Source organism: Balaenoptera physalus (assembly GCF_965194825.1).
Source record: "Balaenoptera physalus genome assembly, chromosome: 20".
Lineage (NCBI taxonomy): Eukaryota > Metazoa > Chordata > Mammalia > Artiodactyla > Balaenopteridae > Balaenoptera > Balaenoptera physalus.
In genome coordinates this window covers 23381587-23668804 of record NC_138901.1, presented here as the reverse complement: position 1 = coordinate 23668804, position 287218 = coordinate 23381587, and the positions used below count along the sequence as shown (strand labels likewise).

Below are 287218 nucleotides of genomic sequence, written 5' to 3'. Positions count from 1 at the left end.
CAAAAGACACACAAACAAATATAAGTTAGATTCAACTAACATTTCCTGTTATATTCAGGAGACGAGAGAAACAGGATAGGTTCAAAGCTTGAGGTACGTGCACTATTATTAACTGATAATAGAGGGCAACAAAACTCTAACCACTATTGGGTCTCTTTTGTAAATTAGCATAATGGACAATAATTTGAAAGGCAGAATTAGAAGAACAGGGTAATAAGAAGTGAAGCTCAAAAAAGATACATAGGTTGTGGGATTGCTGAATTACACAATAGTTCTATTTTTAAATTTTTGAGGAATCACCATACTGTTTTCAATAATGGCTTTACCAATTTACATTACCACCAAGAGTTTGTAAGACTTCCCTCTCTCCACATCCTCCTCAACATTTGTTATCTCTTGTCTTTTTGATACTAGCCATCCTAACAGGTATGAGGTGATATCTCATTGTGGTTTTGATCTTCATTTCCCTGATGATTAGTGATGTTGAGCACATTTTCATGTATCTATTGGCCATTTGCATGTCTTCTTTGGAAAAATGTCTATTCAGGTCCTTCGTCCATTTTTAAATTGGATTATTTGCTTTTTTGGCTATTGAGTTGTATGAGTCCTGTATATATTTTGGATATTAACCCCTTATCAAATATATGGTTTACAAATATTTTCTCCCACTCTGTGGGTTACCTTTTCAATTTACTGTTTCCTTTGCTGAGCAGAACCTCTTTAGTTTAATGTAACCTCACTGCTTATTTTAGCTTTTGTTGCCTGTGCTTTTGGTGTCTTATCCAAGAAATCACTGCTAGGACCAACGTCAAGGAGCTTCTTTCTTATGTTTTCTTCTAGGAGTTTTACAGTTTCAGGTCTTACATTTAAGTCTTTAATCCATTTTCAAGTTAATTTTTGTGAGTGGTATAAGATAGGGGTCCAGTTTTTCTTTTGCATGTGGATATCAAATTTCTCAACACCATTTACTGAAAAGACTGTCCTTTCCCCATTGTATGTTCTTGTTGCCCTTATCAAAAATTAGTTGACTGCAACTCAGTATCTCAAAGAGATATCTGCCCCCCCCACGTTCATTGTAGCATTATTCACAATAGCCAAGTTATGGAAATACACTGTCTTTTGATGGATGAGTGGATAAAAAAAAAAATGTGGTATATATATAGATAGATAGATAGATAGATACACAGATAGATATGGTATCCATATATATGGAATATTATTCATTAAATTGGAATATTATTCATTATAATTGAGTATTATTCAGCCATAAAAAGAAGGAAATATTGTCATTTCTGACAACATGGACGAAACTGGAGGGTATTATGCTAAGTGAAGCCAGAAAGAGAAAGACAAATAGTGTACGGTATCACTTATATGTGGAATCTTAAAAAAAAAAAGCCCATTTCATAGAATGGTGGTTGCCAGGGGTACAAATTTTCAGTTATAGAAAGAGTAAGTTGTGAGGATCTAATGTGCAGCATGGTGACTATAGTTAATAACACTACTGTACTGTATACTTGGAAGTTGCTGAGAGTGGATCTTGTGCTCACACCACACGCGCGCACACACACACACACACTCAGTTAACTTTGTGAGGTGACAGATGTGTTAATTATCTTGATCTTGGTAATCATTCCACCGTATCCATGTATATCAAATCACCACATTTATAGACATGTATACATTTAAACATATACAATTATATTTGTCAATTATTCCTCAGTAAAGTTGGGGGAAAAAAGATAACATAGCAAACAACTGCTTGAGTGGATTCAAATCTCCATCTAACCAGTTATAACTGGAGGAACTTACAGTTTAACCAGTAAGTTCTCATAACAAATTATGAGAACTCATGGAAAAAATGTAAGAAGCCGAGGATAAGAGATAAACAAAGGGTGTCTAAGGGAAAAAAAGCCTGAATGATTTTCTGTTGTAAAAATTCTAGAACAGATTATTTAAAAGGTTTGTGGATCATCTAGGTAAAAAAAAAAAAAGCGATCCCAAGGGGACAGTATATCTTTGCCAAGAACTGAACATGTCAAACTAGAATTCCCATGACCAGGATGTAAGCTCCACCAGGGAGTTTATTCTATATTGTTCCTATTTGTATCTGTAAAACAGAGTCTGGCACATATAAAGCTCCCTTTTGTGATAAGATTACCAGACTGGTATATCATAACTAAACCACGACAAGATGTATATTAACAGGAGTTAACACATTTGATAAAATCTCTCATGTAGCTTTGTCAGTAAGGATTGAGAAATTCAAGCTGAAGCAGAAAACACCTAGGTAGGTTTTAACTGGTTGGATGACCACACCTAGTGAGTCATGATAAGTGAAGTTAAGTTCTTTGATATGATCTGCAGGACTCTGTACCAGGCCCTTAGATGCTCAACGTTTTAATCAAAAGACTAGAATATAGGGCTTCCCTGGTGGTGCAGTGGTTAAGAATCCACCTGTCAATGCAGGGGACACGGGTTCAAGCCCTGGTCCGGGAAGATCCCACTTGCCGCGGAGCAACTAAACCCGTGCGCCACAACTACTGAGCCTGTGCTCTAGAGCCCGCGAACCACAACTACTGAGCCCGAGTGCCACAACTACTGAAGCCCCCGTGCCTAGAGCCCGTACTCCACAACAAGAGAAGCCACCCAATGAGAAGCCCACGCACCACAACGAAGAGTAGCCCCTGCTCGCCGCAACTAGAGAAAAGCCCACGCGCAGCAGCAAAGACCCAACACAGGCAAAAAAAAAAAGAAAAAAAGCACCAATGTCATTAAAGGCCAAAGGAAACTAATTAAAAAAAAAAAAAAGACTAGAATATGACTTACAGGGCATTATTATCAAATCTGCAAATGACGATCAGATGACACTGCATTCAACATTAGATGAAAGAATTAGGAATAAAATATTTCTAAGACCAAAATTTAGTAAGAAAAAGGTTACATGGAGAGTTTTAAAGTCTTAACACCTTGGGTTTAAAAAATCAACAGCAAAAGCGCAAGATTGATTTAAATTGGTCTAGTTCATGTGGTTTCAGTTATTTGCAAATTCAGTATTAGTTTTAAAAAAGTTAAAGCAATTTTGGTGGCCTGAATGGAAACACAGTGTCCTAAAAATAGGAGATAAAAGCTGAACTACCTTCTGTCCTAATCACACAGGGTGACCAACTATTTGCCTGAGGTCCTTTTCCAGGATGTGGGACATTCAATCCTAAAACCAGGACAGTCTCAGGCAAATCAGGACAAGTTGTCACCCTACTACCACATAATCTGAAGTATTCCCAGAAGAAAGTGAGCAGGATACTGATGAATTAAATTACTGCTGCTATGAGAAATGACTGAAACAATTAGGTTTACTTAGTGTGTCCTAGAGACACACTAGAAATAAGTGTTATAGTGTGATGGGAAGAGATGTCTTTGTAACAGGGATTAGAATCATTCTGTGTACCTTTAAAAACCAAAATTAAGACCAAAAGACAAAAGTTAGAGCAAGGATAATTTTGGTTCAATATAAAGGATATTCTGGTAATTAGAGATACCCTATCGCCAAAGTGTTAAAACAGAAAATTTATAAGGAATTGTTAAAGAGAAGGGAGACTTAACCTTGAAAGTCTCTTTCAACTCTGTAAGTCTATTATCTTACACACTTCCAATTACATAGGGATTTATTATTTAATTATGGAATTTAAGTCCCATTAAGTTTCTCAGCTGCCTTTTGTTTTCATTTTTTTCTACTTGTTTTCTACCAGCAGGTGATAGGTATGCAAAATAAAGAGATCTAACACAAACCCAGTGATCTTATCTAGAACTATAAGTTTCAGACTGTGTTTCTTCAAACTGTTCTTTAAAAATTCTAAGGGCAATGATAGGAGAAATGGAATCAAAACATACCCTCAAATATAAAGGTGTGTAACAGGTGAAGGCTGTTCACCTGAGCTGAAGTATATACTCCATACTCACCCATGCCAGATTTACCATCTGGGTATGTGTACACTTGGCCATTGTTTTTGATAATTGGCAGATTAGAAGGTAAAGGAGCAACTTCCTCTTCACTCTCCTCAGAGCTGGAGCTGCTACTCGTGTCCTCACTGCAGCTATCATAACCGTCAAACATCCCGAAAGAGTCTCTTCTTTTCCTTTCGGATCGTGAAGAATGTTCAGTCTTAAAAGTAGAAGAAATCAGTAACACATGACACAGCACTCATGTACACTACCTAAAAGACCTTAGTTCAAATTGTGATAAATGAGATTTGAAAAATGAAAATCTAGCCCTGAGAATTGATAATTTTATTTTATAATGAAAAGCTAAATGTTTGTGTCAAGTGGAGCCCTCCACTTCCATGAGGCATAAATCTATTAGCTACCATGTTAGCTAAAAGGAGTAATAATAATGATGGAAAAAACACTAAATGGGAATCGGAAGATCATCATGTAATTCAAGTTTTGCCATAAACTAGATATATCACTTCTCTATAAAATGTGATTAGATCAGATGATTTCTTTTTTTAAAACAACTGTGGTGAAATACACATAACAAATACCTATTTCAAAAATTATAGAAGACAGCATTTCTACATGTAACACTATTTCATTTTTTTAACATACATAATTAGAAAAAAACCCAATCATCTCCAGCTAAACACTATTTCCTTTTCAAAAGAAAAAGCACAAAGATACTATATATCAGGTTCAGCAAATGCTACTCATATGTTCCTCCAAAAATGTTCCCTCACTCAAGCCACCAAAAAACCCCCAAACTAATACCTACCACCACTCCAACTTTTCCTGAAATCAATTCCAAAACTTCAAGTTCAGTGAGAAGAAAGTTAAAAGAAAGCAGGAAAAAACAAAGAGAAAAAAAGAAATGGAATATTTGAAATGAAAAAAAATCAAACCATCACTAAACATACAGTGAGTTACAAGTAGAGTGAAAACTATCAACCAAAAAATCTTTAGAGTTTGGTACCTATCTTATTCTTTTGCTTCCGTTATAATTTTTTTGGTATCATCTTCCACCTTATGCACAATTTCTTCTCTGGCTAGTTTAACATCTTAACATGACCAATAACAAAGCTGAAATCTGTTGTCCAAAGTTTGACAAGATAAAAGCATCCAAATGCATATCTTAGTTTTATTGAATAAACTGTCATTTTCAGATATGCTTGTATTAAAAGTTTGCTTTGAGATGGGGAACTGATTTTCACTTGTATCCGGTGTAACTATGAAAGCAATAAAACTAGTTTCTTAATCCACACATGGAAATATTATATACTCAAATGAATACCGTCTTCTAAGAAGTCCCCTTGGGAGGCTCTACAAATGTTCTACTAATATTGCCACAACTTCTAACTTTTTTTTTTACTATTCTTCTTTCAGAACTCTCTTTTAGACCCAATTTAAAAAAGAAAAGCCAACTGAGGTCACTTTAGAATATTCATCCCTCCCCTACTATTGGTTTCCCCAGCCTGATTATTTAGCAGATTTGGTTCCGAATAGCTTTTAGTTATTTCTATAAATTACATGTATCTTCAAAGAATCAAAATCTGCTACCACCAGGAGATTTCAAAAGAATAAAGACTCTGAAGGCAATTCAAAAGGAAAAGTCTAACAATAGTTTGAACTGGTAAGGTGGCAGGGAATAGGATAATCCTTGTTTCGATAAAGTATGGTACTCGCAACACAGAATTCTGACAGACCCAGGTTTGAGACTCAGCTTTGTCATTTATTAGCCGTGAACCTGGGCAAGTGATGAGTTTCTTTCTCTTATTCATTCAACATTCAACAACAATTTATTGAGCATTTGTGTGTCTCACAGTAAGACAGGTTAAGAGCGATCAATGGTTCTCATAAGGTTATAGTCTACTGGTGGGAGAAATCCAAGCAAGATCATGTGATAATTGAGTAACAAGGCAAGTGTAGTCAACTGAGATTCAGTGGTGAGGAAAGACCCTGAGGACAAAAAAGGCAGCCACTTGAATATCTGGTGCTGGAAGGAAAGGGCAAGACAAAGGCTTTTGGGCTGGAACATACTTGGTGCACTGAAAGCCAATGTGGCTGGTGTCCAGTGTGAGAGGTGTGGGAGATGAGGCTGGAGGAGGATGCAGCGGCCAGATCACCAGGGCCCTTGAAGGCTAGGTTAAAGTTTGATATATTTTTTTCCTGAGGGCAACATAAAGACACTATGAAATACTTATCACAATGCCTGGAATATACATTTAGTAAACACTGGCTAGAATTCTAAATTCTAATAAATTCATACACCTTAACTCCATACAGAGATGATCTTTAACATCCAGAGTTTTCATATAAGTTTGTCGTCCACTTTATAGTCAGCTTGGTTAGCAGCTAACATATTTACTGACCCTGAAGTGTCAACACAGAATATCTTATTCTGACTCAACTTGTTAGAGAATATAAACTTAAAATTTCAGGGATCCAATGATTACAAACATTTTGGTTTCAATAAGTATAGGCTGTTAACATTTTTAAAAAAGTATTATGGTCAAATACATTTGGGAAATTTTCCTTACTTCAAAGCCCTCTTCGAGCCCTTAAGATGCTTGTGAACATTACAATAATTTAAGAGGTATATATAGTATGCAGTGTTTTCCAAAGCATCTTTAAGGACTAATGTTCTAGAGAAATGCTCTCTATATCAGACCAAAACCCCTGAGGGGGCTGCAACTTCAATATAAGTTGTAAAATGGGTGGGAAAAAAACTGAGTACATGTAGGGAGTTCCCTGGTGGCCTAAGTGTTAGGATTCCAGGCTTTCACTGTGGTGGCCTGGGTTCAATCCCTGGTTGGGCAATTGAGATCCCACAAGCTGCACAGCTCAGGGACCTACAAAGGAGCCTTTTTGTCCATGCTCTGGGTGGAGAGGCTTCTCTGGGATTTTGCAACCAAAGACCTGAGGTTGTAACTTATCCTACCCTAGATGGTCAGAAAATTCCCATGTCAAGAAATTAAAGTGGTTCTAGGATACCAGTGCCCCCTGACACCGAGCAAAAGCAATCCTAAATCATTTCAGAAATAATCACCTACAATTCGGGCCTTTCAGCATTTCCACAGATTTTTATCAAATATCAGTACACAATCAAATATCAAACACACAATAAGTGGTCCACCGCAAGTGTCAGCAGAAATAGATTAGATATCCCAAATAGTTAGGCACTGGAATTGCCAGAGACAGAATATAAAATAACCATACAAGAACTAAGAAGAAATAAAAAATGTTATTGAAAAATGAACAGAGAATACAAAGCAATCAGAAAGAACCAAATGTAATTTCTGTAAATGAAAAATACAACTGCTGTAATTTAAAAAAAAAAAAACACAAAAAAACCCTAAATGTATTAGACATGCCTAAAAAATAATTGGGGAAATGGAAGATAAACATTAAGAAAGAACCCAAAACAGCAAAGAAGAACAGAAACATGGAAACTAAGAGGTTAAAAGAGCACTGAATGTAAAGATCTAATAATAAATGTCAATAAGAATTCTCAAAGGAGGTGGACTTCCCTGGTGGTACAGTGGTTAAGAATCCGCCTGCCAATGCAGGGGACACGGGTTCGAGCCCTGATCCGGGAAGATCCCACATGCTGCAGAGCAACTAAGCCTGTGTGCCACAACTACTGAGCCTGTGCTCTAGAGCCCGCGAGCCGCAACTACTGAGCCTGCATGCCACAACTACTGAGCCTGCATGCCACAACTACTGAAGCCCTCATGCCTAGAGCCCGTGCTCCGCAACAAGAGAAGCCACCGCAATGAGAAGCCCACACACGGCAACGAAGAGTAGCCCTTGCTCGCTGCAACTGGAGAAAGCCCGCATGCAGCAACAAAGCCCCAACACAGCCAAAAATAAATAATAAATAAATAAATTTATATATATAAAAAAAAATTCTCAAAGGAGAGACTATGGAGAATGGAAAAAGGTAAAGCTGAATGAGATACTGGCTGAAAATTTTGAAGAAATAACAAAAACATGAATTCACAGATAGAACTACAATGTATGTTAAGCACTACAATATATGTTAAGCACAACAGAAAGATATCCACATCTAAACAGATCACAGTAAAAGTGCAGGAGACCAGAGAGAAGATTTCAAAAGTCACCAATCACAACAGTGAATCTCACTAGTCAACAAGCCCAATTTAGGCACATTTAGTCCCATCAGCTGCTTAGTAACTAACCATTAAATATGAATAAACAGGCAAGGATTACCAGTCATTTGCGAAAGGCCTCTTAAAAATGTGAAAGACCAGGAACTTCCCTGGTGGTCCAGTGGTTAAGACTCCTCGCTCCCAAGGCAGGGTGCCTGGGTTCGAGCCCTGGTCAATCCCTGGTCAGGGAACTAAGATCCCACATACTGCAACTAAGCACTTGTGCTGCAACTATTGAGCCTGTGCACCTCAATGAAGAGCCCATGTGCCGCAATGAAGACCCAGCGCAGCCAAATTAATTAGTTAATTAATTATTTTGAAAATTAAAAAAATTAATTAATTAAAAAAATGTGAAAGACCAAAACAAATCTGCAGAAAAAAAGAATCTACAGGAAATAGAAGTAATGCAGGGAGCAAAAGAAAACTTCAAAAAAAAATAATTCTTCAGAGAAATATAATAATAGGATGCTATCAGTGAACAAGACAGATCTTGGAATTTAAAAAACAGAAGAGGCAAAATAATAAATTAATACATGGATAGTAAAATCAAGGAAATCTTTCAAAAAGCATGTGTGTATGTGTATACACGAGACAAATAGGTAGATAATAAAAGAGAAAAGATAAAAGTTAAATACAGAAGATACAAAATCCAAAGAATAGAGATACTGAAGAAAGAAAACAGATAGGAACAAAGAAGAAAATACAACAACAAGAATTCCAGGATCAAAAGACAGAGTTCCTATACTGAAGGGACCACGTTAAGTCCAGCTTAATGACTTAAAAAAACCCCAAACTATACCAAGGTACATCCTTATAAAAATTACAGAACTTTGCCATACTAAAAGCTTCAAGAAAAACACTATATCACACAAAAAGAGAAGGGAATTAGGATATCAGTGGGTTTCTCAATGACAAGATTAACAAAAGTAATGCCTTCAAACTTCTAAAGGAAAAAAATTCTTATCAGAAAAGCTATACTCGAAGCTCCAAGTGACAATCAACTAACTAAAAAACAAACAAACAAAAAAAAAGAAGAAAAAAAAGAAAGCAATCGCCAGTTCTTTGAGAAGATCAGTAAGACTGATCAGAGATAAGCCAAAAAGAGAAAAGACAACATTTCCAGTATCAGGGATGAGAGGCAGCATCACTACAGATTCTGCAGATATTAAGAGGAGAGTAAGAATATTACCAACAACTTTATGTTAATAAATTTGACAACTTAGAGGCAATGGACAAATTCTTTGAAAGACATAAAACCAAATCTCACATATAAACATATTACCTGAACAGGTAAATAACTATAATAACCTGAATAGGTAAAGAAACTAAATGTGTAGTTACAAACCTTCACACAAAGAAAACTCCAGCCCAAATGGCCTCACTGGAGAATTCTACGTAAGAAATACTACTGATTCTACACCAACTCTTCCAGGAAACTGAAGAGGATGAAATAGTTTCCAACTCATTCTATTAGGCCAGCATTACTCTGATCCCAAAACCAGACAAAGCTATTACAAGAAAACTACAGAGCAATATTACTCATGAATATAGGATGCAAATATTTTAAACTAAATTTTAGCAGACTGAATCAAACACTATATAAAAAGAATAATATAGGATGGCCAAGTGGGTTTATCCCAGGAAGGCAAAGCTAATTCAACATTTGAAAATCAATAAATTCACCATATTACTAGACTAAAAAACAGAAGTCATATGATTATCTCAAGAGATACAGAAAAAGCATTTGACAGAATCTGAGACCTATTCCTGATTAAAAAAAACCCCTCAGCAAACTAGGAATAGAAGAGAACTTCCTCATCCGATAAAGAACATTCAGGAAAATCCTAAACTTAGCATGAAATTTAATGGGGACTTCCCTGGCGGTCCAGTGGTTAAGACTCCATGCTTCCACTGCAGGGGGCACGGGTTCGATCCCTGGTTGGGGAACTAGGATCCTGTATGCTGTGTGGCGCAGCCAAAAAAAAAAAAAAGAAATTTACTGATGAAAATCTGGATGTTTTCCCATTAAGACTGGGAGTATATATATTTGCTTTTACCATTTTAATTCAATATTGTACTAGAAATTCTAGCCAGTGCAATAAGAAAAAAGAAGCACAGAAATAAAGAAATAAAAGAATCCAGATTGTAAAGAAGTAAATTTAACTAACCTTTATTCCCAGACATCACGACTGTAGAAAATCTGATGGAATATACAGTAAGTGTTGGGCTAATAAGTGTTTAGCAAGGATGCAGGACAAAGTATCAGTACAGAAAAATCAGCTGTATTTCTATATACTAGCAACAAAACTCCAGAAATTGAAATTTTTGGAGTTCAATTTCTGGAAATAAAAAAAATATCACTTACGATAGCATCAAAAAATATGAAATAATTGGGGATAAATCTGGCAAAAGATGTGCAAGACCAATACCATGAAAACTACTAAATGTTCCTGAAAGAGTTAAAGAAAGATCTAAATAAATGGAAAGATGTACTGCGTTCACGGATTATAAGAATAAATATTGTTAAAATGCCAATTCTTCCCAAGTTGATTTATAGATCCAACACAATTCTAATCAAGGGACTTCCCTGGTGGTCCAGTGGTTAAGAATCTGTGCTTCCACTTCAGGGGGCAGGGGTTCGATCCCTGGCTGGGGAACTAGGATTCTACATGTTACATGGAGTGGCCAAACAAACCAACCCCAAAAAACACAACGTAATCAAAACACAGAAGATTTTGGGGTAGAAACTGACAAGCTGAATCTAAAATTCATATGGAACTGCAAGGGCCTAGAATAGCCAAAACAAATTTGAGAAGAACAAAGTTGAAAGACTTAAGCTTCCTGAATCCAAGACGTATGCTGAAACTACTCTAATCAAGGCAGTGGAATTTTGACATAAAAGACCGACAAACAGATCAAAAGAAATAGAGCCATACATATATGGTCAATTGATTTTTTTCACAAGTGTGAAAAGGCAATTCAGTGGAGAAAATATAGTCTTCTCAACAAAAGGTGCTGGAACAAGCAGATAACCATATGCAAAAAAAAAAAAAAAAAAAAAAAGACAGTGATCTATACATTATATTATAAAGAAAAAGTAACTCAAAATGGATCACAGGGAATTCCCTGGTGGTCCAGTGGTTAGGACTTGGCGATTTCACTGCTGTGGCCTGGGTTCAATCCCTGGTCGGGGAACTAAGATCCCACAAGCCACACGGCGTGGCCAAAAACAAAAACAAAATGGATCACAGACCTAAAAGTAAGAGGTAAAACTAAAAACTTCCGGAAAAAAAATTGGAAAAAAAATTCAAGATGTTAGGTTAGGTATAAAAAGTTTTTGGATATGACATCAAAAGTATGACCCATTAAAGGAAAAACTGATAACTAAACTTAATCAAAATTTAAAACTTCTGGTCTTTGAAAGACACCATTAAGAGAATAAAACAAGCCACAGACTGGAAAACGATATTTGCAAATCATATACTTGATAAAGGATTTGTATCCAGGACATATAAAGAACCGTCAAAACTCAGTAACTTAAACAACATAATTAAAAAAAAAAAAAAACAGGCAAAGATCTAAAGAGAATTCACAAAGAAGCTACATGGACGGCAAATAAGGACATGAATACATGTTCAACATCATTGGTCATTAGGAAAATACAAATTAAAATCACAAGATGTTCTTATGCATCCATTAGAATGACCAAACAACCCACAACCCTCTATGGTCTGTGCAGCAAATGGAACTCTCATATACCGAAGATGGGAGTGTAAAATGGTACAAGCACTTTGGAGAACACGCAGTTTTAAATACAGTGTTAAATAAGACGTGCTAAATATACACCACCTACGATCCATTCCACTCCTGGGTATTTATCTAAGAAAAATGAAAGCTTAAGTCCATACAAAGACATATATATGAATGATCATAATAGCTCAAAACTGGAAATACCCAAATGTCCATCAAAAAGTAAATGAATAAACAAATTGTGGTACATCCATACAATGATTCCATTTTGCTACTTGGCAATAAAAAAGAATTAATTTTTGACACACACAACAGCGATAATCTCACAATAATTATGCTGAGCGAAAACCATACCAAAAAAAAAAAAAAGAACACAACCTGTATGATTTCATTCATATAAAACTTTAGAAAATGCAGACTAATGTATAGTGACAGAAAACACATCAGTAAGTTACCTGGGGAAGGGATGGGCCAGGGGTGGGAAAGAGGTTATAAAGGATCATGAAGAAACTTTTGGGGATTATGGACACCTTCTGTATCTTGACTGTGGTGATGGTTTCATGAGTGTTATTATTTGTCAAAACTTATTAAATTGTACACTTTGAAGATGGCTAGTTTTAATCTCGTGTCAATTTTACTTCAAGGAAGTTGTTAAAAAAAAATCTATATCCTGTCAATCTATCAGCCAAGTATAATGGCTGGATAAAGATATTTTCAGACATGACAAGTCTCAAAAAACTTAGATCCCATGTTCACTTTTACTCAGGAGATGTGCTTCATTATAATATCAAAGTAACGAAGAAAGAGAAAGATCCAACAGAGGACAGAGGTAAAGGGAATTCCCAAGACAATGATAAAAGAGATGTCCTCAGATGACAGCTGTACAGGAGGCCTACAAAATAACCAGACTATACTGGAGGAGGATGGATGATGGCAGCTCCAGGATAAAAATAAAACTTTGTGTTTGACAGTTTGTTGGAGGATTTAGGAAAAAGGCAATAGACACTTTTAATAGTGTTAAATGATTAAACGAAAAAAAATGAGACAATTGTTAACTCCAGGAAAAGAAGTTATATCAAAAAGGAACAAAGGAAGTTCCCTGGTGGCCTAGTGGTTAGGATTCCGGGCTTTCACTGCCGTGGCCCGGGTTCAATCCAGTGACTGGGCTGAGCAGCAGTAAACATAATCATATAAACACTAATGATTTAACTTATGAAGTGGATAGGTATAAAGATATGGTGATTCCTCATTTCCCCATGAGATTAAAAATAACAAGAAGTGAGTTTTTTGATCAACTTGAATAAAAAGTTTGGAGGATGGAGATAAAAAGGGCAAACGTCAACTTATATTCATTGCCTGAGTTATAAATTTTTTCCATAAAGCTTAATTTATTAAACTTAAATGACTAAATGACTACACTTTATTATATGATTATGTCCTCCCTTCTTTAAGAATGGTAACAATAGATGGCTATTTTTGCAAAATTTTCATCTTTATTTACAAATGATTTATAATGTATAGTTCCAAAATAGATTTACAGAAAACTTGAAAATACAGCACAGATTTCCCATATTATACCCCAGTTTCCCCTATTAATATCTTACATTAGTATTGTACATTTGTTAATTAATGAACTAAAATTGATATAACTGTCATTTAACTGTCTATATACACTTTATTCACATTTCCTTCATTTTTACCCTATGTTCTTCTGTTCCAAGATCCCACACTACATTTAGTTGTTAGGTTTACTTAAGCTCCTCTGGGCTGTGAAAATTTCTCTGATTTTCCTGGTTTCTGGTGACCTTGACTATTGAGGAGTACTAGTCAGGTATTTTGTTGAATGTTGCTTCTATTGAATTTGTCTCATATCCTCATGATTAGATCTGGGGATACATCCTGTCAACATAACTTATCCCTGTTGATGTTGACCTTGATTACTTGCCAGAAGAATTCTTTAATAAATTTATTTATTTATTTATTTATTTATGGCTGTGTTGGGTCTTCATCGCTGCACGTGGGCCTTCTCTAGTTGCGGCAAGCGGGGTCTACTCTTCGTTGCAGTGCGCGGGCTTCTCATTGCAGTGGCTTCTCTTGTGGAGCATGGGCTCTAGGTGCTCAGGCTTTAGTAGTTGCAGCACTCGAGCTCAGTAGTTGTGGCGCATGGGCTTAGTTGCTCCGCGGCATGTTGGATCTTCCCGGACCAGGGATTGAACCTGCACCTCCTGCACCAGCAGACTGATTCTTAACCACTGCACCACCAGGGAAGTCCCACTTGCCTGAAGAATTATTTGGCAGTTCTTTCTACTACAAAACTACTCTTCACCCCTCTCCATACCGTACTCTTTGGAAGAAAGTAACTATTTGAAGCCCACGCTCAAGGAGTGGGGAATTAAGCACCCCCTCTTTTCTTAAAAAAATTAATTTATTAAAAAAAATAAAGTGGCACTCAAACAAATTAATTAAATAAAGTAGCACTCTTCACCCCATTATTTCTCATTTCAGTATCCTGTTTGTTTCTTTCAGAGAATTTATTATGAATTTGACTTATTTTAAGATTTTTGTGTGCACTTAATTTTTTGCCTATCTTCTCTGAACTGTTAAGCATTTCTGTCTTGTTCACAATATTCTCAGAGATCAGCATTGCAGGACTCAAATATTTGTTGTCTCTCAACTGGGGGCAGTGGATATTAGCCCCCTGGTAGATATTTGGCAATATCCCTGAAGAGGACTGGAGGAAAAGAGTCACATTCCTTTGCATTAACATGACAGGAGAGTCCAAAACGTTGTTTAGTGCCACTGTTGAGAAACCCTGATTTAAACTGAGGCTTCATGTTTTTGGTTGTAAGTGACAGAAACCTCATTAAACTGTGGTTCCTAATTTGATGAACAAACTGAATTTGGTAGAGGGTAAGCAGAAACCATTTTATTCTCTCATTATTATCCCTGAATATTTGAGGATCCCTCGCTATTCCTCAGACAAAATCTTAGTCAAAGCCTTTAGCTTTTTTCCCTGGTATTATGATCTCTTTATCATTTCTTAAATTTGCCATCTTACAGTTCTAAGAGCAGAGTTCCTAGTTTAAAAAATCCCAAATAATGGGTATGCTGTCTTCACCTGGGTTAAGTGCATGCCTAGGGGTATTCAACTAGAGGGTCAGGGGCATAAAAGAACAGAGCAGCTCCAAAGACAATTATGTGGATGAATGGAATGAAAATTTCCAAGAGAGAAAAATAGGGGGTCAGGTCAACTCAGTATCACACACACACACACACACACACAAACACACACAAATGATATTGGTTTAAAGGCTGAGAAAGAAGATTTCTGATGGGCAAGAGGAGGAAGGATTTTTTTAAGCAGAGAAAACAGCATAGGTGAAAGCACATCAGCAAGAGGCCATTAAGCACCCCCTCTTTGAGGGTGGACTATCTACACAAATTATTTGGAGTTCTTTCACATAGATTTCCTCTCCTCTAAAAATGTCCCCTTTTTGGGTTTGCAGTTTTCTCATCATTAGATTCTCACTGTATATTCCCAGTTGAAATACTACATAACTCATGCTACTCAGGGTAGTAAACCCAGATTATATGATGTTCATCTGCCCCTTATTGGTGATGATAAGACTTGGTCTAGCTGTGGGATCTGGTTCTCCACTGGAGTTTTACTGTTTTCCCTCTTTTAATAAGCAACCTATGGAAGACATTTCAAGACCATGGAAATATACTGCTCATCGAAATTTCACTCCAGATTTAGCATCCAATGATTCTTGCCCAATCTTTTACTATGATTTTCCAATCCCAGAATTCCTTCCATATTCATCAGTTGCATTCTTCTGTCAGGAAGATCCGTCTTTTTTCTCTTATGGGTATTAACTCTTGGATTCCAACTTTTCAATGGTTTGTAATTCTTTATTGTCCTTTGTTATTTGGGGGCTCAAATCATGACAGATTCAGCCAGTGGGAACCCATTCAAGCTGACTCCTGTGTCATTCTGACATGCCCCTATCATTTTTGAATGATTTTTTGCTTTCTGGCATAACAAGACATTCTAGGCTTATCTCACTTTCCTGTCTCAGCTCTGGAATCAACCATTTCTCCAAAGAGCCTTGGTTTCTTTTACTAGGAATGTTAGAAATAAAGATCTAGGTGGTCCATGTGTTCATTGCTACTGGGCTATCTCCTTGCTTCTGGAGCCCTTCAGTGCATGTGAGTTGGAATATATATGTACACATGTATGTGACATATGTCTTATGTATATACAATGTATTTTCAAAATCATGAGTTCACACTTACACCTCCAATTAGAATCCATCCCCACAGGGCTTTTCCTTACCTTCCCACATCCATATTTGTCTCTCCCTTCTTCTATTGAAAACCCTGGCTTCCAACAAAATTAACATTTATTCATTTGCTCCATCCTTTTATATATTTAAATAGTTTCAGAGCATAACATCCATACTGCTACAAAAATGAACTTTTGGGCTTCCCTGGTGGCACAGTGGTTGAGAATCTGCCTGCCAATGCAGAGGACACGGGTTCGAGCCCTGGTCTGAGAAGATCCCACATGCCGCGGAGCGACTAGGCCCGTGAGCCACAATTGCTGAGCCTGCGTGTCTGGAGCCTGTGCTCCGCAGCCACAGAGGCTGCGATAGTGAGAGGCCCGCGCACTGCCATGAAGAGTGGCCCCCACTTGCCACAACTAGAGAAAGCCCTCGCACAGAAACGAAGACCCAACACAGCCACAAATAAATAAATAAAATTAAAAAAATAAAATAAAATAAAAATGAACTTTTGAGTTCAGAATTTCTTTGTAGTCCCTTCTCCTCAAACTGAGGAACAGAGTACTGAGTTTTAGAGTTACGTGGATTAGCTATTTCTCCCTCCTTCAATTGTCAGTTTGAAATAAGTCAGTTTTGGTTTGCTTTTGGTTTTAGTCTCCCTTGACATCCTTATTGAGTTAATTTCATTTTTTGGGACTATCAAAAAAATCACCCTGCTTTCAAATATAAAGAGCTATACAAAAAGGTAGAACTTGGAGAAATATTTCCTTCCCTTACCTCGCCACTGTCTCCTGTAGGTGGGTAACCAACTTTATTGCTTTCTGGTTCATCTTTCTTATGTGTGTATGTTTTAAAAAGGTAAACAGGTATATTTACGCTTCCTTATTTCCTCTTCTTTCTTACACAAAAGGCCACACACGAAATTCCTCTGTCCTTTAATTTAGAAATACATCCTGGAAAACACTTCGTTTCAGGGCACAGACATCTTCCTCATTCCTTTTTAAGCTGCACAGTTCTCCACTGTGCGCATGTTTATTCAATCAATTTCATTTGGACACAATAGTTTTCAATGTTTTGCAATAACAAATATTGCTGCAATGCACATATATACATGTATATATACATATACACATATATGTATATAAATTGCTTGAGGTATAACTTCAGGGTATATTCTCAGAAGTGTGACTGCTGGGTAGAATGGTGAATGTATATGTAATTTTGTTAGATATTGCCAAATTCCCCTCCATGGAAATTTTACCATTTTGTATTTGCTCCAGCAATACTGGGAGGTTTTTATTTTTTATTTTTTGCCATATAATATGCTGGATGAAAACGGTATGTCAGTGTAGTCTTTTTTCCCTTTTTTTTTTAAAAAAACTTTTTACTTGGAAATAACTCCAAATTTACAGAAAAGTTGGAAAAACAGTACAAAGAAATCCTGCGTATTCTACTCAGATTCACCAATTACTAAAAAATCGCTCCATTTGTTTTATTCTTCTCTCAAAATATATAGATGTTTTTCTGAACCATTTGAGAGTGAGTTGCATACAATTTTTTTTGTTTGTTTTGGCAGCAGCATGCAGGATCCTAATTCCCTAACCAGGGATCAAACCCATGCCCCCTGCAGTGGAAGTGTGGAGTCTTAACCACTGGACCGCCAGGGAAGTCCCATACATGTCTTTTTATTCCAAACTACTTCAGTGTGCATTTCCTGAGAATATAAACATTCTCTCATCACTATAGCACAGTTATTAGTTTCAGGGAATTTAACATTAATACTTTGCCCTAATTTACCATCCATATTTCAATGGACCCAATGTCCTTTATAGAATTTCTTCCCTCCAGTCCAGCATCACATGTTGTATTTGTTTCCTTTCATCTAGAAGATTGTTTTTGGAGAATGTAGGCCTCCTCTCCTCTTTCTAATGGGATGCTTTTCATTTGGGGTTCATCTGAAGTCTCCTCATTTTCAGGTTATATATCCTCATAATACTACGTAAGTGATATATCCTTCTCAAGAGTATTACATCCAGAGGCACAAGATACATATCTGCCCCTCAGTGGTGATGTTCATTTTGATCACCCTGCCAAGGTGTTGTCCAGTTTTTCCAGTATACTTACCATATTTCTCCTTGCAACTAATAAGCAATCTTGGGGACACATTTAAAACAAACAAATACAGTTGCTCATTGAAATTCCACCCCCCTCATCCCTAAATTAGGCATCCAATAACTCCTGCAGAACCAAACATTATTATGATGTCTGCAAAATGATTTTCTAGTGCTACTACTCTCTTACCAGTCAGCAGGAAACTCTCATCATCCCCTTTATATATCTACCTACCTACTCATTATCGGTATGAGTTCACTAACTCCTATTTCCCCGCCCCGCTCCCGTAGTTCATAATTCATTACTGTCTTTAATTATTTGGGGGTTCAAATTATCCCAGATTTGGCTACTAGGATCCCCTTGAACTGACTCCCATGTCATTTTGACCTGCCCACATCAATTTTTGAGCAATACCTTACTTTCTGGAATATCAAGACATTCTAGGATCATTTTAAACCTACACTGCTCCAGCTCCAAAATCAACCTTTTCTCCAAGGAGCTCTCATCCTTTTTAGTGGGGATTGGTATTAAAAACCAGTATAGTTCTACACTAAGCCATTTTTGTACCTTTCTGTATATGTGTGTGGACTCGTCTGTTCTTATCTCTTGCCCTTTTCTCTTTAGTGTTTTTAATCTTTTAAATGTTTTTTCAAAACTCTTTGTATTTAGGAATTTACCCTAAATTTACCTCTGTTATATATGGCAAATTTTGATTTTATGGAGTTTTTTGATATACAGTAAAAGAAAAATTTTTTAATGTAGTAAAATTTATCAGTATTTTCTTTTATTGTACCTTGAGTCACAGAAAAATTTCCCTTATATCATGGTATAGAAAAATTCACCCACATTTTGTTATTTGTATAGTTTTTTGATATTTACATTTCTGATCCATTTAGAGTTTATTCTTATGTATGGTATAAACAATGGCTCTAATATTATATTTTCCCAACTATCTAGTTGTACCAACGCTTTTTACCAAAATGTCCCTTTTGTCACAGTGCTTTGAAATACCACTTTGTTTTAGATTTCCATATGTAGTTGTGTCCATATCTAAACGTTATACTATTTTATTGGCCTGTCTATTCATGTGCCAATAGCTTCCTTTTTAAATTATAGAGCCTTCCTATATTTTGAAATCTGGTAGGCCTAGACACCCTCCCCCAATATTTTCCCTTTAATGTTTTGATATTCTTGCATATTTTATTTTTCCAAATGAACTTCAGTATTAACTAGCTTAGCTCTATACCAAAAAATTGTTGGGTATTTTTATTAGGGTCTCATTAGATTTACTAACTTTGGAATCTTCATCATGTTGAGATGTCTTAACTGAGAACAAGAAACGTTTTATAGTTTGCATCATATAGGCTTTTGAACAATTCTTGTTAAAAGGAAATCCTTATGAATTTAAGTATTTTATTTATTTTTCGTGGCTAATGTAAATGCAATTTTCCCTTTTGTTATATTGTTGAATTGACTGAGTAAACTAAGATTTATTATTTTATATCCTGCAATCTTGCTAAATTATTTTGAAAGTTTTATCATTGATTTTCTAGGGCTTTCCAGATACACTATCATGTCACTTGCCAAGAAACTTTTCTTTCCCACTAAGCTTATAATTTTCTTTTTCCTAACTGTATTGGTTCATACTTCCAGTACAATGTTAAATAGTGGAGACAATGGGCACCCTTTCTTTCTGATCTCAGTGTTTCCCTATTAAGATGCTAGTTTTAGGATTAAGATGTTTTGATGTATGTATGTATGTGAGTGTGCATGTGTATTTACGAAAATCATGTTAAGGAAGGATCTATCCATTCCTGTTTTCTTAAAAGTTTTTATTAGGAATAGGTGTTGAATTTGTCACAGACTTTCCCAACATCTAAAAAGAGAATATGACTGTTCTCCTTAGAGCTATTAATATGGTAAATTATATCAACAGAGTTCCAAATACTGAATCATTCTTGTACTCCTACTATAAAGCTCACTTCATCACAATGTATTTGAATATAGTGTTAAGAGATTGCACAATATTTAGGATTTTGCACTGATATTCATAAATGTCTAATTTTCTTTTTTTTGCACCATCTTTATCAGGTTCAGAAATCGGTATTAGTCTTGCTTCATAAAAATAATTAGAAAGTTTTCCTTCATTTTCTATGGTCTGAAATGATTTGTGTAGCATTGGGATTACATGCTATCTAAAGGTTTTGCAGATTCCCTTGTGAAATCACTCAGGCCTGGTGTTTTGCGGGATAGCTCCTTGATAATTTCCATAAAAGAAATAGAGAAATTTATCTAAGTTTTTAAGAAACTCTCTAGTGAGGTCAATTTTCTCAAACTGTATTTTCCTAATAATCCATTTCATCTAGGTTTACAAATTTATTTGCATAGTGTGCGCAAAATAGTTGTGTACGATTTTCTCAATTTCTTCTGTATCAAGTTATTTCCTTCTTGTTATTTCTTATTTTGTATGTTTGTGCATTCTCCTTTCCCCCTTGATTAAACTAGCTAGTGGTTTACGTACTTTGTGAATTTCCCCACAAAGGTCCAGGATTGACTCATCAATTTTATGTATAGTTTTTCTGTTCTTTAATTCATTAATTTCTACTTTTATCTATTATTCCCTTTTTTGTGTGTTTTGCTTTGCTCTTTTTTGTTTCTGAGTTGGGAATTATATATTTTCAGTCTTCTATTTTTACTATGCTAAAGTAAGCAGATTAGGCCCAAGGTGGAGTTGCTCACGCTAAGACCCAAGTCAGAAAGCCAAAATTTAGTGGTTAGGTTTCTACACCCAGCTCTTCCCAAAAAGATAAGCCTAAGTCAACCTATCAGCACAAGTTACTTGACCCAGCTCCAAGACTTCCTTTTGCTCCATTAAGGCCAGTAACCCCATTTTAACCAATCAGCAAATGCCCAGTATAACTTCTTTGTTCCTCCTGCTCACTTTGGTCTATCAAAATCTCTTGGCCTTCTGCAGCTCTTCAGAGTTCCTTTCTATCTGCTAGACTGGATGTTGCCCAATGTATCAATTGCTGATAAAGCCAATAAAATCTTTTAGAATTTACTTTTGAATTTTCCTTTAACAGCTGATAATTTAAGAGTATGAATTTTCCTCTGCTCACTGCTTTAAATGTATTCCACAGATTCTGGTATGTATGTAGCATTTTCATTATTATTATTTATAAATTTATTTATTTACTTTTGGCTGCTTTGGTTCTTTGTTGCCGTGTGCGGCTTTCTCTAGTTGCAGCGAGCAGGGGCTACTCTTTGTTGCAATGCGTGGGCTTTTCATTGCAGTGGCTTCTCTTGTTGTGGAGCATGGGCTCTAGGCACGTGGGCTTCAGTAGTTGTGGCTCACGGGCTCTAGAGCGCATGCTCAGTAGTTGTGGCGCACAGGCTTAGTTGCTCCGCGGCATGTGGGATCTTCCTGGACCAGGGCTCAAACCCATGTCCCCTGCGTTGACAGGCGGATTCTTAACCACTGCGCCACCAGGGAAGCCCCATTATTATTACTTTTTAGAAACTCTGTAATTTGTTTGCATTCCCCATCTATCCACGAGTTAATTTTTTTTAATTGAGGCATAATTTTGAATGCGTATCAAAGATGCTAAACTTTTCAAGTTCAATCAAGATGCTGAACTTTTCTATCACTCTACAAAGCTCCCTCATGTCCTTTCACAGTCAGTTTTTCTCCTCCTCCCAGTTTTAGCACAATTGCTTAATTTTGCATATATTTAAGATTTTACATAAATGGAATAAAACTATATGGATGTTTTGAGATTTATGCATGTTATTGCATGTATGATGGTTCAACGCTTCTTACTGCTGAGTGATAGTGAACTTTATCAACATATTAGTCTATCCATTCTCCACCCAGACTTGAATACTATGAATAAAACTGCTATGAACTTTTTTGCACAAGGCTTTCTAACAAATAATAGAAGGTTTCTAAATTTCAAGATGGAAGTGCCCTTTTGCTTTTTGGTTTTGCTTTTGTTTTCTTGAATGGAACCTACTGATGTTTTCCTAATTTAGCAACAATTTTTATGAATATTCTGTGTTTGAAATATAGTCTCTACTAGGATGTAGTAATGGATATACCTGATGATCTGCCTTATTATGTGGTTTAGATCTTTTATAACCTTATTTTTTGTCTACAACACCTATCTTGTGCTAAGAGTATTAAAGTCTCCAATTTTTAGTGCTTTTCACTACTTGCATTTTTTATAGCTTCTGATTTACACAGATGGTTGCTGTTATTTGGTTCATACATATAACTATTGTATCTTTGTTGTGAATTGTGGTTGTAGCATTATGAACTGTCCTCTTTTGTCATTTTCAATGCTTTTTGGTTTGACTTCTACTTTGTTATCAGCATTGCCAATCCTGTTTTCTTATTATTTGTTTGCCAGGTATATCTTTGTTCATTCTTTTACTATTACTGTTTTAAGGGCCTTTTGTACATTATAAAGTGGGTTTTGCTTTTCTAAGCCAATTTGAAAATATTTTTAATTGGCGATGCGCCACTATTTCTTGCTGTGTATGTTGCTTTTGAGAAACCCAATCCCATTCTAATTCTCTGGCCCTTGTAAGTCACTTCATCTTTTTACCCTGGAGGCCCTGAGAATTTTTCTGAATCTTTAAAGTTGTATAGCTTTACTAGAATATATCTTGGAGTTTATCTTCTGGTATGAACTTTTCATATATTCAAAATTCAAGATTCAGATCTTTTATTTCCAGAAAGTTTTCTTGATTATGCATTTAAATGTTATGCTTTTATTCCTCTGCCTTCTTGAGAGACATCAATTACATGTGAGACTTTTTGGACCCACCTTTCACTAAAACGGTCATTTTCATTCTCTTGGTTTTCTTGTTATTCTTCTATGTCTTTTATCACATTTGCATTTGACTCTATTGTTTGTTGGGAAACTTGTAACTTAGTCTTCATTTCTGATATGATTTTTTTCCCTCTACTTTCTCGGTTTAATCTAATCTGACTTTATTTCATCCTGTTTTTTGTCCCTTTCTGTTCTGTGTTATATTTCTGAGTGAAGATTTTTACCCTTATCACCAAATATGGTTTGAAGATGTTTTATTTCATTTTGAGTATTATTGTGTCAATTTTCTTCTGCCTCACTTTTTTCTTTTTTTGGGGAGAAGGAGAGATATTCATCAGCTGATATGCTTTGATTCACACTGTTTCTTCTCAGAGAAGTTCTGTATGGATGTGACCCATTCTTTTCTATTTCTATTCATTTCATGGTCAGAGTTTCTAGTTAAAGAACATCCTCTTTCTTTTTCTGAAAGATTATTTTTTCCTCTTCCTTCTTTCTCTTTATCCATGACTTCAAGTCTCCATGTCTTCACTCCTTCCCTATGAAGCACTGGTAATTTCAGCTTACCAATTCTGGTATTGCTTGCTTTCAAGCTCTTCTCTGTGGCTGGAACTGTGAACTATCAGATTTCAAACCTGTGTTCAGTATTTTGGAACTTAAGTGATGAATTTCTCTCTTTTGGAAGTGGTATTTTTGTGCTTCATCTAAGCCTTCCATGTCCCTAAACTCTTTCAACAAACCTGTTAAGACTTCCCTTTCCCACTCTTCACATGGGCAGGAGGAGCTCTTGGAATCTGATTTCTCTGCTTATAGGTAATTTGAAGGTTGTGGTAATCTGTTTCTTAATGCTGAAGGCAGGGGTGGTGTGTGATTTATACATGCTTTTTTATTGGTTTATAGGTAGGTGCGTGGGAAAACTGTATCAGGCTTCTGCCACTGTTCTCCAGACTTAGAAGTCTATACATACACGTTTAAGTAGTATATTAGAATATATTATCTTAGAAATACTGCTTTTGCCATTTTCTGAAACACTTCATCTGTCACACATTAGATTCACTTTTTGTATCACCTGACAGTTTTCCAGAGTAAGTCTTGTTCATTTTCATCTAATTCAGTTTAGAAACACATTTTCTCTACAGGAGTTTATTTGTAAATTCCACAGTGATCTTATGAAATACTTTTGCTACTTATTTGTAAAAAGCCTGTTAAGATTAGTAATACAACTAATATAAGTCATACAACTTACAGGATGCTTAATATGTGCTAGGGACATTCTAAGCACTTAATATGTAGCAATGCATTGAATCCTTACAAATATTACTCCCTTTTTACAGATGAGGAAGTAGAGGTTCAAACGGATTAAGTAATTTGCCCAAGGTCATACAGCTAAAATGAACACTAGCAATATGAATCAAGGGAATAATCTTAAATCTATGTTCAATTTTAACCTCCTTTCTCTTTCTTTCTTAATTATGGTTCTATCAGCTAACTTCTGTAAGCACAGAAAACAAATATCAAATAAAACTGTTTCAGGTAATGTGCCATTCTGAACACACTGCTCTTTAAAATAAAACTGAAAAATCATGTTAGGTGACTACTCAAGGCTTTGAATATAAGGTGATGGGATGACTGCAGGTGGTGAAACCTTGCCTAATATTAGGGCATATATGGTGACTCCTCAACTAGCACAGAGGAAGTCAAAATATAGTACCTAAAATTCATACATCAGGTAATGGAAGTCTAATATTTAGATTTATGGAGATGGATATTAGATCAAAAAGATAAAAGAATTAAAAGTAGTTGTCTTAGGACTTCCCTAGCAGTCCAGTGGTTAAGACTCCATGCTTCCGCTGCAGGGGGCATGGATTTGATCCCTGGTCGGGGAACTAAGATCCCACATGCCGTGAGGCATGGCCAAAGAGAAAAAAAAAAGCTGAACTGGGAAGAGAAAAAAAAGATTGCTGCAAGGGATCCTTTTTGGGGTTCACTTTTATTACTGTTTACATGATACTATCAAGTGCATGCATTAGTTTTATAAAAATAAAAGTTAATTTTTATAAAGTATAAACTACCTCTAAAAAATTCAATAATTGGTAAAAATTGAGAGACTGATGATATCTGGCATTGGCAAATTTATGTATGGGAGAAAAAGCACTCATATACACTTGGTAGGAAGGCAAATGTATCCATCTTTTTGGAAGGCAATTTGTATTACTTATGAAAACTTAAAAAAAAATGAGCATGCCTTTGACCAGGGAATTCCACTTTTAGGAATCTGTCCTTCCGAAATACTCATAGGACACAAGAATCCATGTGGAAGGATATTTCTTGCAGCAATAATGTAATAGTGAAAAACTGAAGGCAATCTAACCATCAGTAGGGGGGTGATTTACTACAGGTACAATACTGAGTGAAAAAAAGTAAATTGCCAAATACGAATAATATGACTCATTTTTTATTAAAAGAAACAATATATGCTGGTATATGCACAGATTGATATATCTGTTTGTTTATGTATGCATTTAGAAAGATCCTGGAAGGAATAGCTAAACTGTTAACAGTGTGAGAATGGGATGGGAGGATAATTTTAACTTTTCTGTATTTTTCATTTTCTTTTTCTTTAAACAGCAAATATGTAACACTTCTATAATGAAAAATAAAACAAAAAAGAGGTTTTTAGAGTGACAAAATGTAGGAAGAAGTCATAAATTGCAGTAGAACTTCATTTTCCTACCGTGACTGTAACCCTGATGAACCTTCCTCCTTATAAAATCTACAAAGGAATTAAAAAGTATAACCATTAACTTATTTGTATAATCACCCACAGGTTGCAATAAAAGTGTAAACCTCTCCAGGAGAAATTTTACAGAAAATATTTGAGATTCTAAATGCAAGCACATATAAATATGCAACCAAGTACTAATAGCATAATTTCAACATGAATAAACTAATCAAAAGTTAACCAATTCTCCATTATCCGCACTAACAGGGTACAGTGACCCATATAATTATCAAAGTTTTATATTTAGTCATGGAATGTAAGTTTTCTAGAACCTTAAGTTTGAAAGTTGTATGTGTGAACTGACAAAGTTCAAAATAAGAATTAACAGATACTCTATGATGACTGGACTCAGTAAGAGCTACCTAGCTCTCGCTGGTTTCTTCCTCATATCACTATCAAGATACAATTCACTGGGCTAAACAGAAGGGCCTTCGTGCTTTCTAAGCTTACTATTAGGAGAAAAATAAATGGTAAGGATTTGGGATTGTTGGATATTTGTTTCCCACAAGTTCAACGTGAAAGAGTAAGTCCATGTCAATGATACAGTCATCTCAACTGAAAGCAATAATACCCTGAGTATCCCACCTAGAGAAAGTGAAAAGTACCCAGAGAAGGACAGGAGAGGACAATGTTCTACATAACAATACTCTAAGATTTAAAGCAACAGTGAGCAAAGGGAAGCTATCTTTGATATATAAAACATACAAATTTCTATCTCTTTGGGTTCAAGTTCTGGTTCTATTACTTAGGACTTTGGATGTAACAATTATTTGGGTCTCAGTTTCCCTTTCTTCTAAATAAGGAAAACACCACTTACCACACAGGAAGGATGTTTGAAAAATAAAATAATTCACATGAATGCGCTTTCAGTTCTTCAGAAGAAAGTTATGAATCCTTAAGTATGAATCTGAAAAGCTAATTAAAAATAAGATGACCTTGTCAAAATTAAGTCTGAAATGCAGTAACCTAGAGGGTCTTCAAGATCGTTCATTATCAGCTATCAATTCTACTCCAAATAACTGAATTCATACTAAGGCTGGGCTGAAGTGTAAATGTAATTTAAGTAATCAAACAAGAGCATTTATAATGTTAATGTAGCAAAAATAAGTTAAATAGGTTATTCAGCATCATCTTGATTTGATATACCTAAAAATACTGATGTAAAATGATGACATTCTCTTGGTGTTTATCTTTTAAAAATATATCTGGAGGTGGTTGCTCAAAAGATACACAATCAGTAACAATAAACACTACAGGGTACTAATAATGGAACAATTGAAACAGAGTTAAACACACATGTGCACACAAGGGGGTTATTTCTCTGGTGTATAAAATAATCTGAAACTAGCTAATTAAAGTTTTGAAGACTAATAGTAAAGTAATAGATGGTATTATCCAACATCTACTGAGCAATATATACAAATCATTATGCTAAGCACCAGAAATACAAAAAAGTGTTAAACTTAATATGCATGTCCTAAAACTAGACTATAAACTACGGCCAAATAATTGAGACAACAAGAAATTACAAAATTGGGGGCTTCTCTGGTGGCGCAGTGGTTGAGAGTCTGCCTGCCAGTGCAGGGGACACGGGTTCGAGCCCTGGTCTGGGAAGAGCCCACGTGCCGCGGAGCAGCTGGGCCCGTGAGCCACAATTACTGAGCCTGCGCGTCTGGAGCCTGTGCTCCGCAACAAGAGAGGCCACGATAGTGAGAGGCCCGCGCACCGCGATGAGGAGTGGTCCCCACTTGCCGCACTAGAGAAAGCCCTCGCACAGAAACGAAGACCCAACACAGCCATAAATAAAGAAATAAATAAATAATTAATTAATTTAAAAAAAACAGCAGGTACAAAAAAAAATAAGGATGAAGAAATTACTAAATTAATTAATGCATATTGTATACAACTAGTTCTACAATATAAGTAGGAATTAGATAATACAGTGAAAAGGGAAATAAGAAAAAGGGATTCTGGATAGATATCTTAACACTTTATCATTTATAGCAGCTCACAGTTTCTTATACAGTGGTCATCACGTCTGACTGGAGGTTTACGGAAACCTTGGGAGTAAGGCACGGCTGATCCCTGGCCCTTATTTGAGATGAGGAAAATGAAGCCTGAAGAGATTAGGCAACTTGCGTTAAGATCACAGGTCAGGAGGTGGCAGAGGCAGAGCCTGGCCAGTTTGCCAACTTTGTCCGTAGCTCATTTCTACTACATTACATTTTAAGTTATCAATACTAAAGTGAGAACTAGAAGGGAGCTCAGAAATCTTCTCATGCAGTATTGCTCTAACCAATCTGATAAAAACCTTTCTGAAGAAGGCTCCACCACAGACCTACTGAATGATAACCCACAAGAGAGAGGTTTTGTATTTTTATAAGATCCCCAAGAGGTGATTGTGGTGATCAGCTAAGCTTGGAAAACACTGTTCTACTATCTGTATGTCCAGTGTGGCAGACATGTGGCTATTTATATTTACACCTGATTAAATCAGATTGAAAATTGGGTTCCTTGGCCACACTAGTTACCTTTTAAGTGCTCAACAGCCACATGTGGCTAGTGGCCACCATACAGATGGCACAGATATAGGACAGTTCCATCACTGCAGAAAGTTCTATTGGATAATGTTAATTCTAGACCAACCTTTCCACTCTAAGGATGAGAAAACTGAGGCACAGAATCTTGTCCAACAAGGCATATGAAGTTACTCAGTGGCAGAATTGAAATGCTAACCTAATCTGCCAGTGTCCCTCATACTGCATCACCTCATCCCCATAAATTTAGGGTTTATTCAAGTGGGAATTATTTTCTTTCCACCCTTCCTTGTGGGTTGCAGTAAAGTAAGAAGAGAAATTTTAAATTTGTGGGAAAAAAATCCTAAAAAAACAAAGGTTTATTTAAAATAAATGACTAAATCAAACAATCTGCAATTTTTCTACAAAATTAAAAGTAGCCCTGGACAGTTAAGAATACTAGTATTAGGAGGCATATCTTAGTTTAACTATTGTTAACTCCTTCCTCTTTTACCATCCTGATGTTTTTTATCTTTCTTTTGGATCTGAAACTCTGAAACTAATGATAATTGGCTTACCTTAACATTATAAATGTGAAAAAGTTAAATCTTACTTAGCAAACATTTTAAAGATGAAAAATTGAGAAACAAGGAGCAACCAAAAGAATAGTGACTTGTCTAATTTTAGGATGTGGTCACTCAAATCACTGAGAACTCATGGCTTTCAGTAATCCAGTGGTTTAGTATTTATAACATTAATAGGTTGTTTTCACTTCTAAGCTATAGTTTAACCTTCCTTTGACTACTATGTTAAAAACAATTTAAATAGTTTTAATTTCTGATGAAACTGAGGGTTTGAAGCCTCTGAACATCTAAGAAAAGGTTTAGACACTAATTAAATCAACATATAACCAGCCATAAAAATATACAGTAGTGTCTTCTTTAAAAATAAAACCAGTCATTCCTGTCTAGTATGTTTAGAATGCAAACGTCTCCAAAGTTAGTCAGCTTAAGTCATGACAGTTCATGTTTAAAGTGAACAGGAACTTGGGAATTTCACGTTAATAAAAACTTTTAAGACAGAATTATGCAGCTCCATTAACTTTTATCAGTTATCTAGTATTCATTCCCATGTTAACTTTCAGTGACTAGATTTAGAGAAAATATCATATGTCAAAGTGTGTACAAAATTAAAAACTGGACAGTTAAAAAACATGGTTCAACATAAGATACTTATCAACAGATACTTATTCAAGACAGTTTTTGCCATAATTTGCAAGGCACCCAGAAGCGTGGAGTATGGGGTTCTACATAAGTAGAAGCTATTTGTTATTCAGAGAAGGAGGTGGTGCAAAAAAAGACAGCTATTTTCCTTCTAAACACTCATCGGTGTAGAGGTAAAGAAATGAAAAAAAATACAGTGTAAGCACATTAGAGCAGAGCAACAGTCTCCAAGTCACAAAAGGGGGAGAGAAAACAATTTCTGTGCTCTAACATTTTAAACAGGCGACTGGGAGTTTAAAGTAAAATTTACTCTCTGGCTTTTATAGCAGATTCGTTACTTCTACATTTTATCTGTTATGTCTTGACTCCCACTTCACCATATTAGGAAGAGGAAAACATGTGCCCCCAAGATTCCTATGCCAATAAAACTTCTCTTGGAAGCAGCATAGCTCACCAAATGAAGGAGAATATTAGAAAAATGCTAAGTGATAATAGTAGAACTGAACTATCTAAACCACCAAGTGATAACTACTGATGCATACTAATATAAGAAGCATGAAAAATATTGCAAACTCTAGGCAAATATTAAAGTGTTGCAAAAATTTCATATCTCATTAAAAATTGGAAAAGAAAAAGAGAAAGTATTGTGAAGGAGGGGCCCCAAGCAGGAAGCCCAGCTTGAAAGAAAAACATAGGTCAAAAGGAGGAGGTGGTGGGGAGTGCAGTTCTTCTGATCATCCCTCTACCAGGAGATGCTTCTAACAGCTTTGGTACTATGTCCAAGAGGCAATTTAGGCATCCCTTAGGGAAAGTGATTTAGGCAACAAGAAATGTGCTTTGAGATAGGATGCTGAAATTTCTAACTTTAAAAAGATTCACTAGTGAGAGAAAACAGCCATGAAATCCCCAGATCCCATTTCCCAAACTTCCTGTAGAAAAATATCAACCATTCTCAGACACAGAAGCCAGCACATTTGAACTGACCCAGCAAAGTTTTCAGCCGGCCCTCACTATATCTCAAGCCCTCCTTCCCCCACTTCCCTGCTGTTCTTTCCTGGCACACAAAATATAGGCCAATGAGCAGTGGGTGGGTGAGGAGAATGTGAGAGAAAATTTGATAAGTAGAAAGGGAATCCACTTAATAAGAACATGAATGAGTCTAAAGAGTCTAATAAGGGGAGGCAAACAACAAACAGAACTGAACGGCGAGGGCTTTCCATGGCAGCAGCGAGCGCTCAGTGTTTGCAGGGGTTTAGGCAGAGGCCAGGCTACCTACCACTTGTCAGAGAGGCTGCACAGGGGACGGCTGCTTTGGGTGACCTCTAATGTCTCTTCCGACTCTGAAATGTTAGGATTCTTATTTCACAAAAGAGAACGCAACGGTCATAAAAGCCCACCGACTTCGAACCCTTTTAAATAGGCGGCCTAGGCGGCTGCTTCCCAAACACCACTCCCACCTCTCCCATCCCACACGTGCCCACCCCGCCCCCTTTCAATTTTTCCACCTCCACGTGCGAAACGCCTCGTGGCACCTGCCCCACAGCGGAGAGGCGCCTTCCCCTGCAAAGCACCAAAACTCTGCCCCCTTGGGAGAAGTGAGGACTCCACTCCCCGATTCTTGGGCGGTCAAAAAAGGAAGTCTCAAATCCAGCCTTTCTCTCTCCCCCAGCCAGAGCTGAAGGGGGACGGGGGGCCGGAACGAAGAGAACTTTCTTCTAAAATTTTTCTTCCAAAAAGTAAAGAGAATAGAGAGAACCCTGATGAGTCCGGGGGGGTGGGGGGAGGGGAATCCCCGAATCGTTTAACGGCCGGTAGGGGGAGGGGGGCTCCGGAGCTGGAAGGGGCGTGGGATGGAGAAGCAGGCCTGGGAGCGGGGTCAGGGGGCTGCAGGGGTTCCTGGGGTCGGGGGGCTGCCGGCGTCCCCCCCACCTGGCACACAAAGCAGCTGCCGCGCTCGGCTCTCACCAGATCCTTTGTGTTTTCCATCAGGGCCTCATGGGTAGGGGTTGTCCGTGCTCCCCGGGCCCGCGGCGCCCCCTCCCGAGCTGGGGGCAGGCGCCTCTCCCCGGGACTACGGCGACTACAGGGGGGGCCCCGACTGGGCCCAGACCGGTGGCGGCGGCGGCAGCCCCCGGATTTCCCCCCTTTAACTCGGGTGGCCCCAGGATATCAACAACATTAGCATAGCCCTCCCTCCCCAGCGCGCCTGCGCCGTGACCCGCGCCCCGATTGGCCCACTTCCCTACATACCCTCAGCTCTGTCTTCCAGCGTGGGACCCTCTGCAGGCTCCGTACTCCAAGGGCCGTACCAAGACGAAGGGGTGGAAAAGGCGATTGGGCTCGTGTAAGTCGAGTGGTTAAAAAGTTAGGAAGAAGAGTAGCAGTTTTAGCCTGTCATCTCAGTTTATACCCTGGCTTTCTTGCGCTCCTTTCAATCAATTGCAGCTGCGAAGTTGTGTTGGAAAAAAATTTCCACTCCAGTCACGCCGCTTCCCCCTCCACCCGGAAGATTGGTTCTCTCGGAGGAACTCCCACACGGGGAGGGGCTCGTGAGGGGATGGGCGTTACACCGGGGGGGGGGGGGGGGGAGAGAAAACAGTGCTGGTCACGTGCTCACAGGGCGGTGCAGCCTCCTTCCGGCCCCCTGCGGCCTCAGCCACTGCGGAAAGCGAGGGGCCTCGGCGCACGCGCAGTGAGAATCCACGTGAGCGCCTGCGTTCCTTCTCAAACCGAGCGATGCCGCCGGAACGGAGGAGCCGAGCGAGACCGGACCGGAGAGCCGGAGCGAGACCAAACCGGAAAACCCGAATGAGGCCGGACGATAGAGCCGGAGCGGGGCCGGGCGGGCCGTTCCGAAAGGCTGCTCCTTCATCTCAGCGGAAATCGCCGGCCCGGCCGCGCGCGGCGGCCGCCGTGGTCGCGGCGGAGGAGGAGAGACGGCTCCGGCAGCTGAACCGCCAGACGCTGGAGGAGGACAAGCCGGCCGTGGAGCGGTGCCTGGAGGAGCTGATCTTTGGCGACGTCGAGGACGACGAGGACGCGCTGCTGCGGCGTCTGCGGGGCCCGCGGGTGAGGGAGGCCGCGGCGTGCGGGCTGGGCGCTCGATGGGCGGTGTGCCTCCGGGGGCGGAGCCTGGGCGACCTGTGGCGCAGGGGAGCGTTCAGGTGGGAGGGAACCGGGAATGCAGGCGCCGAGGGGTGCCAGACTGAAAGTCCCGGGAGGGCGGAGACCGCGCCTTTCTCCGCCCCCGAGGGAGCTGCTGCGCCTGGTATGCAGCAGGCGCTCAACACATACTCGTTTAGCTAACTAATCGTGAGCATCTTTCGATTAGTTGCAGTGGCTCAGTTCCACTGTCTTCTCCCCAGACTCTGTTTTTTCTCTCTTGGTCATTCAGTCGCCTGCCTCAATACTTTGCTGTGATTCAGGGGTTCCACTTCGTTTGTGAAATCAGAATTCGTGGGCACAGGCCTGGTAGTCTGTTTTAACAACCACATCGAGTGGTTGATAAGCCAGCTTTTGAGAGTGACAGTGTATTCGTCTATTAAAGTAGTATTTGTGAGCCAGTTTGGCGCCAGATACTTTTCCTGGCAGTGAAAACCCTGCATGATTGATTGATTATAATTTTTTTGCATGCTTTTTGCTTTTTTTTTTTTTAATTCTATACCTGTCTTTTCTTCCAATATAGGGAGTCCCAGGCAGTTTCTAGGCACTGGAGGAGAAACAGCAGTGGACGAAAACTAACAAAAATCCCTGCCTCCTTGGAGCTTGGATACTTAGTGGCAGAGGCAGAAGATAAAATTCAAGTTATGTCAGTGAAGTGCTGAAGGAAAAAAAAAAAATAAAGGCGTTCAAGAAAGGGAGATAAGCGTGTGTCGAGCGGGCCTGTGAAATTTTACATAGGGTAGTCAAGCAAAGCCTTACTGAGAATTACTCAGTTTGATAAACGAATGCAGACCTAGCAAGTATCAGTTGATTGCCAGAATCTCCTTTGGGTGCTTATGGGAGAGGTTGCAGAATCTAGTTGGGAGATAGAGAAATACTACTGGAAAAATGCTGAACTGTGTGACAGTTTCCCATTCGGGAAAAGAAACAGTTTAAGTGAGGTGGGGTTTGTTGGGCTTTGAAGGATCATAGGCCAATAATAGAGCAAGTAGAAATCATTTGGACATTTCTATCATGTGGTTTTGGGAAAGCTCAAGCTCACTTCAGGTGAAATTCTGTGGTCTAGATTTAGATTTGTTTGGATAGTATAAAGTTTCTTGAGATAGGGGGTCAAGAACAGTTAAGAAAAGTGGAGAAGTATGTTTATGAATATGAAATATGACTTAATTATGACATTCAGTCATGTTATTTTATCTTTGGTGTCTGCCTTTGGTCCTGTGATTTCTGTAGTTCTGTGATTTTCCCTGCTCCTTTATTCATCTGTCAACTTACCTTTTTTACTTGTCTTGGTCTTTTCCTTTCAGCAAGTTGACTCTTTGACTATTCCATCTTACCTCACGTGTCCAGCGGGTGGTGCCATTCTCTATTCTCCTCATTTTCTGTTCGATCTCCAGCATTTGCTGTGGTAGCATTCTGTCCCATAATTTGATCAGAGGGCCATAAAAACAAAGCATTCTACAAGCCACCATTCTGCAAAGTCTGCCACCATGGGGCATGAAAGACTCAGTGCTTGTGGGCATTTTGTCTTTTCTAGGTTCAAGTACAAGAAGACTCAGGTGACTCTGAAGTGGAGAATGAAGCAAAAGATAATTTTCCACTTCAAAAGAAGCCAGTTTGGTTGGATGAAGAAGATGAAGATGAGGAGATGTAGGTTGCCTAATTTTTATTCTGGAGTCCCTCTGGATTCTTCAAAAGTTACTTTGCAGGTTTTAAGAAAGTTCTCTTTCTGAATATGTGATTACGTGAAGACTTGAAAAATACTGGAAAGTATAGCAAAGATCATTCATAATCCCATCAGCGAGGGAGAACCACTGTTAACATGTTGGCATACATCTCTCCCTCTTTCTTCTGTGCTGTATAGAAAAGCTAAAAGAGCACAGTGTTTGGGGTCAGACCTGAGTTTGCCTCCTAGTTTGGCCAGTTCCTAACTGACCATTGGCAAGTTTGGAACCTACCTTTTCTCATGTGTAAAATGGAGATAATAGTAACTATATTAGAAGGCTCTTGAGATTAAATAGTGTATGTAGAGCTCTTAACACAATGCCTGAAATTGAGAAAAGACCCAAAAAAGTTAACCATCATGTACAATATGTACTTTAAGATGAGAATATATTGTATTGCAAATATTTCTCCCCAATTAAAAAAAAAACCTTTATAAACATTTTAAAATGGATGTATTATAGTCCATTATATGATTTAACCATAATTTACATAGCTATCATTGGATAGTTTTCCTTTTAATAGATTGATGTTGAGATGAGCATCTTTACGCATAAATCTTTTTCTACTTAAAATTATTTAAGAAAGATTCTTTGAGGTAGACTAACTTAATCAAAGAGCAGACATTTTTAAGGTTCTTGATAAATACTGCCAGGCTGACCCTGAGGTTCTGCCAGTTTACCTTTTCATTGAAAGGTGTCCGTTTCACTCCATTTTAAAAGCAATGATTTCTCTGGACTTCCCTGGCGGTCCAGTGGTTAAGACTTTGCCTTCCAGTGCAAGGGGTGCGGGTTCGATCCCTGGTGTGGGAGCTAAGATCCCACATGCCTCGCGGCCAAAAACCCACAACATAAAACAGAAGCAATATTGTAACAAATTCAATAAAGACTTTAAAAATGGTCCACATCAAACAAATATTAAAAAAAAATAAAAGCAATGATTTCTCTTTTTCCAGACATTGTCAGTTTAGGGTGACAGTTTAGGGTAGGAAATATCTAACTTGTGTTGAGAAAACATTTTTTTATTAGTCATTGGTTTTTCTTAAAAGTAGTCTCTATTATGTCTTTGCGTATTTGTCTACTGGAGACTCTTTCATTTTTTTAAAATTTTTATTTATTTTATTTTTTTTGGCTGTGTTGGGTCTTCGTTTCTGTGCGAGGGCTTTCTCTAGTTGCGGCAAGCGGGGGCCACTCTTCATCGCAGTGCGCGGGCCTCTCACTATCGCGGCCTCTCTTGTTGCGGCGCACAGGCTCCAGACGCGCAGGCTCAGCAGTTGTGGCACACGGGCTTAGTTGCTCCGCGGCATGTGGGATCTTCCCAGACCAGGGCTCGAACCCGTGTTCCCTGCATTGGCAGGCAGATTCTCAACCACTGCGCCACCAGGGAAGCCCGACTCTTCCATTTTGTTTTTTTATTTTTAAAATAAAAATTGTACATAAGGTGTACAACATGATAATTTGCTATATATATATACATGGTGAAGTTATTACTACAGTCAAGTGAATTAATTAGCATTTCCATTTCTTCAGATGGTTACCATTTTTATTTGTGGTGAGAGCACCTGAAATCTACTCCCTTAGCTAATTTCCAGTGTACAAAACTGTCATTAACTGCAGTCATGCTGCGTAATTGCAGCTTTGTACCCTTTGACCAACATCTCCCTTTTTCCTCTACCTTCTCACCCCTGGTAACCATCATTCTGCTCTTCGTTTCTATGTATTCTGCTTTTTTCAGATTCCACATATAAGTGAGATTATGCAGTATTTTTCTTTGATGTCTGTTTTATTTCACTTAGCTTGACGTCCTTCAGGGTCATCCATGTTGTTGCAAATGGCAGATGAGACTGTTTATTAATGATTTTAGTATATCAGCTCCTTACATATTGAGAATTTCAAACCTTTATGTGTCAAATTTATTGCACATTATTTTCTAGCTTTTTGTTTGCCTTTAAGTTTGTTTTAATGTTGTCTGATGCACAGAATATTTTAATGTTTATGTAGTGAAGTCTTTGACTCTTTTTTTTTTTGCTGTTGTTTTTAGTAAAAAGTTCTTCAGAGAGAGAAATATTTGCCTATATTTTTCCTTCATAGTATTTTAAGGTTTGGGTTTTTGTTTTTGTTTTTGTTTTGTTTGTATTTAACTCTGATTTACCTGGAATTTATTTTGGTGAATGGCATAAGCTGTGTCTAGTAAGTAATTATGAATTTGAAATAGCTCTTCAGAGGGTAAACTAGATGATCCGAAATATTGGAGATTCCTTTTTGTTTCAGGAAGAATGGAGAACGTACATTGGAGATGTTCCACATCTTATAAATCTTGACCTATATTGTTTGCTCAAAATACTAAAGGCAGCAACTATTTATGTTGATTCTTTAAGTTGTTGAAAGCATGCTGTTTTCTGGTTTTTTTATAGGGTTGACATGATGAACAATCGTTTTCGGAAAGATATGATGAAAAATGCCAGTGAAAATAAACTTTCAAAAGATCAGCTTCAAAAGAGACTTAAGGAAGAGTAAGTGTCCTTTTTCATAGGTTTGCCAAGATGTATTTATAACCAGTATTTTATTTTGATTTGCTCAGTCTTTGGCTTCTTTGGTAGTCAGATTTCCATTTTGAATTGGAAGAGCATTGTTCTTGGAAGACATGATTAAGTTTTAGTATGGGGGCCTGAGAAGGAATATAAGTACAAAAAATTTTGGAAAAAACTTGTAATCCCGCCATTTAAATATAATCAATGATGTTATTGGTTTTTTTTTTTTAACATCTTTATTGCAGTATAAATGCTTTATAATGGTGTGTTAGTTTCTGCTGTATAACAAAGTGAATCAGCTATACATATACATATATCCCCACATCTCCTCCCTCTTGCATCTCCCTCCCACCCTCCCTATCCCACCCCTCTAGGAGGACGCAAAGCACCGAGCTGATCTCCCTGTGCGATATGGCTGCTTCCCACTAGCTATCTGTTTTACATTTGGTAGTGTATATATGTCCATGCCACTCTCTCACTTTGTGCCAGCTTACCCTTCGCCCTCCCCGTGTCCTCAAGTCCATTCTCTATGTCTGTCTTTATTCCTGTCTTGCCCCTATGTTCTTCAGAACCTTTTTTCTTTTTTTAGATTCCATATATATGTGTTAGCATACGGTATTTGTTTTTCTTTTTCTGACTTAACTTCACTCTGTATGACAGTCTCTAGGTCCATCCACATCTCTGCAAATGGCACAATTTTGTTCCTTTTTATGTGTATTAGCTATTTTAAAGTCCTTGTGTGCTAATTTTGTCAGGTCTGTCATTTCTGTTTCTGTTGACTGCTTTTTCTTCTGGTTATGGTTCATGTTTTTCTGCTTCTCTGTATATCTAGTAATTTTGATTGGATTCTGGGCAGTGTGAATGTTGTTCAGTGTCTGGATTTTGTTTTTTGCTTTTAATGTGTGTTGAACTTTGTCTTGGCAGGCAGTTAATTGACTTGGAAATCACTTTGATCCTTTCAGGATTTGTTTTTAGCTTTCTTCTACAGTAGCATTTATTATAGGCTGGTTTAGCCCCATTATTAAGGTATGACCTTCCTGGGATCTCTCCTGAATGCCCTGAGTGTTCAGTAAGGACCCTTCCTCTGACTGGTTGAACTCAAATGTCTGAGCTTTGGTTCTGTGCAACTTACAGCCCCCTAGTAGTTCTTTGCTTGACCTCATGGAGTTTCATCCTACGAGCATGCAGTTTAGTATTCAGAAGAAGTGTCTGTGGACCCCTGTGCAGATTTCTGGAGCTCTTTCTCTTCCTCTTCTACAGTTGACTGCCCCTCAAATTCCTGTTGTTTCAGCCTCTTTCAAGTCTGATCTTTTTCTCCTTGTCTCTGTGTCAGGGTCTTATAAAAATGCCTTGAGGGGAAAATCCCAGTAATGGCATTGCTCACCTTGTTACTTTCCTTCTCTTAGAGATCATAGTCCTATGTTGCCTGTTGTCCAGTTTCTGAAAATAGCTTCACATATTTTGTCCAGTTTTCTAGTTACTTATGGCTAGTGGGCTTAGTTTGGTGGACTTGTCTATGATTCTGCATTAAACAGAATGATTCTTTTCAGGCTTCCAAATACCAGCCCTTCAGAATATAACTGTCATGCTTCTCCTGAAGCTTAATTTTTCCAGGATGAAATGCTCCCATTTTATTCAAAGGATATATGATGAAGTTTTGTTTATTTTACCAATCTGGTCGTTTTCTTACAGACATGTTGTAGTATTCTTTTGTGTACTCTGTGTACTATAGCATTGATTTATAACCACAAAGAGATTTCTATTTCTTTACTTAGTCACCAAATCTGGTGTGTTGATATGTGCAACTAAGACAACTATGTAACTAGATGTAAATAAGTAACAACAAATATGTATCCAGGTGATTAGAAGTTCATGAAAGTTACCAATTTAGGACTATCCTGTGTGAGTAGCCCTTCTGTTCTGAAAGATGATAACTTCTTTGGAAGAGATTCTATTCATGCTCTGACCTATATTCTTTAAATGTATTAAACTCTATATAAATACAGTGGTCACTACAAAATTTTATTTTTTACATTTTTGCTTAGATTCCAGCATGCCATGGGGGGAGTACCTGCCTGGGCAGAGACCAATAAGCGGAAAACATCTTCAGATGGTGAGTGTTGACACCTCTGTTTAAGTTGGTAAATAGATTCCTATTTCTGTTCTGTTATTATTTGAGGTTTCTCATGAGGCTTGTTAAAACCTGGTGTTTGAAATACGTCTTTTTTTGTTTTTTTTTAATGTCTGGTTTTGAAGTCTACCGTTTCTCTGAAGGAAGCTCTTTTACAATAGTGTAGATGTATTTAGTAGCATATTCTTTACTTGTAGAGACAATAATGGATGAATTTTATGATGTTTTTCCTCAACCAGAACTATGTTACATTATGGCATAGATTAAGTAAAAAATAAGTAGTAGTGTTATTTCTTCATTCACAGCCCCTTCCAAAGACATGAGCAGCTGATCTAGCTATCCACTAGGAAATGGAATGTCTTTCTAAGGAACACATGTCAGGTTAGGCCGAGATGATTATTCACTTTCTAAAAACCTATTTTTCAACTCCAGATTTTAAGTTTGACTTGTACCAAAACTGTTTTCTGCTGTTTAGATCTTTGAGTTTAGATATTATATGGATGGTTTGGCCAAGATCTGATTTGAGTTCTTGGAGTTATAAATTTTAGACTTGGAATTGACTTTTGAAATCCTTGAGGAACTTTAGAGTATATCCTCCCATTGTAATACAGGAGCTCCTTTCTTAGCATCTTTGGTATCTGATGAACCTCTGTTCGATTATCATCATCACCTCTCCCTCCCTTCTCCCCACCCATGTCAGTCTTCATGGTATCCACGTATAGGGAGCCCTTACAAGGAGCCAGTTTTACATAATTCTGGTAGAAAACTCAATCTGTTATTAAGTAGAAACTTACCTTCTGGTTTCCAACCAGATACTTTTAGAGGTTGAAGGACTCTTAGTGATGTAGCCTGACTTTATCTGCTGCAAGAAACTTCTCTACAACATCGGTTAGATGATAATTTAGCCTCTGCTTAAATATTTCAAATAATGTTGTGCTCCTTATTAGACTATTTCTTCCTCTTTTCTTTAAGAACTAATTGTAATTTTTTTAACTATTGAAATTTAGCCTCCCTATACTCTGTAGTCCTACCTTTTGAAGAGATATAATCTTATCTCTCATTCATATAAAACTCTTCTGTTATTTGAGAAATATATTTCTAGGTTTTTTTTTTAATATGTTAATCATCTTGTCCTGGCACTTTTTTTTTTTTTTTTTTTTTGGCCGCCCCACGCAGCATGTGGGATCCTAGTTCCCAGGCCAGGGATCGAACTCATGCCCACTGCATTGGGAGTGTGGAGTCTTAACCACTGGACCACCAGGGAAGTCCCATTCTGTCACTTTTTTTTACATGGCATAATTATAAACCTCAGTCATCAGTTTACCTTCCTGGATGAAATACAATTTTATTATCCATTTTAGAATATTGCATTCATAGAACTACAGCAGTTTAGATCCATGTAATTATAGATTAGGTTTATGCTGACACTGAAGCAGAAAATCTCCCAGATCCCAGTGGCTTAATCCAGTAGAATTTTTTTTTTTCCCATGAGTACAATTGAGGTGGTGAGAAGGTGATGCTCTACTTAAGGGACCCAAGTTTATAGAGGTTCTGCCATCTTCAGGCTGGGTCTTCCAATGTTGCCTAAGATATTGGCCACCAGTTGACTTATAGGAGAAGAGAGAGAAGGCTCACCAAGGGAAGTTTTTAATTGGCCTGTCCTGGAAGTGGTACGTGATACTTTCACCTACATTTTATTGGCCACTCAGTCATGAGGCCACACTAACTGCATGCAATACCAGGAAATATAGTTTGTCTTTGTGCCCAGGAGAAAAAGGAAATGAATTAGGTCAGCAGTCAGCCAGTCTGTTACTATCTGGGATATCCAAGTCTCATACCTTTATTGTACAGATGATGGGAGTAAAGTTCAAAAAGATAGAAGTGACTTGTCCAAGGTATACTTATTGGCAGAGTGGTGACTACAACCCAGCTTCACAGTTATCTCAGATTATTGTTTTTATCTGTAAATACTAGATTAGAACCTTAGAGGGCTTTTGGTGCTAGTTTTTGCTCTCTTAACCCTACAAGTGTTTTATTAAACACTCTGCTTAGCTTCTCAGTTTTCTTTACTAGAATCGTCAGTCATCTCCAGGGGAAAAGCAGCCCTATTAACCTCTCTTGGAAGTTCTGATACACAGTTTGCTGGCATTGTTCTTTCAGTCAGCTACAAGTTCTAGTGTTTTTTCCTGTGAGTTGTTAAGCTAGATCTGCTGTTCATCCTGTTGCCCATCTTGCCACTGTTACAAGTTTCTCTTTTTAAATTAAATGCTGACTCCGTTTCATCTTTATTTCATTTCATGTTGTTTTAGTCACTGTAGTGAATGTGTCTTTCGTTCCAGAGTCAGGCTTTGATTTTAACCATATACATTGAGGTCTTGTCATCTTCTTTCTCTCCTTCAAATTTATTTTGCTGTTTTACTTTTACCATTTGCAGCTTAAATAAAATGATTGAGGTTGGGAGACTGGGAGGGGAGTTGAAGTTTGAAATATAGATGTTTGGGATAGGTAATGGCCATCTCATTGATTCTAAAGATCAGCCTATGGATTTGTTTGACTTAGATGAAAGTGAAGAGGATGAAGATGATTTGTTGCAAAGGACTGGGAATTTCATATCCACATCAACCTCTCTTCCTAAAGGAATCTTAAAGGTGAGAATCAGTAAAATTGGGTCAATCCAACTAATTACCTCTGAAATCCAATATACTTCCCGGTTACAAAGGTATGGATTCCTGTTTTCTGTGGGATTAAATGTGCTTGCTGTCATTTTGCCTTGGTAAATATTTGTGTTAGGTTTTTTACGTTTTGCAAAAACAAGATTAAATTATGTTCCCAGGAATTTTTTAGGAATGTTATTTGATTCCTCCTTTTGCATTTCTTGTTCCTTCTGTTGGCACCAGCCTTGTTCATGCTGCTCTCATCTCTCGCCCAGTGCAAAGCAACAGCTTTGTGGCTAGACTCTCCACTACCAATTTCCTTCTTCCTAAGCCGTTCTTCCTATAGTAGCCTGAGGGATCTTTTAAAAATAAAATATCATGTCCTGTCACTTTTCATTGCTCTTTGAAAACATCTGAATTCCTTACCATAGTGTACCCTGCCCTTCACAGGATCTGGCTTTTGCCTATGTCTTCAACTTCATCTGATGCCTTTTCCTCTTATTCCTTACTCAGGCCACACAGGCCTTCTTTCTGTTTCTTGCACATGCCCAAGTTCTTTCTTGCCCCTGAACCTTTGCTCTTGCTCATCCCTCCATGTGTTCTTTAAGCACTGCCAGTGGCCAACTCATTCTTTTCTGCTCACATGACGCCCTAGAAATGTCTTTCCTCGCCATCTTACCTAAAGTGGCACCTTTCTGCTCACATGATGCCCTAGAAATGTCTTTCCTTGCCATCCTATCTGAAGTGGCTTACTCTAGTTACTGTCTAACTCATCACTGTGTCTCACTTGTTCATTGTGGTAACCAAGTGCCTACCCAGCACTTGCTTCAGTTAAATATATGTCAAATGAACAGTTCTCTCTTTGACATAATTTTCCCCATTATAAAATGGTAGCATGTGAATTTAGATGGGGAGAGGGGACCTTATTATGGTAAATTACTGGACAGAGTGATTCTGTCTCTCCCAACCCTGTGCAGATAATTCATTTAGCTCCTCATAGGGTGAATTCACCTCCATTGAAAATGTAGTCACCACAAAAATTTATCTTCAGGGGTTACAAAGAAGACATCATATGATACTGTGTTTTTTATGTAATTGCATTTTTAATGTAGAGGAGGCCCCCGAAAAATGGATTCTTGTATGGTAAAGCACTGTACTAGAATACTAGTTGGTAGCAGAGCTGTGGTCTTCTGGTTACTCTTCCAATGCGCTTTCTTCTGCATTGTAAACTACTTTATAATGTCTTCATGCTTTAAAGAAAATAATGTTAACCCATTCGAATTGATAAAATTCCAGCTTTATTTTTCTGTAGATGAAGCACTGCCAGCATGCTAATGCTGAACGTCCTACTACTGCTCGGATCTCGTCTGTGCAGTTCCATCCTCGTGCACAGGTTGTGATGGTCGCTGGACTAGATAATGCTGTATCGCTATTTCAGGTATGCATTTTTAAATGAAGACTTGTAGGGACTTCCCTGGTGGCACAGCGGTTAAGAATCCGCCTGCCAATGCAGGGGGCACAGGTTTGATCCCTGGTCCCGGAAGATCCTACATGCCGCAGAGCAGCTAAGCCCATGCGCCACAACTACTGAGCCTGTGCTCTAGAGCCCGTGAGCCACAACTACTGAGCCCACGTGCCACAACTGCTGAAACCCATGTGCCTAGAGCCCGTGCTCCGCAACAAGAGAAGCCACCACAATGAGAAGCCCGTGCACTGCAATGAAGAGTAGCCTCCGCTCGCTGCAACTAGAGAAAGCCTGTGTGCAGCAACGAAGACCCACCGCAGCCAAAAATAAATAAAATAAATAAATTAAAAAAAAAAAGACTTGTAGTGAAAAATGTTTACAATCAGCATACATGGTCTGTGGAAATAATCAAAAGGAATATTTTGTACTTCCTTACAGGTTGATGGAAAAACAAATCCTAAAATTCAGAGCATCTATTTGGAAAAGTTTCCAATCTTTAAAGCTTGTTTTAGTGCTAATGGAGAAAAGGTTTTAGCCACGAGTACTCACAGCAAGGTTCTTTATGTCTATGATATGCTGGCTGGAAAGCTAATTCCTGTGCATCAAGTAAGAGGTAAGGTTTCTAATGAACATATAGCTGACATGCACCCCCCTCCCCCCCAGCCCATAGTTGAGTTTGTTTAACAGTATTTACAACCGCTTTTTTTCCTCCTCATAGTATTATTAAATTTAAGGGTTTCTTTGGTTTTAGTATTTGGAAAATGTCGTGTTGTTGAGATAACATGTTTGAATGAAAAAAGTGGACTGACTTTTTACTGAGTACCTATGGGAAGAAGATCATAATTTGCAAATATATATTCCCCTAGACCAGAAAAGCAGTTGCAAATACTTGGCTGTAAAATTAGCAGTTGCTGTAGCAGAAAGAACATGAGCCTGGGAGCTAAAAGACCTGGGTTCTATTTCCTTGGACAAATTATTTCACTTCTCTGATCTGAAATTTGGATGCCCTCCAGTTCTTCTGCTGTTTGTTATAATACAATTTTGGTTTACATTTAAAGGAAATAAAGCACTGCTTTTGGAATTCGTAATGTATTTTGAAGAATGAACTACTTGAAAAATACATCTTTTTTATTAGATGAAAATTTATCTTTCCTCTGCCTTATCTATTCTTCTGCATTCTCCTACTCCCATTACCTCAAAAATATAGTGACACCTTCATGAATACTTTGGGAACTAAAGTCCTTGTAATGAAGTTGGTTGGGTTAACATTATAAATCTTGAGAGGTGTTGTTGTCATATGCTACAGCTTGCTGGCAGTTTCCCTGTTAAATTGCACATCTGTGGGGCTGTAAAGGTTACAGGTTGCTCTGTACAGCCTTTTTTCTGCTAGTGGTTAAAAGTGAGTAAGGCCAACTTTAGAAACATTTATGATGTTTATTTTCAGTGTTTCCAGTCTTGTCTTTCCTGTGTTCCTGACACTTTCAGTGATCCTTTCCAAGGGGGTTTTTAATTTATCTATTTATGCTTTAAATCAGTGCTTCTCAAACATTAATGTGCATATGAATCACCTGGGGATCTTGTTAAAATGCAGACTCTGATTCTGTTGTTCTGAGGCGGGCCTGATTCTGCATTTCTAACAAGTTCTCAGATGCTGCTGATGCTGCTGGTCCATGGACTTGCCTTTGAGTTGGAAAACCTTAAACTGTGTCCCCATATTGAAACAGAAAGCAACATGTAGTAGTTTTTATTCTTAAATGTCATTCCACTAATCAAAAGGAATGTGCTCTGGTCCTTCCTTGTCGTGCATCCTCTTGGGAAAAGCAAACCAGGGGTGGCTGAGATCCAGTAGTTAGTGATGTGTACTGTGGATCTGCTGGTGTGGAGGGCTGTGTATCTGATCACCGGATTCTTCTAAGACATGGTATTTATCTTTGCCTTTTAATATTTTTCCTTCTCTTTCCTCAATAAGCGTAACTTGGTAGTAATGATAATTATAATAGTAATGGTAAATCAAATGTATTTCTTCTTGTGGTGTTATGTTATTGAATATAATTCTCAGTCTCGTGATTATAAAACAGTATTAATAACTCGAAATTAATTAAGGACAGTAGAACAAGGGGGAAAATTGCTGACAAGTTAGGATGTGCAAGCCTTACGTGTATGTGAGCTCTTGGTTCTTGCAAATGCAAGTCTGAAAAATGAAGAATTCAGAATTGATGCATTCTGAAGAATTGCGCTTTGAGGGTTCCTTCCACTAACCTGTCAGGGCTTGTAAAGTGGGATCTATGGATTCTCAAAATTCAGGGGTCTGTGAAGCTGGATAGGAAAAACATTCCATCTTTATTTTCACTAATCTCTAACTGAAATTTAGCATTTCCTTCAGTTACAAAAGTTTCAAACAACCGTTGTTTTGAGAAGGGTATCATACACTTCAGACTGGCACACAGAAAAGTTAAGAACCACAGATTACTATTTCAAAGTCCAGAAGCAGTTTCAGTTGCATCATTTAGAAGGACAGTTCTTATATCCATATCTATCCATCTGTGCCGGGTCTTAGTTGTGGCATGCGGGATCTTTGTTGTGGCATGCGGGATCTTCATTGCGGCATGCGGGAATCTTTTAGTCGTGGCATGCGGACTCTTAGTCGTGGCATGCGGACTCTTATTTGTGGCACGCGGAATCTAGTTCCCTGACCAGGGATCGAACCCGGGCTGCCTGCATTGGGAGCACCGAGTCTTAACCACTGGACCACCAGGGAAGTCCCTAGAAGGACAGTTCCTTTTTTTTTAAGATTTATTTATTTAATTTTATTTTTGGCTGCATCGGGTCTTAGTTGCGGCACACGGGATCTTCGTTGAGGCATGTGGGATCTTCTCTTGCGGCGTGCAGGCTTCTCTCTAGTCGTGGTGTGCGGGGTTTCTCTCTCTAGTTGTGGTGCGTGGTGCATGGGCTCCAGAGCGCGTGGGCTCTGTAGTTTGCAGATTCAGGCTCTCTAGTTGAGGCGCGTGAGCTCAGTAGTTGCGGCACGTGGGCTTAGTTGCCCCGAGGCATGTGGGATCTTAGTTCCCTGACCAGGAATCTAACCCCTGTCCCCTGCATTGCAAGGTGGATTCTTTACCACAGGACCACCAGGGAAGTCCCAGAAGGGCAGTTCTTAAGGGAGCTGTCTTGTTCTAGGAAAACACAAAGAATTTGACCATTTGGGAATCAAATTAGTTTGTCAGGCAGCCATTTTGATTTATAGGCATATGGTCATTGCTGAGCCTTAGTTTTCTCTTTCTGTAAACTCAAGGGTTCTAAAATATTAAAAGAACTTTTTAGAAGATTGTAACTAAGCACCACCTACCACTTGGTAAATGCTCAGTCATTGGTAACTGCTGTCATTGTTAAGAACAGCATATAATCTGTCTGATCACAGTCAGTTCACTTCCCATCCTATGGAATTTGGCTCTATTCTAATCAAATTGGCCATTCTTTTTCTTACCTATAAGTTGCTCAGCAGTTGACCTAAAAATCTCATTCCTGGGACTTCCTGGCAGTCCAGTGGTTAAGACTCCGTGCTTCCAATGCAGGGGGCGTGGGTTCAGTCCATGGTCTGGGAACTAAGATCCCACATGCTGTGTGGGGTGGCCAAAAAAAATCTCATTCCCTAATCTATAGAAACATTTATACCTGACATCTTTAAAGCTCTATGTCTTCTATCTCAAGGCCATGTTATAAATTTTGTCTGGCTTCTGTTTTGAAAGGTCTAGCTTTTATAAAAAGCAATTATAATATTGATATTAGCACTTATTATCACTATTCTTTTGTGAAGTCAAAAGTAAAATGCTATGTACATATAACTGGTGTACAGTACACTGTAAGGTTTGGATAAAAATATGGTAATCTTTCTTATTTTTCCAATTAATTGATAAAGTAACTGTTTGTCCTTATTTGTTGGAAGTCTAGTATTTCCTTCTTGAAGACAACCCCCTTTCCTGAATTACCCCCAAACAACAGGCTTACTCAGGCCAAAAACATAAGGTCTTTCACTGCAGACAGAACAGAGGACTGTGTAAAGAGTCCTCTGGCATTTTGCCTCTGTTGCTGCCATCCTGGGTCTGTGTTCACACTGGTCCCACACAGTATGAGGGAAGTTTGTTTACTGTTGCCCTTGTGACACCTGTGCAGTCTGCAGTCCTCCAGGACTGTGGTGGTGCCCAGCTGTAGGCTCCAAGGTGAGCACTTTGAGTTCTGCCCAGCTGTAGGCTCCAAGGTGAACACTTTGAGTTCTGTCTTGCATTCCCACTGTGCTCTTAGGATTGGGTCTGGAGGGGTTTCCAGAACTAACCTCCCTTCTCTGCTTCATCATGTAATGATATTTTCCCAATGTTTGGAGCTGTTTCTTTCCGTATGCTGCAGTCAGTATATAATGTTTGCCCAAAATTTGGGATGAATATTATCCTTAGTAGGACTAGAGTCATTGTGAAGAAGATGGTCATCCCTAGCAGAAGTAACCCTAGTGACTGGAATATGTGTCTGGATTGATTCCAGTCAAGGAAGCTAGGATGTAGTCTCTTGGTGGGTGGGGCTAGAGTGGGAGGCCCAGTTTTGTAGTATTGTGAACCATCTAGACAAAGACTGTTACTAGCACAGAGATGGTCTGTGGGACCTTCAACTATCATTTTCCTGGGAGGGGGAACAAGAACTCTTCACTGGATTTTTCTAAATTCTTTTTTCTGATTAATATTCTAACTTAGCGATATGTTCACATGGTGCAAAAGTCCAATACGTACAAATGAGTGGATAGTGAAAATTCTCTTCTGCTCTGTCACCCTGGAAGCATAGCTAGTTATTCTTATGTATCCTTTCTATTAGGCAACTTGTTAATGGGTAAGTTGGCTCTATAAGCAATTTAATATCAGAAGGGTCTCCTGCATAGTCAGTATGAGCCTTTTAGGCATGGGAAAGGAACATGTCCCATTATAAATAAGTAAATGGACATCTGGTCTATATACTTAGCTCATGTGATTTGGTTACATGAGTCTTGGGAAGCTAATCAACTCTTGGATACACTACTGACACATGGTTTTGGTTTGTTTTTTCGTTTTGATCCACAAAGTTAAGAATTAGACTCCCATTCATCATGGGCTGTTTAGTAGGTGGCTGGCAACTAGCTTCTGCACGTTACTGCATTTTAGCCGTCTCTGTGGCAGTGTATTTTCCTTCTGGTGATGAACGTTTTGACAGAGAAGTATAATTTATCCTTTTAGTTACTTACAGGTATTACTGTTTACATTTGGAAAATTAGTCGATAACTTTACTGGTTGGAGAGCTGGCTCTCAGGCCTGTAATTAGAATGGTGAATGTTAACCCAGACAAAGAACAGAAGTTTGCTGAGCATTTTGTAGTGACCTTATATTTCAGTCATACTCAATGATGCATGGGGTCAGACTTATTCAGAGTCTGAGCCCACGTTTTATTTAAGGCACTTAAAAAGTAAGAAACTCTCAATTGTCAGTGAAAGCTTTACTGCAAACCATTAATCCTTATTGATTCATCTCCTTTCTTAGGTTTGAAGGAGAAGATAGTGAGGAGCTTCGAAGTCTCCCCAGATGGGTCCTTTTTGCTTATAAATGGTGTTGCTGGATATTTTCACTTGCTGTCAATGAAGGTGAACCATTATTAGCTGTTGCTTGTTCTTCTAGGATAAGACATTAGTGTAGGGATGGTCTTGAACCATAACTCATGGTGTCCTTAAATCTGCATCTCAAGTAGAGGAACATATTGAGACTTGGGGAGAAGTTGTGGGCAGTGGAAAGAATTTTTTTTTGAGGGTAGGGGAAAACAAAGTTGAGTAGGTGCTACAAAATAGAGAACTAGGTTGCTTTTATTCTGCACATTGTGATTCTTCTTTGCAGCGCCTAACAATTTGATAAATAATATTTATTGTTCTTCCAGACTAAAGAGCTAATTGGTAGTATGAAAATTAATGGAAGGATTGCAGCATCCACATTCTCTTCAGATAGTAAGAAAGTATATGCATCTTCAGGTAAGTTAAGTTAATGACAAGATGATCTGAAGCTTCTTTGAAGCTTTGGATGTGTGTAAATATCAACTTTAAGCAAAACTGAGTTTGATTTTAGACTTTTTTGTATTAGTAAGAAAATCATTTTTATTTTTACAATTCATTTTTCATTGCTGTTTGCCTTCTCATTTACTAACTAGTAATGGTGAAGGGTTAACCACTTAACATGCACTGTTTGGGGAAAAGATGGGAAGAAAATGCATTTTATTTAATTAATTAATTAATTAATTAATTTTTGACTGTGTTGGGTCTTCGTTGCCGTGTGGGCTTTCTCTAGTTGCGGCGAGCGGGGTCTGCTCTTCATTGCGGTGCGTGGGCTTCTCATTGCAGTGGCTTCTCTTGTTGCAGAGCACGGGCTCTAGGTGCGTGGGCTTCAGTAGTTGTGGCATGCGAGCTCAGTAGTTGTGGCTCGCGGGCTCTACAGCACAGGCTCAGTAGTTTTTGGTGCACGGGCTTAGTTGCTCTGCGGCATGTGGGATCCTCTCGGACCAGGGATCGAACCCATGTCTCCTGCGTTGGCAGGCGGATTCTTAACCACTGCGCCACCAGGGAAGTCCCCAGAAAATGCATTTTAAAAGGTGATTTATTCTGAGACTTTCTTACTTTCTTTTTGAAAGTTACTTAGAATTATAACTTCTTTTCTTTTAGCTTCTTTTGACTTGGATAATGTTTGGAATTTTACTCATTATTGACTGAAAACAATTCTGATCTCATCTGACATTTCTGTAGTACTACCGACCAACCCTTTATCATTCCTGACAGTCTCTAATCTTGTGCTTTTCTGCTGGCCTTTCTGACTGTCCTGTGACTCTTACTCCTTTTCCTAAAGGATCTTAGGGACCATCACAAGCTCAGCGTAGCTCGTGCTGTTTGGTAGTGGGAGGCATTAGAGTGGTTCTGCCAGTGAGTAGTATTCTTCAATCTATTCAAAAACTTTTTTAAAAAAAGGATTAAGTTTAGCATTAACTTTAATTTTTGTTTTGGTTTTGGCCCAGAATCAAACTTTCACAAGGTTGAGTTACTTACATTTGTATGTTTTTAATCCAATAATATAAGAATGTCAGCAGCATATATAGTCCCTATTAATTAATATGCTAGGTTTTATGAGGGGTAAGGAATAAATATTGGTTCAGAGAAATAATGTTCCTAATGAAATGGCCTTTGGATCCTGGGAGAGTCAGAGTTGGGGAGAAGAGTTGAAGGGTCAGCACAGGTACTGAGATTTGGTTATATGAATTGGATATAGATGTTAAATATTTACAAATTAGGTTAGTACCATGGAGGTCTAATTTACCATAAGAAGAAAGGTCCTAAAATCAGAGAAGGAGTAATCAAAAGTTGAGCCTTGGTAAGTTAGGGGTTACCTATATTTTGATTGGTGTTCTCCCCCCTCCCCTTCCTCCTTTCCTTCTTCTGTAAGGAGTGATTTGTGTGATTGGCATCATATTGTTCTTATTTATTGTTTTATATATATAAAGAATATTTTGATAGAAGGAGTGTTGAAGAAAGAATTTACCTTTTATCTTTTCAGCTGAGCCAGTTTTTTCTTTTTGTTTTTCTTGGATTAATTTTTGCTTCTTAAGTCAACATCAACTTATGACCGTGTAATACACTTGCTTTCTAGATGGTCTTCCTGCCCTTGATCCCTTCCATTCCCATTTTAGTCTGTTGCTAGCTAGGCTGATCTTTAAAGCCCTTCCTTTATTGTACCATTACCCTACAGACAGACATAAAGTTTTAAAAATTTGAGCCTATTAAATTTTTTCTAAATACATATTTTACTTCTACCTAACCTAAACCCTTATGCCAGCCTGGGAAGTTTTGTTTCTTAATGAAATAGTTGAAACAGTGAGATACTGAATTCTCATTGGAAGGATAATAGTATAGAAGGGTGACCATTAGAGCAATATCCACAGAAAAGAAAGAGATGAAATACATGAGTGAGGCGCCGCCTTTGAGACGGGAATAGGGTCATCATACACATCTGTAACGGGTGTGAGGAAGAGGGTGATCGTCAGTATTGCGCGTATAGGAAAGAGGAAAAAGGAGGAGGACTGATTTTGGCAGTTAGATGGCCATTTCTATCATGAGAATATTTGTGTTCTCATCAGATTTAATATCCTTTATCTTTCACACATTCTCCCTTCTCTAAACTGTTTGTGCTTATTACTCACAATCAATTATCCATACCTCCTTAGTTAAATTATAAATTCCTTTTGGTCTGGATCAGTTCATTCTTCATTTCCTCCTCTGATGTCAACTTCATCATCAGTTTGGTATCTAAATCACCTAGCCTCACATGTTAGGTACTCTGATACCTCTTGATAGATGTTGGAAAACCTTTGCTGGTGGGTTTTTTGTTTTTTCAAATTTTGCCCCAATAATTTATCTGAGTGAAATGTAGAAACTTTTTCTAAAGTTCAACTCAAGCCAAGAGTTTGTGATTTTCACTCTAAACCTAAAGATATTGTTTATTAATGACTAATGAGGATGTAGTTTTCTATATATAGAAATGTATAGAAGAAACATTTTTAGGCCAGTTTTCTAGACTTAAGGCAATTACAGTATATAGTAGGTCTTTATTTGTAGTATCTTGTACTATTAAAGAGGGACTAAGAATGGTCGGTTCACTTGCCTTTCAAGTTTAAAACAAAATTAACCAAACCCATTTTTTGTCTGTTTCATTCAGGGGATGGAGACGTTTATGTTTGGGATGTGAACTCTAGGAAGTGCCTTAACAGATTTGTTGATGAAGGCAGTTTATATGGATTAAGCATTGCCACATCTAGGAATGGACAGTATGTGGCTTGTGGGTAAGTAAACTGAGGTTCTGGTAACCTTTAATCACCTTTTGCTAATGAGAAAATATTAAAGAATTGAGGGGCTTCCCTGGTGGCACAGTGGTTAAGAATCCGCCTGCCAATGCAGGGGACATGGGTTCGATCCCTGGTCCGGGAAGATCCCATATGCTGCAGAGCAACTAAGCCCGTGTGCCACAACTACTGATCCTATGCTCTAGAGCCCACGACCCACAACTACTGAAGCCTGTGTGCCTAGAGCCCATGCTCCTCAACAAGAGAAGCCACCGCAAGGAGAAGCCCGCACACTGCAATGAAGAGTAGCTCCCGCTTGCCGCAACCAGAGAAAGCCCATGCGCAGCAACGAAGACCCAACGTAGCCAAAAATAAAATAAATAAATTTATAAAAAGAATTGAATATACTAGATGGTGCCTAGTAGTTCTGTTTATAAACTAGTAATATGAAATTGATAAACCCAGGTCTTACATTTTATTGTCTTAATAATATTTGTTAATATTTGTGTTTAATAATATTAATGGCAGTTTTTCAGCTCTTTAGCAAAGAAAATACTGGACTACCTTATTATGTTATGGTATGTTTTCTTACGTTTGAAATATTTGTTTGATTTAAGTCTTAAAGATACTTAAAGCATTTTTGCCTTTAGCTAGCTAGGTGGTATAAACAAAAACATGTTTTTTGGGAACACTGTTGTTAGTATTATAGAGACTTTGAAAATATTATCTAGAACATGTTATTGTGTCATTGCTGAAAAAAATGGTTATTACACTGGGGAAAAGATGGCTTTATTGTCCTACTTGATTTTAAAGATGCAGGGTGGGAGGAGGGGGTATTGGATACTTACCTGTAATTCTAAACGATTTTACCTACCAAATCACTAATCAGCACCTGTAATTTTAGAACTTCCAGAAGTCAATTTTTATGACTTTCTTAGACTAAACACAATTGATCCATAAAGAGATTTCAAATTCTCCCTTGGTGGGAGGTCCAGTGGGTCTTGCTGTCATAGCATACTCACCACTTTTTCTTCACTTCACTACCTCCTTCAAAGGTTAAAATTGGAGAAACTACTTATAAATATCCCTACCACCATTTGGAAATTGGTCAGCAGCTACCTTGGGTCCTGGGAAGAAAGGAAAGTGGAACCAGGCTGTGGAGCTTGGAGGCCAGGCTGACATCACGTGGCTCTGCCATAGGCGGTAGGGTAGCCTGCGCCCAGCGTTGCTAGAACACTGTGCACTATGGCAGCAGTTCATGATTAGCAGGTCTTCTGAGACTAAAGCTCCTTTAGAATGAAGACTGGTATTTAAATTAATTATAAATAATTTTAAGCAGACCTGCTTTTGCCTTCATGTGGGACAAGAATAACTGCACAAACATAACCTTCAGTCGAATCTGTGAAGTTAATCTTTTTCTAGTCCTTGCCTCTCTTTTTTGTATCACTTTTTATTAATCCCCTTTGAAGGGCCCAAAGAGGAAGGAATTTAATATTAGTCGTTTAAACTCATTTGATTTTAATTGCCTTTCAGTGTAAGTGAATTCTGATGTGCTTGGTCAAAGACCATTATTAGGTTTTTATTGTTAAACCTGGAAAGAAAGGCCTTAACCCTTGTTAGAGGAATTTCCCATGTTATCAGACAGTCGGGGAAGAGTTGGTGGTGGAATCAGGGCAGAGGTAGGAGAAACTGAACTCACTTGACTGGTTGGCTGACTGCTCCTTCCCTTCCTCCCACCTCCCTCTCTTTCCCCTCTCCATGTACTGGTGTGAAATTTCTCTATCCTGGCCTTTGCTGCTGGGAATTAACTCCTCCCTTGATCTCAAAATTCATCTGATAGTGTCTATTAACTCTTCTCAGTGTCCTGGCATAAAGTGGATGCTTTTGATTTACAGCTTTGCTCTGATAGGGAAATAGGGAAACTAAGAATGTTGTAAATAGAGAGGTCTTTTAGTTTACAGTATCTTTTTTTATGGCTTTGGTTAATATAAGGATTGCTGCATATTTTTAGAAAGCTTTCACATTAATTTGTACAACATCAGTGTTAGGACATACTTGGGAAATCATTAGGGACTAACCCTTCCTGATAGGTGGGGGTGGGGGCTGATGCTCTGAAGCGTTCTGTAAGACACAACTGAAATCATTGATAAGGAGGGGTCTTGAAGCCTGCAGTCTTACTTTTCCAGGTGCAGTGCCCTTCTCGCCCTACTGGGTAGAATCTTAGTTAAGTTGTACCTTTGCTGCATCTTCTGTGTATGCAGTAGTGTGTTTTGTGACTTCCTGTCTAGTCTAGAAGCCAGTCAGTAAAAAAAAAAAAGAAATATTTGCATGCTGGCTATGTATTACAAAGCACTGTATATTAAAGAATGGGAAGGTGTTGAGACCTGGCATATTCTCTCCTTTGCATGTGACAGCTCTTTGAATACAGACTTCAGAAGATAGCTCACTAAATTCAGGTGGCCCCATAAGGTGACTTGGATAATCCCCTTTATCTTGTTGCTGTTGCTTTATTTTCTCTGCTTTACAGTGAAGAAGTTAGGAGCGTCTTGTGCTGCAGTCATGGAACATCACTGGCTTGGGCTCCTGCCTGGACTGGGGGTGTGCAACCTCTAAACCACTTTGGGCTCTTTGTATTTTGAGAACTGTTGGTCAAAGCCATAAAAATACCTGTTTTTATATTTTCTAATCAAAGTTCTATCAGGTGGTTAGATACTTGTTGACTTTAGTCTTCATTACCTTCTTAAAAATACACAAATTAAGATTGTCTTTTTACTAGTTTCCATCTAAATAGTTTCAAACTGTGCTCTGAATAATAATTACAATAAAAAGATTTATAATATTAATAGCAAATTTTTTCAGCACTTAGTATCTGCCAAGCACTGTTTTTCATATATAGCTGTATATGTGTATTGTGTGTGTGTGTATGTGTGTATATATATATATATATATATAAGCTACGTATGTATGTATGTGTAAATATATGTATAGATAATTTTTCATATATAATCTAACTTAATTCTCATTTCCTACTCCATGATATTGGTACTATGATCCCTGCTTTACAGGTGGGGAAGCTGAGGCACTGTGAGTTAAGTAACTTGGTTAGGGTCAGACAGTAAGTGGCAGACCCAAGATTACAAATAGTCTGGCTCCAAAGCCTGAGCTTTTAACCTTTAAAAATTTTTTTTGTTTGTTTTCTTTTTAAAAATTTTATTGAAATACAGTTGATCTACAGTGGTGTGTTAATTTCTGCTGTACAGTAAACTGACTCAGTTATACATATATATTCTTTTTCATATTCTTTCCCATTGTGGTTTATCCAAGGATATTGACTGTAGCTCCCTTTGCTATGCAGTAGGACCTTGTTGTTTATCCATCCTGTATCTAATAGTTTGCCTCTGCTAGTCCCACACTCCCACCCCTCCCCACCCCCCCAGCCACAGGTCTGTTCTCTATGTCTGTGAGTCTGTTTCTGTTTTGTAGATATGTTCATTTGTGTCATATTTTAGATTCCACATATATAAGTGATATAATATGGTATTTGTCTTTCTCTTTCTGACATACTTTACTTAATATGATAATCTCTGGGCCCATCCATGTTGCTGCAAATGGCATTATTTTATTCTTTTTTATGGCTGTAATATTTCATTGAATATAAATATATACCACATCCGTATCCATTCATCTGTCGACGGACATTTAGGTTGCTTCTGTGTCTTGCTTATTGTACATAGAGCTGCTCATAGCATAGGGGTGCATGTATCTTTTTGAATTACAGTTTTGTCTGGATTGTTTTATTTTATTGAAGTACAGTTGATGTGCAATATTATGTAAGTTACAGATGTATAGTATAGTGATTCACAGTTTTAAAGTTTATACTCCATTTATAGTTATTAGAATATTGGCTATATTTCCTGTGTTGTACAACATATCCTTGTAGCTTATTTTATACATAATAGTTTGTACCTCTTAAACCCCTACCCCTATATTGCCCCTAGCCGCTTCCCTCACCCCACTGGTAACCACTAGTTTGTTCTCTATATCTGTGTCTGTTTCTTTTTTGTTACATTTACGAGTTTGTTGTATTTTTTAGATTCCACATATAAGTGTCATACAGTATTTCTCTCTCTGACTTACTTCACTTAGCTTAATGTCCTCCAAGTCCATCCATGTTGTTGCAAATGGCAACATTGTTTTTTATGGTTGAGTTCTACTGCCTTTTTAAAGGTACATCTCTGTGTGTTGATGTGTTTAAATATAAAATGGTACAGTCACTAGGAGTTTTGCAAATTAAGGAGTCTTACAAGAAATAAAGAACATTTAGTCCAGTTTGTCTTGAGAATGAATCCTTTTGTGCCATCTATATAATCCCTTTGGAAAATCAGCTTCAAACATTCTGTGCTTCAACTTTTATATAGCTTTATCTTTTATCTTTTAAAATGTCTAAATATACCTTGGATTGCTATTTTTCCTACTTAAATCTGGGTTTTAAACCCTTAGCTTAAATCTTTGCTGCAGGATTTTTGTGATTTCAGTAATCTACCTGGATTGGGAGAATGTGGAAACTAGTCTTCTGTAACTTAAAGCTAACAAAAAGTTTCTCTTTCATCTTTGTATCTAAGATATTTTCAGTATTAGTTTATTCTGATGATGATTGTCCCTTTTCTGTTATCTTTCCATTTGTTTGTATATCTGTTTTTAATTTCTTGCTGGTGTCTTGGTCTAATTCTGCACGTCCATCACAGTAACTTCTAGCCACATGCGCTATTTAATTTTAAATTAATTAAAATTAAAAAAAACTAGTTCCTTGATGACACTGGCCACATTTTATGTATTCAGTAGCCACATGTGTCTAGTGGCTATCATATTGAGCAGCACAGCTATAGAGTATTTCCGTAATCACAGAAAGGTATACTGAGTAGTGCCAGTCTAATCCAGTCATTTTATTGATAAGGAAACTGAGGTCTAAGAGTTAGGTAATTTAAGTGTTGTTACTCATCAGACTAGTTGCTGGCAGAGCTGGATCTGGAACTCATGTTGTCTAGTTTCCAGTTCTGTGTTCTTTCCACCCTGTCACCCCAAAGTATTTTTTATTTTATTTTAAAAGAATACTAAATAATTCAGGGCTATAGAAAAGTATGAAATTTGTTATGATTTAGGGCCTGGAATTAATAGTTCTTTAATTTTAGTGCTCTCGTGGAACATATAAAATGGGTTTCATTTTGCTTCATCTAGAGATTGTTCAGGACATGTATGCTTTATAATGCAAGGAAAACCTGTTTTATTCAAGGATACGTTTTTGCTTCAGTTTCCTCATTCATAAAAACGTTTATTGAGCATTGAGCTGGGGATTGTGAGACAGAACTATGCATCATCACCTTCTCATAGTTTATGATCTTATGTGAAGACATGCATACGTGTATCTCTATTTACAAGGCGAGACGTCTTAAGGGCTGCAGCTGAGATACAGTGTTTTAATTTTAAGAATGTTAGGAATGGTGAAGGCTGTTATTGTTGAATGTCTGTCTGGAAAAGGTTTTGGGGGATATTGGCACTTGAGCTGGCCATTTTGAAGGCCAGGTGGGTTTCAGAGAAAGGCATTGCAGATAGTGGAAAGGATGAGAAAATTCAGGTTTGTGTTCTGAGAGAAGTCTGGATGGGATGACTCTTAAGGGGGGTTAGGCTACAAAGGTAAGCAGTCAGGGGATAACTTGTAGAAAGGTCTTTTATGCTGTGTCGAAGAATATGGACATTATATTAAGTGGAAAGAGAAACTGTTAAGGGTTTTTAAGCAGAGGAGAACCATGATGATATTTGGATTTTAGAGTTTGAAGTAGATAATTTGCATGACAGCCTTTAGAAGGGGAATAGAGGTGCAAGTAGATGAGCCTTGAGGTCATTGCAATAATCCAGGCATTAAGTAGTAAGGGTGGGAATGGGAATAGGGAGATAGGTAAACAATGCTTGTAACATATGTCATAACTGCTTAGAAAATTGGGATGGGAGAGAAGCAGTGACATTATCAGGCTCCAGGCCAAGACAGCCAGAAGAGTGGAGTTGCCCATAGAATGAGGGTGGAGGAGGGAGGCGTGCCAGAGATAGGCGTGTCACGGGGCTGTTCCACAAGCAGTTAGAAGTGAGTGGAGTTAAAGACACTGATGGTCCGTGGGGGTAAATGAGATGAGAGAGACACTAGAGGTAGGTTGATGTGGTTAATTGCCATCATTCCTGTTGGGGAAGATTTTTGTGTACCAGGACACTTCGTGGTTGCTGATCTGCTAATGGATTGGCTTCTTGATTCGAGAACCTGCTTCATGTCCAATCAGCTGTGGTTGAGGGTGGAAAGATAACAGTCATGTCTGTTTCTTTAGTTTGGAGTTCAGGGTGAGCTCCTTTCTCCCTTTGGTCCTGTTCTTCCACTTAAGATACCCGGTTTTAGTTGTTGTTGTTCTTTGTTTTTTTAACCTAATATCTCCCTTCTCCATCTCACGTCTTACCTACCTCTTCCACAAAGCTCACTGGAGCAACTTCACCTCATATTGATTTTTCCCTTCTTTGAGGGTCTAGATCACGTAAAGAGCTCAGTTTATGTTCTCCTGTATTTCTGGGTATTTTTTGCAGGCGTATTTTTTCTGGGGTTAAATTCCTTCTGATATTCTGTGTTCCCGTGACAGTTTGCATATTGCTGGTTATATAGATATCACTCAATAAATAACCACTCTCAGTAGCATATTAGAATCATTTATCAATATATTTTAGCACAAATACCACTGTAAGTTTCCATATATCAAAACGATTAACTTGTACCATTTTTGTTCCACACATCTAAGCAACATAGGCTATATTTAAGGGTACTCTGATGTTCATGATGATAAATTTGATCTAAAATTGATATTTAGAAGAGAGCTATATGGATTATAACTTTTCATCTTTAATTAAGATGGATTTAGGCATAAATTAGTTTTCAGCAAGAAAAGAGGTTTAGTATAAAATAAGTACAGTAAATAGATATTTTGATCCAAGTCAAAAATATAAATAAGGAAAATATAAATTTTGTCTTAGGTGGTTGTAACAAAGTACCGTAGACTGGTGGCTTATAATCAACAGAAACTTATTTCTTATATTTCTGGAGACTGGAAGTCTGAAATCAGGTTGCCAGCATGCTTGGGTCTTTGGTGAGGGCCTTCTTCCCAGGTTGCAATAGGCTGGCTTCTTGCTGTGACCTCACAGGGTGAAAAGAGAGTGAGAGAGCCTCTGGGGTCACTTTTATAAAGTCCCTAATCCCATTCATGACCTAATTACCTCCCAAAGGCTCACTTCCTAATACCATTACATTTCGGATTAAGATTTCAACATAAGAATTTTAGTGGGACACAGATGTTCAGTCCATAACAAAATTATATAAACCCAGGATATATATTGTTTCTCCTGAGTGGTTAATATGGACTATATAGAGTTAGCTGTCCTTAAATTAAGGCGTTCTTAGTGTATATGAAACCGTATATGTAAGCAGTTTGAAGACTTTAAAGCACTAAATCTAACATACTATTTGTGTGTTGGCTATAATTTCAAGCTATGGAATCTTGTATGTGAACTGAATTTGTCTTGTTTATGCTCTGTGCCTGGTTCACTGTAGGCAGTAAGTTTAAGTGAGAATGTTTGAGTAAAGGAATGAGAGAACACTTAGTGGAATACATGTGTGTCGCCCTTGTTTGAGGCTTAATTTCTTGCATCTTTCAGGTTGATGTTGCATTTGCTAATTAAGCTTGAATTAAGTATCTATGAATTAAAAGTACCTTATTCTTATTCCTTATAAATGATGCCCATAACATTAGGTTGTCTGAACACTGAGGGCAAAGAAGTTTACTGAAAGTTCTTGTCTGTGGATGATTCTGTTAAAGCCATTAAGATTTACTTTTTATGAATATTGGGTATAATTCATTGCTGGTAAATGTTTCAGTAAACTTGGAGTGGATGATCATTTCCATAACTCTTGACTGTAGATACTCCTGGTAGAGCAAAAGATTAATATGCTTGCTGTTACAGCTGTTGTTCAGCACTGTTTTGGAAGTTCTCATCAATAGAATAGAATAAAAAAGGAAAGGAGGAGACCTATTTAAATAGGGGAAGGACAGCTCTCATTCGCATATTAGGATGTTAGGTTGGCCATAAATACCATGAGAGTGGCAGTCTTAGTCTCTTTTGTTCACCTTTGCATCCCAGGCACTTAAATAGTGCCTGGCATAGAGTTGAAATTCAGTAAATATTTATTGAAGGAATGAATAATGAAGATTTCATGCTTTGTAGGATTTTCTAGCTAGGCTAGTAATTAAAAAGCTGCCGGAGTTAAGGAGAGTTCAGTAAGACTACAGTAGAACTGATAGACTGTGTCTAGCTTTTGCCTTGGGATGAACTCTCCAGCCCATGGTCCCTGTGTAACACAATACGATTCCTGTAAATATCAGTTTGGGGGGTTAAATCTTTATTCACTTAGGTTGTGAAAACTCTTTTGCTTGTTTTTAATCTGTTGTATTCCTTCTTCTCTTTGCAGTTCTAATTGTGGAGTGGTAAACATATACAATCAAGATTCTTGTCTCCAAGAAGCAAACCCAAAGCCAATAAAAGCTATAATGAACTTGGTTACAGGTGTTACTTCTCTGACCTTCAATCCTACTACAGAAATCTTGGCAATTGCTTCAGAAAAAATGAAAGAAGCAGTCAGATTGGTAATATTTCTTTACCCTTTCCTTTTAGCATTGATAATTTTAAAATTTAAAGTTGAAAACATGGAAAGATAATAGGAAAGTGTTGGATTATTTTAAAAAGAGTAGCCTCTTTTGACGTAGAAATTCCTTATATTGTAGCTTTGGGGTGTGATTATAGAAATGACTAACAGTAGCCACCAAATTTGTATTATGTCAGTTCTTTTGGGAAAGCCATGCTGTTCATTCCTAGCGTTTCTTAAGTGGTAGTCTTCATTTTCAGAAGTTTCTTTCAGCATATACATGAAGGAATATGTTTAAAGCAAACACTTCATTCCTCTATAGTTTTTTTTTTTTAATTAATTAATTTATTTATTCATTCATTTATTTCTGGCTGTGTTGGGTCCTCATTGCTGTGCACGGTCTTTCTCTAGTTGCGGTGCGCAGGCTTTTCATTGAGGTGGCGTCTCTTGTTGTGGAGCACAGACTCTAGGTGTGCGGGCTTCAGTAGTTATGACACACAGGCTCAGTAGTTGTGGCTCGTGAGCTCTAGAGCGCAGCCTCAGACGTTGTGGCGCACGGGCTTAGTTGCTCCACGGCATGTGGGACCTTCCCGGACCAGGGTTTGAACCCGTGTCCCCTGCATTGGCTGGCGGATTCTTTTTTTTTTAAAGCTTTGGGTTTATTTATTTATTTTTTATTTATTTATGGCTGTGTTGGGTCTTCGTTTCTGTGCTAGGGCTTTCTCTAGTTGCGGCAAGTGGGGGCCACTCTTCATTGCGGTGTGCGGGCCTCTCATTATCGCGGCCTCTCTTGTTGCGGAGCACAGGCTCCAGACGCGCAGGCTCAGTAATTGTGGCTCATGGGCCTAGTTGCTCCGCGGCATGTGGGATCTTCCCAGACCAGGACTCGAACCCATGTCCCCTGCATTGGCAGGCAGACTCTCAACCACTGCGCCACCAGGGAAGCCCAGCAGGCGGATTCTTAACCACTGTGCCACCGGGGAAATCCCTAGTTTTCTTCATCTACATTTTTAAGGCCTGGTGTCATAAGGGAGTGGAGGCAGTTCTTAAGTTTTGAAAATAAATTGTGTAAAATGATTGCAATTTAAATAGCTGGAAAGTTACTTGTGAAGACAGCTCTGTGCCAGGGGTCTCCAGGACTTCCACCAGGTTTGGTGAATAGAATAGTAAATAAGGGCTTCCCTGGTGGCGCAGTGGTTGAGAATCTGCCTGCCAATGCAGGGGACACGGGTTCGAGCCCTGGTCTGGGAAGATCCCACATGCCGCGGAGCGACTGGGCCCGTGAGCCACAATTACTGAGCCTGCGCGTCTGGAGCCTGTGCTCCGCAACAAGAGAGGCCGCGATGGTGAGAGGCCCGCGCACCGCGATGAAGAATGGCCCCCACTTGCCGCAACTGGAGAAAGCCCTCACACAGAAACGAAGACCCAACACAGCCATAAATAAATAAATAAATGAATAAATAAAATATTAAAAAAAAAAAAAAAAGAGTCGTAACAGTCACGGCCAAATAAATAAATAATTAAAAAAAAAAAAAGAATAGTAAATAAAAGGACTCATAGGACTCAGAATATGGTCATACTCATGGCTAAGAATAATTACAGGGAAAGGGTGCAAAGCAAAATCAGCAAAAGGAAAAGGTGCATGGGGTGAAGCCTGGAAGAAACAGGCACAGGCTTCCAAGAGTCCTCTCCTAGTGCAAGTTACATAGGACACATTTAATACAAGTCCTCTCCCAGTGCAGGTCACATAGGGCACGTTTAATACAAGTCCTCTCCCAGTGCAGGTCACATAGGACACATTTAATTCCTCCAACAGCAAGTTGTGACAACATGTGTTAAGTGTTTTCTGCCAGAGAAGCTCATTAGAGACTCAGTGCCCAAGGTTTTTACTGGGGGTTGATGATGTAGGTACCCTCTGCCTAGGAGGTACCCAAAGTCAAGGCTCCCAGAAGTAAAGGCAAGTGTTCAGCGTAAACCACATTAGACAAATCATTTAGGCACAGTGAGCTGTCCTTATCATTGAGGGAAAGTTTCCCATGTGTGTAGGGACCTGTATGCCAGTCAAGTTCCCAGACACCATCTAAGAGCCACTTGCAAGCGGGCCTTTCTAAGGATAGCAGCCTCAGGCCAGTGTTGACTCTTTTCTGCCCAACCTCAGAGTTCAGCTTAAATGTCACTCCATCTGTGTGAAGTTTCCTACCCTTCAGGCAGAACCAATTTCTTCATTCATTCAACAGTTACTTGCTGTGCGCCAGGTACACAGATGGCATAGAACTTTGAATGGCAGCATTACACTGTGCTATTGTTATGTGTATACCATAAGCACTTTACAGAGATTCTTATTTTTATCTTGCTTACTCAGCAAATAAACCTTGCACACTTCATCAGCTTTGTTTAATAGTGTATAGTTTAAAAAGATTTATAAAGAATTCTACAAAAATATTTTGAGCGAAATAACAGTCCTCAGAGGATTGGCTCACCCAAAGTCAACAGCTAGTAAAGAGCAGTGAACTGTGATGCTAGATTCCATATTCTTTCTAACATTTTAATGATTTTCTAACTAAATTCCTCAGAGCCCTAGAATGTGTATAGGACTTCAGATGGTAAGTAGGGCAAGTAGGAGGCTAAGCTCCTCCCTGTATTATATAGAGCAGCTTCAGTATTACTCGTGGTAGGTACTGGCATTCTGCATAAGATTTTCTTTGAGGGAAGAAAGAGTTCTGCTGGAAAAAGTGTTTGGAAAATATAGCATTGCGTTTTATTGCCTCTTGAATGAATCGTTTGATAAATGAGAGGATCCTAATTCAAGTCAGCTTTAAAATCTCCGCTCCTGTGATGGTAGTGGTGGACTAGTACATATTAACCTTTTATCATTTTAATGGTAGTAAGTTGTTTTAGAAAACCATGGGATCTATCTCTGTTGACATAATGTATTCTGCAAGATGCCTAGTAGTTGGTTCTGCCTAGTTTGCTTCAGTGATCATGGCAGCATTTATGGTGTTTTATTGTGGCAAAATCACACAAGGAATTCATTAGTAACAGCCAACTCCCATTTTTTAAATGGTAGTCAACCATAATATCTAATGGAAAGAAGCCAGGCATAGCTTCAGAATGCCTCAGTGGAACATTGGTAGTGTCATTAAATGCAATCTCTTATAATGATCCAAACAGTTCTGTTATTCCAGCACAAAGCAGTGAATATAAATCTAAGCCATTGCACCAGTAAGAGACTCAGAAGTTAAATTGTTATTACATCTACAATCTTGGATGTTGTAGAAGTTGTGGAACTCCTTATCCATTAAATTAAGGATGAGAGACCTTTTATTTGTTGAATTTTGGTATCTGGACCCTTAAATGTAATACAGAAATTATGTTGGAGATAAAGGGAACTTTCTGAATTAAAGAAGTTGGGTTTTTATGGGACTTTTTCTTATTAGTTCAATTACAGCTTTTAATACAGGGGTCATAAAGAGAGGTTAGAGCACAGCTTAGTTCTAACCAGGTGGGGGTCATTGGTCTGAGGGAAGATGTACTAAAAACGCTGGGGAATAGTTACAGTTGAGTCTTTTAGGAGGGCATAAACATGTTTTTTGCCCCTGATATCCAAGTCAGTAGGGGAGATAAAATTTAAAATTAAATTGTCCATAAGTTGGTATTTATCCTCCATCAGGAAGAACACATCAGCTTGTCGTGTGAAGCCATGGCCACTGTGTACGGTTGTGTAGGTTATTTGTTGCACAAGGCACCACATCTAAAGAGACTCCATTTACATCATAAACTTCGTGTTTGTATTTACTGCAGTATTTCTGATAATTTTGGTAACAGAATTGTTCTGTTTATTTAGCTAGAAAAATACACAGCTACCTTCTGGTAAAAATGAACTTTAAAAAATTGCTTTGTGTCTTGTGCCCCAATTTTTGTGAACTTCTTAGCTTTAATGGGTCAAGACCACTTCTAATGCCTCTGCATTGATGCCAGGCTGTGCAGACAGAGCCTGCTTCCCAGAGAAGTTGAAAATAATTGAAAATGGCTTGGAGATTCACTGTAAACTTTACTTTCTTGACAAAAAATGGTCAATAGGCATTTATCGGGGGAGTAGGGCCTAGTGACTGACTGAAACCAGTGTAATAGACAGGTGTATCTAACAGTGGGTTTTACCTGGTACTTGTCTATGAAAATCACCTTGATTGGGTGGTTTAAAGTCTCATCTAAAAGTGTGAAGGATGATAGACTACCATGATTAATAGCTGAATGATAATTCTGTATGTGAGTATGAAGGTGGTGTATTTCTTGGAAGAGCTAGAGAATGTGTGAAAATGAGAGTTTGTTAAAATCCTGGTCTGCTGAAGGTAACGGCTTCTGTGCTTAGGTTTTATTTGTCCACAAATTGGACAAGGACTTGTCTTGCCTAGCTTGGATTTGGGCCTGTTTTCCCCCAAGTAGACTTTCCTGGAGAAAGAGACCTGGCCTTGAGGTGAGCTTTCTGCTCTTTCTCAATCAGAACACAGTTTCACTTGATGAACTAGGTTTTCATGGTTTAGCCCTCCTCAAGGAGAGATTGCAAAAGACAAAGAATATACCACAAAATTGAGAAATAAAAGTGAAAAAAAGGGAGTTATATGATATTGGAAGATTTGATATGACTTTGTCTTGGATTCAAACTCTTCATAATGTTTGAAGTATCTGTTCCTGTGATTAAATTTTAGTATCCTTTACTGTGGTTATTAAGTTAGAGCATTAATGGGCTCTACTGTTGCCTTTTCACTTTATTCATTCACTTATTCATTTGACCCTCCCAGGCACCATGCTAGATGCTGCATTTTAATGCAGCATCAAGAAAGCACTTTCTTCTCTTCCTTCCCTTCCTTCTCAGTTAATACCTCATTGAGAATCAAATTTTAATTTTGGAACACTTTGCTGTATTAAGAGAACTGTACTTGATGTGTGCTACAATCAAAATGAACTTTTTGTTCCAGCAAAATGACAGAATGAAGACCAAAATTTAAGAAAGATGAGCTCCCAGTTGTTGTAGTTTAAAGCTTTTTATTATTTCCTGCAGGTCCACCTTCCTTCCTGTACAGTATTTTCAAACTTCCCAGTTGTTAAAAAGAAGAATATTTCTCTTGTTCATACTATGGATTTTTCTCCCAGAAGTGGTTATTTTGCCTTGGGGAATGAAAAGGGCAAGGCCCTGCTGTATAGGTAGGTATTATTTATGTTTAGAAGTCAGAAAGAAGTCTCAGCTTCTTTTGAAAATGTGAAGATAAAGTTGTTACATTCTCAAGTCTATAATTATGTATAATTTATTAGATCTGTAATTTATTAATTATAATTATGAATTATTAACTGATAAATTATAGAGTGTTTATAGTCGACTCCCATCGTCATATCTAAAAAAAATGTGCATTTTTCTACCATAAGATTTTTCTAGCAGAAAATTTACTTGGGGAATTTTTGGAGGAGAGGGGGAAGCTATATTTTGAAAATGTCAAATTGAGGAAAAGTTGCCACTTTAATAATACTGCCACTTTCTTGGTGCCTTATGTTTAGATTAGCCTTTGTTGACTTGACAATGCTCTATTTATTCCACTAGATTTAAGTGATTTTTTTTTTTTAAGAGGTATTTCTTTTCCTGCAGCTGTAAGCTGTAAATAAGGATGTTAACTACAAAGATACCAAAAGTCTGTGCTCTGTCCAGGTTCTTTTCTGTGCTCAACCTACTTGGCTATATAAAGCAAGAACAAATAAAATCTAATTACATTGTTGCTAGAAGATACAGGTGACAAGGTAGCTCTGGGGGAAAACCTGTGACTTAAAAATAATAGCCGTCTTTCCTTGCTCCCATGTGTTGGCAGTGAATGTTGCATAGAACCCTGTGTTTATGTTTGTATGCTTCAGGGAAGGCCTGCTTTCAAAGAAACTGAAATCTGGGGTGAAGAAGAGGAGGACTACAAATTGGTTTTGAAAAGAGAACATAGCAAACAATAATATGGCTTATAGATTTACTTACTTTGAAAGGAAAATGGTTGGGTGGTACTGGGAAAATTGATAATTCCATCATTCTCATTTCAGGTCATTTTTGGAGTGGTTCTTTCAGTTTGGATTTTATAAAAGGATGCAGATTCTTACTGCACTTAGGAATTCTCTTTCCAAAGCTTTGGTTTATTATAACTGATTTTTTTCTTTTCTTAAGCCCCAAAGCCCATTAGAGTTTTCACCAGAGCATTGGTCTCTAGTGAGACTGTTTCTAGCATGTGGGTTGGACTGACAGCATTTCTGTTGGATGTGGCTGATCAGGTATTTCATAGACCCTGATGTAATGCTTTGGAGCAAGCTGATGGCTTTTATCTAAAATCTGAGGTATTAGCATTAGGATACTTCAGAATGTCAGCTTGAGGGGTAACCTAGCTGCCTATTGAGAGTGATTGTGATTACATTTCCGCACCTGAAGTCTTCCTAAGTGCCATTCTGTGATCTGATTGACAGTATCCTGGGTAATCACAAAATTGTTTTGATGATTTTGTCTTTTACTTTTTCAGGTTGCATCATTACTCAGACTTTTAAAGAGATTATTTGAAGTAAGAAAATCTTTCACTTTTTTTTCATCCTACAAAGTTTTAAGGTTACACCCATTGCTGTCAATTGGCAGAGGGACCATATTAACTGATTTTTGTTTCTTTGCCTCTGGGTTGCTCTATCTTCAGTTAAGGGAGTGGGATGGATATAGATCAGGAAGAGCCTAGTTGGACTTGAACCTTCCTTGGGAATTTTTTATCCCAAATCACAACAGCCTGGCTCTGTTCTTCTGAGGGCAGATCTTTAATATTGTGTCCATAATGGTCATCAAAATTATAATTACTGAATATTTAATCCACAAAGGAGAAGAGACTTAACTGAGAGACATAAGTATCTCCACATATAATTATAGCTTCCGTAAGCTCAAACCCTTTTATTTTGTATGTTTCTTGAGAGATTATAAGTGGCTTGCCTTGTAGCTAGTTAATGGTTGGTCATTAGTTTTGCTGCCATATATAGTATATATATTTGGCATATGCATATATGTACACATATACGCCATATATGTATTTCTTTTTCTTCCAGTTTCATTGAGATATATTTGGCATACAGCACTGTATAAGTTTCAGGTGTACAGCATAATGATTTGACTCACATACGTCATGAAATGATGACCACAATAAGTTTAGTGAACATCTGTCATCTCGTCTAGATAAAAATTAAAGAAACAGAGAAAAACGTTTTTCTGTGTGGTGAGAAGTCCTAGAGTTTACTCTCTTAACCACTTTCCTGTATAACACACTGCAGTGTTCGTTATATTTATCATGTTGTACATCCCATCCGTAGTACTTATTTATCTTATAACTGGATGTTTGTACCTTTTGACTTCCAAGTACAAGATTTGTGCCTTCCTCTAATTGCTGCTTGGTATTTAAAACAGTAGGACATGCTTCTCTTCCCATGGCTTGATTTTTCACCTGAGATATGGTGGTGGTTCTGAGGTGGAGCTGCAACCGGCCTGTTCATCACGATTGACTAATTTGGTCTTCTCTGAGATTCATAAATGTTGAGGAGAGACTCTGGGAGTGCATATAGACTTAATTAGGGGAAAGAATTTTTGAAGGTGGCGGAATTTTGAGCAAAACGTTAGCCAGGAGGAGAAAGCAGTCCAGCTGCCTTGCCTGCCAAAACAGCACTGCCAGTGCATGTTGTTTGTTGGTGACCAGTGACTGTAAATCAAGTATATAATTTCTTCTGTTCTTTCCTCAGATCCAGTTGAGCCACAAGAGAAACCCGTCCTGATAAATCTTCTCAGAAACTTTCCAGAATGAGTGATAATATAAGGATAATGATATATTGAGCCAGCTGTGCTTATTTAAGTTACCAGAAATGTTTTAATAAACCCATAGTAACTCTTGTTTGTAACTAAGTGTATGTGGTTCTTCCCTCTCCACCTACACACATGCTAATTTGGGTGCATTTTAAAACCCAACATGAGAGATTGGAAACACCTGTCTGTAGCCAAAAATAATACAGTCTCCTGTTTCACAGTTAACCCTGATTAGTATTTCCCCCTTTCCCAGCATAGATCTCTCTGTGTTTCTGGGTATCGGCTAACAGAGGTTCTGATGAGCCATGGAGGTCAGTCCACATTTATGAGAACCATGGGATCTAATGGTATAAATTTTGAACCTTCAGGTTTTCCTAGAAAGGTAGTTGTGGAAGCAAAAAGACTTTTCTGGGCTTAGTACTTCAAATGATTGTCACTGTTACTTTGTGGGGAGGGGGGCATATGAAAACCTGGTATGCTTGTCCTACTAATTACTGGCCACTCCCCTTCCTGGAAATGTTCATGATGCCAACTTAAAAGTTTAATTGAGGTTCCGAGTTTGTCAGTTGATTAATTCTTTAATCATAATATAACCTTGCTTAAGTCCCTATGTTTCTTAGGAAAAACTGACATTATATTATGTATTTCACCCCACCTCCTTTCTAAAATGTGGAAAAGAAATGGCAGGTTAGAAAAGGAAGTTAATCCAATGACAAAAAATGGTTCTGGCTCTGCCCAGAGAAGTAATAGATCCCACTTAACTGTACAAACAAACAGGCCAGTGCAGGGTATCTTCAGTGTCTTCAAGGTCCTTCCAGGTCTACGGGTGATGACCTCGAGCAGCCCGCTGGATTGTGTTAACATATCCCAGCATCTTTCTAAAAGAACATTTTCTATTAAGATGGGCTATTGCTGTACAATTGTGGAGACCCTTCCTACGTGGCCTCCTTTTTCAGCATCTTCTGTCGTAAATAATACTAAGGCTAAAAATTTCAGAGTCCTAGACCCAGTAGGCTTATTAATATTATTTCTCTTTTGAGTTGCTAGAGGGCAGCATTAAATTATGTGAGTAATTGAAGGCAAGGCTTTTGTAGCTTTTTGTCATCACCTTACCTTTAGCTTCAGCTCAATCATTGTTTCAGAAATGGATGCTAAGCGTTATGTGTGCTTATTTTGCATATGGATTTCATAGTGTGAAAGACTTATAGGAATTTATCGTTCTAGAAAAAAATAATGGAAGCAGAGTTTAAATTTATTTTATTTTATTTTATTTATTTATTTTTGGCTGCATTGGGTATTCGTTGCTGTGCGCAGGCTTTCTCTAGTTGTGGCGAGTGGGGGCTACTCTTCCTTGCGGTGGCTTGTCTTGTTGTGGAGCACGGGCTTCAGTAGTTGTGGCACGTGGGCTCAGTAGTTGTGGTTTGCGGGCTCTAGAGTGCAGACTCAGTAGTTGTGGCGCACAGGCTTAGTTGCTCCGCAGCATGTGGGATCTTCCCGGACCAGGGCTTGAACCCATGTCTCCTGCTTTGGCAGGTGGATTCTCAACCACTGCGCCACCAGGGAAGCCCCCAGAGTTTAAATTTTAATTCTACTTTGTTAACATCTCTAGGTCATATTTATACTCTACTAGGGGCATAATAAAGAATTCCCAGTTCTAATTTTTTTACTCTCTTGATGGGGATTAGAGGATTTGAGTCAAGCTCAAATCCTTCTTGTAACCAGTGCCAAGGTAACTCTTCAAGGAGATAAGAGCCACAGTCATGAACTTATTTACCCACTTCTCTATTGGCAGTTGCTAAGATAGCATGAATGTGGCTTATATCTGTTTTAGGGGGGACTCTCAAGCTGTGAGATGATATTTTGTCATCTAGAGCCACATGGGATTTATTTGGAGTAATGAATTGACCTTTAGTGTATTCAACTCATCTCTCGCCCAATCCCTGCTAATATTCAATGAACTGAAGAATTATTAGCCTCTTGAAAAATTTCTTCAGTTGTGAGAAGTCTCTTGCTTTACTAGATGTTAAGTGTGGTGTGTTTCTGGTGAGGGTATATAACCCTTTCTAAGCCTGTGCAGAGTGAAGTGACCAGCTGGGGGGTTTGTGACCAGCATTTCTGCACTTCACCTTGGGGATGGGATGGAAGCAAGCAAATGCCTATGAAATGAAGTGCTTGCTCACACCTGTAATCAGCTCTCAAGCTACTCGGGAGTCCACTTAAATGCATCTCCAGATTCCTCACACAAGAAGCAAAAAGCATTGGCTATTCTGTTCTAATCTGGAGGAAATGGAGACTGGGGCAAGAGGTGTGGGGAGAAGGAAGAATGAAGTGTAAACAGCATTTTGCAGCCCCTGGCACCATACTTGTGCTCACATCAGTATATATGTATATCTCATGACATTTTCATTGTCCCTCTGTAAGGAAAGTAGTATTTTCTATAAACATGGAAGTAAATTGAGGTTCAGAGAGGTTGAACATTCCAGTCCTAAAACCATCAGCGGTCCTCAAAGGGTAGTGTGTCCATACTCTTAACAGTATGAAATACAGCCCATTAGGTTGTGGGTAGGAAATGCTAGAACTTCCATGTCATGCAAAAAGTATCTTTGTTACATAACATTTACTATAGATCATTTAGGTAATTTATAAATAAATAGGTTTGATTTAATTGAAGGTATATACTCATGGATTTTCTATGAAAGGGCCACTGATTTAGATGCCCAACACACTGCCATACCAAACTTGACATATCCAAAGCTGAACACATTTCCACACCCTTCCTTTCACTGTTTCCCAGACCTGTTTTTGTATTCCCTATTATGTTAACAGCTGCTGCATTAACTGCGTCACTTAAGCTACGTACCTAAGACTGACTTTAAACCTGAGGTTTTTCGCTACTCCTTCCCCCACCACAAAGACTAGTTTCTCTCCAAATGTCTTTTATTTTTTTTATCCTACTGCCACTTCACCGACTCTCATCAGCTCTCACCTGTTAATACCCTAACTTCACACTTTTCAGTTGGATCTCCACATTGCAGCCAGAGATTTTTTTAAAACGTTTATTATGGAAAACTTCAAATTATACAAAAGAAGAGAGATTAGTATAATACACCCTCTTCTATGCATCACCCAGCTTCAACAATGATCAGCTCCTGGGAATTTTATCTATATCCCCACCCACAAACTCTGGTTATTTTGAAGCAAAGCTAAGATGTATCATTTCATCTCTAAATATTTAAGTATGTATAGAGATGTGTTTTAAAAATATAAATCTCAACATGCTACTCTTGCTTAAAATCCTTCAACAGCTCTTCTCTCCCAAACTGTTTAGTTTCCCCATCTACGGAAAGGGCATAAAAGTTGACTTGCTTTTTAGGACTAGTTATTAGATTCAGAACAGCACCTGGTCCAGAACGTGGTCTCAGTGAATGTTAGCTGCCATCATTAGAATCATCATGACCACAGTCAGGTTCAAGCTGACATTCAAACTCCTATGCTCCTAGAAAGACCCTTTATTTCAGCCTCTTTCCCTCTCTCCAGCTCTCACCACTCCAGAAATCTTGAGCTACTTGAGATTTCCCTGAATAAACTTAGCTGTTTTTCTCCTACGTGCCTTTGTTCTTGCTGATGCTTCCTCATTGCCTTTACTTTTTCTGCCTTTCAAACTCTGCACATCTAACAAGACTGAGATGGACTTCTATTATAGTACCTATACCCTTTGTTGCATTTTTTTTTTAATACAGTCTTTCAACAGAAGATTTGAAGTGGCTTTCCAAAACACACAGTAAAGAGGGAAAATATAAGTGAATCAGAGCCTGGGAAAATGAATAAGATGGGGGAAATTAGAACCCAAATATGTAGGCCATATGTGGTTACTAAAGTTGAACTGTATTTTTTTTTCAATTTTTGACCTAAGCAATACTCATATATATTTTTTGGGAAAAATATATTTCAAGAAAAAGTGAAAGTCCTCTTTCCCTTCCTAGCCAACGGATGTATATTTTGCTAGTAGTTTTTTTGGGGGCGGGTATTGAGTCAATTATATGTTCAGATGCAAGAAAACCTGACAAATAGTGGCTTAAATCATAAGGACATTTAATGTTTATGAAGTCTAGAGGTGGCAGGCTGGCTTCAGAATCCATTTGGTGGCTCAGCAATGCCCTATCTTTGGTCAGTGTGTCTGTGGTTCTCTTTGCCTGTTTCTCATGGCTGCAAAATGGCTGCTGTACCTGAAGTCTCACATCCTCACACAACCCAAGAGCATTCCAAGCTGGAAGGAAGGGAACAGGGAGAAAATAGTCTCTTCCCTGGCAGGGCTTTTCTTTTTCTTTTTTCCAGTTTTATTGAAAAGTAATTGACATATGTCACTCTATATTTAAGGCATACAGCCATGATGGTTTAACTTACATATATTGTGAAATGATCACCATGATAGGTTCAGCTAACATTCATCTCACGTAGTACAATAAAAAGAAAAGAAAGAAGAAAAGAATAAAGGAAAAACATTTTTGTGATGAGAACTCTTGGGATTTACTCTTTTTTATAAAACACAACATGATTATATTTTAATATACAACCAAAATACAAATCACCATAGTAAGTTGATGGCAATAAAATATGGTATTTCATTTGCATTGCATGACAAATGGTTACCATCCTCAGTCATAACTGAGTTCTTAGAAACCAGTAACAAAGACATTGATGTACCAAGGGAAATGAAAAAACAAAAAACAGAAGAAAATGAAATAACACAAGTGACTAGTAAGGATTAAGTATATATGAAGATGACTGAGCTGAACAATAAGAAGAAAAGCAATTTCTTTGTAATATCATATTACCAAAGATTAAAAATCTAACATTTGTACAGCTTTAGGAAACAGACCCACATAAACACGGGGCAAGATTGATGAGGTCCCATCTATATAGTAGGGGGGAATCTAGTCTGGACTCAAACTATAAATTTTGGATATCCTTAGTCCTAGCAGTTCCAATTCATTGGAATTATTTCAACAAATTAGTTGGATAAATTTACAATTTATATAAAAACCATGTTTACTGCATAGAAAATTTGTAGCTAGTATATAGATCCCCCCCAAATGACTTGCATATTAATTTGTTTATCAATACACCCAAAGGGATTTGCACAAAATTCCATTAATAGTAGATAACATAGATGGAGGTGGCAGAGGGATTTACTCTCTTAACATCTTTCCTATATGCCACACACAGCAGTGTTCACTATAGTCATCATGTTGTACGTTATGTACAGTACACCCTAGTACTTATGTATCTTACAACTGGAAGTTTGTATCTTTTGCACACCTTCCTCCAATTCCCTCTCTCCTCCCACCCCCACTTCTGGTAACCACAGTCTGATCTCTTTTACTGTGAGTTTGGTTATTACTATTTTTAGATTCCCTATATAAGTGAGATCATATAATATTTGTCTTCGTCTGACTTATTTGACTTAGCATAATGCCTTCAAGGTCCATTTTATTGCAAGTGGTAGGATTTCCTCATTTTTTTATGGTGGAATAACATTCTCTTGTATGTGTATATATGTGTGTCTGTGTGTATTTGTGTGTATATATATGTGTATACCACAACTTCTTTATCCATTCACCCATTAGTGGACACGTAGGTTGTTTCCATGTCTTGGCTATTGTAAATAATGCTGCCATAAACACACAGATATCTTTTTGAGTCAGTGTTTTTGTTACCTTTGGATATGTTCCCAGAAGTGATATTGCTGGATCATACATGATAGTTCTATTTTTCATTTTTTGAGGCTCCTCCATACTGTTTTCCATAGAGGCAACACCAATTTACATTCCCACCAACAGTGTACAAGGGTGCCCTTTTCTCCACATCCTCGCCAAGGGCTTTTCTTTTTGATCAAAGGAGAAAGTCTTTGATAGACGTTTCCCTGCAGACTTTCCCTCACGTTTCCTTGGCAGAATAGGGTCACAAGCCCACCTCTAGACCAATCACTGTCTAAGAGGACCGATTTTTCTATAAAACCAATCATGCTTCATCCCAGGGACTGGCAGTGAGACCTGTTGCCCCAGATAGCACATTGCTATCTGCCTGTTGCTTGAAAAAATTCTGGGCATTCTGTTTGCAAGGAGGGAGGGGGAAGAGGGAATGACTGTTGGGAGAAAACCAACAGTGCTTGCCGCAGATACATGCATGCATGTTTTTAAATTTTTTGTTTTATTTTTTTAACAGCAATGGGCCCAAGTTGCAGTATTCTCCAGCTCACTACTTGCACTTATTTTCACTTACCCAGCCGATATGGCAGTGCATATGGATTTACCTCCTTTGTAACTGCTGCATAGTATCTCTGACTGAGGAACATATGGGTAGTTTTCTGTCTTTTACTATTGTAAACTAAACAATGCTGCAATTAACTGTCTTATAAAGGCTCTTTGTACACATACGTATTTCTCCAGGGGAGATGCCTGGAAATAGAATTGCTAGATAAAGACATTAAAATTTTTGATTTAAAAGTTTGATAAAAACTGCTCTCCAAAAAGGCTATGCCAATGACATTTCCACTGACGGGGATGAGCATTCCCCTTCCCTTCTTTCTCTTTGACAGATAAACGGTGATAAAATTTCACCACTGGATATTATTGTTCATAACCTAATGAGGGAAAACGATACCTATTATTATCTTACTTTGCCTATGCTATCATTCTGATTCCATTAAGAAAAAAACCAACAAAGTTCTATGATCCACATTGTCCATAATAGAAGTTAATACTAGTCCCTCAGGGAAAGCAGTCTTCCTCCTCCCCTCAACCCGTCCGTGACATGCATTTGTTAATATATTTCTGTCCTGCTAGTATTTTATTAATCTCTGTATCTCCAGCATCTAGTTCAGTGCTTGCTTCATATATTAGGTATGTAATTTTATGAGTTCAAGAAAATCTGACTTGATTACAGAGAGAACAAGGGGTAAATATGGACCGATAATGACTAAAAGCACATTTTCTGCATCTCAAATCAAGATGCAAGGGTTTACCAAGGATTTTTGTGCCACTTTCTGATGTGAGAAGCCATCTTGGAGGTATAACATGAATATAGAAATGAAACTTCTGAGGTATTTTGATGGTTTATACAGACAGCAGGTCAGTATACTTGGAATTGGGACTATTTTGGAGGTTAAGTTGTAAAAAAGAGCTTAAGAGAGAACGCTGAGGCATAAGGAGAGATGAACTGCCGATAGCCAGAGGCAAAGCTCAAGTCAATAGTTTTAAAAATAGGTAATGAGTTGAAAATAAACTGTGAAACTTTGAGTCAGCCAGCAGTGGGCAAATGCATTATCTCACAGACAGCTGAGCGTGACAGAATTCCCTCTTTGTAGGTCGTGCCTCCCTTCACAAAGCATGTATGGACTTGTGAAAGGAAATCAAATTCTCAGAAGATGAAATACTGTTATATTTATATGCCTCTGTTCTACCTCAGACTCTTGCTCCCTCTTCCTGTTGCCTTCACCTGAATTTTCAGATCATCCATTCATCCATCCACGCACTGAATATCAGGTGAGCTCCTGTGTACGTCAGGTACTATGTCGTTCATGCTGGATTCCCAGCAGTCATGGACAGATACAGGCCTTCCTCTCACGAAGGGAAAATCACACATTAGACAGGTAATTGCAAGTTCAACAAGTGTAACTGGAAGGGAAGGGCAGAGTGCTTTGGGATCATGGAGCAGGGAAGCTCGACCTGGTCCGAAGGGTCCTGGAAGGCTCCCTGAGGAAGCCAGGTTTAAATTGAGTTTGGAAGAGTGAGTAGGAGTTAGCCCGGTCCTTCCATGTCACCGCACCACATTTCTCTCTAAGGCCTTGGCCTCTACCGTGCTGTATGGAATCTCTCATCCTATTGGGAAGACTCCCTGTGCATTCTCTGACTGCTTCTCTTTATTTGGAACCCTGGGTTCTCCCTGAAGATCTTGGGTCTCCAGTGGACCTTTCTCTCCTCTTTGATGGATCTGCCCATCCACCTCGTTCCCCCTCTCAGTTTGGGGAGAGAGAACGCTACAGCTTCTCTTTTTTCTTAGACAATGCCCTAATAAAGGGATGGTGAAATCATTTTGTCTTATTTCCAAGTTTTGGATAACTTTTCTTATCATAACATAAGGCAGTTTAGCACTGGGTCAAGCACAGAGTAAATTCTTGATATATGTCATATTAATGCTATTACTATTTTAAAAAGACTCTGACAGTACATTGCCCATAAAAAGGACATCATAAGTAATGAGTCCCTTCCTCCATCCAAGGGCCCCATGGCCCAGGCAGAGCAGAGAAGATAGGACTGTAGGAATCAAGTTTGGTAGGGACCTTAGAGGTCATCTGGTCTTGACAGTGGAGTGATTTATCCAAGGGCACACAACTTGTCAATGTTGGAGCTAGACTTAGGATCCAAGTTTTGATACTCCAACCCAAGTGTCCTGACTTGTACTTTAATGCTGTTTCTACTACAGTACCCCATGCTCTTCACTCTCCTTGGGGATGCTCATCGGGGCTCGCTGTCTCTTTTCACTGGAAGACCTTGAGTCTGTGCTCTCAGAAGGCTCCTCTTGTCTCCTCTGCAAAAAGCAGACTGTCCTGTGCAACCTTGGAAACTCCCAGGACCTCTCTTCTGTGCAGGGAGCACCTCTGGCTGTCTCACAGGGAAGGGGGTGGGGTAGGAGAGGATACAACGCCCCCTCCTGCTATTTCCAAGTCTGTCTTGTCTTGAGGGTTTGAAGGACATATTCCTGAATCTCCCTACATTCCTCAGTCTTCACTTGGAGATGTCCTTGAAGCATCCCTTCTGCTTTGCTTGGGGAGACATTGCATTATAGATGGCATTTGGTACCTACTGTGTGTCTTCCTGTTGTACAGTTTTAAGGACACAGGGTCCTTTTAGTTATGCTGTATGTGCTCCAGGGGGCAGTACAGCATCACAGTTAAGAGCATAGAACCCAGAGTCAATCTACTTGCTTTAGACTGTCAGCCCTAACTTGGGCAAATTATTTACACTCTCCAAGTCTCAGTTTCTTCACCTGTAAAAGAGGGTCAATAATAGAGGCCACTCCAGAGGCTTGATGGAGAATTAAGAAGTACTGCAGCATATAAAACGTGTGTCCTGTTGCCTGGCATATGGCAAGCATTCAGTAAATGCCAGCTGTTATTATTGTCTCATCAGCCTGGGGAGGTAGGCAGGGCAGTTTTTATTAACCCTTTTATGCCCCTGGGAAGACTGAGTTTCAGAAATGTTAAATGACTTGGTCTGAGGTCACAAATCCAGTAAATGACAGTCAGGACCCCAGGTGTCCTGACTCTGAGTCCAGTGTTCCTTCTGTTCTCAGAGTGACCTCTGGAATGAGTGGTATTTCCCTTGGGGACCTGCTTGACTTTCATGTCTGTGAATTCTCTCTCCTTCCTGATGCTCCTCCTCTTACCAAAATTCTGCCTGGTGCTTTCTCCGGAAACCCAAGGGCCAAACTTCTGCCTGTTGCTCAGAGGCTCTGGGATGCAGGTCTCTCTCAGGAGGACCAGGAAGGGCACTCAGAGGCTGTGAGGCTGGTGGGTTCATCCATGCGGTGTGAGCACTGAGCCTTCAGCTGGGTGTTCACCTAGATGTCTACCGAGTGGAATTACTTCGAGTCCCTCCAACTTGAAATAAGACCTATCATATGTTTATGCATTTGAAAACTGCAGAATCATTTAATTCTTTCTTTTTAAAAACACTTGTTTTTAAAAATACATTTATTTTATTTTATTTATTTTTATTTTTGGCTGCGTTGGGTCTTCGTTGCTGCGCGCGGGCTTTCTCTAGTTGCAGCGAGCAGGAGCTACTCTTCGTTGCAGCGTGCAGGCTCCTCATTGCGATGGCTTCTCTGTTGGGAGCACGGGCTCTAGGTGCGCGTGCTTCAGTAGTTGTGGCACACGGGCTCAGTAGTTGTGGCTCGCGGCCTCTAGAGCGCAGGCTCAGCAGTTGTGGCGCACGGGCTTAGTTGCTCCGCGGCATGTGGGATCTTCCCAGACCAGGACTCGAACCCGTGTCCCCTGCATTGGCAGGCAGACTCCCAACCACTGCGCCACCAGGGAAGCCCAGAATCATTTAATTCTTATAACAAGTATTGTGATATGATGTTGCTGAAAAGATACTAATGTGTTTTTACACTGTTACTCTTTCTACAAAAGATTATTTCTCATCCAAGGCCTCTGGGCTTCTTGCTTTTATATATCAGCAAGAATATTCCACTTTGTTCAGTGAAAGCACTGGGTTTCATTCTTCTTTGATGTCCAACGAATTGTCAGGGTAGATGCTAGTGCTTCCCTATTCTCTTACCTCTGGAGTAGTAATTTCTGAAGTGAAAGCTCTTTACTTGTTGGCTAGGTAACTCTGGGTAGGTTACTAAACCTCTCTGAGCCTTCGTTGCCACATCTGAAATGATAATTATCTGACAGAGATTATAAAGGGTTCAGTGAGATGATATGTATAAAGGACTTAATATAGCACTCTCCCTGACATTTATGAGGCGCTTGATCAGCCTGAGTTTGTCTTTACCTTGTGTTTCTATAGTCTTTCACACTTATCCATCTGTAGTCACATTTGTTATTTCGTTTTCTTCTGACCCTGTAAAGCACATGAGATCAGTATTTGAAATATGGATAGATATGGCTAAATTGCTTTACAAAACCCTTATCAGTTTATACTCCCATCACCCCTGTGTGAAAATCCCCAATTTACTACCTTTACTTAAGCATATCACACATTTTTAATTGAAAAATAAAGCACAGATACCAAAACTCACACATGACAAATCTATGGCTTACCAAATTATTTACTATAAGGCAAACACCACCCAGGTCAAGAAATAGAACTTTGCCATCCACCCCGGGAACCCCTCCACATGCCTTGTCCCTATCCAGTGCCCTCTCTTCCTATAAATAACCACTCTCCTGACTTTTATAGTAATCACGTCTTTGCTTTTTTAGTTTTATTATGCAAATGTATGTCCTGAAAGAGTATTGTTTAGTCTTGCCCATTAAAAAAATGTGATATTTCTTTTAAGTCTCTTTTAATCTGTAAATTCCTCCTCCATCCTTTTTTTTTTTCCTTTACAATTTCTCTGTTGAAGAATTCAAACCATTTGACTTGTAGAGTTCCCCACAGTCTGGGCTTTGCTGATTGCATTCTCATGGTGCAGTTAGGCATACTCCTCACTCCTCTATTTCTTATAAATTGGCAGATAGATCAGAGGCTGGATCAGAGCTCAGGGTCAATCTCTTTGGCAAAACTACGGGTGGTCTTAGGCATGACTATAGAAGGTGAATAATGTCTGGTGGTCTTTTTTATGCTTAATTCCTTTAGGGGTTGTAGAATAGCGATATTCTATCATTTCCTTTTTTTTTTTTTTTTTTATTTATGGCTGTGTTGGGTCTTCGTTTCTGTGCGAGGGCTTTCTCTAGTTGTGGCAAGCGGGGGCCACTCTTCATCGCGGTGCGCGGGCCTCTCACTGTTGCGGCCTCTCTTGTTGCGGAGCACAGGCTCCAGACGCGTAGGCTCAGTACTTGTGGCTCACGGGCCTAGCTGCTCTGCGGCATGTGGGATCTTCCCAGACCAGGGCCCGAACCCGTGTCCCCTGCGTTAGCAGGCAGACTCTCAACCACTGCGCCACTAGGGAAGCCCTATCATTTCCTTTTAATTATTAGTTGGAATACTTTAATAAAGAGATATCCTCACTTGTTATTTGGTTACCCAGTGGTGCGGTCATATAGGAAAGGCAGGATAAGTGCTGGGTTATTTCCCTTTAACTCACTAGTGGTTTTTTTTTTTTTGGAAGTATAGTTTATTTACAATATTGTGTTAGTTTCTGGTAGAGTTGATTTACAATATTGTGTTAGTTTCTGGGGTACAGCAAAGTAAATCAGTATTTTTGCAGATTATATTCCATTATAGGTTGTTACAAGATAATGGATAAAATTCCCTGTGCTATACAGTATATCCCTGTTGCTTATTTATTTTATATATAGTAGTTTGTATCTGTTAACCCCATTACTCACTGGTTTTCAAGGTGATGAATTAGTTTTCTATCATCCTCTGAGGGTGACCAACCTTTTTATTTTTAATATTAGTATCATTACAAATCTATGGATTTAAATATGTTTGATGGGTTTTAATCTGCTGCAGTTATTGTCACTGAAGCTCAAGTTGTCCCATCTTTGGCCAGTGGAAGCTTCTTCAGGTTTGTCCCTGAGTCCTTTGACATGACTCTAATGGTTTTCATACAGCTTCCTCACTATTTAGTATGACAAAATGTTCCATGCTCATCTTGCATATTTCCTGCCCCAGGCCTGGAACAAGCCATTTCTTTGAGATCACTGGTTTCTTTGAATGAGAAATTATGCTTCAAGACTACACACTCTGGTTGCTAGTGATAATCAGTCACTACTGAAGTTGGTTATTATTTCCAGACCTGTTCAGTAGACAGAACTGGAGGTGAGGTGGGTAATTTATTGCATGTTGGTAGCACTTGTCTGTGTCTTTGTTGGATGAGGTCATCCAGAGGACATGACTGCTGGTTGACCCGTGAGCTGGACCTGGGCAGTTGGAGGCTCCTCACTGCTGCCCCCTCACCCCCTCTCCCCGTGCTTGGAACGTGCGTTCCGCCTGCCTTCTTCGCACTAGAAGCTGCCTCAAGGAAGCAGCCTTGACGGTAAGGTGTTGCTGAGACCAACTGGACTGAATACCGTGACTGAACCCAGCTAAGTCCTCTAAATAAACTTTAAGATTCTGGTGAGCAGTGCAGAGATCTCTTTTTGTGGCACCCAAGACAAGCCTTGTAGGTAAGTTCCCTGCTCATTAAACCTGCCACCTCGCAATCTGGAGGGTCTGCCTCTTTCTTCTATCTCTGCTTGCACTCTGTGGGGGGCAGGGGGTGGGGGGAGTTTCAAATTTCGCCTAGGGGAACTCCTGAGGTTGCGAAACAACAGTCTTTACACTTGAAGGTCAGTTTTACTAGATGTAAAGTCTCTGGCTCATACTTTCTTTCCTTGAGTATCTTGAATATGTTACTCTATTTCCTTTTGGCATATAGTGTTGCTGTTGAAAAGTCTGATAATAATTTGAATTTCTTTCCTTTATTAAATCATGTGCTCATATTTTCTAGATTGTTAAAGGAATTTTTCTTTTTCTTTAAAAGCCCAGTAATTTTTCTAGAATGTTTTGGTGCTGGTCATTCTGGGTTTATATTCTCAGGTTTAGGGTCTACTCTTTCAATATGAAGTTTCAAATCTTTTTTTATTTCAGGAAAGTTCTCTTGAATCATAGTTTTTTGTGCCTGTTCTAGTCCCTTGTTCTGGTTTTTTCTTTATGGACTTTATTATCATGATCTTCTTTGGCTATCTTCAATATTTGTCAGTTTCTCTTGAATCCTTTTTATCTCTTCTTCATTTCTTTTTATTTTAATTTTTTCCCTGTTTTTCACCTTCTGTTTCTCTTAAGAAACATGTTGTGCTTATATGACCTTGTGTTTCTTCTAGACCAGTCTTTATTTCAGAAATGATTTTTATCTTTTCTTTTCAGGTCTTTCCTGAATTCTGTCCTCTCACTTCTGACTTTTTCTGATTTATAGTGTTCTTTTATGTCTTGTAGTTTAAAAAATGTGTTTGAGCTTGATTTGAACAGTCACAGTTTTATTTTGTTTTATGGACCTGTCTTTCCGGTGTGCAGTTTCTCCTACATGGGGGACCCAGTCCTAGCAGTAAGCCCTGTCTTTACCACAGACCCTTACACTCACGCAGTATTGGAGACGGCTAAACCCTTCCCGTTTTTGGCTGCTGCTTTCCAATTGGCCCTCCGTGTTTCCTAGTGAATACCTGTGGGCTGCTTCAGGGTCCTGCTGTTCTCAGATGCTGGCCTGTGGCTTCTCTTTACTTCTTCCTACATTGATGCTGATGGTGCTCAGGTCTTGTGGTTGTTGGTGGTTTGTCCTCACTCATTTGTATTTTGGGGTTTATGAGTATACCTTGTCACATTGTGACCATTTTTGTCCTTTTTTGGTTTTGTTATCTAGTTGCTCTTTTTTTTTTTTAATTTGGAGATATGAGAAATTATGATCCCACTGCTGTCATCTTCCCAGAATTTTTTTATAATAAATTAAAATTTTTTGTGTTATATGCTGAAATTAGGCCTAATATATAAGTATACATAAATAGATATAAAATATATAATATTTAAAATAATTATATACTATATAATAATAAAATATAATATATAATTGTATAATATATGTATATTTGTTCATTCTACCACTATGACTAAATGTAATAGAGAGAAAACAATTACCCCAAACCCTCAATACATTAGCTGCTTTGTGTTCTTCCTCTTGTCTGTCGGATTTATTGTTTCATATCATATTTCACTCAGATTTAAAGATATTTGTCAAAGCAATACTGTGCATGGTTGAGAAATCAAGTGGTAGGAAAATGTTTACAATGAAAAAACAGTCCCTTCCTCATCCCTCCTACCCCTCAGTCCTACTTCTTAGAGGCTGCAATTTTGAATCCCTTTAGCCCTTTCTTCTGGTTGCTTCTAGTTGCTTCTGTATCTCTAAGTAATATCATGCTACTATTTCATGGTCTGTCATCTTTAGACATTTTCTGTTTACTTCCTGCTGTAACAAATAAGGATTTTTGTCTATTGCACCAGTCTCCCCTCCCCTATTCAACCCTCCCAATATGGTAATTTAGTTATTTTCAGTTACATGGTATTTCCATTAGTATGACTAAGTAAATATTATTAACAAGAAAAAGAAGTAATGTACTTTGATTACATTTAATTTATTGTATTGCCTTCCTTTATATCCATCTCCTTCACCCCCACCTCAAGCTGTGCCATTAGATCAGGTGTTTGTTTTCTGGAACCCTTTGTTCTGCCCCATCTGGACTCTGAGATTCTCCTTGACTGCTCTCTTGGCTGTTATCCTTCGTTTTCTGGTCCTTCATCTTCCATTTTCTTGGTTTAGTTCTTTGTTTTGCTGTGGCACATTCTCAAATAACCTCCTAAAATAAGGTGTATTGGAGACAAATTTCTTAAGAACTTGTGTGTATGAAAATATCAGCTTGAGTCTGAAAATTAACGCCCTTAGAATTCTGAGGCGGGACTTCCCTGGTGGCGCAGCATCTGCCTGCCAATGCAGGGGACACAGGTTCGAGCCCTGGTCCAGGAAGACCCCACATGCCGCAGAGCAACTAAGCCCGTGCGCCACAAATACTGAGCCTGTGCTCTAGAGCCCGCGAGCCACAACTGCTGAGCCCACGTGCCACAGCTACTGAAGCCCGTGCACCTAGAGCCCGTGCTTCGCAACAAGAGAAGCCACTGCAATGAGAAGCCTGCACACCGCAATGAAGAGTAGCCCATGCTCACCGCAACTAGAGAAAGCCCGTGCACAGCAACGAAGACCCAATGCAGCCAAATATAAATAAAACAAACAAACAAACAAAGAATTCTGAGGCATTGTTCTTCTGACATACATTGTTACTGTTGAGAAATCTGGTAATATTCTAATTCAATTTACTTTCAAGGTAACTTAAAAAAAACTTTTCCTTTGGAAGATTTTAGAATCTATTTTTTTTTTAAACTGAAGTATAGTTGATTTCCAATGTTATGTCAGTTTCTGGTGTACAGAAAAGTATTCATATATATATGTGTGTATATATATACATATATATATATACATATATTCTTTGTCAGATATAATCTATTTTTTATTCTTGGTAAAGCAGGACTTTATAGTGATGTGCCTAGGTATGTGGCTTTTTGCATCCCTTGTTCTGGGTGCTTGGAACTTTCTGTCTGGAAACATTAACTCTGGGAGTTATCTTGAACTACTGCATTGATAATTTCATCCCCTCTAGTTTCTGTTCCCTCTTTCCAAAACTCCTAAGTCAATGGTTAGATTTTGGACTTCTTGAGCACTTGCTAGGTTCAGAAATCCTGCTGGTTGCTTGGGATAGTGAGAAATATGAGGTGCTTCCTGCCCTTAAGGGTCTCACTGAAGGCATAAACCTTTGGCGAGGAATTTATGATCAGAAGGACCTTCCTGGAAGAAATATTAATAGGAAGACCCAAACAGCTCAACAGATGCTCTCATCGGTTATTTCATTTGATCTTCATAAAAACATTAGGAGTTATTATCTGCATCTTCCTTTTGCTTAGTATCCTTCAGGTACTAAGGATCAGAGAGGTAAGTTCAAGGTCACAAGCCAGTAAGTGGCAGAGATTTGGATATTGACTCATAATTCTACAGCTGCATCACCCCTGGTACATTTCAGCTCTTTCTGATGACACCTGTTCAACTTTGGAGTCTTGACCAGTGGAAATAGATGTCCTTGGCTGTTCTTAAGATCTGATCAATCATTTGATATGGGAAGATTTCTGATCCCATTCCTCAAGAAGCAGTAGGTCAGAGCATGTCTCTTTAAAATAACTTCCAGATATTTTCACAGTGGGAAAGGATCAATTTTTAGTGATTCTGAAGTTCCCACTTGGATTCTAGTCTCAAGCTCTCAGAAAGCTCACTTCTTTCTGGGCCTTATCGTTAATTTTTCCATCCTTGTTGAGGAGGGATACCTTACCACCGCCATCCAGCCTGTGGGACACACTGAACTTGAGGGAGGATCCTCTGACCTGTGATTTTTGTGATTGGTAACCAATTATTGCAAACCCTGGGGAGCCTGAGGGAGGTGGGGAGCTGGTGACAGCTCTGCTAAGAAAAATGAGACTAATTTGCTAATTTCTTTGTCCCTTGATTATTGCATGTGTATATGATAATTGCAAAAAATATTTACTTTCCCCAAAGTTGCTCAGCTCAGGGTTTGGGGCTGTCTAATTTATCAGTGTTGGTGGTATATGTCACGTTTGTCCATTTCAGGTAACAGGGGAAGAAAAGGAAGAAAAAAAAAGAAGACAACCAACCTATTGTGGACTCTTACCAGGTCACTAGTTTTATAGCAACATGCTTTTAAAAGAACTCACATGAGCGAGTTGTGTCACTCTCTAATCCAGGAATGTTTAAGTCCTGTGTGATGAAAAAGTCTCTGGCCTGACAGGAAAATATCCAGAGAGGAGCAGAAGGAGAGGGGGAAGTTCTTTTTCTCTATTTTCCAGCATGGCTCCTTTTGATTTAAGAAAGCCCTCCTGTCCTCAACAGCTCTTTCCTGCTCATAGCCCCATGTAGATCGCAGGTAGACTGCATTTGCCCCATGCCCTCTTTAAACTTCATCTCTTCTGTGAACCTCCTGAACTCCTGGTTAAATTCTTCTTCACTGTTGCCATTCTATCTTAAACACCCACCTGCCTTATCTTAAGGTATATGTCCTATCATAGGATACCTGTCTGTTTACCTAGCTATTTCTCCCCTGACCATGGGCTTCTTGAGAGATGCTATCTTTTTGTTTTTTTAAACTTCTGTACCCCTCAGCACCCAAACAGTGGTCCTGTGATAAAGAACATGAGTGTGTCAGTTTTTTGTTTTGTTTTCTTTTGTTTTGGGGGAGAACAGTAATGTGAGAATGTGACAATTATCTACATGATTCAAGATTACCAGAGAGCAGGAATGGAAAGTGTTTAGATTTTTCTCTGAAGTCACCACTATAAAGATATGTAGACTTTCTTGAGAAGGAATATCTTCCAGGTTTTAGAGAGAAGACTAAGTTTGAGGCCCCACTTAGCTGTTTTAAGTAAGTGGTATCTGAGAGGTTAGATAATATTTCTGAGTTTGGGGTTTTTTTCCCTGTAAAACACCCAACAGGGTCATTATGAGGTCCAAAGGGGCTTGTGGTGACCATAAGGCACTCGATCTTGTTACTTCCAGCAAGTCTGCGGGCTCATTTTAAAGCTTCTATCCTCACATTCACCTTCTTTAGATCTGTTTCCTCTGCCCTCTGTTCAAAGGGGCACTGTGGTCAGCAGAAGATGTCGTCAGAGACTGATAAATACTGTCCCTTCTCTCTCATCCAGAGGAGAAAGAAATGATGCTTTCCAGTCTCAGAATTTCAGCCCAGTGGGCACTCTCCCTGGCAAGCACCCACCCCAATCCATTCACTCATCCAGTAAAGATTTTCTGTTCTCCCCCCCAAAACAAAACCCAAAACTGATGCACTCATGCTCTTTGTCACAAGGCTTTTAATTGTAAATTTAGTTTTATATGTAATTTTAATTGTAAGTTGTAAACTTAACAATTTACAATTGTTTTCATTATAGAAGCCTGCCCTGCAGGGATGATGGAAAGAACCAGAGGGAGAACAGATGTGTGACCTCATGAGGCACAAAGATTCACACCAGGAGAGCCAAATTCAGTCGTCAGGTGCAGGTGCTAGATGAGGGGCTGAGATGGGGGCTCTGGGCAACGCATGAGAAGCCGATGGAAGCGGGGACAGAATGGACACTGAGAGCAAGGTCACAAGCCAGCCAAACCCTCCCATGCCGACCTGCCGGACTGCGAGTGGGGCTGTGGGTCAGTGCCGGAGGGAAGGTCACCTCCACGCCAGCTCAAGAGCCTTTGCCCATTTCATTTACACTGAATCTAGAGCTGGGCCTGGCATTTTCTAGGACAGAGAGGACGTGGTCAGGGTTCAGAGCACAGTCAGGGGCGCAGTTATAGTATTCGTATTGGGCCTAATGACTCAGGTGGGGTTTGTGTGAGAGGTTATGGAACCTGGCCTTTGTCTGGCAGGGGACACGGGGGAAGTCCGAGGCCAGTGCTCTCTTTGTATCTCTCAAGGCCTTGGGTACAGTGCTGGGCACACAGTGAGTGCTACGTTTACCGGCCATCCAGTTCCCCAGACCCCAGAATCAATCTTGGCACCTCCTTCCTTCACCCTCTGGTTGATGATATCGCTGTAATAGCTCATAACTCTGCCCGTTGTTCTCTCCCTGTAGTTACCACCCTAGTTCAAGGTAACGTCACTTTCTTCCTGGAGTTCTGTGATAGCCTCCCATCTGCTCTCCTCTTATTCCCTGGAGCGTGCATGTTCTCCTGCTGCCACTACTCCCAGCCTGTTCTCTACACTGTAGCCAGGGATCCTCTCAAAATGCACATCTGATCTTGTCCCAGAGGTATCCCCACCCCCTTCCCCCTGCCACCCCATTCTTTTGATCTCATCTCTAACATCACTTTCTTCAACTAGGTCAGATCCTTCTGTTATTTGCTCTTAAAGCATCATGTACTGTTCCTTCCAAGCCCTTATCATGGTTTTAATTATACATTTTTAAAATGCATGTGATTAATTTCTTTCTCCTCCACTAGACTTTAAATTCTGCAAGGAGGACAGTGTCTATTTTTTGCTCATCTATGATCGTGTTTCCCAAGCAACCAACACAGTCTATGACTAGGTGATTGTTAAATAAATAAATAAATGTATAAATATATTTTAGTGAATGAGGGGATTAACAAATAAATGGGTGGATGATGTGACAGGGAGTCATGACTCAAGGCAGGCTGCTGTGCAGGGATCAAATGGAAAACAGAACAAGACTGAACAGTAGGCTGAGACCTCTTGCCTACTGCAAGAAGATGGAGACTCATTTTTGAAACACTTACTTAAAAACATGTTTCATTATTTTCACTACATCCACTTATGCTTCCCTAAATGGATGTAGTGAACTAAAAGTGGGAATCATATAATGTAATCTGACACACAGAAATGAAGGAAATTGGTTTCTATCAAAGCAAAGATAAACAGACTAGAAATTATAACATTCATGGATCTTTTAGAACTGAGAGGAGGGGAGAGTGGAGTAGGAAGGGCAAATATGTCAAGTGAGCTTGTACAGTCTGACGTGAACTTCCTTCAGCCACTTGGTGCTTGAATGATTTTGGCTTTGGGCTAAAGGCACTTGCCTCACTGTGCTGCTCTCTTCAGAAACCACCTCTTCCTCTACTCGTGCACCTGCAGAGTTAATTGCCTTCAGGGACAGTTGAGTTGACCACACTTGACAGATGGGACCACTGAAGCTAAGTGAGCTCAATCACTAGACCAGAGGTGACAAATACACGCTTTCTCCGTAGCCCAAACCCCTCCTTCATCTGGCGCATATGCATCACTCCATGGTGAAAACCACTCTTAGCTCTGGCCTGGATTCCATCATTTCTCACCATAGCTGGTGGAGACAAACATTTATCCCCCAACCCCCCTCTGCGTGTTGGTGCCCAAATGACCAGTCTAGCCCCCAGTCCCTGTTTCTCATCTCCTTTGAGCCAGTGCTTTAGGAGCAGGGTGGAGAGGGGTGGGAGAGTGGAGGTGGAGGGCTGCAGGGAGAGGGTCAGAATGTGTCAATGAGTACTGATGGTGTGGTGGAAAGATTCCAGGATTTGGAGTCAGATGGACCTAGGTCCAGATCACAGCTGATGTTGTAGCAATTTACTAAACCTTTCTGAGCTTTCGCTTTCTCATCTGTGAAACGAGTTTAATAAGATCTGCCTTTTAGGATTGCTGTAAGCATTGAATATGTAAGTGGCCAGCACAGACACTGTGCAAACAGTTGGGACCCATCAGGGTTTGCCCTTTTCCTTTTTTCCTTTAGGCAGTAGCATGGTGCAGAGGATGAGTGCGAGTTTTGTAGTTAGACAGACCTGGGTGAGATCCTGGCTTGGTCATGGACTAGCTGAGTGGTCCTGCACAGGTAACTTAACCTCTCAGAGCCTCCCTTTCCTCTACTATAAACTGGGGATAGCAGGTGTGGGAGGACCCTCCTCTTAGGTTGATGTTTCCCTAAGGTAATGTATGCACAGTGCCTGATGCAGAGTTGGGGGGAATTCATCACATGCAAATTTCCTCTTCCAGTTTCCCTTGTGCATTAATGGAGTGATTCATGGTTATTTGCCCATCTAGGGGTGATTGAGTCTTACAAGACTCTCTCTCTGAAGGAAATGTGAGCCTAGGAATAACCTCGCAGAATATTAACTGGTCCGTCCGCTTTCACAGCCTGTCTGCACAAAGGGCTGTTTGTGGATCCGCTGGCATTGGTATGCCAATCATGTACCAAAATCACACATCTGTACAGGGCAGAACTTCTGCCCTGGACGGACTCACCTCTGTCTTAGCCCCACAACTTCCAGGACATCCTGATGACAAAACTCCCCTTCTGTTCTTTCAGGAAGTATAGCTCCTTTCATTTCATTTATAAATGGCCATTAAAAGGAAACCAAACCTTCACATCCCAAGCTAATTCCGAGGGTGTTTTTCTACATTTGTTCACAGAAGAAGTAAAATGTTCCCTTTGTAGAGGTGTTCTTAGCACCAAAATTTCTGGAAACATGGGAAGGGCACTGCTAGTTCTCCAGAAGCTCCCAAAGCATCCATTTTCATTACCTTTATGTGAAAGGCAGAGAGAGGGGAAAGGGTTTCTACCAAATTTCTGCCTGCCCCAAACTGCATTTAAATGAATCCTGGGCTTTGGAGTCAGGCCCACCTGCATTTGGATTCTGGCTCTGCCATTTACTTACCTTGAACAGGCGTCTTAATCTTTGTGAACCTCATTTTTCTCATCTGTGGAATGGGGGAGGGAGGAGAGTTACTCCCTCATAAAGTTGTTAGGAGGATTAAATGCTATAATGTAAGTTCAGCATCAAGCATGAAACAGTGTAGCCACTTGGCAATGTTCCTCTCTCCTTCCCCTCATTTTCCTTAAAGTCTGTTCTAAAGGTGAGCTAATTAGGTACCATAATACTAAGCTCCCTCAAATAGGGAATGACTCTAGGTGGCCACCTAGCCTAGATGGCTATCTGAGTCTAGTTATAACAGGTCACCAGGTCACTTCTGGGTAGGATTCTCAGGGCCTTGGGACCTGTTTGACCAAGCAAAGCAAGGGACGTAGGAAAGTTGTGATCGCATATTCCCGGACACAGGTCCCAAGGCACCCTCTCACCTGCTCACTAGGCCACACCTTATACCCATCCTTTCTCACCACAGTCATTTTGCTGTTGTGGCCACTCGGGGTGAGCCTGAACAGGTAACATGGTCTGGGCACCGAGGGCTTCTGGGTGTGGGGCTGGCTGATTTCTGACTGGCTGAGGTTTAAACAGTGCATAATGATCAGTCAAGTGATGCTTTCTTCAGGCTATTTCATCTCCACCGCCCCCTCCACCCAGGCCATTTTGTCTGCCCTTCCCTTTTCAAGGTGGATTAGTGGGAAAAACGCGAGTCTTAGCGTCAGACCACACATTCAGGCTCAGCACCTTCATGTGTGATTTCTGAATTATTTAACCTTTCTGAGTCTCAGTTTCCTCATCTGCAAGATATGGGGATTATGCTTGTCTCAGCATTTTCTGTGGAATCGTGGTTTGGGAGGGTGCTACCAGTGTCATATGCACAAAAATTTATGTGATCAGATAAGTGTGGGCAACATTAGGTCAAGCACAGATAAAGACTCTTTTTTACTATGACATTTTTTACATTTTTTTACTATGACATCTCTTCATTAATGTGAATCTTCAAGGGGGTGGGTATGATATTCATATTTCCAAATTTATTGTACCGCCTTTTTCTTACAAACAGAATATCCCCTTAGACATGAAAGGTGATGTAGTATAGTGGGAAAGGACACAGACTTGGGAGCCAGATTACCTGAGTACAAGCCCCCGCTTTGCCACTTACTAGTTGTATTAGTTGTTTACTGCTGTGTAACAAAGCACCACAAATCCAGTGGCTGAAAACAATGCACATTTATTTTCTCACAGTTCCTGTGGATCAGGGATCCAGGAGAACTTAGCTGGGTCATTGGTTTAGTGTACCTCATAAGGCTGCAATCAAGGTGTTGGACGAGGGTTGGGGTCTCAGCTGAAGTCTCTGCTGGAGAAGGATGTGCTTCCAAGCCCCCCTGGTGGTTGTCAGGACTGAGTTCCCTGTGGGCTGATGGCTGGAGGCTGCTGTCAGTTTCTTGCTGTGTGGGCCTCTCCAACATGGCAGCCTGCTTCCTCCAATCCAGCAAGGGAGCAAGTCTGCTGACAAGAGAGAAGTCACAATCTTATACAGCCTAATCGTGGAAGTGACAGCCTGTGACTTTTGCCATATTCTCTTGGTTAGAAGCAGTCACTTGCCCAGCCACATTCAAGGGAAGAGACCATGCAAAAGCATGAATACCTGGAGGCAGGGATCGTCGGGGGCTATCTGAGAGTCTGCCGGTCACACTAGTTTTGTGCCTTTGGGCAAGAACTTAACCCTGTGCCTTGGTCTTATCTGTACAATTGGGATGACAATGATTATGTCTTCTTTATAAAGTTGTGATTAAATGAGTTAACATATAGAAAAAAATATCTGGCAAATAGCTGGTACTGCCGCTATATATTTGCTTTTATCATTACCAAGACCAGTGTCTGGCACATAGAGAAAACACAGTAAACATTGGTTGAATGAATGAATCAAGGATGGACTTATATTACATGGAACACACTTTGGGAAAGGCTGTGTCTTTAGGAATGCTGCAAGGGTTAGAGGCAACGAGCTATGTGAAGCACCTGGCACAGTTCCTGGAATATGCTAGGTCCCCAAGCGATGTTAGTTCTCCTTTCCACTTCCAGGTTTGCATGTCCAGTCTGAGATTTAAAACTACAGAGAGGTCCAGTTTCTCTCGCTGCTCACCTCCTCCCTCTCCCGCTCCTATACAAATAATAATTTTCTTGGAACAGCAACTGGTGTGGTGCCACGAACAGTTAAATGCTTCACAGGGGCTCTGGATGAGGCTGGCAATGACGATTAAGTATGCTTGAGGGGCCCAAGCAACAATGGAAATGAGGCGAATAGGGGAAAAAGATCTAAAGGTCTAAAGAAGTGGAAAAAAGGGGACAGAAAGGACTACTTTGAAGAGCAATTCTATTTTATCTAAATGTACCTAAGAGTTTGAGGTGTTTTAATACTCTTAAAATATTTTTTTATTGATGTATAGTTGATTTACAATATTATATTAGCCTCAGATATAAAATATAGTGATTCAATATTTTTACAGACTATACTCCATTTATAGTTATAAAATATTGACTATATTCCCTGTGCTGTGCAATATGTCCTTGTAACTTATTTATTTATTTATTTATTTTTTAAAATTATTTATTTATTTTTGGCTGTGTTGGTTCTTCATTTCTGTGTGAGGGCTTTCTCTAGTTGTGGCAAGCGGGGGCCACTCCTCATCGCGGTGCACGGGCCTCTCACTATCGCGGCCTCTCTTGTTGCGGAGAACAGGCTCCAGACACGCAGGCTCAGTAATTGTGGCTCACGGGCCCAGTTGCTCCGCGGCATGTGGGATCCTCCCAGACCAGGGCTCGAACCCGTGTCGCCTGCATTGGCAGGCAGACTCTCAACCACTGCGCCACCAGGGAAGCCCAGCTTATTTATTTTATATGAGATACTTTGTACCTCTTAACCTCCTACCCCTATTTTGCCCCTCCCCTCTTTCCTCTCCCCACTGGTAACCACTAGTCTGTTCTCTATATCTTTGAGTCTGTTTCTTTTCTGTTATATTTATACATTTGTTTTATTTTTTAGATCTTACATATAAGTGATAACATACAATATTTGTCTTTCTTCATCTGACTTCTTTCACTGAGCATAATACCCTCCAAGTCCATCTGTGTTGTTGCAAATGGCAAAATTTCATTCTGTTATTATGGCTGAGTAGTTTTCCATTGTGTACGTATGTGTGCGTGTGTGTATTTATATATCACATCTTCTTTATCCATTCATCTATTGATGGGCACTTAGGTTGCTTCCATATCTTGGCTATTTTAAATAATGCTGCTATAAACATTGGGGTGCATGTATCTTTTTGAATTAGTGTTTTCATTTTCTTTGGATATATACCCAGGAGTGGAATTGCTGGATTACATGGTAGTTCTATTTTTAGTTGTTTGGGGAAACTCCACACTGTTTTCTGCAGTGGGTGCACCAATTTACATCCCCACTAATAGTGTACAAGGGTTCCCTTTCCTCCACAGTCTCACCAACATTTGTTATTTGTGGTCTTTTTAAAAAAATAAAGTATAGTTGACGTATAATATTATATAAATTACAGGTATACAATATAGTGATTCACAATTTTTAAAATTTATACTCCATTTATAGCTATTATAAAATATTGGCTATATTCTGTGTTACACAACATATCCTTGTAGCTTATTTTGTATGTAACAGTTTGTACCTCTGAATTCCCTAACCCTGTGTTGCCCCTCCCCGTTTCCCTCTCCCCATTGGTAACAGCTAGTTTGTTCTCTATATCTCTGAGTGTGTTTGTTTTTGTTATATTCAGTAGCTTGTTGTAGTTTTTAGATTCCACATATAAGTGATACCATACAGTGTTTGTCTTTCTCTGTCTGACTTATTTCAATAAGCATAATCGCCTCCAAGTCCATCCATGTTGTTGCAAATGGGAAAATTTCATTCTTTTTAATGACTGAGTAGTACTCCATTATATATATATATATATATATATATATATATATATATATATATATATATATATATATATATATATATATATATATATATCACAACTTCTTTATCCATTCATATGTTGATGGACACTTAGGTTGTTTCCATATCTTAGCAATTGTAAATAATGCTGCCATGAAGATTGGGGTGTATGTATTAGTGCATCGAATTAGTGTTTTTTTTTTTTTTCAGATATATAACCAGGAGTGGAATTGCTGGGTCATATGATGGTTCTGTTTTTAGTTTTTCGTAAACCTCCATACTGTTTTCCGCAGTGGCTGCACCAATTTACATTCCCACCAAGGGTCCACAAGTGTTCCTTTTTCTCCATATCCTTGCCCACATTTGTTATTTGTGTTCTTTTTGATGATGGCCATTCTGACAGGTGTGAGGTGATATCTCACTGTGGTTTTGATTTGCATTTCTCTAATAATTAGTGATGTTGAGCATCTTTTCATGTGCCTGTTGGCCATATGTATTTCCTCTTTGGAAAAATATCTGTTCAGGTCTTCTGCCCATTTTTTTAATTGAGTATTTTTTTTTAAGGTTGAGTTATATGAGCTGTTTATGTAGTTTGGATATTAACCCCTTATTGGTCATATGATTTGCAAATATTTTCTCGCATTCTATAGATTGTCTTTTCATTTTGTCAATGGTTTGTTGTGAGAAAGCTTTTAAGTTTAATGAGGTCCCATTTAAACATTTTTGCTTTTGTTTCCTTTGCCTTAGGAAGCAGATACATAAAATTATTGCTACGAGTTATGTCAAAGAGTGTCCTGCCTATGTTTTCTTCTAGGAGTTTTATGGTTTCTGGTCTTCAGTTTAGCTCTTTGATTCATTTTGAGTTTATTTTTGTATACAGTGTTAGAAAATATTCTAATTTCATTTTTTACATGTGACTGTTCAGTTTTCCCAGCATCATTTATTGAAGAGACAGTCTTCTCTCTATTGTATATTCTTTCCTTTTTTATCGTAGATTGACCATAAGTGTGGGTTTATTTTTGGGCCCTCTATTCAATTCCATTGATATATATGTCTCTTTTTGTGCCAGTACCATAATGTTTTGATCACTGTAGATGTGTAGTATATTCTGAAGTCAAGGAGCATGATACCTCCACCTCTTCTTTTTTTTTTTTTAGCATCTTTATTGGAGTATAATTGCTTTACAATGGTGTGTTTGTTAGTTTCTGCTTTATAACAAAGTGAATCAGCTATACATATATATATATATATATATATTTTATATATATATATATATATATATAATATATATATATATCCCCATATCTCCTCCCTCTTGCGTCACCCTGCCACCCTCCCTATCCCACCCCTCTAGGTGGTCACAAAGCACCAAGCTGATCTCCCTGTGCTATGCGGCTGCTTCCCACTAGCTATCTATTTTACATTTGGTAGTGTATATATGTCCATGCCACACTCTCACTTTATCCCAGCTTACCCTTCCTCTCCCCATGTCAAGTCCATTCTCTATGTCTGCGTCTTTATTCCTGTCCTGCCCCAAGGTTCTTCAGAACCATTTTTTTTTTCGATTCCATATATATGTGGTAGCATATGGTATTTATTTTTCTCTTTCTGACTTACTTCACTCTGTTTTACAGACTCTAGGTCCATCCACCTCACTACAAATAACTCAATTTCGTTTCGTTTTATGGCTGAGTAATATTCCTAATATTCCATTGTATATATGTGCCACATCTTCTTTTATCCATTCATCTGTCGATGGACACTTAGGTTGATTCCATGTCCTGGCTATTGTAAATAGAGCTGCAATGAACATTGTGGTACATGACTTTTTTTTTCCACTTTTTTTTTTATTCAAACAGAAAGTCACAAAAATTATAATCATCCTCATCAGTTCACTCAGTCCCATGTAATTAATTTCTTTTCATCTTGATCTTTTGTTAGCACTTTTATGAATTCATCAGTTTTACATTAGAGTTCTGAAAATGCTTATTCATTCAGTTCAGCAGTATAGTCAGTTACCAGAAACCTGTACTTGTCAGAGTCTTTTCCATGAATTCCTTGAAGATGAAACCCTTTTATAGGAACATTTTTGCAAAAGCATCAGAGTACACCCAGAACTGTTTGTAAATGACAAAAGACTTAAAAATGACCATGGTTAAAGATTTGATGAAAGTTCATAATAATGCAATTGACAAGGAAATTTAGTTATTTCTGAGATATACATTTTAAAGTAATAACTAGAATTATGACATAACGTTATATCAGAACATATAAGATTTTTAGGAATGTCATGTAATGTATGAAACATTTATATTAACATATTTCCATACAAATAACCCAAAGAAAGTTTAGTATTAGTTTTTTTTTTTTAAGATTTTTAGAAATTTCATGTATTGTCTGAAACATTTATATTAACATATTTCCATACATATTTCCATACAAACACAAATATAAGATTTTTAGAGATTTCATGTAATATCTGAAACATTTATATTAACATATTTCCATACAAATAACCCAATGAAAGTTTAGTATTAGTTGTTTTGTTTGTTTTTTTATACTGCAGGTTCTTATTAGGCATCAATTTTATACACATCAGTGTATACATGTCAATTCCAATCGCCCAATTCAGCACACCACCATCCCCACACCCCTGTGGCTTTCCCCCCTTGGTGTCCATACATTTGTTCTCTACATCTGTTTCTCAACTTCTGCCCTGCAAACCGGTTCATCTGTACCATTTTTCTAGGTTCCACACACATGCGTTAATATAGGATATTTGTTTTTCTCTTTCTGACTTACTTCACTCTGTATGACAGTCTCTAGATCCATCCATGTCTCAACAAATGACTCAATTTCATTCCTTTTTATGGCTGAGTAATATTCCATTGTATATATGTACCACATCTTCTTTATCCATTCGTCTGTCGATGGGCATTTAGGTTGCTTCCATGACCTGGCTATTGTAAATAGTGCTGCAATGAACATTGGGGTGCATGTGTCTTTTTGAATTATGGTTTTCTCTGGGTATATGCCCAGTAGTGGGATTGCTGGATCATATGGTAATTCTATTTTTAGTTTTTTTTTTTAATTTTTATTTATTTATTTATTTATTTATTTATTTATTTATTTATTTATTTATTTATTTATTTTTGGCTGTGTTGGGTCTTCGTTTCTGTGTGAAGGATTTCTCTAGTTGCGGCAAGTGGGGGCCACTCTTCATCGCGGTGTGGGGGCCACTCTTCATCGCGATGCGTGGGTCTCTCACTATCGCGGCCTCTCTTGTTGCGGATCACAGGCTCCAGATGCGCAGGCTCAGTAGCTGTGGCTCACGGGTTCAGTTGCTCTGTGGCATGTGGGATCTTCCCCGACCAAGGCTCAAACCCGTGTCCCCTGCATTGGCAGACAGATTGTCAACCACTGTGCCACCAGGGAAGCCCCTATTTTTAGTTTCTTAAGGAACCTCCATACTGTTCTCCATAATGGCTGCATCAATTTACATTCCCACCAACAGTGCAAGAGGGTTCCCTTTTCTCCACACCCTCTCCAGCATTTGTTGTTTGTAGATTTTCTGATGATGCCCATTCTAACTGGTGTGAGGTGGTACCTCATTGTAGTTTTGATTTGCATTTCTCTAATGATTAGTGATGTTGAGCAGCTTTTCATGTACTTCTTGGCAATCTGTATGTCTTCTTTGGAGAAATCTGTTTAGGTCTTCTGCCCAGTTTTGGATTGGGTTGGTTGTTTCTTTAATATTGAGCTGAATGAGCTGTTTATATATTCTGGAGATTAATGCTTTGTCCATTGATTAGTTTGCAAATATTTTCTCCCATTCTGAGGGTTGTCTTTTCATCTTTTTATGGTTTCCTTTGCTGTGCAAAAGCTTTTAAGTTTCATTAGGTCCAATCTGTTTATTTTTGTTTTTATTTCCATTACTCTAGGAGGCAGATCAAAAAAACTCTTGCTGTGATTTATGTCAAAGAGTGTTCTTCCTATGTTTTCCTCTAAGAGTTTTATACTGTCCGGTCTTACATTTAGGTCTCAAATCCATTTTGAGTTCATTTTTGTGTATGGTGTTAGGGAGTGTTCTAATTTCATTCTTTTACATGTAGCTGTCCAGTTTTCCCAGCACCACTTATTGAAGAGACTGTCTTTTCTCCATTGTATATCCTTACCTCCTTTGTCATAGATTAGTTGAACATAGGTGCGTGAGTTTATCTCTGGGTTTTCTATCCTGTTCCATTGATCTATATTTCTGTTTTTGTGCCAGTACCATATTGTCTTGATGACTGTAGCTTTGTAGTATAGTCTGAAGTAAGGGAGCCTGATTCCTCCAGGCCCGTTTTTTTCCCTCAAGACTGCTTTGGCTATTCAGGGTCTCTTGTGTCTGCATACAAATTTTAACATTTTTTTGTTCTAGTTCCGTAAAAAATGCCATTGGTAATTTGATAGGGATTGCATTGAATCTGTAGATTGCTTCGGGTAGTATAGTCATTTTCACAATGTTGATTCTTCCAATCCAAGAACATGGTATATCTCTCCATCTGTTGGTATCATCTTTAATTTCTTTCATCAGTGTCTTATAGGTTTCTGCACACAGGTCTTTTGTCTCCCTAGGTAAGTTTATTCCTAGGTATTTTATTCCTTTTGTTGCAATGGTAAATGGGAGTGTTTCCTTAATTTCACTTTCAGATTTTTCATCATTAGTGTATAGGAATGCAAGAGATTTCTGTGCATTAATTTTGTATCCTGCAACTTTACCAAATTCATTGATTAGCTCTAGTAGTTTTCTGGTGGCATTTTTAGGATTCTCTATGTATAGAGAATGGTTTTTATTCTTCAATTTGTTAATATGGTGTATCACCTTGATTGATTTGTGCATATTGAAGAACCCTTGCATCCCTGGGATAAATCCCACTTGATTGTGGTGTATGATCCTTTTAATGTGTTGTTGGATTCTGTTTGCTAGTATTTTGTTGAGGATTTTTGCATCTATATTCATCAGTGATATTGGTCTGTAATTTTCTTTTTTTGTAGTATCTTTGTCTGATTTTGGTATCAGGGTGATGGTGGCCTCATAGAATGAGTTTGGGAGTGTTCCTTCGTCTGCAATTTTTTGGAAGAGTTTGAGAAGGATGGGTGTTAGCTCTTCTCTAAATGTTTGATAGAATTCACCTGTGAAGCCATCTGGTCCCGGACTTTTGTTTGTTGGAAGATTTTTAATCACAGTTTCAATTTCATTACTTGTGATTGGTCTGTTCATATTTTCTGTTTCTTCCTGGTTCAGTCTTGGAAGGTTATACCTTTCTAAGAATTTGTCCATTTCTTCCAGGTTGTCCATTTTGTTGGCATAGAGTTGCTTGTAGTAGTCTCTTAGGATGCTTTGTATTTCTGCGGTGTCTGTGGTAACTTCTTCTTTTTCATTTCTAATTTTATTGATTTGAGTCCTCTCCCTTTTTTTCTTGATGAGTCTGATCAATGGTTTATCAATTTTGTTTATCTTCTCAAAGAACCAGCTTTTAGTTTTATTGATCTTTGCTATTGTTTTCTTTGTTTCTGTTTCATTTATTTCTGCTCTGATCTTTATGATTTCTTTCCTTCTGCTAACTTTGGGTTTTGTTTGTTCTTCTTTCTCTAGTTCCTGTAGGTGTAAGGTTAGATTGTTTATTTGAGATTTTTCTTGTTTCTTGAGGTGGGCTTGTATAGCTATAAACTTCCCTCTTAGAACTGCTTTTACTGCATCCCATACGTTTTGGATCGTGGTGTTTTCATTGTCATTTGTGTCTTGGTATTTTTTGATTTCCTGTTTGATTTCTTCAGTGATCTCTTGTTTATTTAGTAACGTATTGTTTAGCCTCCATGTGTTTGTGTTTTTTACGGTTTTTTCCCTGTAATTCATTTCTAATCTCATAGCATTGTGGCCAGAAAAGATGCTTGATATGATTTCAATTTTCTTAAATTTACTGAGGCTTGATTTGTGACCCAAGATGTGATCTATCCTGGAGAATGTTCCATGCGCACTTGAGAAGAAAGTGTAATCTGCTGTTTTTGGATGGAATGTCCTGTAAATATCAATTAAATCTATCTGGTCCATTGTGTCATTTAAAGCTTCTGTTTCCTTATTTATTTTCGTTTTGGATGATCTGTCCATTGGTTTAAGTGAGGTGTTAAAGTCCCCCACTATTATTGTGTTACTGTCGATTTCCTCTTCTTTAGCTGTTAGCAGTTGCCTTATGTATTGAGGTGCTCCTATGCTGGGTGCATATATATTTATAATTGTTATATCTTCTTCTTGGGTTGATCCCTTGATCATTATGTAGTGTCCTTCCTTGTCTTTTGTAACATTCTTTATTTTAAAGTCTATTTTATCTGATACGAGTATTGCTACCCCAGCTTTCTTTTGATTTCCATTTGCATGGAATATATTTTTCCATCCCCTCACTTTCAGTCTGTATGTGTCCCTAGGTCTGAAGTGGGTCTCTTGTACACAGCATATATATGGGTCTTGTTTAAGCATCCATTCAGCAAGCCTGTGTCTTTTGGTTGGAGCATTTAATCCATTCACGTTTAAGGTAATTATCGGTATGTATGTTCCTATGACCATTTTCTTAATTGTTTTGAGTTTGTTTTTGTAGGTCCTTTTCTTCTCTTGTGTTTCCCACTTAGAGAAGTTCCTTTAGCATTTGTTGTAGAGCTGGTTTGGTGGTGCTGAATTCTCTTAGCTTTTGCTTGTCTGTAAAGCTTTTGATTTCTCCATCGAATCTGAATGAGATCCTTGCCGGCTAGAGTAATTTTGATTGTAGGTTCTTCCCTTTCATCACTTTAAGTATATCATGCCACTCCCTTCTAGCTTGTGAGTTTTTGCTGAGAAATCAGCTGTTAATCTTATGGGAGTTCCCTTGTATGTTATTTGTCGTTTTTCCCTTGCTGCTTTCAATAATTTTTCTTTGTTTTTAATTTTTGCCAATTTGATTACTATGTGTCTCAGTGTGTTTCTCCTTGGGTTTATCCTGTATGGGACTCTCTGTGCTTCCTGGACTTGGGTGGCTATTTCCTTTCCCATGTTAGGGAATTTTTCGACCATAATCTCTTCACATATTTTCTCGGGTCCTTTCTCTCGCTCTTCTCCTTCTGGGACCCCTATAATGCGAATGTTGTTGCATTTAATGTTGTCCCAGAGGTCTCTTAGGCTGTCTTCATTTCTTTTCATTCTTTTTTCTTTAGTCTGTTCCGCAGCAGTGAATTCCACCATTCTGTCTTCCAGGTTACTTATCCCTTCTGCCTCAGTTATTCTGCTATTGATTCCTTCTAGTGTAGTTTTCATTTCAGTTATCTCTGTTTGTTTGTTCTTTAATTCGTCTAGTTCTTTGTTAAACATTTCTTGCATCTTCTCGATCTTTGCCTCCATTCTTTTTCCGAGGTCCTGGATCATCTTCACTATCATTATTCTGAATTCTTTTTCTGTAAGGTTGCCTGTCTCCAGTTCATTTAGTTGTTTTTCTGGGGTTTTCTCTTGTTCCTTCATGTGGTACATAGCCCTCTGTCTTTTCGTCTTGTCTATTTTTCTGTAAATGTGGTTTCTGTTCCACAGGCTGCAGGATTGTAGTTCTTCTTGCTTCTGCTGTCTGCCCTCTGGTGGATGAGTGTATCTAAGAGGCTTGTGTAAGTTTCCTGATGGGAGGGATTGGTGGTGGGTAGAGTTGACTGTTGCTCTGGTGGGCAGAGTTCAGTAAAACTTTAATCCACTTGACTGTTGATGGGTGGGGCTGGGTTCCCCCCCTGTTTTTTGTTTGGCCTGAGGCAACCCAACACTGGAGCCTACCTGGGCTCTTTGGTGGGGCTAATGACAGACTGTGGGATGACTCATGCCAAGGAGTACTTCCCTGAACTTCTGCTGCCAGTGTCCTTGTCCCCACGGTGAGCCACAGCCACCCCCTGCCTCTGCAGGAGACCCTCCAACACTAGCAGGTAGGTCTGGTTCAGTCTCCCCTGGGTTCACTGCTCCTTACCCCGGGTCCCGATGCGCATACTACTTTGTGTGTGTCCTCCAAGAGTGGAGTCTTTGTTTCCCCCAGTCCTGTCAAAGTCCTGCAATCAATTCCCACTAGGCTTCAAAGTCTGTTTCTCTAGGAATTCCTCCTCCCATTGCCAGACCCCCAGGTTGGGAAGCCTGACGTGGGGCTCAGAACCTTTACTCCAGTGGGTGGACTTATGTGGTCTAATTGTTCTCCAGTCTGTGCGTCACCCACCCAGCAGTTATGGGATTTGATTTTACTGTGATTACGCCCCTCCTACTGTCTCATTGTGGCTTCTCCTTTGTCTTTGGATGTGGGGTATCTTTTTGGTGTGTTCCAGTGTCTTCCTGTCAATGATTGTCCAGCAGCTAGTTGTGATTCTGGTGTTCTCATGAGAGGGAGTGAGAGCACATCCTTCTACTCTGCCATCTTGGTTCCACTCTGCAGCTTTCTTTTGATTTCCATTTGCATGGAATATGTTTTTCCATCCCCTCATTTTCAGTCCGTATGTGTCCCTGGGTCTGAAGTGGGTCTCTTGTAGACAGCATATATATGGGTCTTATTTTTGTATCCATTTAGCCAGTCTATGTCTTTTGGTTGGAGCATTTAATCCATTTACATTTAAGGTAATTATTGATATGCATGTTCCTATTACCATTTTCTTAACCTTTTTGGGTTTGTTATTGTAGGTCTTTTCCTTCTCTTGTGTTTCCTGCCTAGAGAAGTTCCTTTAGCATTTGTGGTAAAGGTGGTTTGGTGGTGCTGAATTCTCTTAGCTTTTGCTTGTCTGTAAAGGTTTTAATTTCTCCGTCGAATCTGAATGAGATCCTTGCTGGGTAGAGTAATCTTAGTTGTAGGTTTTTCCCTTTTGTCACTTTAAATATGTCCTGCCACTCCCTCTGGCTTGCAGAGTTTCTGCTGAAAGATCAGCTGTTAACCTTATGGGGATTCCCTTGTATGTTATTTGTTGTTTTTCCCTTGCTGCTTTTAATATTTTTTCTTTGTATTTAATTTTTGATAGTGTGATTAATATGTGTCTTGGCATATTTCTCCTTGGATTTATCCTGTATGGGACTCTCTGTACTTTCTGGACTTGATTGACTACTTCCTTTCCCATATTAGGGACGTTTTCACCTATAATCTCTTCAAATATTTTCTCAGTGTCTTTCTTTTTCTCTTCTTCTTCTGGCATCCCTATAATTCAAATGTGGGTGCTTTAGTGTTGTCCCAGAGGTCTCTGAGACTGTCCTCAATTATTTTCATTCCTTTTTCTTTATTCTGCTCTGTGATAGTTATTTCCACTATTTTATCTTTCAGGTCTCTTATCCGTTCTTCTGCCTCAGTTATTGTGCTCTTGATTCCTTCCAGAGAATTTTTAATTTCATTTATTGTGTTGTTCATCATTGTTTGTTTGCTCTTTAGTTCTTCTAGATCCTTGTTAAACGTTTCTTGTATTTTCTCCATTCTGTTTCCAAGGTTTTGGATCATCTTTACTATCATCACTGTGAATTCTTTTTCAGGTAGACTGCCTATTACCTCTTCATTTGTTTCATCTAGTGGGTTTTTACCTTGCTCCTTCATCTGCTGTTTGTTTCTCTGTCTTCTCATTTTTCTTACCTTACTGTGTTTGGGGTCTCCTTTTCGCAGGCTGCAGGTTCATATTACCAGTTGTTTTTTGGTGTCTGCCCCGAGTGGCTAAGGGTGGTTCAGTGCCTTGTGTAGGCTTTTCTGGTGGAGGGGACTGGTGCCTGTGCTCTGGTGGACAAGTCTGGATCTTGTCTTTCTGGTTGGCTGGACCGCATCTGGTGGTGTTTTGTGGTGTCTGTGGCCTTACTATGATTTTAGGCATCCTCTCTGCTAATGGGTGAGGTTGTGTTCCTGTCTTGCTAGTTGTTTGGCATAGGATGTCTGGCACTGTAGCTTGCTGGTCGTTGAGTGGAGCTGGGTCTTAGTGCTGAGATGGAGATCTCTGGGAGAGGTTTCACCATTTGATATTGCGTGGAGCTGGGAGGTCTCTGGTGGACCAATGTCCTGAACTCGGCTCTCCCACCTCAGAGGCACAGGCCTGACACCAGTCTGGAGCATGAAGACCCTGTCAGCCACACGGCTCAGAAGAGAAGGGAGGGAGAAAGAAAGAAAGAGAGAAAGAGAGAAAGAAAGAAAGAAAGAAAGAAAAGAAAAGAATTAAAAATAAAAATAAAAAATAATTATTAAAAATAAAATATTAAAAAGTAATAAAAGAAAGAAAGAAAGAAGAGAGCATCCAAACCAAAAAACAAACCACCAATGATAACAAGTGTTACAAACTATACTAAAAAAAGATTAAAATTGGGCAGACAGAACCCTAGGACAAATGGTAAAAGCAAAGCTATACAGACAAAATCACACAAAGAAGCATACACATACACAGTCACAAAAAGAGAAATAGGAAAAGAAAAATCAATATCAAGAAAAAAATGAAGAGAACAACCAAATCAATAAGCAAATTTACCACTGATAATAAACTCTAATTACTAAACTAAGATAAACATAAAATCAGAAACAAATTAGTTGCAGAAAGGAAACCCTAAGTCTACAGTTGCTCCCAAAGTCCACTGCCTCAATTTTGGGATGATTCATTGTCTATTCAGGTATTCCAGAGATGCAGGGTACATCAAGTTGATAGTGGAGATTTAATCCACAGCTCCTGAGGCTGCTGGGAGAAATTTCTCTTTCTCTTATTTGTTCGCACAACTCCTGTGTTTCACCTTGGATTTGGCCCTGCCTCTGCGTGTCGGTTGACTGAGGGCGTCTGTTCTTTGCTCAGACAGGACAGGGTTAAAGTAGTAGCTGATTGGGGGCGCTGGCTCACTGAGGCCGGGGGGAAGGAGGGGTACGGAATGAGGGGAGAGCCTGCAGCAGCAGAGGCCAGTGTGATGTTGCAATAGCCTGTGGTGTGCTGTGTGTTCTCCCGGGAAAGTTGTCCCTGGATCGCAGGACCCTGGCTGTGGCCGGCTGCACAGGCTCCCGGGAGGGGAGGTGTGGAGAGTGACCTGTGCTTGCACAGAGGCTTCTTGGCGGCTGCAGCAGCACCCTTAGTGTTTCATGCCTGTCTCTGGTGTCCGTGCTGATAGCCGCAGCTTGCGCCTGTCTCTGGAGCTCATTTAGGCAGTGCTCTGAATCCCCTCTCCTTGCGCACCGCAAAACAATGGTCTCTTGCCTCTTAGGCAGGTCCAGACTTTTTCCCGGACTCCCTCCCAGCTAGCTGTGGTGCACTAGCCCCCTTCACGCAGCCAACCCCAGTCCTCTCCCTGGGATCTGACCTCCGAAGTCTGAGCCTCAACTCCCAGCCCCCACCCGCCCCGTTGGGTAAGCAGACAAGCCTCTCAGTCTGGTGAGTGCTGGTCGGCACTGATCCTCTGTGCAGGAATCTCTCCACTTTGCCCTCTGCACCCCTGTTGCTGTGCTCTCCTCTGCGGCTCTGCAGCTTCCCCCCTGCCACACCCCGTCTCTGCCAGTGAAGGGGCTTCTTAGTGTGTGGAAACTTTTCCTCCTTCACAGCTCCCTCCCAGAGGGGTAGGTCCTGTCCCTATTCTTTTGTCTCTGTTTTTTCTTTTTTCTTTTGCCCTACCCAGGTACATGGGGAGTTTCCTGCCTTTTGGGAAGTCTGAGGTCTTCTGCCAGCATTCAGTAGCTGTTCTGTAGGAGTTGTTCCACATGTAGATGTATTTCTGATGTATTTGTGGGGAAGAAGGTGATTTCCACATCTTACTCGTCTGCCATCTTGAAGGTCTCTCCCAGCTCTTCTTTCTCAAGATATTTGGCTATTCAGGATCTTTCGTGTTTGTGTACAAATTTTTAAATTTCTTGTTCTAGTTCAGTGTAAAACGCCACTGGTATTTTGATAGTGATTTCCTTGAATCTGTAGATTACGTTGAGTAGTACGGTCATTTTAACAATATTAAGTCTTCCAATCTATGAACACAGTATATCTTTCCATCTGTTTGTGTTGTTTTCAATATCTTTCATCACTGTCCTATAGGTTTCCTTACTGGTCTTTTACCTCCTTAGATAGGTTTATTCCTAGATATTTTATTCTTTTTGATAGAAATACCACAGATTTCTGTATATTAGTTTTGTATCAGAACTTCCCTGGTGGCGCAATGGTTAAGAATCCGCCTGCCAATACAGGGGACACAGGTTCGACCCCTGGTCCGGGAAGGTTCCACATGCCACAGAGCAACAAAGCCTGTGTGCCACAACTACTGAGCCTGCACTCTAGAGCCCGTGAGCCACAACTGCTGAGCCTGTGTGCCACAACTACTGAAGCCCGTGTCCCTATAGCCTGTGCTCTGCAACAAAAGAAGCTACCACAATGAGAAACCCGCACACCACAATGAAGAGTAGCCCCTGCTTGCCGCAGTTAGAGAAAGCCCGTGCACAGCAATGAAGACCCAACTCAGCCAAAAATAAATAAATAAATAAATAAATAAATAAATAAATAAATAAATTTCTAAAAAAAAATTTTGTATCCTGCAACTTTACCAAATTCATTGATGAGCTCTAGTAGCTTTTTGGTGGCATCTTTAAGATTTTTAATATAGTATCAAGTCATCTGCAAACAGTGACAGTTTTACTTCTTTATTTCCCAATTTAGGTTCTTTTAATTTATTTTTCTTGTCTGATTGCTGTGGCTACAACTGTCAATACTATGTTGAATAAAAGTTGTGAGAGTAGACATCCTTGTCTTGTTCCTGATCTTAAAGGAAATGCTTTCAGCTTTTCACTGTTGAATATGATGTTAGCTGTGGGTTTGTCATATATGGCCTTTATTATGTTGAGGTATGTTCCCTCTATACCCACTTTCTGGAGAGTTTTTATTATAAATGGATGTTGAATTTTGTCCGAAACTTTTTCTGCATCAATTGAGATGATCATGTGGTTTTTATTCTTCAATTTGTAAATGTGGTGTACCACATTGATTGATCTGTACATATTGAAAAATCCTTGCATCCCTGGGATAAATCCTATGTGATCATGGTGTATGATCATTTTAATGTATTGTTGGATTCTATCTGCTAGTATTTGTTAAGGATTTTTGCATCTATGTTCATCAGTGATATTGACCTGTAATTTTCTTTTTTGTGTGTGTGATTTCTTTGTCTGGTTTTGGTATCAGGGTGATGCCAGCCTCATAGAATGAGTTCAGAAGCATTCCTTCCTCTGAAATTTTTGGAATAGTTTGAGAAGGACAGGTGTTAACTCTTCTCTAAATGTTTGGTAGAATTTAACTGTGAAGCCATCTTGTCCTGGACTTTGTTGGGAGATTTTTTTTATTACTGACTCAATTTCATTACTGGTAATTGGTCTGTTAATGTTTTCTATTTCTTCCTGGTTCAGTCTTGGAAGATTGTACATATTTAAGAATTTGTCCATTTCTTGTAGGTTGTTCATTTTATTGGCATATAGTTGTTCATAGTAATCTCTTATTATCTTTGTATTTCAGTGGTTTCAGTTGTAACTTCTCCTGTTTCATTCTTGATTTTATCGATTTGGGCCCTCTCTCTTTTTTCTTGATTAGTCTGGCTAAAGGTTTATAAATTTTGTTTATCTTTTCAAAGAACCAGCTTTTAGTTTCATTGATCTATTATTTTTTTAGTCTCTATTTCATTTATTTATGCTCTGATCTTTATTATTTCTTTTCTCCTACTAACGTTGAGTTTTTTTGTTTGTTTGTTTATTTTCCTGTTCTTCTTCTTCTTCTTTTTTTTTTTTTTAAATTATTTATTTATTTATTTATTATTTATGGCTGTGTTGGGTCTTCGCTTCCGTGTGAGGGCTTTCTCCAGCTGCGGCAAGCGGGGGCCACTCTTCATCGCGGTGCGCGGGCCTCTCTTGTTGCGGAGCACAGGCTCCAGACGCGCAGGCTCAGTAATTGTGGCACACGGGCTTAGTTGCTCCGCGGCATGTGGGATCCTCCCAGACCAGGGCTCGAACCCGTGTCCCCTGCATTGGCAGGTGGATTCTCAACCACTGCGCCACCAGGGAAGCCCTCTTCTTCTTCTTCTTTTCCTAGTTGCTTTAGGCGTAAGGTTAGGTTGTTTAGTTGAGATTGTTCTGGTTTCCTAAGGTAGGCTTGTATCACTATAAACTTCCTTCTTAGAACTTCTTTTGCTGCATCCCATAGATTTTGGATTGTTGTTTTCATTTTCATTTTCATTTGTCATCAGGTTCTTTTTTAAGAAAATTTCTTCTTTGATTTCTTCAATGATCAATTGGTTGTTTATTTTCTTAATTAATTAGTTAATTTAATCTTGAACAGAGAAAGGTTTATTGCAGGATCATGCAAGGAGATGGGTGGCTCAGGCCCAAAAAGATCTCTGAGCTCCCCTAAAGGGTTTCAGCAAATTGTTCTTAAAAGCCAGGTGAGGGAGGGGCGTTGCAGGGTATGTGATCAGCTCATGCACAATTCTCTGACTCACTGATGGTGAGGCAACAGGGTGGTGTCACAGGGGTTAACATTATCAGTCCTTAGGCTCCAGGAGGCCTGGGACTATGTGCTCATGGTCATCAAGTAGTTAACATCTTCCATTTGGTTGAGGGTATTCACATCTGTAAAACAATTCAGGTAATGTGCATCAAATACTGTTATCTAGGTACTTCAGAGAGGAGCTAAAGCAGACATTAGTTGTTTAGTAGCATGTTGTTTAACTTCCACGGGTTTGTGTTTTTTTGCAGGTTTTTGTCTTGTAGTTGATTTCTAGTCTCGTAATGTTGTTGTTGGAAAAAATGCTTGATATGATTTCAATTTTCTTAAATTTACTGAGGCTTAAGTTGTGACCTAACATGTGATCTATCCTGGATAATGTTCCATGACAGTTGAAAAGAATGTGTATTCTGCTGTTTTGGGGTGAAATGTTCTATATATATCTATTAAGTGCATCTGGTCTAAAGTGTTGTTTAAGGCCAGTGTTTCCTTATTGATTTTCAGCCCTGATGATCTGTCCATTGATGTAAGTGGGGTGTTAATGTCCCCTACTATTATTGTGTTACTGTCATTTTCTCCCTTTATGTCTGTTATTATTTGCTTTACGCATTTAGGTAGTTCTATGTTGGGTCATATATGTTTACCATTTTTATATCTTCTTCTTGAATTGATTCCTTGATCATTATGTAGTGTCCTTCTTTGCCTCTTGTAAATAGTCTTTGTTTTAAAGTCTATCTTGTCTTATGTAAGTATTGCTATCCTGGCTTTCTTTTGATTTCCATTTACATGGACTACCTGTTTCCATCCCCTCACTAGCAGTCTCTATGTGTCTTTATATCTGAAGTGAGTCTGTTGTAGGCAGCATATATATGGGTCTTGTTTTTGTATCCATTCAGCCACTGTATGTCTTTTGATTGGAGCATGTAGTCCATTTTCATTTAAAGTAATTATGGATAGGTGTGTACTCATCGCCATTTTGTTAATTGTTTTGGGGTTGTTTTTGTAGTTCTTCTTGTCCCTTTCTTCTTTTGTTCTCTTTCCTTGTGATCTGATGTTATCTTTAGTGTTATGTCTGGATTTCTTTTTCTTTTTTTGTGTGCATGAATCTATTATAGATCTTTGGTTTGTGATTACCATGAGGATTATATATAGCAATCTATCTACCTATATGTATGCATGATTATTTTAAGTTGCTGATCTCTTAATTTCAAACACATTTTAACAATCCTGCATTTTTACTCCCTTCCCCTCATGACTACTGTTTTGACATCATATTTTACATCTATTTGTTTTGTGTATCCCTTAATTGCTTATTGTGGGTATAGATGATTTTACTACTTTTGTCTTTAAACTTTGTCTTTTAGCTTTTACTACCTTTACTGTATATTTGCCTTTTCCAGTGAGCTTTTTCCTTTCATAATTTTCATGTTCTCTGTCACCTCATTTTGCTTAATTTGCTGTTTCTATTTCTATGTATCTTATAGGTTGGTTATGTTTCCTGACCTTGCAGAAGTGATCTTTTGTAGGAGACATCCTATGCATCTCAGCAGCACACACCTCTCTGGTCATCAGAGCTATATGCCATAGAGGTGCCCTATATGTGGGCTGTGTAGGTCCTACTGTTGTGGCAGGCTGACTACTGTGGGTGGTCTGGTAAGCATGGTGGGCCCCCAGTTCAGTTGGTTTCCAGGGCCTGCCTTATGCAGAGGCTGCCAGTTTCTGGTTGGTGGGGCTGCATGATGAGGCAGCTGGCTGTGGAACTCTGTGGTGTCCCAGGTCTAGTGCTGGTCCACTGATGGGTAGGGGCAGGCTCTGTGGTGGGTGGTTGCACGGCTGGGGTTCTTGGATCTAGTGTTGCCCTGCTGATGGGTGGGTCCATTTCCTGATATGGCTGGCTGTGGGTTCTGGTGGGTTCCATACCTGGTGCTGGCCTGCTGGTGAGTGGGGCTGGATCCTGGGGCAGCTGACTGAGGGGTCCATTGTGTCTTGGATCTAGTGTTTGCCTGCTGGTGGGTTGGACCAGCGTCTCCCAGTGTCCCTTGGCTGGTTTTGGCCTACTGGTGGGTGGGGCCAAGGCTCAGCATGTCTTGGGGCGAGTGCTGGCTCACTGATGTGCAGAGCGAGGTCCTGGGGTCTTTAGCAGTAGGGGCGTTGGGTCCTAAAGCTTGTGTTGGTCCACTAGTGTGTGGGGTCAGGTCCCAAGGTGGTTGGCTATGGGGCCCAAGGTATCTTAGAGCTGGTGTTGACTTCTGGTGGGCGGGGCCGGGGCCCAGCTCTTCCTGGGGCTGGTGTCTGCCTGCTGGTGGGTGAAGCTGGTCCTGAGACTACAGCGGGCTCACTGGTGGGTGGGGCTGGGGCTCAGGGTTTTCTGAGCCTGGTGTCTGTCCAGTGGGGGGTGGAGCTGGGTCCCTGGTGTCTCTGACTGCAGGGCCCTAGGGGACCCAGTTCTAGTGCCTGTGCACTGGTGGGAGACCAGGTCCTGGGCTGTCTGGTGGGCAGAGCTGTGTCCAGGGGTGGCTGTGGGCTCAGGGGGTCTTATGGCAGCCTGGCTGCTGGTGGATGGGGCTGTGTCTCTGCCCAGTTAGTTGCTTGGCCTGAAGCATCCCATGCTTTTAAGCTGGTGGGCAGGGTCAGGGCTGGGTCCTGAGGCTCATAAGCTAGAGGGAGGATTCCACAATGGCATTGCCAGTCCCAGTGTCCATGTGGTAGAATGAGCCCTCAGAAATGGCTGCTGCCCATGTCTTTGTCCTCAAGGTGAGCTGCAGTTGCCTCTTGCCTCTTCCGGACACTCTCCAAGATCAGCAGGTGGGTCTGATCCAGGATCCTTTCAAATTACTGCTTCTTCCCTTCTTCTACTGGGTCCTGGAGTGTGTGAGATTTTGTGTGGGCCCTTTAAGAGTGGAGTCTCTTCTTCCTACAGTCCTCTAGCTCTCCCCAAAGTAAAACCTGCTGGCCTTCAAAGCCAAATGTCCTGGGGGCTCGTCTTCCTGGCACAGGACCCCTGGACTGGGGAGCCTGATGTGGGGCTTGGACCTTTTACTCCTTGGGGAGAACCTGTGCAATTGTAATTATTCTCCTGTTCGTGGGTTGCCCACCCATGGTATGGTCTTGACTATACTACAACGCCACCCCTCCTACGCATCTTGTTATGCTTCCTTCTTTATATCTCTAGTTGTAGAAGATATTTTCTATTTTAAGATAGAAAGATGTCTTGTAAGACTCGAGGAGGCCCAGTAGAAAGAGTCTGAGAACTTTTCCTCAAAACTAAAGCTGGTCTTTTTCATAAATTGTTGGTCTGTAAATAGTTGTAATTTTGGTGCCACAGGAGAATGTGAGCTCAGGGTCTTCCTGCTCTGCCACCTTGGGAACTCTAAACATTCACTCCTTTTTTTAAAAAAATATCTTTCTTGGATTATAATTGCTTTACAATGTTGTGTTAGTGTCTGCTGTACAGCCAAGTGAATCAACTATATGTATACCTATATCCCTTCCCTCATGAGCCTCCCTCCCACCCTCCCATCCCACCCCTCTAGGTTGTCACAAAGCACCGAGCTGATCTCCCTGTGCGATGCAGCAGCTTCCCACTAGCCATCCATTTTACATTTGGTAGTGTATATATGTCAGTGCTACTCTACTCAATTCGTCCCACCCTCCCTTTCTCCCCCTGTGTCCACAAGTCTGTTCTCTACATCTGCGTCTCTATTCCTGCACTGCCACTAGGTTCATCAGTACCATTTTTCTAAGATTCCACATATATGCATTAATCTATTTGTTTTTCTCTTTCTGACTTACTTCATTCTGTATGACAGACTCTGGGTCCATCCACATCACTACAAATGACTCAAGCTCGTTTCTTTTTATGGCTAATTTGTATACATTGTATACATGTACCACATTTTCTTTATCCATTCATCTGTCGGTGGACATTTAGGTTTCTTCCATGTCCTGGCTATTGTAAATAGTGCTGCAGTGAACATTGGGATACATGTATCTTTCTGAACTATGGTTTTCTCAGGGTATATAAGCATTCACTCTTAAAATCTTAAAAACACTGTCTTACATTTTTCTCTCCATCTTAGCTGCTCTTGTCTTTTTTTTTTTTTTAATATTTATTAATTTGGCTGCGCTGGGTCTTAGTTGCAGCATGTGGGCTCTTTAGTTGTGACACGAGGGATCTTTTTTTTAGTTGCAGCATGTGGGATCTTTAGTTGTGGCACGAGAACTCTTAGTTGTGGCATGTGGGATCTAGTTCCCTGATCAGGGATCAAACCTGGGCCCCCTGCATTGGGAGCGTGGAGTCTTAGCCACTGGACCACCAGGGAAGTCCCCATCTTAGCTGCTCTTAATCACTTTATTCAAGTAAGTATTCCTTCCCAGTCATCTTCTCTGCAAATGTCTGCACAGCATCTACTTGTGAATGAATTAAAATTGATTTGTTTTGCAACTTTCATGATACCTCTTGAGTTAATAAAAACAACCCAATGCTCTAAATTTGCAAAGTGTGTTCACACACATTTCCCATTTGAAGCTTGCAACAACCTGGTGAGGTGGATATTGCTATTTTCCTCATTTTGTGATGGAGAAAAAACCAGGGGCTACTGAAATGAAGATACCTCATGCAGATGTCAGCATCAGAGCCTATAACACAGCATCCAACTCCAAGCCAACGCATTCCTTCTGCTCCTGTCATCCACAGGCAGTTGGTATTAATGGGAGGTTATTCATAAATTGTAGGAAACAGACTGATGTCTGTATATAGCGATGTCACATGTTGGTTGTTACTGGAGGGACAATGAGCAGCTTTAGCTTTGAGGATGACTTCTCAAACTCTTTCTACTGGGCCTCCTTGAGCCTTACAAGACATCTTCTATCCTAAACAGTCTGGAAGCCAGGCAGGGGAAGGGGAGAGGCTGCCTGGAATGGCTCCCTGGCTTGTCAGGAAGGCTCTCTGACCTCTGTTGGCTGCTGTCTTCTGCAGAGCAGGTGAGGCACATTGCTGTGATGCCAGCCACTGGACGGCATGTCAAGGGAATCAGGACACTCCTACTCCCACCGTGTCCAGAAAAGGGCAAAAGTAACAACCTCTGAACACATCCCCTTTGCTCTCTGGACGAGGCCAGTCTTGAGCACAGTGTTCTCTTGGAGACAGGCTGGATTCAGGGACCTGGTGGGACCACTCCCCCATATCTCTATTGCTTTAGTCCAGTGGTTCTCAACTAGGAGTGATCTTACCCCACTTTCTACCCCCTGGGGACATTTGGCAATGTCTGGAGACTGGGTTGCTACAACTTGGAGGAGAGGAGGGGTTATTACTGGCCTCTAGTGGGTAGAGGTCAGGGATGCTGCTTAACCCCTACAGTACACAGGGCAGCCCGCACAGCAAAGAATCGACCACCTAAACTGTCAGTAGTGCTGAGGTTGAGAAATCCTGCTTAGACCTATTTTTTAAGGACTGGGGGTCCAGGTAGAAGAAGAAGGCCGCTGTGTGGTTGTCTTTGCCACTTCCTTAGGGTATTCTTTTTTTTTTTTCCTCAGGGTATTCTTTAGGGATGGGTTCAGACTACTAAGTGGGTACTTGTATCCAGGGCACCCCATCACTCCCCACTTATCTAGCCCTCTCTTGTCTGTTTTAATTCAGCTTGAAACAGTACTGTTTGACAGGGTGGAAATGTTTTCCCCATAGTTCCTATGCCTGGCCAGCTTTTGGCTGTGGCCTTGATGGCTCTGGTTGGAAATTCATGTGCTACTGTTTGGAGAGATTCATATTTTTTACAGCAACACAACCTATTTTACCTTTATCATAATTGTTTTGGAATAAGAAGTAATCATCCAGGACTGACCAGCTTGCTTTAATAAGCGCTCCTTTCTCACTCTTGGCAAATTGCTTTGAGAATTGAACAAAGCTCGGCTCAGTCATGCAGAATATCCATTCCAAAGGATGCTGAGGAAGTAAATCTCTGTTATACCAGCCCAGGTCATGCCTCTTCCTCCTTCTTCCCCGGGATAAAATGGTGAGCGTGTGCTTCATTCTGCATGCCCCTCGTCTTGGAGTGGTTGCTTTAAGCCTGGGGCTTGACCAGGGCATTTGCGATGCTCGTGGGACTGTATAGGAAACTTGTAGCAATAGACTGTTCTGTTAAAAAGAATTTTGTCCTTGGGGCTGAGCTGGCACTTTCCACGTGGCTGTTGAAGTTAATTTATGGCTGTTGTTCCCTGATACAGCTTCTGTGAATTGTTAAATAGGTATTGTGTGAAAAAGTAGTCAAGTGCGTTTGGAGAACCTATATTCTTTAAGGCAGGACTTCTCAAGGTCTTTAAATTGTTAACAAGCTGTGGGGATTGTTAAGAGGAGGATATAGCGTGTTGTAGTCCCCAAATTTATTTGGTCTCAGAAATCTATTTTTATGGAGCATCTCCCATGATAAGTGACCAGCAGAATAGATTTTGGAACATTGGAAAGGGGAAGGATTAGATCTCCTCTCCTCCTTTTCTCCTCCCATCCCCTCCTCTTCTCTCCATCTCCCCCACCTCCCGCACACTCAGTTGGAGGGGGGATATGCTTTCAGGAAATGTAATGAGTTTTTTCCTTGTCCTGAGCTCCCTTAGATAGTTATGATCCAAGATCATTGTTCTGGAGAAATCCTCCTTTCATTCATGTAAACGGGGTTTTGCAAGGCAAATGGAAACCCATAGGCTCTCTCACCTCAGGGACTTCAAATGTGCTGGGCCCTCTCCTTGTACGGAATAATCACCATCCCCTTCCCCAAGCCAGCTCCTGCTTGCTTATCTTTCAGGGCTCAGCTTAAACATCACATCCTTGGAAAAGCTCTTCCTGACCCTCTGCCCAGGGGGTATCCACATCTTATGGGCTCAGCTACTTACTAGCTGCATGAACTCCTTGGTTCAGTTGTCAAGATAAGATCGAGATGTGTTAATGATCTTTATCTTGGTAATCATTTCACAATGTATATGTATATCAAATCATCAAATTTTAAATATATATAATTATATTTGTCAATTATTTATTTATTCCTCAGTGAAGTTGGGAAAAATTTTTTAAATAAGAAAGATCACGAGATAGCCTATACTAGTGGGAAGCAGCCGCATAGCACAGGGAGATCAACTCGATGCTTTGTGACGACATAGAGGGGTGGGATAGGGAGGGTGGGAGGGAGACTCAAGAGGGAGGAGATATGGGGATATATGTATACATATAGCTGATTCACTTTGTTATACAGCTGAAATTAACACAACATTGTAAATCAATTATTCTCCAATAAAGATGAGAAAAAATAAAAGAGATAGCCTATACATATCATTTTTGTGTGTACTTGGCATTTGTATTTGAGATCCAAGAAGAGGATATTATTTGGTGTTTGTAGGCTGGGAGTGGTTGACAAACCCAGTTCATAAGAAGTGATCTTACTGTGGGCATAGCGGGGGTCCTCACAGCGTCCTGTGCTGGTGTAGCTGTCTCCACGGCAGCCTCTGCCTCTGGCCCACGGCGCAGGGAAAGAACACTGCAATGGGAGTCAGGAGCCCAGGGTTCCAGGATGAATTTTCAATACCCTTTCAAGGCCTGAGGTCTGTGATTATGCAGATGATTGAACTGTAATACACTGATCTCCTGCGTGATTATTTCCCTACCATCTCCCCACAAACATTACTATGGAGACTGCTGCCAACTTGGCTGCTAATTATGTGATTGGGAGTCAAAATATATAGGTACAGTACAAGCTAACATCCTTGTAGCACCATAAGGCTCATGAATCAAGTGTCAAAGCAGCCTCGTGAGCCACTGTCTCTGGATGTTGCTGAAACCACAGTCCTATTCATCCCCTTATTCCTTCAACGGATACTGATTGAGTTTGACCTTGAGCCAGGCTCCATCCATGCTGGGCACGGGAGATTCAAAAATGAGCAAGACAGGGTCCTCACCCCCAAGGGCATCATCCTCCATTTCTCTAAACCAGAAACTCCAACCTCTCCCCCACTGCATCTCCAATCTGCAGCCAGATACAACCACACCTCCTGAATCCATCACCTTCCATAACTGCTGCCATTATTCCAGTTCATCCTCATTGCCTCTTGAGTCAGTGGTCCAGACCTTTCCTTTATAGGTGAAGAAATTTAGGGGGCTCTTTCTCCTTCTCTCCACAGGTCCTTACCTTGGCTTGTAGAGGAAGGAACTTTGCTATCATGGCTCTCTGCTCAGGGAAGTGCTGCAGGGTAAGCTTATTCCTTTCTCTACCCTTTTTTTTTGTCATGCTGCATGGCTTATGGGATCCTAGTTCCCTGACCAGGTATCGAACCTGGGTCCCGGCAGTGAAAGAACTTAGTCCTAACCACTGGACTTCCAGGGAATTCCCTGTGCCCTCTTACTTGTTTGTCCTCCTCTAAATCGGAGGACTGTTTTAGTCATGTTTTACTGGTGGGCAGGGTTCCTGGTGTCTCCACTCTTTTTGACCTGTTTGCCCCAGGATTCAAAGAGCTCTGTTCTCAGCCCATTCCTGACCATATGGGATGTCTTCATGGTCCTGTGGGTTCTAAGGTCTAAATTTGGGGAAAGCCTCAGTCTAATTTGTGTTTTTCCTTCCAGCTTTGTCAGAGGGCTCTTCCTTTTGGGGGCTATTGGGTGCAAAACTGGCCACAGATAAATTCAATACTCAATTCTTTTGGTGGCTGGTTAGCTGAAGGGGAAGAGGCAGAAGTGTCAGTGCTCTCACTCCCATGCTACCCCAGACCTCTAAACTTAGAGGCAGAGAGGATAAGAAGCTCTCTCAAGGTCGTGGGGGCTCTTGGCAGATGTGGGACTTGAGCTGTGGTCTCCTGACTCTTGGTTCAGTGCTGTTTCATCTATGTCTCTCTCTCCTCAAAATGTGGAGCTCACCAGTGGTGCTCTGCTTATGGAAAAGAGAATGTGATGATTAAAAAGTGGGCTCTGAACCCAGAGAGACCTGGGCGTCCGAATTTCTAATCTCCCCTTATGTCTCAGTTCCCTCATCTGGAAACAGGGTAAATATATAATGGTACCTTCCTCATTGTGTTGTGATGGGTGTGAAATGAGATAATCCATGTAAAGTGCACAGAATAGGGCCTGGCACAGGATAATTGCTCAATAAATGTTACCTGTTTTTATTTCATACCAAACAAAACAATAAAAAGACTTTCAAGGCAGAGAAATCTATGCCAAGAAAAGGAAAAATAGAATCCAGCTGATATAAAGAACCAACAGAGGTGTTTTCTTGATGAACAGTGAGTGTATCAGCTAAGTTGTCAAGGAGCAGGAAGTCCCATCTGGAATTCACTTGGGTATTGTAACTGTTCCCTCCTGGCTGTGTAGCCCAGGCTGAATGCTCTCAGTACAGATGGCTGTCCATATCTGCTCAACAAATGGCAAATCAAAAATATTTGAAAAAAGAATTCCAGAAAGTTCCGAAAACCAAACTTGAATTTGCCGCTGCCTGGTAACTATTCACATAACATTTACCTTGTCTCGATATTTACAACTGTTTATATAACATTCACATTATATTAGGTATTATAAGTAATCTAGAAATGATTTAAATATATGGGCGGATATATGTACCTTATATGCAAATACTATGACATTTTACATGTGGTACCTGCAGGGAAGGGGTGGGGGATTTGGGCCCTGGAACCAATCCCTTGTGCATACCAAAGGACAACTGTACATACATCTAGAACACCACAGGCACTAATATCTATAAATAGGGAGGAAGCAAAAATGAGAGCTCATTAAGTTCTTACTGACTGCTGAAAAGTAAATTAGAAAAAATAAACAGAGCTGACCATTTGTGTAAACCTCAATCTTTTTGATGTTTTTCAATTAGCAGAGCCATTTTTCATGTGAAAAATTAATAGCTGTCATGTGCCACCTGGCTATAGAAACAAGTGACAAATTTGCTTTAATGACCATGTCACATCTCTGGATTTAGCTAGGCATGACTAGTAACAGGCCATCTGGGGTGGGAGGAGGCAAAAGAGAGGGGGCTGATCTTCTGGGAACACTGCCTATGTGCCAGACACTGCGCTAGGGTCAGGACTCACACCATCCCTTGAATTTTCTCCATGGTCCGGTGAAGCTGTTATCCTCATTTTATAGATGAGGTTCAGAGAGGTGAAGGAACTTCCCCAAGGTCACACAGTAGATGTGCAGGGAGGTCTGATTCTAGTCTGTGTCTTTTCCACTAAGCCACATTCTGCAGAAGGAGGACGATTTGGCAGGAAGGCAGAAGGTGTTTGGTAAGCTCTGGCAGGCAGCCTGAAGCTGGGGTGGGCCTGGAATGAAGTGATGGGGGTTGAAGTGGGCAGAGTTCAGCTGCAGGATCCCTGACATAGGAGATACAGCAGACTTCAGAGATATTGCAGTTTGGTTCCAGACCACTGAAATAAAGGGAATATCACAGTAAAGTGAGTCATATGAATTTTTTGTTCCCCAGTGCATCGAAAAGTTATGTTTACATTATACTGTCATCTATTAAGTGTGCAGTAGCGTTATGCTTAAAAAAAAAACAATGTAGACATCTTAATTAAAAATACTTTATTGCTGGGAATTCCCTGGTGGTCCAGTGGTTAGGACTCGCGCTTTCACTGCTGGGGGCCGGGGTTCAGTCCCTGGTCTGGGAACTAAGATACTGCAAGCCACGTGGTGCAGGCCAAACAAAACAAAACAAAACAACAAGAAACAAAAACAAAATACTCTATTGCTAAAAATGTTAATCATCATATGACAACGCAGGGTTGCCACAAACCCTTCAGTTTATAAAAAACGCAGTATGTGTGAAGCACAATAAAGCGAAGTGCAGTAAAACGAGGTGTGCCTGTACTTAGGATTCTGTTGGTCTGGAGGTCTTTCTCTGAATAATAGAACCTCTGCCACCAAACAGGGGTTCCTGCCTCTGGGAGAGGGGCAGAAAGAGCAAGGCCAAAGGCAGGGAGGATGTCTGTTGGAGGAGGGACCTGACTTAACAGGTGTTTGGTAAACATTCAGTAAAGACTATCAAGCAGTTAATGAGAACAACACATTAGGGCCAAGGCCCACCTCTAATGCTGGGGCAACCCCATGAGGGTGGGGTAGCAGCAAGGAAGCCTTGGTTTCCAATTTCCATCTGGAGCCGCCTTCAGTCTGCGAGTGAGAGGGGCACAAAGCCTGCACATGGGGGCAGAAGCCCAGGACAACACCCATGACAACAGCTTTCACTGATTGCAGGACAGGCCCTTTTATACAGAATCTTTAATCTTGAAACCACATCAGGAGAAAGACACTATCTCTCTTCATAGGTGAGGAAGCAGAAGTTCAGAGAAGTGAGGCAACTTGCTTAAGGGCACAGGTGCCAGCTGGCAGAGTAGAGAAGCAAACCCAAAGACCTGTGTGTGTTCCCCTCCCCCTCTCCACACTGCTTCCCTGCCATTCCTACTCAAAACAGATGATTACTTTCTCCCTCCTCCATTCTTCCTGCCCCAATGTGCAGAAACAGCAGTGACCTTGGCTCTGGTTTCCTGGGCATTCTAGGCTCGTCTGGGCTCTGATTTCCTAGAGTGCCGAGAACATCTTGGCTGTAGGGACAAATCTGCTGCTTGCAGATTTCTTGCAGCCACAAGAAGAGGAGCCCATGGCTCCTCTCAGGAGTTTTGCTGATTGATTTGAACTTGACTTTGAACCTGGTTGTAGATAGAATTAAGTATTTTCATAGGTCTCTCTTTCCATTTGGTTTCCTCTTCCGTTTCTAATTACTAAAGTTCGTAATTATTCCATTTGCTCTTTTGTAGTTTGGGGACTGTTATTTTTTGTTGTTGCTGTTTTTTTTCAGCAACGTGAATATTGTTCTATGTACACCCCGTCAGCTTCCTGGAAGCTGCACTCTTCTTCCGGACGTTTCTAGAGAGACAGTTTGTTTCAGTTCTGGTCTTGCTGGCTGACTATTAAAAGTTTATTATCTCTGTCTCTGTCTCTGCCCATCTCTTCTTACAGCATTCTCTATCTACAAATTTATTCATCCATCAATTAAGCCATTTATCTACCTAACTATCCCTTATTCCTCCATGCATGCCATGGCTCTGAATTAGGAAAGATTAAGATGCTTGGCTAAGGGATGTAGACTGCTCATGCTTTCCCATAGTCATGGAAACCAAAGAGAGTTCAAACAAAAAGGGAGAATTCAGTTAATCTCAAACCTTGTCTGAATTTATAGCTTCTCTTTCTTCCCCTAAAATGTTCTCTCTTCTTGTCTGTGTTGGAGACAGAGAAGAAGGAAAATCAGACTTATGAAAATCAGACTGGGGGTTTTGACCCCACAACTAGACTTCCACTCTAGAGGGCAGATTTATAAGGTCGAAGAAAGGAGGGTGGGCGCCCAAGGATCCTGAGAAAAGGTATCAGGGGCAGGAGTCGCTGTGATGGCTGCTGCTCACCATCACTCCTGGTTGCCCACAGGTGACGGCTTGGGAACCATTGCTCATCCTTGATCAGCTTGTTCCTGGTCTTTTGCGTTGTTACTGGATATTCATTCCTGACTCCAATAAGCAGTCTTGGAGTGGGAAGGTCCTGGAACCCTCTCCAGGAGCTGATCTGCCTCTCTTCATGGCCCAGCAAGAGAAGGCAGGACAGGATGCTGGTGCCCCAGGATCTTCAGTTTCTCTGCTTCCCGCTATGCTCCCAGAATATTCTGGGTTGATTTCAAATCCTGACTTCACCACAAATTTACTATGTTGGGCAAATTACTTAACCTCCCCACTTAAGCCTCAGTTTCCATATTTGTAAGATGTAGAGATAGTGCTAGTGATTACTATGGGTTGGCTAGTGATGCTCTGGATTGGCCTGCTCATTCTTCAGTCCTCCCTCCTTCTGGGCTGCCTTCTTGTACTTCAGAGCCTGGAAAGCTAAAATCTACATTTTCCGGATGCCCTTGCAGCCAGGGTTAGGGATACAATGGAGGGTCTGCTAATTAAAGACCCTTGTGTGGGATTTGGTAGGCCACGTGAGGAGGAGGCACAGAACTTCTTCCTGGTCCTTCTGCTGATAAGCAAGGGTGCAGGAATGAGAGGCTTTGCAACAGTGCTCCAGTGTTGGTCCCTGCCTCCTGGGGTGAGTGGTAGTTATGGGGACAGCAGTGGGGGTCAAGGAGCCTTGACTCTGGTTTCTGAAGGCTGGCTCACAGCAATGGGGCTCTGCTGGAGACTCAGTAGTTCTAGTGTCAGCCTCAGGTGACCATCTCCCAGAGTTGGCCAGTCTTATTATTCTGGATATCAGTCCTGGGCGCCTAGATGAGAACCTGCTCTTCGAGCCCTTCCATGACTTTGCAGCGCCTAATTTCCTTCATGACGTCGCTTCCTGCTTAAAAGACCCAGAGTTGTTCCAGTTTATTTTTATTTCAATCTTTAGACAATCATTTTGTTGGGATAACTGAAGGCCAGAAGACATCTGTCTTTGAAGGTCTATTTTAGCACAAAACAAATTATTAACCAAAAAAAAAAAAAAAAAAACTAACATTTTCCCTCCTCCTAAGCTTCTTGGCAGGCAGTCAGTTCTAAAATTCTAAAGTTTAAGGTGCTGTCAGGTATTGCCTAAGATAAAAATCTATATTGTCAGGCAGAAAAATTCTGCCCAGGGCTTTAGTTGCTTAGCCAAGGTGATGATGTATCTGAAAAGTTGAGTTTCAGAAAGAAAGAAAAAAAGAGAAATTCCACTCCCTCACCTCCCCACACACACGCATACTGGAAAAGCGACCTTCCTCCAACTCATCCAAAGGTTCTTCAGCCATGCCAACTCCAGGACTCCTGTACTCGTGGGAGGGCAACACCACCTCGAAAGCACAGAAGAACTTCAGGCTTTGCTTCTGAAGTGGTGTCACAATATCTTCATTTTCCCTTTCTTCAAGGGTAGAAAGATCCTGAAGCTGTTAGGATTTTGAATTAAAGGCTAGACTTCAAAATATTCTGTTGTTAGAAATAAAAAGTAAACTCCAGCAATCCCAGGTAATAGTTTAGGTATGCTATAGCTTCAAAATCAAGTGAGACTTGCAAATGAATGACTAGATATGGACAACTATTTTTTATTACCTACCACACAAATACTGGAGAAAATTATGGACACCACCATCCAAGTCATTGAGATTATCACTAATTCTAGGTGGCAGCCCAATGCTCAGACACTTCCATGTGGAAGCCTCTCACATCTCCTCCCCATAGCCCTGTTCTATTCTTCTCTCTAAAGTCTAGGAGTTCAATGTTGAAAGGAGTCTGGTTAGTCAAAGAAAATCTACAGAGTTTACCCTGATGATCGATCCTTTTTGACCACCCATTGAAACCAAAGTAGTAATTTGCCAATTCTTGGCATCTGGAGCTGTTTAGGGCAAGCGTACTATGTTGAACCGCCTTATGTCTGGTGCCGAGACGAACCTAAAGACATAAAAGACCTAAAAATATCACAAGCCTACACAGAGACTTAGTTTGGATATACCTGAGATTTATCAATACCAATTTCATAGAGTGGTTGTGAAGATTAAGTAGGACATTTTAAGCAATGAGTTCACAGTGAGCCCTAAGTAAATGTTATTTATTATTTTTAAGTCAGTACTTTTCTGCATCATTTCCAGGGCCCCTGATTAACCGGAAGGTTCCCTAACCTCTGGTGGTGAAAGTGATGATGAAAGCAACCAAGAAAGCCCAGCAGAAGCCTATTACGGGGCTGGGGGTAAGCAAAGGAAGTGAACTGTTTTAGTCGTTTCATCCTGTAGCTCCTGCTTGAGAATATGACCTGAAGAGGAGATAAGATGGACCTGCCACTGAATTAGGACCTTAATCTGTAGCACCCCTTCCCCAAGTTACTAAACCCTGTTAGAAGAGGGAATAGTATACCTCTATAAATGTAAATAAAGCAACCAAAAGAATTAGAGGTTCATCTGCATTAGCAAGCTTCCTTGAGAGTGCAAATATTTCCAGTCTTAACTCTCTAAATAACTTACATATTACTGTGGATTTTTTACATTACTAGTTCTTTCTTTCTTTTTTTTTTAATTAATTAATTAATTTATTTATTTATTTATTTTTGGCTGTGTTGGGTCTTCGTTTCTGTGAGGGCTTTCTCTAGTTGCGGCAAGCGGGGGCCACTCTTCATCGTGGTGTGCGGGTCACTCACTATCGTACCCTCTCTTGTTGTGGAGCACAGGCTCCAGACGCGCAGGCTCAGTAGTTGTGGCTCACGGGCCTAGTTGCTCCGCGGCATGCGGGATCTTCCCAGACCAGGGCTCGAACCCGTGTCCCCTGCATTAGCAGGCAGATTCTCAACCACTGCGCCACCAGGGAAGCCCCACTAGTTCTTTCTTAAATGCCTATTTCCATTTTGAACAGGGTGTAGTATAGAAATATAGTCATAAAAATTCAAATAATACAAATAAAGTCAAAGCACTGTTAATTCTTTTTTGATGTGTTTGTGCATCTTCCTCTGTCACTAGTTTATGAGCTCCTTAAGTGCTTGAAGGAACCATATATTATTCTTTCCTTGTTACCAGAAACAAGCATAGATCTTGGCATATAATAGAGGAGTGATGGTCTGTTGACTGAGTGAATGAATGAGTACATAAGAAAATGAAATTACTTTCTCCAACTGAAGCTGCCTGCTGGGAAGGAGAAATGAAGACTAATTTTTAAATGTGGAGTGTCGCAACATTTAAAACAGGGAGGCTAGGCCCTGTATGGTGAGTCATAATGGAGCTGTCCTGGACAATTAGGAAGCTTCAGAAGGGCTCTGAGCCCCTGGGTAGTAGAGACAGTTGACTTCTGGGATAACCTGGCCACAGTTCTTGCTGGCAAACATTTCCCTTCGTGCTACTGAGAAAAACTCAGATACATTAGGCCTTTCCTTCATTTTATTTGAAGATGTTATTCTCTTGTCTGTATTTATAAAAAATACAGGGGAAAAAAGATAAGAAGTATGTACACCTGCCAATGAATAAAAGAAGACCTAATTGGAACTTCCCTGCTGGTGCAGTGGTTAAGACTCCGTGCTCCCAATGCAGGGGGCCCGGGTTCGATCCCTGGTCAGGGAACTAGGTCTCACGTGCATGCTGCAACTAAGAGTTCGCACGCCACAGTTAAGGAGCCTGCGAGCCACAACTAAAGGAGCCTGCCTGCTGCAACTGGGGAGCCCACGTGCCACAACTGGGGAGCCCGTGAGCCACAACTAAGGAGCCCGCCTGCTGCAACTAAGACCCGGTGCAACCAAATAAATAAATAAATAAAATTTAAAAAGAACGCATAACTAAAGTAGGTAACAATTACGGGGGTGTGGGTGGTAAACTAAGGCTCTGCATTAAATAAAGAAATCTAATACGAATGCCCTTTCCTCTCAACTCTATAGTGACTTGTAGAACATTTTCTTCATTACTCTATCAGTGACGGGCTTTATGCTGTGAAAATCTCAGAACCTAAGCTTATGGAATGGTGTTAATGTCCAACATAAGAAAAGAACTCATTACTCACAACTGATGCCAAGTAACTGTCTCATAATCTTTCCAGGACCATCCGTAATATCTGAGTGGTTATGTGAGATGGTCGCAGGGTCCGCAAATTAAAGAAAGTCTGAGACGAAAGCATTTCAATCCCAGGGAGTACAGCCAGGATTGAAGAGGGTGTTAAACAGGGTACAGAAGTGGGAGGTAGTGCACCTGGAGTCACATCTGAGGAGAGTTCTCAGATTCAATAAAGGTGAAATCAGTGAGTAAAGAAATATGGGTGAGAATAGGCAGCAAGGTCAGTGGGAAGTAGCCAGAGCAAGAAGCCAATCAGAGAAGACACAGAATTCTAAAGTGAAAGGTCTGGGAAATCGAAGCCTCACTCACTTATTCAGAGGAATTGAAAAGGTCCTTGAAAAAGGAATGGTGGCTGAACGGAGGCACATGATGAAATGTCAATTCTGGGGAAGTAAAATTGGATGGCATGTTAATATGGAATAAGGTTTCTACAGTGCATTAAAGAATATTTTAACCATTTTCTGGAATCTGAAGGGAGTACTGAATAGGCAGTTTGAGAGTGATGATGATGATGAAGCCTCCTTTATGTTACATCTGACAAAAGTTTGTCAAGCTCGGGACTTCCCGGGTGGCACAGTGGTTAAGAGTCCACCTGCCACTGCAGGGGACATGGGTTCGATCCCTGGTACGGGAAGATCCCACATGCTGCAGAGCAACTAAGCCCGTGTGCCACAACTACTGAGCCTGTGCTCTAGAGCCCGTGAGCCACAACTACTGAAGCCCGCATGCCTAGAACCCGTGCCCCGCAACAAGAGAAGCCATCGTGATGAGAAGCCCACGCACCGCAATGAAGAGCAACCCCCGCTCGCCGCAACTAGACAAAGCCGGCGCACAGCAACAAGACCCAACGCAGCCAAAAATAAATAAATTAATTAATTTAAAAAAAAATTTGTCAATCTCACAGATTTAAAATCCACATAAAAGTACATATAAGGAAGACTCTTGTGAAGATTTCTTAAATTAAGGGGCAGCATAAACTGACATGGGGTTTAACATCAGTTAAGTGTGGGTTTGGCCTCTAGTTTCCACATTTACTGTCATGAACCTTAAGTAAGTCACTTAACCATCCTGAGTTCGAGTTTCTTCATCTAAAAAAAAGAAAGAAAGAAGTGGGGAACTGGGGGATCAGTGGAGCAGTGCATCTGAGAGCATTCTGTACACCACAGTGCTATACAAACACTGGTCTTTCTTTTTTTTCCCCCCCTGGGATCTTAGTTCCCGGACCAGGGATTGAACCCGGGCCCTCAGCAGTGAAAGTGCAGAGTCCTAACCACTGGACGGCCAGGGAATTCCTGATGGCCTATTAGTTTTAAATTCAGCACTTCATCCCAGTAGAGCGAGGAATTCCACATTTGGACCCACCTTCACTGGAAATGTCTGAAAAAGCTGCTTCTGGTCGCATGCCTTTTGGGCTCTGTGGGCATCCCTTGCTGAATAAACTTTGATGATGGCATAGAACCCAGGACCGGCCACTGCTGCATTTGGGACGACTCGGACCGAACACTGAAAGCCAAACTGGGAGAAGACTGTGAACAGAGAATGCTGTAGGGTGGTCCCATGCTAAGTAAGTGCAGGCAATTTCACGCCCAGGAAGCCAAACCGCCCGTTCCCTTCTATTCCCCCAGCCCTTCGCCGCAGGCAACTGTGGTGAGCCTGCAACTCCAAACACTTCTCATTTCAGGAACAGGTTTCCCTCTGAAATCCTAAGCTTCGAGAAGCATGAGGAGGCAATGCTGTCTGCTGGGAACTAGCTCTCAAAAATCTGTGGGGGCGAGCTGACTGCTCAGGTCGGCTCTAGAACTAAGATTCCTCTCAGCGCAGACCACAGGCAGATGAGGTGCTGAAGCAGTACCCCGGGGCGCCCAGTTACTGGGGCGCGAGGTGGCTTCCTCCAGCCCTCCCTCCGCCCCGGCTCGGCTCACTTACAAGGCCTCGGCCGTGGGTCCAGAGCTCAGCTCCCACACCAGCAAGGTTTTGTCACCCACGATGGGAACCACAAAAGGTACCAAAGACACCATCTTACCGTCACCGTGAGTGCGCGGCTCGGGGCGCAAACGGACTGCGCCTGCGCACGCGCGCATGCGCCCTCGCTGTTTACCAACGGAAGCCTGAGGGGCGGAGCCAGCTTGGTGGGAGTGGGACGAGGGCGGTGCTCGGGCCTCTCCCTCGCCCCTCCCACTCCGGGCTTCTCTCTGCCTCTCGTTCCCCTTCTGCAACCCCCGCGCACAGAAGTCTTGGAGTTTAGCGCTTCTATTCAAATGTATTTTTAGCGTAGAGTCCAAAGTGTGAGTTTACAGGATCGAATGGTGCAGACATCTTTATAGCAGCTGGCTTCATCTTCAAACTCCCACAGAGGACTAGAGTACTCAATAGTTAGCGCTAACTATACACTGAACTTTAAAAATTTAGATTTCCCGCCTCTGTGTGAGAAATGACCACCAAAGATGCAATCCTTCGACTTCACTGTTTTCATGAGTCTTAAATATGCAAATCAAGGTAGAACTCATTAAAGCCATCAACAGTCTAGTATGAAACTCTTAAAAAGCTGGTTTCTAGCCCATTTTCCTAAAGTACCCCCAAATCACCGAGCACATTTCTCCATCCCCACCACGACTTTCTCCACCTCAATATATCAGATCCTTAGCCCCACCCATTACCTACTTCTGAGCTCTTTTACTTCAAAAATTGTTGACTTTGGAGGAATTACTTGGATCTTGATACTGTTTCAAACCAATAACTATAGATTTATTATCCATATCATTATCCATTGCATTCATTGTATGTATCCATTTATTCATTGTATCCATTATCTGTGTTTGGAGAAGATCCACAGTCTTCTCCAGAGCGATTAGGAACACTTCAGGAACAATATTTACAGATTTATCATACTTTTTCTAGTACCTAGCACACTCATACTCCATTAGGTACTCAAATATACTTGAGATTAATCCGTTGCGGAGCACGGGCTCTAGGCAAGCGGGCTTCAGTAGTTGCAGCACAAGGGCTCAGTAGCTGTGGCTCGCAGACTCTAGAGCACAGGCTCAGTAGTTGTGACACACAGCCTTAGTTGCTCTGCGGCATGTGGGATCTTCCTGGACCAGGGCTCGAACCCATGTCCCCTGCATGGGCAGGCGGATTCTTAACTACTGCGCCACCAGGGAAGTCTGGAAGGCGGATTCTTTACCACTGGACCATCAGGGAAGTCCCAGGATCAGCCTTTTAAAGAAGCATCCCAGAGATGTTTGAGTGTAGAGGTCCACAGACCATATTTTGAGAAATGATATTTCCCTATGGACACCTTTCCTCTGGCAGCTCTTTTGAATGGCAGCTATGTTCTCTCCGATGCTGCACTGCCTGCAGTCTACCCAGCTTTCATTCCAGTGAGAACATTCCAGAGACCAACTAAGGATCAACTCCAGGTGTTTCTCCAGTCACCTCTGGGGCTGACTGCATGTCACCAGCAACCAGTACCTCACCTGCTCCCCAACTACAGTGACACCTTCCAGATTTGTGACTCAGCTAGCTCTCCACCATGTTATTCTATGTGGACACCACCCCCCTTTTACAAGGCCTTGGACACCCATAAGCCTACAAAAAAAAAAGGACTAGGGCTCCAGGACTTCTCCAAGTCCTGGTGGTGCCTCCTCACCATACCTGTATACGGACGCACGTTGGATAGTGTTGGTTGGCTCTTGACACCCATTTCTATCCTCTTCTCTGCAGGTGCTAGAGGCCGGGGAACCATATTTCACAGATCCCCTCGACAGCAGGGTTCTGCCAATAATATGTACTTGTGTGAAATTTGGAAGGTGGAAAGCAGATGGAAATCATTTTTTCTTCCTCTCCAGCAGACTCCATATTCCCCATCTAGTCACCACCCTTGGGGCTTTGGGGCTGCAATGACCTCATCAGTGGTTTCCCAAAGTTTCCTGACTTCTGAGTGGCAGCAGCAGTTTTGAGTCTATGGAAAGCAGCTGTGGTAAAGTAACCTGAAGGCTAGTGCTACAATGTACCCCATCCCCAACTTTCACCACCATTAGCCCCCTCAATGATAAGCACCAACTGTTTGGATATAATCTTTCTCTCTTTCTGGCTTGAAATATCTAGAGTGCTTTCTATTTTCTTGTCTATGGTAGTTTTAAAATATGTCCGCAAATTCTTTGACTCTTCTTTCTTCAAAAGGTGGAGTCTAAATCCCCTCCTCTTGAATGGGAGCTGGAACGAGTGACTGACTTCTAACCATGCTATGTGGCAGAAGTGGTGCTATGTGCCTTCTGAGGCCAGGCCATAAGAGGAATAACCTCTGTCTCTCTCTTGGACAGCTCCCTCTGGAGGAAGCCAGCCATCATGTAGTGAGGACATTCAATCAAGTAGCAGGTGGACAGGCCCATGCAGGGAGGAAAGGAGGCCTCCCTCTAAGAACCAGCACCACCCTGGCAGCCAGGTAAGGGAGTGAACCACCTTGGAAGTGGACCCTGCAGCCTCAGTCCAGTCATCAGATGACTGCAGCCCTGGCCGATATCTTGAGGACCTCGTGAGAGACCCAGAGCCAGAACTGCCCAAGCTATTCCCCTAAAGGCTTGACTCAGAAATTGTGAGGAATAAATGTGTATTGTTGTTTTGAGCCACTATTTTGGTGTGATCTGTTACATACCACCAGATAATCAATACGCTGTCTGATTCAGGGGTTGAACCAGACAGACTTGAGACTCTCAGTATTTTGAACTGGCATATTAATGAATGATGCCCTCGTAATGGTTGGGGACTTCGGTCATGGGCTCCAAGTCGTTTCCTCTACCACAATACTTTGTTTTTTTTTTTTTTCAATAAGTATACCACAGTTCTAATACTGTTGGACTTTATTTTTAAAAGATGTAAATGACTAATCCTATCCCAGGGTTTCATTTGGGAACACAGTTTCTTTTTTCTTTTCCTTTTTTTTTTTTCACACACACACACTGCATATTATTTTTACAAGAGATAAATAGACTGACACCAAGCATTGTACATGGATGACCACAACAAAAGCAACAATGATTGCAATTACGAAACATGAAACACATTCATACTATGTCATAATATTGACATTCAGTGCAGTAATCCTCCACTGTAACAGCTCCTTTACTTTGCAGTGAAAATTGATTTGTATATTCTTTGCCTCTGAGTCCTTGTGGGAGTTTTTTTTTTTTTTTTAATGTCTGAAACATTTATATTAACATATTTCCATACAAATACAAATATAAGATTTTTAGAAATTTCATATAATGTCTGAAACCTTTATATTAACATATTTCCATACAAATACAAGATTTTTAGAAATTTCATGTAATGTCTGAAACATTTATATTAACATATTTCCATACAAATAACCCAATGAAAGTTTAGTATTAGTTGTTTTGTTTGTTTGTTTGTTTATACTGCAGGTTCTTAGTCATCAATTTTATACACATCAGTGTGTACATGTCAATCCCAATCGCCCAATTCAGCACACCACCATCCCCACCCCACCGCAGTTTTCCCCCCTTGGTGTCCATATGTCTGTTCTCTACATCTGTGTCTCAACTTCTGCCCTGCAAACCGGCTCATCTGTACCATTTTTCTAGGTTCCACATCTACCACAATACTTACCATGCCAACAACCCACAGATTTTCCTGGGCACGAAATTCCTCAACCCCCTACTGTGCAAATATACAGTAGGGTTTTATTGTTCGGGGAGGGGGTACTTATAAGCAGAACAATAACAGGGTGCACTCAATCCCTCAAGCTTTCGGAGAAGGGGATTAGACCAGACTTAGCTGGATTGTGTGTCCCATGACCAGAGTTCCCGTAGAGGAGGAGCCAGCCTGGAGTGCGTCACAGTTACAGGGATGGTGAGGCAGGGAACGTCTATACTACTAACAGTGGCAACTGCTTGGTGACAGAAATGGTCGCAGTAGGAGGGGGAGCCTATTTTTTCCATTGAGCTCGCTGGTACCTGCTGAGCTAGCTTTTTACTGAGCTACTGAAAGGGGAAAGGAATGAGTGCCCAGGACTATCCGAATTATTTCTCATCACCTTCTGGATTCCCAACACCTCACTGATCTCCATTCCCAGGTTACATTTCGACCTTATCATCATCTGGAGTTTGTCATAAAAAATCTTAAATGTACAATCTTTCATTCTCTGAACATAAGCACTTGTCCTTCCAGTTCTCACTCATGTGTATCCAGCGTACATGCTCTTCAGTTGCATCAAAACCTCTGGTCTGGTGCCCCATTTTCTCCCAGTTCCTACTTGGTCTAAACACCCAAGTTGACCTCTCGGCCTCTCTACTTTTAGGCCACCATCAAAGTACTCTTTATAAAACTCAAGCTTGGTCATGTCTCTTCTCTATTTAAAACATTGTAGTTTGTGCTCTGTTTGGTCAAGGCCATGCGCCTTGACCAGGCCCTTTGGGATTGGGTCTCTGCTCGCCCGCACAGCCTCACCTACTGCCCTTTCCTCCTTGTGCTTCATGCTTGGCAACACCAGACTGCACACGCTTCAAGCCCACCCAAGGTTTCATGCTTCTTGCCTCTGTACTGTCCTCCGTCTAGAATGCCTTTCCTTCATCTCGTCCTCCCAAGAAACTTCTGTTTGGCTTTCTTCTTCTTCCCCTCCTCTAAGCCATCCCTCACATTTACTCCTTTCCAGCCAACCAAGAGCTGAACCACTTCTTGGTACACTGCCATTGTCACGTCAACACACTGTCTTCTATGTATAATATATCTTCAGGTGTCTGTGCCTCCTCTCAGTCTTAAGGCCCCACAAGAGAAGGGACTTTGTCCTAATCAACTCTTTCCCCAGCACCAGCCACAGTGTCTGGCATATAATCCAGGCCCAGATCAAGTTCTACCTTTTTCATGGACCCTCCCTAGTTTCCTAACCTTCCCTCCTCTGAATCCTACAATTTTCTTCCCTGTATCATTTTTGCCCTCATCATGTATTGTCTCATTTCATTATCTTTTAAAAAGTGGCTAAATTCTCTGACAGATTTCATCGGAATCAGAATTTGCATTCATTTAGTAGCTGTTGGCCTTGTATCTCCCTCTCCCCTTCTATCTCTCAGGTCTCAGTAAGGAGTTGGGCTCTGAGCTAGTTTGTCCATCATAAGATGGTGACAGAGGCAGCCCCAGGCGGCCATGTGTTGTACCACCTGACCCTGGGCACCCCTCCTGCTTCTGGGCCACAGCCAGGGATGACTCCCTGATCCAAGGAGAGACAGCTCACTCACAGGCTGGCCAGGTGAAGTCTCTGGCTCTGGCAAAAACACTGCCCAATCTCGGTCAAGCTGGGCCAAGCAGAATCTTACTCTTGGCAATTTTAATTTAGAAATATGGTAGGGTAGCATTTGAGACTAATAAAAAATTGTGCAAATCTGACGTAGTATGATACAAAAAATATTATCTAAGCCTCATTTATGTACCAACTTTGAAATAATGGAAATATCCCAAACTAGGAACCTGGAGCTACCTGGAATCCTGGTCCACACTTTGGGAAGCCCAGCAGTACAAGGATCTCTACCCCTGGTTTCTCGTCAGCTCCCTGTCTTTGTGACCACCTCTCTTACTGAAATCAGACCCCCACTCATTACAGAGTTTGAGCGGGCATGGGGACTTTCCATTCTTGTGACCTAATAGTGTAACCAAAGTGCCTAGTACTGTACCTGGTCCATAGCAGGTGCTCAATAAACAGCTGCCTGCTTCTCCTCATTATTATCATTGTTATCAACTCTTTGGTGGCAAACACAGCTTATACTTCTCTGCATCCCTGTTGGAGTCTAACAGTTCTGGGCTCCAACCTTAACTCACACTTTTGGACGTGCGGCCTTGGGTCCTTGAGCAGGTTACCTACATTCTTTAAATCCTGTTTCCTATCTGTCAAACGAGGCTAACAAGATATGCTTCCACGGACTGTTGGGCTAAATAAGACCATAAGATGCCTAACCCAGGGCTTGGCACCAAGCAAGCAAGTGGTAAATGTTAGCTGCTGCTGCTTCCTATTGTTAGTAGTAATAGTCGTGCGCCTTAGAAACACAGTAAATACTTGTTGGCTCACTGAAGTCACCAACCAGAGAAAAACACTTGTTTTTCATTCTCAGTAAGAACCTTTGGGAGGTGACTTGGGCAGGCACTGAGAGAACAGATGTCTCTCATGCAGCATCAGCAAACTCGTAACTCAGAAGAACTGATGGGCCGTTCACTTTGCTAGGAACCCCACCCAACCGGCAGAACCTGCTGGGCCATCTCCCAGGCCCACTGATCCTCTGGGGGACCGTGTGCTATCACCCCATGGCTTGCACAGTTCTTCACCTCATATTACTAAACCACCAGCACTTATCTGTGGTCATTTTGGTAGATTATCAAATCTTGTTCATTCAGAATTTCTTTTACTCATTAATGTATTTAACTCTCACTGACTTAAGAAGTGTGATTAATGACTTTCTTGGCAGGAGTGGAAGAGCCTTTGCATCTTCTGCAGGTGGCACTGTCACTATATAAGCACTTGGAATCATGCAGCCCTGGGCCTGTGCTGGGTGAGGCAGGAGGTGGGTAGGTTTGGTGCTGGGCTGAGCTGGAGGGAGCCGAGCAGGACACAGCTGACCCGCAGTGGGGTCAGGAGAGGCCAGGGCCTGAGGAGGGCCGTCTTGGGCAATGGCTGCTCTCACACATTCTTCTTTACCCTGTCTTTCTGGCACCTCCCTGCTAGTTATCCAAGGGTTGGGATTTCTTTTTAAAGAAAAAAAACAACCCAATGGGAATTTTCCACCAGCTTGAAATGGTGGAGAACCCCCTACCTAGACAGGGAACACATTTGTACATGAGTTTGAGAACTTGGGAGAAAAGTCAGGCCTTGGCTCCACAGTGGAGGGAGGCCCAGTGATCCAAATATTCTGGCAACCCCAATGACCGTACGAGAGGGGCCAGAAGTAGATGGTCCTCTATGGGCAGGAGGTCAAGCATGTTGTAAATAACTGGTACTTGATGAACCAGGAGAGAGAGCACCAGAATAAATTGTTATTTGATTTAATGATCTATGTCCCTTGAGGATGGTATGTTTTCCAGTTCCCAGGGACTGATGATACTGGGGAAACAAGGGAGGGAAGCCCCTCTTCATCCTTCTACTCATCCTCCTTTGCCCACATTTCCTCTTGTGGAAGTACTGGCTACCATGAGGGATTCTAGTTTCAGCTCTGCTTCTTCTTGCAGGCCCTTGTTAGTGGTGTATAAATATTCAACTATTTACATTTTAATTCCTTACCACATGGTTAGACTTGGCTATGAATTTATACATTTTACTATGAGAAAAATAAGTATTTTGCAAGCAATGCTGAGAAGCCAATATTAGAAAATAAAATTTGCAGGTGGCTTGAGGCAGAACAGGGCTCACTCTGTGGCTGTCTCGTGTGCTGTCTCACTTTCCTCACCCGCCCCTTCATCAACCCAATATGCAGCCAGAAGCTTCTCTGCTGGGGCTTTGATGACTTCCCTGGGGTAAGAAGAATAATGCCAAGGCTTTTACTTTCGAAAGGAACAATTATAGTTTTCATTATTTCCTCATTTTAGAGGAGAATTTTAAATTGTCCCCTATCATGTACCCTGCATCCTTATAGAATATCCCATCCTCATCAGAAGACTCCCTGTCGTGTAGCTTCTGTGCCATGTTTTCCTTGCGTGTGGCGTTGAGAGGCCTATACATATCCCTAAGCCAAAGTGGCTGCCTTCTCCCGAAAAAGCCCTCCTGGAACTCAGAAAGGGAAATATTAATTCAGCATCTCCCCTGCTTTCTCTGGCCACAGTACTATATCCCCCTCAAATTTACCTGACTCTCACTTTCCCCTGAGCTTCTCTTATGCAGCAGAAATCGAAAAAAGCCCCTTAGAGGAAAACACACACAGTTAGTGTTACATGTCAGTTATCATCTCTCTCACAATGTGTTATCTCTGGTCTTATTAGGACTAAATGGGTACCTCAGTCCATAATCACAATGAGCAAAATCACCACAGACCCGGGATCTTGAAAATCATCCCATGCATGCTGGCCTTCCTGAAGTTCTCTGTGTCTGTCCAAAATGGCCCCCACCCCGTGTCTCTGGGGAGACCTTTGCATGTGGCTTAGCGTGGAGTATAGGCAGGATTTTCAGCCCCGTTCACCTTTCTTGGCCCTTGGCCAAGAGCCCTCGTGCAGCGAAAACACTGCACAGCGGCGCTGGGCAGAAACACGTTACTCTCTAGATGTGCTTCACACCAGTCTGCTTCGGACTTAGTCGCACATGCAGCATTTGCTGGGGGTGTGGCTGTGGGGAGAAGGTGCTTTTATTTTCCTGGCTGCTCTATCCTATCCTATAAGTTGAATCACACCAAGTAAACACCTGAACCCAACTAGCAAAATTATCTATAGCTCTCTGACTTTCATATTGCAGGCTGTCACTGAGGTCTCAGTGAATTGTGATATCAGTTTAAAGGCCATGACCAGCAGGGAAACACAAAATACTCTTTTTGAATACAAATAGAATAGAAAAAAATCAGAGTGCACAATAAGTTAGTTTCAGAAACTACTTATGCCCATATAGTATGTGTATACTGAATTGTGACATAAAACGGAGCTCACAGCCCAAGCACAGTGTGATCAGTAGAGAAGTCCTCAGTGGAAAGGGACCCTTTTCTTTTTGATAATCACTAGCAGTATGACCATGGGGCAAGATATTTTCCCTTTCTCTTTCTCCATTTCCTTATTATAAAAGGAAGAGACAAACTGCTGTCTAAAGTTTCTCCCGGTTAAAATTCTATGAGGTTTGGATAAAGGGAATAGAGAGTAGGGGCCTGAAAAACAGTAGGGTGAGAAGGGAAGTTTTCTCGCCACTTTACAGAAGGGACTCATAGGTTCTACCTTTCGTCAGCTTTGAGTGAGGCCAGCCCCTAAATCCCCAACCATGTGGCCCTCCCTACCGCAGAGCCTCCTAGAAGGCCTCTGGCCTGGCCTGATGCCTAGGAACCAGGCACCCGGCCAGCAGGAACAGGTACAACCAAAACCTCTCCCCGTCCACCCTCTTTCCTTAAAGGACTAGTGAAAGCAGATGAATCTGTGCCAGTCCTGTTCTAACTCAGCTTGGGCTGGGAAGCTAATTCTGCTGATAAATACATTAGGGTAAACCATTAGGGTAATTAAACATTCTTCTTGCCTTTGGTGAGGAAATTGAAATAGATGAGTTCTAAGTTCTCCTCTAGTTGTAAAATTCTGCTTTAAAAGACCAATATTTATCTTCTGCTTCTTTTTTTTATCTTCCCCTTTTGCAATTCTATGAGAATAAATCTGTTCTGAAAGAAAACATGATCATGATTATCCATTACAATTATTTCCAAATCTTTATTCATTCCTTTTTACTTTAAATCTTATCTACTCAGTGAGATGATAACTTTTTTAAGGAAAGGAATTCTACCCTGTTTAATAATCCTTTGACTCTTCCACAGTACCTTAGGGTCTTGCATGCAGCTGGCGATATATTTTACTGACTGTTTTAGATAACGTTCAACAGATAATTCCTAATAAAAATTCTTAGAAGTAGGAAAAGAAAATAAAAGTATCTAGCAGAAACCTAAGCATTGCTTTAAAGTCAAGAACAAGAGTAGGATGTCCATCATTACTGCTACTATCGATCATTGTGGAGGAGGTCTTAATCAGTACGGTAAGAAAAACGAAGTATTGGAAAGGAAGAGACAAACATATTTGCATATGAAATGAGGGACCTAAAAAGACCAAAAGAATCAACCGAAATTGTATTGGAAGTAACATGAGTAAGATGGCTACACACAAAATCAAGAGATCAACATATAAGCCTCAATAGCTTTCCCATATAACACAAATAACTCACTAAAAAACAGAAGAAACATCCCATTTACTATATCAATAAAAATGCATAAAGCACCTAGGAATAAACTTAACCAAAAATTTGTAAGACCTCTGTGATGAAAATATTAAAACTTTTCTGAAGGACATTAAGAAGAAGTACTTACATGGCATGAGATACCATCCTCCTAGAATGTTGTAAAGAGGTCATTTCTCCTCAAATTAACCTACAAATTCACTGCAATCCATTTATATCCAGAATAATTTTAAAATAAAACCTGGCCAGCTGACATTTGGTAGAGAATATATGTAAGAATAGTTATGAAATGCATGAAAAAGAAGGTCAAAGAGTAGGAACTTGCCCTACCAGATATAAAATATGTTATAGAGCAACTGGAATTAAGCAGTGTGATATTGGTACTGGTACAGGACAAGATAACTGGATCACAGAACAGAGTCCAGATGAAGATAGTATATTAGACCAGGGAAGAAAGAATAAACCATTCAGTGAAAGATTTGAAAACAATTAGATCTTCATGTAGGGGGGAAAAGTTAGATCCCCTACCTCAACCACACTAAAAAACAAATACAAGAAATTCTAGACGGATTATAAAACTACTTGAAGAAAATTTTAGAGATTATTTGTACGTCATGAGGTGACAAAGGCCTGGCTAACAAAATCCACCCCACATGAGCCATGAGGAGAGGACGGGCAGATATGGTGGCAGACTGTCAACACACCTGCTACTCTGAACAGCCCTTGCCCCCTTTTTCCCTGGACTGTTTGTCTTCTTCTTGTTGACTTATAAAACTCTTGGGAGTTCCCTGGTGGTCCAGTGGTTAGGGCTTGGCGCTTTCACTGCTGCGGCCCGAGTTTCAATCCCTGGTCAGGGAACTAAGATCCCGCAAGCTGCACAGCATGGCCAAACCCCGCCACCCGCAAACAAACAAACAAACAAAAAACTCTTTACAGTAAAGAAATACTGGCTTTCATTGAATTCCAGTGTTTCGAATCTTTCCAGTGTTTTTGTCTCTAAGGAGACAAGACAAAAGAGTGGAGTGGGGAGCACAAGCTTTGCAGTCGGGTGAAACTGGCTTCTGCTTTTGGTTTGGCCACTGGGGCCTTACATTGATCTCCTTCATCTATGAAGGAGGGATAGTAATATCCTCACAGGACTGTGGGCATTAAATCTGACAATATATGGATAACTCTTTATCTTACACTTGGCATGAATCAGTGCTAAGCTGGTGTCACAGACAAGATGGTGGAATATATCAAAGGCTCTGCTTGTGGCATCAGGCTCTGAAGGCTCTTTCCCACAATAAGATTATAAAAATATTGCTTTTATTTTCTTCTAATACCTTTATGTAGTCTTTTTTCACATTTATGGAAATATGTTTATTTAAGATGAAAAATGGGGATCTGCTATTCTTTACCCCCCAAATAGTTAGGCAGCTATTCTATCACCATTTATTCATTTTCTCCCACTGACTGGAATATTAAAACATGACATTTCAAAAGTCTTAAGAACACATGGTCTATTGCTGGACTCGATGCTACTTCAAATAAATATTCGGTTGCCTGATTCCTCACTGTGGAATGGACATAACGCCTCACCTCTCTTCCGTTGAACACCAGTAGTGTCTACCATAGGAAGAACACTGCATGGCCCCTGTCCTCAAAGAGCTTATCAAATAAGTGGGGAGAGGAAATAACGGTTAGGACTGCTCGCTTTCACTGCCGAGGGTACAGGTGCAATCGCTACTTGGCGAACTAAGATCCCACAGGCCAAAACAAAAGAAAACAAATTCAAGGTTAAACTACATAGAAGTTCGAAACAATAAAAAGGGGACTTTACAGAAATTCTAAAAAAGCAAAAGGCCATATGCCACCTGGAGATGTAGAGGGTACAGTCTGGGCAATGGCCAATGACTAGCAAGCTGACCCCATGCTAGTCCCCAGCCTCCTAGGCTCAGAAATCATACTCTTCCTCACCAACAGAGAACTCACGTCTTCCTGTTGTGGCAGTCTCACTTTATCAATAGCACAGGATTGATCAAAAATCAGAATGCCAAATTATTACTTGACAATGAGAAATACATCTGTTCTACACACAGGGCATCCGTGTCTACACAATCAGAGAATTACCTTCTGTGGAGACAGGCCTCCGTGGCACACTAAAGCACAATCACACAATCGAAGGCTACTTGGTGAGAACAGAATTAGAAAAGGAATCAGCTGAATCCAGAATTTAATGGGAAGGCCTGAGGCAGCTGGATCCATCCATCTCCTCAACAGGCACAGCCTGGCTAGTGGGCCTGACTCTTCAGTTCTGCTGCCTAAGGTGCCATCTCTACTCTCGGGCAATGTGAGGACGGGCGCTGCCCATGTTGGTCTCTCCTCACCTTTTCTATGCTTTCACTACTGACCAACCCTCCTGCAGATAGACACATTTCTCTTTAGAAGTTAGTACATCATGTCAGGTTTTATTCAAGTCTGATAGGCCAGGAAGCCATTAGTCCTTACACGTCTCTGCTCAGCTCCATGATGTGCTAACCTTGGTGTTTCTCTCTTGGGGGGCTGCCTTTTTAAAAACTGCTTACCACTTTGGTGAGTTCTGAGGGGAGGCGACTGCTTTGCTATGGCCCCTAAGAAATGGTGACAAACCTCACAGGACTAGGATCAGGAGGGCTGGAGTATTCAGGGAAGGCTTTATGAAGAAAGATATCTGAACTTGAGTTGGCTTTTGAGAGATTCATAGGACCTCCACAGGCAAAGCAAAATCAAGGAAATTTAGATGGGCAAAGGCACAGACAAAAGTAGGAATGGGTGTGGTGTAACTAGCGTATAGGGAGGAGCTGCTTTGGCTGCAATGGAGGGCTGCCATAACAAGAGAAAAGGTAAATAAAGCAGGTTGGACTGGTAGGGTAGAATCAAGGTTGCCAGCTTATTAAAATCACTCTTTTAATGTTAGCAACTGCCTGTTGGGAAAAGTGACAAACCATTATGTAACTGACCAAAAGGTAAACAGGCTAGCTCCAGGAATAGGCTACTATAAATATGACATACTTTAGAGTAGCCTGCGGCAGGATTTTACTTGCAGTGTTTTAATGGAACCTATCTACACAATTCCTAATACACTGGAGAAGAAAGCTGCTAAGTAAACCTAAGGAATTGATGAGATCATACTTTTATCTTTTAGGCATGTCCTTTTAGCCCTCCCAGGGTGACTGATAGCTCCCTGAGTATGGAGATCGTATACCTCTCATCACTTCAGCCAACAAGGAAAGAAATCAACAGTAGACTGAGAGTGACAGGTGAGTACATCAAATCAGCATAGTTTTTTGAGTTGAAGAAATTTTACTATCACGTCAACTCTGGCCTTCTTATAAACTTAACTTGTCAAAATAGTCCAATGGCTTGTTATCATGGATCCAATTCCATAGAGATCTCCTGGCAGTGGAGTTCCTTTAAAAATCCGGTGGGGACTTCCCTGGGGGCACAATGGTTGAGAATCCGCCTGCCAGTGCAGGGGACACGGGTTCGATCCTTGGTCTGGGAAGGTCCCACATGCTGCGGAGCAACTAAGTCCGTGCGCCACAACTCCTGAGACCGCGCGTCTAGAGCCCGTACTCCACAACAAGAGAAGCCACCGCAATGAGAAGCCCACACACCACAATGAAGACCCAACGCAGCCAAAAAAGAAAAAAGGAAACAAAAAATCCTGGGAATATACTTTTCAGAAAAGAACAAAGTGTATCTCAGTCCTCATGACTAAAGAGAAGAATCAAGTAGTAGTAGGTGGAAAGGTGGCTTTGATTCTCAGTTTGTGGGTTCTGAATCTGAATGAATTATTGTCCTTACCTCAATGAGACACAGAATTGTAACCAAAATCGTCACTACTACAGTTACAGATATTGCCAAGATGAGTTTGTTGTTACAGCCACATCCTGGAACTTCTTTTGTGAGCTAAAAAAATAAATAACAATTTTTTAAAAACAAGGAGATACAAGGGATGAAAGCTAACTCTTCTTAAACCTATTCTAAACAATAGCTAACTATTCTTAAACTACTATAAAACCCAATCCTTTCAGGCGAGTAGCTTCTATAAGAACAAGCTAAATTTAATGTTATTAATCTTATCATTAGCCTTTTCTTCTACAATTTATTTATCTACAATTTAGTTGTCTTGTGTTATGTCCTCTTCTCGTCTACCCTAGGAATAGTGGCACACTCTCTAAATGAGCCAAGTGGGAGATCACTGTCTTAGCCAGTTTCACGGCTGAAGATACGATACAGACTAGGAGCCCGTGGTATTCCTGCCTGGGCACGTTCATGGCATGTCCTAAACTGAGTAAAAGTCCAGGTCCCATGTTTCAGGGGTTCTCCTCACCTCACTTGACTCCTGCTCTTTCTGCTCACTCTGGGCTTCTGTGCTCTCACTGACAGAGTTGTCACTTTTCCACTGGTCCGTATCCCATTCCGCTTTGGACACCTTTACTTCTTGCTGCTTGCTGAGAAGCTTCATCAGGAGGCCTGTTCTAGAGATGAGGTTGGCACAGGCCAGCTGCACGTGGGTCTCCGAGCAGTCTATTTTCAACGTCTGGATAACATGAGAAATGAGCCTTCGCATGTCATTGTTGGGGATGAGGGACCGCAGCTGCTGCTTTAGCTGAGTTTCAACTTGATCACCCGGGGATGTGAGCCCTGGGAATGTGAAGCCTGTGGGCTTAGAGGATAATTCAGTGCCCGTGTTGTGCTACTCCCATTGTGTTTCGTTGGTGTGTTGAACAGTTGGCATACTGTTGTCTGCAGCAACAGTAGAATGTGCAGTGGAGACGTTCCTATGGGTAGTGTTTCCAGGGCTGGTTCCTCCTGGCAGACTAGAGTTTCCTGTAGAAATAATTTCTTCAGAAACATTTTGTGCAGTATTGTTTTCTGAAGTAGTGTTTTCTATCGAAGGGTCTGAAAGAGAAAATAATTCTGGAAAAGGATTTCCCTGAGAAGTCACTTCTCCTGAAGATGAAACAGCCTCTCGCGGAGGGGAATTTATGAGACTCCTCCCTACAGAGAACGGAGGGCTTGCAAGCATCATTCTATTGGGTGAACTTTTCTTTCTGAACTTTCGACTCCTTTTGACTTTGGGTTTTCTGTGGACCCGATGAGTCCTAATTTTATGGAAGATGTATTTTTTCCCAGAATGTGAGATTAGTTCAAAATCCTTAATATTTCTAACTCTAGCCTTTGCATCTTCTAAAACAAGTATAGTGTTGGATAAGTCTTTTGATTTGCTTTTAACCTCAGGTGGGGATTTTGGAGGGATGGAGGCAGAAGGCCTGCCCTTGAAGTACTGTTTCAGGGTAGAGGAACCTGCTGCCTTGTGTTCCTTTATGAATGAAGACTCTGCATTGGAGGACTTTCCCACCAGCTTCCTGGGCCTCTGCACCATGAGTAGCTGATTCAGCTTTCTTGGGGATGGCCTCCTGAGCCTTCTTTCTTCGGCAGTGCTCGCCATAGATGGCTGGGCATTCTGTTTCCTCATGACGCTCTCATCTCCCACTGCTTGGAGGTGCATCTTCTGTAGGCCCCTCGGGCCCTTGAGGACCCTGTTCACTCTCAGCAGCTTTTCCTCTGTACTCTTAGTCTTTGCTAGGCTGTCTTTCTGTGGTTGGGCAGTTACCAACTTCTTTTGAAAGATGTAGCGTTTATACATGGCACTTAAAAGGTTGGAACGTGTACGCGTGGCAGGTTTTTCTTCCTTTTTCACCTCATCCATTTTTTCTTGAGTTTCTGCATCTAACCAATTTTCCAGAAAATGGAGTTTCCTCAATCTATTTTTATTAGTTGAATTGTTGCGTACACGTTTAACAGAAGGGCTCCTTGTATTGTTTTTCAAAAGGCCCAGCGGCATATCTCCATCTTGTGTATTTGAAAAAAGAACTTGAAGGAATGGTAATAATGTTGATTCCACATGTCCTAGATTTCCCTCTGAGATATAAGGCAGTATGTAATTTCGTGCCCTGATAATATCACTGGTATTATTAAAGTCCAGCTGCTCATTCATGAAGCCTGACAAGCTGACAGCACTTTTATCTGAGGATGCCCTCTCTGACTCAATAGTCGGCTCGGGGCTGTTGTTCTTCTTCCACGCTTGTAACACCTTCATCAACGATCCTTCTGCATTCCCTAGAGATGTTTCTTCATCTCTCAAAAAAGAGGAGACTGTTTTTGATCATTGAAGACTGATGGGACAGCTTTTTGTCAGGCCACAGCCAAATAAATTAGGAATCAGTCAACGTTTGAGTGCCACTTAGGAGAAAAAGAAACCCACACTTAAGCCTATGACTGGCAACAACAAAATGTGAAAAAGGTATCTCTTGAAAAAGTGGCTATCTACTCAGAAAATTCTGTAGCGTGAAATATAGTAACTATATTCAGGATTACTCCACTGGTTCCCAGGGGCCAGTACTCAAGAAAAGCCAAGGCTGGAAGACAAATACTCCCCATCTCAGCTGGACTCTCTGCAGATCTACTGTGACTCCTCACATTCACATACCCCATCCTGTCCTGCCTCAGAGGCAGAGGAGTGTGAGGCTTCCTCTCTCCACCTCTTCAGTGTGCTTGTGTTCTTGCCACTATCACAGATGTCCACGACAACAACCGCCGCTAACAGGTGGTCACCTGGACATTCTCTTCTCCACCCACCCACCAAGTCCTTTGCTCAGTCCCTGCTTCCATATATCCCAGCCGCCATAACAGAAGGCTCTATACAGAAAAAAACACTATGTCCGCCGTGGCTCTTTGCTAAAATTTGGGCAGGGATCTAGGGTATATGTTACGAGAGTTGCCAGATTGTTTGTCAACGTGGAATGTTCAACAAATCAATGGAATAATACTTGCGGTCCTAAAATGCAGAAGGGAGAAAGCAACTTGTGTCAGATGGCTACTTTGCTTTCATTTCATTTTACTTCTAATATTTCCAGCTTTACTTGGGGAACCATCCAAAGCTTATAACTGTGTGAAGGTAATGTGTACCATTGTGTAGCTGGGCTTCTCTTCCAAAAGGATTAGAAGTATTTTTGGTCAGGGTCAAAGGAGGAGGGAAGGGTCATGAGAAAGGAGGAGCATGGGCTTGCAGAGAGCCCCAAAACGGGGACAGGAGATCGGGGCCCTAGGGTCATAGCACTTAACACCTCTGATTTTGTTTTTCCTCGCCTGTAAAAGGAGTTGAAAAATGCCTTTTCTGTACACTTCTGGGCGAGAAGGGAGTAATATAATTAGTCAAAAAATTGTTTGGGGCAGTTCCCTGGTGGTCTAGTGGTTAGGACCCAGCACTTTCCCTGCTGTGGCCCGCGGTCAATCCCTGGTTGGGGAACTAAGATCCCACAAGCTGTGTGGCACGGCCAATAAAAAAATTGTGTTGAAAAATCAGCAATATTGTCTTTATAGAAGTAGCAAAGTGTTATTATATATGACGTGCTCTAGATCACTGAAAGAGACCTGTATTCAAGCTACCTGGGCAGGAAAGCACGTTTTGGAAGTCATCAAGTTAGTGCCAATAAATCTAATATATAGAAAAATAGTTGAAAGCCCCTGAGTGTTTTGTGGATAGAAAAGCTTGAGATTCAGAAGAAGTTCAGAGCTGGACAGTCTAAGAATAAACTAGCTCTCCCATCCATTAGAAGGGCTAGGTAGCAGCTTCTGGTTATGGAACCAGAAACTCTCAGGCTCCCAATAGGACATAAAACAGCATCACTTGTACTCTTTATAAAATTGCAGAAACAAATAAAAGAAACAAAAATATATTTACACCTGTCCTAGAAGACAAAGGGTAGTTGAGACCTAATGTATATAAGATCAGTTTACAAACTGTGATGCACTCTACGAATAAGTTCTCATTTGCAGAGAGCACAGCATAGGATATGTGGCCATTAATGTGAATTCCCTTCCCCCTTCCATGCCTTTCTCTTGTTCCTTTATGTATGCGGATCAGTTACATTATTAAGCTAACTATGTACCTGAGCTCTTATTAGCTTAACAATGTAACCAAGAATCTGATTTTTAGCAAGGGGGTAGTTCTTAGAAACGTAGGGAGCTGGAACGCTGAATGAATGAATTAAAATAATGCAATTACATCATTAATTTGAAAATTTATCATCATTGATTAAAAATAAAAATTATTAAAAAATTAAATTAAAATTTAAAAATTTATTATCCCGCAATTGAGACTCACCACAACGTGTGACGTCTGTCAGGCATTCACTGTCACAACGCAGCTTGACTGTCTTACAGACAACCTCAATAGTGTTTTTAAATTGGCAGAGGCAGCAGGCCATACGGCTAGGTAAGACCCTATAAAGGGAAACACAGGTAATTAAATTCGTGGTAAAAGAGTTACTTGAGTAGGTAGAAGAGGTAGGCCAAGGCCACCACAGACCAGTGCAAAAAGGAGTTCTTGGGGCATATGGACTGGAGAACTGGATAGCGGCCGGTTGGCCAATTGCTGCTCTTGACTGTTGTAAATAAACAAAGAGGAGAAGAGAGGTGCCCAGCAGAAGGATTAGGATGGCAGTAGGTATGGTATGCCTAGAAAAAAGGGAATAGGGATTAGAATTGGGTGACATTGATCTGTAGTTTAATTCAGAAGTATCTCCTTCCAACCCGAAAGCCTCACTTGGGGTTGAGAGTACACAGGAAGAAGGCGGACTTCTAAGAAGAGTCTGAATAAGACCGCACCTTCTGGAGTCCTTTTCTCAGTTCCTATTTGTGAGTAGTAATATATTAGAAATCATTCTAGTAAGAAAAAAGCATCGTGTGGTTAAACAATAACAGAGATCGCATTGGCCAAATCTGGACAAAAGGAACATTCCAAAGAATAACATTATCATTATAATAAGGTATAACATAGTTAATTTTTAAAAAAGCACATGAGTTCATAATGATACTCAAAATGAAAAGTGGGGGGGGCTCTTCTTTATAGAATAATGTCAGCTAATAAATGCAAAAGGAATGACAGAATTAGGAAAGTGTCATTTTGCAACTATCAATGTAATAATCGATTCAGACAAGGATTATCATTGATGCACAGTTGGGTGAAGAGTTGTTTGAAAGTAGGATCTTCACTGATCCCAACGTATCACCCCACATATTATTTATCAATTACCAAGGGGAAAAATAACTTTACAATGGAGAGATATGCAACATACCACCTTAGTCAAGTGATCAAACTTAGCACTGGGCCACCTGAAGTGATGAAGTATGAAGAATACATCACCTATATAGTATTCTTCCCCAAAATGTTTACTTTGAATCTAATGAGGAAACAGACAAATCCAGATTGTGGGGCAATTTACAAGACAACTGGCTTAGACTCTTCAAAAATGCCAATGTCATAAAACATCAAAAAAAATAGTAGGGAAATATTCTAGATTAAAGGAAACAAAGACATGACATGCAATGCCTAATCTTTAACTGGACCCTGTATCAAAACAAAACAGACTTAAACTATGTTATTGGCTTCTGGCCAAGATGAAGTAACAAGGACCAATTTGACCTCTCACCTGAAACAATGAAAACATCAGACAGGACATATGAAACAACAGTTTTCAAGAAACTGGACCTCAGGCAATAAAGTTCAGTGATCTCCAGGAGATGGGAAATAAATGAAGTGATCCCTCTAATTGCCCTACCTTACTTCTCTGAGAGAGTTTCCAGGTCATGGTAAAGGGAAGAGAAGTCCAGGCAGAGACTGGTGGACTCCCTGACTGAGGAAATGGAGCTGAGAGTCTGGGAAAACCAACGTAACTAGAGTTCACAAAGCAGAGTATCAGACAGAAAAGAAGTGCACAGACAAAGAACTCTGGAGATATGCAGAGGGATCTCTTGAGAATTCAACAAAGTATTGGTCAGTACATTTGTGTGAGGAATTCCCTGATGCCAGGAAAAGAACCACATGAAAGGATTAATAATAAGAATAACTGGATATCACACAGGGTTGTAGGAATAGTACCTGTTCCAGCCTACAAGTCAGACTGCAAAACCTCATGATACTCAGAAAGGACTTGTCTCCGTAGTTGCATATAGTGAGCTCCAGGCTAAAGGCTACTTGGACTCCTACCCAACGAATCTTACACACTAGACCTAAAAGAATAAAACTGTTCTCAGTAACTTAATTTCACCCAAAACAAAGCCCAAGCATTTTACAGGAATACATATATATATATATATTAGCACACAATAAACTAAACCTCACAATATCTGGGATCATATGAAAAATTGCCAAGCATGCAAAGAAGTAGGAAAATATGACCCATACTGAGGAGAAAAGGCAATCAATCAAAACTAACCCATAATCCATACAGATGTTAGAATTGGCAGAAAAGAACATTTAAAAAGTTATTATACATGAAGAAAAGTTATTACAACTGCATTTCATATGTTAAAAAACCCAGAATAAACACTGAAAATGTTAAGTATAGGCATGGAAAATGTAAAACAGACCCAAATTGCGCTTCTAGAGATTAAAAACAATGTCTAAATCAAAAAGACATTGAACGAGGTTAATGGCAGATTAGACACTGCAGAAGAAAGGGTCAGTGAACATTAAGGCATAGTAATAGAAACTATCCAAAATGAAACAAAAAGAGTAACAAAACAAAACAACAACAAAAATGAATAGAGCCTCAGTGAGTTGTGCAACAACTTCAAGTGGACTAATACACGGGTACTTAGAGTCCATGCAGGAGAGGAGAAATACAAAAATTTGAAGAAATAATAGCCAACACTTTTCCAAATTGGTAAACACTATAAACCCACAAAGTCAAGAAGATCAATGAACTTTAGGCATAAGAAACATGGACAAAACTACACCAAGGCACAAAAAATAATCAAATTGCTCAAAACCAGCAATAAAGAGAAAAATTTAAAAGTAGCCAGAGGAAAAAACTATACACTACGTACAGAGGAAGAAAGATAACAATGACAGCAGAATTCTTGTTGGAAACAATGTAAAGGAGAACTCAGTGGAATAACACCTTTAAAGTACTGCATTGAATTCTATCAAGCTAGAATTCTATACCCAGATCTGTCCAAACAAAAGCAAAATAAAGACTATCTCAGACATACAAAAGCTGAAAGAATTCATTACTAGTAGACTTTCACTGTAAGAAATGGTAAAAGAAGTATTTTTAAGCAGAAGGAAAATGACACTTGTTTGGAATATGGATCTACACAAAAGATTAAGAATACTGGAATTGGGACTTCCCTGGTGGTTCAGTGGTTAAGAATCTGCCTGCCAGTGCACGGAACACGGGTCCCATCCCTGGTCTCGGAAAGTCCCACATGCTGTGGAGCAACTAAGTCCGTGTGCCACAACTTCTGAGCCCGCGTGTCTAGAGCCCGTACTCCACAACAAGAGAAGCCACCGCAATGAGAAGCCCGTGCACCGCAATGAAGACCCAATGCAGCCAAAAAAGAAAAAAGGAAACAAAAAATCCTGGGAATATACTTTTCAGAAAAGAACAAAGTGTATCTCAGTCCTCATGACTAAAGAGAAGAATCAAGTAGTAGTAGGTGGAAAGGTGGCTTTGATTCTCAGTTTGTGGGTTCTGAATCTGAATGAATTATTGTCCTTACCTCAATGAGACACAGAATTGTAACCAAAATCGTCACTACTACAGTTACAGATATTGCCAAGATGAGTTTGTTGTTACAGCCACATCCTGGAACTTCTTTTGTGAGCTAAAAAAATAAATAACAATTTTTTAAAAACAAGGAGATACAAGGGATGAAAGCTAACTCTTCTTAAACCTATTCTAAACAATAGCTAACTATTCTTAAACTACTATAAAACCCAATCCTTTCAGGCGAGTAGCTTCTATAAGAACAAGCTAAATTTAATGTTATTAATCTTATCATTAGCCTTTTCTTCTACAATTTATTTATCTACAATTTAGTTGTCTTGTGTTATGTCCTCTTCTCGTCTACCCTAGGAATAGTGGCACACTCTCTAAATGAGCCAAGTGGGAGATCACTGTCTTAGCCAGTTTCACGGCTGAAGATACGATACAGACTAGGAGCCCGTGGTATTCCTGCCTGGGCACGTTCATGGCATGTCCTAAACTGAGTAAAAGTCCAGGTCCCATGTTTCAGGGGTTCTCCTCACCTCACTTGACTCCTGCTCTTTCTGCTCACTCTGGGCTTCTGTGCTCTCACTGACAGAGTTGTCACTTTTCCACTGGTCCGTATCCCCTTCCGCTTTGGACACCTTTACTTCTTGCTGCTTGCTGAGAAGCTTCATCAGGAGGCCTGTTCTAGAGATGAGGTTGGCACAGGCCAGCTGCACGTGGGTCTCCGAGCAGTCTATTTTCAACGTCTGGATAACATGCGAAATGAGCCTTCGCGTGACATTGTTGGGGATGAGGGACCGCAGCTGCTGCTTTAGCTGAGTTTCAACTTGATCACCCGGGGATGTGAGCCCTGGGAATGTGAAGCCTGTGGGCTTAGAGGATAATTCAGTGCCCGTGTTGTGCTACTCCCATTGTGTTTCGTTGGTGTGTTAAACACCTGGCATACTGTTGTCTGCAGCAACAGTAGAATGTGCAGTGGAGACGCTCCTATGGGTAGTGTTTCCAGGGCCGGTTCCTCCTGGGAGAGTAGAGTTTCCTGTAGAAATAATTTCTTCAGAAACATTTTGTGCTGTATTGTTTTCTGAAGTAGTGTTTTCTGTAGAAAGGCCTGAAAAAGAAAGTAATTCTGGAAAAGGATTTTCCTGAGACGTCTCTTCTCCTGAAGATGAAACAGCCTCTCGTGGAGGTTACTAAATAACCAAGAGATCACTGAAGAAATCAAGGAGGAAATCAAAAAATTCCTACAGACAAATGACAATGAAAACACGACGATCCAAAACCTATGGGATGCAGCAAAAGCAGTTTTAAGACGGAAGCTTATAGCTATACAAGCCTACCTAAAGAAATAAGAAAAATCTCAAGTAAACAATCTAACCTTACACCTAAAGGAACTAGAGAAAGAAGAACAAACAAAACCCAAAGTTAGCAGAAGGAAAGAAATCATAAAGATCAGAGCGGAAATACATGAAATAGAAACAAAGAAAACAATAGCAAAGATCAATAAAACTAAAAGCTGGTTTTTTGAGAAGATAAACAAAATTGATAAGCCATTAGCCAGACTCATCAAGAAAAAGAGGGAGAGGACTCAAATCAATAAAAGTAGAAATGAAAAAGGAGAAGTTACCACAGACACCGCAGAAATACAAAGCATCCTAAGAGACTACTACAAGCAACTCTATGCCAATAAAATGGACAACCTGGAAGAAATGGACAAATTCTTAGAAAGGTATAACCTTCCAAGACTGAACCAGGAAGAAACAGAAAACATGAACAGACCAATCACAAGTAATGAAATTGAAACTGTGATTAAAAATCTTCCAACAAACAAAAGTCCAGGACCAGATGGCTTCACAGGTGAACTCTATCAAACATTTAGAGAAGAGGTAACACCCATCCTTCTCAAACTCTTCCAAAAAACTGCAGACGAAGGAACACTCCCAAACTCATTCTATGAGGCCACCATCACCCTGATACCAAAACCAGACAAAGATACTACAAAAAAAGAAAATTACAGACCAATATCGCTGATGAATATAGATGCACAAATCCTCAACAAAATACTAGCAAACAGAATCCAACAACACATTAAAAGGATCATACACCACGATCAAGTGGGATTTATCCCAGGGATGCAAGGATTCTTCAATATACGCAAATCAATCAATGTGATACACCATATTAACAAATTGAAGAATAAAACACTTATGATCATCTCAATAGATGCAGAAAAAGCCTTTGACAAAGTTCAACACCCATTTATGATAAAAACTCTCCAGAAAGTGGGCATAGAGGGAACCTACCTCAACATAAAAAAGGCCATGTACGACAAACCCATGGCAAACATCATTCTCAATGGTGATAAACTGGAAGCATTTCCTCTAAGATCAGGAACGAGACAAGGATGTCCACTCTCACCACTATTATTCAACATAGTTTTGGAAGTCCTAGCCACGGCAATCACAGAAGAAACAGAAATAAAAAGAATACAAATTGGAAAAGAAGAAGTAAAACTGTCACTGTTTGCAGATGGCATGATATTATACATAGGGAATCCTAAAGATGCCACCAGAAAACTACTAGAGCTAATCAATGAATTTGGTAAAGTTGCAGGATCCAAAATTAATGCACAGAAATCTCTTGCATTCCTATACACTAATGATGAACAATCTGAAAGAGAAATTATGGAAACACTCCCATTTACCACTGCAACAAAAAGAATAAAATACCTAGGAATAAACCTACCTAGGGAGACAAAAGACCTGTACGCAGAAAAGTATAAGACACTGATGAAAGAAATTAAAGATGATACCAACAGATGGAGAGATATACCATGTTCTTGGATTGGAAGAATCAATATTGTGAAAATGACTATACTACCCAAAGCAATCTACAGATTCAATGCAATCCCTATCAAATTACCAATGGCATTTTTTACAGAACTAGAACAAATCATCTTAAAATTTGTATGGAGACACAAAAGACCCCGAATAGCCAAAGCAGTCTTGAGGGAAAAAAACAGAGCTGGAGGAATCAGACTCCCTGACTTCAGACTACACTACAAAGCTACAGTCATCAAGACAATATGGTACTGGCACAAAAACAGAAACATAGATCAATGGAACAAGATAGAAAGCCCAGAGATAAACCCACGCACCTATGGTCAACTCATCTATGACAAAGGAGGCAAAGATATACAATGGAGGAAAGACAGTCTCTTCAATAAGTAGTGCTGGGAAAACTGGACAGCTACATGTAAAAGAATGAAATTAGAACACTCCCTAACACCATACACAAAAATGAACTCAAAATGGATTCGAGACCTAAATGTAAGACCGGACACTATAAAACTCTTAGAGGAAAACATAGGAAGAACACTCTCTGACATAAATCACAGCAAGATCTTTTTTGATCCACCTCCTAGAGTAATGGAAATAAAAACAAAAATTAACAAATGGGACCTAATGAAACTTCAAAGCTTTTGCACAGCAAAGGAAACCATAAACAAGACGAAAAGACAACCCTCAGAATGGGAGAAGATATTTGCAAACGAATCAACGGACAAAGGATTAATCTCCAAAATATATAAACAGCTCATTCAGCTCAATATTAAAGAAACAAACAACCCAATCCAAAAATGGGCAGAAGACCTAAATAGACATTTCTCCAAAGAAGACATACAGATGGCCAAGAAGCACATGAAAAGATGCTCAACATCACTAATTATTAGAGAACTGCAAATCAAAACTACAATGAGGTATCACCTCACACCAGTTAGAATGGGCATCATCAGAAAATCTACAAACAGCAAATGCTGGAGAGGGTGTGGAGAAAGGGGAACCCCTTGCACTGTTGGTGGGAATGTAAATTGATACAGCCACTATGGAGAACAGTATGGAGGTTCCTTAAAAAACTAAAAATAGATTTACCATATGACCCAACAATCCCACTACTGGGCATATACCCAGAGAAAACCGTAATTCAAAAAGACACATGCACCCCAATGTTCATTGCCGCACTATTTACAGTAGCCAGGACATGGAAGCAACCTAAATGCCCATTGACAGATGAATGGTTAAAGAAGATGTGGTACATATATACAATGGAATATTACTCAGCCATAAAAAGGAACGAAATTGAGTCATTTGTTGAGACGTGGATGGATCTAGAGACTGTCATACAGAGTGAAGTAAGTCAGAAAGAGAAAAACAAATATCCTATATTAAGGCATGTATGTGGAACCTAGAAAAATGGTACAGACGAGCCGGTTTGCAGGGCAGAAGCTGAGACACAGATGTAGAGAACAGGCATATGGACACCAAGGGGGAAAAACTGCGGTGGGGTGGGGATGGTGGTGTGCTGAATTGGACGATTGGGATTGGCATGTATACACTGATTTGTATAAAACTGATGACTAATAAGAACCTGCAGGATAAACAAACAAACAAACAAAACAACTAATACTAAACTTTCATTGGGTTATCTGTATGGAAATATGTTAATATAAATGTTTCAGACATTACGTGAAATTTCTAAAAATCTTATATGTCCTGGTATCATGTTATAAGTCATAATTCTAGTTATTACTTTAAAATGTATATCTCAGAAAAAACTAAATTTCATTGTCAACTGCACTATTATGAACTTTCATCAAATCTTTTTTATCCGTGGTCATTTTTAAGTCTTTTGTCAGTTACAGACAGTTCTGGGTGTACTCTGATGCTTTTGCAAATATGTTCCTATAAAAGGGTTTCAATAAAAAAAAGAAAGAAAAGGGTTTCATCTTCAAGGAATTCATAGAAAAGACTCTGACAAGTACAGGTTTCTGGGAACTGTACTGCTGAACTGAATGAATAAGCATTTTCAGAACTCTAATGGAAAGCTGATGAACTCATAAAAGTGCTAACAAAAGATCAAGATGAAAAAAAAAATTAATTACATGGCACTGAGTGAACTGATGAGGATGAGTATAATTTTTGTGACTTTCTGTTTGAATTAAAAAGAAAAAATTCCACAAGGACTCAGAGGTAAAGAATATAGAAATCAATTTTCACTGCAAAGTAAAGGAGCTGTTACAGTGGAGGATTACTGGACTGAATGTCAATATTATGACATAGGATGAGTGTGTTTCGTGTTTGGTAATTGCAATCATTGTTGCTTTTGTTGTGGTCATCCATTTTACAATGCTTGGTGTCAGTCTATTTATCTCTTGTAAAAATAAAATACAGTGTGTGTGTGTGTGTGTGTGTGTGTGTCTGTGTGTGAAAAAAAAAAAGAAATTCTCTAGGATAATGCTGAAAGGACAAAGAGTCATCTTAAAGCTGCTACTAGTAGCTAAGTTGTGAATACTTGAACATCAGTAAGAAAAAGTTATTATCATTATATAAGAAGTTGAGTCTGTGCCTGTGAATGATATTCAAAGAGAGAAAAGTTAAAAGTAAAGTATATAAGAGCTACTTTTACTACAACTAAAGGACATATCACAGGACATTTATTTTAATGAACTTTGAGTGAGTACTGAAAAAAAAAAAGGTCTTACCTAAAACCACAATCAGCAGTTTCCGGAATGCATCTGTCACAGCCTTCTGAATAGCAAGCTTCTGGGTTACCTTCCTTTTCATAAGGAATGATAATGACCCTAAATCCAACCAAAACAGATGAATTTAAAATGCCTATCTGAATAACTGATTTCTAGGTTATGTGTTTAAAACTAAAAATGCATCTGTCATTCTTAGATCATTATCTTAGTGATTAAGGGCAGGCACAACACTGGGGTACGGTTGAATGTCTCTGTTGTAGGTATACCCTGGCATGGCACATTTTTACTGCTCAGATCTATTCTGGAAGTTCCTAAAATACTCGATGGGAAATGCAAACCAAGAACGTGGCACAAATCTCATGTTACTCACAGATTTCAAAAGGACAAGCTGAGGCTACACTGCTACAGACCCTGCTCTCCTGTGCGTAAAGGGCTGGATTCATACAGTGAGATAGACTTGGTGGTAGTGCAGATGATCTGGCCTCTCCTCAACCATCACCCACTCAGGTGGATGGTGGAGCCTCCTCCACTCCATTCGCGAACAGCCCTGCCTCTGACGTAAAACCCTAAGCCCAAGTGCCATGGATTCTAGGAAAAAACTCAGTACCAGTCGGAATCCCCTTTCTAGGGATCTACATTTACTTCTTCCGCTCAGGCCCCTCTATAGGAGGCAAAGGACTGAACATTTACACAAGAGTTTATTTCAATCTTTAGACAATGATTTTGTTGGGATAACTGAAGGCCAGAAGACATCTGTATTTGAGGGACTATTTTAGCACAAAACAAATTATTAACCAAAAAAAAAAAAAAAAAAACTAACTAATTTTCCCTCCTCCTAAGCTTCTTGGCAGGCAGTCAGTTCTAAAATTCTAAAGTTTAAGGTGCTGTCAGGTATTGCCTAAGATAAAAACCTATATTGTCAGGCAGAAAAATTCTGCCCAGGGCTTTAGTTGCTTAGCCAAGGTGATGATGTATCTAAAAGTTGAGTTTCAGAAAGAAAGGAAAAAAGAGAAATCCCACTCCCTCACCTCCCCACACACACACATACTGGAAAACAGACCTTCCTCCAACTTATCCAAAGGTTCCTCAGCCATGCCAGCTGCAGGACTCCTGCACTCGTGGGAGGGCAACGCCACCTCTAAAGCACAGAAGAACTTCAGGCTTTGCTTCTGAAGTGGTGTCACAATATCTTCATTTTCCCTTTCTTCAAGGGTAGAAAGATCCTGAAGCTGTTAGGATTTTGAATTAAAGGCTAGACTTCAAAATATTCTGCTGTTAGAGATAAAAACTAAACTCCAGCAATCCCAGGTAATAGTTTAGGTATGCTATAGCTTCAAAGTCAAGTGAGACTTGCAAATGAATGACTAAATATAGACAACACTTTTTTATTATATACCATACAAATACTGGAGAAAATTATGGACACCACCATCCAAGTCATTGAGATTATCACTAATTCTAGGTGGCAGGCCAATGCTCAGATACTTCCATGTGGAAGCCTCTCACATCTCCTCCCCATAGCCCTGTTCTATTCTTCTCTCTAAAGTCTAGAAGTTCAATGTTGAAAGGAGTCTGGTTAGTCACAGAAAATCTACAGAGTTTACCCTGATGATCCTTTTTGACCACCCATTGAAACCAAAGTAGTAATTTGCCAATTCTTGGCATCTGGAGCTGTTCAGGGCAAGCGTATTATGTCGAACCGCCTTATGTCTGGTGCCGAGACGACCCTAAAGACATAAAAGACCTAAAAATATCACAAGCCTACATAGAGACTTATTTTGGATATACCTGAGATTTATCAATACCAATTTCATAGAGTGGTTGTGAAGATTAAGTAGGACATTTTAAGCAATGAGTTCACAGTGAGCCCTAAGTAAATGTTATTTATTATTTTTAAGTCAGTACTTTTCTGCATCATTTCCAGGGCCCCTGATTAACCGGAAGGTTCCCTGACCTCTGGTAGTGAAAGTGATGATGAAAGCAACCAAGGAAGCCCAGCAGAAGCCTATTACGGGGCTGGGGGTAAGCAAAGGAAGTGAACTGTTTTAGTCATCTCATCCTGTAGCTCCTGCTTGAGAATATGACCTGAAGAGGAGGTAAGATAGACCTGCCACTGAATTAGGACCTTAATCTGTAGCACCCCCTCCCCAAGTTACTAACCCCTGTTAGAAGAGGGAATACGTATACCTCTATAAATGTAAATAAAGCAACCAAAAGAATTAGAGGTTCACCTGCATTAACAAGCTTCTTTGAGAGTGCAAATATTTCCAGTCTTAGCTCTCTAAATAACTTACATATTACTGTGGATTTTTTACATCACTAGTTCTTTCTTAAATGTCTATTTCCATTTTGAACAGGGTGTAGTATAGAAATACAGTCATAAAAATTCAAATGAATACAAATAAAGTCAAAGCGTTGTTAATTCTTTATTGATGTGTTTGTGCATCTTCCTCCGTCACTAGTGTATGAGCTCCTTAAGTGCTTGAAGGAACCATATATTATTCTTTCCTTGTTACCAGAAACAAGCATAGATCTTGGCATATAATAGAGGAGTGATGGTCTGTTGACTGAGTGAATGAATGAGTACGTAAGAAAATGAAATTACTTTCTCCAACTGAAGCTGCCTGCTGCAAAGGAGAAATGAAGACTAATTTTTAAATGTTGAGTGTCGCAACATTTAAAACAGGGAGGCTAGGCCCTGTACGGTGAGTCATAATGGAGCTGTCCTGGACAATTAGGAAGCTTCAGAAGGGCTCTGAGCCCCAGGGTAGTAGAGACAGTTGACTTCTGGGATAACCTTGCCACAGTTCTTGCTGGCAAACATTTCCCTTCGTGCTACTGAGAAAAACTCAGATACATTAGGCCTTTCCTTCATTTTATTTGAAGATGTTACTCTCTTGTCTGTATTTATAAAAAACACAGGGGAAAAAAGATAAGAAGTATGTACACCTGCTAATGAATAAAAGAAGACATAATTGGAACTTCCCTGCTGGTGCAGTGGTTAAGACTCCGTGCTCCCAATGCAGGGGGCCCGGGTTCGATCCCTGGTCAGGGAACTAGGTCTCACGTGCATGCTGCAACTAAGAGTTTGCACGCCACAGTTAAGGAGCCTGCGAGCCACAACTAAAGGAGCCTGCCTGCTGCAACTGGGGAGCCCACGTGCCACAACTGGGGAGCCCGTGAGCCACAACTAAGGAGCCCGCCTGCTGCAACTAAGACCCGGTGCAACCAAATAAATAAATAAATAAAATTTAAAGAGAACGCATAATTAAAGTAGGTAACAATGTCGGGGGTGTGGGTAGTAAACTAAGGCTCTGCATTAAATAAAGAAATCTAATACGAATGCCCTTTCCTCTCAACTCTATAGTGACTTGTAGAACATTTTCCTCATTACTCTATCAGTGACGGGCTTTATGCTGTGAAAATCTCAGAACCTAAGCTTATGGTATGGTCTTAATGTCCCATGTAAGAAAAGAACTCATTACTCACAACTGATACCAAATAACTGTCTCATAATCTTTCCAGGACCATCCGTAATATCTGAGTGGTTATGTGAAATGGTCGCAGGGTCCGCAAATTAAAGAATGTCTGACATGAAATCATTTCAATCCCAGGGAGTACAGCCAGGATTGAAGAGGGTGTTAAACAGGGTACAGAAGTGCGAGGTAGTGCACCTGGAGTCACATCTGAGGAGAGTTCTCAGATTCAATAAAGGTGAAATCAGTGAGTAAAGAAATATGGGTGAGAATAGGCAGCAAGGTCAGTAGGAAGTAGCCAGAGCAGGAAGCCAATCAGAGAAGACACACAATTCTAAAGTGAAAGGTCTGCGAAATCGAAGCCTCACTCACGTAGTCAGAGAAAGTGAAAAGGTCCTTGAAAAAGGAATGATGGCTAAATGGAGGCACATAATGAAATGTTAATTCTGGGGAAGTAAAATTGGATGGCATGTTAATATGGAATAAGGTTTCTACAATGCATTAAAGAATATTTTAACCATTTTCTGGAATCTGAAGGGAGTTCTGAATAGGCAGTTTCAGAGTGATGATGATGACGAAGCCTCCTTTATGTTACATCTGACAAAAGTTTGTCAAGCTCGGGACTTCCCGGGTGGCACAGTGGTTAAGAGTCCGCCTGCCAATGCAGGGGACACGGGTTCGATCCCTGGTCCGGGAAGATCCCACATGCCGCAGAGCAACTAAGCCCGTGTGCCACAACTACTGAGCCTGTGCTCTAGAGCCCGTGAGCCACAACTACTGAAGCCCGCGTGCCTAGAACCCGTGCTCCGCAACAAGAGAAGCCATCGCGATGAGAAGCCCACGCACCGCAACGAACAGCAATCCCCGCTCGCGGCAACTAGACAAAGCCGGCGTGCAGCAACAAGACCCAACGCAGCCAAAAATTAATTAATTAATTAATTAATTAATTAATTAATTAATTAATTAAAAAAACAACTTGTCAACCTCACAGATTTAAAATCCACATAAAAGTAAATATAAGGAAGACTCTTGTGAAGATTTCTTAAATTAAGGGGCAGCATAAAATGACATGGTGTTTAACATCAGTTAAGTGTGGGTTTGGCCTCTAGTTTCCACATTTACTGTCATGAACCTTAAGTAAGTCACTTAACCATCCTGAGTTCGAGTTTCTTCATCTAAAAAAAAAAAAGAAAGAACTGGGGAACTGGGGGATCAGTGGAGCAGTGCATCTGAGAGCATTCTGTACACCACAGTGCTGTACAAACGCTGGCCTTTCCCCCCCACCCCCACCCCCCACCCCTACCCCAGGATCTTAGTTCCCGGACCAGGGATTGAACCCGGGCCCTCAGCAGTGAAAGTGCAGAGTCCTAACCACTGGACGGCCAGGGAATTCCCGATGGCCTATTAGTTTTAAATTCAGCACTTCATCCCAGTAGAGCGAGGAATTCCACATTTGGACCCACCTTCACTGGAGATGCCTGAAAAAGCTGCTTCTGGTCGCATGCCTTTTGGGCTCTGTGGGCATCCCTTGCTGACTAAACCTTGATGATGGCATAGAACACAGGACCGGCCACTGCTGCGTTTGGGAAGACTCGGACCGAATACTGAAGGCCAAACTGGGAGAAGACTGTGAACAGAGAATGCCGTAGGGTGGTCCCATGCTAAGTAAGTGCAGGCAATTTCACGCCCAGGAAGCCAAACCGCCCGTTCCCTTCTATTCCCCCAGCCCTTCGCCGCAAGCAACTGTGGTGATCCTGCAACTCCAAACACTTCTCATTTCAGGAACAGGTTTCCCTCTGAAATCCTAAGCTTCGAGAAGCATGAGGAGGCAATGCCGTCTGCTGGGAACTAGCTCTCAAAAATCTGTGGGGGCGAGCTGACTGCTCAGGTCGGCTCTAGAACTAAGATTCCTCTCAGCGGAGACCACAGGCAGATGAGGTGCTGAAGCAGTACCCCGGGGCGCCCAGTTACTTAAGCGCGAGGTGGCTTCCTCCAGCCCTCCCTCCGCCCCGGCTCGGCTCACTTACAAGGCCTCGGCCGTGGGTCCAGAGCTCAGCTCCCACACCCGCAAGGTTTTGTCACCCACGATGGGAACCACAAACGTTACCAACGGCACCATCCGACCGTTACCGCTCGTGCGCGGCTCGGTGCGCAAGAGGACGGCGCCTGCGCCCGCGCGCCTGCGCCCGGGCGTCTGCGCACTCGTGCCTCGCAACGCATCTGCGCACGCGCGCGTGCGCACCGCGTCTGCTCACGCGCGCCTGCGCACGGGCATCTGCGCACGCGCCCGTGCGTACGGGCGTCTGCGCACCGCGTGTGCGGTGGCGCGCAGGGCCGTCTGCGCTCGCGCGATAGCGCACGGGCGTCTGCGCCCGCGCGCCTGCGCACGAACGTCTGTGCAAGCGCGTCTGCGGACGGGCGTCTGTGCACCGCGTCTATGCACCCCGTCTGCCTACGCGCGCTGACGCACCGCGTCTCCGCACGCGCGCCAGCGCAGACGTGGTACGCAGGCGCCCGTTCGCAGGCGCGCGTGAGCAGACGCGGTGCGCACGCGCGCGTGCGCAGATGCGTTGCGAGGCACGAGTGCGCAGACGCCCGGGCGCAGGCGCGCGGGCGCAGGCGCCGTCCTCTTGCGCACCGAGCCGCGCACGAGCGGTAACGGTCGGATGGTGCCGTTGGTAACGTTTGTGGTTCCCATCGTGGGTGACAAAACCTTGCGGGTGTGGGAGCTGAGCTCTGGACCCACGGCCGAGGCCTTGTAAGTGAGCCGAGCCGGGGCGGAGGGAGGGCTGGAGGAAGCCACCTCGCGCTTAAGTAACTGGGCGCCCCGGGGTACTGCTTCAGCACCTCATCTGCCTGTGGTCTCCGCTGAGAGGAATCTTAGTTCTAGAGCCGACCTGAGCAGTCAGCTCGCCCCCACAGATTTTTGAGAGCTAGTTCCCAGCAGACGGCATTGCCTCCTCATGCTTCTCGAAGCTTAGGATTTCAGAGGGAAACCTGTTCCTGAAATGAGAAGTGTTTGGAGTTGCAGGATCACCACAGTTGCTTGCGGCGAAGGGCTGGGGGAATAGAAGGGAACGGGCGGTTTGGCTTCCTGGGCGTGAAATTGCCTGCACTTACTTAGCATGGGACCACCCTACGGCATTCTCTGTTCACAGTCTTCTCCCAGTTTGGCCTTCAGTATTCGGTCCGAGTCTTCCCAAACGCAGCAGTGGCCGGTCCTGTGTTCTATGCCATCATCAAGGTTTAGTCAGCAAGGGATGCCCACAGAGCCCAAAAGGCATGCGACCAGAAGCAGCTTTTTCAGGCATCTCCAGTGAAGGTGGGTCCAAATGTGGAATTCCTCGCTCTACTGGGATGAAGTGCTGAATTTAAAACTAATAGGCCATCGGGAATTCCCTGGCCGTCCAGTGGTTAGGACTCTGCACTTTCACTGCTGAGGGCCCGGGTTCAATCCCTGGTCCGGGAACTAAGATCCTGGGGTAGGGGTGGGGGGTGGGGGTGGGGGGGAAAGGCCAGCGTTTGTACAGCACTGTGGTGTACAGAATGCTCTCAGATGCACTGCTCCACTGATCCCCCAGTTCCCCAGTTCTTTCTTTTTTTTTTTTAGATGAAGAAACTCGAACTCAGGATGGTTAAGTGACTTACTTAAGGTTCATGACAGTAAATGTGGAAACTAGAGGCCAAACCCACACTTAACTGATGTTAAACACCATGTCATTTTATGCTGCCCCTTAATTTAAGAAATCTTCACAAGAGTCTTCCTTATATTTACTTTTATGTGGATTTTAAATCTGTGAGGTTGACAAGTTGTTTTTTTAATTAATTAATTAATTAATTAATTAATTAATTAATTAATTAATTTTTGGCTGCGTTGGGTCTTGTTGCTGCACGCCGGCTTTGTCTAGTTGCCGCGAGCGGGGATTGCTGTTCGTTGCGGTGCGTGGGCTTCTCATCGCGATGGCTTCTCTTGTTGCGGAGCACGGGTTCTAGGCACGCGGGCTTCAGTAGTTGTGGCTCACGGGCTCTAGAGCACAGGCTCAGTAGTTGTGGCACACGGGCTTAGTTGCTCTGCGGCATGTGGGATCTTCCCGGACCAGGGATCGAACCCGTGTCCCCTGCATTGGCAGGCGGACTCTTAACCACTGTGCCACCCGGGAAGTCCCGAGCTTGACAAACTTTTGTCAGATGTAACATAAAGGAGGCTTCGTCATCATCATCACTCTGAAACTGCCTATTCAGAACTCCCTTCAGATTCCAGAAAATGGTTAAAATATTCTTTAATGCATTGTAGAAACCTTATTCCATATTAACATGCCATCCAATTTTACTTCCCCAGAATTAACATTTCATTATGTGCCTCCATTTAGCCATCATTCCTTTTTCAAGGACCTTTTCACTTTCTCTGACTACGTGAGTGAGGCTTCGATTTCGCAGACCTTTCACTTTAGAATTGTGTGTCTTCTCTGATTGGCTTCCTGCTCTGGCTACTTCCTACTGACCTTGCTGCCTATTCTCACCCATATTTCTTTACTCACTGATTTCACCTTTATTGAATCTGAGAACTCTCCTCAGATGTGACTCCAGGTGCACTACCTCGCACTTCTGTACCCTGTTTAACACCCTCTTCAATCCTGGCTGTACTCCCTGGGATTGAAATGATTTCATGTCAGACATTCTTTAATTTGCGGACCCTGCGACCATTTCACATAACCACTCAGATATTACGGATGGTCCTGGAAAGATTATGAGACAGTTATTTGGTATCAGTTGTGAGTAATGAGTTCTTTTCTTACATGGGACATTAAGACCATACCATAAGCTTAGGTTCTGAGATTTTCACAGCATAAAGCCCGTCACTGATAGAGTAATGAGGAAAATGTTCTACAAGTCACTATAGAGTTGAGAGGAAAGGGCATTCGTATTAGATTTCTTTATTTAATGCAGAGCCTTAGTTTACTACCCACACCCCCGACATTGTTACCTACTTTAATTATGCGTTCTCTTTAAATTTTATTTATTTATTTATTTGGTTGCACCGGGTCTTAGTTGCAGCAGGCGGGCTCCTTAGTTGTGGCTCACGGGCTCCCCAGTTGTGGCACGTGGGCTCCCCAGTTGCAGCAGGCAGGCTCCTTTAGTTGTGGCTCGCAGGCTCCTTAACTGTGGCGTGCAAACTCTTAGTTGCAGCATGCACGTGAGACCTAGTTCCCTGACCAGGGATCGAACCCGGGCCCCCTGCATTGGGAGCACGGAGTCTTAACCACTGCACCAGCAGGGAAGTTCCAATTATGTCTTCTTTTATTCATTAGCAGGTGTACATACTTCTTATCTTTTTTCCCCTGTGTTTTTTATAAATACAGACAAGAGAGTAACATCTTCAAATAAAATGAAGGAAAGGCCTAATGTATCTGAGTTTTTCTCAGTAGCACGAAGGGAAATGTTTGCCAGCAAGAACTGTGGCAAGGTTATCCCAGAAGTCAACTGTCTCTACTACCCTGGGGCTCAGAGCCCTTCTGAAGCTTCCTAATTGTCCAGGACAGCTCCATTATGACTCACCGTACAGGGCCTAGCCTCCCTGTTTTAAATGTTGCGACACTCAACATTTAAAAATTAGTCTTCATTTCTCCTTTGCAGCAGGCAGCTTCAGTTGGAGAAAGTAATTTCATTTTCTTACGTACTCATTCATTCACTCAGTCAACAGACCATCACTCCTCTATTATATGCCAAGATCTATGCTTGTTTCTGGTAACAAGGAAAGAATAATATATGGTTCCTTCAAGCACTTAAGGAGCTCATACACTAGTGACGGAGGAAGATGCACAAACACATCAATAAAGAATTAACAACGCTTTGACTTTATTTGTATTCATTTGAATTTTTATGACTGTATTTCTATACTACACCCTGTTCAAAATGGAAATAGACATTTAAGAAAGAACTAGTGATGTAAAAAATCCACAGTAATATGTAAGTTATTTAGAGAGCTAAGACTGGAAATATTTGCACTCTCAAAGAAGCTTGTTAATGCAGGTGAACCTCTAATTCTTTTGGTTGCTTTATTTACATTTATAGAGGTATACGTATTCCCTCTTCTAACAGGGGTTAGTAACTTGGGGAGGGGGTGCTACAGATTAAGGTCCTAATTCAGTGGCAGGTCTATCTTACCTCCTCTTCAGGTCATATTCTCAAGCAGGAGCTACAGGATGAGATGACTAAAACAGTTCACTTCCTTTGCTTACCCCCAGCCCCGTAATAGGCTTCTGCTGGGCTTCCTTGGTTGCTTTCATCATCACTTTCACTACCAGAGGTCAGGGAACCTTCCGGTTAATCAGGGGCCCTGGAAATGATGCAGAAAAGTACTGACTTAAAAATAATAAATAACATTTACTTAGGGCTCACTGTGAACTCATTGCTTAAAATGTCCTACTTAATCTTCACAACCACTCTATGAAATTGGTATTGATAAATCTCAGGTATATCCAAAATAAGTCTCTATGTAGGCTTGTGATATTTTTAGGTCTTTTATGTCTTTAGGGTCGTCTCGGCACCAGACATAAGGCGGTTCGACATAATACGCTTGCCCTGAACAGCTCCAGATGCCAAGAATTGGCAAATTACTACTTTGGTTTCAATGGGTGGTCAAAAAGGATCATCAGGGTAAACTCTGTAGATTTTCTGTGACTAACCAGACTCCTTTCAACATTGAACTTCTAGACTTTAGAGAGAAGAATAGAACAGGGCTATGGGGAGGAGATGTGAGAGGCTTCCACATGGAAGTATCTGAGCATTGGCCTGCCACCTAGAATTAGTGATAATCTCAATGACTTGGATGGTGGTGTCCATAATTTTCTCCAGTATTTGTATGGTATATAATAAAAAAGTGTTGTCTATATTTAGTCATTCATTTGCAAGTCTCACTTGACTTTGAAGCTATAGCATACCTAAACTATTACCTGGGATTGCTGGAGTTTAGTTTTTATCTCTAACAGCAGAATATTTTGAAGTCTAGCCTTTAATTCAAAATCCTAACAGCTTCAGGATCTTTCTACCCTTGAAGAAAGGGAAAATGAAGATATTGTGACACCACTTCAGAAGCAAAGCCTGAAGTTCTTCTGTGCTTTAGAGGTGGCGTTGCCCTCCCACGAGTGCAGGAGTCCTGCAGCTGGCATGGCTGAGGAACCTTTGGATAAGTTGGAGGAAGGTCTGTTTTCCAGTATGTGTGTGTGTGGGGAGGTGAGGGAGTGGGATTTCTCTTTTTTCCTTTCTTTCTGAAACTCAACTTTTAGATACATCATCACCTTGGCTAAGCAACTAAAGCCCTGGGCAGAATTTTTCTGCCTGACAATATAGGTTTTTATCTTAGGCAATACCTGACAGCACCTTAAACTTTAGAATTTTAGAACTGACTGCCTGCCAAGAAGCTTAGGAGGAGGGAAAATTAGTTAGTTTTTTTTTTTTTTTTTTTGGTTAATAATTTGTTTTGTGCTAAAATAGTCCCTCAAATACAGATGTCTTCTGGCCTTCAGTTATCCCAACAAAATCATTGTCTAAAGATTGAAATAAACTCTTGTGTAAATGTTCAGTCCTTTGCCTCCTATAGAGGGGCCTGAGCGGAAGAAGTAAATGTAGATCCCTAGAAAGGGGATTCCGACTGGTACTGAGTTTTTTCCTAGAATCCATGGCACTTGGGCTTAGGGTTTTACGTCAGAGGCAGGGCTGTTCGCGAATGGAGTGGAGGAGGCTCCACCATCCACCTGAGTGGGTGATGGTTGAGGAGAGGCCAGATCATCTGCACTACCACCAAGTCTATCTCACTGTATGAATCCAGCCCTTTACGCACAGGAGAGCAGGGTCTGTAGCAGTGTAGCCTCAGCTTGTCCTTTTGAAATCTGTGAGTAACATGAGATTTGTGCCACGTTCTTGGTTTGCATTTCCCATCGAGTATTTTAGGAACTTCCAGAATAGATCTGAGCAGTAAAAATGTGCCATGCCAGGGTATACCTACAACAGAGACATTCAACCGTACCCCAGTGTTGTGCCTGCCCTTAATCACTAAGATAATGATCTAAGAATGACAGATGCATTTTTAGTTTTAAACACATAACCTAGAAATCAGTTATTCAGATAGGCATTTTAAATTCATCTGTTTTGGTTGGATTTAGGGTCATTATCATTCCTTATGAAAAGGAAGGTAACCCAGAAGCTTGCTATTCAGAAGGCTGTGACAGATGCATTCCGGAAACTGCTGATTGTGGTTTTAGGTAAGACCTTTTTTTTTTTCAGTACTCACTCAAAGTTCATTAAAATAAATGTCCTGTGATATGTCCTTTAGTTGTAGTAAAAGTAGCTCTTATATACTTTACTTTTAACTTTTCTCTCTTTGAATATCATTCACAGGCACAGACTCAACTTCTTATATAATGATAATAACTTTTTCTTACTGATGTTCAAGTATTCACAACTTAGCTACTAGTAGCAGCTTTAAGATGACTCTTTGTCCTTTCAGCATTATCCTAGAGAATTTCTTTTTTTTTTTCACACACAGACACACACACACACACACACACACACACTGTATTTTATTTTTACAAGAGATAAATAGACTGACACCAAGCATTGTAAAATGGATGACCACAACAAAAGCAACAATGATTGCAATTACCAAACACGAAACACACTCATCCTATGTCATAATATTGACATTCAGTCCAGTAATCCTCCACTGTAACAGCTCCTTTACTTTGCAGTGAAAATTGATTTCTATATTCTTTACCTCTGAGTCCTTGTGGAATTTTTTCTTTTTAATTCAAACAGAAAGTCACAAAAATTATACTCATCCTCATCAGTTCACTCAGTGCCATGTAATTAATTTTTTTTTTCATCTTGATCTTTTGTTAGCACTTTTATGAGTTCATCAGCTTTCCATTAGAGTTCTGAAAATGCTTATTCATTCAGTTCAGCAGTACAGTTCCCAGAAACCTGTACTTGTCAGAGTCTTTTCTATGAATTCCTTGAAGATGAAACCCTTTTCTTTCTTTTTTTTATTGAAACCCTTTTATAGGAACATATTTGCAAAAGCATCAGAGTACACCCAGAACTGTCTGTAACTGACAAAAGACTTAAAAATGACCACGGATAAAAAAGATTTGATGAAAGTTCATAATAGTGCAGTTGACAATGAAATTTAGTTTTTTCTGAGATATACATTTTAAAGTAATAACTAGAATTATGACTTATAACATGATACCAGGACATATAAGATTTTTAGAAATTTCACGTAATGTCTGAAACATTTATATTAACATATTTCCATACAGATAACCCAATGAAAGTTTAGTATTAGTTGTTTTGTTTGTTTGTTTGTTTATCCTGCAGGTTCTTATTAGTCATCAGTTTTATACAAATCAGTGTATACATGCCAATCCCAATCGTCCAATTCAGCACACCACCATCCCCACCCCACCGCAGTTTTTCCCCCTTGGTGTCCATATGCCTGTTCTCTACATCTGTGTCTCAGCTTCTGCCCTGCAAACCGGCTCGTCTGTACCATTTTTCTAGGTTCCACATACATGCCTTAATATAGGATATTTGTTTTTCTCTTTCTGACTTACTTCACTCTGTATGACAGTCTCTAGATCCATCCACGTCTCAACAAATGACTCAATTTCGTTCCTTTTTATGGCTGAGTAATATTCCATTGTATATATGTACCACATCTTCTTTAACCATTCATCTGTCAATGGGCATTTAGGTTGCTTCCATGTCCTGGCTACTGTAAATAGTGCGGCAATGAACATTGGGGTGCATGTGTCTTTTTGAATTACGGTTTTCTCTGGGTATATGCCCAGTAGTGGGATTGTTGGGTCATATGGTAAATCTATTTTTAGTTTTTTAAGGAACCTCCATACTGTTCTCCATAGTGGCTGTATCAATTTACATTCCCACCAACAGTGCAAGGGGTTCCCCTTTCTCCACACCCTCTCCAGCATTTGCTGTTTGTAGATTTTCTGATGATGCCCATTCTAACTGGTGTGAGGTGATACCTCATTGTAGTTTTGATTTGCAGTTCTCTAATAATTAGTGATGTTGAGCATCTTTTCATGTGCTTCTTGGCCATCTGTATGTCTTCTTTGGAGAAATGTCTATTTAGGTCTTCTGCCCATTTTTGGATTGGGTTGTTTGTTTCTTTAATATTGAGCTGAATGAGCTGTTTATATATTTTGGAGATTAATCCTTTGTCCGTTGATTCGTTTGCAAATATCTTCTCCCATTCTGAGGGTTGTCTTTTCGTCTTGTTTATGGTTTCCTTTGCTGTGCAAAAGCTTTGAAGTTTCATTAGGTCCCATTTGTTAATTTTTGTTTTTATTTCCATTACTCTAGGAGGTGGATCAAAAAAGATCTTGCTGTGATTTATGTCAGAGAGTGTTCTTCCTATGTTTTCCTCTAAGAGTTTTATAGTGTCCGGTCTTACATTTAGGTCTCGAATCCATTTTGAGTTCATTTTTGTGTATGGTGTTAGGGAGTGTTCTAATTTCATTCTTTTACATGTAGCTGTCCAGTTTTCCCAGCACTACTTATTGAAGAGACTGTCTTTCCTCCATTGTATATCTTTGCCTCCTTTGTCATAGATGAGTTGACCATAGGTGCGTGGGTTTATCTCTGGGCTTTCTATCTTGTTCCATTGATCTATGTTTCTGTTTTTGTGCCAGTACCATATTGTCTTGATGACTGTAGCTTTGTAGTGTAGTCTGAAGTCAGGGAGTCTGATTCCTCCAGCTCTGTTTTTTTCCCTCAAGACTGCTTTGGCTATTCGGGGTCTTTTGTGTCTCCATACAAATTTTAAGATGATTTGTTCTAGTTCTGTAAAAAATGCCATTGGTAATTTGATAGGGATTGCATTGAATCTGTAGATTGCTTTGGGTAGTATAGTCATTTTCACAATATTGATTCTTCCAATCCAAGAACATGGTATATCTCTCCATCTGTTGGTATCATCTTTAATTTCTTTCATCAGTGTCTTATACTTTTCTGCGTACAGGTCTTTTGTCTCCCTAGGTAGGTTTATTCCTAGGTATTTTATTCTTTTTGTTGCAGTGGTAAATGGGAGTGTTTCCATAATTTCTCTTTCAGATTGTTCATCATTAGTGTATAGGAATGCAAGAGATTTCTGTGCATTAATTTTGGATCCTGCAACTTTACCAAATTCATTGATTAGCTCTAGTAGTTTTCTGGTGGCATCTTTAGGATTCCCTATGTATAATATCATGCCATCTGCAAACAGTGACAGTTTTACTTCTTCTTTTCCAATTTGTATTCTTTTTATTTCTGTTTCTTCTGTGATTGCCGTGGCTAGGACTTCCAAAACTATGTTGAATAATAGTGGTGAGAGTGGACATCCTTGTCTCGTTCCTGATCTTAGAGGAAATGCTTCCAGTTTATCACCATTGAGAATGATGTTTGCCATGGGTTTGTCGTACATGGCCTTTTTTATGTTGAGGTAGGTTCCCTCTATGCCCACTTTCTGGAGAGTTTTTATCATAAATGGGTGTTGAACTTTGTCAAAGGCTTTTTCTGCATCTATTGAGATGATCATAAGTGTTTTATTCTTCAATTTGTTAATATGGTGTATCACATTGATTGATTTGCGTATATTGAAGAATCCTTGCATCCCTGGGATAAATCCCACTTGATCGTGGTGTATGATCCTTTTAATGTGTTGTTGGATTCTGTTTGCTAGTATTTTGTTGAGGATTTGTGCATCTATATTCATCAGCGATATTGGTCTGTAATTTTCTTTTTTTGTAGTATCTTTGTCTGGTTTTGGTATCAGGGTGATGGTGGCCTCATAGAATGAGTTTGGGAGTGTTCCTTCGTCTGCAGTTTTTTGGAAGAGTTTGAGAAGGATGGGTGTTACCTCTTCTCTAAATGTTTGATAGAGTTCACCTGTGAAGCCATCTGGTCCTGGACTTTTGTTTGTTGGAAGATTTTTAATCACAGTTTCAATTTCATTACTTGTGATTGGTCTGTTCATGTTTTCTGTTTCTTCCTGGTTCAGTCTTGGAAGGTTATACCTTTCTAAGAATTTGTCCATTTCTTCCAGGTTGTCCATTTTATTGGCATAGAGTTGCTTGTAGTAGTCTCTTAGGATGCTTTGTATTTCTGCGGTGTCTGTGGTAACTTCTCCTTTTTCATTTCTACTTTTATTGATTTGAGTCCTCTCCCTCTTTTTCTTGATGAGTCTGGCTAATGGCTTATCAATTTTGTTTATCTTCTCAAAAAACCAGCTTTTAGTTTTATTGATCTTTGCTATTGTTTTCTTTGTTTCTATTTCATGTATTTCCGCTCTGATCTTTATGATTTCTTTCCTTCTGCTAACTTTGGGTTTTGTTTGTTCTTCTTTCTCTAGTTCCTTTAGGTGTAAGGTTAGATTGTTTACTTGAGATTTTTCTTATTTCTTTAGGTAGGCTTGTATAGCTATAAGCTTCCGTCTTAAAACTGCTTTTGCTGCATCCCATAGGTTTTGGATCGTCGTGTTTTCATTGTCATTTGTCTGTAGGAATTTTTTGATTTCCTCCTTGATTTCTTCAGTGATCTCTTGGTTATTTAGTAACCTCCACGAGAGGCTGTTTCATCTTCAGGAGAAGAGACGTCTCAGGAAAATCCTTTTCCAGAATTACTTTCTTTTTCAGGCCTTTCTACAGAAAACACTACTTCAGAAAACAATACAGCACAAAATGTTTCTGAAGAAATTATTTCTACAGGAAACTCTACTCTCCCAGGAGGAACCGGCCCTGGAAACACTACCCATAGGAGCGTCTCCACTGCACATTCTACTGTTGCTGCAGACAACAGTATGCCAGGTGTTTAACACACCAACGAAACACAATGGGAGTAGCACAACACGGGCACTGAATTATCCTCTAAGCCCACAGGCTTCACATTCCCAGGGCTCACATCCCCGGGTGATCAAGTTGAAACTCAGCTAAAGCAGCAGCTGCGGTCCCTCATCCCCAACAATGTCACGCGAAGGCTCATTTCGCATGTTATCCAGACGTTGAAAATAGACTGCTCGGAGACCCACGTGCAGCTGGCCTGTGCCAACCTCATCTCTAGAACAGGCCTCCTGATGAAGCTTCTCAGCAAGCAGCAAGAAGTAAAGGTGTCCAAAGCGGAAGGGGATACGGACCAGTGGAAAAGTGACAACTCTGTCAGTGAGAGCACAGAAGCCCAGAGTGAGCAGAAAGAGCAGGAGTCAAGTGAGGTGAGGAGAACCCCTGAAACATGGGACCTGGACTTTTACTCAGTTTAGGACATGCCATGAACGTGCCCAGGCAGGAATACCACGGGCTCCTAGTCTGTATCGTATCTTCAGCCGTGAAACTGGCTAAGACAGTGATCTCCCACTTGGCTCATTTAGAGAGTGTGCCACTATTCCTAGGGTAGACGAGAAGAGGACATAACACAAGACAACTAAATTGTAGATAAATAAATTGTAGAAGAAAAGGCTAATGATAAGATTAATAACATTAAATTTAGCTTGTTCTTATAGAAGCTACTCGCCTGAAAGGATTGGGTTTTATAGTAGTTTAAGAATAGTTAGCTATTGTTTAGAATAGGTTTAAGAAGAGTTAGCTTTCATCCCTTGTATCTCCTTGTTTTTAAAAAATTGTTATTTATTTTTTTAGCTCACAAAAGAAGTTCCAGGATGTGGCTGTAACAACAAACTCATCTTGGCAATATCTGTAACTGTAGTAGTGACGATTTTGGTTACAATTCTGTGTCTCATTGAGGTAAGGACAATAATTCATTCAGATTCAGAACCCACAAACTGAGAATCAAAGCCACCTTTCCACCTACTACTACTTGATTCTTCTCTTTAGTCATGAGGACTGAGATACACTTTGTTCTTTTATGAAAAGTATATTCCCAGGATTTTTTGTTTCCTTTTTTCTTTTTTGGCTGCATTGGGTCTTCATTGCGGTGCACGGGCTTCTCATTGCGGTGGCTTCTCTTGTTGTGGAGTACGGGCTCTAGACACGCGGGCTCAGAAGTTGTGGCACACGGACTTAGTTGCTCCACAGCATGTGGGACTTTCCGAGACCAGGGATGGGACCCGTGTTCCGTGCACTGGCAGGCAGATTCTTAACCACTGAACCACCAGGGAAGTCCCAATTCCAGTATTCTTAATCTTTTGTGTAGATCCATATTCCAAACAAGTGTCATTTTCCTTCTGCTTAAAAATACTTCTTTTACCATTTCTTACAGTGAAAGTCTACTAGTAATGAATTCTTTCAGCTTTTGTATGTCTGAGATAGTCTTTATTTTGCTTTTGTTTGGACAGATCTGGGTATAGAATTCTAGCTTGATAGAATTCAATGCAGTACTTTAAAGGTGTTATTCCACTGAGTTCTCCTTTACATTGTTTCCAACAAGAATTCTGCTGTCATTGTTATCTTTCTTCCTCTGTACGTAGTGTATAGTTTTTTCCTCTGGCTACTTTTAAATTTTTCTCTTTATTGCTGGTTTTGAGCAATTTGATTATTTTTTGTGCCTTGGTGTAGTTTTGTCCATGTTTCTTATGCCTAAAGTTCATTGATCTTCTTGACTTTGTGGGTTTATAGTGTTTACCAATTTGGAAAAGTGTTGGCTATTATTTCTTCAAATTTTTGTATTTCTCCTCTCCTGCATGGACTCTAAGTACCCGTGTATTAGGCCACTTGAAGTTGTTGCACAACTCACTGAGGCTCTATTCATTTTTGTTGTTGTTTTGTTTTGTTACTCTTTTTGTTTCATTTTGGATAGTTTCTATTACTATGCCTTAATGTTCACTGACCCTTTCTTCTGCAGTGTCTAATCTGCCATTAACCTCGTTCAATGTCTTTTTGATTTAGACATTGTTTTTAATCTCTAGAAGCGCAATTTGGGTCTGTTTTACATTTTCCATGCCTATACTTAACATTTTCAGTGTTTATTCTGGGTTTTTTAACATATGAAATGCAGTTGTAATAACTTTTCTTCATGTATAATAACTTTTTAAATGTTCTTTTCTGCCAATTCTAACATCTGTATGGATTATGGGTTAGTTTTGATTGATTGCCTTTTCTCCTCAGTATGGGTCATATTTTCCTACTTCTTTGCATGCTTGGCAATTTTTCATATGATCCCAGATATTGTGAGGTTTAGTTTATTGTGTGCTAATATATATATATATATGTATTCCTGTAAAATGCTTGGGCTTTGTTTTGGGTGAAATTAAGTTACTGAGAACAGTTTTATTCTTTTAGGTCTAGTGTGTAAGATTCGTTGGGTAGGAGTCCAAGTAGCCTTTAGCCTGGAGCTCACTATATGCAACTACGGAGACAAGTCCTTTCTGAGTATCATGAGGTTTTGCAGTCTGACTTGTAGGCTGGAACAGGTACTATTCCTACAACCCTGTGTGATATCCAGTTATTCTTATTATTAATCCTTTCATGTGGTTCTTTTCCTGGCATCAGGGAATTCCTCACACAAATGTACTGACCAATACTTTGTTGAATTCTCAAGAGATCCCTCTGCATATCTCCAGAGTTCTTTGTCTGTGCACTTCTTTTCTGTCTGATACTCTGCTTTGTGAACTCTAGTTACGTTGGTTTTCCCAGACTCTCAGCTCCATTTCCTCAGTCAGGGAGTCCACCAGTCTCTGCCTGGACTTCTCTTCCCTTTACCATGACCTGGAAACTCTCTCAGAGAAGTAAGGTAGGGCAATTAGAGGGATCACTTCATTTATTTCCCATCTCCTGGAGATCACTGAACTTTATTGCCTGAGGTCCAGTTTCTTGAAAACTGTTGTTTCATATGTCCTGTCTGATGTTTTCATTGTTTCAGGTGAGAGGTCAAATTGGTCCTTGTTACTTCATCTTGGCCAGAAGCCAATAACATAGTTTAAGTCTGTTTTGTTTTGATACAGGGTCCAGTTAAAGATTAGGCATTGCATGTCATGTCTTTGTTTCCTTTAATCTAGAATATTTCCCTACTATTTTTTTTGATGTTTTATGACATTGGCATTTTTGAAGAGTCTAAGCCAGTTGTCTTGTAAATTGCCCCACAATCTGGATTTGTCTGTTTCCTCATTAGATTCAAAGTAAACATTTTGGGGAAGAATACTATATAGGTGATGTATTCTTCATACTTCATCACTTCAGGTGGCCCAGTGCTAAGTTTGATCACTTGACTAAGGTGGTATGTTGCATATCTCTCCATTGTAAAGTTATTTTTCCCCTTGGTAATTGATAAATAATATGTGGGGTGATACGTTGGGATCAGTGAAGATCCTACTTTCAAACAACTCTTCACCCAACTGTGCATCAATGATAATCCTTGTCTGAATCGATTATTACATTGATAGTTGCAAAATGACACTTTCCTAATTCTGTCATTCCTTTTGCATTTATTAGCTGACATTATTCTATAAAGAAGAGCCCCCCCCACTTTTCATTTTGAGTATCATTATGAACTCATGTGCTTTTTTAAAAATTAACTATGTTATACCTTATTATAATGATAATGTTATTCTTTGGAATGTTCCTTTTGTCCAGATTTGGCCAATGCGATCTCTGTTATTGTTTAACCACACGATGCTTTTTTCTTACTAGAATGATTTCTAATATATTACTACTCACAAATAGGAACTGAGAAAAGGACTCCAGAAGGTGCGGTCTTATTCAGACTCTTCTTAGAAGTCCGCCTTCTTCCTGTGTACTCTCAACCCCAAGTGAGGCTTTCGGGTTGGAAGGAGATACTTCTGAATTAAACTACAGATCAATGTCACCCAATTCTAATCCCTATTCCCTTTTTTCTAGGCATACCATACCTACTGCCATCCTAATCCTTCTGCTGGGCACCTCTCTTCTCCTCTTTGTTTATTTACAACAGTCAAGAGCAGCAATTGGCCAACCGGCCGCTATCCAGTTCTCCAGTCCATATGCCCCAAGAACTCCTTTTTGCACTGGTCTGTGGTGGCCTTGGCCTACCTCTTCTACCTACTCAAGTAACTCTTTTACCACGAATTTAATTACCTGTGTTTCCCTTTATAGGGTCTTACCTAGCCGTATGGCCTGCTGCCTCTGCCAATTTAAAAACACTATTGAGGTTGTCTGTAAGACAGTCAAGCTGCGTTGTGACAGTGAATGCCTGACAGACGTCACACGTTGTGGTGAGTCTCAATTGCGGGATAATAAATTTTTAAATTTTAATTTAATTTTTTAATAATTTTTATTTTTAATCAATGATGATAAATTTTCAAATTAATGATGTAATTGCATTATTTTAATTCATTCATTCAGCGTTCCAGCTCCCTACGTTTCTAAGAACTACCCCCTTGCTAAAAATCAGATTCTTGGTTACATTGTTAAGCTAATAAGAGCTCAGGTACATAGTTAGCTTAATAATGTAACTGATCCGCATACATAAAGGAACAAGAGAAAGGCATGGAAGGGGGAAGGGAATTCACATTAATGGCCACATATCCTATGCTGTGCTCTCTGCAAATGAGAACTTATTCGTAGAGTGCATCACAGTTTGTAAACTGATCTTATATACATTAGGTCTCAACTACCCTTTGTCTTCTAGGACAGGTGTAAATATATTTTTGTTTCTTTTATTTGTTTCTGCAATTTTATAAAGAGTACAAGTGATGCTGTTTTATGTCCTATTGGGAGCCTGAGAGTTTCTGGTTCCATAACCAGAAGCTGCTACCTAGCCCTTCTAATGGATGGGAGAGCTAGTTTATTCTTAGACTGTCCAGCTCTGAACTTCTTCTGAATCTCAAGCTTTTCTATCCACAAAACACTCAGGGGCTTTCAACTATTTTTCTATATATTAGATTTATTGGCACTAACTTGATGACTTCCAAAACGTGCTTTCCTGCCCAGGTAGCTTGAATACAGGTCTCTTTCAGTGATCTAGAGCACGTCATATATAATAACACTTTGCTACTTCTATAAAGACAATATTGCTGATTTTTCAACACAATTTTTTTATTGGCCGTGCCACACAGCTTGTGGGATCTTAGTTCCCCAACCAGGGATTGACCGCGGGCCACAGCAGGGAAAGTGCTGGGTCCTAACCACTAGACCACCAGGGAACTGCCCCAAACAATTTTTTGACTAATTATATTACTCCCTTCTCGCCCAGAAGTGTACAGAAAAGGCATTTTTCAACTCCTTTTACAGGCGAGGAAAAACAAAATCAGAGGTGTTAAGTGCTATGACCCTAGGGCCCCGATCTCCTGTCCCCGTTTTGGGGCTCTCTGCAAGCCCATGCTCCTCCTTTCTCATGACCCTTCCCTCCTCCTTTGACCCTGACCAAAAATACTTCTAATCCTTTTGGAAGAGAAGCCCAGCTACACAATGGTACACATTACCTTCACACAGTTATAAGCTTTGGATGGTTCCCCAAGTAAAGCTGGAAATATTAGAAGTAAAATGAAATGAAAGCAAAGTAGCCATCTGACACAAGTTGCTTTCTCCCTTCTGCATTTTAGGACCGCAAGTATTATTCCATTGATTTGTTGAACATTCCACGTTGACAAACAATCTGGCAACTCTCGTAACATATACCCTAGATCCCTGCCCAAATTTTAGCAAAGAGCCACGGCGGACATAGTGTTTTTTTCTGTATAGAGCCTTCTGTTATGGCGGCTGGGATATATGGAAGCAGGGACTGAGCAAAGGACTCGGTGGGTGGGTGGAGAAGAGAATGTCCAGGTGACCACCTGTTAGCGGCGGTTGTTGTCGTGGACATCTGTGATAGTGGCAAGAACACAAGCACACTGAAGAGGTGGAGAGAGGAAGCCTCACACTCCTCTGCCTCTGAGGCAGGACAGGATGGGGTATGTGAATGTGAGGAGTCACAGTAGATCTGCAGAGAGTCCAGCTGAGATGGGGAGTATTTGTCTTCCAGCCTTGGCTTTTCTTGAGTACTGGCCCCTGGGAACCAGTGGAGTAATCCTGAATATAGTTACTATATTTCACGCTACAGAATTTTCTGAGTAGATAGCCACTTTTTCAAGAGATACCTTTTTCACATTTTGTTGTTGCCAGTCATAGGCTTAAGTGTGGGTTTCTTTTTCTCCTAAGTGGCACTCAAACGTTGACTGATTCCTAATTTATTTGGCTGTGGCCTGACAAAAAGCTGTCCCATCAGTCTTCAATGATCAAAAACAGTCTCCTCTTTTTTGAGAGATGAAGAAACATCTCTAGGGAATGCAGAAGGATCGTTGATGAAGGTGTTACAAGCGTGGAAGAAGAACAACAGCCCCGAGCCGACTATTGAGTCAGAGAGGGCATCCTCAGATAAAAGTGCTGTCAGCTTGTCAGGCTTCATGAATGAGCAGCTGGACTTTAATAATACCAGTGATATTATCAGGGCACGAAATTACATACTGCCTTATATCTCAGAGGGAAATCTAGGAGATGTGGAATCAACATTATTACCATTCCTTCAAGTTCTTTTTTCAAATACACAAGATGGAGATATGCCGCTGGGCCTTTTGAAAAACAATACAAGGAGCCCTTCTGTTAAACGTGTACGCAACAATTCAACTAATAAAAATAGATTGAGGAAACTCCATTTTCTGGAAAATTGGTTAGATGCAGAAACTCAAGAAAAAATGGATGAGGTGAAAAAGGAAGAAAAACCTGCCACGCGTACACGTTCCAACCTTTTAAGTGCCATGTATAAACGCTACATCTTTCAAAAGAAGTTGGTAACTGCCCAACCACAGAAAGACAGCCTAGCAAAGACTAAGAGTACAGAGGAAAAGCTGCTGAGAGTGAACAGGGTCCTCAAGGGCCCGAGGGGCCTACAGAAGATGCACCTCCAAGCAGTGGGAGATGAGAGCGTCATGAGGAAACAGAATGCCCAGCCATCTATGGCGAGCACTGCCGAAGAAAGAAGGCTCAGGAGGCCATCCCCAAGAAAGCTGAATCAGCTACTCATGGTGCAGAGGCCCAGGAAGCTGGTGGGAAAGTCCTCCAATGCAGAGTCTTCATTCATAAAGGAACACAAGGCAGCAGGTTCCTCTACCCTGAAACAGTACTTCAAGGGCAGGCCTTCTGCCTCCATCCCTCCAAAATCCCCACCTGAGGTTAAAAGCAAATCAAAAGACTTATCCAACACTATACTTGTTTTAGAAGATGCAAAGGCTAGAGTTAGAAATATTAAGGATTTTGAACTAATCTCACATTCTGGGAAAAAATACATCTTCCATAAAATTAGGACTCATCGGGTCCACAGAAAACCCAAAGTCAAAAGGAGTCGAAAGTTCAGAAAGAAAAGTTCACCCAATAGAATGATGCTTGCAAGCCCTCCGTTCTCTGTAGGGAGGAGTCTCATAAATTCCCCTCCGCGAGAGGCTGTTTCATCTTCAGGAGAAGTGACTTCTCAGGGAAATCCTTTTCCAGAATTATTTTCTCTTTCAGACCCTTCGATAGAAAACACTACTTCAGAAAACAATACTGCACAAAATGTTTCTGAAGAAATTATTTCTACAGGAAACTCTAGTCTGCCAGGAGGAACCAGCCCTGGAAACACTACCCATAGGAACGTCTCCACTGCACATTCTACTGTTGCTGCAGACAACAGTATGCCAACTGTTCAACACACCAACGAAACACAATGGGAGTAGCACAACACGGGCACTGAATTATCCTCTAAGCCCACAGGCTTCACATTCCCAGGGCTCACATCCCCGGGTGATCAAGTTGAAACTCAGCTAAAGCAGCAGCTGCGGTCCCTCATCCCCAACAATGACATGCGAAGGCTCATTTCTCATGTTATCCAGACGTTGAAAATAGACTGCTCGGAGACCCACGTGCAGCTGGCCTGTGCCAACCTCATCTCTAGAACAGGCCTCCTGATGAAGCTTCTCAGCAAGCAGCAAGAAGTAAAGGTGTCCAAAGCGGAATGGGATACGGACCAGTGGAAAAGTGACAACTCTGTCAGTGAGAGCACAGAAGCCCAGAGTGAGCAGAAAGAGCAGGAGTCAAGTGAGGTGAGGAGAACCCCTGAAACATGGGACCTGGACTTTTACTCAGTTTAGGACATGCCATGAACGTGCCCAGGCAGGAATACCACGGGCTCCTAGTCTGTATCGTATCTTCAGCCGTGAAACTGGCTAAGACAGTGATCTCCCACTTGGCTCATTTAGAGAGTGTGCCACTATTCCTAGGGTAGACGAGAAGAGGACATAACACAAGACAACTAAATTGTAGATAAATAAATTGTAGAAGAAAAGGCTAATGATAAGATTAATAACATTAAATTTAGCTTGTTCTTATAGAAGCTACTCGCCTGAAAGGATTGGGTTTTATAGTAGTTTAAGAATAGTTAGCTATTGTTTAGAATAGGTTTAAGAAGAGTTAGCTTTCATCCCTTGTATCTCCTTGTTTTTAAAAAATTGTTATTTATTTTTTTAGCTCACAAAAGAAGTTCCAGGATGTGGCTGTAACAACAAACTCATCTTGGCAATATCTGTAACTGTAGTAGTGACGATTTTGGTTACAATTCTGTGTCTCATTGAGGTAAGGACAATAATTCATTCAGATTCAGAACCCACAAACTGAGAATCAAAGCCACCTTTCCACCTACTACTACTTGATTCTTCTCTTTAGTCATGAGGACTGAGATACACTTTGTTCTTTTCTGAAAAGTATATTCCCAGGATTTTTTGTTTCCTTTTTTCTTTTTTGGCTGCGTTGGGTCTTCATTGTGGTGTGTGGGCTTCTCATTGCGGTGGCTTCTCTTGTTGTGGAGTACGGGCTCTAGACGCGCGGTCTCAGGAGTTGTGGCGCACGGACTTAGTTGCTCCGCAGCATGTGGGACCTTCCCAGACCAAGGATCGAACCCGTGTCCCCTGCACTGGCAGGCGGATTCTCAACCATTGTGCCCCCAGGGAAGTCCCCACCGGATTTTTAAAGGAACTCCACTGCCAGGAGATCTCTATGGAATTGGATCCATGATAACAAGCCATTGGACTATTTTGACAAGTTAAGTTTATAAGAAGGCCAGAGTTGACGTGATAGTAAAATTTCTTCAACTCAAAAAACTATGCTGATTTGATGTACTCACCTGTCACTCTCAGTCTACTGTTGATTTCTTTCCTTGTTGGCTGAAGTGATGAGAGGTATACGATCTCCATACTCAGGGAGCTATCAGTCACCCTGGGAGGGCTAAAAGGACATGCCTAAAAGATAAAAGTATGATCTCATCAATTCCTTAGGTTTACTTAGCAGCTTTCTTCTCCAGTGTATTAGGAATTGTGTAGATAGGTTCCATTAAAACACTGCAAGTAAAATCCTGCCGCAGGCTACTCTAAAGTATGTCATATTTATAGTAGCCTATTCCTGGAGCTAGCCTGTTTACCTTTTGGTCAGTTACATAATGGTTTGTCACTTTTCCCAACAGGCAGTTGCTAACATTAAAAGAGTGATTTTAATAAGCTGGCAACCTTGATTCTACCCTACCAGTCCAACCTGCTTTATTTACCTTTTCTCTTGTTATGGCAGCCCTCCATTGCAGCCAAAGCAGCTCCTCCCTATACGCTAGTTACACCACACCCATTCCTACTTTTGTCTGTGCCTTTGCCCATCTAAATTTCCTTGATTTTGCTTTGCCTGTGGAGGTCCTATGAATCTCTCAAAAGCCAACTCAAGTTCAGATATCTTTCTTCATAAAGCCTTCCCTGAATACTCCAGCCCTCCTGATCCTAGTCCTGTGAGGTTTGTCACCATTTCTTAGGGGCCATAGCAAAGCAGTCGCCTCCCCTCAGAACTCACCAAAGTGGTAAGCAGTTTTTAAAAAGGCAGCCCCCCAAGAGAGAAACACCAAGGTTAGCACATCATGGAGCTGAGCAGAGACGTGTAAGGACTAATGGCTTCCTGGCCTATCAGACTTGAATAAAACCTGACATGATGTACTAACTTCTAAAGAGAAATGTGTCTATCTGCAGGAGGGTTGGTCAGTAGTGAAAGCATAGAAAAGGTGAGGAGAGACGAACATGGGCAGCGCCCGTCCTCACATTGCCCGAGAGTAGAGATGGCACCTTAGGCAGCAGAACTGAAGAGTCAGGCCCACTAGCCAGGCTGTGCCTGTTGAGGAGATGGATGGATCCAGCTGCCTCAGGCCTTCCCATTAAATTCTGGATTCAGCTGATTCCTTTTCTAATTCTGTTCTCACCAAGTAGCCTTCGATTGTGTGATTGTGCTTTAGTGTGCCACGGAGGCCTGTCTCCACAGAAGGTAATTCTCTGATTGTGTAGACACGGATGCCCTGTGTGTAGAACAGATGTATTTCTCATTGTCAAGTAATAATTTGGCATTCTGATTTTTGATCAATCCTGTGCTATTGATAAAGTGAGACTGCCACAACAGGAAGACGTGAGTTCTCTGTTGGTGAGGAAGAGTATGATTTCTGAGCCTAGGAGGCTGGGGACTAGCATGGGGTCAGCTTGCTAGTCATTGGCCATTGCCCAGACTGTACCCTCTACATCTCCAGGTGGCATATGGCCTTTTGCTTTTTTAGAATTTCTGTAAAGTCCCCTTTTTATTGTTTCGAACTTCTATGTAGTTTAACCTTGAATTTGTTTTCTTTTGTTTTGGCCTGTGGGATCTTAGTTCGCCAAGTAGCGATTGCACCTGTACCCTCGGCAGTGAAAGCGAGCAGTCCTAACCGTTATTTCCTCTCCCCACTTATTTGATAAGCTCTTTGAGGACAGGGGCCATGCAGTGTTCTTCCTATGGTAGACACTACTGGTGTTCAACGGAAGAGAGGTGAGGCGTTATGTCCATTCCACAGTGAGGAATCAGGCAACCGAATATTTATTTGAAGTAGCATCGAGTCCAGCAATAGACCATGTGTTCTTAAGACTTTTGAAATGTCATGTTTTAATATTCCAGTCAGTGGGAGAAAATGAATAAATGGTGATAGAATAGCTGCCTAACTATTTGGGGGGTAAAGAATAGCAGATCCCCATTTTTCATCTTAAATAAACATATTTCCATAAATGTGAAAAAAGACCACATAAAGGTATTAGAAGAAAATAAAAGCAATATTTTTATAATCTTATTGTGGGAAAGAGCCTTCAGAGCCTGATGCCACAAGCAGAGCCTTTGATATATTCCACCATCTTGTCTGTGACACCAGCTTAGCACTGATTCATGCCAAGTGTAAGATAAAGAGTTATCCATATATTGTCAGATTTAATGCCCACAGTCCTGTGAGGATATTACTATCCCTCCTTCATAGATGAAGGAGATCAATGTAAGGCCCCAGTGGCCAAACCAAAAGCAGAAGCCAGTTTCACCCGACTGCAAAGCTTGTGCTCCCCACTCCACTCTTTTGTCTTGTCTCCTTAGAGACAAAAACACTGGAAAGATTCGAAACACTGGAATTCAATGAAAGCCAGTATTTCTTTACTGTAAAGAGTTTTTTGTTTGTTTGTTTGTTTGCGGGTGGCGGGGTTTGGCCATGCTGTGCAGCTTGCGGGATCTTAGTTCCCTGACCAGGGATTGAAACTCGGGCCGCAGCAGTGAAAGCGCCAAGCCCTAACCACTGGACCACCAGGGAACTCCCAAGAGTTTTATAAGTCAACAAGAAGAAGACAAACAGTCCAGGGAAAAAGGGGGCAAGGGCTGTTCAGAGTAGCAGGTGTGTTGACAGTCTGCCACCATATCTGCCCGTCCTCTCCTCATGGCTCATGTGGGGTGGATTTTGTTAGCCAGGCCTTTGTCACCTCATGACGTACAAATAATCTCTAAAATTTTCTTCAAGTAGTTTTATAATCCGTCTAGAATTTCTTGTATTTGTTTTTTAGTGTGGTTGAGGTAGGGGATCTAACTTTTCCCCCCTACATGAAGATCTAATTGTTTTCAAATCTTTCACTGAATGGTTTATTCTTTCTTCCCTGGTCTAATATACTATCTTCATCTGGACTCTGTTCTGTGATCCAGTTATCTTGTCCTGTACCAGTACCAATATCACACTGCTTAATTCCAGTTGCTCTATAACATATTTTATATCTGGTAGGGCAAGTTCCTACTCTTTGACCTTCTTTTTCATGCATTTCATAACTATTCTTACATATATTCTCTACCAAATGTCAGCTGGCCAGGTTTTATTTTAAAATTATTCTGGATATAAATGGATTGCAGTGAATTTGTAGGTTAATTTGAGGAGAAATGACCTCTTTACAACATTCTAGGAGGATGGTATCTCATGCCACGTAAGTACTTCTTCTTAATGTCCTTCAGAAAAGTTTTAATATTTTCATCACAGAGGTCTTACAAATTTTTGGTTAAGTTTATTCCTAGGTACTTTATGCATTTTTATTGATATAGTAAATGGGATGTTTCTTCTGTTTTTTAGTGAGTTATTTGTGTTACATGGGAAAACTATTGAGGCTTATATGTTGATCTCTTGATTTTGTATGTAGCCATCTTACTCATGTTACTTCCAATAAAATTTCGGTTGATTCTTTTGGTCTTTTTAGGTCCCTCATTTCATATGCAAATATGTTTGTCTCTTCCTTTCCAATACTTCATTTTTCTTATCGTACTGATTAAGACCTCCTCCACAATGATCGATAGTAGCAGTAATGACGGACATCCTACTCTTGTTCTTGACTTTAAAGCAATGCTTAGGTTTCTGCTAGATACTTTTATTTTCTTTTCCTACTTCTAAGAATTTTTATTAGGAATTATCTGTTGAACGTTATCTAAAACAGTCAATAAAATATATCGCCAGCTGCATGCAAGACCCTAAGGTACTGTGGAAGAGTCAAAGGATTATTAAACAGGGTAGAATTCCTTTCCTTAAAAAAGTTATCATCTCACTGAGTAGATAAGATTTAAAGTAAAAAGGAATGAATAAAGATTTGGAAATAATTGTAATGGATAATCATGATCATGTTTTCTTTCAGAACAGATTTATTCTCATAGAATTGCAAAAGGGGAAGATAAAAAAAAGAAGCAGAAGATAAATATTGGTCTTTTAAAGCAGAATTTTACAACTAGAGGAGAACTTAGAACTCATCTATTTCAATTTCCTCACCAAAGGCAAGAAGAATGTTTAATTACCCTAATGGTTTACCCTAATGTATTTATCAGCAGAATTAGCTTCCCAGCCCAAGCTGAGTTAGAACAGGACTGGCACAGATTCATCTGCTTTCACTAGTCCTTTAAGGAAAGAGGGTGGACGGGGAGAGGTTTTGGTTGTACCTGTTCCTGCTGGCCGGGTGCCTGGTTCCTAGGCATCAGGCCAGGCCAGAGGCCTTCTAGGAGGCTCTGCGGTAGGGAGGGCCACATGGTTGGGGATTTAGGGGCTGGCCTCACTCAAAGCTGACGAAAGGTAGAACCTATGAGTCCCTTCTGTAAAGTGGCGAGAAAACTTCCCTTCTCACCCTACTGTTTTTCAGGCCCCTACTCTCTATTCCCTTTATCCAAACCTCATAGAATTTTAACCGGGAGAAACTTTAGACAGCAGTTTGTCTCTTCCTTTTATAATAAGGAAATGGAGAAAGAGAAAGGGAAAATATCTTGCCCCATGGTCATACTGCTAGTGATTATCAAAAAGAAAAGGGTCCCTTTCCACTGAGGACTTCTCTACTGATCACACTGTGCTTGGGCTGTGAGCTCCGTTTTATGTCACAATTCAGTATACACATACTATATGGGCATAAGTAGTTTCTGAAACTAACTTATTGTGCACTCTGATTTTTTTCTATTCTATTTGTATTCAAAAAGAGTATTTTGTGTTTCCCTGCTGGTCATGGCCTTTAAACTGATATCACAATTCACTGAGACCTCAGTGACAGCCTGCAATATGAAAGTCAGAGAGCTATAGATAATTTTGCTAGTTGGGTTCAGGTGTTTACTTGGTGTGATTCAACTTATAGGATAGGATAGAGCAGCCAGGAAAATAAAAGCACCTTCTCCCCACAGCCACACCCCCAGCAAATGCTGCATGTGCGACTAAGTCCGAAGCAGACTGGTGTGAAGCGCATCTAGAGAGTAACGTGTTTCTGCCCAGCGCCGCTGTGCAGTGTTTTCGCTGCACGAGGGCTCTTGGCCAAGGGCCAAGAAAGGTGAACGGGGCTGAAAATCCTGCCTATACTCCACGCTAAGTCACATGCAAAGGTCTCCCCAGAGACACGGGGTGGGGGCCATTTTGGACAGACACAGAGAACTTCTGGAAGGCCAGCATGCATGGGATGATTTTCAAGATCCCGGGTCTGTGGTGATTTTGCTCATTGTGATTATGGACTGAGGTACCCATTTAGTCCTAATAAGACCAGAGATAACACATTGTGAGAGAGATGATAACTGACATGTAACACTAACTGTGTGTGTTTTCCTCTAAGGGGCTTTTTTCGATTTCTGCTGCATAAGAGAAGCTCAGGGGAAAGTGAGAGTCAGGTAAATTTGAGGGGGATATAGTACTGTGGCCAGAGAAAGCAGGGGAGATGCTGAATTAATATTTCCCTTTCTGAGTTCCAGGAGGGCTTTTTCGGGAGAAGGCAGCCACTTTGGCTTAGGGATATGTATAGGCCTCTCAACGCCACACGCAAGGAAAACATGGCACAGAAGCTACACGACAGGGAGTCTTCTGATGAGGATGGGATATTCTATAAGGATGCAGGGTACATGATAGGGGACAATTTAAAATTCTCCTCTAAAATGAGGAAATAATGAAAACTATAATTGTTCCTTTCGAAAGTAAAAGCCTTGGCATTATTCTTCTTACCCCAGGGAAGTCATCAAAGCCCCAGCAGAGAAGCTTCTGGCTGCATATTGGGTTGATGAAGGGGCGGGTGAGGAAAGTGAGACAGCACACGAGACAGCCACAGAGTGAGCCCTGTTCTGCCTCAAGCCACCTGCAAATTTTATTTTCTAATATTGGCTTCTCAGCATTGCTTGCAAAATACTTATTTTTCTCATAGTAAAATGTATAAATTCATAGCCAAGTCTAACCATGTGGTAAGGAATTAAAATGTAAATAGTTGAATATTTATACACCACTAACAAGGGCCTGCAAGAAGAAGCAGAGCTGAAACTAGAATCCCTCATGGTAGCCAGTACTTCCACAAGAGGAAATGTGGGCAAAGGAGGATGAGTAGAAGGATGAAGAGGGGCTTCCCTCCCTTGTTTCCCCAGTATCATCAGTCCCTGGGAACTGGAAAACATACCATCCTCAAGGGACATAGATCATTAAATCAAATAACAATTTATTCTGGTGCTCTCTCTCCTGGTTCATCAAGTACCAGTTATTTACAACATGCTTGACCTCCTGCCCATAGAGGACCATCTACTTCTGGCCCCTCTCGTACGGTCATTGGGGTTGCCAGAATATTTGGATCACTGGGCCTCCCTCCACTGTGGAGCCAAGGCCTGACTTTTCTCCCAAGTTCTCAAACTCATGTACAAATGTGTTCCCTGTCTAGGTAGGGGGTTCTCCACCATTTCAAGCTGGTGGAAAATTCCCATTGGGTTGTTTTTTTTCTTTAAAAAGAAATCCCAACCCTTGGATAACTAGCAGGGAGGTGCCAGAAAGACAGGGTAAAGAAGAATGTGTGAGAGCAGCCATTGCCCAAGACGGCCCTCCTCAGGCCCTGGCCTCTCCTGACCCCACTGCGGGTCAGCTGTGTCCTGCTCGGCTCCCTCCAGCTCAGCCCAGCACCAAACCTACCCACCTCCTGCCTCACCCAGCACAGGCCCAGGGCTGCATGATTCCAAGTGCTTATATAGTGACAGTGCCACCTGCAGAAGATGCAAAGGCTCTTCCACTCCTGCCAAGAAAGTCATTAATCACACTTCTTAAGTCAGTGAGAGTTAAATACATTAATGAGTAAAAGAAATTCTGAATGAACAAGATTTGATAATCTACCAAAATGACCACAGATAAGTGCTGGTGGTTTAGTAATATGAGGTGAAGAACTGTGCAAGCCATGGGGTGATAGCACACGGTCCCCCAGAGGATCAGTGGGCCTGGGAGATGGCCCAGCAGGTTCTGCCGGTTGGGTGGGGTTCCTAGCAAAGTGAACGGCCCATCAGTTCTTCTGAGTTACGAGTTTGCTGATGCTGCATGAGAGACATCTGTTCTCTCAGTGCCTGCCCAAGTCACCTCCCAAAGGTTCTTACTGAGAATGAAAAACAAGTGTTTTTCTCTGGTTGGTGACTTCAGTGAGCCAACAAGTATTTACTGTGTTTCTAAGGCGCACGACTATTACTACTAACAATAGGAAGCAGCAGCAGCTAACATTTACCACTTGCTTGCTTGGTGCCAAGCCCTGGGTTAGGCATCTTATGATCTTATTTAGCCCAACAGTCCGTGGAAGCATATCTTGTTAGCCTCGTTTGACAGATAGGAAACAGGATTTAAAGAATGTAGGTAACCTGCTCAAGGACCCAAGGCCGCACGTCCAAAAGTGTGAGTTAAGGTTGGAGCCCAGAACTGTTAGACTCCAACAGGGATGCAGAGAAGTATAAGCTGTGTTTGCCACCAAAGAGTTGATAACAATGATAATAATGAGGAGAAGCAGGCAGCTGTTTATTGAGCACCTGCTATGGACCAGGTACAGTACTAGGCACTTTGGTTACACTATTAGGTCACAAGAATGGAAAGTCCCCATGCCCGCTCAAACTCTGTAATGAGTGGGGGTCTGATTTCAGTAAGAGAGGTGGTCACAAAGACAGGGAGCTGACGAGAAACCAGGGGTAGAGATCCTTGTACTGCTGGGCTTCCCAAAGTGTGGACCAGGATTCCAGGTAGCTCCAGGTTCCTAGTTTGGGATATTTCCATTATTTCAAAGTTGGTACATAAATGAGGCTTAGATAATATTTTTTGTATCATACTACGTCAGATTTGCACAATTTTTTATTAGTCTCAAATGCTACCCTACCATATTTCTAAATTAAAATTGCCAAGAGTAAGATTCTGCTTGGCCCAGCTTGACCGAGATTGGGCAGTGTTTTTGCCAGAGCCAGAGACTTCACCTGGCCAGCCTGTGAGTGAGCTGTCTCTCCTTGGATCAGGGAGTCATCCCTGGCTGTGGCCCAGAAGCAGGAGGGGTGCCCAGGGTCAGGTGGTACAACACATGGCCGCCTGGGGCTGCCTCTGTCACCATCTTATGATGGACAAACTAGCTCAGAGCCCAACTCCTTACTGAGACCTGAGAGATAGAAGGGGAGAGGGAGATACAAGGCCAACAGCTACTAAATGAATGCAAATTCTGATTCCGATGAAATCTGTCAGAGAATTTAGCCACTTTTTAAAAGATAATGAAATGAGACAATACATGATGAGGGCAAAAATGATACAGGGAAGAAAATTGTAGGATTCAGAGGAGGGAAGGTTAGGAAACTAGGGAGGGTCCATGAAAAAGGTAGAACTTGATCTGGGCCTGGATTATATGCCAGACACTGTGGCTGGTGCTGGGGAAAGAGTTGATTAGGACAAAGTCCCTTCTCTTGTGGGGCCTTAAGACTGAGAGGAGGCACAGACACCTGAAGATATATTATACATAGAAGACAGTGTGTTGACGTGACAATGGCAGTGTACCAAGAAGTGGTTCAGCTCTTGGTTGGCTGGAAAGGAGTAAATGTGAGGGATGGCTTAGAGGAGGGGAAGAAGAAGAAAGCCAAACAGAAGTTTCTTGGGAGGACGAGATGAAGGAAAGGCATTCTAGACGGAGGACAGTACAGAGGCAAGAAGCATGAAACCTTGGGTGGGCTTGAAGCGTGTGCAGTCTGGTGTTGCCAAGCATGAAGCACAAGGAGGAAAGGGCAGTAGGTGAGGCTGTGCGGGCGAGCAGAGACCCAATCCCAAAGGGCCTGGTCAAGGCGCATGGCCTTGACCAAACAGAGCACAAACTACAATGTTTTAAATAGAGAAGAGACATGACCAAGCTTGAGTTTTATAAAGAGTACTTTGATGGTGGCCTAAAAGTAGAGAGGCCGAGAGGTCAACTTGGGTGTTTAGACCAAGTAGGAACTGGGAGAAAATGGGGCACCAGACCAGAGGTTTTGATGCAACTGAAGAGCATGTACGCTGGATACACATGAGTGAGAACTGGAAGGACTAGAGCTTATGTTCAGAGAATGAAAGATTGTACATTTAAGATTTTTTATGACAAACTCCAGATGATGATAAGGTCGAAATGTAACCTGGGAATGGAGATCAGTGAGGTGTTGGGAATCCAGAAGGTGATGAGAAATAATTCGGATAGTCCTGGGCACTCATTCCTTTCCCCTTTCAGTAGCTCAGTAAAAAGCTAGCTCAGCAGGTACCAGCGAGCTCAATGGAAAAAATAGGCTCCCCCTCCTACTGCGACCATTTCTGTCACCAAGCAGTTGCCACTGTTAGTAGTATAGACGTTCCCTGCCTCACCATCCCTGTAACTGTGACGCACTCCAGGCTGGCTCCTCCTCTACGGGAACTCTGGTCATGGGACACACAATCCAGCTAAGTCTGGTCTAATCCCCTTCTCCGAAAGCTTGAGGGATTGAGTGCACCCTGTTATTGTTCTGCTTATAAGTACCCCCTCCCCGAACAATAAAACCCTACTGTATATTTGCACAGTAGGGGGTTGAGGAATTTCGTGCCCAGGAAAATCTGTGGGTTGTTGGCATGGTAAGTATTGTGGTAGATGTGGAACCTAGAAAAATGGTACAGATGAGCCGGTTTGCAGGGCAGAAGTTGAGACACAGATGTAGAGAACAGACATATGGACACCAAGGGGGGAAAACTGCGGTGGGGTGGGGATGGTGGTGTGCTGAATTGGGCGATTGGGATTGACATGTACACACTGATGTGTATAAAATTGATGACTAAGAACCTGCAGTATAAACAAACAAACAAACAAAACAACTAATACTAAACTTTCATTGGGTTATTTGTATGGAAATATGTTAATATAAATGTTTCAGACATTACATGAAATTTCTAAAAATCTTGTATTTGTATGGAAATATGTTAATATAAAGGTTTCAGACATTATATGAAATTTCTAAAAATCTTATATTTGTATTTGTATGGAAATATGTATGGAAATATGTTAATATAAATGTTTCAGACATTAAAAAAAAAAAACTCCCACAAGGACTCAGAGGCAAAGAATATACAAATCAATTTTCACTGCAAAGTAAAGGAGCTGTTACAGTGGAGGGTTACTGCACTGAATGTCAATATTATGACATAGTATGAGTGTGTTTCATGTTTCGTAATTGCAATCATTGTTGCTTTTGTTGTGGTCATCCATGTACAATGCTTGGTGTCAGTCTATTTATCTCTTGTAAAAATAATATGCAGTGTGTGTGTGTGAAAAAAAAAAAAGGAAAAGAAAAAAGAAACTGTGTTCCCAAATGAAACCCTGGGATAGGATTAGTCATTTACATCTTTTAAAAATAAAGTCCAACAGTATTAGAGCTGTGGTATACCTATTGAAAAAAAAAACAAAAAAAGTATTGTGGTAGAGGAAACGACTTGGAGCCCATGACCGAAGTCCCCAACCGTTACGAGGGCATCATTCATTAATATGCCAGTTCAAAATACTGAGAGTCTGAAGTCTGTCTGGTTCAACCCCTGAATCAGACAGTGTATTGATTATCTGGTGGTATGTAACAGATCACACCAAAATAGTGGCTCAAAACAACAATACACATTTATTCCTCACAATTTCTGAGTCAAGCCTTTAGGGGAATAGCTTGGGCAGTTCTGGCTCTGGGTCTCTCACGAGGTCCTCAAGATATCGGCCAGGGCTGCAGTCATCTGATGACTGGACTGAGGCTGCAGGGTCCACTTCCAAGGTGGTTCACTCCCTTACCTGGCTGCCAGGGTGGTGCTGGTTCTTAGAGGGAGGCCTCCTTTCCTCCCTGCATGGGCCTGTCCACCTGCTACTTGATTGAATGTCCTCACTACATGATGGCTGGCTTCCTCCAGAGGGAGCTGTCCAAGAGAGAGACAGATGTTATTCCTCATATGGCCTGGCCTCAGAAGGCACATAACACCACTTCTGCCACATAGCATGGTTAGAAGTCAGTCACTCGTTCCAGCTCCCATTCAAGAGGAGGGGATTTAGACTCCACCTTTTGAAGAAAGAAGAGTCAAAGAATTTGCGGACATATTTTAAAACTACCATAGACAAGAAAATAGAAAGCACTCTAGATATTTCAAGCCAAAAAAAAAAAAGCTAGAAAGAGAGAAAGATTATATCCAAACAGTTGGTGCTTATCATTGAGGGGGCTAATGGTGGTGAAAGTTGGGGATGGGGGGCATTGCAGCACTAGCCTTCAGGTTACTTTACCACAGCTGCTTTCCATAGACTCAAAACTGCTGCTGCCACTCAGAAGTCAGGAAACTTTGGGAAACCACTGATGAGGTCATTGCAGCCCCAAAGCCCCAAGGGTGGTGACTAGATGGGGAATATGGAGTCTGCTGCAGAGGAGGAAAAAATGATTTCCATCTGCTTTCCACCTTCCAAATTTCACACAAGTACATATTATTGGCAGAACCCTGCTGTCGAGGGGATCTGTGAAATATGGTTCCCAGGCCTCTAGCACCTGCAGAGAAGAGGGTAGAAATGGGTGTCAAGAGCCAACCAACACTATCCAACGTGCGTCCGTATACAGGTATGGTGAGGAGGCACCACCAGTACTTGGAGAAGTCCTGGAGCCCTAGTCCTTTTTTTTTTTGTAGGCTTATGGGTGTCCAAGCCTTTGTAAAAGGGGGGGGGTGGTGTCCGCATAGAATAACATGGTGGAGAGCTAGCTGAGTCACAAATCTGGAAGGTGTCACTGTAGTTGGGCAGCAGGTGAGGTACTGGTTGCTGGTGACATGCAGTCAGCCCCAGAGGTGACTGGAGAAACACCTGGAGTTGATCCTTAGTTGGTCTCTGGAATGTTCTCACTGGAATGAAAGCTGGGTAGACTGCAGGCAGTGCAGCATCGGAGAGAACATAGCTGCCATTCAAGAGAGCTGCCAGAGGAAAGGTGTCCATAGGGAAATACCATTTCTCAAAATATGGTCTGTGGACCTCTATACTCAAACCTCTCTGGGATGCTTCTTTAAAAGGCTGATCCTGGGACTTCCCTGATGGTCCAGTGGTAAAGAATCCGCCTTCCAGACTTCCCTGGTGGCCACAGTAGTTAAGAATCCGCCTGCCCACGCAGGGGACATGGGTTCGAGCCCTGGTCCAGGAAGATCCCACATGCCGCGGAGCAACTAAGGCTGTGTGCCACAACTAGTGAGCCTGTGCTCTAGAGTCTGCGAGCCACAGCTACTGAGCCCTCGTGCTGCAACTACTGAAGCCCGCTTGCCTAGAGCCCGTGCTCCGCAACGGATTAATCCCAAGTATATTTGGGTACCCAATGGAGTATGAGTGTGCTAGGTACTAAAAAAAGGATGATAAGTCTGTAAATATTGTTCATGAGGTGTTCATAATCGCTCTGGAGAAGATTATGGATCTTCTCCATACACAGATAATGGATACAATGAATAAATGGATACATACAATGAATGCAATGGATAATGATATGGATAATAAATCTATAGTTATTGATTTGAAACAGTATCAAGATCCAAGTAATTCCTCCAAAGTCAACAATTTTTGAAGTAAAAGAGCTCAGAAGTAGGTAATGGGTGGGGCTAAGGGTCTGATATATTGAGGTGGAGAAAGTTGTGGTGGGGATGGAGAAATGTGCTCGGTGATTTGGGGGTACTTTAGGAAAATGGGCTAGAAACCAGCTTTTTAAGAGTTTCATACTAGACTGTTGATGGCTTTAATGAGTTCTACCTTGATTTGCATATTTAAGACTCATGAAAACACTCAAGTCGAAGGATAGCATCTTTGGTGGTCATTTCTCACACAGCGGCGGGAAATCTAAATTTTTAAAGTTCAGTGTATGGTTAGCGCTAACTATTGAGTACTCGAGTCCTCTGTGGGAGTTTGAAGATGAAGCCAGCTGCTATAAAGATGTCTGCACCATTCGATCCGGTAAACTCACACTTTGGACTCTACGCTAAAAATACATTTGAATAGAAGCGCTAAACTCCAAGACTTCTGTGCGCGGGGGTTGCAGAAGGGGAACGAGAGGCAGAGAGAAGCCCGGAGTGGGAGGGGCGAGGGAGAGGCCCGAGCACCGCCCTCATCCCACTCCCACCAAGCTGGCTCCGCCCCTCAGGCTTCCGTTGGTAAACAGCGAGGGCGCGTGCTCAGGAGCAGTCCGTTTGCGCCCCGAGCCGCGCACTCACGGTAACGGTAAGATGGTGTCTTTGGTACCTTTTGTGGTTCCCATCGTGGGTGACAAAACCTTGCTGGTGTGGGAGCTGAGCTCTGGACCCACGGCCGAGGCCTTGCAAGTGAGCCGAGCCGGGGCGGAGGGAGGGCTGGAGGAAGCCACCTCGCGCCCCAGTAACTGGGCGCCCCGGGGTACTGCTTCAGCACCTCACCTGCCTGTGGTCTCCGCTGAGAGGAATCTTAGTTCTAGAGCCGACCTGAGCAGTCAGCTCGCCCCCACGGATTTTTGAGAGCTAGTTCCCAGCAGACGGCATTGCCTCCTCATGCTTCTCGAAGCTTAGGATTTCAGAGGGAAACCTGTTCCTGAAATGAGAAGTGTTTGGAGTTGCAGGCTCACCACAGTTGCCTGCGGCGAAGGGCTGGGGGAATAGAAGGGAACGGGCGGTTTGGCTTCCTGGGAGTGAAATTGCCTGCACTTACTTAGCATGGGACTACCCTACAGCATTCTCTGTTCACAGTCTTCTTCCAGTTTGTCCTTCAGTATTCGGTCCGAGTCGTCCCAAATGCAGCAGTGGCCGGTCCTGGGTTCTATGCCATCATCAAAGTTTATTCAGCAAGGGATGCCCACAGAGCCCAAAAGGCATGCGACCAGAAGCAGCTTTTTCAGGCATCTCCAGTGAAGGTGGGTCCAAATGTGGAATTCCTCGCTCTACTGGGATGAAGTGCTGAGTTTAAAACTAATAGGCCATCGGGAATTCCCTGGGGGGTCCAGTGGTTAGGACTCTGCACTTTCACTGCTGAGGGCCCGGGTTCAATCCCTGGCCCGGGAACTAAGATCCCGGTGTTGGGGGTGGGGGGGTGGAAAGGCCAGTGTTTGTACAGCACTGTAGTGAACAGAATGCTCTCAGATGCACTGCTCCACTGATCCCCCAGTTCCCCAGTTCGTTCTTTCTTTTTTTTAGATGAAGAAACTCGAACTCAGGATGGTTAAGTGACTTACTTAAGGTTCATGACAGTAAATGTGGAAACTAGAGGCCAAACCCAAACTTAACTGATGTTAAACACCATGTCAGTTTATGCTGCCCCTTAATTTAAGAAATCTTCACAAGAGTCTTCCTTATATTTACTTTTATGTGGATTTTAAATCTGTGAGGTTGACAAGTTGTTTTTTAAATTAATTAATTAAATTAATTTTGGCTGCGTTGGGTCTTGTTGCTGCGCGCCGGCTTTGTCTAGTTACGGCGAGCGGGGGTTGCTCTTCATTGCGGTGCGTGGGCTTCTCATCCCGATGGCTTCTCTTGTTGCGGAGCACGGGTTCTAGGCACGCGGGCTTCAGTAGTTGTGGCTCACGGGCTCTAGAGCACAGGCTCAGTAGTTGTGGCACACGGGCTTAGTTGCTCTACAGCATGTGGGATCTTCCCGTACCAGGGATCGAACCCGTGTCCCCTGCAGTGGCAGGTGGACTCTTAACCACTGTGCCACCAGGGAAGTCCCGAGCTTGACAAACTTTTGTCAGATGTAACATAAAGGAGGCTTCGTCATCATCATCACTCTCAAACTGCCTATTCAGAACTCCCTTCAGATTCCAGAAAATGGTTAAAATATTCTTTAATGCATTGTAGAAACCTTATTCCATATTAACATGCCATCCAATTTTACTTCCCCAGAATTAACATTTCATTATGTGCCTCCTTTCAGCCACCATTCCTTTTTCAAGGACCTTTTCAATTCCTCTGAATAAGTGAGTGAGGCTTCGATTTCGCAGACCTTTCACTGTATAATTGTGTGTCTTCTCTGATTGGCTTCTTGCTCTGGCTACTTCCCACTGACCTTGCTGCCTATTCTCACCCCTGTTTCTTTACTCACTGATTTCACCTTTATTGAATCTGAGAACTCTCCTCAGATGTGACTCCAGGTGTACTACCTCCCACTTCTGTACCCTGTTTAACACCCTCTTCAATCCTGGCTGTACTCCCTGGGATTGAAATGATTTCATGTCAGACATTCTTTAATTTGCGGACCCTGCGACCATTTCACATAACCACTCAGATATTACGGATGGTCCTGGAAAGATTATGAGACAGTTACTTGGTATCAGTTGTGAGTAATGAGTTCTTTTCTTATGTTGGACATTAAGACCATTCCATAAGCTTAGGTTCTGAGATTTTCACAGCATAAAGCCCGTCACTGATAGAGTAATGAAGAAAATGTTCTACAAGTCACTATAGAGTTGAGAGGAAAGGGCATTCGTATTAGATTTCTTTATTTAATGCAGAGCCTTAGTTTACTACCCACACCCCCGAAATTGTTACCTACTTTAATTATGCGTTCTCTTTAAATTTTATTTATTTATTTATTTGGTTGCACCGGGTCTTAGTTGCAGCAGGCGGGCTCCTTAGTTGTGGCTCACGGGCTCCCCAGTTGTGGCACGTGGGCTCCCCAGTTGCAGCAGGCAGGCTCCTTTAGTTGTGGCTCGCAGGCTCCTTAACTGTGGCGTGCGAACTCTTAGTTGCAGCATGCACGTGAGACCTAGTTCCCTGACCAGGGATCGATCCCGGGCCCCCTGCATTGGGAGCACGGAGTCTTAACCACTGCACCAGCAGGGAAGTTCCAATTATGTCTTCTTTTATTCATTAGCAGGTATACATACTTCTTATCTTTTTTCCCCTGTATTTTTTATAAATACAGATAAGAGAATAACATCTTCAAATAAAATGAAGGAAAGGCCTAATGTATCTGAGTTTTTCTCAGTAGCATGAAGGGAAATGTTTGCCAGCAAGAACTGTGGCCAGGTTATCCCAGATGTCAACTGTCTCTACTACCCAGGGGCTCAGAGCCCTTCTGAAGCTTCCTAATTGTCCAGGACAGCTCCATTATGACTCACCGTACAGGGCCTAGCCTCCCTGTTTTAAATGTTGCGACACTCAACATTTAAAAATTAGTCTTCATTTCTCCTTTGCAGCAGGCAGCTTCAGTTGGAGGAAGTAATTTCATTTTCTTATGTACTCATTCATTCACTCAGTCAACAGACCATCACTCCTCTATTATATGCCAAGATCTATGCTTGTTTCTGGTAACAAGGAAAGAATAGTATACGGTTCCTTCAAGCACTTAAGGAGCTCATAAACTAGTGACGGAGGAAGATGCACAAACACATCAATAAAGAATTAACAATGCTTTGACTTTATTTGTATTATTTGAATTTTTATGACTATATGTCTATACTACACCCTGTTCAAAACGGAAATAGACATTTAAGAAAGAACTAGTGATGTAAAAAATCCACAGTAATATGTAAGTTATTTAGAGAGTTAAGACTGGAAATATTTGCACTCTCAAAGAAGCTTGTTCAAGAGAGGAAACGGTAGCAGAAGAGTAGGATGCGGAGATCACCTTCCTCCCCACAGATACATCAGAAATACATCTACACGTGGAACTGCTCCTATAGAACACCCACTGAACGCTGGCAGAAGACCTCAGACCTCCCAAAAGGCAAGATACTCCCCACGTACCTGGGTAGGGCCAAAGAAAAAAGAAATAACAGGGACAAAAAATAGGGAAGGGACCTGCACCAGTGGGAGGGAGTTGTGAAGGAGGAAAGGTTTCCACATACTGGGAAGCCCCTTCGCAGGCGGAGACTGTGGGTGGCGGAGGGGGAAACCTTCGGAGCCACGGAGGAGAGCGCAGCCACAGGGGTGCGGAGGGCAAAGCGGAGAGATTCCCGCACAGAGGATCTGTGCGAACCAGCACTCACCAGCCCGAGAGGCTTGTATGCTCCCCCGCCGGGGTGGGCGGGGCTGGGAGCTGAGGCTCGGGCTTCGGAGGTCGGATCGCAGGGAGAGGACTGGGGTTGGCGGTGTGAACACAGCCTGAAGGGGTTAGTGCACCATGGCTAGCCCGGAGGGAGTCCGGGAAAAGGTCTGGAGCTGCCGAACAGGCAAAAGACTTTTTCTTGCCTCTTTGATTCCTGGTGCGTGAGGAGAGAGGATTAGGAGCGCCGCTTTAAGGAGCTCCACAGACGGGCACGAGCTGGGGCTATCAGCGCGGACCCCAGAGACGGGCATGGGACGCTAAGGCTGCTGCTGCAGCCACCAAGAAGCCTGTGTGCAAGCACAGGTCACTCTCCACACCTCCCATCCCGGGAGCCTGTGCAGCCCGCCACTGCCAGCCCGCCCAATCATTGTCTAAAGATTGAAATAAACTCTTGTGTAAATGTTCAGTCCTTTGCCTCCTACAGAAGGGCCTGAGCGGAAAAAGTAAATGTAGATCCCTAGAAAGGGGATTCCCATTGGTACTTGAGTTTTTTCCTAGAATCCATGGCACTTGGGCTTAGGGTTTTACGTCAGAGGCGGAACTGTTAGCGAATGGAGTGGAGGAGGCTCCACCATCCACCTGAGTGGGTGATGGTTGAGGAGAGGCCAGATCATCTGCACTACCACCAAGTCTATCTCACTGTATTCAAGCTACCTGGGCAGGAAAGCACATTTTGGAAGTCATCAAGTTAGTGCCAATAAATCTAATATATAGAAAAATAGTTGAAAGCCCCTGAGTGTTTTGTGGATAGAAAAGCTTGAGATTCAGAAGAAGTTCAGAGCTGGACAGTCTAAGAATAAACTAGCTCTCCCATCCATTAGAAGGGCTAGGTAGCAGCTTCTGGTTATGGAACCAGAAACTCTCAGGCTCCCAATAGGACATAAAACAGCATCACTTGTACTCTTTATAAAATTGCAGAAACAAATAAAAGAAACAAAAATATATTTACACCTGTCCTAGAAGACAAAGGGTAGTTGAGACCTAATGTATATAAGATCAGTTTACAAACTGTGATGCACTCTACGAATAAGTTCTCATTTGCAGAGAGCACAGCATAGGATATGTGGCCATTAATGTGAATTCCCTTCCCCCTTCCATGCCTTTCTCTTGTTCCCTTATGTATGCGGATCAGTTACATTATTAAGCTAACTATGTACCTGAGCTCTTATTAGCTTAATAATGTAACCAAGAATCTGATTTTTAGCAAGGGGGTAGTTCTTAGAAACGTAGGGAGCTGGAATGCTGAATGAATGAATTACAATAATGCAATTACATCATTAATTTGAAAATTTATCATCATTGATTAAAAATAAAAATTATTAAAAAATTAAATTAAAATTTAAAAATTTATTATCCCACAATTGAGACTCACCACAACGTGTGACGTCTTTCAGGCATTCACTATCACAACGCAGCTTGACTGTCCTACAGACAACCTCAATAGTGTTTTTAAATGGGCAGAGGCAGCAGGCCATACGGCTAGGTAAGACCCTATAAAGGGAAACACAGGTAATTAAATTCGTGGTAAAAGAGTTACTTGAGTAGGTAGAAGAGGTAGGCCAAGGCCACCACAGACCAGTGCAAAAAGGAGTTCTTGGGGCATATGGACTGGAGAACTGGATAGCGGCCGGTTGGCCAATTGCTGCTCTTGACTGTTGTAAATAAATATAGAGGAGGAGAGAGGTGCCCAACACAAGGATCAGGATGGCAGTAGGTATGGTATGCCTAGAAAAAAGGGAATAGGGATTAGAATTGGGTGACATTGGTCTGTAGTTTAATTCAGAAGTATCTCCTTCCAACCCGAAAGCCTCACTTGGGGTTGAGAGTACACAGGAAGAAGGCGGACTTCTAAGAAGAGTCTGAATAAGACCGCACCTTCTGGAGTCCTTTTCTCAGTTCCTATTTGTGAGTAGTAATATATTAGAAATCATTCTAGTAAGAAAAAAGCATCATGTGGTTAAACAATAACAGAGATCGCATTGGCCAAATCTGGACAAAAGGAACATTCCAAAGAATAACATTATCATTATAATAAGGTATAACATAGTTAATTTTTAAAAAAGCACATGAGTTCATAATGATACTCAAAATGAAAAGTGGGGGAGCTCTTCTTTATAGAATAATGTCAGCTAATAAATGCAAAAGGAATGACAGAATTAGGAAAGTGTCATTTTGCAACTATCAATGTAATAATCGATTCAGACAAGGATTATCATTGATGCACAGTTGGGTGAAGAGTTGTTTGAAAGTAGGATCTTCACGGATCCCAACGTATCACACCACATATTATTTATCAATTACCAAGGGGAAAAATAACTTTACAATGGAGAGATATGCAACATACCACCTTAGTCAAGTGATCAGACTTAGCACTGGGCCACCTGAAGTGATGAAGTATGAAGAATACATCACCTATATAGTATTCTTCCCCAACATGTTTACTTTGAATCTAATGAGGAAACAGACAAATCCAGATTGTGGGGCAATTTACAAGACAACTGGCTTAGACTCTTCAAAAATGCCAATGTCATAAAACATCAAAAAAAAATAGTAGGGAAATATTCTAGATTAAAGGAAACAAAGACATGGCATGCAACGCCTAATCTTTAACTGGACCCTGTATCAAAACAGAACAGACTTAAACTATGTTATTGGCTTCTGGCCAAGATGAAGTAACAAGGACCAATTTGACCTCCCACCTGAAACCATGAAAACATCAGACAGGACATATGAAACAACAGTTTTCAAGAAACTGGACCTCAGGCAATAAAGTTCAGTGATCCCCAGGAGATGGGAAATAAATGAAGTGATCCCTCTAATTGCCCTACCTTAACTTCTCTGAGAGAGTTTCCAGGTCATGGTAAAGGGAAGAGAAGTCCAGGCAGAGACTGGTGGACTCCCTGACTGAGGAAATGGAGCTGAGAGTCTGGGAAAACCAACGTAACTAGAGTTCACAAAGCAGAGTATCAGAGAGAAAAGAAGTGCACAGACAAAGAACTCTGGAGATATGCAGAGGGATCTCTTGAGAATTCAACGAAGTATTGGTCAGTACATTTGTGTGAGGAATTCCCTGATGCCAGGAAAAGAACCACATGAAAGGATTAATAATAAGAATAACTGGATATCACACAGGGTTGTAGGAATAGTACCTGTTCCTACAAGTCAGACTGCAAAACCTCATGATACTCAGAAAGGACTTGTCTCCGTAGTTGCATATAGTGAGCTCCAGACTAAAGGCTACTTGGACTCCTACCCAACGAATCTTACACACTAGACCTAAAAGAATAAAATTGTTCTGAGTAACTTAATTTCACCCAAAACAAAGCCCAAGCATTTTACAGGAATATATATATATATATATATATATATATAGCACACAATAAACTAAACCTCACAATATCTGGGATCGTATGAAAAATTGCCAAGCATGCAAAGAAGTAGGAAAATATGACCCATACTGAGGAGAAAAGGCAATCAATCAAAACTAACCCATAATCCATACAGATGTTAGAATTGGCAGAAAAGAACACTTAAAAAGTTATTATACATGAGGAAAAGTTATTACAACTGTATTTCATATGTTAAAAAACCCAGAATAAACACTGAAAATGTTAAGTATAGGCATGGAAAATGTAAAACAGACCCTAATTGTGCTTCTAGAGATTAAAAACAATGTCTAAATGAAAAAGACACTGAACGAGGTTAATGGCAGATTAGACACTGCAGAAGAAAGGGTCAGTGAACATTAAGGCATAGTAACAAAAACCATCCAAAATGAAACAAAAAGAGTAACAAAACAAAACAACAACAAAAATGAATAGAGCCTCAGTGAGTTGTGCAACAACTTCAAGTGGCCTAATACATGGGTACTTAGAGTCCATGAAGGACAGGAGAAATACAAAAATTTGAAGAAATAATAGCCAACACTTTTCCAAATTGGTAAACACTATAAACCCACAAAGTCAAGAAGATCAATGAACTTTAAGCATAAGAAACATGGGCAAAACTACACCAAGGCACAAAAAATAATCAAATTGCTCAAAACCAGCACTAAAGAGAAAAATTTAAAAGCAGCCAGAGGAAAAACCTATACACTACGTACAGAGGAACAATGATAACAATGACAGCAGAATTCTTGTTGGACACAATGTAAAGGAGAACTCAGTGGAATAACACCTTTAAAGTAGTGCATTGAATTCTACCAAGCTAGAATTCTATCCCCAGATCTGTCCAAACAAAAGCAAAATGAAGACTATCTCAGACATACAAAAGCTGAAAGAATTCATTACTAGTAGACTTTCACTGTAAGAAATGGTAAAAGAAGTATTTTTAAGCAGCAGGAAAATAACACCAGATTGGAATATGGATCTACACAAAAGATTAACAATACTGGAATTGGGACTTCCCTGGTGGTTCAGTGGTTAAGAATCTGCCTGCCAGTGCAGGGGACATGGTTCCCATCCCTGGTCTCGGACGGTCCCACATGCTGCGGAGCAACTAAGTCCGTGCGCCACAACTCCTGAGCCCACGGGCATAGAGCCCGTACTCCACAAAAAGAGGAGCCACTGCAATGAGAAGCCCGTGCACCGCAATGAAGACCCAATGCAGCCAAAAAAGAAAAAAGGAAACAAAAAATCCTGGGAATATACTTTTCATAAAAGAACAAAGTGTACCTCAGTCCTCATGACTAAAGAGAAGAATCAAGTAGTAGTAGGTGGAAAGGTGGCTTTGATTCTCAGTTTGTGGGTTCTGAATCTGAAAGAATTATTGTCCTTACCTCAATGAGACACAGAATTGTAACCAAAATCGTCACTACTACAGTTACAGATATTGCCAAGATGAGTTTGTTGTTACAGCCACATCCTGGAACTTCTTTTCTGAGCTAAAACAATAAATAACAATTTTTTAAAAACAAGGAGATACAAGGGATGAAAGCTAACTCTTCTTAAACCTATTCTAAACAATAGCTAACTATTCTTAAACTACTATAAAACCCAATCCTTTCTGGCAAGTAGCTTCTATAAGAACAAGCTAAATTTAATGTTATTAATCTTATCATTAGCCTTTTCTTCTACAATTTATTTATCTACAATTTATTTGTCTTGTGTTATGTCCTCTTCTCGTCTACCCTAGGAATAGTGGCACACTCTCTAAATGAGCCAAGTGGGAGATCACTGTCTTAGCCAGTGTCATGGCTGAAGATACGATACAGACTAGGAGCCCGTGGTATTCCTGCCTGGGCACGTTCATGGCATGTCCTAAACTGAGTAAAAGTCCAGGTCCCATGTTTCAGGGGTTCTCCTCACCTCACTTGACTCCTGCTCTTTCTGCTCACTCTGGGCTTCTGTGCTCTCACTGACAGAGTTGTCACTTTTCCACTGGTCCGTATCCCATTCCGCTTTGGACACCTTTACTTCTTGCTGCTTGCTGAGAAGCTTCACCAGGAGGCCTGTTCTAGAGATGAGGTTGGCACAGGCCAGCTGCACGTGGGTCTCCGACCAGTCTATTTTCAAAGTCTGGATAACATGAGAAATGAGCCTTCGCATGTCCTTGTTGGGGATGAGGGACCGTAGCTGCTGCTTTAGCTGAGTTTCAACTTGATCACCTGGGGATGTGAGCCCTGGGAATGTGAAGCCTGTGGGCTTAGAGGATAATTCAGTGCCCGTGTTGTGCTACTCCCATTGTGTTTCGTTGGTGTGTTGAACAGTTGGCATACTGTTGTCTGCAGCAACAGTAGAATGTGCAGTGGAGACGTTCCTATGGGTAGTGTTTCCAGGACCGGTTCCTCCTGGGAGAGTAGAGTTTCCTGTAGAAATAATTTCTTCAGAAACATTTTGTGCTGTATTGTTTTCTGAAGTAGTGTTTTCTGTAGAAAGGTCTGAAAGAGAAAATAATTCTGGAAAAGGATTTTCCCGAGAAGTCTCTTCTCCTTAAGATGAAACAGCCTCTCGTGGAGGTTACTAAATAACCAAGAGATCACTGAAGAAATCAAGGAGGAAATCAAAAATTCCTAGAGACAAATGACAATGAAAACACGACGATCCAAAACCTATGGGATGCAGCAAAAGCAGTTTTAAGACGGAAGCTTATAGCTATACAAGCCTACCTAAAGAAACAAGAAAAATCTCAAGTAAACAATCTAACCTTACACCTAAAGGAACTAGAGAAAGAAGAACAAACAAAACCCAAAGTTAGCAGAAGGAAAGAAATCATAAAGATCAGAGCGGAAATACATGAGATAGAAACAAAGAAAACAATAGCAAAGATCAATAAAACTAAAAAACTAAAAGTTTTTTGAGAAGATAAACAAAATTGATAAGCCATTAGCCAGACTCATCAAGAAAAAGAGGGAGAGGACTCAAATCAATAAAAGTAGAAATGAAAAAGGAGAAGTTACCACAGACACGGCAGAAATACAAAGCATCCTAAGAGACTACTACAAGCAACTCTATGCCAATAAAATGGACAACCTGGAAGAAATGGACAAATTCTTAGAAAGGTATAACCTTCCAAGACTGAACCAGGAAGAAACAGAAAATATGAACAGACCAATCACAAGTAATGAAATTGAAACTGTGATTAAAAATCTTCCAACAAACAAAAGTCCAGGACCAGATGGCTTCACAGGTGAATTCTATCAAACATTTAGAGAAGAGCTAACACCCATCCTTCTCATACCCTTCCAAAAAATTGCAGACGAAGGAACACTCCCAAACTCATTCTATGAGGCCGCCATCACCCTGATACCAAAACCAGACAAAGATACTACAAAAAAAGAAAATTACAGACCAATATCACTGATGAATATAGATGTAAAAATCCTCAACAAAATACTAGCAAACAGAATCCAACAACACATTAAAAGGATCATACACCACGATCAAGTGGGATTTATCCCAGGGATGCAAGGATTCTTCAATATACGCAAATCAATCAATGTGATACACCATATTAACAAACTGAAGAATAAAACACTTATGATCATCTCAATAGATGCAGAAAAAGCTTTTGACAAAATTCAACACCCATTTATGATAAAAACTCTCCAGAAAGTGGGCATAGAGGGAACCTACCTCAACATAATAAAGGCCATATACGACAAACCCACGGCAAACATCATTCTCAATGGTGAAAAACTGGAAGCATTTCCTCTAAGATCAGGACGAGACAAGGATGTCCACTCTCACCACTATTATTCAACATAGTTTTGGAAGTCCTAGCCACGGCAATCAGAGAAGAAAAAGAAATAAAAGGAATACAAATTGGAAAAGAAGAAGTAAAACTGTCACTGTTTGCAGATGGCATGATATTATACATAGGGAATCCTAAAGATGCCACCAGAAAACTGCTAGAGCTAATCAATGAATTTGGTAACGTTGCAGGATACAAAATTAATGCACAGAAATCTCTTGCATTCCTATACACTAATGATGAACAATCTGAAAGAGAAATTACGGAAACACTCCCATTTACCACTGCAACAAAAAGAATAAAATACCTAGGAATAAACCTACCTAGGGAGACAAAAGACCTGTATGCAGAAAACTATAAGACACTGCTGAAAGAAATTAAAGATGATACCAACAGATGGAGAGATATACCATGTTCTTGGATTGGAAGAATCAATATTGTGAAAATGACTATACTACCCAAAGCAATCTACAGATTCAATGCAGTCCCTATCAAATTACCAATGGCATTTTTTACAGAACTAGAACAAATCATCTTAAAATTTGTATGGAGACACAAAAGACCCCGAATAGCCAAAGCAGTCTTGAGGGAAAAAAACAGAGCTGGAGGAATCAGACTCCCTGACTTCAGACTATACTACAAAGCTACAGTCATCAAGACAATATGGTACTGGCACAAAAACAGAAACATAGATCAATGGAACAAGATAGAAAGCCCAGAGATAAACCCACGCACCTATGGTCAACTCATCTATGACAAAGGAGGCAAAGATATACAATGGAGAAAAGACAGTCTCTTCAATAAGTAGTGCTGGGAAAACTGGACAGCTACATGTAAAAGAATGAAATTAGAACACTCCCTAACACCATACACAAAAATGAACTCAAAATGGATTCGAGACCTAAATGTAAGACTGGACACTATAAAACTCTTAGAGGAAAACATAGGAAGAACACTCTCTGACATAAATCACAGCAAGATCTTTTTTGATCCACCTCCTAGAGTAATGGAAATAAAAACAAAAATTAACAAATGGGACCTAATGAAACTTCAAAGCTTTTGCACAGCAAAGGAAACCATAAACAAGACGAAAAGACAACCCTCAGAATGGGAGAAGATATTTGCAAACGAATCAACGGACAAAGGATTAATCTCCAAAATATATAAACAGCTCATTCAGCTCAATATTAAAGAAACAAACAACCCAATCCAAAAATGGGCAGAAGACCTAAATAGACATGTCTCCAAAGAAGACATACAGATGGCTGAGAAGCACATGAAAAGATGCTCAACATCACTAATTATTAGAGAAATGCAAATCAAAACTACAATGAGGTATCATCTCACCCCAGTTAGAATGGGTATCATCTCACCCCAGTTAGAACGGGCATCATCAGAAAATCTACAAACAGCAAATGCTGGAGAGGGTGTGGAGAAAGGGGAACCCTCTTGCACTGTTGGTGGGAATGTAAATTGATACAGCCACTATGGAGAACAGTATGGAGGTTCCTTAAAAAACTGAAAATAGATTTACCATATGATCCAACAATCCCACTACTGGGCGTATACCCAGAGAAAACCGTAATTCAAAAAGACACATGCACCCCAATGTTCATTGCAGCACTATTTACAGTAGCCAGGACATGGAAGCAACCTAAATGCCCATCGACAGACGAATGGTTAAAGAAGATGTGGTACATATATACAATGGAATATTACTCAGCCATAAAAAGGAACGAAATTGAGTCATTTGTTGAGACGTGGATGGATCTAGAGACTGTCATACAGAGTGAAGTAAGTCAGAAAGAGAAAAACAATTATCCTATGTTAAGGCATGTATGTGGAACCTAGAAAAATGGTACAGATGAGCCGGTTTGCAGGGCAGAAGTTGAGACACAGATGTAGAGAACAGACATATGGACACCAAGGGGGGAAAACTGCGGTGGGGTGGGGATGGTGGTGTGCTGAATTGGGCGATTGGGATTGACATGTATACACTGATTTGTATAAAACTGATGACTAATAAGAACCTGCAGGATAAAAAAAACAAACAAACAAAACAACTCATACTAAACTTTCATTGGGTTATCTGTATGGAAATATGTTAACATAAATGTTTCAGACATTACGTGAAATTTCTAAAAATCTTATATGTTCTCGTATCATGTTATAAGTCATAATTCTAGTTATTACTTTAAAATGTATATCTCAGAAAAAACTAAATTTCATTGTCAACTGCACTATTATGAACTTTCATCAAATCTTTATCCGTGGTCATTTTTAAGTCTTTTGTCAGTTACAGACAGTTCTGGGTGTACTCTGATGCTTTTGCAAATATGTTCCTATAAAAGGGTTTCATCTTCAAGGAATTCATAGAAAAGACTCTGACAAGTACAGGTTTCTGGGAACTGTACTGCTGAACTGAATGAATAAGCATTTTCAGAACTCTAATGGAAAGCTGATGAACTCATAAAAGTGCTAACAAAAGATCAAGATGAAAAAAAAAATTAATTACATGGCACTGAGTGAACCGATGAGGATGAGTATAATTTTTGTGACTTTCTGTTTGAATTAAAAAGAAAAAATCCCACAAGGACTCAGAGGTAAAGAATATAGAAATCAATTTTCACTGCAAAGTAAAGGAGCTGTTACAGTGGAGGATTACTGGACTGAATGTCAATATTATGACATAGTATGAGTGTGTTTTGTGTTTGGTAATTGCAATCATTGTTGCTTTTGTTGTGGTCATCCATTTACAATGCTTGGTGTCAGTCTATTTATCTCTTGTAAAAATAAAATACAGTGTGCGTGTGTGTGTGTGTGTGTGCGTGTGAAAAAAAAAAGAAATTCTCTAGGATAATGCTGAAAGGACAAAGAGTCATCTTAAAGCTGCTACTAGTAGCTAAGTTGTGAATACTTGAACATCAGTAAGAAAAAGTTATTATCATTATATAAGAAGTTGAGTCTGTGCCTGTGAATGATATTCAAAGAGAGAAAAGTTAAAAATAAAGTACATAAGAGCTACTTTTACTACAACTAAAGGACATATCATAGGACATTTATTTTAATGAACTTTGAGTGAGTACTGAAAATAAAAAGGTCTTACCTAAAACCACAATCAGCAGTTTCTGGAATGCATCTGTCATAGCCTTCTGAATAGCAAGCTTCTGGGTTACCTTCCTTTTCATAAGGAATGATAATGACCCTAAATCCAACCAAAACAGATGAATTTAAAATGCCTATCTGAATAACTGATTTCTAGGTTATGTGTTTAAAACTAAAAATGCATCTGTCATTCTTAGATCATTATCTTAGTGATTAAGGGCAGGCACAACACTGGGGTACGGTTGAATGTCTCTGTTGTAGGTATACCCTGGCATGGCACATTTTTACTGCTCAGATCTGTTCTGGAAGTTCCTAAAATACTCGATGGGAAATGCAAACCAAGAAGGTGGCACAAATCTCATTTTACTCACAGATTTCAAATGGACAAGCTGAGGCTACACTGCTACAGACCCTGCTCTCCTGTGCGTAAAGGGCTGGATTCATACAGTGAGACAGATTTGGTGGTAGTGCAGATGATCTGGCCTCTCCTCAACCATCACCCACTCAGGTGGATGGTGGAGCCTCCTCCACTCCATTCGCTAACAGCCCTGCTTCTGACTTAAAACCCTAAGCCCAAGTGCCATGGATTCCAGGAAAAAACTCAGTACCAGTCGGAATCCCCTTTCTAGGGATCTACATTTACTTTTTCCGCTCAGGCCCCTCTATAGGAGGCAAAGGACTGAACATTTACACAAGAGTTTATTTCAATCTTTAGACAATGATTTTGTTGGGATAACTGAAGGCCAGAAGACATCTGTATTTGAAGGACTATTTTAGCACAAAACAAATTATTAACCAAAAAAAAAAAAAAAACAAAACTAACTAATTTTCCCTCATCCTAAGCTTCTTGGCAGGCAGTCAGTTCTAAAGTTTAAGGTGCTGTCAGGTATTGCCTAAGATAAAAACCTATATTGTCAGGCAGAAAAATTCTGCCCAGGGCTTTAGCTGCTTAGCCAAGGTGATGATGTATCTAAAAGTTGAGTTTCAGAAAGAAAGGAAAAAAGAGAAATCTCACTCCCTCACCTCCCCACACACACACATACTGGAAAACAGACCTTCCTCCAACTTATCCAAAGGTTCCTCAGCCATGCCAACTCCAGGACTCCTGCACTCGTGGGAGGGCAACACCACCTCGAAAGCACAGAAGAACTTCAGGCTTTGCTTCTGAAGTGGTGTCACAATATCTTCATTTTCCCTTTCTTCAAGGTTAGAAAGATCCTGAAGCTGTTAGGATTTTGAATTAAAGGCTAGACTTCAAAATATTCTGCTGTTAGAGATAAAAACTAAACTCCAGCAATCCCAGGTAATAGTTTAGGTATGCTATAGCTTCAAAGTCAAGTGAGACTTGCAAATGAATGACTAAATATAGACAACACTTTTTTATTATATACCATACAAATACTGGAGAAAATTATGGACACCACCATCCAAGTCATTGAGATTATCACTAATTCTAGGTGGCAGGCCAATGCTCAGATACTTCCATGTGGAAGCCTCTCACATCTCCTCCCCATAGCCCTGTTCTATTCTCTCTAAAGTCTAGGAGTTCAATGTTGAAAGGAGTCTGGTTAGTCAAAGAAAATCTACAGAGTTTACCCTGATGATCCTTTTTGACCACCCATGGAAACCAAAGTAGTAATTTGCCAATTCTTGGCATCTGGAGCTGTTTAGGGCAAGCGTATTATGTCCAACCGCCTTATGTCTGGTGCCGAGACGACCCTAAAGACATAAAAGACCTAAAAATATCACAAGCCTACATAGAGACTTATTTTGGATATACCTGAGATTTATCAATACCAATTTCATAGAGTGGTTGTGAAGATTAAGTAGGACATTTCAAGCAATGAGTTCACAGTGAACCCTAAATAAATGTTATTTATTATTTTTAAGTCAGTACTTTTCCGCATCATTTCCAGGGCCCCTGATTAACCGGAAGGTTCCCTGACCTCTGGTAGGGAAAGTGATGATGAAAGCAACCAAGGAAGCCCAGCAGAAGCCTATTACGGGGCTGGGGTAAGCAAAGGAAGTGAACTGTTTTAGTCATCTCATCCTGTAGCTCCTGCTTGAGAATATGACCCGAAGAGGAGATAAGATAGACCTGCCACTGAATTAGGACCTTAATCTGTAGCACCCCCTCCCCAAGTTACTAACCCCTGTTAGAAGAGGGAATACGTATACCTCTATAAATGTAAATAAAGCAACCAAAAGAATCAGAGGCTCATCTGCATTAACAAGCTTCTTTGAGAGTGCAAATACTTCCAGTCTTAGCTCTCTAAATAACTTACATATTACTGTGGATTTTTTACATCACTAGTTCCTTCTTAAATGTCTATTTCCATTTTGAACAGGGTGTAGTATAGAAATATAGTCATAAAAATTCAAATAATACAAATAAACTCAAAGCATTGTTAATTCTTTATTGATGTGTTTGTGCATCTTCCTCCGTCACTAGTGTATGAGCTCCTTAAGTGCTTGAAGGAACCATATATTATTCTTTCCTTATTACCAGAAACAAGCATAGATCTTGGCATATAATAGAGTGATGGTCTGTTGACTGAGTGAATGAATGAGTACGTAAGAAAATGAAATTACTTTCTCCAACTGAAGCTGCCTGCTGGAAAGGAGAAATAAAGACTAATTTTTAAATGTTGAGTGTCGCAACATTTAAAACAGGGAGGCTAGGCCCTGTACGGTGAGTCATAATGGAGCTGTCCTGGACAATTAGGAAGCTTCAGAAGGGCTCTGAGCCCCTGGGTAGTAGAGACAGTTGACTTCTGGGATAACCTGGCCACAGTTCTTGCTGGCAAACATTTCCCTTCGTGCTACTGAGAAAAACTCAGATACATTAGGCCTTTCCTTCATTTTATTTGAAGATGTTACTCTCTTGTCTGTATTTATAAAAAACACAGGGGAAAAAAGATAAGAAGTATGTACACCTGCTAATGAATAAAAGAAGACATAATTGGAACTTCCCTGCTGGTGCAGTGGTTAAGACTGCGTGCTCCCAATGCAGGGGGCCCGGGTTCGATCCCTGGTCAGGGAACTAGGTCTCACGTGCATGCTGCAACTAAGAGTTCGCACACCACAGTTAAGGAGCCTGCGAGCCACAACTAAAGGAGCCTGCCTGCTGCAACTGAGGAGCCCACGTGACGCAAATGGGGAGCCCATGAGCCGCAACTAAGGAGCCCGCCTGCTGCAACTAAGACCCGGTGCAACCAAATAAATAAATAAATAAAATTTAAAGAGAACGCATAATTAAAGTAGGTAACAATTTCGGGGGTGTGGGTAGTAAACTAAGGCTCTGCATTAAATAAAGAAATCTAATACGAATGCCCTTTCCTCTCAACTCTATAGTGACTTGTAGAACATTTTCTTCATTACTCTATCAGTGACGGGCTTTATGCTGTGAAAATCTCAGAACCTAAGCTTATGGAATGGTCTTAATGTCCAATGTAAGAAAAGAACTCATTACTCACAACTGATACCAAGTAACTATCTCATAATCTTTCCAGGACCATCCGTAATATCTGAGTGGTTATGTGAAATGGTCGCAGGGTCCGCAAATTAAAGAATGTCTGACATGAAATCATTTCAATCCCAGGGAGTACAGCCAGGATTGAAGAGGGTGTTAAACAGGGTACAGAAGTGGGAGGTAGCGTACCTGGAGTCACATCTGAGGAGAGTTCTCAGATTCAATAAAGGTGAAATCAGTGAGTAAAGAAATATGGGTGAGAATAGGCAGCAAGGTCAGTAGGAAGTAGCCAGAGCAAGAAGCCAATCAGAGAAGACACACAATTTTAAAGTGAAAGGTCTGGGAAATCGAAGCCTCACTCACTTAGTCAGAGAAATTGAAAAGGTCCTTGAAAAAGGAAAGGTGGCTAAACGGAGGCACATAATGAAATGTTAATTCTGGGGAAATAAAATTGGATGGCATGTTAATATGGAATAAGGTTTCTACAATGCATTAAAGAATATTTTAACCATTTTCTGGAATCTGAAGGGAGTTCTGAATAGGCAGTTTCAGAGTGATGATGATGACGAAGCCTCCTTTATGTTACATCTGACAAAAGTTTGTCAAGCTCGGGACTTCCCGGGTGGCACAGTGGTTAAGAGTCCGCCTGCCAATGCAGGGGACACGGGTTCGATCCCTGGTCCGGGAAGATCCCACATGCTGCAGAGCAACTAAGCCCGTGTGCCACAACTACTGAGCCTGTGCTCTAGAGCCCGTAAGCCACAACTACTGAAGTCCGCGTGCCTAGAACCCGTGCCCCTCAACAAGAGAAGCCATCGCGATCAGAAGCCCACGCACCGCAACGAAGAGCAACCCCCGCTCGCCGCAACTAGACAAAGCCGGCGCGCAGCAACAAGACCCAACGCAGCCAAAAATTAATTAACTAATTAATTAAAAAAACAATTTGTCAACCTCTCAGATTTAAAATTCACATAAAAGTAAATATAAGGAAGACTCTTGTGAAGATTTCTTAAATTAAGGGGCAGCACAAAATGATATGGCGTTTAACATCAGTTAAGTGTGGGTTTCGCCTCTAGTTTCCACATTTACTGTCATGAACCTTAAGTAAGTCACTTAACCATCCTGAGTTCGAGTTTCTTCATCTAAAAAAAAAAAGAAAGAACTGGGGGATCAGTGCAGCAGCGCATCTGAGAGCATTCTGTACACCACAGTGCTGTACAAACGCTGGCCTTTCAGCCCCCCCACCCCCACCCCGGGATCTTAGTACCCGGACCAGGGATTGAACCCGGGCCCTCAGCAGTGAAAGTGCAGAGTCCTAACCACTGGACCCCCAGGGAATTCCCGATGGCCTATTAGTTTTAAATTCAGCACTTCATCCCAGTAGTGCGAGGAATTCCACATTTGGACCCACCTTCACTGGAGATGCCTGAAAAAGCTGCTTCTGGTCGCATGCCTTTTGGGCTCTGTGGGCATCCCTTGCTGAATAAACCTTGATGACGGCATAGAACACAGGACCGGCCACTGCTGCGTTTGGGAAGACTCGGACCGAATACAGAAGGCCAAACTGGGAGAAGACTGTGAACAGAGAATGCCGTAGGGTGATCCCATGCTAAGTGAGCGCAGGCAATTTCACGCCCAGGAAGCCAAACCGCCCGTTCCCTTCTATTCCCCAAGCCCTTCGCCGCAGGCAACTGTGGTGAGCCTGCAACTCCAAACACTTTCCATTTCAGCAACAGGTTTCCCTCTGAAATCCTAAGCTTCGAAAAGCATGATGAGGCAATGCCATCTGCTGGGAACTATCTCTCAAAAATCTGTGGGGGCGAGCTGACTGCTCAGGTCGGCTCTAGAACTAAAATTCTTCTCAGCAGAGACCACAGGCAGATGAGGTGCTGAAGCAGTACCCGGGGGCGCCCAGTTACTGAGGCGCGAGGTGGCTTCCTCCAGCCCTCCCTCCGCCTCGGCTCGGCTCACTTGCAAGGCCTCGGCCGTGGGTCCAGAGCTCAGCTCCCACACCAGCAAGGTTTTGTCACCCACGATGGGAACCACAAAAGTTACCAACGGCACCATCCGACAGTTACCGCTCGTGCGCGGCTCTGTGCGCGGCTCGGTGCGCAGGCAGACGGCGCCTGCGCCTGCGCACCTGCGCACGGGCGTCTGCGCACTCGCGCCTGCGCACGGGCGTCTGCGCGCCCGTGCCTCGCTCCGCGTCTGCACACGAGCTACTGAGCACCGCATGTGCACAAGCGCGCTGCGCACCGCGTCTGCGCACGCGCGCCTCCGAACGGGCGCCTGCGCACTACGTCTGCGCTGGCGCTCGGGCAGAGTCGCGGTGCGCAGGCGCGCGTAGGCAGACGGGATCCGTAGACGCGGTGCACAGACGCCCGACCGCAGACGCGCGTGCGCAGACGTCCCTGCGCAGGCGCGCGACCGCACACGCAGTGCGCAGACGCCCGTCCGCAGGCGCGCGTGCGCAGGCGTAGTCCGCTTGCGCACCGAGCCGCGCACGAGCGATAACGGTCGGGTGGTGCCGTTGGTAACTTTTGTGGTTTCCATCGTGGGTGACAAAACCTCGCTGGTGTGGGAGCTGAGCTCTGGACCCACGGCCGAGGCCTTGTAAGTGAGCCGAGCCGGGGCGGAGGGAAGGCTGGAGGAAGCCACCTCGCGCCTCAGTAACTGGGCGCCCCGGGGTACTGCTTCAGCACCTCATCTGCCTGTGGTCTCCGCTGAGAGGAATCTTAGTTCTAGAGCCGACCTGAGCAGTCAGCTCGCCCCCACAGATTTTTGAGAGATAGTTCCCAACAGCCGGCATTGCGTCCTCATGCTTCTCGAAGCTTAGGTTTTCAGAGGGAAACCTGTTCCTGAAATGAGAAGTGTTTGGAGTTGCAGGCTCACCACAGTTGCCTGCGGCGAAGGGCTTGGGGAATAGAAGGGAACGGGCGGTTTGGCTTCCTGGGCGTGAAATTGCCTGCACTTACTCAGCATGGGACCACCCTACAGCATTCTCTGTTCACAGTCTTCTCCCAGTTTGGCCTTCTGTATTCGGTCCGAGTCTTCCCAAACGCAGCAGTGGCCGGTCCTGTGTTCTATGCCGTCATCAAGGTTTATTCAGCAAGGGATGCCCACAGAGCCCAAAAGGCATGCGACCAGAAGCAGCTTTTTCAGGCATCTCCAGTGAAGGTGGGTCCAAATGTGGAATTCCTCGCTCTACTGGGATGAAGTGCTGAATTTAAAACTAATAGGCCATCGGGAATTCCCTGGGGGTCCAGTGGTTAGGACTCTGCACTTTCACTGCTGAGGGCCCGGGTTCAATCCCTGGTCCGGGAACTAAGATCCCGGGGTGGGGGTGGGGGGGCTGAAAGGCCAGCGTTTGTACAGCACTGTGGTGTACAGAATGCTCTCAGATGCGCTGCTGCACTGATCCCCCAGTTCTTTCTTTTTTTTTTTTAGATGAAGAAACTCGAACTCAGGATGGTTAAGTGATTTACTTAAGGTTCATGACAGTAAATGTGGAAACTAGAGGCGAAACCCACACTTAACTGATGTTAAACGCCATGTCATTTTGTGCTGCCCCTTAATTTAAGAAATCTTCACAAGAGTTTTCCTTATATTTATTTTTATGTGAATTTTAAATCTGAGAGGTTGACAAATTGTTTTTTTAATTAATTAATTAATTAATTTTTGGCTGCGTTGGGTCTTGTTGCTGCGCGCCGGCTTTGTCTAGTTGCGGCGAGCGGTGTTTGCTCTTCGTTGCGGTGCGTGGGCTTCTGATCGCGATGGCTTCTCTTGTTGTGGAGCACGGGTTCTAGGCACGCGGGCTTCAGTAGTTGTGACTCACGGGCTCTAGAGCACAGGCTCAGTAGTTGTGGCACACGGGCTTAGTTGCTCTGCGGCATGTGGGATCTTCCCGGACCAGGGATCGAACCCGTGTCCCCTGCATTGGCAGGCGGACTCTTAACCACTGTGCCACCAGGGAAGTCCCGAGCTTGACAAACTTTTGTCAGATGTAACATAAAGGAGGCTTCGTCATCATCATCACTCTGAAACTGCCTATTCAGAATTCCCTTCAGATTCCAGAAAATGGTTAAAATATTCTTTAATGCATTGTAGAAACCTTATTCCATATTAACATGCCATCCAATTTTATTTCCCCAGAATTAACATTTCATTATGTGCCTCCGTTTAGCCACCTTTCCTTTTTCAAGGACCTTTTCAATTTCTCTGACTAAGTGAGTGAGGCTTCGATTTCCCAGACCTTTCACTTTAAAATTGTGTGTCTTCTCTGATTGGCTTCTTGCTCTGGCTACTTCCTACTGACCTTGCTGCCTATTCTCACCCATATTTCTTTACTCACTGATTTCACCTTTATTGAATCTGAGAACTCTCCTCAGATGTGACTCCAGGTACGCTACCTCCCACTTCTGTACCCTGTTTAACACCCTCTTCAATCCTGGCTGTACTCCCTGGGATTGAAATGATTTCATGTCAGACATTCTTTAATTTGCGGACCCTGCGACCATTTCACATAACCACTCAGATATCACGGATGGTCCTGGAAAGATTATGAGATAGTTACTTGGTATCAGTTGTGAGTAATGAGTTCTTTTCTTACATTGGACATTAAGACCATTCCATAAGCTTAGGTTCTGAGATTTTCACAGCATAAAGCCCGTCACTGATAGAGTAATGAAGAAAATGTTCTACAAGTCACTATAGAGTTGAGAGGAAAGGGCATTCGTATTAGATTTCTTTATTTAATGCAGAGCCTTAGTTTACTACCCACACCCCCGAAATTGTTACCTACTTTTTTTTTTAATTTATTTATTTTTTTCACACACACACACTGTATTTTATTTTTACAAGAGATAAATAGACTGACACCACGCATTGTACATGGATGACCACAACAAAAGCAACAATGATTGCAATTACCAAACATGAAACACACTCATACTATGTCATAATATTGACATTCAGTCCAGTAATCCTCCACTGTAACAGCTCCTTTACTTTGCAGTGAAAATTGATTTGTATATTCTTTGCCTCTGAGTCCTTGTGGGATTTTTTTTTTTTTTAATTCAGACAGAAAGTCACAAAAATTATACTCATCCTCATCAGTTCACTCAGTCCCATGTAATTAATTGTTTTTTTTTCATCTTGATCTTTTGTTAGCACTTTTATGAGTTCATCAGTCTTTCATCAGAGTTCTGAAAATGCTTATTCATTCAGTTCAGCAGTACAGTCAGTTACCAGAAACCTGTACTTGTCAGAGTCTTTTCCATGAATTTCTTGAAGATGAAACCCTTTTATAGGAACATATTTGCAAAATCACCAGAGTACACCCAGAACTGTCTGTAAATGACAAAAGACTTAAAAATGACCACGGTAAAAGATTTGATGAAAGTTCATAATAATGCAGTTGACAAGAAAATTAGTTATTTCTGAGATATACATTTTAAAGTAATAACTAGGATTATTACTTATAACATTATACCAGAACATATAAGATTTTTAGAAATTTCATGTAATGTCTGAAACATTTATATTAACGTATTTCCATACATATTTCCATACAAATACAAATATAAGATTTTTAGAAATTTCATGTAATGTCTGAAACATTTATATTAACATATTTCCATACAAATAACCCAATGAAAGTTTAGTATTAGTTGTTTTGTTTGTTTTTTTATACTGCAGGTTCTTATTAGGCATCAATTGTATACACATCAGTGTATACATGTCAATCCCAATCGCCCAATTCAGCACACCACCATCCCCACCTCACCGCAGTTTTCCCCCCTTGGTGTCCATATGTCTGTTCTCTACCTCTGTGTCTCAACTTCTGCCCTGCAAACCGGCTCATCTGTACCATTTTTCTAGGTTCCACATACATGCATTAATATATGATATTTGTTTTTCTCTTTCTGACTTACTTCACTCTGTATGACAGTCTCTAGATCCATCCACGTCTCAACAAATGACTCAATTTCGTTCCTTTTTATGGCTGAGTAATATTCCATTGTATGTATGTACCACAACTTCTTTATCCATTCGTCTGTTGATGGGCATTTAAGTTGCTTCCATGACCTGGCTATTGTAAATAGTGCTGCAATGAACATTCCGGTGCATATGTCTTTTTGAATTACGGTTTTCTCTGGTTATATGCCCAGTAGTGGGATTGCTGGGTCATATGGTAATTCTATTTTTAGTTTTTTAAGGAACCTCCATATTGTTCTCCATAGTGGCTGTATCAATTTACATTCCCACCAACAGTGCAAGAGGGTTCCCTTTTCTCCACACCCTCTCCAGCATTTGTTGTTTGTAGATTTTCTGATGATGCCCATTCTAACAGGAGTGAGGTGATACCTCATTGTAGTTCTGATTTGCATTTCTCTAATAATTAGTGATGTTGAGCATCTTTTCATGTGCTTCGTGGCCGTCTGTATGTCTTCTTTGGAGAAATGTCTATTTAGGTCTTCTGCCCATTTTTGGATTGGGTGTTTGTTTCTTTGGTATTGAGCTGAATGAGCTGTTTATATATTTTGGAGATTAATCTTTTGTCCGTTGATTCATTTGCAAATAGTTTCTCCCATTCTGAGGATTGTCTTTTCGTCTTGTTTATGGTTTCCTTTGCTGTGCAAAAGCTTTGAAGTTTCATTAGGTCCCACTTGTTTATTTTTGTTTTTATTTCCATTACTCTAGGAGGTGGATCAAAAAAGATCTTGCTGTGATTTATGTCAAAGAGTGTTCTTCCTATGTTTTCCTCTAAGAGTTTTATAGTGTCCAGTCTTATATTTAGGTCTCTAATCCATTTTGAATTTATTTTTGTGTATGGTGTTAGGGAGTATTCTAATTTCATTCTTTTACATGTAGCTGTCCAGTTTTCCCAGCACCACTTATTGAAGAGACTGTCTTTTCTCCATTGTATATCTTTGCCTCCTTTGTCATAGATGAGTTGACCATAGGTGCGTGGGTTTATCTCTGGGCTTTCTATCTTGTTCCATTGATCTATGTTTCTGTTTTTGTGCCAGTACCATATTGTCTTGATGACTGTAGCTTTGTAGTATAGTCTGAAGTCAGGGAGTCTGATTCCTCCAGCTCCATTTTTTTGCCTCAAGACTGCTTTGGCTATTCGGGGTCTTTTGTGTCTCCATACAAATTTTAAGATGATTTGTTCTAGCTCCGTAAAAAATGCCATTGGTAATTTGATAGGGATTGCATTGAATCTGTAGATTGCTTTTGGTAGTATACTCATTTTCACAATGTTGATTCTTCCAATCCAAGAACATGGTATATCTCTCCATCTGTTGGTATCATCTTTAATTTCTTTCATCAGTGTCTTATACTTTTCTGCATACAGGTCTTTTGTCTCCCTAGGTAGGTTTATTCCTAGGTATTTTATTCTTTTTGTTGCAATGGTAAATGGGAGTGTTTCCATAATTTCTCTTTCAGATTGTTCATCATTAGTGTATAGGAATGCAAGAGATTTCTGTGCATTAATTTTGTATCCTGCAACTTTACCATATTCATTAATTAGCTCTAGCAGTTTTCTGGTGGCAGTTTTAGGATTCTCTATGTATAGTATCATGTCATCCGCAAACAGTGACAGTTTTACTTCTTCTTTTCCAATTTGTATTCCTTTTATTTCTTTTTCTTCTCTGATTGCCGTGGCTAGGACTTCCAAAACTATGTTGAATAATAGTGGTGAGAGTGGACATCCTTGTCTCGTCCTGATCTTAGAGGAAATGCTTTCAGTTTTTCACCATTGAGAATGATGTTTGCTGTGGGTTTGTCATATATGGCCTTTATTATGTTGAGGTAGGTTCCCTCTATGCCCACTTTCTGGAGAGTTTTTATCATAAATGGGTGTTGAATTTTGTCAAAAGCTTTTTCTGCATCTATTGAGATGATCATATGGTTTTTATTCTTCAATTTGTTAATATGGTGTATCACATTGATTGATTTGCGTATATTGAAGAATCCTTGCATCCCTGGGATAAATCCCACTTGATTGTGGTGTATGATCCTTTTCATGTGTTGTTGGATTCTGTTTGCTAGTATTTTGTTGAGGATTTTTGCATCTATATTCATCAGTGATATTGGTCTGTAATTTTCTTTTTTTGTAGTGTCTTTGTCTGGTTTTGGTATCAGGGTGATGGTGGCCTCATAGAATGAGTTTGGGAGTGTTCCTTCCTCTGCAATTTTTTGGAAGAGTTTGAGAAGGATGGGTGTTAGCTCTTCTCTAAATGTTTGATAGAATTCACCTGTGAAGCCATCTGGTCCTGGACTTTTGTTTGTTGGAAGATTTTTAATCACAGTTTCAATTTAATTACTTGTGATTGGTCTGTTCATGTTTTCTGTTTCTTCCTGATTCAGTCTTGGAAGTTTATACCTTTCTAAGAATTTGTCCATTTCTTCCAGGTTGTCCATTTTATTGGCATAAAGTTGCTTATAGTAGTCTCTTAGTATGTTTTGTATTTCTGCAGTGTCTGTTGTAACTTCTCCTTTTTCATTTCTGATTTTATTGATTTGAGTCCTCTCCCTCTTTTTCTTGATGAGTCTGGCTAATGGCTTATCAATTTTGTTTATCTTCTCAAAGAACCAACTTTTAGTTTTATTGATCTTTGCTATTGTTTTCTTTGTTTCTATTTCATTTATTTCTGCTCTGATCTTTATGATTTCTTTCCTTCTGCTAACTTTGGGTTTTGTTTGTTCTTCTTTCTCTAGTTTCATTAGGTGTAAGGTTAGATTGTTTACTTGAGATTTTTCTTGTTTCTTTAGGTAGGCTTGTATAGCTATAAACTTCCCTCTTAGAACCGCTTTTGCTGCATCCCATAGGTTTTGGGTCGTCGTGTTTTCATTGTCATTTGTCTCTAGGTATTTTTTTATTTCCTCTTTGATTTCTTCAGTGATCTCTTGGTTATTTAGTAACGTATTGTTTAGCCTCCATGTGTTTGTCGTTTTTACGTTTTTTTCCCTGTAATTCATTTCTAATCTCATAGCGTTGTGGTCAGAAAAGATGCTTGGTATGATTTCAATTTTCTTAAATTTACTGAGGCTTGATTTGTGACCCAAGATGTGATCTATCCTGGAGAATGTTCCGTGCGCACTTGAGAAGAACGTGTAATCTGCCGTTTTTGGATGGAATGTCCTATATATATCAATTAAATCTGTCTGGTCTATTGTGTCATTTAAAGCTTCTGTTTCCTTATTTATTTTCATTTTGGATGATCTGTCCATTGGTGTAAGTGAAGTGTTAAAGTCCCCCACTATTATTGTGTTACTGTCGATTTCCTCTTCTTTAGCTGTTAGCAGTTGCCTTATGTATTGAGGTGCTCCTATGTTGGGTGCATAAATATTTATAATTGTTACATCTTCTTCTTGGATTGATCCCTGGATCATTATGTAGTGTCCTTCCTTGTCTCTTGTAACATTCTTTATTTCAAAGTCTATTTTATCTGATATGAGTATAGCTACTCCAGCTTTCTTTTGATTTCCATTTGCATGGAATATCTTTTTCCATCCCCTCACTTTCAGTCTGTATGTGTCCCTAGGTCTAAAGTGGGTCTCTTGTAGACAGCATATATATGGGTCTTGTTTTTGTATCCATTCAGCCAGTCTATGTCTTTTGGTTGGGGCGTTTAATCCATTCACGTTTAAGGTAATTATCGATATGTATGTTCCTATGACCATTTTCTTAATTGTTTTGGGTTTGTTTTTGTAGGTCCTTTTCTTCTCTTGTGTTTCCCACTTAAAGAAGTTCCTTTAGCATTTGTTGTAGAGCTGGTTTGGTGGTGCTGAATTCTCTTAGCTTTTGCTTGTCTGTAAAGCTTTTGATTTCTCCATCAAATCTAAATGAGATCCTTGCCGGGTAGAGTAATCATGGTTGTAGGTTCTTCCCTTTCATCACTTTAAGTATATCATGCCACTCCCTTCTGGCTTGCAGAGTTTCTGCTGAGAAATCAGCTGTTAACCTTAAGGGAGTTCCCTTGTATGTTATTTGTCGTTTTTCCCTTGCTGCTTCCAATAATTTTTCTTTGTCTTTAATTTTTGCCACTTTGATTACTATGTGTCTCGGCGTGTTTCTCCTTGGGTTTATTCTGTATGGGACTCTCTGCGCTTCCTGGACTTGGGTGGCTATTTCCTTTCCCATGTTAGGGAAGTTTTCGACTATAATCTCTTCAAATATTTTCTCTGGTCCTTTCTCTCTCTCTTCTCCTTCTGGGACCCCTATAATGAAAATGTTGTTGCGTTTAATGTTGTCCCAGAGGTCTCTTAGGCTGTCTTCATTTCTTTTCTTTCTTTTTTCTTTAGTCTGTTCCGCAGCAGTGAATTCCACCATTCTGTCTTCCAGGTCACTTATCCGTTCTTCTGCCTCAGTTATTCTGCTATTGATTCCTTCTAGTGTAGTTTTCATTTCAGTTATTGTATTGGTCATCTCTGTTTGTTTGTTCTTTAATTCTTCTAGGTCTTTGTTAATCATTTCTTGCATCTTCTCAATCTTTGCCTCCATTCTTATTCCGAGGTCCTGGATCATCTTCACTATCATTATTCTGAATTCTTTCTCTGGAAGGTTGCCTATCTCCACTTCATTTAGTTGTTTTTCTGGGGTTTTTTCTTGTTCCTTCATCTGGTACATAGCCCTCTGCCTTTTCATCTTCTCTATCTTTCTGTAACTGTGGTTTTTGGTCCACAGGCTGCAGGATTGTAGTTTTTCTTGCTTCTCTATTACCTACTTTAATTATGCGTTCTCTTTAAATTTTATTTATTTATTTATTTGGTTGCACTGGGTCTTAGTTGCAGCAGGCGGGCTCCTTAGTTGCGGCTCACGGGCTCCCCAGTTGCGTCACGTGGGCTCCTCAGTTGCAGCAGGCAGGCTCCTTTAGTTGTGGCTCGCAGGCTCCTTAACTGTGGTGTGCGAACTCTTAGTTGCAGCATGCACGTGAGACCTAGTTCCCTGACCAGGGATCGAACCCGGGCCCCCTGCATTGGGAGCACGCAGTCTTAACCACTGCACCAGCAGGGAAGTTCCAATTATGTCTTCTTTTATTCATTAGCAGCTGTACATACTTCTTATCTTTTTTCCCCTGTGTTTTTTATAAATACAGGCAAGAGAGTAACATCTTCAATCTGGCAAATCTCTTAACTTATACCCCAGATCCCTGGCCAAATTTTAGCAAAGAGCCACGGCGGACATAGTGTTTTTTTCTGTATAGAGCCTTCTGTTATGGCGGCTGGGATATATGGAAGCAGGGACTGAGCAAAGGACTCGGTGGGTGGGTGGAGAAGAGAATGTCCAGGTGACCACCTGTTAGCGGCGGTTGTTGTCGTGGACATCTGTGATAGTAGCAAGAACACAAGCACACTGAAGAGGTGGAGAGAGGAAGCCTCACACTCCTCTGCCTCTGAGGCAGGACAGGATGGGGTATGTGAATGTGAGGAGTCACTGTAGATCTGCAGAGAGTCCAGCTGAGTAGGGGGAGTATTTGTCTTCCAGGCTTGGCTTTTCTTGAGTACTGGCCCCTGGGAACCAGTGGAGTAATCCTGAATATAGTTACTATATTTCACGCTACAGAATTTTCTGAGTAGATAGCCACTTTTTCAAGAGATACCTTTTTCACATTTTGTTGTTGCCAGTCATAGGCTTAAGTGTGGGTTTCTTTTTCTCCTAAGTGGCACTCAAACGTTGACTGATTCCTAATTTATTTGGCTGTGGCCTGACAAAAAGCTGTCCCATCAGTCTTCAATGATCAAAAACAGTCTCCTCTTTTTTGAGAGATGAAGAAACATCTCTAGGGAATGCAGAAGGATCGTTGATGAAGGTGTTACAAGCGTGGAAGAAGAACAACAGCCCCGAGCTGACTATTGAGTCAGAGAGGGCATCCTCAGATAAAAGTGCTGTCAGCTTGTCAGGCTTCATGAATGAGCAGCTGGACTTTAATAATACCAGTGATATTATCAGGGCACGAAATTACATACTGCCTTATATCTCAGAGGGAAATCTAGGAGATGTGGAATCAACATTATTACCATTCCTTCAAGTTCTTTTTTCAAATACACAAGATGGAGATATGCCGCTGGGCCTTTTGAAAAACAATACAAGGAGCCCTTCTGTTAAACGTGTACGCAACAATTCAACTAATAAAAATAGATTGAGGAAACTCCATTTTCTGGAAAATTGGTTAGATGCAGAAACTCAAGAAAAAATGGATGAGGTGAAAAGGAAGAAAAACCTGCCACGCATACGCGTTCCAACCTTTTAAGTGCCATGTATAAACGCTACATCTTTCAAAAGAAGTTGGAAACTGCCCAACCACAGAAAGACAGCCTAGCAAAGACTAAGAGTACAGAGGAAAAGCTGCTGAGAGTGAACAGGGTCCTCAGGGGCCCGAGGGGCCTACAGAAAATGCACCTCCAAGCAGTGGGAGATGAGAGCGTCTGGGGGAAACAGAATGCCCAGCCATCTGTGGCGAGCACTGCCGAAGAAAGAAGGCTCAGGAGGCCATCCCCAAGAAAGCTGAAACAGCTACTCATGGTGCAGAGGCCCAGGAAGCTGGTGGGAAAGTCCTCCAATGCAGAGTCTTCATTCATAAAGGAACACAAGGCAGCAGGTTCCTCTACCCTGAAACAGTACTTCAAGGGCAGGCCTTCTGCCTCCATCCCTCCAAAATCCCCACCTGAGGTTAAAAGCAAATCAAAAGACTTATCCAACACTATACTTGTTTTAGAAGATGCAAAGGCTAGAGTTAGAAATATTAAGGATTTTGAACTAATCTCACATTCTGGGAAAAAATACATCTTCCATAAAATTAGGACTCATCGGGTCCACAGAAAACCCAACGTCAAAAGGAGTCGAAAGTTCAGAAAGAAAAGTTCACCCAATAGAATGATGCTTGCAAGCCCTCCGTTCTCTGTAGGGAGGAGTCTCATAAATTCCCCTCCGCGAGAGGCTGTTTCATCTTGAGGAGAAGTGACTTCTCAGGAAAATCCTTTTCCAGAATTATTTTCTCTTTCAGACCCTTCTATGGAAAACACTACTTCAGAAAACAATACTGCACAAAATGTTTCTGAAGAAATTATTTCTACAGGAAACTCTAGTCTGCCAGGAGGAACCGGCCCTGGAAACACTACCCATAGGAACGTCTCCACTGCACATTCTACTGTCACTGCAGACAACAGTATGCCAACTGTTCAACACACCAACGAAACACAATGGGAGTAGCACAACACGGGCATTGAATTATCCTCTAAGCCCACAGGCTTCACTTTCCTAGGGTTCACATCCCCGGGTGATCAAGTTGAAACTCAGCTAAAGCAGCAGCTGCGGTCCCTCATCCCCAACAATGTCATGCGAAGGGTTATTTCTCATGTTATCCAGACTTTGAAAATAGACTGCTCGGAGACCCACGTGCAGCTGGCCTGTGCCAACCTCATCTCTAGAACAGGCCTCTTGATGAAGCTTCTCAGCAAGCAGCAAGAAGTAAAGGTGTCCAAAGCGGAATGGGATACGGACCAGTGGAAAAGTGACAACTCTGTCAGTGAGAGCACAGAAGCCCAGAGTGAGCAGAAAGAGCAGGAGTCAAGTGAGGTGAGGAGAACCCCTGAAACATGGGACCTGGACTTTTACTCAGTTTAGGACATGCCATGAACGTGCCCAGGCAGGAATACCACGGGCTCCTAGTCTGTATCGTATCTTCAGCCATGACACTGGCTAAGACAGTGATCTCCCACTTGGCTCATTTAGAGAGTGTGCCACTATTCCTAGGGTAGACGAGAAGAGGACATAACACAAGACAAATAAATTGTAGATAAATAAATTGTAGAAGAAAAGGCTAATGATAAGATTAATAACATTAAATTTAGCTTGTTCTTAATAGAAGCTACTCGCCTGAAAGGATTGGGTTTTATAGTAGTTTAAGAATAGTTAGCTATTGTTTAGAATAGGTTTAAGAAGAGTTAGCTTTCATCCCTTGTATCGCCTTGTTTTTAAAAAATTGTCATTTATTTTTTTAGCTCACAAAAGAAGTTCCAGGATGTGGCTGTGACAACAAACTCATCTTGGCAATATCTGTAACTGTAGTAGTGACGATTTTGGTTACAATTCTGTGTCTCATTGAGGTAAGGACAATAATTCCTTCAGATTCAGAACCCACAAACTGAGAATGAAAGCCACCTTTCCACCTACTACTACTTGATTCTTCTCTTTAGTCATGAGGACTGAGATACACTTTGTTCTTTTACTGAAAAGTATATTCCCAGGATTTTTTGTTTCCTTTTTTCTTTTTTCGCTGTGTTGGGTCTTCATTGCGGTGCACGGGCTTCTCATTGCGGTGGCTTCTCTTGTTGTGGAGTACGGGCTCTAGACGCGTGGGCTCAGAAGTTATGGCACACGGACTTAGTTGCTCCACAGCATGTGGGACTTTCCGAGACCAGGGATGGGACCCGTGTTCCGTGCACTGGCAGGCAGATTCCTAACCACTGAACCACCAGGGAACTCCCAATTCCAGTATTCTTAATCTTTTGTGTAGATCCATATTCCAAACAAGTGTCATTTTCCTTCTGCTTAAAAATACTTCTTTTACCATTTCTTATAGTGAAAGTCTACTAGTAATGAATTCTTTCAGCTTTTGTATGTCTGAGACAGTCTTTATTTTGCTTTTGTTTGGACAGATCTGGGTATAGAATTCTAGCTTTATAGAATTCAATGCAGTACTTTAAAGGTGTTATTCCACTGAGTTCTCCTTTACATTGTTTCCAACAAGAATTCTGCTGTCATTGTTATCTTTGTTCCTCTGTACGTAGTGTATAGTTTTTTCCTCTGGCTACTTTAAAATTTTTCTCTTTATTGCTGGTTTTCAGCAATTTGATTATTTTTTGTGCCTTGGTGTAGTTTTGTCCATGTTTCTTATGCTTAAAGTTCATTGATCTTCTTGACTTTGTGGGTTTATAGTGTTTACCAATTTGGAAAAGTGTTGGCTATTACTTCTTCAAATTTTTGTATTTCTCCTCTCCTTCATGGACTCTAAGTACCCATGTATTAGGCCACTTGAAGTTGTTGCACAACTCACTGAGGCTCTATTCATTTTTGTTGTTGTTTTGTTTTGTTACTTTTTTTGTTTCATTTTGGATAGTTTCTATTACTATGCCTTAATGTGCATTGATCCTTTCTTCTGCAGTGTCTAATCTGCCATTAACCTCGTTCAATGTGTTTTTGATTTAGACATTGTTTCTAATCTCTAGAAGCGCAATTTGGGTCTGTTTTACATTTTCCATGCCTATACTTAACATTTTCAGTGTTTATTCTGGGTTTTTTAACATATGAAATGCAGTTGTAATAACTTTTCTTCATGTATAATAACTTTTTAAATGTTCTTTTCTGCCAATTCTAACATCTGTATGGATTATGGGTTAGTTTTGATTGATTGCCTTTTCTCCTCAGTATGGGTCATATTTTCCTACTTCTTTGCATGCTTGGCAATTTTTCATACGATCCCAGATATTGTGAGGTTTAGTTTATTGTGTGCTATATATATATATATATATGTATTCCTGTAAAATGCTTGGGCTTTGTTTTGGGTGAAATTAAGTTACTCAGAACAGTTTTATTCTTTTAGGTCTAGTGTGTAAGATTCGTTGGGTAGGAGTCCAAGTAGCCTTTAGTCTGGAGCTCACTATGCAACTACGGAGACAAGTCCTTTCTGAGTATCATGAGGTTTTGCGGTCTGACTTGTAGGAACAGGTACTATTCCTACAACCCTGTGTGATATCCAGTTATTCTTATTATTAATCCTTTCATGTGGTTCTTTTCCTGGCATCAGGGAAATCCTCACACAAATGTACTGACCAATACTTTGTTGAATTCTCAAGAGATCCCTCTGCATATGTCCAGAGTTCTTTGTCTGTGCACTTCTTTTCTCTTTGATACTCTGCTTTGTGAACTCTAGTTACCTTGGTCTTCCCAGACTCTCAGCTCCATTTCCTCAGTCAGGGAGTCCACCAGTCTCTGTCTGGACTTCTTTTCCCTGTACCATGACCTGGAAACTCTCTCAGAGAAGTAAGGTAGGGCAATTAGAGGGATCACTTCATTTATTTCCCATCTCCTGGAGATCACTGAACTTTATTGCCTGAGGTCCAGTTTCTTGAAAACTGTTGTTTCATATGTCCTGTCTGATGTTTTCATTGTTTCAGGTGGGAGGTCAAATTGGTCCTTGTTACTTCATCTTGGCCAGAAGCCAATAACATAGTTTAAGTCTATTTTGTTTTGATACAGGGTCCAGTTAAAGATTAGGCATTGCATGTCATGTCTTTGTTTCCTTTAATCTAGAATATTTCCCTACTATTTTTTTTGATGTTTTATGAGATTGGCATTTTTGAAGAGTCTAAGCCAGTTGTCTTGTAAATTGCCCCACAATCTGGATTTGTCTGTTTCCTCATTAGATTTAAAGTAAACATTTTGGGGAAGAATACTATATAGGAGTTGTATTCTTCATACTTCATCACTTCAGGTGGCCCAGTGCTAAGTTTGATCACTTGACTAAGGTGGTATGTTGCATATCTCTCCATTGTAAAGTTATTTTTCCCCTTGGTAATTGATAAATAATATGTGGGGTGATACGTTGGGATCCGTGAAGATCCTACTTTCAAACAACTCTTCACCCAACTGTGCATCAATGATAATCCTTGTCTGAATCGATTATTACATTGATAGTTGCAAAATGACACTTTCCTAATTCTGTCATTCCTTTTGCATTTATTAGCTGACATTATTCTATAAAGAAGAGCTCCCCCACTTTTCATTTTGAGTATCATTGTGAACTCATGTGCTTTTTTAAAAATTAACTATGTTATAACTTATTATAATGATAATGTTATTCTTTGGAATGTTCCTTTTGTCTAGATTTGGCCAATGCGATCTCTGTTATTGTTTAACCACACAATGCTTTTTTCTTACTAGAATGATTTCTAATGTATTACTACTCACAAATAGGAACTGAGAAAAGGACTCCAGAAGGTGCGGTCTTATTCAGACTCTTCTTAGAAGTCCGCCTTCTTCCTGTGTACTCTCAACCCCAAGTGAGGCTTTCGGGTTGGAAGGAGATACTTCTGAATTAAACTACAGACCAATGTCACCCAATTCTAATCTCTATTCCCTTTTTTCTAGGCATACCATACCTACTGCCATCCTGATCCTTCTGTTGGGCACCTCTCTCCTCCTCTATATTTATTTACAACAGTCAAGAGCAGCAGTTGGCCAACCGGCCCCTATCCAGTTCTCCAGTCCATATGCCCCAAGAACTCCTTTTTGTACTGGTCTGTGGTGGCCTTGGCCTACCTCTTCTACCTACTCAAGTAACTCTTTTACCACGAATTTAATTACCTGTGTTTCCCTTTATAGGGTCTTACCTAGCCGTATGGCCTGCTGCTTCTGCCAATTTAAAAACAGTATTGAGGTTGTCTGGAAGACAGTCAAGCTGCATTGTGACAGTGAATGCCTGACAGATGTCACACGTTGTGGTGAGTTTCAATTGCGAGATAATAAATTTTTAAATTTTCATTTAATTTTTTAATAATTTTTATTTTTAATCAATGATGATAAATTTTCAAATTAATGATGTAATTGCATTATTTTAATTCATTCATTCAGAGTTCCAGCTCCCTAAGTTTCTAAGAACTACCCCCTTGCTAAAAATCAGATTCTTGGTTACATTTTTAAGCTAATAAGAGCTCAGGTACATAGTTAGCTTAATAATGTAACTGATCCGCATACATAAAGGAACAAGAGAAAGGAATGGAAGGGGGAAGGGAATTCACATTAATGGCCACATATCCTATGCTGTGCTCTCTGCAAATGAGAACTTATTCGTATAGTTCATCACAGTTTGTAAACTGATTTTATATACATTAGGTCTCAACTACCCTTTGTCTTATAGGACAGGTGTAAATATATTTTTGTTTCTTTTATTTGTTTCTGCAATTTTATAAAGAGTACAAGTGATGCTGTTTTATGTCCTATTGGGAGCCTGAGAGTTTCTGGTTCCATAACCAGAAGCTGCTACCTAGCCCTTCTAATGGATGGGAGAGCTAGTTTTTTCTTAGACTGTCCAGCTCTGAACTTGCTCTGAATCTCAAGCTTTTCTATCCACAAAACACTCAGGGGCTTTCAACTATTTTTCTATATATTAGATTTATTGGCACTAACTTGATGACTTCCAAAACGTGCTTTCATGCCCAGATAGCTTGAATACAGGTCTCTTTCAGTGATCTAGAGCACGTCATATATAATAACACTTTACTACTTCTATAGAGAAAATATTGCTGATTTTTCAACACAATTTTTTTTTTTTTGGCCGTGCCACACAGCTTGTGGGATCTTAGTTCCCCACCCAGGGATTGAACCCGGGCCACAGCAGGGAAAGTGCTCGGTCCCAACCACTAGACCACCAGGGAACTGCCCCAAACAATTTTTTTACTAATTATATTACTCTCTTCTCGCCCAGAAGTGTGCAGAAAAGGCAGTTTTCATCTCCTTTTACAGGTGAGGAAAAACAAGATCAGAGGTGTTAAGTGCTATGATCCTAGTGCCCTGATCTCCTATCCCCAGTTTGGGGCTCTCTGCAAGCCCATGCTCCTCCTTTCTCATGACCCTTCCCTCCTCCTTTGACCCTCACCAAAAATACTTTTAATCCTTTTGGAAGAGAAGCCCAGCTACACAATGGTACACATTACCTTCACACAGTCAGATGCTTTGAATGGTTCCCTCAGTAAAGCTGGAAATATTAGAAGTAAAATGAAATGAAAGCAAAGTAGCCATCTGACAGAAGTTGCTTTCTGCCTTCTACATTTTAGGACCTCAAGTATTATTCCATTGTTTTGTTGAACATTCCACATTGGCATACAATCTGGCAAATCTCTTAATTTATACCCCAGATCCCTGGCCAAATTTTAGCAAAGAGCCAGGGCGGACATAGTGTTTTTTTTTGTATAGAGCCTTCTGTTATGGCGGCTGGGATATATGGAAGCAGGGACTGAGCAAAGGACTCGGTGGGTGGGTGGAGAAGAGAATGTCCAGGTGACCACCTGTTAGCAGCGGTTGTTGTCGTGCTCATCTGTGACAGTAGCAAGAACGCAAGCACACTGAAGAGGTGGAGAGAGGAAGCCTCACACTCCTCTGCCTCTGAGGCAGGACAGGATGGGGTATGTGAATGTGAGGAGTCACAGTAGATCTGCAGAGAGTCCAGCTGAGTAGGGGAGTATTTGTCTTCCAGCCTTGGCTTTTCTTGAGTACTGGCCTCTGGGAACCAGTGGAGTAATCCTGAATATAGTTACTATATTTCACGCTACAGAATTTTCTGAGTAGATAGCCACTTTTTCAAGAGATACCTTTTTCACATTTTGTTGTTGCCAGTCATAGACTTAAGTGTGGGTTTCTTTTTCTCCTAAGTGGCACTCAAACGTTGACTGATTCCTAATTTATTTGGCTGTGGCCTGACAAAAAGCTGTCCCATCAGTCTTCAATGATCAAAAACAGTCTCCTCTTTTTTGACAGATGAAGAAACATCTCTAGAGAATGCAGAAGGATCGTTGATGAAGGTGATACAAGCGTGGAAGAACAACAGCCCCGAGCTGACTATTGAGTCAGAGAGGGCATCCTCAGATAAAAGTGCTGTCAGCTTGTCAGGCTTCATGAATGAGCAGCTGGACTTTAATAAAAACAGTGATATTATCAGGGCACGAAATTACATACTGCCTTATATCTCAGAGGGAAATCTAGGAGATGTGGAATCAACATTATTACCATTCCTTCAAGTTCTTTTTTCAAATACACAAGATGGAGATATGCCGCTGGGCCTTTTGAAAAACAATACAAGGAGCCCTTCTGTTAAACGTGTATGCAACAATTCAACTAATAAAACTAGATGGAGGAAACTCCATTTTCTGGAAAATTTGTTAGATGCAGAAACTCAAGAAAAAATGGATGAGGTGAAAAAGGAAGAAAAACCTGCCACGCGTACACGTTCCAACCTTTTAAGTGCCATGTATAAACGCTGCATCTTTCAAAAGAAGTTGGAAACTGCCCAACCACAGAAAGACAGCCTAGCAAAGACTAAGAGTACAGAGGAAAAGCTGCTGAGAGTGAACAGGGTCCTCAAGGGCCCGAGGGGCCTACAGAAAATGCACCTCCAAGCAGTGGGAGATGAGAGCGTCTGGGGGAAACAGAATGCCCAGCCATCTGTGACGAGCACTGCCGAAGAAAGAAGGCTCAGGAGGCCATCCCCAAGAAAGCTGAAACAGCTACTCATGGTGCAGAGGCCCAGGAAGCTGGTGGGAAAGTCCTCCAATGCAGAGTCTTCATTCATAAAGGAACACAAGGCAGCAGGTTCCTCTACCCTGAAACAGTACTTCAAGGGCAGGCCTTCTGCCTCCATCCCTCCAAAATCCCCACCTGAGGTTAAAAGCAAATCAAAAGACTTATCCAAAACTACACTTGTTTTAGAAGATGCAAAGGCTAGAGTTAGAAATATTAAGGATTTTGAACTAATCTCACATTCTGGGAAAAAATACATCTTCCATAAAATTAGGACTCATCGGGTCCACAGAAAACCCAAAGTCAAAAGGAGTCGAAAGTTCAGAAAGAAAAGTTCACCCAATAGAATGATGCTTGCAAGCCCTCCGTTCTCTGTAGGGAGGATTCTCATAAATTCCCCTCCGCGAGAGGCTGTTTCATCTTGAGGAGAAGTGACTTCTCAGGAAAATCCTTTTCCAGAATTATTTTCTCTTTCAGACCCTTCGATAGAAAACACTACTTCAGAAAACAATACTGCACAAAATGTTTCTGAAGAAATTATTTCTACAGGAAACTCTAGTCTGCCAGGAGGAACCAGCCCTGGCAACACTACCCATAGGAACGTCTCCACTGCACATTCTACTGTTGCTGCAGACAACAGTATGCCAACTGTTCAACACACCAACGAAACACAATGGGAGTAGCACAACACGGGCACTGAATTATCCTCTAAGCCCACAGGCTTCACTTTCCTAGGTTTCACATCCCCGGGTGATCAAGTTGAAACTCAGCTAAAGCAGCAGCTGCTGTCCCTCATCCCCAACAATGTCATGCAAAGGCTCATTTCTCATGTTATCCAGACTTTGAAAATAGACTGCTCGGAGACCCACGTGCAGCTGGCCTGTGCCAACCTCATCTCTAGAACAGGCCTCCTGATGAAGCTTCTCAGCAAGCAGCAAGAAGTAAAGGTGTCCAAAGTGGAATGGGATACGGACCAGTGGAAAAGTGACAACTCTGTCAGTGAGAGCACAGAAGCCCAGAGTGAGCAGAAAGAGCAGGAGTCAAGTGAGGTGAGGAGAACCCCTGAAACATGGGACCTGGACTTTTACTCAGTTTAGGACATGCCATGAACGTGCCCAGGCAGGAATACCACGGGCTCCTAGTCTGTATCGTATCTTCAGCCATGACACTGGCTAAGACAGTGATCTCCCACTTGGCTCATTTAGAGAGTGTGCCACTATTCCTAGGGTAGACGAGAAGAGGACATAACACAAGACAACTAAATTGTAGATAAATAAATTGTAGAAGAAAAGGCTAATGATAAGATTAATAACATTAAATTTAGCTTGTTCTTAATAGAAGCTACTCGCCTGAAAGGATTGGGTTTTATAGTAGTTTAAGAATAGTTAGCTATTGTTTAGAATAGGTTTAAGAAGAGTTAGCTTTCATCCCTTGTATCTCCTTGTTTTTAAAAAATTGTCATTTATTTTTTTAGCTCACAAAAGAAGTTCCAGGATGTGGCTGTAACAACAAACTCATCTTGGCAATATCTGTAACTGTAGTAGTGACGATTTTGGTTACAATTCTCTGTCTCATTGAGGTAAGGACAATAATTCTTTCAGATTCAGAACCACAAACTGAGAATCAAAGCCACCTTTCCACCTACTACTACTTGATACTTCTCTTTAGTCATGAGGACTGAGATACAATTTGTTTTTTTACTGAAAATTATATCCCCAGGATTTTTTTTTCTTTTCTTTTTTTCGGTGCGTTGGGTCTTCATTGTGGTGTGTGGGCTTCTCATTGCGGTGGCTTCTCTTGTGGTGGAGTATGGACTGTAGGCGCGTGGGCTCAGGATTTGTGGCGAACGGACTTAGTTGCTCCGCAGCATGTGGGACCTTCCCAGACCAAGGATCGAACCCGTGTCCCCTGCACTGGCGGTAGGATTCTTAACCATTGTGCCCCCAGGAAGTCCCCACCGGATTTTTAAAGGAACTCCACTGCCAGGAGATCTCTGTGGAATTGGATCCATGATTAGAAGCCATTGGACTATTTTGACAAGTTAAGTTTAAAAGAAGGCCAGAGTTGACATGATAGTAAAATTTCTTCAACTCAAAAAACTATGCTGATTTGATGTACTCACCTGTCACTCTCAGTCTACTGTTGATTTCTTTCCTTGTTGGCTAAAGTGATGAGAGGTATACGATCTCCATACTCAGGGAGCTATCAGTCACCCTGGGAGGGCTAAAAGGACATGCCTAAAAGATAAAAGTATGATCTTGTCAATTCCTTAGGTTTACTTAGCAGCTTTCTTCTCCAGTGTATTAGGAATTGTGTAGATAGGTTCCATTAAAACACTGCAAGTAAAATCCTGCCGCAGGCTACCCTGAAGTATGTCATATTTATAGTAGCCTATTCCTGGAGCTAGCCTGTTTACCTTTTGGTCAGTTACATAATGGTTTGTCACTTTTCCCAACAGGCAGTTGCTAACATTAAAAGAGTGATTTTAATAAGCTGGCAACCTTGATTCTACCCTACCAGTCCAACCTGCTTTATTTACCTTTTCTCTTGTTATGGCAGCCCTCCATTGCAGCCAAAGCAGCTCCTCCCTATACGCTAGTTACACCACACCCATTCCTACTTTTGTCTGTGCCTTTGCCCATCTAAATTTCCTTGATTTTGCTTTGCCTGTGGAAGTCCTATGAATCTCTCAAAAGCCAACTCAAGTTCAGATATCTTTCTTCATAAAGCCTTCCCTGAATACTCCAGCCCTCCTGATCCTAGTCCTGTGAGGTTTGTCACCATTTCTGGGGGCCATAGCAAAGCAGTCGCCTCCCCTCAGAACTCACCAAAGTGGTAAGCAGTTTTTAAAAAGGCAGCCCCCCAAGAGAGAAACACCAAGGTTAGCACATCATGGAGCTGAGCAGAGACGTGTAAGGACTAATGGCTTCCTGGCCTATCAGACTTGAATAAAACCTGACATGATGTACTAACTTCTAAAGAGAAATGTGTCTGTCTGCAGGAGGGTTGGTCAGTAGTGAAAGCATAGAAAAGGTGAGGAGAGACCAACGTGGGCAGTGCCCATCCTCACATTGCCCGAGAGTAGAGATGGCACCTTAGGCAGCAGAACTGGAGTCAGGCCCACTAGCCAGGCTGTGCCTGTTGAGGAGATGGATGGATCCAGCTGCCTCAGGCCTTCCCATTAAATTCTGGATTCAGCTGATTCCTTTTCTAATTCTGTTCTCACCAAGTAGCCTTCGATTGTGTGATTGTGCTTTAGTGTGCCACGGAGGCCTGTCTCCACAGAAGGTAATTCTCTGATTGTGTAGACACGGATGCCCTGTGTGTAGAACAGATGTATTTCGCGTTGTCACGTAATAATTTGGCGTTCTGATTTTTGATCAATCCTGTGCTATTGATAAAGTGAGACTGCCACAACAGGAAGACGTGAGTTCTCTGTTGGTGAGGAAGAGTATGATTTCTGAGCCTAGGAGGCTGGGGACTAGCATGGGGCCAGCTTGCTAGTCATTGGCCATTGCCCAGACTGTACCCTCTACATCTCCAGGTGGCATATGGCCTTTTGCTTTTTTAGAATTTCTGTAAAGTCCCCTTTTTATTGTTTCTAACTTCTATGTAGTTTAACCTTGAATTTGTTTTCTTTTGTTTTCTTTTGTTTTGGCCTGCGGGATCTTAGTTCGCCAAGTAGCGATTGCACCTGTACCCTCGGCAGTGAAAGCGAGCAGTCCTAACCGTTATTTCCTCTCCCCACTTATTTGATAAGCTCTTTGAGGACAGGGGCCATGCAGTGTTCTTCCTATGGTAGACACTACTGGTGTTCAACGGAAGAGAGGTGAGGCGTTATGTCCATTCCACAGTGAGGAATCAGGCAACCGAATATTTATTTGAAGTAGCATCGAGTCCAGCAATAGACCATGTGTTCTTAAGACTTTTGAAACGTCATGTTTTAATATTCCAATCAGTGGGAGAAAATGAATAAATGGTGATAGAATAGCTGCCTAACTATTTGGGGGGTAAAGAATAGCAGATCCCCATTTTTCATCTTAAATAAACATATTTCCATAAATGTGAAAAAAGACCACATAAAGGTATTAGAAGAAAATAAAAGCAATATTTTTATAATCTTATTGTGGGAAAGCGCCTTCAGAGCCTGATGCCACAAGCAGAGCCTTTGATATATTCCACCATCTTGTCTGTGACACCAGCTTAGCACTGATTCATGCCAAGCGTAAGATGAAGAGTTATCCATATATTGTCTGATTTAATGCCCACAGTCCTGTGAGGATGATATTACTATCCCTTCTTCATAGATGAAGGAGATCAGTGTAAGGCCCCAGTGGCCAAACCAAAAGCAGAAGCCAGTTTCACCCGACTGCAAAGCTTGTGCTCCCTGCTCCACTCTTTTGTCTTGTCTCCTTAGAGACAAAACCACTGGAAAGATTCGAAACACTGGAATTCAATGAAAGCCAGTATTTCTTTACTGTAAAGAGTTTTTTGTTTGTTTGTTTGTTTGCGGGTGGCGGGGTTTGGCCATGCTGTGCAGCTTGCGGGATCTTAGTTCCCTGACCAGGGATTGAAACTCGGGCCGCAGCAGTGAAAGCGCCAAGCCCTAACCACTGGACCACCAGGGAACTCCCAAGAGTTTTATAAGTCAACAAGAAGAAGACAAACAGTCCAGGGGAAAAGGGGGCAAGGGCTGTTCAGAGTAGCAGGTGTGTTGACAGTCTGCCACCATATCTGCCCGTCCTCTCCTCATGGCTCATGTGGGGTGGATTTTGTTAGCCAGGCCTTTGTCACCTCATGACGTACAAATGATCTCTAAAATTTTCTTCAAGTACTTTTATAATCCGTCTAGAATGTGTTGTATTTGTTTTTTAGTGTGGTTGAGGTAGGGGATCTAACTTTTCCCCCCTACATGAAGATCTAATTGTTTTCAAATCTTTCACTGAATGGTTTATTCTTTCTTCCCTGGTCTAATATACTATCTTCATCTGGACTCTGTTCTGTGATCCAGTTATCTTGTCCTGTACCAGTACCAATATCACACTGCTTAATTCCAGTTGCTCTATAACATATTTTATATCTGGTAGGGCAAGTTCCTACTCTTTGACCTTCTTTTTCATGCATTTCATAACTATTCTTACATATATTCTCTACCAAATGTCAGCTGGCCAGGTTTTATTTTAAAATTATTCTGGATATAAATGGATTGCAGTGAATTTGTAGGTTAATTTGAGGAGAAATGACCTCTTTACAACATTCTAGGAGGATGGTATCTCATGCCATGTAAGTACTTCTTCTTAATGTCCTTCAGAAAAGTTTTAATATTTTCATCACAGAGGTCTTACAAATTTTTGGTTAAGTTTATTCCTAGGTGCTTTATGCATTTTTATTGATATAGTAAATGGGATGTTTCTTCTGTTTTTTAGTGAGTTATTTGTGTTATATGGGAAAGCTATTGAGGCTTATATGTTGATCTCTTGATTTTGTGTGTAGCCATCTTACTCATGTTACTTCCAATACAATTTCGGTTGATTCTTTTGGTCTTTTTAGGTCCCTCATTTCATATGCAAATATGTTTGTCTCTTCCTTTCCAATACTTCGTTTTTCTTACCGTACTGATTAAGACCTCCTCCACAATGATCGATAGTAGCAGTAATGATGGACATCCTACTCTTGTTCTTGACTTTAAAGCAATGCTTAGGTTTCTGCTAGATACTTTTATTTTCTTTTCCTACTTCTAAGAATTTTTATTAGGAATTATCTGTTGAACGTTATCTAAAACAGTCAGTAAAATATATCGCCAGCTGCATGCAAGACCCTAAGTTAGGTACTGTGGAAGAGTCAAAGGATTATTAAACAGGGTAGAATTCCTTTCCTTAAAAAAGTTATCATCTCACTGAGTAGATAAGATTTAAAGTAAAAAGGAATGAATAAAGATTTGGAAATAATTGTAATGGATAATCATGATCATGTTTTCTTTCAGAACAGATTTATTCTCATAGAATTGCAAAAGGGGAAGATAAAAAAAGAAGCAGAAGATAAATATTGGTCTTTTAAAGCAGAATTTTACAACTAGAGGAGAACTTAGAACTCATCTATTTCAATTTCCTCACCAAAGGCAGGAAGAATGTTTAATTACCCTAATGGTTTACCCTAATTTATTTATCAGCAGAATTAGCTTCCCAGCCCAAGCTGAGTTAGAACAGGACTGGCACAGATTCATCTGCTTTCACTAGTCCTTTAAGGAAAGAGGGTGGACGGGGAGAGGTTTTGGTTGTACCTGTTCCTGCTGGCCGGGTGCCTGGTTCCTAGGCATCAGGCCAGGCCAGAGGCCTTCTAGGAGGCTCTGCGGTAGGGAGGGCCACATGGTTGGGGATTTAGGGGCTGGCCTCACTCAAAGCTGACGAAAGGTAGAACCTATGAGTCCCTTCTGTAAAGTGGCAAGAAAACTTCCCTTCTCACCCTACTGTTTTTCAGGCCCCTACTCTCTATTCCCTTTATCCAAACCTCATAGAATTTTAACCGGGAGAAACTTTAGACAGCAGTTTGTCTCTTCCTTTTATAATAAGGAAATGGAGAAAGAGAAAGGGAAAATGTCTTGCCCCATGGTCATACTGCTAGTGATTATGAAAAAGAAGAGGGTCCCTTTCCACTGAGGACTTCTCTACTGATCACACTGTGCTTGGGCTGTGAGCTCCGTTTTATGTCACAATTCAGTATACACATACTATATGGGCATAAGTAGTTTCTGAAACTAACTTATTGTGCACTCTGATTTTTTTCTATTCTATTTGTATTCAAAAAGAGTATTTGGTGTTTCCCTGCTGGTCATGGCCTTTAAACTGATATCACAATTCACTGACACCTCAGTGACAGCCTGTAATATGAAAGTCAGAGAGCTATAGATAATTTTGCTAGTTGGGTACAGGTGTTTACTTGGTGTGACTCAACTTATAGGATAGGATAGAGCAGCTAGGAAAATAAAAGCACCTTCTCCCCACAGCCACACCCCCAGCAAATGCTGCATGTGCGACTAAGTCCGAAGCAGACTGGTGTGAAGTGCATCTAGAGAGTAACGTGTTTCTGCCCAGCGCCGCTGTGCAGTGTTTTCTCTGCACGAGGGCTCTTGGCCAAGGGCCAAGATAGGTGAACGGGGCTGAAAATCCTGCCTGTACTCCATGCTAAGCCACATGCAAAGGTCTCCCCAGAGACACGGGGGGACCATATTGGACTGACACAGAGAACTTCTGTAAGGCCAGCATGCATGGGATGATTTTCAAGATCCCGGGTCTGTGGTGATTTTGCTCATTGTGATTATGGACTGAGGTACCCATTTAGTCCTAATAAGACCAGAGATAACACATTGTGAGAGAGATGATAAATGACATGTAACACTAACTGTGTGTGTTTTCCTCTAAGGGGCTTTTTTCGATTTCTGCTGCATAAGAGAAGCTCAGGGGAAAGTGAGAGTCAGGTAAATTTGAGGGGGATATAGTACTGTGGCCAGAGAAAGCAGGGGAGATGCTGAATTAATATTTCCCTTTCTGTGTTCCAGGAGGGCTTTTTCGGGAGAAGGCAGCCACTTTGGCTTAGGGATATGTATAGGCCTCTCAACGCCACACGCAAGCAAAACATGGCACAGAAGCTACACGACAGGGAGTCTTCTGATGAGGTTGAGATATTCTATAAGGATGCAGGGTAAATGATAGGGGACAATTTAAAACTCTCCTCTAAACTGAGGAAATAATGAAAACTATAATTGTTCCTTTCAAAAGTAAAAGCCTTGGCATTATTCTTCTTACCCCAGGGAAGTCATCAAAGCCCCAGCAGAGAAGCTTCTGGCTGCATATTGGGTTGATGAAGGGGCGGGTGAGGAAAGTGAGACAGCACACGAGACAGCCACAGAGTGAGCCCTGTTCTGCCTCAAGCCACCTGCAAATTTTATTTTCTAATATTGGCTTCTCAGCATTGCTTGCAAAATACTTATTTTTCTCATACTAAAATGTATAAATTCATAGCCAAGTCTAACCATGTGGTAAGGAATTAAAATGTAAATAGTTGAATATTTACACACCACTAACAAGGGCCTGCAAGAAGCAGCAGAGCTGAAACTAGAATCCCTCATGGTAGCCAGTACTTCCACAAGAGGAAATGTGGGCAAAGGAGGATGAGTAGAAGGATGAAGAGGGGCTTCCCTCCCTTGTTTCCCCAGTATCATCAGTCCCTGGGAACTGGAAAACATACCATCCTCAAGGGGCATAGATGAGTAAATCAAATAGCAATATATTCTGGTGCTCTCTCTCCTGGTTCATCAAGTACCAGTTATTTACAACACGCTCGACCTCCTGCCCATAGAGGACCATCTACTTCTGGCCCCTCTCGTACGGTCATTGTGGTTGCCAGAATATTTGGATCACTGGGCCTCCCTCCACTGTGGAGCCAAGGCCTGACTTTTCTCCCAAGTTCTCAAACTCATGTACAAATGTGTACCCTGTCTAGGTAGGGGGTTCTCCACCATTTCAAGCTGGTGGAAAATTCCCATTGGGTTGTTTTTTTTCTTTAAAAAGAAATCCCAACCCTTGGATAACTAGCAGGGAGGTGCCAGAAAGACAGGGTAAAGAAGAATGTGTGAGAGCAGCCATTGCCCAAGACGGCCCTCCTCAGGCCCTGGCCTCTCCTGACCCCACTGAGGGTCAGCTGTGTGCTGCTCGGCTCCCTCCAGCTCAGCCCAGCCCCAAACCTACCCACCTCCTGCCTCACCCAGCAGAGGCCCAGGGCTGCATGATTCCAAGTGCTTATATAGTGACAGTGCCACCTGCGGAAGGTGCAAAGGCTCTTCCACTCCTGCCAAGAAAGTCATTAATCACATTTCTTAAGTCAGTGAGAGTTAAATACATTAATGAGTAAAAGAAATTCTGAATGAACAAGATTTGATAATCTACCAAAATGACCACAGATAAGTGCTGGTGGTTTAGTAATATGAGGTGAAGAACTGTGCAAGCCATGGGGTGATAGCACACGGTCCCCCAGAGGATCAGTGGGCCTGGGAGATGGCCCAGCAAGTTCTGCCAGTTGGGTGGGGTTCCAAGCAAAGTGAACGGCCCATCAGTTCTTCTGAGTTATGAGTTTGCTGATGCTGCATGAGAGACATCTGTTCTCTCAGTGCCTGCCCAAGTCACCTCCCAAAGGTTCTTACTGAGAATGAAAAACAAGTGTTTTTCTCTGGGCGGTGACTTCAGTGAGCCAACAAGTATTTACTGTGTTTAAGGCGCACGACTATTACTACTAACAATAGGAAGCAGCAGCAGGTAACATTTACCACTTGCTTGCTTGGTGCCAAGCCCTGGGTTAGGCGTCTTATGGTCTTATTTAGCCCAACAGTCCGTGGAAGCATATCTTGTTAGCCTCGTTTGACAGATAGGAAACAGGATTTAAAGAATGTAGGTAACCTGCTCAAGGACCCAAGGCCGCATGTCCAAAAGTGTGAGTTAAGGTTGGAGCCCAGAACTGTTAGACTCCAACAGGGATGCAGAGAAGTATAAGCTGTGTTTGCCACCAAAGAGTTGATAACAATGATAATAATGAGGAGAAGGAGGCAGCTGTATATTGAGCACCTGCTATGGACCAGGTACAGTACTGGGCACTTTGGTTACACTATTAGGTCACAAGAATGGAAAGTCCCCATGCCCGCTCAAACTCTGTAATGAGTGGGGGTCTGATTTCAGTAAGAGAGGTGGTCACAAAGACAGGGAGCTGACGAGAAACCAGGGGTAGAGATCCTTGTACTGCTGGGCTTCCCAAAGTGTGGACCAGGATTCCAGGTAGCTCCAGGTTCCTAGTTTGGGATATTTCCATTATTTGAAAGTTGGTACATAAATGAGGCTTAGATAATATTTTTTGTATCATACTACCTCAGATTTGCACAATTTTTTATTAGTCTCAAATGCTACCCTACCATAGTTCTAAATTAAAATTGCCAAGAGTCAGATTCTGCTTGGCCCAGCTTGACCAAGATTGGGCAGTATTTTTGCCAGAGCCAGAGACTTCACCTGGCCAGCCTGTGAGTGAGCTGTCTCTCCTTGGATCAGGGAGTCATCCCTGGCTGTGGCCCAGAAGCAGGAGGGGTGCCCAGGGTCAGGTGGTACAACACATGGCCGCCTGGGGCTGCCTCTGTCACCATCTTATGATGGACAAACTAGCTCAGAGCCCAACTCCTTACTGAGACCTGAGAGATAGAAGGGGAGAGGGAGATACAAGGCCAACAGCTACTAAATGAATGCAAATTCTGATTCCGATGAAATCTGTCAGAGAATTTAGCCACTTTTTAAAAGATAATGAAATGAGACAATACATGATGAGGGCAAAAATGATACAGGGAAGAAAATTGTAGGAGTCAGAGGAGGGAAGGTTAGGAAACTAGGGAGGGTCCATGAAAAAGGTAGAACTTGATCTGGGCCTGGATTATATGCCAGACACTGTGGCTGGTGCTGGGGAAAGAGTTGATTAGGACAAAGTCCCTTCTCTTGTGGGGCCTTAAGACTGAGAGGAGGCACAGACACCTGAAGATATATTATACATAGAAGACAGTGTGTTGACATGACAATGGCAGTGTACCAAGAAGTGGTTCAGCTCTTGGTTGGCTGGAAAGGAGTAAATGTGAGGGATGGCTTAGAGGAGGGGAAGAAGAAGAAAGCCAAACAGAAGTTTCTTGGGAGGACGAGATGAAGGAAAGGCATTCTAGACGGAGGACAGTACAGAGGCAAGAAGCATGAAACCTTGGGTGGGCTTGAAGCGTGTGCAGTCTGGTGTTGCCAAGCATGAAGCACAAGGAGGAAAGGGCAGTAGGTGAGGCTGTGCGGGCGAGCAGAGACCCAATCCCAAAGGGCCTGGTCAAGGCGCATGGCCTTGACCAAACAGAGCACAAACTACAATGTTTTAAATAGAGAAGAGACATGACCAAGCTTGAGTTTTATAAAGAGTACTTTGATGGTGGCCTAAAAGTAGAGAGGCCGAGAGGTCAACTTGGGTGTTTAGACCAAGTAGGAACTGGGAGAAAATGGGGCACCAGACCAGAGGTTTTGATGCAACTGAAGAGCATGTACGCTGGATACACATGAGTGAGAACTGGAAGGACTAGAGCTTATGTTCAGAGAATGAAAGATTGTACATTTAAGATTTTTTATGACAAACTCCAGATGATGATAAGGTCGAAATGTAACCTGGGAATGGAGATCAGTGAGGTGTTGGGAATCCAGAAGGTGATGAGAAATAATTCGGATAGTCCTGGGCACTCATTCCTTTCCCCTTTCAGTAGCTCAGTAAAAAGCTAGCTCAGCAGGTACCAGCGAGCTCAATGGAAAAAATAGGCTCCCCCTCCTACTGCGACCATTTCTGTCACCAAGCAGTTGCCACTGTTAGTAGTATAGACGTTCCCTGCCTCACCATCCCTGTAACTGTGACGCGCTCCAGGCTGGCTCCTTCTCTACGGGAACTCTGGTCATGGGACACACAATCCAGCTAAGTCTGGTCTAATCCCCTTCTCCGAAAGCTTGAGGGATTGAGTGCACCCTGTTATTGTTCTGCTTATAAGTTCCCCCCGCCCTGAACAATAAAACCCTACTGTATATTTGCACAGTAGGGGGTTGAGGAATTTCGTGCCCAGGAAAATCTGTGCGTTGTTGGCATGTAAGTATTGTGGTAGATGTGGAACCTAGAAAAATGGTACAGATGAGCCGGTTTTCAGGGTAGAAGTTGAGACACAGATGTAGAGAACAGACATATGGACACCAAGGGGGGAAAACTGTGGTGGGGTGGGGATGGTGGTGTGCTGAATTGGGCGATTGGGATTGACATGTATACACTGATGTGTATAAAATTGATGACTAAGAGCCTGCAGTATAAACAAACAAACAAAACAACTAATACTAAACTTTCATTGGGTTATTTGTATGGAAATATGTTAATACAAATGTTTCAGACATTACATGAAATTTCTAAAAATCTTATATGTTCTGGTATCATGTTATAAGTCATAATCCTAGTTATTATTTTAAAATGTATATCTCAGAAATAACTAATTTTCTTGTCAACTGCATTATTATGAACTTTCATCAAATCTTTAACCGTGGTCATTTTTAAGTCTTTTGTCATTTACAGACAGTTCTGGGTGTACTCTGATGCTTTTGCAAATATGTTCCTATAAAAGGGTTTCATCTTCAAGAAATTCATGGAAAAGACTCTGACAAGTACAGGTTTCTGGTAACTGACTGTACTGCTGAACTGAATGAATAAGCATTTTCAGAACTCTAATGAAAAACTGATGAACTCATAAAAGTGCTAACAAAAGGTCAAGATGGAAAAAAAAATTAATTACATGGCACTGAGTGAACTGATGAGGATGAGTATAATTTTTGTGACTTTCTGTTTGAATTAAAAAAAAATAAAAAAATAAAAATAAAAAATAAAAATCCCACAAGGACTCAGAGGCAAAGAATATACAAATCAATTTTCACTGCAAAGTAAAAGAGCTGTTACAGTGGAGGATTACTGGACTGAATGTCAATATTATGACATAGTATGAGAGTGTTTTATGTTTGGTAATTGCAATCATTGTTGTTTTTGTTGTGGTCATCCATGTACAATGCTTGGTGTCAGTCTATTTATCTCTTGTAAAAATAAAATACAGCGTGTGTGTGTGAAAAAAAAAAAAAGGAAAAAAAGAATAAAGAAACTTTTCCCAAATGAAACCCTGGGATAGGATTAGTCATTTACATCTTTTAAAAATAAGTCCAACAGTATTAGAGCTGTGGTATACTTATTGAAAAAAAAAACAAAAAAAGTATTGTGGTAGAGGGAACGACTTGGAGCCCATGACCGAAGTCCCCAACCGTTACGAGGGCATCATTCATTAATATGCCAGTTCAAAATACTGAGAGTCTCAAGTCTGTCTGGTTCAACCCCTGAATCAGACAGTGTATTGATTATCTGGTGGTATGTAACAGATCACACCAAAATAGTGGCTCAAAACAACAATACACATTTATTCCTCACAATTTCTGAGTCAAGCCTTTAGGGGAATAGCTTGAGCAGTTCTGGCTCTGGGTCTCTCAGGAGGTCCTCAAGATATCGGCCAGGGCTGCAGTCATCTGATGACTGGACTGAGGCTGCAGGGTCCACTTCCAAGGTGGTTCACTCCCTTACCTGGCTGCCAGGGTGGTGCTGGTTGTTAGAGGGAGGCCTCCTTTCCTCCCTGCATGGGCCTGTCCACCTGCTACTTGATTGAATGTCCTCACTACATGATGGCTGGCTTCCTCCAGAGGGAGCTGTCCAAGAGAGAGACAGATGTTATTCCTCTTATGGCCTGGCCTCAGAAGGCACATAACACCACTTCTGCCACATAGCATGGTTAGAAGTCAGTCACTCGTTCCAGCTCCCATTCAAGAGGAGGGGATTTAGACTCCACCTTTTGAAGAAAGAAGAGTCAAAGAATTTGCGGACATATTTTAAAACTACCATAGACAAGAAAATAGAAAGCACTCTAGATATTTCAAGCCAAAAAAAAAAAAAAAGCCAGAAAGAGAGAAAGATTATATCCAAACAGTTGGTGCTTATCATTGAGGGGGCTAATGGTGGTGAAAGTTGGGGATGGGGGGCATTGCAGCACTAGCCTTCAGGTTACTTTACCACAGCTGCTTTCCATAGACTCAAAACTGCTGCTGCCACTCAGAAGTCAGGAAACTTTGGGAAACCACTGATGAGGTCATTGCAGCCCCAAAACCCCAAGGGTGGTGACTAGATGGGGAATATGGAGTGTGCTGCAGAGGAGGAAAAAATGACTTACATTTGCTTTCCACCTTCCAAATTTCACACAAGTACATTTTATTGGCAGAACCCTGCTGTCGAGGGGATCTGTGAAATATGGTTCCCAGGCCTCTAGCACCTGCAGAGAAGGGGGTAGAAATGGGTGTCAACCAACACTATCCAACGTGCGTCCGTATACAGGTATGGTGAGGAGGCACCACCAGTACTTGGAGAAGTCCTGGAGCCCTAGTCCTTTTTTTTTTGTAGGCTTATGGGTGTCCAAGGCTTTGGAAAAGGGGGGTGGTGTCCGCATAGAATAACATGGTGGAGAGCTAGCTGAGTCACAAATCTGGAAGGTGTCACTGTAGTTGGGCAGCAGGTGAGGTACTGGTTGCTGGTGACATGCAGTCAGCCCCAGAGGTGACTGGAGAAACACCTGGAGTTGATCCTTAGTTGGTCTCTGGAATGTTCTCACTGGAATGAAAGCTGGGTAGACTGCAGGCAGTGCAGCATCGGAGAGAACATAGCTGCCATTCAAAAGAGCTGCCAGAGGAAAGGTGTCCGTAGGGAAATACCATTTCTCAAAATATGGTCTGTGGACCTCTACACTCAAACATCTCTGGGATGCTTCTTTAAAAGGCTGATCCTGGGACTTCCCTGATGGTCCAGTGGTAAAGAATCCGCCTTCCAGACTTCCCTGGTGGCGCAGTAGTTAAGAATCCGCCTGCCCATGCAGGGGACATGGGTTCGAGCCCTGGTCCAGGAAGATCCCACATGCCGCGGAGCAACTAAGGCTGTGTGCCACAACTACTGAGCCTGTGCTCTAGAGTCTGCGAGCCACAGCTACTGAGCCCTCGTGCTGCAACTACTGAAGCCCGCTCTCCTAGAGCCCGTGCTCCGCAACGGATTAATCCCAAGTATATTTGAGTACCTAATGGAGTATGAGTGTGCTAGGTACTAAAAAAAGGATGATAAATCTGTAAATATTGTTCATGAGGTGTTCCTAATCGCTCTGGAGAAGATTATGGATCTTCTCCATACACAGATAATGGATACAACGAATAAATGGATACATACAATGAATGCAATGGATAATGATATGGATAATAAATCTATAGTTATTGGTTTGAAACAGTATCAAGATCCAAGTAATTCCTCCAAAGTCAACAATTTTTGAAGTAAAAGAGCTCAGAAGTAGGTAATGGGTGGGGCTAAGGGTCTGATATATTGAGGTGGAGAAAGTCGTGGTGGGGATGGAGAAATGTGCTCGGTGATTTGGGGGTACTTTAGGAAAATGGGCTAGAAACCAGCTTTTTAAGAGTTTCATACTAGATTGTTGATGGCTTTAATGAGTTCTACCTTGATTTGCATATTTAAGAGTCATGAAAACACTCAAGTCGAAGGATTGCATCTTTGATGGTCATTTCTCACACAGAGGCGGGAAATCTAAATTTTTAAAGTTCAGTGGAGAGTTAGCGCTAACTATTTAGTACTCTAGTTCTCTCTGGGAGTTTGAAGATGAAGCCAGCTGCTATAAAGATGTCTGCACCTTTCGATCCTATAAACTCACACTTTGGACTCTACGCTAAAAATACATTTGAATAGAAGCGCTAAACTCCAAGACTTCTGTGCGCCGGGGTTGCAGAAGGGGAACAAGAGGCAGGGACAAGCCCGGAGTGGGAGGGGCGAGGGAGAGGCCCGAGCACCGCCCTCGTCCCACTCCCACCAAGCTGGCTCCGCCCCTCAGGCTTCCGTTCGTAAACAGGGAGGGCGCGTGCGCGCGTGCGCAGGCGCAGTCCGTTTGCGCCCCGAGCTGCGCACTCACGGTAACGGTAAGATGGTGTCTTTGGTACCTTTTGTGGTTCCCATCGTGGGTGACAAAACCTTGCTGGTGTGGGAGCTGAGCTCTGGACCCACGGCCGAGGCCTTGCAAGTGAGCCGAGCCGGGGCGGAAGGAGGGGTGGAGAAAGCCACCCCGCGCCCCAGTAACTGGGCGCCCCGCTGTACTGCTTCAGCACCTCACCTGCCTGTGGTCTCCGCTGAGAGGAATCTTAGTTCTAGAGCCGACCTGAGCAGTCAGCTCGCCCCCACAGATTTTTGAGAGCTAGTTCCCAGCAGACGGCATTGCCTCCTCATGCTTCTCGAAGCTTAGGATTTCAGAGGGAAACCTGTTCCTGAAATGAGAAGTGTTTGGAGTTGCAGGCTCACCACAGTTGCCTGCGGCGAAGGGCTTGGGGAATAGAAGGGAACGGGCGGTTTGGCTTCCTGGGCGTGAAATTGCCTGCACTTACTCAGCATGGGACCACCCTACAGCATTCTCTGTTCACAGTCTTCTCCCAGTTTGGCCTTCAGTTTTCGGTCCGAGTCTTCCCAAATGCAGCAGTGGCCGGTCCTGGGTTCTATGCCATCATCAAAGTTTATTCAGCAAGGGATGCCCACAGAGCCCAAAAGGCATGCGACCAGAAGCAGCTTTTTCAGGCATCTCCAGTGAAGGTGGGTCCAAATGTGGAATTCCTCGCTCTACTGGGATGAAGTGCTGAATTTAGAACTAATAGGCCATCGGGAATTCCCTGGCCGTCCAGTGGGTAGGACTCTGCACTTTCACTGCTGAGGGCCCGGGTTCAATCCCTGGCCCGGGAACTAAGATCCCAGGGGGGAGAAAAAAAAAAAAAAGGCCAGTGTTTGTACAGCACTGTGGTGTACAGAATGCTCTCAGATGCACTGCTCCACTGATCCCCCAGTTCCCCAGTTCGTTCTTTCTTTTTTTTAGATGAAGAAACTCGAACTCAGGATGGTTAAGTGACTTACTTAAGGTTCATGACAGTAAATGTGGAAACTAGAGGCCAAACCCAAACTTAACTGATGTTAAACACCATGTCAGTTTATGCTGCCCCTTAATTTAAGAAATCTTCACAAGAGTCTTCCTTATGTTTACTTTTATGTGGATTTTAAATCTGTGAGATTGACAAATTGTTTTTTAAATTAATTAATTTATTTAATTTTGGCTGCATTGGGTCTTGTTGCTGCGCGCTGGCTTTGTCTACTTGCGGCGAGCGGGGGTTGCTGTTCGTTGCGGTGCGTGGGCTTCTCATCGCGATGGCTTCTCTTGTTGTGGAGCACGGGTTCTAGGCACGCGGGCTACAGTAGTTGTGACTCACGGGCTCTAGAGCACAGGCTCAGTAGTTGTGGCACACGGGCTTAGTTGCTCTGCAGCACGTGGGATCTTCCCGGACCAGGGATCGAACCCGTGTCCCCTGCAGTGGCAGGTGGACTCTTAACCAGTGTGCCACCAGGGAAGTCCCGAGCTTGACAAACTTTTGTCAGATGTAACATAAAGGAGGCTTCGTCATCATCATCACTCTGAAACTGCCTATTCAGAACTCCCTTCAGATTCCAGAAAATGGTTAAAATATTCTTTAATGCATTGTAGAAACCTTATTCCATATTAACATGCCATCCAATTTTACTTCCCCAGAATTAACATTTCATTATGTGCCTCCATTCAGCCACCATTCCTTTTTCAAGGACCTTTTCAATTCCTCTGACTAAGTGAGTGAGGCTTCGATTTCCCAGACCTTTCACTGTATAATTGTGTGTCTTCTCTGATTGGCTTCTTGCTCTGGCTACTTCCCACTGACCTTGCTGCCTATTCTCACCCCTGTTTCTTTACTCACTGATTTCACCTTTATTGAATCTGAGAACTCTCCTCAGATGTGACTCCAGGTGCACTACCTCCCACTTCTGTACCCTGTTTAACACCCTCTTCAATCCTGGCTGTACTCCCTGGGATTGAAATGATTTCATGTCAGACATTCTTTAATTTGCGGACCCTGCGACCATCTCACATAACCACTCAGATATTACGGATGGTCCTGGAAAGATTATGAGACAGTTACTTGGTATCAGTTGTGAGTAATGAGTTCTTTTCTTATATTGGACATTAAGACCATTCCATAAGCTTAGGTTCTGAGATTTTCACAGCATAAAGCCCGTCACTGATAGAGTAATGAAGAAAATGTTCTACAAGTCACTATAGAGTTGAGAGGAAAGGGCATTCGTATTAGATTTCTTTATTTACTGCAGAGCCTTAGTTTAATACCCACACCCCTGAAATTGTTACCTACTTTAATTATGCGTTCTTTTTAAATTTTATTTATTTATCTATTTGGTTGCACCGGGTCTTAGTTGCAGCAGGCCGGCTCCTTAGTTACGGCTCAAGGGCTCCCCAGTTGTGGCACGTGGGCTCCCCAGTTGCAGCAGGCAGGCTCCTTTAGTTGTGGCTCGCAGGCTCCTTAACTGTGGCGTGCGAACTCTTAGTTGCAGCATGCACGTGAGACCTAGTTCCCTGACCAGGGATCGAACCCGGGCCCCCTGCATTGGGAGCACGGAGTCTTAACCACTGCACCAGCAGGGAAGTTCCAATTATGTCTTCTTTTATTCATTAGCAGGTATACATACTTCTTATCTTTTTTCCCCTGTATTTTTTATAAATACAGACAAGAGAATAACATCTTCAAATAAAATGAAGGAAAGCCTAATGTATCTGAGTTTTTCTCAGTAGCACGAAGGGAAATGTTTGCCAGCAAGAACTGTGGCCAGGTTATCCCAGATGTCAACTGTCTCTACTACCCAGGGGCTCAGAGCCCTTCTGAAGCTTCCTAATTGTCCAGGACAGCTCCATTATGACTCACCGTACAGGGCCTAGCCTCCCTGTTTTAAATGTTGCGACACTCAACATTTAAAAATTAGTCTTCATTTCTCCTTCCCAGCAGGCAGCTTCAGTTGGAGAAAGTAATTTCATTTTCTTACGTACTCATTCATTCACTCAGTCAACAGACCATCACTCCTCTGTTATATGCCACGATCTATGCTTGTTTCTGGTAACAAGGAAAGAATAGTATACGGTTCCTTCAAGCACTTAAGGAGCTCATAAACTAGTGACGGAGGAAGATGCACAAACACATCAATAAAGAATTAACAATGCTTTGACTTTATTTGTATTATTTGAATTTTTATGACTATATTTCTATACTACACCCTGTTCAAAATGGAAATAGACATTTAAGAAGGAACTAGTGATGTAAAAAATCCACAGTAATATGTAAGTTATTTAGAGAGTTAAGACTGGAAATATTTGCACTCTCAAAGAAGCTTGTTAGAGAGAGGAAACGGTGGCAGAAGAGTAGGATGCAGAGATCACCTTCCTCACCACAGATACATCAGAAGTACATCTACACGTGAATCTGCTCCTATAGAACACCCACGCTGGCAGAAGACCTCAGACCTCGCAAAAGGCAAGATACTCCCCACGTACCTGGGTAGGGCAAAAGAAAAAAGAAATAACACAGACGAAAGAATAGGGACGGGACCTGCACCAGTGGGAGGGAGCTGTGAAGGAGGAAAGGTTTCCACACACTAGAAGCCCCTTCGCCGGCGGAGACTGCGGGTGGCAGAGGGGGGAAGCTTCGGAGCCATGGAGGAGAGCGCAGCCACAGGGGTGCGGAGGGCAAAGCGGAGAGATTCCCGCACAGGATCGGCGCTGACCAGCACTCACCAGCCCCAGAGGCTTGTCTGCTCCCCCGCCGGGGTGGGCGGGGCTGGGAGCTGAGGCTCTGGCTTCGGAGGTCGGATCGCAGGGAGAGGACTGGGGTTGGCGGCGTGAACACAGCCTGAAGGGGTTAGTGCACCACGGCTAGCCGGGAGGGAGTCCGGGAAAAGGTCTGGAGCTGCCGAACAGGCAAAAGACTTTTTCTTGCCTCTTTGTTTCCTGGTGCGTGAGGAGAGAGGATTAGGAGCGCCGCTTTAAGGAGCTCCACAGACGGGCTCGAGCTGGGGCTATCAGCGCGGACCCCAGAGACGGGCATGGGACGCTAAGGCTGCTGCTGCAGCCACCAAGAAGCCTGTGTGCAAGCACAGGTCACTCTCCACTCCTCCCCTCCCGGGAGCCTGTGCAGCCCGCCACTGCCAGCCCGCCCAATCATTGTCTAAAGATTGACATAAACTCTTGTGTAAATGTTCAGTCCTTTGCCTCCTACAGAAGGGCCTCAGCGGAAAAAGTAAATGTAGATCCCTAGAAAGGGGATGCCCGTTGGTACTTGAGTTTTTTCCTAGAATCCATGGCACTTGGGCTTAGGGTTTTACGTCAGAGGCGGAACTGTTAGCGAATGGAGTGGAGGAGGCTCCACCATCCACCTGAGTGGGTGATGGTTGAGGAGAGGCCAGATCATCTGCACTACCACCAAGCCTATCTCACTGTATGAATCCAGCCCTTTACGCACAGGAGAGCAGGGTCTGTAGCAGTGTAGCCTCAGCTTGTCCATTTGAAATCTGTGAGTAATATGAGATTTGTGCCACGTCCTTGGTTTGCATTTCCCATCGAGTATTTTAGGAACTTCCAGAACATATCTGAGCAGTAAAAATGTGCCATGCCAGGGTACACCTACAACAGAGACATTCAACAGTACCCCAGTGTTGTGCCTGCCCTTAATCACTAAGATAATAATCTAAGAATGACAGATGCATTTTTAGTTTTAAACATATAACCTAGAAATCAGTTATTCAGATAAGCATTTTAAATTCATCTGTTTTGGTTGGATTTAGGGTCATTATCATTCTTTATGAAAAGGAAGGGAACCCAGAAGCTTGCTATTCAGAAGGCTATGACAGATGCATTCCAGAAACTGCTGATTGTGGTTTTAGGTAAGACCTTTTGATTGTCCTTGAAGTGATTCAGTTTCAGTGAGCAAATAAACTTATTTGAAAAGTTGATTGGATGAAAATAATGGTTATCTAAAACATTACGTATTCTTTCATTCACCAGATGCTTTCACAGCAGCAGTCTTAAATTTGTTCTTTGTGGCATTTATGAGAAAAACGACAGCAACTATTATTGTCCCCGGTGTTTAGATGTAGAATGACTTGCCTCAGTTCATACAGAAAGTGTTTGATCCAGTTCTTCCTCAATTGCTTGCTTATCATACAGAATAGTGTAGTGATTATAAGCCTTGGACACCTGTGTTTGAGTCCTAACTTTGTCTCTTAGAATTTGTTGTTGTTGTTGTTGCAATTTTAGATTTTCCTAGCCGGAGACATTTGAAGGTATTTAATGTCTCTAAGCTGCAATTTCTTTATCTGCAAATAAGGTTAGTAATTCAGCTTATCACCTAATGGGGGATATTGTAAGAGTAAATGAGATGATGAATGTCAAAAGCTTAGAACTATGCCTGAAACATAGTAAGGAGACAAAATATATTGACTATTATTATTATCGTTGTTTTCTTATTGAAGAGTTTATTAGATTATGTTTTTGGAATCCATTTAATTTCAGTTTTCATTTCTGATATATTGGGTGAATATGATTCTTATATAATAATCGGCTACGTTTTTGTGAGCCTTGAAAGTGGTCATGCTACTGAATAGCATTGACTGTGTTCCCTATCGAGTTAGTTATACAGCGGTGAGAATGTGACAGGCTGTGCCCAAAGGAAACTTTATGATTAGTAGATTCCCGGAACAGAATTGCTCCGCTGCTTCACAGCCCTGCAGGCTTAGAGACTGAGAAATCCTAGCTAAGTTGTCAGAGACCTTATTTGCTTGTAAGAGTTGACCCTGGATTGGTCTTGGCCTTCCAGCCTGAGCAGTCCTTCCAGTGAAGTTTGACTTCCCTGGTCATCAGGCAGAATCTCCATCAGCTGTCAACTCTGGGTAACAACCTCTAAGAACCAAACTAAATGTCTGGGTTGTTTGTCCCTAATATGCAAAGGTATTCCTTATATGTACTCAAAACTCCTTAGACCAAAAAGCCTGGTGGCTCTAGCTTGCCTTGAGGAAAGCTGTATTGTCCAAAAGGTACATGGGCCAGTTTCTGCCAGTAGAGTGTTGAAATGCTCTCTCTCTCTCTGTCTCTGTCTCCAAAGCTTTGCTCATTGTATCTGGTAGAATTTTGGTCCCAAGGAGTAGGCACTTGCCTTGCTTCTAATATGAAGTATCTATTGTAGTCCAGTGGTACCTATCCCAGGTTTGAATTCACTTTGACCCCCACCTAATGCCTTCCTATTTAATTGTATTGTGATTGAACATTTTTGTTTCCACAGCTTTTAATTCCTATGTCATTATTCCTTAGTTCTTATTTCTAAGATCATAAAGGTTTTTGAACCAAAGTTGACACTTCTCATATATTTTTTCACAAATAATTATGATAAAAACTGAAGTGTCAGATGAGGGCACTTCTAGGAAAATGCTCTTATTTTCTGCTTTTAGAAATCAAAAGAATGTCTAAGTATTGGGTGCTACCATTGTATACAGGAAGTTTTAGAACAAGAAAACTTCTGAATTGATCCTTGTTAACTTTATTTCAGAAAGTGGTAAAATAGCTGTGGCATATAGACCCTGTGAAGAGGTCACAGATGCTAGAACCGAAGAGGAACAACAGGATTTAATTCAAGTATGTGGAGATAAAAACTCAAGGGGATACACAGCCAGTGTAGCCATAATTCAAAACAACCAGCAGGATTTGGAAGACTTTGGCATGTCTACTCAGCTCTGTCAACCTTCGGAAAATGTGAAACTCTGAAACTGCTTTTGAGGCAGGGAATTTCTAGGACTTCTCCAGGTCCCGAGCCTTGTCTCTGGCCCCTTATTTGAAGTTTGGAGAGCAGGATTGAGGGCCATCAGTGTACGTCTACAGTTGTGGACACAGGAGAAGACACAGGCCTTTTAGAACTCCCCTCAAATAGAATTGCAGGGATTTGGGAACAAAATAACTATGGCCTTAAGTGTGATTATGCTACAGTGTTTAAAAACTATTCATGCCTTTCAAGTAAGGTATATTACCCAGATCTCAGCATCTCATATATATCTGGTGTTAAATATTTTGCGGAAGAACCTTTCTGTAAACCAATTATATGGATGCCTCGAATTAGGGATTAAGTTGTCAACGTAATTTCTAAAAGAAAACATTAATGTACTGCATATAGGATTTTTATTAAAAAGGAGCAAAAAATGTGTTTCATGTCATTGAGAGCTTAATTGGGGGCTAGATTTCTGATTATTTAACTCACCCCAATGTTGCAAAGTTTGTTTTGAGGGGAAGAAAGTAGAGAAAGAAAAGGTGGTTTTGTTCTGAAAAATGTAAAAATTGTGAAAGTTTTTCCTGTACAAAATAATTAATTTAATTCAATTTAAATCAGTCAAGGAAACTTCAAACGTTTCCATGTTTGGGCTTTAAGAAGTCTAGCTTCCTGTGAAATGTGAGAGGAAAGGATTCCTTATTGATACTAAAGATTTCCGAAAACTGATTATAACAACAGATCCATTCCTAAATGAGGCCAATCTTGGAATCAGTTCCATTTAGAAACCATTGTGTGCTAGGCACTGGAAATAAGATGAAGCTCCTTCTCTCTTGGAGTTTAGGTGTTAAAGGTATACCAGACAATTAAAAAGGACTAAAATTAAATAGATTATGAAAAGGACTGTGAAGAAAGTAAACTGGATGCTAGTTACAGTATTTCAAGAAAATTACTTACCATGCTGACTTTAACATTCTAAGTGTCTTCTCCATGTGTGCACACAGGGTAGACCTCTGCAAAGCGACACTGTAGTTTTTTCTGGATTAACGGCTCTGTTGAGACAAGGTGGGATGGGGGAAGTTTTCCCATGCTAATGTAAAGGGCCATACACTTGGTTTTAGACTCTCTTTCCCAGAATGAATTGCTCACCTGCCCCAAACCCCTCCTACAGAAGTTCTGGAGTCGTCACTGATTCAGTGGTAACCCCTAATAATAGAGTGGTGAATTAATAATGAGACGTGAATACTGAGAGTTTGGAGGAAATGGCAACATTTTAGAATAACTGTAAGGTGTGTTCCCTTCCCGCCACCCTAACTGGTGCTCATTTTGCAGGTCAGCTACTTTTCTTGTCAGCCGTGTGGCCAAAGGGAGGAAGAATGCCTCTCAGACTTGAGCTTTGAGGAGGAAGAGTTCAGATTGCCAGAACTGGACTAGCACTTTTGAATTTCCCAGAATGCCAGGTCTTGTGGTTTCCTTGGGAAACTCTGCATCCTTCCCAACCCCCCGCCACCCCTGGGCCGCTGGAGTTTGGGGCCACTCGGGTCTCCAGCTCAAATCCCGCCTCATTGTTTGGGGCCAGGGAGGGCAGGGAGGGCTTGGGAAGAGGGCCCGGCAGGAGGTAATTGTCGCCTTTGCAAGGGGAAGGATGGCTGGCGCCCTGGGGACTGTGGGAAAAAGGCCCACTCTGGTGGCGCACATTGGATCTCCGCACGAACCTAATAACTGTGGCGGAACTAAACACGTCATAAATACCGGGTGGGACGTTAGGTGGGGGAGGGGCGCGCGGTTGCTAACGTGAGCCCTGGCGTCGGCGCTGGCACAGCGGTTCAGCTCGGGCGCAGGATGTAGCTCCGGCTCCTCAGTGGCCTGGGTCACTGCGCCTGGGAGCCGCCGCGTGTTATGTCCCCGCTGCGCCTTTGGTTGCCACGGCTCTTCCTCATGTGGCAACAACTGTGGCTTCTAGTCCAGGCATTTCAGCCTCCGGAGTGGGCCCTGGGCCCCGTCCAGGTGACCCCCAACCCCCCCGCGGCTGACCGAGGCTTGGTCTTCACAAGCCTCAGACCCCCCTCCCAAATTGCCCCATGCCCTTACACGCTGGCAGAAGCCGGGGGCTTTAATTAGTTGACGTCCTTGTCTCCAGTCCAGATGTTGGCCCCGCCTCATCAGGAGTTGACTGAGACTGAGGTTCCATACGCGGACACGGATTCGGTTGGGGAGCTGCCTACAGGGCCAGATCAGTTTGCTGTTCCACATCAGGATCTGAATAACAAGCAAACCCAACATCAAAAGCTCCCAGAGGAAGTTCCAGTGCTGGATTGGAATCAGAATCAGGCCTTGGTTCTGCCTTCTCGACACAAAAGTAAGACTAAAAACATAGGTCTAGATCAGGCTGAAGGTCACCAATCATTTGAAATACTTGTTCCACCTCTAGGTAGTAAGAGCTCAAAACCAGTGAAGTTTATTGTTTCACCCCCAAACCTGAAGAAAGATCTAGTTCAGCATCAACGGCTTGCCAAAGTTGTTGTTGGAACTATAGGCCAATTTGAAAAAAAAACTCAGGGTCTAGAACAACAGTTAGCAGGGTGATTATTCAGATCCCTGTATGGATGCCTTTTATCATGAGGACAGCCTACCTACGGATTTTCTGGGGAGCCCAGATGAACCTCCATAGCCCCCTGTGGAAGCTGAAATTTCTCCATCCCAGCAGGAGGCCCAAACTGGTCATTCTAGAGCTCACTGAGGAGGCTGAATCTTTATCCCAGCAAGAGGCCCCTGCTCAGCATCCAGAGCCCACTGAAGAGGTAGAACCACCTCCACTTCAGCAGGAGGCTCCATCTCAGCCTTCAGAGGCCCCTGAGGAACTAGAAACTTCAAGTCCTCAGGAGGCCCTAGCCCAGCCTTTGGAGACACTTAAGGAGGTTGTAGTTCAACCAGTAGCACATCATGGGGTAAATGAAGCTCAGCAGTCAAATTTGTACCATGTCACTGTTAAACCTCTGGGTCTGGCACTTACCATAACTCCACAGGTCACTAACGAGCTTGAACCTTCTCCAGTCCAGCAGGAGACGCCATCTCAGCCTCCAGAGAGCCCTGAGGAGGTTGAACCTCCGCCAGTCCAGCAGCGGGCCCCATCTCAGCCTCCAGAGCTCCCTGAGGAGGTTGAACCTTCTCTACTCCATCAAGAGGCCCCAACTCAGACTCCAGGGTTCCCTACTGAGTATGTACTTCAAATTCCAGTGAGTGATGAGGTAGCATCTCTCCCTGGCGTTCAGCGTCACGCTCATTCAAACTTGCCCAGTGTGACACTTCAACCTCTGGATTTGGGACTTAGCATCACTCCAGAGCCCACTCCAGAAGCTGAATTTCCTACAGCTCAGCAGGAGGCCCTGGCTCCACCTCTTGAGCATCCTGAGGAGACAGAATCTTCTCCAACCCAACAAGAGACCTCAGCTAAGCCTCCAGAGCCTCCTGGAGAGGTTGAGCCTTCACGTGAGTGGGAGCAACCAGCTCCGCCTTCTGAGCCTCCTGGGGAAGTTGAACCTTCTCCAACCCAGCAGGAGACCACAGGTCAGCCTCCAGAGCCTCTTGTGGAAGCTGAGCCTTCTCCAAGTGAACAGGAACAACCGACTCAGCCTTCTGAGCCTACAGAGCCTCCTGAGGAGGTGAAGCCAGCAACCAAGCAGGAGACCCCAGCTCAGCTTTCAGAGTCTTTTGGAGAAGCTGAAAGTTCTGCAACCCAGGAGGAAGCCTCATCTCAGTCTCCAGAGCCCCCTAATGAGGCAGAATCTTCTCCAACCCAGCAAGAGATCCCAGCTCTGTCTTCAGTGGAGACAGAACCTTCTGCAACCCTGCAGGAGCTACCAGCTCAGCCTCCAGAGCCTTCTTGAGGGCAGGTGGAACGTTCTGCAAGTCAACAGGAACAGCCAGCTCAACCTCAAGAGCATCTTGAAATGACAGTTTCACCTCCAAGTCACCCTCATGCTGAGCATTCAAACTTATCCAGTGTCGCTGTCAAACCTGCAGATGAGGAGCTTACCATAACAAAAGAACCCACGCCAGAAAGATGGGACCTTCTCCAAATCAGCACAAGCCTTCAGCTCAGCCCTCAGTGCCCCTTACTAATGCAGAATTTTCTACAACCCAGCATGAGGCCCCCACGCTGCCTTCACAGCCACCTGTGGAGGTTGAACCTTTGCCAGTTCAACAGGAGGCTCCAGCCCAATCTCCAGAAGCCGGTACACATAATAAACCTTCAGTACAAGAGGAGACCCCAGCTCAGTATCCAGAGCATCCTGGAGAAGAAGTTACACCTGCCACAACCCAGCAGGAGACTCCAGATCAGCATCCACAGGCTCCTGAGGTTGTACCTTCTCCACCTCAGCAGGAAGCCTCAGCTCAGCATCCACAGTCTCCTGGTGAGGCTGACTCCTCTCCAGCCCAGTCTCCAGAGCTCTCTAATGTGACTGTAGTTTTCTCTCCAGAGCATCATGTGACAACAGTTTCTCCTGTAGGTCAGGATCAAGCTCAGCTTCTGCAGCGGCCCGATGTCACTGTTAAACCTGTGGATCTTGCACTTACCGTAACTCCAGCGTTCACTAATGAGGTTGAAACTTCTCCACCCCAACAAGAAAACTCGGCTCAGTCTACAGTGTCCCATGAGCAGTTGGAACCTTTGTCAGTCCAGCAAGAGGTTTCAGATCAGCATCCAACCCCCAATGAAAATGTTGAACCTTTTCCAGTTCAGCAGGGAGCCCCAACTCAACCAACATACCCCGAGGTGACATTTCCAAATCCAGAGCAAGTTCAGGCTCAGCATCCAACCTTGACTGAGGTCACAATTCAACCTTTGGACCTTGAACTGACCATAAGGCCCAAACCCACTAAGGAGGATGAACCTTCTCCAACCATGCAGGAGACCTTAACCCAGCCTCCAGAACCACCTAAGGAGGTTTTTGTAGCTCAGCCTCCAGTATACCAGAACCCAATAGATCCAGCACCAGATCAGGATCACACTGAGCCTCCAACATCACCCAGTGTCAGAGTTCAACCTTTAGACCAGGGGCTTACCACAACTCCAGAACCTACTATGGAGGCGGAACATTCCACACCCCTGCCGGAGACTATAGTTCCTCCAACATACCCCGAGGTGACACTTCCAAATCCAGAGCAAGTTCAGGCTCAGCATCCAACCTTGACTGAGGTCACAGTTCAACCTTTGGACCCGGAACTTACGTTAACTCTGGAATCCAATATGGAGGATGAACCTTCTCCAACTATGCAGCAGACCCAAGCTCAGCCTCCAGAGCTCATTAAGGCAGTTGTAGCTCAGTCTCCATTGTATCCCGAGGTGACAGTTCCAGCACCAGATCAGGATCATGCTGAGCATCCAACCTCACGCAGTATCACAGTTAAACCTTTGGACCTGGAGCTTACCACAACTCCAGAACCTACTACAGAGTCTGACCATTCTACAGCCCTGCAGCAGACTACAGCTCCCCCTCCAAAACACCCTCAGGTGACACTTGCACAGCCAAACCTGACTCAAGTCACAGTTCCACCTGTGGACCTGGGAGTTAACATATCTCAGCAACCAAGGCCATCTGAGACAGTCCTTTTTCCTTCGACTCAGTACTCAGTATCCACTGGTCTTCCTGGTGTAAAATATACCCCAGAAAAGAAGGAGCCAGAACAGAATGCCACCACAAACATCAGCATATGTGAGCTCTGTACCTGCAAAAATGAGACACTGTCGTGTGTTGGTCTCAGCCCAAAGCAGAAGCTCCACAGAGTGCCTGAGCCAGAGCCTAACGCCTACAACGGCACCTTCACCATCATGTAAGAATCGCCTTTCCTCATTTGTTCTCTGCATCCTGCCTGACATGGCAGCCTTTCTTCAGGTCTTCCTGGGTCCTCCTTATCTCCCCAATCCACATTGACTGACTTTCTGTTTCCACCTTTTGTTTGTCAATGATTCCTTATCTTCATTCTCCTTCTTACAATTTTTCCTTCTCCTCCAGTCTTTTACTTTTAATTGCCCTTATGTTTTCCTTCTCCCTTTTTTACCCCATTATTTAATTCCTTAACATCTACTCTTCTCCCATCTTTACTCCATCCTCTTTACAGCAACATGCCCCTCTCCCCATCTCATTGGTGGTAATACAACAAAGTGGTTAAGAGTAGAGATTCCGGAGCCAGACTACCTGGGTTTGAACCCAGGTCTGTCGTTTATTAGCTTTATGACTCAATTTCCTCATCTGTAAAATGGGGATTATGGTAGTCATCCTCTCACAGGATGACTCCTATGACTCCTAAATCTCCCCATGACTCCAATCTCATTGGGAGATTTAGATGAGTTAATATAGGTAAAGGTCTTCTATCAGTGCCTAGCATATATTTTAGTGTTAGCTATTATTATTATTCAATCCCTCAGTTATATCTAGAACTCATCTTTGTCCCCTGGCTTTCTATATGTAGCACCCATTTTGTGCCCAACTCAGGGCTAAGTACTGTGGGAGCCACAGAAGTGTATGGCATTGTCTCCAGAACATGACAATGACAAGTGGGAAGAAAGGGGATATGCCTTAAAAGGGAGGTAATATATAATTAAGTGTTAAGAGAAACACAGATAGGTGCTGGAATTCACCAGAACCTGTAATCACAGGGGTGTGGAGGTCACGGAAGGCTGCATGGATAGGCTAAATCTTTAGCTGGGACTTAAAGATTGGCTGTGATTTGTCAGAAGAATAATAGGCAGTACAGTCTAGGCAAAGGTGTGACTGCAGGGATGATCAGAATTTAATAGATTAGTCTGGCTGTAAAGAATTGGGTTAGGCAACAATGAAAGATAGGATTATGAAAATCCTTGGCTATCGGCAATGGGGGTTTGAAAGTTACGCTGTAAGATGTGGGGAGCCACTGCAAGTTTTCAAGCAAGACAGACAAATGATTAAAACAAGAGGCTTATTTTAGATTTCATATGTAGAGCGATCTAGAGACGAAAGCTTGATTCAGGGAGACCAAATAGAATGCTTTAGCAAAATCTAAGAGTAAAGTGAGAAGGGGCCAAATTAGAGTGGTTGTGATGGAAGTAGAAAGAAAATCCCGAGAGTACTACAGAGGAGAAACTGACAAGATGTGGTAATTGACTAGAGTTGGGGGATTGTAGTACAGGAAAGAGACAAAGCACATGTGTTGATGGGCAGAATGATGGTGGTATAACAGGTGGAAATCCAGCAGTTGAGAAGCAGAGTCAGTTTTGAGGGAGATGAGTTCAGTCTTAGGCATCTTTTATTGGTGAGCATAAAGCAACCAGAAGGCTCTGTTTGAGTGGAAATGTCCCTCAGGCAGATGGGCAGACAGGTATCCGTTATGAGGTATTTCTGACTCGCGTGAAAAATGTGCATATAAACTGAACAGTTACATTGTTGCTGAGGGAAGAGGACAAAGCTAAAGCTAAAGATTCAAAGTCATCCACTGAGTTAGTGGTTCAAACTGAACCTCAGGCATTTGACAGCTTCTCTTAAACATGTCTAATTCATGGATACATTCTCACTGTTTAAAAATAGAAATGTCACAGAAGTATATAGGATAAAATGTGAAAATTCCACCCCACCTTCCCTACCACTAATAAGGTAACTCCTGTTACTGTTTTGATGTGTGTCCTTCCTTCCGAGCTCTTTCCTTTGCATTTTGTTCCCCTAATGAGGTAATAACTTTACTCCTTGCTCAGTAACTTGTACTTTTCCCTATGCAATATGCTTAAGAGATATTTTCGTATTAGTCCCTCTAATTTCTAATTGCCCGTATCCTTCTAACACCTGGACAGATTCTGAGGGCACTGAGCCAAAGCTTTGGTGTTGCCTAGCATAGGATTTCTTTATATTCATTTGCTGATATTGATAAATGTTTGCCATTTTTCTCATTGATTTGTAGGAGTCATTTTAGACACATAAGTGATTTTGGAAAAAAAGTAATTGGCATTATGTATCCAAGAAATTGGACAGATAGGAAGTTCAGGTTCTGAGGAGATGCCTCATTGCTTGTGCCAGTGGCCTCACAATATGTTTTTATTAATTGTGCACACTGGGAAGCTGAGAAGCTGTGGGAATTAGAAAGCTGGTCTTTTCTGCATTTGAATATTCCCCACACGGTGGCCATGATTCTTTTCCTTATTCTCTACATTCTTTTCCTACCTATTCAAGGATATGAACTGTGTTTCTTCACAGAAATTTCCAAAGAAACTCTATTTCTTACATTGCTGAAAGTATATGGAAGGCATCCCGCTGGGCTGAGAAGCTGTGAGTATACTCTCCCCAAATAGGAATACAAAAAGTTAACTGCATTGTAAGGTCCTTCTCGGTCCAGAATTTTGAGGTCAATGCCTATGAGAAAAGGTATTTCCCCTTCCATATCCCAAAGCAGCCTAATGATTGAAATTCTGTGTTTATTTTAAAACTCAAATTTGGCAGGACCTCTTTAAAATCAGTAAGAGCCAATTTAAACTTATTTTCCATTATACAAGTAATACATGATTATATTCTCAATAGATAATAATGAAATAACAGGTATAGTGAAAACCCTCCTTGTGCCCTAATCCCCCACCCACTACTTTGAGTTTAGTATTAATCATTCCAGACTCTTTTCCATACGTTTGAGTACATACATATTTACAGATAGCAAAATAGGTTTGTGTGTTTTTCTTATGTTTTTTTTACATAAGTAACATCCTGCAACTTGATTCCTTCATTTCATGGTATGTCTTAGATTTCTTTCCTTCCCAGTACATAGAGGGTTACCCCATTCATTTAAGCTCCTGCATAATATTCCATAGTATGAATGTATCACAGTTTAATAATGCCCCTATTGAAGGATGTTTAGATTATGTCCAGTTTTCTTGTTACTTGCATTGCTGCAATGAATATCCTTGTACCTGCATTTTTGTGAGCCTGGTCATTTATTTCTATAGAATAGTTATCTAGAAATGGGATTGTTGGGGTGAAGACTATTTAGATATAAAATTTTAATTGCCCTCAAAGAAGTTGTGGCAGCTTATACTCCAGTCATCCTGCTGTGATGACATTCATTTCCCCACACCCTTCCGCCACTGGATATTCTCCCTTTTTTTTTTTTTTTTTTTTTTTGCTAATCTGCCGGGTGAAAAAAAGTGGTCCCATCTGAATTTGAATTTTTCTTATTACTTGTGAACTTAAATATCTTTATATGTTTACTGAACATTTGTATTTCATCTCTGAATTGTCTGTCCTTTGCCCATTTTTCTGTTACTATTTTTTTTATTGATTTGTAGAAAAAGTCAGTTTAGATACATAAGTGATTTTGGAAAAAAGCATTCAAAGTAATTTTTCATGACAGTCTGTGGTCATATCCTTAGTTCAACTTGAATAGACAAGTCATAAATGACTTCTGAATTAATAATAAAAGACATAACAGTCAATCTAAAAACAGGTGTTATGACCACCCTTAAAGAGATGCCCCCTTAGTCTGATATCTTATTGGTAAGGAAAAAAATGCTAGAACCAGGCAATTTGTTTTAATTTACAGATTTCCTGAATAGTATATGTAGTTTATATTGCCCGTGATAGTATCTAACTTGGAGATTTTATTTCCCAAACTTGTAAGAAAAATGAAAGTCATTTGGCACAAGAAATAGATAACTTAATTTCCTCTGGGAGTGGAGGGGGGTGGTAGACTGAGGGACAGAGGTAAGAGAAAAAGTTTGAATTGTGTGCTACATATTTTTGGAATTTTGAGATGTGAATATATATGACATATTTTTAAAAAATAAATTGAAATTAAAAAATTAATTTTTAAAAAGCATGTGTTTGGGAGGCGATACACTATAACATGAGTCTGGTAAGGTTTGAAGATTTCTAAGTCAGCTTGAGGTTTATACCTTATAAGCAGAGGTTCCTAACTTGAGGTCAGTGGTTCCCCAAAGCAGAATTTCTTAACCTCCTGCTCCCCCGTGTATACCTCCTGCTCCCCCGTGTATACCTCTTTGGCAAGCTGCAGAAGCTTATGTTCTTGGGATAATGTTTTAAAATGTATAATAAGTCAAACTATATAGAAAAACAAAGGAAACCAACTATATTGAAATCGTTTTCAGAATATTTTTAAAATTAGTGAAATAGTAATAAATATGCTTCTCTTAACACATTAAATAACAAGATACAGTGGTGGGTCTAATAAATATTATAACTCCAGGGTAGTGATGAGAATAAATGATATTTCAAGGTATCTGCAGCATATACGTGATATGAAATGACCTGTGATTTCTACTGGGGACCAAATTAACTATACTGCTGATCTACTGTGGTTTGTTGCCTACATTCATAATGGAAGGAAGTGCTGATTTTAGTTAGAGATTTGTGAAAACCGAGATGTAATTTTATTTCCCATCCAAGTTTGGCACTCTGGATTCAGTCCTCTCTATTCACAGACCTCTGCCCTAGAAGGATGATCCACAAGTCGAAATTGCATGCACACTTTTGCGTGTGTTCAAGAAAGTGCAGTTTTTTAGGGAAAAGAACCATTGCTTTTATGAAATTCTCAGAGGATTCTTGTCTCAAAACATTGAGTCACAAATGTAGGGGAGAAGAAAGACATTTCTTTTCCTGTACTTATCCTCATGAGTGACGATAAGTGGATGATTTGTTTTAAGTAAAAGTATCTGATAGTTGATAACTTGTCACTTTCTGAATTCATTCAATAAATATTTTTTGAGTATCTACTATATGCCAGGAACTGTTTTACATGCTAGGGTTTCAGGCCCAAGAATGAAACAGCCCAAGTATCCCAGTTCTCAGGGGGTTTACAAATATATAAAAATAAGTATATAAGTATAATAAATAGATAGCTATAATTTCAAGCATTGCTAAGTACTTTGGAGAGAAAGAAAGCAGGGGAAGGAGAGTAAATCAGTTCCAGAAAGGCCTCTTGTTTGCATTATATATATAGTTAAATCAATCAAACAAACCAACCCTGAGCCCTCTCAATTTCCTAGAAGTTACAGAGGTGGAGAGAAGGATAATTGTCAATAATACAGAATCAAGAATGAATGTGAAATTCAGAAGATTGCCTTAGACCAGAACCCTGGTCAGAAGTTAGACATGGATCTTTCTTAAATGTTACTTCCTGCCTGGTGTTGATATTTTCATGGTGTGAGAAAGTTTTAGATCTGGCTTTAACTCTGATTCCCCATAGTTTTAAAATTTTTTCTTCAGTCAAAATGAATATTTGGAGTTCTACAGATTAATGTATTTTATTCCAGTTATTCAGTTATTGCTTATTTGAAGCTCCTTTTTGGGTAATTTTTTGGTGACTGACTCATTCTCAGTCTAAACTTTACTTCTAGGCTGAATATACCGTTGTTATTTTTTAAATTTCTACTATCCTGTCATCCAAACAACTTCACAGAAAGAAAGCCCATTAATTTGAAATACATACTGTTTGGTTACCCCCTGTCCTACCATGATATTCAAACTCTAACCAGTCTGATATGGGCATCAGCCAATCAGAGAAGACAGTGCCATAAAGAGTTGAGGATCAGCCCCATCTCTTTGCTGTACTTACTGAATCCTTGTCAACGTTCAAAGTTATAATTAGTATATATGAGTTCCACTTTTGTGTAGCTTTTTTTCATATACCATCATTTCCTGTGACGTTTGTATATCATTTATGGTATATACATACAGTTTTGTCATGCGATATGGGGAGGTAGAGTTTTTTCCTACCTTTGAAGGTGTGAAAAGGGTTACCATAAATGTCGTTGGGCATATTGATTTGGTTTTTTTCTTTTTGGATCATTTCCATGGAAATATGAAACCGCTACTTAGAGGTGAGAAAACAATCAATCTTAGCACCATCTGTTGACCATTCCCCCTAACATGTATTCTGACAATCACTGCGATTCCTTCTAACATGGTGAATTTCAAATTGAGGTCAGGGTCTTTGAAGCATGCTCAGGGCTCCAAGAGTTCTTTGTGGGAATTGAAGTCTTTTGTGTTTTTGTTTTAGTGATCTTTTAAAAATGTGTGTGACTATATTCTGTATAATATGAACCACCTTAATAACTGAGTTGCAGAGTTTCCAGGTAGTAATATTTTAATTCTCATAAGCTATGAGTAAAGAATTAATTTATGAGCTGGAATTAAGCTATGAGATGGAATTAATATAAATATGTGACCAAGAGACACTGTGAGTGAAAAGCAGAAGGTTTTAAATGCAGAACTCAGTGGAAATAGTTTCACAAGGCAACATAGCCTGTGCTCAGATCCCCAAGGCTCCTGAAGGATGTACCACTGTTAATATTACCTGCAAGGAAGGGGATTCTTCCAGGCACGAGAAACCTACCTCTGACGTCTTATAGAGTTTCTTCTGTACTGGCTCTCTCTACTACTCCCTCACTCCACTCTTGGGATACTGGCTATGTGCCTTCCTGCTTATCAGCTATAAGAAACAGGTGCAAAACACCACCCCCTCCTCCCCGCAGCATGTTCCTAGTGTTTATCGCGAGACCAGCGGAAGCAAAGGGCTTAACATTCCTCTGGCAGACCCAGGCGTCAGGCTTGACTGTGAATCGTTCCTGCTCCCTTCATTCTGCGTTCTGGAGAAGTCATTGGCTGGATCTCTCAGTTTCCTAATTTATTCTTTAACTGTCATTTCGGCTTCTCATATACTGAGATTTTTTATTATTGCTAACACTTTTCATTCGTATATTCTTGAGTTGATTAATGGATGCACTATCTGTTTACATCTGTCTGAGGGTAATAACTGTGCTATCCTAAGGTCCTCTTGTGCTTTGTTAACTCTGATTCATTGGCTATAAGCTCTTATGTTTGTTTTTGTTTTCTGTCCTTAATGGAGTTGGCTTTCTCACATTGTTTGGTCCTTCCTGAGTGTAATTCATCTTTGTAGTTGAGATGCTACTGCGTTTGTTTCCCAGCTTTAGGGGAGAAGTGAAATGAGCTGTTGGGGCTTATTACTCCCAATGGGTTCCCCTGAGAATAAGGCAGAGGTGGAAGGTGCCTTCTGGTGGCTAGTCAGGGAGTGCACACCTTTCTTCCAGGGTTCTGGGACCTTGCCCCCTTTCTAACACCAATTGCTCCTGCCTAGAGGAAGACACCTTTTGCTGCCTGGATCAAGGGGGAAAGATGTGGGTTTGATGTGAGCTGTAGGCTGCTCCTACCGCACTATTCCAACTGATCACCCTGTAGTAGCTCCAGGACGTTTCTGGTAGGGGAGCATTTGTGGAGCTGCTCCCACACCTTGAGCTAAGGTTGTGATTCTTAAGTTATATCTTTTCAGTCATTCTTAGGGATTTTGGTGGAATTTGAAGGGGTGGAGACGTGACATGTTTCAATCGGCCAACTTGAAATAGCACAACTTCTTAGGAAACAATTTTCTGTCCCTATTACATCCTAGACAAACTCAGGCAAATATGTATCAGGATACAAATACAAGAATGTTCAAAGCAGTATTGTTTTTAATAAATAAAAACTAGAAAAATCTCGGTATACACCAACAGTTGAATGAATAAAGTGTGGTATAATCATACTTAGAAGTCATACACTTCATCAGAAACATAATGCAAGCCACATAAGTAATCTTAAATTTTCTGGTAGCCACTTAAAAACAAAAGTAAAATGAAACAGATGAAATAAATGTTAATATCTTTTACTTAACTCTTATATACAAAATATTATCATTTTAACATGTAATCATTATATACATTATTAATAAGATATTCTACATTTTTTTATACTAAGTATTTAAAAATATCCAAAGTATTATCATATCTACATGTAATCAATATAAAAATTAATGAGAGAATCTACATTATTTCCCATACTAACTCTTTGAAATCACAACTTGGTTGCTAAATTTTATTACAAATACTTGATTGGTATTGAGATTTCATAAAATTTCCAGTCAAAAATGTAGTATCACATATGCAAATTGTTGCTAACATAAACATTTTCCAATAATTACATTGAGTATCAGTTTTTTAAATTTTAATTTTAAAATAATTGAAATTAATTAAATTAAAAATTCAACTCAGTCACATTAGCCACTTTCAAATACTCAGAAGCCTCATTTACTTGGACATGCAACACTACATACTACAGGCAAAAATAAAATAATTTTACGAAATAATGTTGAATGAAAGAAGCAATGTGGAAAATAATACATATAATATGATTCCACTTATATAAAGTTCAAGAAGAAGCAAGACTAAACTGTGTTGTTTATGGCTGATAGAGAAAAGGCAAAACTACATTTAAAAAGCAAGGAAATTATTATTAAAGTCAGGATAATGGTTCCCTCTAGGAAGTCAGAGAGAGGGTTGTGATTGGAAAAGGGCACACGGGGTCTTCTGGGATGCTGGCAGGATTCTTTCCTGACATGAATGGTATTACGTGGGGGTCTGTTTTGTAATTATTAAACAGTTGAACAGTTGTTCAATTGAATTATTGAACAGTTATGTATATTTTATGCACATTTTAGTTTTCAGAAAATTTTTAATGGGGGAAAAAATCAGATGGCTTCATTTGCCCTGATATAGTTCTGTGTGGGACTTCCCAATAAGGTTTGGGGAAAGAGAGGAGGGAAGGGCAGCTCTGCAACGTTGGTGCCACCCAGAGCTGGGTTCTAACAGAGACTTCGTGATCTAGAGAATAGGCATTAACTTTATGATTTGGTGGGAAGAGTGGGTGGGGCGTGTGTGTGTGTGTGTGTGTGTGTGTGTGTGCACACGCATGCACATGCATGATGGAGAGAGGGACACAAAGGAGGACGTGAAAAGAAGGTTTAAATGAAAACAGAGCAGAAATCACCATCCCTAAATTAAATAAGAATTAGGTTGTTTAGGTGGCACCATTACCTAGCTTTCCTCCACATATAGGAGTTAGTCCTATGTAGTATATAGTTGTAGTTATTTTGCAATTTGATCCAGAAATAACCTTTTCATTTTTCAGAATTCTCAGTGAAAATTATTTGACTGAATTACATAAGGACTCCTTTGAAGGCTTGCTATCCCTCCGATATTTGTAAGTTAATCGTATTTCTTTATGAGTTCTTATCTATAAAGTAGATTATCTATAAAGTAATTAAGGGGTTCAAGTTAGATAATCTCTTCAGTTTCTTCTAGCAATAAAATTCTACAATACTTTAAGTCTCTGTAGGGCCCCAGCCCATCACTCGCACTAAATATCTCCTATTCATTTTTAATTTTTTCATTATATAGACAAGGTATAGATAGAAAAATACACTTTAGTTGTAGAGGAAAAGTGGTAATGAGGTCTGAGCAATTATAGACTCCCATATGAACCTTGTTATGTAAGTGTTCATATACTCTCCATCTGTATTTATATTTTGTTTATGACGTATGGATCAAATCTGGCCCACAGTCCATTTTTATACAGCCCATAAGTTAAAAGTGATTTTTAAAGGGCTGTAAATGAGAAAAAAAAGAGAGGAAGAAAAATGTGTGACAGAGACTGTATGTGGCCTGCAAAGCCTAAAATATTGACTTATCTGGCCTTTACAGAAAAGGTTTGAAAAAGTTGCTTTAGTGAAATGAGAGGCATTAAAGTTAACCTCAAATTGTCCCCTACAGGACAAGAAAATATAGAACACTTACATTAATATGAATGCCATTAACTCATAACTTTGATAATTTAATCTAAATTAAATGAACATTTAAATATTAAATATTTAAGCAGATGAATTATGTAAACAGTATTGTCAAGGGACTTCCCTGGTGGTCTAGTAGTTAAGACTTTGCCTTCCAATGCAGGGGGTGTGAGTTCGATCCCTGGTCAGGGAGCTAATATTCCACATGCCTCATGGCCAAAAAACCAAAACATAAAAAAAAAGAAGCAATATTGTAACAAATTCAATAAAGACTTTAAAAATGGTCCACATCCAAAAAAAATATCTTAAAAATAAAATCAGTATTGTCAAGAACACATTAAGTTACCAAAAGAACAAACTGTTGTTAAGGATTTCGATGCAGGAATTGTGATACCAATATTAAGAATGTTTAAGATGATGGTTAAGTGGTATATTTAGAAATGTTTACACTAAATAAGCATATCAGAAATGCCCCTAACAAAAATCTCTCCAGCCTTTTGTTTTCTGGTTTTTGTTTGTTTGTTTGTTTTGTTTTTTGGGCCACGCCACACGACTTGCGGAATCTTAGTTCCCTGACCAGGGATTGAACCCAGGTCCCCAGCAGTGGAAGCGCCGAGTCCTAACCCCTGGACTGCCAGGGAATTCCCTCTCCAGCTTCTTTATCAAAGAGGAAATGCTTGCCTAGTATTTCTTTTTATTTAGGGATAAGGAGATAAGTGTGTTTTTTGCTATAAAAGCTCAGTTTTTGTCCTTTGTCCATGGCATCCAAAGCTGTGTATGTCATTAATCCTTATTAAGCCAATTAATGATCCTCTTTAGCAAATAGATTCTTCTTGCATATAAAAAAGGCTTAAGGGAAGTGGGTATAAAGAGCCTCACATAACCCTAAAAATAGTTCTTTTAATTATCAAACCTTCCAAGCCTTAAGGGGCAATCACCTTTATATTAGTCTCTTCTCTGCCATCTGGGCTCCAAACCTTACAAACACAGTTTGGAGAAAAACAAATCAGATAACCGCACAGTGGAATAGGCCCTTCATTACTTCTACTATGAAATACTTTATAATGTGATTATTTCATGTTAGCATAATTATTCTCATTCTTTAAAAAAAAATGCCAATCAATAAAATAGCGAAAACAGAATATGCTAATCAGCACTATGCCTAGTGTTGTGAACACGAAGATGGGTAAGACAGGACTCCTTTTAGCAACTCATGATCTCACAGGGAAAATAAACATAGAAGCTCAAACCATAATGACAAAGTGCTGTGGAGGCACCATGAAGTAATAAAATTACATTTCTTTTAAAACAGTCAATTCCTCCTTCTATCCACTCCCCAGCTATTTGTTGATTTTATAAATATTTGAGTTTGCTTTATGTCTGCGCGTTGGCTTTAAACATGATAGACGATGCACATAAGCAGGATCTAGTCCATACTTTGAAGGAGTTTATGCTCAGAGGAAATGGGTTGCAAAAACAGCTATATTTAAAGAAAGAAATGAATATGGGCAAAGAGAGCTATAAGTTGGTATTGGAGCACAAAAGAGGGAAAAAAGACTTCAAATTGGATCAGGGAAGATGTTACTAGAGCAATGCTGTTTAAACGGGACCTCGAAGGGCCATTGGGTATCAATGACAGACACCTTGGGAAGAATAAGCTTGCAAAAGGAAAGTGGGAGAAAGGCAAAACACAGGAAAAATACTCTGAGTACCTGTAGAGTACAAGTGGGAAGAGTAGGAGATTAGAGCCAGATCATCTAGGGCTTTGGAGGCCAAGCCAAGGATAACATGTCAAGCTACCATGTTACCACAGCAGCGCTTTAGGACAAGCTTTAGCCTCCAACAGAACCAACCACTTGGAGGGCTTGTGAAAACACAAGCTCCACCCCCATAGTTACTGATTCAAGAGGTCCAGAGTAGGGCTGAGTATTTGTATCTTCAATAAGTTCACAAGTGATGCTGGTATTTGAGAACCACTCCCGGAGAGTTAATCTGGTGATCACGTGGAGGATGGCTTAGAAAGGGAGAGGGTAGAGATGCAAACACCAGTCAGAAGACAGTTAAACCCATCCCGGTGAAATGAGAGACTAAGCTGGAATCAATGGAAATAAAATAGTCAGCTATAGTCAAGAGTAGCTATTTTCGAATAAAAGTCAATATGATAGAAAGTGTAATACTGAATTAAAGTTACATATTAATGAGAGAAGTAACTTCCTTTCAAGTGTGTGAAAGGGTATCTTTTATTTCTTCTGGTAATGAATTCACCTAGAAAATCAGAACTCTACTGGGAAGTGTGTAAATATAAGAATATTCCTTTTAATATTAGAAATTATAATGATATATAGAGATAAAAACTTTGAGCTCATAATCTAGAATTTGATGGGACCACGAAAGGTGGAATCTAATCAATTCTTCTGCTCTCAGGAAAGATTACCTCCAAAATCTATCAAGATCTATTGTTGTATATTTAATTTATGAAGATCCTGAAGGTGAGACTCTTAAGAGAGGTGAAGGCAGGGTTAGGGGCTCTGGAAGGTTCAAATAATAATTCCTAAGGTTTGGAGTTTAAACCAAAGCTTCTTATTTATTATTATCATTCTAAAGTCTACTAGTTATTCCTACTAATTAGATATCTAATGGCTAATTGAGGCAATATTTTCCTTTTACTTTTCCTAGAGATTTATCCTGCAATAAAATACAGTCTATCGAAAGATATACATTTGAACCACTACTTTTTTTGCAGGTTATGTAAGTTACAAGTATAACTTCATTATATTTGGAATTTTTGTAAAGCTTAATTTTTTATAAAATTAATTTGTTACTCATTTTGAAATATGATTAAAATTACTACTAAAATTTTGTAGCAAATCCTTTTTGTCTCTAGCAAAGATTAGTGTGAGAATTATTACACAGATCAGAGTGAATCATTATAGAGAGCAGTGGTTCTCAACCAGGGTGATTTTGCACGCAGGTGACATTTGGTAGCGTCTGGAGACATTTTTGCTTGTCAGAACTGTATATGCTACTGGCATCTAGTGGACAGAGGCCAGAGATGCTACTAAACATCCAACAGTGTACAGGAGAGCCTCCCACAGCAAAGAATTATCCAGCCCAAAATGTCACTAGTGCTGCCTTTCTAGAGAAATAAAGATCACTTAACACAAGTATTTAATGAGCATTTACTATTTTGTATCTAATGCACCGCATATATAATCATGAAAGTATAAATCATAATATCCTCCACAGTGAGATTTCTTTAGCGTATGGAGGGAGTAGTGTTGTTATGTTTCATCACATATAAATTAGAATTATTGCCAAAGGATAAATGTTCTGAAAGAATATATATTTTTCTTCTTCTTTTGCTTGTGTCTTTTTTTGTAGAAGTCTTGGTTGCAATTTACTCACAGAACTGTGCTTTGGAACGTTTCAGGCCTGGCATGGAATGCAGTTTTTACACAAGTTGTAAGTGAAATAGAAGATGAATACATGTAAAAAACTGTGTGTAAAAACATCATGCAGTTCTTGGTTAGCTGGGTGTAAGCCCAGTATGAATTCTGGAAAGTATGTCTTGAGAGCCATTTATTTTTTTTCAAATGAGGAAAGTAAGGTACAAAGAGGCCAAGAGACTTGTTTAACTCATATATATGAAACGCTCTGCTTTCCATAGTACTGATCTTTGGCACGGGCAATAAAAGGCACCAAGCAAAAACACTCAAATTAGCATTGTCATGGAATCCCACTGATGCCTCTCCAATATGCGAATGGTCCATGAAGTTCCACTTTTGAATTTCACTTTGATTCCTGCTCATGTGCAAAGTTCCTAACTGCTTAAAATGTATGCAACACAGAGCTGCAAAGAACTAAGTTTAGCACTGAATTCTTCAGCGAGCAAAAGGTGTGGGTGCTTCCCCAACCATTATTAGCTCTTTTAAATGGTAAAGCAGAAAGAATTCCTGAACACCCACCACAGGGCTCTCCCCAGCCACCCACAACATTATTTTTCAAAAAGCATATATCTCTGAAGTGAATTATCTGTGGCCAATAGGAAGCTTTGAGGTATGGAAAAAGACGTTGTTTGTGTTCAGCTGTAGTGTGAGAAATACAAAGAAAATACATTGCTGTAGCCTAATTCAATATACTTTCTTTGCTGACTACTCTTCAATAAGAAGTGTGGGTTTTACACCCCTTCAGCTCAAAAACACCTGGCGTTGATCCTTAGTTGGTCTCTGGAATGTTCTCACTGGAATGAAAGCTGGGTAGACTGCAGGCAGTGCAGCATCGGAGAGAACATAGCTGCCATTCAAAAGGGCTGCCAGAGAAAAGGTGTCCATAGGGAAATATCATTTCTCAAAATATGGTCTGTGGACCTCTACACTCAAACATCTCTGGGATGCTTCTTTAAAAGGCTGATCCTGGGACTTCCCTGATGGTCCAGTGGTAAAGAATCCGCCTTCCAGACTTCCCTGGTGGCCACAGTAGTTAAGAATCCGCCTGCCCACGCAGGGGACATGGGTTCAAGCCCTGGTCCGGGAAGATCCCACATGCCGCGGAGCAACTAAGGCTGTGTGCCACAACTACTGAGCCTGTGCTCTAGAGTCTGCGAGCCACAGCTACTGAGCCCTCGTGCTGCAACTACTGAAACCCGCACGACTAGAGCCCGTGCTCCACAACAAGAGAAGCCACCGCAATGAGAAGCCCGTGCACCACAACGAAGAGTAGCTCCCGCTCGCTGCAACTAGAGAAAGCCCGCGTGCAGCAATGAAGACCCAGCGCAGCCAAAAATAAATTTTAAAAAAAAATAATAATAATATAAATAAATAAAGAATCTGCCTTCCAATGCAGGCGATGTGGGTTCAATCCCTGGTCGGGGAACTAGGATCCCACATGCCACAGGGCAACTAAGCCCGCGCGTCACAACTACTGAGTTTGCACGCCTCAACGAGAGAGCCCGCACGTCACAAACTACAGAGCCCACGCGTTCTGGAAACCGTGCCACAACTAGAGAGAGAGAACCCGCTCGCCACAACTAGAGCGAAGCCCAAGCCCCACAACGAAGATCCTGCACGCTGCAACAAAATGATCCCGCGCGCTGCAACAAAAGGATCCTGCATGCTGCAACTAAGACCTGACGCAGCCAAAACGTAAAGAAAATAAATAAATAATAAATAAAAATTTAAAAATAAGGCTGATCCTAAATAAGTAAATAAAAATAAAAGTCTAGTCCTGGACACACACATGCCCCCCCTTATCAAAAATAAACAAAGCCACATGCTACTTAAAGTGGTAAAATCAGAGTTCAGTCAATAATGTACAATTGCAATGGTAGAGGGAAAGAGACCATCATGAACTGAACTCAACTGTGACTGGTACAGGGGTTTTAAAGGGAGGATGAGGGGATGAGGAGGGGGGAGGGTCTGTCTAGTCAGAGAAGTGAGAAGGGGAAGAGGGGGTGGTCATGTGAAACCCATCTGTTCTGGCTAACTGATGCCTCTCAAAGTTAGGCTCCTACCCTGTCCCAGAAGCTGCGAGACAAGGGCCCTATCTTTAGGTGTTGGCTAGAACAAACAGCAAATCCTTTAGGCAGCCTTGAACTTTTTTCAGGCAGGCACTTTAAGGAGGGCTAGTGTCATCCTAGAGATGTGGTCTTGAGCTGTTAGAAACTATGTTAGTGTTTGTTGAAGTCTTTATAGGCCAAGGTTGGATCTAGAGGAAGGCTCAGAGGAGCCTGGCTAGAGTTTGGTCCAGCAGAGAGTCTGTCACCCTCCAAACCCATGTGCCCACCGGTCCTGAGTCAACCTCAGAAGCAGAGGGACCCATTTTAACAAGCCTAGTTACGCTCACTGAACTGCTGAGGTGTGGAAGGAAGAGGGGCAGGGAAGTAGGGGCTGCAGAGGTTCTCTGGCTTCTTCAGGGTCGGAGGTGAGCAGGGATTTGAGGGTGGGAGAGGCCAGGTGCGAAGATGACTGGGAGGCAGACTGGACTGTTATCTTGGACACTGGACGGCTCCCCCCACCACCCCACCCCCCCATGGAGGTCAGGGCCTCTCACTCCTGGGGAGCACCAGGCCCCGGCCAGTTCTGGCCCCTGAGGTCCTGGTGAGAGTGAGATGCTGTTGACACCTGGAGGATGGCAGTGGAGCACCAGCTTGGGGACGTGGGGGGAGCACGCGCATTCAAGAAGAGGACAAGTCCCGAGGCCTGAAAGAGAAGCGGAATCATGGTTCAAGGTGAGGCCTTAGGCGCTGGACGGTAATGTTGGAAAGAGGGTTTGGCGCCACACTGTGGAATATTTCGGTAAGACTTCGATCTGTGAACAATATGAAGGCTTCGGGTGGAAGACGGTCACACGGAGAATGGTGGAGCTTGGCTTCCTGACACACGAGCCACTAAACTAACCCTGGACTACTTAACCAGATTCTTACACGAGAGATCAATAAATGTCTTTCTCATTTAACCCACTGTTGTTTAGGGTCTCTATTGCAGCAGCTGAGCTTATAACCTAATAAAAGAGTGGGTACATGTATTGGTTAGTTATTGCCACAATAATGCTATGTAATCAACCCATCCAGAAATTCAGTGGGTTGGAATAACGATTCCCATCAGTCTGCCGTTTGGCTGGTACAGCTATGGTTTAATGCTCTGCTGGCTGGGTCTGCTCTGCTTCTCATTGCTGGTCTGCGGATCAGCCAAGGTAGCTCTTTTCCATGTGTGTTCATCCTGGGGCCCAGGCTGAAGAGGCAGCAGCTACCCAAGAGAAGCATACAGGGGCAAGCATCATCAGGCTTCCTCCAGCTAGGCACGGAACGGGCACACTCTCATTTCTGCCCATTCCATGGGCCAAAGCAAGTCACATGGCCAAGACCCAAACCAGGGGACTGGACAGTACACTCTGCCCACAATGAGACGTGGCAAAGAGTATGGATGCAGGGAGGGATGAGGAATCGGGGCTAGTAATTCTATCTGTCCCAGGATGTGGCTGAGTCTTGGTTTGGGATGTGTGCAGATGATTGTGATTTTATTCTGCATCAATAAACAGCAGCCATAGGACCTGTTGGTAAGGATATTCCTAGTTCTGTAACAGAAGTGTTCCGCAGAATGCACGCCTTCACACTCTTTCAGGTGTCACCTCTAAATGGAATATTGTGAAAGACAGTGTCCATCAGCGTGCAGACCCAAACACTGTTCTCTATTAGGTCAGGAACGCTGACAAGGCAAGAATCATATCTCCTTCCTCTCCCCCATGTCTAGTAGCAGGCCCTGCCCCCAGTGATGACTCAGGAATATTCTTCAGTGAATTTTAGACCATTTCTTCATTCTCCCCATATGATTCCTTGTGAAATACAGACCGACCTCCTAGAGGTCAGCACAAGATGCTATGTATTGGCCCCATAAGCTGCAAAGGGACTATGCCATTTGGCGCTGAGTTTTTCACCCACATCAGCCTCACATAGGGACCTCAGAGAAGAAAAGGTTTGTACAGGGTAAACATCAAAACAGGTTAGTGAAATGTCTTTCTCTAGACTCCATTTGAAACTGGAAAGAGACTCATTGCCTGAAATATCCTAAGAGGAAGGCTGTCTAAAAGCACAATCCTAGGGAGTTCCCTGGCGGTCTAGTTGTTAGGACTAGGCGCTTTCACTACCTAGGGCCCAGGTTCGATCCCTGGTCGGAGAACTAAGATCCCACGAGCTGTGTGGTGTGACCAAAAAAAAAAAAATTTTTTTTAAATAAAAGCACAATCCTAGTTAGGGATCCATGTGGACTTAAAGACAACTTTAAGAACAGTGAGATTCATCATCAGAGCCCGCATGGCTCCACAAAGCCCCTTGGCCCCTCTCATCATGTCTTTGTCCCTGTCATCGGGGCAGAAGCAAAACTGGCCCCAGATGCTCTCTGTTCATTGTTGCCTTGCCCTGCAGACTTTTCACCCTAAAGGAGAACCACTTAAAGGGAGCCATGATTAACCCTAAAGAATACCACCATCACCACTGAATTCCAGACACAGGGCATGAGGGTGGAAAGCGTATTTTAGGGCAGTGACTCATGGTAAGTTGTAGCTTCCAGTCCCTAAAAGGGACTATTCAATGTCAAACTACTCAGGCCCAGGCCGGTAAAAGTGGAGGGGTGGAGAATGCAGCATTCTTGAGAGATGTGTTGGTTATGATGCATGTAAAAGATTTTAGAGCTTTTTATTAAAAGTGATGACTTCTCTAGGCTGGGTAAGGGATTGTCTTACTGGATTACCAGAGCAGGTTTTAAAAATAAGGCAGACTGGAACAATCTATCTCCAAGATGTATGTGTTAAGTGAACAAAGCAAGATGCTACTATACACTTTGTGTTGGATGTACAGTATAGAACTGCACAGTCCAATACAGTAGCCATTACTGCATGTAGCTATGTAAATCCCAATTTAAATTAATGCAAATTAAATAAATTTTAAAAGTCAGCTCCTAAGTCACACTAGCCACATTTCAAGTGCTCAATAGTCGCATGTGGCTAACGGCTACCATATTGGACAATGCAGATAGACTGTTTTCATCACTATGGTTCTATTGGATGATGCTGGTACAGAATATCTCCGGAAGGACACACAAGAAACTGATAATGGTTGTTGCTCTCAGGGAAGAAAACTGGGAGACTGCAACACCATATTCCATTTTGTACCTTTTGAATTTTATATCATGTATTTGTATTAAGTACTTAAATTTAAAAAAACAAACTGGGAATTAGAAATCCCCTATAGGGGGGCTTCCCTGGTGGTCCAGTGCGTAAGACTCCATGTTCCCAATGCAGGAAGCCCGGGTTCGATCCCTGGTCGGGGAACTAGATCCCGCATACATGCTGCAACTAACAGTTCTCATGCTGCAACTAAAGAAGCCCACATGCCACAACTAAAGATCCTACATGCCGCAACTAAGACCCAGTGCAGCCATAAATAAATAAATAGAAATCTCCATGTAAGGTCACTGTACCAGGACAGTGATTCCCAGGAGATGACTTTGCAATCAGCCTAAAACAAAATAAGCTAATAGATATTATGATTTCACATTTAATTTTTTTTCGCAGTGTAAACTTTTAGCTCCTGCCACCATCTCTCTGCTCCTGTGAGCTCACAGACAACAATGTGAAGTAGCAAGGGGATGTTAAAGGAAAAACAGGGCTTTCCTGGTGGCGCAGTGGTTAAGAATCTGCCTGCCAATGCAGGGGACACGGGTTCCATCCCTGGTCCGGGAAGACCCCACATGCCGCGGAGCAACTATGCACGTGCGCCACAACTACTGAGCCTGCGCTCTAGAGCCCGCGAGCCACAGCTACTGAAGCCCGCACGCCTAGAGCCCGTGCTCCACAGCAAGAGAAGCCACCGCAATGAGAAGCCTGCGCACCACAACGAAGAGTAGCCCCTGCTCGATGCAACTAAAGAAAGCCCACGTGCATTAACGAAGACCTCATGCAGCCAAAAATAAATAAATTAATGAATTTTTATTTTTATTTTATTTTTTTAATTCATTATTCTTTTTTTTCCTTTTTTAAAAAATTTTATTTATTTATTTATTTTGGGCTGTGTTGGGTCTTCGTTTCTGCGCGAGGGCTTTCTCTAGTTGCAGCAAGCGGGGGCCACTCTTCATTGCGGTGCGCGGGCCTCTCACTGTCGCGGCCTCTCTTGTTGCGGAGCACAGGCTCCAGATGCGCAGGCTCAGTAGTTGTGGCTCACAGGCCCAGTTGCTCTGCGGCATTTGGGATCCTCCCAGACCAGGGCTCGAACCCATGTCCCCTGCACTGGCAGGCAGATTCTCAACCACTGCGCCACCAGAGAAGCCCCTAATTTTTTTTTTTTTTTAAAAAGGAAAAACAACCTACTGTCAAGCACTGGTTGACAGCATTTTTTTTTTTCCTGAGAAATGTATGCAGATGATTGTGATTTTATTCTGCATCAATAAACAGCTGCCATGGGACCTGTTGGTAAGGGTATTCCTAGTTGTGTAACAGAAAGAAGTGTTCTGCAGAATGCATACCTTCCAAGTGAAACAGGAGGAAGGGGGCAGGGCACAACCTCTAAAAGAATAACATAGCCCTTGAGGATATGACATAAACTGGTTAGAACCAACTAGGTCCAAGATGGTGGAAGATTCAACTTCCAGTAGACCTTGAGCCTCTCACCTTCTGAGATGGCCCACGCTCTGTGGAGTGTGTTTCTCCCATGGCCACTCTCACTTTCCCAGACGACACCATGCACAACTCAGATGGGACTTGTACCCACAGACCAGGACTCGAACCCGGCCAGAACCCAGATTGGGACTTGAACCCACTGGCTTTTAGTTGAGATCACATATCTGGTCTCAGGACTTCATGGAGCTCAGGTTCCTGATGTCTATCACAGAAAGAATTCAGTAAGAGACAAAATGATAGGTAAGAAATGGATTAATTTAGAGAGATACACATTCCATAGACAGAATGTCTCAAAAGGCAAGAGCAGCCCCAGGGAATGGGGTCATCTTGGAAAGTGAGAGCCCTCAAGAGCTATGTCATTCTTCCAGAGGTTGTGCCCTGGCCCCTTCCCTCCTGTTTCACAAGCACCCTGCCTCCTGAATGAGTTTGAGAATTGGTGTAATAGGGAACGGCGATCCTGCTCGTAACTTGTATCCAGACCAGTTAAGGAGGGAATGTGGGTGAGACAGGAAGGGGGCAGGGCACAACCTCTAAAGAATGACATAGCCCGAGCATGCGACATAAACGTTAGAACCAACTAGGTCCAAGATGGCGGACGAGTCGACTTCCACTAGACCTTGAGCCTCAGTACACACTCGTAACACATCAGCACGCTAAATGACACACCCACAGGCGCCATGACAGTTCCAAGGCTGATCATAAATGGTCAAAAAGTGGGCATAGTCCAAATTCTGGAAATCCCCACCCCTTCCCCAAAATAGCTGAAATACTCCTCCCACTCATTAGCCTATGAAATTACCCACCCCTATGAAAACTGACAGCCCCATACCCTGGGGCCTCTCTCACCTTCTGAGATGGCCCACACTCTGTCTGTGGAGTGTGTATCTCCCTGAATAAACCTTCTTTCACTTTACTATAGCTCACTCTTGAATTCTTTCCTGCGGGAAGCCAAGAACCCACACTCGGCAGCCATCCCAGGGACTCCCCTGAGACCTGGGACGTGACCATCCACTCACGCCCCACTTTCTTTCCCGCAACAGGGGTAGGGGGAATATGCAACACCACATGATGCTTTTAGAGAAGGAATAAGCATAGACCAAAAGGGGACAGGAGATTAGACGTTGCTCTGCTCAAGAGGCAACCCGTGGAGAGGTGGGTTTCCAAGATGTGGCCGCAAGTCCTGGGAAGACGAGTTACAGCAGGGGGCCTCGTAACACACGTGTGCACCAAGCCCTGTTTGCAGAGCCGATAAATCCTGTGTCTTCACAAATAGAATTATTGTATCACTAACAGCTATCACATATTGAGTGTGTATGTTATCTCATCTTACAGCGACCTGTGAGGTAGATCTTATTCTCCCCAATTAACAGATAAGGAAACTGAGACTTGGGGGTGGGGGTGGGGGAGTAAATAACTTGCCCAGGTTCACAAAGATAATATATTAGTCACTGCTCTTTATGTTCCAAATGAAAGCAATCCAACTAAAATATGCTTAAACCACAAATGGCATACAGTATATCAGCTCATATAACCAGGAAGCCTACGGGCTTAGAGCTGGCTGCTTCCGGGACTCAAACAATGTCATCCTCTCCTTATCTGTCCCTGACTCTGCTTTCCTCTGTCATGGCTTCAGCCTCCAGAGGACTCCTGCCCCCTGACAGCGAAGATGGTCATTAGTCATTCCCACTCCACACCTTTGGACCATGTGTCCAGGAGGAGGAGACCCTGATTGGCCAGCCATGGTCATGTGCATATGCTGGGCGGGGTCTTAAACCAGTACTTCAGTGCCCACTGAATCACAGGGAGCAGAGGAGGCTCTGCTCGGCAGCATGTGGGATCTTCCCGGACCAGGGCTTGAACCCGTGTCCCCTGCATTGGGAGGCGGATTCTTAACCACTACGCTACTAGGGAAGTCCCTAAAACTTAAATCCATTTTTAAAAAGTGAGTGGGAAGGGGAATTCCTTGGCAGTCCAGTGGTTAGGACTCCGCGCTTCCACTGCAAGGGACCCGGGTTCGATCCCTGGTCCCGGAACTAAGATCCTGCATGCCGTGTGGTGCGGCCAAAAAGAAAAAAAAAAGAGTGAGACAGAGAGAGAGAGAGAGTGGGAAGAACCAACTTCCTACTACAGAATCCAGGAGAACACTAGCTATTCCTGAGTTGAGAGAGATGGTTGCCTTAATACTAGTTACATGATTTCAATCAGATGCCAAATAAGGATATATCTGGGGGGTCCAAACAATAAAAGATCTCACTCCAGTGCTCAGAAGAGCAGTGAAGGCCAGGGACCTGACTGGATTGGGAAGGTGAGAATTAGCCAGAACTATACTGATAATAGCTAGTTATCTTCCAATGCTTACTACAGACCAGAAACTGTCCTAACTATATTATCTTATTTAATCTGATATTTTCCCCAATTTACAGATGAGGAAGTGAGGCTCAGCGAGTTTTTGGAACTTCCCTGAAGTCACACACTCTGGACCCCTCTGCCTGAGTCTAAGGGGCCAGAGAATGTTGTGACTTACTTCTCTTTTCTGAACATCAATAAAATTCAATTTAGAAGTTTCTATCTTCAGTGCTATCTCAAGGGACCTATGAAAGATAATGACAGTGTGGAAGTTGTCCTCGCTCCACACTTGGGTTGCCCTGGACCCTGCACTGTTTTAGGGAAAGCCCAGCAAACAGTATGGGATTCATATCTAAGCATTCCTGGCTCCAAAATTCACTTGCTCTGCCACTGAACTATGCTTCCTCTCCAACTAGGATCAGAAAGAGCTGGATGAGAATTCTGCTTCTGCTGTTTGTTAGTTGTGTGGCCTTGGGCCCCCAAGTCACTTAACCTCTCTTAAGCCTGTTTTCTTATTGGTACAGTTGTACCACTCACCCTGGCCAGGCCTGATAGTAACCACTTGCATGAGTTATCTTACAACAGTAGGTCCTGGTAAGGAATGTGGAACTAACAAGCTACCATCAACCAGAAGAATTTGGAAAAGGTCAAAAGGAGAGAGGAGGCGCCAGTCCGTGTGTCCTACCAACCTCCCAGAATCCTTCTCGCTGGAATCTATCTTGGTTAAGCGATGCGTGCGCCACCAAGACAGACCCTGAGTCAGAATGATTGGCCAGAGACAACCTGGAAACTAATCCCATCCTTCCTATCTGCGAGCCACGTGACAGAGCTGTCCTTCTGGTTTCCCTTACCCTCCTGCTCTCCGCCCAGGCGCCCATTCCCAATAAAGTCTCTTGTTTTGTCAGCACGTGTGTTTCCTGGGACAATCATTTCTGAGTGTTAGACAAGAGCCCACTCTCGGGCCCTAGAAGGGGTCTCCCTTCCTGCAACACTATGGGGATAACAAGGGCCCCTATCTTCCAGATGCTTGGTGAGGGCAGATCACAATTCCAACCTGGCAAACAGTAGGAGCTTCTATTTTCCACAAATGTCACACCCTTACCCCTCATCTCCTAGGTTGGGACAGAGATCCTCTCATTTTATTACGCTTCAGATCCATCAGTGGTGAGGGCAGGGGACAGGAGGAATGATCAAGCCCAAATTTTTGGACCCCAGCCTATAGTGACTCTTTAGGGTAGGGGTGCGGTTCAGGAATCTGTATGTTGGACCTGTCCCCAGGGAATTCAGATGCCTGCAGTTCTTCTGTCTGGCTTCAAATAACTCTGGACAGTGCTAGAAATCTAAGCTTTCAGACCAGTAGGATGTGAACCGCCTTTGCAAATGTTTTGAGCCCTCCCTGCCCTGGCCTCCAATTGTGTCTGTGCATCCTCCCTTTCTCTCTGGCCTAATCCATCTTTATCTTCCCTTTCATCCTGACCCTGTTCCCTGACTCTTCCCTTTTCTTACTTCCTAGCTTCCCTCCACCTCTTGATGCGCCACCCCCCCAACTCCGAGCTCAGCCTGCATTCCTACCCACCAGCCATTTCTCTGCCAGTCCTTTCCTCTGTAGTGCCCTTTCCTCTACTTGACAGGAAGGCTCAGATCAAAAGTCACCTCCTCCAGGATGCATTTCAAGCTCTCTTGTCTAGCACTTTGCAAGTGCTTTTATTATTGTTCAAATTGTGTGGTAATGTGAGGTTCTTTTTCTAGCTGGAGTCTACCTGGTGGACTCATGGTCCATGTGTAAAACCTTCCGTGGAAATGAGCACTCTCCTTCACTCTCCAGCCGTCCCACCCCCAACCCCCTGCCAGGATCCAAGGCTTTATTCAGCTTCACAAAGTTTTGTAGAGCAAGATGAAGAGAGGAAGACAAGCCCACAGATTTTTCACAGAGGCTGAGAAGCCTGGGAAATAAGAGAAGACCGGGAGATGGGGGTGCTTCTGAAAAGTCAGACAGCATTAATCCAGGGGACTCCCACAGCTTTTGCAGATGGCAGCTGTGCAAAAACTCATCGGAATTGAAACCGCTAGGTGGCGTTTCAGGGGGCTCCAAAGAGCTCTGGTTCTTTACGTCTCAGCACAGAAAGAATTCAGTGAGGCAAAGTGATAGATAAGAAGTGATTTATTAGAAGAGGACGCTTGTGAGGCTTACAAGCGGGTGGGTGAGAGGGTGCCCCGCCCTGAGAACTTAGTGGGCTACAGTTGTACAATCAAAGGAAAAGTGGGGAGGGGGAAAAGACCACCTTCTTCCTCATTCTTGAGTAGACGTCATGCTTCCATCATTAGTCCTCCTCTATGTCGGGCAGAGTTTTCTCTGTCATGGGACTATGGAAAAATTATTCCAGGTCTCAGTACAATGAGGGTCTTTCGCTTTGAAATATCACCTTTCCATAAATTATTGTTTTTATGTGTGCAGAGAGCATGTCTTAGGGGTCATTAACTTACTGAGCTCACTGGGCAGTATGTGGGTCTCATGCCACCATTGTTTTATAGTTTGGGGGCATGTCTCTTGCTTCTGTTGCATGGTTTTGTTGCTAAGCAAGCCTGCTTGGCTTTGTGGTTAAGCAAACCTGCTTTCTTGAGTAATCGTTAACTTACAGGGGTCTCCCATACTTTATTTTCTGCTTACAATCCCCTAGTGGGATTAACTATTTAATCACCTACTTTACTCTGCCCCTATCAGAATAACCGAGGGAGGACTTCCCTGGTGGCGCAGTGGTTAAGAATCCGCCTGCCAATGCAGGGGACACGGGTTCAAGCCCTGGTCCAGGAAGATCCCACATGCCGCGGAGCAACTCAGCCCGTACGCCACAACTACTGAGCCTGCGCTCTAGAGCCCGCAAGCCACAACTACTGAAGCCCGCGTGCCACAACTACTGAAGCCCGCGCGCCTAGAGCCCGTGCTCTACAACAAGAGAAGCCACCGCCATGAGAAGCCCGTGCACCGCAATGAACAGTAGCCCCCGCTCGCCGCAGCTAGAGAAAGCCCGCGCGCAGCAATGAAGACCCAATGCAGCCAAAAATAAATAAATTAAATTAATTAATTAAAAAAAAAAAAAGAATAACCAAGGGACTTTGCGTGTTCCATTTGTGGGGAGGGCATGCTCGTGCCAAGCCAGTGAAGCTCTTGCTGTGCCAATCATGACCAGAAACACTGTCCTTCTGCCAAGGTAACCGGATTTCCCTAGTAAATCTCTTACTTCCCACTTTGTTTACAATGAGTTTGGCGCTGAGAGAACACTTTGCCTCTATGCCCTTATTTCTAATCTTTCAGCTCAACCGTTAACTCCAGTGAAGGCGCTCAGCAGTCAGATGCATCTAGCCTAAAGCCGAAGATGCGGTGGTTCTCACTGCTGGAGAATTACAGAAGGGGCCGACCACAGCCCCAGCAGACGCTTTTATAAGTGGAAACTGTCATTGGTGTCACCTGAAAGCTGGGTTCACCTCTTGTTGGCTGTCAAGCCAAAAGATATAACTTTTTTTTTTTTAAGATTTATTTTTTATTTATTTATTTATTTTTGGCCGTGTCGGGTCTTAGTTGCAGCAGGCGGGATCTTCGTTGTGGCACGCGGGATTTTTCGCTGCAGCGCACGAGCCCTTCACTGTGGTGCCGGTCTTCTCTCTAGTTGTGGCGTGTGGGTTTTCTCTTCTCTAGTTGTGGCACGCAGGCTCCAGGGCGCGTGGGCTCTGTAGTTTGCGGCACGCAGGCTCTCTAGTTGAGGCACGTGGGCTTAGTTGCCCCTCAGCGTGTGGAATCTTAGTTCCCTGACCAGGGATTGAGCCCGTGTCCCCTGCATTGGAAGGCAGATTCTTTACCACTGGACCACCAGGGAAGTCCCTAAAAGACACAACTGTTACTACCAAGGCTGTTTCTCCAGAATCATCCACCTACACCCTCCCTCGAACAGAAACTAATTCTCTTATCTAAGTTTCAGGAGGAAGCTGCAAAGAGAAAAACAAGAAGTGGTTAGAACCAACTAGGCCCAAGATGGTGGAAGATTTGACTTCCAGTAGACCTTAAGCCTCATTGTAATGAATTATCATGCTAAATGACACACCCATCGGCGCCATGACAGTTGACAATTGCCATGACAACTGGAAGAGCCCATACAAGGACTGAAGAGGAGTATTGCATGAGTTCTGGGTCCAAACCACACCCCTGTTGTTGGATAACTCATGAATATTCCTCCTCTCTTTCCAATTCACTCCCTTTTACCTCGACCCTCCTATATATATGGTGTCTTCACCTGAATTGGGTTGAGACGTTGATTTGAGAAAAGTTCCTTTTCTCCATTCTTTCTTTTTTTTAAATTCATTTATTTATTTTATTTATTTATTTTTGGCTGCGTTGGGTCTTCGTTGCTGCGCGGGCTTTCTCTAGTTGTGGTGAGCGGGAGCTACTGTTCTTGCGGTGCGCGGCTTCTCATTGCGGTGGCTTTTCTTGTTGAGGAGCATGGGTCTAGGCGCATGGGCTTCTGTAGTTGTGGCTCACGGGCTCTCGAGCACAGGCTCAGTAGTTGTGGCGCACGGGCTTCATTGCTCCGCGGCATGTGGGAACTTCCCGGACTAGGGCTTGAACCCGGGTCCCTGCATTGGCAGGAGGATTCTTAACCAGTGTGCCACCAGGGAAGCCCCTCTTCTCCATTCTTTAGCCATTGAATAAAGCTTGTCTGTTCCAGTCTCAGCATCGGTTTCATTATTGGCTGTGCGAATCCAAGCAGAAAAAACCTCCTTGGCAGAGACCAGGGGTCTCAGCTGGCTAGGACCCTGGCACAGGTCCAGTCGACCAATTCAATATCACAACCAAGTCAAAGACCAGAAGGAAGGATTTATTACTTGCAGCAAGAAAACATGGAGGATCTTTCCCAAAGCAGCATCTCCCCAAACAGCAAAATTGGGGCAGTTTTAAACTAAGGGCACATGCGTATTTCATGAAGGGGCTTGGGTGGTGTATGCACATTCATGAAGGGGCTTGAGCAGAGGGGAATTCAACATAGAATAGGGGCAAAGGTTGACAGAGTCCAAGCTTTACTTGATTGAAGTCACGAGGGTCAGAAAAGGTCAACATCATCATTCCTTAATTTTCCACCAGTCTGCGGTCTTAGCATGTAGTTACCATCCTCCACCTGGGTGGGGGCCCTTAGTTCCTGTAGTACAACTCAAAGATATGTATCAGATTATTAAGTCTATCCCTTAAGGAAGAACTAGGACTCCTGTTTTATCTCGGAATTATTGTTTCTTGATTGCTTTCCTCCATTCCTTTGTTCCTTTAAGATCATTAATTACTGAGACCTGTGCAAAGGCAAGCATTGTGGCCAGGCTTAGATCACAAAATGGCTTAGGCCGAAAATGGCTTCTCTTATGTCAAAAAGCTATATCGGGTTCTTTTCCTCCTGGGAACACCCCCCCCCCCCCCACACACACACATCTGCTTACACTGGGACCTCAGCCTTCCCAGAGATATGAGGAACACCTTCCCTGCAGAGGCGGATGGAGCACAGGAATCCAGCAGAGATCAGTGGAGCTTGCTCCTAAGAACTGGCCTGTCCCCTCCTCTCCCAGCCCTGTAAGCCACTCCAGGGTCCCCTGGACCTGCATGTAGTGGTACCTCTCCGCCCCTGGCCCACGCTCAGACCCTACGCTCTCAGTTGATCAAAGCCTGCATGTGTTAAATGTCTGAAGTGTGGCGGGACACCCCTGCTACTTTTGACCTTTTGCTCTGA

The 287218-nt window shown here is 41.4% G+C and overlaps 11 protein-coding genes, 2 long non-coding RNA genes and 2 pseudogenes across 46 annotated transcripts in view; 9 read left to right on the top strand and 6 right to left on the bottom strand.

Moving 5' to 3' along the window:
• The window catches only part of MBTD1 (mbt domain containing 1), a 68778-nt gene extending 36599 nt beyond the window's left edge, over nucleotides 1–32179 (bottom strand). For 3 of the 20 annotated variants that reach the window (XM_082440347.1, XM_082440358.1, XM_082440362.1), the window contains exons 1-2: nucleotides 31626–31893; nucleotides 3961–4162 (exon numbers count right to left, since the gene is read on the bottom strand). In XM_082440347.1, the coding sequence (XP_082296473.1) occupies nucleotides 3961–4162; nucleotides 31626–31646 (223 nt within the window). In that variant the 5' untranslated portion in view covers nucleotides 31647–31893. The other 17 variants (XM_082440350.1, XM_082440351.1, XM_082440352.1 and 14 more) reach the window with 15 other exon arrangements.
• LOC309649851 (diphthamide biosynthesis protein 3 pseudogene) overlaps nucleotides 1–94308 on the top strand; it is a 185968-nt pseudogene extending 91660 nt beyond the window's left edge. The window contains exons 3-4 of the transcript XR_014268701.1: nucleotides 92674–92831; nucleotides 93142–94308. The product of XR_014268701.1 is annotated as a diphthamide biosynthesis protein 3 pseudogene (transcript). The remainder of the gene's footprint in view (nucleotides 1–92673; nucleotides 92832–93141) is intronic.
• Nucleotides 32256–68867, top strand: UTP18 (UTP18 small subunit processome component). 2 transcript variants are annotated; one of them, XM_082440371.1, is made up of 14 exons: nucleotides 32256–32729; nucleotides 34357–34469; nucleotides 36955–37053; nucleotides 39117–39184; nucleotides 41762–41850; nucleotides 43169–43294; nucleotides 43760–43934; nucleotides 48874–48974; nucleotides 49262–49352; nucleotides 52078–52201; nucleotides 60753–60927; nucleotides 65986–66128; nucleotides 67466–67504; nucleotides 68712–68867. In XM_082440371.1, exons 1-13 carry the CDS (start codon nucleotides 32397–32399, stop codon nucleotides 67488–67490), a joined length of 1662 nt encoding a protein of 553 aa, XP_082296497.1. In that variant the 5' UTR covers nucleotides 32256–32396; the 3' UTR covers nucleotides 67491–67504; nucleotides 68712–68867. The 2 variants fall into 2 exon arrangements, with proteins under 2 accessions (XP_082296497.1, XP_082296496.1); XM_082440370.1 differs by lacking the exon at nucleotides 67466–67504 and having other exon boundaries at nucleotides 32271–32729.
• Nucleotides 94309–116295: 21987 nt separating the features above from the next.
• Nucleotides 116296–129897, top strand: LOC309649853. Of its 2 annotated transcripts, XR_014257332.1 has the most exons (3): nucleotides 116296–116944; nucleotides 123334–123431; nucleotides 129591–129897. It is a non-coding gene; the product is annotated as an uncharacterized lncRNA (long non-coding RNA). The 2 variants fall into 2 exon arrangements; XR_014257333.1 differs by lacking the exon at nucleotides 116296–116944 and having other exon boundaries at nucleotides 123153–123431.
• Nucleotides 118071–128985, bottom strand: LOC309649846 (RAD52 motif-containing protein 1-like). 5 transcript variants are annotated; one of them, XM_082440386.1, is made up of 4 exons: nucleotides 127292–128985; nucleotides 126631–126794; nucleotides 122466–122634; nucleotides 118628–119122 (listed from the first exon to the last, which is right to left on the bottom strand). In XM_082440386.1, the coding sequence occupies exons 1-4, from the start codon at nucleotides 127347–127349 to the stop codon at nucleotides 118908–118910; spliced, it is 606 nt and encodes a 201-aa protein (XP_082296512.1). In that variant the 5' UTR covers nucleotides 127350–128985; the 3' UTR covers nucleotides 118628–118907. The 5 variants fall into 5 exon arrangements, 1 of the variants encoding a protein (XP_082296512.1); XR_014257328.1 differs by lacking the exons at nucleotides 118628–119122; nucleotides 122466–122634; nucleotides 127292–128985 and adding an exon at nucleotides 118071–118097 and having other exon boundaries at nucleotides 126631–127285; XR_014257329.1 differs by lacking the exons at nucleotides 118628–119122; nucleotides 122466–122634; nucleotides 127292–128985 and adding an exon at nucleotides 118342–118440 and having other exon boundaries at nucleotides 126631–127285.
• Nucleotides 129898–134555: 4658 nt separating the features above from the next.
• Nucleotides 134556–141890, bottom strand: LOC309651226 (leucine-rich repeat-containing protein 37A2-like; the record flags this gene model as incomplete). The annotated part of the gene is made up of 6 exons (XM_082443669.1): nucleotides 134556–134776; nucleotides 134886–135028; nucleotides 135110–135167; nucleotides 136552–136604; nucleotides 140999–141103; nucleotides 141528–141890. Coding segments are annotated over 6 exons (825 nt in total), but the record flags the coding sequence as incomplete, so codon positions are not given.
• LOC309649839 (leucine-rich repeat-containing protein 37A3-like) lies at nucleotides 141887–159969 on the bottom strand. The gene is made up of 3 exons (XM_082440369.1): nucleotides 159801–159969; nucleotides 145368–145486; nucleotides 141887–143338 (listed from the first exon to the last, which is right to left on the bottom strand). Exons 1-3 carry the CDS (start codon nucleotides 159890–159892, stop codon nucleotides 141894–141896), a joined length of 1656 nt encoding a protein of 551 aa, XP_082296495.1. The 5' UTR covers nucleotides 159893–159969; the 3' UTR covers nucleotides 141887–141893.
• LOC309651193 (RAD52 motif-containing protein 1-like) lies at nucleotides 149621–159550 on the bottom strand (annotated as a pseudogene). The gene is made up of 6 exons (XR_014268700.1): nucleotides 159542–159550; nucleotides 159237–159434; nucleotides 155902–156024; nucleotides 155358–155526; nucleotides 154298–154396; nucleotides 149621–149869 (listed from the first exon to the last, which is right to left on the bottom strand). The product of XR_014268700.1 is annotated as an RAD52 motif-containing protein 1-like (transcript).
• Nucleotides 159970–160354: 385 nt separating the features above from the next.
• LOC309649844 (uncharacterized protein) lies at nucleotides 160355–243651 on the top strand. The gene is made up of 9 exons (XM_082440384.1): nucleotides 160355–160531; nucleotides 160932–161095; nucleotides 164897–164963; nucleotides 165936–166034; nucleotides 174846–174964; nucleotides 236909–236963; nucleotides 238345–238399; nucleotides 238481–238623; nucleotides 238733–243651. The coding sequence occupies exons 1-9, from the start codon at nucleotides 160440–160442 to the stop codon at nucleotides 238833–238835; spliced, it is 897 nt and encodes a 298-aa protein (XP_082296510.1). The 5' UTR covers nucleotides 160355–160439; the 3' UTR covers nucleotides 238836–243651.
• Nucleotides 177422–185776, top strand: LOC309651192 (leucine-rich repeat-containing protein 37A2-like; the record flags this gene model as incomplete). The annotated part of the gene is made up of 7 exons (XM_082443638.1): nucleotides 177422–177772; nucleotides 178439–178804; nucleotides 179229–179333; nucleotides 183728–183783; nucleotides 185168–185222; nucleotides 185304–185446; nucleotides 185556–185776. 7 exons carry the CDS (start codon nucleotides 177422–177424, stop codon nucleotides 185656–185658), a joined length of 1179 nt encoding a protein of 392 aa, XP_082299764.1. The 3' UTR covers nucleotides 185659–185776.
• On the top strand, nucleotides 192780–231086 carry LOC309649845 (RAD52 motif-containing protein 1-like). Of its 6 annotated transcripts, none has more exons than XR_014257323.1 (4): nucleotides 192780–193161; nucleotides 213634–213797; nucleotides 223999–224208; nucleotides 228016–231086. XR_014257323.1 is itself a non-coding variant. In XM_082440385.1 (4 exons), the coding sequence occupies exons 1-4, from the start codon at nucleotides 193066–193068 to the stop codon at nucleotides 228025–228027; spliced, it is 498 nt and encodes a 165-aa protein (XP_082296511.1). In that variant the 5' UTR covers nucleotides 192780–193065; the 3' UTR covers nucleotides 228028–231086. The 6 variants fall into 6 exon arrangements, 1 of the variants encoding a protein (XP_082296511.1); XM_082440385.1 differs by having other exon boundaries at nucleotides 213618–213797; XR_014257324.1 differs by lacking the exon at nucleotides 192780–193161 and adding an exon at nucleotides 213006–213233.
• LOC309649852 (RAD52 motif-containing protein 1-like) lies at nucleotides 201548–212715 on the bottom strand. The gene is made up of 7 exons (XM_082440394.1): nucleotides 212592–212715; nucleotides 212032–212211; nucleotides 208745–208867; nucleotides 208204–208372; nucleotides 207150–207248; nucleotides 202159–202730; nucleotides 201548–201734 (listed from the first exon to the last, which is right to left on the bottom strand). Exons 1-6 carry the CDS (start codon nucleotides 212685–212687, stop codon nucleotides 202525–202527), a joined length of 873 nt encoding a protein of 290 aa, XP_082296520.1. The 5' UTR covers nucleotides 212688–212715; the 3' UTR covers nucleotides 201548–201734; nucleotides 202159–202524.
• Nucleotides 243652–243761: 110 nt separating the features above from the next.
• Nucleotides 243762–254752, top strand: LOC309651225 (RAD52 motif-containing protein 1-like). The gene is made up of 6 exons (XM_082443668.1): nucleotides 243762–246658; nucleotides 247039–247218; nucleotides 250518–250641; nucleotides 251326–251424; nucleotides 253083–253168; nucleotides 254625–254752. The coding sequence occupies exons 1-6, from the start codon at nucleotides 246563–246565 to the stop codon at nucleotides 254724–254726; spliced, it is 687 nt and encodes a 228-aa protein (XP_082299794.1). The 5' UTR covers nucleotides 243762–246562; the 3' UTR covers nucleotides 254727–254752.
• A 1146-nt stretch (nucleotides 254753–255898) lies between these two features.
• Nucleotides 255899–274300, top strand: LOC309649836 (leucine-rich repeat-containing protein 37A2-like; the record flags this gene model as incomplete). Of its 2 annotated transcripts, XM_082440341.1 has the most annotated exons (7): nucleotides 255899–256859; nucleotides 257687–258807; nucleotides 258922–259127; nucleotides 261518–261589; nucleotides 268286–268357; nucleotides 271620–271691; nucleotides 272325–274300. In XM_082440341.1, the coding sequence occupies 7 exons, from the start codon at nucleotides 255899–255901 to the stop codon at nucleotides 272407–272409; spliced, it is 2589 nt and encodes an 862-aa protein (XP_082296467.1). In that variant the 3' UTR covers nucleotides 272410–274300. The 2 variants fall into 2 exon arrangements, with proteins under 2 accessions (XP_082296467.1, XP_082296466.1); XM_082440340.1 differs by lacking the exon at nucleotides 271620–271691 and having other exon boundaries at nucleotides 257687–259127; nucleotides 272325–274296.
• Nucleotides 265110–267778, top strand: LOC309649855. Its single transcript, XR_014257335.1, has 2 exons — nucleotides 265110–265146; nucleotides 266626–267778. It is a non-coding gene; the product is annotated as an uncharacterized lncRNA (long non-coding RNA).
• Nucleotides 274301–287218: the final 12918 nt, after the last annotated feature.

Coding starts and splice junctions, on each gene's coding strand:
- UTP18 (XM_082440371.1), top strand. CDS start 32,397: ATGCCGCCGGAACGGAGGAGCCGAGCGAGACCGGACCGGAGAGCCGGA. Junction 32,730..34,356: donor GGCGTCTGCGGGGCCCGCGG/GTGAGGGAGGCC, acceptor TGTCTTTTCTAG/GTTCAAGTACAAGAAGACTC. Junction 66,129..67,465: donor GGCAAGGCCCTGCTGTATAG/GTAGGTATTATT, acceptor TTACTTTTTCAG/GTTGCATCATTACTCAGACT.
- LOC309649846 (XM_082440386.1), bottom strand. CDS start 127,349: ATGCGCGCGTGCGCAGGCGCAGTCCGTTTGCGCCCCGAGCCGCGCACT. Junction 126,795..127,291: donor GCCGCGCACTCACGGTGACG/GTAAGATGGTGT, acceptor CTCTGTTCACAG/TCTTCTCCCAGTTTGGCTTT. Junction 119,123..122,465: donor TTTGGATGAGTTGGAGGAAG/GTCGCTTTTCCA, acceptor CCTTTATTTCAG/TGGTCTGGAACCAAACTGCA.
- LOC309649839 (XM_082440369.1), bottom strand. CDS start 159,892: ATGGTGCCGTTGGTAACGTTTGTGGTTCCCATCGTGGGTGACAAAACC. Junction 145,487..159,800: donor GGACCCACGGCCGAGGCCTT/GTAAGTGAGCCG, acceptor TTCCCTTTATAG/GGTCTTACCTAGCCGTATGG. Junction 143,339..145,367: donor GACAGACGTCACACGTTGTG/GTGAGTCTCAAT, acceptor CTTTTTTGAGAG/ATGAAGAAACATCTCTAGGG.
- LOC309649844 (XM_082440384.1), top strand. CDS start 160,440: ATGGTGCCGTTGGTAACGTTTGTGGTTCCCATCGTGGGTGACAAAACC. Junction 160,532..160,931: donor GGACCCACGGCCGAGGCCTT/GTAAGTGAGCCG, acceptor CTCTGTTCACAG/TCTTCTCCCAGTTTGGCCTT. Junction 174,965..236,908: donor GACAGACGTCACACGTTGTG/GTGAGTCTCAAT, acceptor GTTTTCTTTCAG/AACAGATTTATTCTCATAGA.
- LOC309649845 (XM_082440385.1), top strand. CDS start 193,066: ATGGTGTCTTTGGTACCTTTTGTGGTTCCCATCGTGGGTGACAAAACC. Junction 193,162..213,617: donor CCACGGCCGAGGCCTTGCAA/GTGAGCCGAGCC, acceptor ACCACCCTACAG/CATTCTCTGTTCACAGTCTT. Junction 213,798..223,998: donor TTCAGGCATCTCCAGTGAAG/GTGGGTCCAAAT, acceptor CATGTTATCCAG/ACTTTGAAAATAGACTGCTC.
- LOC309649852 (XM_082440394.1), bottom strand. CDS start 212,687: ATGGTGCCGTTGGTAACTTTTGTGGTTCCCATCGTGGGTGACAAAACC. Junction 208,373..208,744: donor GGTCAAAAAGGATCATCAGG/GTAAACTCTGTA, acceptor AAATCCTAACAG/CTTCAGGATCTTTCTAACCT. Junction 207,249..208,203: donor TTTGGATAAGTTGGAGGAAG/GTCTGTTTTCCA, acceptor GGTTGGATTTAG/GGTCATTATCATTCCTTATG.
- LOC309651225 (XM_082443668.1), top strand. CDS start 246,563: ATGGTGTCTTTGGTACCTTTTGTGGTTCCCATCGTGGGTGACAAAACC. Junction 250,642..251,325: donor AAGCCTGTGTGCAAGCACAG/GTCACTCTCCAC, acceptor GGTTGGATTTAG/GGTCATTATCATTCTTTATG. Junction 253,169..254,624: donor AACAACAGGATTTAATTCAA/GTATGTGGAGAT, acceptor CTCATTTTGCAG/GTCAGCTACTTTTCTTGTCA.